At 44.8% G+C, this 288,358-nt stretch overlaps 2 protein-coding genes across 6 annotated transcripts; one reads left to right on the top strand and one right to left on the bottom strand.

Annotated features, from left to right (window-relative positions):
* Nucleotides 1-18,731: 18,731 nt before the first annotated feature.
* Nucleotides 18,732-23,483, bottom strand: LOC309846338 (spermatogenesis-associated protein 31A6-like). Its single transcript, XM_082695206.1, has 4 exons — nucleotides 23,243-23,483; nucleotides 22,816-22,870; nucleotides 22,212-22,272; nucleotides 18,732-21,959 (listed from the first exon to the last, which is right to left on the bottom strand). Exon 4 carries the CDS (start codon nucleotides 21,746-21,748, stop codon nucleotides 19,316-19,318), a length of 2,433 nt encoding a protein of 810 aa, XP_082551332.1. The 5' UTR covers nucleotides 21,749-21,959; nucleotides 22,212-22,272; nucleotides 22,816-22,870; nucleotides 23,243-23,483; the 3' UTR covers nucleotides 18,732-19,315.
* A 71,249-nt stretch (nucleotides 23,484-94,732) lies between these two features.
* LOC309847267 (contactin-associated protein-like 3) lies at nucleotides 94,733-255,301 on the top strand. Of its 5 annotated transcripts, XM_082697199.1 has the most exons (24): nucleotides 94,733-94,823; nucleotides 121,002-121,112; nucleotides 130,774-130,967; nucleotides 164,298-164,445; nucleotides 171,976-172,179; nucleotides 172,838-173,022; nucleotides 174,096-174,239; nucleotides 177,148-177,409; nucleotides 183,247-183,393; nucleotides 189,628-189,799; nucleotides 196,881-196,987; nucleotides 201,171-201,290; nucleotides 213,220-213,420; nucleotides 217,197-217,353; nucleotides 224,202-224,329; nucleotides 231,993-232,163; nucleotides 233,074-233,292; nucleotides 235,203-235,442; nucleotides 236,007-236,237; nucleotides 237,441-237,574; nucleotides 238,375-238,462; nucleotides 247,811-248,041; nucleotides 248,264-248,335; nucleotides 252,525-255,301. In XM_082697199.1, the coding sequence occupies exons 1-24, from the start codon at nucleotides 94,739-94,741 to the stop codon at nucleotides 252,716-252,718; spliced, it is 3,945 nt and encodes a 1,314-aa protein (XP_082553325.1). In that variant the 5' UTR covers nucleotides 94,733-94,738; the 3' UTR covers nucleotides 252,719-255,301. The 5 variants fall into 5 exon arrangements, with proteins under 5 accessions (XP_082553325.1, XP_082553327.1, XP_082553326.1 ...); XM_082697201.1 differs by lacking the exon at nucleotides 247,811-248,041; XM_082697200.1 differs by lacking the exon at nucleotides 248,264-248,335.
* The last annotated feature ends 33,057 nt before the right edge of the window (nucleotides 255,302-288,358 follow it).

The raw sequence follows: 288,358 nt of genomic DNA, 5'->3' as shown, positions 1-288,358 counted from the left end.
AAGTCTTGCTGATCTTGGAAACTCTTTTATCTCTCCATCCATTTTGAATGTCAGTCTTGCTGGATAAAGTATTCTTGGCTGCATGTTCTTCTCATTCAGTGCCCTGAATATATCTTGCCAGCCCTTTCTGGCTTGCCAGGTCTCTGGACAGGTCTGACGTTATTCTGATGGGCTTTCCTCTGTAAGTAAGGAGCCTCTTTGTCCTAGAGGCTTTCAAGACATTGTATCTGCAATTATGATTCCTCAATTTGACTATCCGGTGCCTTGATGTTTTTTTGGAATCTATAATCTTGGATGGAGACCGTTTGGCCTCTAGTAAATGAACACTAGTTCCATTTGCAAGATTGGGAAAATTTTCATGAAGAACTTGTTCCACTATATCTTCTAGACTTATTTCTTTCTCCTCCCCTTCAGGGATTCCAATAATTCTGACGTTGGAATGTTTCATGGCATCATTTATTTCCCTGATTCTCTTTTTGTGGCTTCTAAGCTGTTTGTTCCAGGCTTCCTCCTGATCCTTTCTCTGTTTGTCCTCCAGATCACTAATTCTATCTTCTGTCTCAGTTACCCTAGCTTTTCGAGAATTTAGATTAGATTGGAACTCATTGAGAGCATTGCGAACCTCATCCCTGGTGGCCTTCAGTTCTGCCCTAACGTTGTGAACATCATCCCTGGTCACTTTCAGTTCTGCCCTAATCAATTCTGTTTGGTCATCCATGGTTTTCTCCAACCTAGCTATTGCCTGGATAATTGTTAGCCTGAATTCTCTTTCCGACATATTGTCTATGTTGATAGCTGTTAGCTCTGTTGCAGAAGGTCCATCCTCTGTATTTTTCTTCTGTTGGGCATTCCTCCTCCTAGTCATTTTGGTGAGAGATAGCTGAACAGATGTAGCTGGATGTATCAACCATGGCGCAGTCAAAGTGCACCCTGGAACGCTTCTGAGCAATCAGGATTCCCCACCCAAATGAGAGAAAAAATAAAAGAAAAAGAAAAAGAGAGAGAGAGAGACAGGAAAAAAAGGGAAGATAAAAGAGAAAGTTCAGCCCAAATGGGCCCCAAGGTAAGATTTATGGAATATACAAAAAAAAAAAAAAAAAAACGGACAAACAAAAAGACTGATAAAAGTATATGACAAGAGAAAAAAAAATAAGCAAATAAAGGAAGAACCTCATCAAAAAGAACTCCAAGTATAAGATTTATATACTATCAGGACAAACACAAAAACACAGAAACACTGGCAGAAGAAAAAGATGGGAGAGTGGTTATAAATTCTCAGTGTGGGCGAGGAAGGTTGTTCTGATTCTTCCTGAATGTATCTTGGTATCTTTGTTAAAGGACTCAACTTTCCTAAGATAAAGGGGGATTAAAAATTGGTTTACCTGTGTGGAGATTCCTCAAGAAATTAAAAATAGAACTTCCCTATGACCCTGCTGGGCATTCACCCCAAAGATACAGATGTCGTGAAAAGAAGGGCCTTCTGTACCCCAATGTTTATAGCAGCAATGGCCATGGTCGCCAAACTGTGGAAAGAACCAAGATGCCCTTCAACAGACGAATGGATAAGGAAGATGTGGTCTATATACACTATGGAGTATGATGCCTCCATCAGAAAGGATGAATACCCAACTTTTGTAGCAACATAGATGGGACTGGAAGAGATGATGTTGAGTGAAATAAGTCAAGCATGGAGGAGATGGGGAGTTAGAGATAAGAGGATTGGGGTAAATTGGAAGGGGAGGTGAATAATGAGACACTATGGACTCTGAAAAACAATCTGAGGGGTTTGAAGTGGCGGGGGGATGGGAGGTTGGGGTACCAGGTGGTGGGTATTGTAGAGGGCACGGACTGCATGGAACACTGGGTGTGGTGAAAAAATAATGATACTGTTATGCTGAAAATAAGTAAATGAAAAAAAAAAGAAATAAGTCAAGCAGAGAGAGTCAATTATCATATGGTTTCACTTATTTGTGGAGCATAACAAATAGCATGGAGGATATGGGGAGTTAGAGAGGAGAAGGGAGTTGGGGGAAATTGGAAGGGGGAGGTGAATCATGAGAGACTATGGACTCTGAAATACAATCTGAGGGGTTTGAAGTGGCGGGGGGGTGGAATGTTGGGGTACCAGGTGGTGGGTATTATAGAGGGCACGGGTTGCATGGAGCACTGGGTGTGGTGAAAAAATAATGAATACTGTTATGCTGAAAATAAATAAATTAATTAAAAAAAAACAACAAAAAAAGAATTTTTAGAAAACCTGATTATACCGGATTGTTCAGGTGGGTCCAGTGTAATCACAAGGGTCATTACAAGTGAAAAGGAGAGGAATGATCAGAGAGATAATACAGAGTCAGAGTCAGAGAGATACTACACTGTGTCTTTGGAGGTCGAAAAAGGGGCCACAAGATAAGAAATTCCAATACATCTATGAGTTGTAAAAGGCAAAGAAATAGATTTCCCCCTAGAGCCTCCAGAAGGAACATGGTCCTGCTAACATCTTAACTGTAGTCTAGGAAGAGCTGTGTGGACCACTGACTAAAGAGAATGAAACTGTGAATTGTTTTAATCCATTGTCTGTGATGACTTGTTACGGCAGCAGATAGGAAACACACAAGCGAAGGAAGTGAGAAGAAAGGATCACATTTCAGCTGGAGCAACAGAGATTTTACTGAAGGAAGAAGCATTTGTGGATCTTGGATGGGATTGTGACCTTCAAGGGAGGTAGTGCTATGAACCTAACAGGCAGAGCAGTGGCTGTGAGGTATGTGTTGAGGTTCTTGTGAATGGTTGCATTGGCCAACCTGGGAAGAGGAGCTTGGTGGCAGGACTGGGCACAGACAGCAGGACCTGGAATTGGGAACCTGGGCTCGGGGTGGAGTTACCTTGGAAGAGCCCAAGCTCAAGAGTGACCTAGTGTATTCTGGGAAACGCATCTGCAGTACTGTCTAGTGGAGAGGGGAAGAGGGAGAGCATTTAAGAGGAGGAAGAGACATGGTCATGGGCACTGAAAAGTGGGGTGGGTGAAAAACTGGAGGTCTGAGAATGTGCAATTGCTCATTTACTCATTACAGAGAAATCTCCAGTGAAGACATACAAATGGCTTACAGACACATGAGAAAATGTTCATCATCACTAGCCATCAGGGAGATTCCAATTAAAACCACATTGAGAAATCTGTCTCAAGTGTTTTCCGATAGCATCTCTGACTCTGATACCCGGCCATCCCTCCTCCTTTCACTTATGATGACCCTTGTCTAGATTCAGATCTGGGCACCTGTCGGAAGCTGACACATGACAGCGTGGGGAAAGGGAGACATACCAGCTAAATATCCCCACACATCCAGGTGAAAGCACCATAATAAGAGATGCTAGAAAGGGGGGGGGGTGTCCTCGTGTGGCACATTATAATGGTGACAAGGTGAGCTCACCCTACCTGAGATCTTAAATCATTGGTGAGTGATTGAAAAAAAAACTATAGATCAAGGCCCAAATGATGCCACCTTGAGAATTTGGATTTGTCCTTATTAAAATGTCCTTGGGGAGCTTCAAATGCTCGCATCCCCTCTTTCCAGGGACCAGGAGCCATATTGCAGAGCTGTGGCTGTCTGCCTGGTGACCCACTCTGAGAGCTGGGGTGAGGCTGAGGGGCTTCCTGCCTTGGGACCCAGGTGGGGGGCAGAAGCCCTGCTTTCTTCATTCGAACTTTCCTTAATGAAGCATCTAAGGAATGCTCCTTCTGAAAGGCTAGGAAACAACTAGAAGTAAACCACATGGGCCCTGGTCCTGCCTGTCCTACCTTAAAGCCTGTACCTTGAGTTCCCTCCTCCAGGGCGGACAGGTAAGTGCAATTGACTAATAGCCCTCGGGTAAAGAGAATGTGTAAATGTCAAGGAGACAGTAAGAAGCACATCCTGTAAGAATGTTTCCGTGATTTTCAGGAATTCACTCTTCAAGTCATTGTCTGTTACGCTCTCATTTTCTACTGTTCTGTTCTATCCAGATCCTTGTCTTGGTCACTCTCCCACATTTGTCCCCTGTCCTCGTGTCATCTGTCAGCCCTGTCAGATCCTTCCCTTCAAATTTAAGATAAAGAAAGCCCTTATCTCAGTTGACATATTTTTTTTTGTGGTATTTGATTTCTAAGATAATTACTTCTAACTTTTTTCTATGTATACTTCACGTGGTTAAGGAGGATGAAGGATGCAGGATTTTATGATACAGTGTAGTTCTGCTTTTAGGCGACCAAGACAAAACTGTGGAAAGAAAACAGGGACGAACTGCCGCCAACCACTAGGGTTAGGGTCTGATTCGGGGACACACTCCCCAGTGGTCCCGTTTATGTCTGTGGTGGGCTGCTGGACTTTCACATTAGTCTCTACACTGCAGACTTCTGCTTTTCCAGCTCTACCCAGGCTCCCTGTTCAAATATCCCCACTCCTCTCTCCTCCATGTGAACACTGGCCACCGCGTGTCTCTCCTCCCCTGATGGGGCTGGAACTTGGAAGGGAGAGGAAGGGAGAGGAAGGAGCAGCCTCTCATTTGGAGGAAGTGAGCCCGACACGACCTGCTCTCACCTTCCCCTTCTTCATGTCTGCTCCTCTCTCTTCCCGCTCCCACTTACTGTGTCCTTCTCCAGCCCAAACGTCCTCTTTTTACAAGGGCAGTCATATGGGACTAGGGGTCACCTTAATGACCTCCCTTGACTTGATCGTCTGCAAAGGTCCAAATGAGGTCACATTCATGGGCACTAAGTTCAGGCTTTAACATCTTTGGGCGGGGGGGAGGAGAGCCACAGTCCCAGGGCTCAGTGTCGTCCGGTATTAGAAAGTCCTTCCTTGCTAATTGTTCCAGTTACTATATCCATTGCCTTTGTTAATCCAAATCTGTTTTCTGGAGCGCCTGGGGTCTCAGTCAATGAAGCATCTGCCTCTGGCTCAGGTCAGGATCTCAGGGTCCTGGGATCAAGCCCCCTGTTGTGGAGCTTGCTTCTCCCCCTGTCTCTGTTCCTCCCCCAGCCTGTGCACTCTCTCTCTCTCAAATAAATAAAGAAAATCTTGAAAAAAAATCTTCACCCTTCACCCTTCTGCGGCGTCCCCTCTTCAGCGAGCACATTGTGCATGCCATCTGTTCCAGTTTGAATCCAGGCCTCCGTTCTCAGCGAACCTTGGAAAGGCAACAGGTGCCAGTCTCCTAGGACATGCTGGGCTTTCAGACATGGGCTGCTATAAGCTTTTCTAGAACTTTTGAGTTTAATCTCGAACTTTAATCGATACCAGTGGAGTGAGGGAGGCTTGGGATGAAAGTTTTTATTATATTCCCCAATTCAATTACATTCATGATAATATTTCCATTTTAAAACAATTTTATCTTTGTCAATTATAAAAATGCCTCTAGGATTCACTCACTTGATTTATTGATGTAATTTCCCCCGACTCTGTAAGAAAATGAAATCACTATTCTTTGAGGCACCATCCACCACCAGCACGAATACTGTCCCCAGGGGAGGGTCTTTCCACAAAGACGTCCATTTGGCAGAAGTGTACCCTTTGTGCAGACACAAAGTAAGCTGGACTGTGGCATATGTCATTCTTCTGCTGTTATATATGGCTGGTGGGTTTGGATGACCCTGAATCGTTCAGCTCTCTGCTTGGGACAGCCGAAAAGAAATCTCAGAAAACCCCAGTTCCCCTCAACTTACTTAAAGGATTCTCCAAACAGTGAACGCAAGATTGATCACTTTGGTGACTCTGACATTTTACTATGGACCCCATGGTCTATTGTGCATCTGGTTCACTTCAAGAAAATTAAAAGAGTTTATGTTTAGATGCTCAGAAGAGAATGCTCTAATAAGAAATATAGAGGACAGAGCAGGTACACAGTGGGGCTCAGTCCATGGTTAAATCCCAGCTGGCTCCTGGGCACACCGCCTGTGCCCTGTTTACCCAGTGGCTTCTGGAGGCCTGCCCCAGGGCAGCCCCTGGCCGGGTCCTCAGGGAAGCAAGAACAAGGAGGGGGACGTGAGCGGTCTCTCACAAAACCAAGCCTGTTCAATTAGCAAGGCCTGTCCTTCATGCTGAGATTATGCCCTTCTTAGACTCTGCACTAAAATTCACCTTCTTGGGGTGCCTGGGTGGCTCAGTGGGTTAAAGCCTCTGACTTCGGCTCAGGTCATGATCTCAGGGTCCTGGGATCAAGCTCCGCATCAGGCTCTCTGCTCAGCGGGGAGCCTGCTTCCTCCTCTCTCTCTGTCTGATTCTCTGCCTGCTTGTGATCTCTGTCTGCCAAATGAATAAATAAAATAAAAAGAAATTCATCTTCTTTCAAGAGATCAAAGTCATAAAGACAGATTCATATTTTATACTGTGCCTTTGTTTTAAATATGTTTATGTCTTTCTTTGGCCAAAACAAGCAAACCAACCACAACAAACAAACAAACAAAAAATATAAAAAAAGAAAAGAAAGAAGTCACAGCTTACTTTGGGAGACATTGGTGGACTGGGTCCTCATGGTTCCCAGGGACAGAGGTGTGGACAGCGGGGTCGGCTTCAGCTGACCGCCGGCATGCGCTGACTGGCCCAGGCCCCTCTCGTGGACTTACAGCTGACATTGTGTGGTTATAACTGAAGTTTATATTCCTCGCTAGGAAGGGACAAGGGGCCTGTGGTTCCTGCCATGGAACGGCTGGCTGAAGAGGCCACTATCACAAACAAGGGGAGGGGGACAAGGAGGGATGGCTGGGTCCCTGATGGCCAGGCCACTAGGGTTCCCGCAGGAGCACTTCCTCTGTGATGCTGCTGGTGACATCAGTGACCAGAGAAGACCAGGAAAGGCTGAACTTGCCAGAAGACTCAGAAACACTAATCAACAAACATTGTGGCAGCCGCCAGCTTTGGTCTTGGTGCCTGCGGTGCGCTGAGGAACCCACCAGGGCCGTGGGCCACAGGTCCTGAGGCACACCCGGTACTCAGCATTTCCTTCTGCTCATCATGCCACAGTGTATGTAAGTAAGGGAAGCAGCACACACGTGGGAAGGGCCTTTCATTCCTGATAAGGGGAGCAATGCATCCCGTTCTGGGGCTCCGTTCTGCAGAGCAAGGCCGCAGACCTGCTGACTCCTGTGGTTCTGGGAGAGCCCATCCCTGCCTACGCAGCACCCAGCCAGCCCCTACAAGCACCCCAAAGGCAGGGCCTTTTCCGTGGACCTTGACAGTGGGCACAAAGCCTTCTCCACACATTGAGGCTGGAGGCACTCCCGAGCCCATCACAGATGCGGACCACATTCTGAAGTCCACGGGGGCGTGACCTCAGGCAGGGGCGCTCAAGGCTTTTTCACTGGAACTCACCTGGGGGATCTCGCTGTCACCACTGGTGACAGTAATTCACTGAGTGCCAGCCCTGGGCAGATGTAAGGGTTAAGGAACAGCTTTATTACATCGCCAGATGTTGTCTTGTCCATGGTAGCCAGATCAAGTGAATTACCGTGTCCATGGCTAACAGACACATGAAAAAATGTTCATCATCACTGGCCATCAGGCAGGTTCAAATCAAAACCACACTGAGATACCACCTTACACCTGTTAGAGTGGCCGAAATCAACAAGACAGTAAACAGCAAGTGTTGGAGAGGATGTGGAAAAAAGGAAGCCCTCTTACACTGTTGGTGGGAATGCAAGTTGGTGCAGCCACTTTGGAAAACAGTGTGGAGATTCCTCAAGAAATTAAAATAGAGCTTCCCTATGACCCTGCCATTGTACTACTGGGTATTTACCCCAAAGATGCAATGGCCACAGTTGCCAAACTGTGGAAAGAACCAAGATGCCCTTCAACAGATGAGTGGATAAGGAAGATGGGGTCCGTATACACTATGGAGTATGATGCCTCCATCAGAAAGGACGAATACCCAACTTTTGTAGCAACATGGGTGGGACTGGAAGAGATTGTGCTGAGTGAAATAAGTCAAGCAGAGAGTCAATTATCATATGGTTTCACTTATTTGTGGAGCATTAGGAGTAATACGGAGGACTTTAGGAGAACAAAAGGAGAAGTGAGTTGGGGGCAATCAGAGGGGGAGATGAACCATGAGACTGTGGACTCTGAGAAACAAACTGAGGGTTTTGGAGGGGAGGGGGTGAGGGGGTGGGAGAGCCTCGTGGTGGTGGGTGGATGGGCATGGATTGCATGGAGCACTGGGTGTTATATGGAAACAGTGAGTCATGGAACACTACAACAAAAACTAATGACTCACTATACGGTGACTAACACATAAGAAAAACAACAACAAAAAAGAAATACCGTGTCCACAGGCTACAGGTGTAGAGCCTGTCAGAGGAGTTGGGTGGATGCCCTGCCCTGAGTCACTCAACTACAGAGCCCCAGACCCCAAACCCGTATGGCCCTAAGCTCCAGACCCTCTTTTGATTCACAGACCCTGCCGTCACGGGCCCAGCTCCCCCCTGGTGCACACGAACAGCCTCCCAGCTGACTCTTCAAGTGCCCAATGCAGTCCAGCCTACTCTGTCCTACACAGCCAAGCCCACGTGTCCCTGCGGCCCCCACTGACCTGTGAGGTCACCCACTGACAGGTGGCATCTTGGCCTTTCTGCAGGAGCAGATGCCCACTCTGGAGGTCAGACTTGTTGCCATTCTCGTGTCGACCCAGACAATGCTGACTGCTCTGTGGAGTGCCCAGACCCCGTTTCTAAGGGGGAGTGCTGAAGCTTTGAGGCTGGAAGGGGTGTGATTTTCCTTCTGCAACACAAGCAATCTCCATGGTCATTGTCAAAGGTACGGACGCGCGTGGAGAAACAGGAGATTGCATTTCAAGAGCCAGGATACCAAGAGTCTCTTTGACCACCTAATCATTAATGCCATCGGTGAGAGGTCCCCATGTGCACACTGAAGCGGGGATGACGCCCAGGGGTCCTAGGGAGAGCCATGAACATAGCACCCACCGGTGCCCACTCTGTGCATGCGCTCTGGGGGCTTGCACGGCAGGGAGTTTGCAGAGAGGGGACCCCTTTGTCTCTGCGATTGGGCCCCGCATCGCGTCGTCAAACTCTGTACTCAGCGAGGAGTCTCTCTGTCTCTCTCCCTCTGCTTCTCCCCTGCGGGTGCACTCGCTTGCTCTCTCTCGAACAGATAAACATAAAATCTTTACAAATAAAAGGGTCAGCAGCTCCCTCGTTGTTACTTTGTAAGCCATCCCAAACCACCAAGTCCCTGAGCTTCATCAATGTTTCGAATCTGAAAACTCCCAGCGGACATGCGAACGGTTCTTGTAAGCACGATGAACTCTTACTAAACACTAGCTGATCTGCCTTTAATTTTTACTGTTTCTGGATTTCTGACATTTGTAATTTTGTGAAGAATATTTTGCAAAAACATATAGTCAGTTGGAGATAAGGGTTGAATCCTTTGACATCTACAGGGAAATTATAAAAAGGGATCAAAATGTCTGCAGTCTTCATATCTGTATCTCTCATTTTCATTTCATTCATGATTTTTTGGTAATGTCGACAAGAGAAAGATACCAGAATTTATACTTTGATTATACTCATGGCTACTATCACAGCTCAGTGACTTAATAAATAGCACTAATTTAATTCTATTAAATACACAGAGGTTTAGTAACTGTAATTGTGATTTTAACGATACTGCTCTTCATAGGTGTTTTCTACTGTTGTTGAAAATGTCTTTAATTAGATGAGTTTTGTATTTTTTCCATTCAAGTGAGTTCCTGAATGATGGCCTAAACTTCATTGTAATTGTTAGTAATTCCACAAAAATTGTCTTCACCTTCCTACCTAGTAGAAGTGACCGAGGAAGAAATCAGAGTAGGTACGGTGTTTATCCAAGATGTTAGATATAGAGACATGGTGCGTGTTTTCGGATTGTTAAATTAAAAAAACAACATAGGCCCCAATTGGGGTCACTTAAACCAAGTTTGTAAACTCATGCTTAATACATAATCCAACTCCAATTTCAACCTCCCCCAGAAACTTTGTCTTAACTGGTCGTTCAAGAACTTTCCAGTGAGTCCATCACGCTGCCCCTCTCCATGCCCCAAAGAAACATGAGGTCATCTCATGATAAGACCCACTGCTTTTCCCTAGAAAGCAGCCTCGCCCAGAACTTTTTTTTAGTTTTGCTAGTAACTTTCTTGCCCCTGTCCTCCGTCTAGAAAAACCCTTCCTTGTCTACAGTTCCTTGGAGGGCCTCTCGACTTGTGTTTGGGGTTCTGCTGGTTCACAAATCGTTTGCTACAGCCCATTAGACCTTCAGATTTTCTCGGTTGAATTTTGCTATTTAATGGGGTGCTTATAATGACTAATCATAGAAGTTAAGCTGTACATACAGCTTGGTTGCTAAAAACACAGGAAAAACCTGCAGAACAGAATTCCATTCACATGGAAGGCATGTACTGAATACGGTGAAGCAGTTGGCCCGATTTTTAATTTATTTTTATTTATAACTATCTATCTGTCTATTTAACTTGTTTGTTTTAGAGAGGGAGGAAGCATGAGCAAGTTCGTGGTGGGGAGAGGCAGAGGGAGGGGGGGAGAAACTTCGGCAGACACCATGCTGGGGAAAGAGCCCAACACAGGGCTCTCAATCTCACGACCCTGAGATCAGGACCTGAGTGGAAATCAAGAGTCAGGCACTTAACCCACAGGGCCAGCCAGGTGCCCCTGGCCTGATTTTTAAGGTCTCTGTCTAGTCCATCCCCTTCACAGCTACCCTCACTGCCCACTGCCTCCTTGTACACGGTCCCTTTGCTCTGAAGGTCGGCATATGTTGTGCTATGACTTTGAAATTCACTTCTCAGAGAATTCCTCTTCCAGGGAAGGATAGGAAACATGTTTCATGGAGCACCGATTGTGGATTTAACTGTAGTCTGTTGTGCAGGTGTGTGAGGCCTCTGATACTCAATCGAGGTGAAGTTCTGTGAGCTGCTCCTGGGCCTGAGGGCTCTGTTCTCTCCGAGTCCTCATGGAGCACAGAGCCCACTGCGGGGCCCAATCCCAGACACATGGGAGGCACTGAGTCTGGTCCAGTGAGACCATCCAGGGTCTCCACAGAGGCCATCCACAGAGGACACACAGGGACAGATGTCACCTCAGGGGCCGAGGACAGAGTCTGGAAGGATACTGAGGACATAGTGGAAAAAGCAACGCTTGTCACAGACCCACACTCCTCTGAAAGAGTTAACAAGAGTCCTTGCCGGGGAATCTTTGAAGCTGCTGAGCTTCTGTGAAGAGGAGTCGGGAACTGAAGTGTGGTGTGGCGTGGCATCAGTGAGCAGGATAAGGAAAGGTTCTGCTGACCGACACAGGTTGCAGGAACGCATCAAAACCCCCGAAGAGCTTCCGAGGGAAGGCGCGGAGTCTAGCACAGCTGCAGTGCGAGCAGCGAGGGACGGAGGTGAGCCCGAGGACTCGAGGCCCGGGGCCGGGCCATCCCGGGCTCCCCGGCGCGAGCAGGAGCTTGGGACTCAACTACAATCAGACGGGACAGGACTGGGCAATTTGGGGGAGGGGTGGCCCCATCAGGCGTACATGCGGGGGGGTCATTGGCAGCTCTGAGAGCAGGCCAGGGGTAAGGGAGTGGACACAGGGCGATGCATTAGGAGGTTTTGTGGCAGCTGGAGAAGGAGACTGCGGCAGAGGGTCTGCGTGGACGCTGTCCCCCCACTTCTGTTCTTGACGTAGATCTGCATATTCCGGCTTCGGATGCGGGACCCTCGACGATTCCTGCCTTCTCACCCACAGACTGCAGTTCGCTCCAGAACCACGCCGGCTGCACTTGCTGGGGGGGACGGACGGACCAGACTCACGTCTCAGGAGGACGGATCAGACTCACGGACAGACCAGACTCGCGTCTCAGGACAGACGGACCAGACTCACGGACAGACCAGACTCGCGTCTCAGGACAGACGGACCAGACTCGCGTCTCAGGACAGACGGATCAGACTCACGGACAGACCAGACTCGCGTCTCAGGACGGACAGACCAGACTCGCGTCTCAGGACAGACGGACCAGACTCCCGTCTCAGGGCCGGCGGTCTGACAGCAGTTTTGTCTGACACAGTGTCAAGGTCCGTGCTTACGCTGCAGCTTTTGGCTGTGACACATGTGTTTTGTGTCTGCTTTTTACCCTGGATTATACACATCACAAAAGCAGAAAATTATGTTTTAAATCACGACTGCATCCCTGGCTTTAACAGCGCCTGACACATGGCGGTTCCTCCAGAGGTGGTGTGTTCCTGTCTTACCCAGAGAAGGGAAACACCGCAAAGAGAAAGAGATCGGACATGCCTTCTGTCAGCAGGAACTTGGTCGGTGTTCTTTCCTGCTTTAGACTTTGAGTGCCCTAATTTCTCCTCTTTGTCTCCGTGATCCTTTCCTTACAGCCATGAAGAATGAGAAGACTTTTCTAGGAAAATTTAAATGTCTCACCATCAATTGTAATTCATGAATGTGATATGGAATTCATAATTTATTATTAGAGCTAGTAAATGTTTTTCCTATGCTTTCCTTATTTTGAAAACATGTCAGCATTTATTGCTTATGAAAAACAGGTGCTAGATAAAATTCATTTCCTGTACCCCTGGGGATAAAAATATATGTTTATAAAAAATAAAAAATTACATTTTCTGAAACCTGGAGACTAAGAATTATAAGGGCCAGAAGCCACATGTTTATGGTTCTATTTCTCAAGCATCATCCAGCCTAATGGTGTGGTGATGGGATAATGGTGACCATGGGGACTCAGCTCCTTACTGACCTGTGTGACTTATTCCATAGAGAGGGAGAATTTTTCTGAAGAAATTTTAGTGTTTGAAATGCCTGGGTCACTCAGTGGTTAAGCCTCTGCCTTCGGCTCAGGTCATGATCTCAGGGTCCTGGGATCGAGTCCCACATCGGGCTCTCTGCTCAGCGGGGAGTCTGCTTCCTCCTCTCTCTCTGCCTGTCTCTCTGCCTACTTGTGATCTCTCTCAGTCAAATAAATAAATAAAATCTGTTTAGAAAAAGGAATTTTAGTGTTTTAAAATCACAGTTTATTAAAACAGTCAATTGCTTTCCTATGTACTAGTAATGAGTAAGTGGAATGTGAAAATAAAAAGTTAATGCTATTTTTTTTTTTAGCATGAAAACAAGTGAAATAGATAGGTATAAATCTAACAAAATACATGTAAGATCTCTAGGAGGTAAACTTCCAATGTCTCATGAATGAAATAAAAAAGAATTAACTAGGACACCTGGTGGCTTAGTTGGTTAAGGGTCTGCCTTTGGTTCAGATCATGATCCTGGGATCTGGAGATCGAGTCCTTGTTCAGTGGGAGGCCTGTTCTCCCTTGGCCTCCTGCTTCCCCTGCTTGTGCTCTCTCTCTCTGACATGTCATAAATAAAATATTTTTTTAAAAGAAAAATTAAATAAATGGGGACATAGGCCATGTTTTTGGATAAGAAAACTCAATCTTGTCAAGATGTCAGTTCTTTTCAACTTGATGTATTGATTCAACACAACCACAATACAAGTCCCAAGTTATTTTGTAGATACTGACAAGCTGGTTCTGAAGTTTATATGAACAGGGAAAGACCCAGAATAGTCAACACAAGATTGGAGGAGAAGAACAAAGTTCGAGGACTGACACTGCCTAACTTCAAGTTTACTACAAAGCCACAGTAATCAAGAGAGTCTAGTGTTGGTAAAAGAAGATGCAGATAGATGAATGGGACAGAGCGGAGAGTCCAGAAACAGACAAACCTACACCCTGTGCACTGACACTTGGCAGAGGAGCAGAGGCAACGCGATGGAACAAAGACAATCTTTTCAGCAAATGATGCTAGAACGACCGGATGTCCAAGATGCAAAATGAAACAAAACAAATCAAAACAAAACACACCTCAAGATGGATCACAGACCAAAATATAGAATTATAAAACTCCTAAAAGAAACTAGGGAAAAACCCCAATGTCCTTGGGTATGGTAATGACTTTTAGATACGGCACCAAAGGCACAACCCACAAAAGATACAAGCAGTAAGCCAGAAATCATAAAAATTAAGAGCTTTTTATCTTAAAAAATAAAAAAAAAGGTCAAGGGAATGAGAAGACAAGACACAGACTGTTAACAAGGTCTGCAAGGGGCACATCTCGCTGGACTGTCACCCAGAAGACACAGAGGACCAAGGTAGCTAGCTGATTCAAAACGGGCAGAAGATCTGAACACAGCAGCAAAGAAGTTCACGAGAGGCTGGTAAGCTATGAGGACACCCTCACAGTCACATGTCAGTAGAAAACTGTGTATTCAAACAACCGTGGGACCCCACTACACACTAGGAGAACGGCCCAAACCAGAACTCTGACAACCCCGACTGCTGATGAGGCTGTGGAGCAACTGTGGGGCCGTGTGGCCGTGGAGAACGCGAGTGCCTGACTCAGGCTCTCCTGCTTCCCACAGCGAAGGACGCCAGGTGGGAGCGGGCCAGGGAGCGGGCCAGGCTGAGGGAGGGCTCCCCGGCACACCTGAGGCAGGAGACGTGCCTCCGTGTGGGAAAAGCAGCAACGCACGTGGCCGGGGGCTCGATCCCGAAGACCAGTCCTGCTCCTGGGAAGGGTTATGAGTCTGACCCACTTCACAGAGGCAGCAGCAGCTGGGAAATCCTCTTCCCCGTGCTGGGAGCACCACAGAAAGTGGAACCTTGTGTATTTGCGGACACTTCCAGAAGTTTCTGGTGATAAAGTAAAAGTGTATGAAACAGAATAATATGGTGACCAATCAAGGGAAATGCTCTTAAGGGTGAACACTGGAGACTGAGTGCATTTTTTTCCTCAAAAGGCAGGAGGAAAAAAATGCAAAGATCTTTACCCCATGGAGTAATAAAAAGTTATCACCTAATTGCCACCTTCATGTTTTGTCCTCAAACATCTGACTTATTGAATCAGTGTGAGACCTGTTTTAAATATAAATTGTTTTCAGAACCAAGCTTGTAACATGTCCTGGAGATCATGGAGAGAGGCTGTTGGATGAAAATCACTTCATTTTCAGGAAAATGGGGATCTGTGTTATTTTCTTCATTATGTTTAGTTTTTGATTTCCGTTTCTGTTTGGTCTATAAATGGTGAAACGTTCATAAGATTTACAGGAGGTGAATCTTGTTAAAAATAAAATACAGGGAGCCATAAAGTATGGAAATATTCACAGTATTTTTCTAATAGATTGAACCCCCTTAACCGTTTCTTCTAGGGTGAAGGTACAAAATTATGTGGTAGAAATTGTACCCACAAATCACCGGAGGCTACCTTTGACAGGTGTGCGTGCCGTGACCGTCGGGAATTTGCTTTCACATGCATTAATTCTATAATGGAAGGATTTTGACGATCAACACTATATCACTGAACTTTGATTATTAATGGATGCTTTCTTCCATTTACATATGAAGAAGTCCCTTCTAGTAATTAGGTCATGTGCATGTCTTGTGGACTAAATGATATATTTTGTAAGTTTTCTAACTATTTGAAAAAAATGTGTCCTTTTTAAGCTCCATAATGAATACAAAATGGAGCCTGATTGCCTGAGTCTTGCAAACTGTGCATTTTGAAAGAATTATTTAGAAAGTGAATCCTTCCAAGTCCTACGTCAGTTTAAGCTAGTCTGAGTATTAGCACTTTGTCACATCTGGAATTATGTACAATACCATTTGAGGGCATTACCACACTTTAAGGAAAAAAAATTAAAAAGTCTTATTTTTACCAGAGGATAAAATAGAAATATTTCTAGATACCTGACTCATTTGTAAAAACCTTCACATCACCGTGAGCCTGCTTGGTTTAAATATAAGACAAAACTCACAAACCTGACATAGCTCTTTTGTGCAAGATAACATCCCAGCCCCTCTGGGACGTGAGAGTCTAGATTTTTGCTTATTTCATCCCTCCGGCTCACTTGCCCTGAGCCTCCGCCGTGTTTCCAAGGAAGGCAGTCAGCCGTCTTGAATTCAGATCTCTTCTCCAGTGAAATGAAAAAGGGGACATGGACATCCTTTGACTAGACGTTAGTAAAACGGGACAGAGAAGATGTTTTCTCTCATTGGAGGTTGGCGGCATTTTGCTTGTGCTTTTGTTTGTCTAAACCCTAGACCCAGCTCCAGCTAGTGAAAGCTGCGGGAGGAGAGTCTGTGGGTCTGCGGATGGAAACTGGATTCCTTCCTTTGGGGGGCAGGGACCCAACGCAGGGATAAGCCTTCCCAAGCGCTTCCAAGACGGGAGCCCCGTGTGGGGAGATGCGGACAACGTCCCAGAATCCCGGGCTCTCAGGCGGGCACAGTCACCGAGTGCCCCTGTGCTGGGGTTGGCCGAACGGTTTCAGCTCTGCTGTGAAGCTTCTGTCGCTGCGTGGCTGCCCGGCTCCTAAAGAGTGGCCAGGGGAGGGGGTCTCTGGGGGTCTCTGGGGAGGACCTCTCAGGGAGGAGGCTTTCTGTGGCATTTCTCAGGCTTTGTCTCTGGGGGTGGGGTCCCCAGATGTGACATCTGTCCGTGTGGGTCTGTGGTAGGCTTTCTGTGAGTCTCTGGGTGTGAGTCTCTAGCAGAGTTCTCTGTGTAGGGTCTTGCTGAGGGGTCTCTGTGGAGTCTCTGTGTGGGTCTCCGTCAGAGGTCTCTGTGTCTCTGTGTGGGGTCTCTGTGTGCATCTCTGTCAGTGATCTCTATGCACCATCACTGTGTGGGTCTCCATCAGGGTCTCTGCATGTGGTCTGTCAGAGGTCTCGGTGTGGGGTCTCTGTGTGGGTCTCTATCAGAGCAATGTGTGGGGGGCCCCAGAGGGCGATGTTGGGCTGGTAGCGGGATACGCAGCAGGGGGTCTCCTAGACTGCACCCTCCTTCTGGACATACCCCTTCCAGCCGGGGGTGGGACAAGCCCCATCTGAGGGTCTCCTGCCCTCCGGGCTCTGGGGTAACCAAAACCAGGAGCCAGGCCAGTTCCTTGGTCTCTGAGTCCGCACCAGTCCCCTGGGAGCTATCCTTGGGCCACACGAGTATGTAAAGGTCACAGACCACAAGTCTGTCCTGGGGCCCCCAGTCCTACAAGCTTATGAAATTGTGCAGAAATTAACTTCTCTGCCTAAAGGCCTTGCTGTCTCCGGGCACCTGGCCGTCCATGCGGAAGCTCAGGTGGCTTCTGTACAACCCCACCCTGACCCTTGCCGCACCCCCCAGCCCTGGACTTGGCAGCTGAAATGGCGCGGAGACCCTGCAGGGTCAGCCCCAGGGCCTCTAGCTCCTCCCCTCTGGGCGCTTGGGTGGCAGTGGGACACCAAGGGTCTTCAGTCCTCACACCAGACATGGGCACACCCTGTCACCTGGCCTTCCTCCTGGCCGTCCGCCCGAAGCGCAGGTCCCCCCGCCCCCAGCCACACCCACTCCATCCCCCAGAAGGGGAAGGAGGTGCTGGTGAGCAGGCCCCGTCAGTGCCCTGGGGCTGGACAGGCTGGTCTCTGGGGGTCTCTGGCATCCACCTCCCACCCCCAGTGCTGGGAGCGAGCCCGTCCCTGCTGCTCCGAGTGTGAAAAGAGGGGCTGAGGGAGCCAAGCCGGGATTCCTTGGGGTGAGAAGGCTCCTGGGGTGGCCGCGCTCTACTCCCCGCAGGAGACTGTGTGGGGGGCAGGATTTCTCACTCTCCCTCAGGGCCGGCCTTGGGGCTCCCAACTTGGGCTCCCACTCTGACCTAGGACTCCGTCTTCCCGGAGGCGGAGTGGGATTTCTGCCTCGGCAAACCCTCCCTACAGCCCCACAAGTTCCAGGTGGCGGGAAAGCAGGAGAGGGTGGGCAGAGCGAGGTCCGGGCTGGGCCTTGTTCCACCTTGTGGAAACCGAAGATGAGGAAGGAGGCGGGGTGGACCCCACGGTCACATCCTCCAAGGCCCCATTCATTGTGGAAGCCAAAGCAGGCCCTCGGGGAGAGGGGCCCTGACCCTTCCCATCCGCCGCAGCAGGGCACATCCAGAGGCCGGCACCTCTCACGAGAAAAAGAACATGTATTTTGGGGAAGCAAAGAAATTGCGGCACGGAGAAGCCATTAGCCCATAGAGGATGTGCTAATGTGAGAAAAAAAAGTTTTTCTCTGCACCGTTTGCGTTTCTTCTTGGAGGAAAGTTGTCCTCCCTGGAAAGGCGTGAGCAGCACACAGTGGCTGGCCGGGTGCGACGTATCGTTGAAGGAGGCAGTGCCTGGGGCAGTGGGGCTGCAGGGTGCGGCCGGAAGGGCCCGGCACCAGGGACCCGCACTGGCAGGGTCTGCCTGGGCCCCCCGGCACCCTGGCGGGGAAGGGCCACGCCATCCACTCGGTCTTGTTGGCATAGCTGTGGCCCCTGGGGGTGCCCTGTGGGCTGGCCGTCTCCCTCATCACCCTCCTCTGCTCTTGGTAGGAGAGGACCCCGTGGTAGCAGACACTGGGGCCCTGAGTCCCTGGTGAGGCGCCCCTTTCTCCTCTAGGATCCGCCCCACAGCAGTCACGACCACCTGAGCCTTGGCAGAAGTGCTGTCCATGGCCGACCTGCCCGTGACTTGTCCATGGCCCTGGGATGACGAAGACTTGCCCTTTTGAAGGGAATTTTCCAGTCCTTTGCCTCTACTGGGAAGGAACCACTGGAGCAGATGCTTCATCCTTCTCCTGAAGTCGTTTTCCGGAGGAGATCAGTGCCGATGACTCTCTCGCAGGCTCTCTTGAGGGGACCTCCTGGAGCTCTCTCTCCTCTCGGGGGGACACAACCTGCTCAGGCTCTTCCACTGATGCTGCAGTCCCAGGGGTCCCGGCTGCCTGGGGGGCTCTGGCCACGGGATCTTTGGCCACGTGGCACCGGGGAAGTAGATGTGTCTTCACTGGGCCCGCTCTGGAAGCCAGACAGAGATCCCTGAGAAGCCCAGACTTCAGCCGTGAGGAACACATTGGACTGACGGTCTTGAAGGAGATGCTCAGTGGCACAGTCTTGAAGGAGGACCCCTGTCTCACAGTCTTGAAGGAGCACAGTGCGGGTGGCATCCCGAGGCCAGTTCTCTGTCTCCATCAACTTCTGGGGCTCTGATCCCCTACGCTGTGCCTTAAGGCATAGCTCTTTGGGGTCTCGGGCTACCAACTTTGTAGGTGGCGGGGGGCTATTGCTTTTCCCTGAAGACCCTGATCTTCTCAGCTTGCCACAGGAGCCTTGGTTGTTGACCAGCACACGGGGTTCTAAGGTGACTCCCCAGGCAGGGACCCCCTCGACCTTCTCTGCCTCCCTGGGCTCTTTGGCACTCAAATCCTGGGGCTCCAAGTTGAGCTCTAGCACGGTACGTCCCGTGAGGCCCAACCCCCATTCGCCCTCCTTGGCTCCTTCGTGGCTGTTGCTGGACTTGGACTTGACTCCAAGTTGCTGTTCATAAGAGTCCTTGAGGCAGTCTCACTGTGCCAGATTCTGCCCACAAAGCTGTATGTGAAGGTCCGAGAGGCTGGCCTGGCCTCCTGTCCAGCCAGAGGGCCACCCCCAGGTGAGGTCCCTTCTAGAGCCTGCTGGATTTCCTCACACATAGGTCGGGGAGCACCAAGGGGACCCTCCCAGGTGGGGTAAGACTCTTTCATCACCTCTCCTTGATAGGGCTGAGGAGAACTTCCCACGAACTTGGTCCTCGAGCTGGCCTTGGATGCGCAGGAGGCGGAGAGGGGGCCGGAGGACTGAGAGAGGAGGAAGCCCTTCTTCAACTTGAAGAGGTTTATAGGCTTGAGAACCTTGAGTGGGAGGCCCCACTGGTGCTTCACCCTAAACCTTATGATATGTGCTTCTAGCATCTGCTGAGTGTACGGACTGAGGATGGAAAAATTGTGGGAGGTGGTCATGCAAGGTTCCCAACACTTGGAAAGGGCTGGCTTTCCAGGTTTCCCATGAGGGCTTGGCTTTCCAGGAAGGTCCGAGGCGTGGTGGGCAGTGAGCCTGGAAGGATGAACATCCAAAGGGACCTGACCCTCTCTGGACTGCCCTAACTTCCTGAAATGGGCTCTCAGGTCCTTTTCTGGATGCTTCTCATCTGCACTGCTTGTGGAGGGCCTCAAGTCTGTGTCTGACTCCTCACGATTTCTTCCTGGAGCCTTCCCTGGAGAGCTTGTTGTGCCTCTGTGTAGATCTTTCCGGGTCCTCCCTGCACTGGACCTTGAATCCTTGCCCCGGCTTTTTCCTGGCACAGTCCTTCGTGTGCAGCTTCCATCCACAGACTCAGACTCGGACGTCGGACTGTGCCAGCTGCGAGCCTGGGGCACCTTCTGGAACTTTTGGTGAGGCTGTATCTTCAGGGATAGCTGGATCCTGTAGGGTGGGCGTCTTTCTTGCTTCACGAGTCTCTTCCAAAGGTGCCACTCCAGTTGCTCCCGGAGTTCAGAGTCGCTCAAGTTCCCAGGAAGGACAGAGACTGACCCATGGCCCTCGGGGGCCTGGCCACCCTGCGGAAGGTCGGGAGGACCTTGGCTAAAGACTTCCTGAGATCTTTTCACCACAGGGGGTACCTCACCGCTTTCTAGTTGCTTCTTCAGAAAGTGACATTCCAGGTTTTGAACGACAGTTGACATGTAAGATGGTGTCTTCTGGGCTACAGGGCAAGACACCTCGCAGCTCCCCATATCCGGTGGCAGAGAAGGAAGTCCAACTGGGACAGAGGGTGCAAGGCATGCCTGGGTCTGGGGCTGAGCTAGAGGTGGGAGCTGGGGCTGGTCCAGGGGGAGGGGCTGGGGCTGAGTCAGAGGCTGGGGCAGGGACTGGGACAAGTTCAGGGTCAAGGGTTGGGGCTGGGCCGAAGGGTTGCCTAAGTCCTGGGTCAGGGAGAGGCATGGAGCCACGCTGGCCTGAATCCTGAGTGGCAAAGCATGAGAGAGCTCATTGAATATGATGGGTGGGAACTCCAGTGGGGGGTCGGTCACCCTGACAGTGGCCACCAGGGACTCGCTGTGCAGAAAGGGAAGACCCCAGAAGAGCTGGCTGCATTTCTGCTCCAAATTGTCCCCTGGAATCTTGGGATGTGGGGGCTTCTCAGGACCAAGCATCTGTTTCACTTTGCCTCTCATGCTCAATAAGGACGGGCAGCCCACGGTGTCCTGCCCATCACCTGGGGACTTGAACATTCTCCCGAAAGAGGTCAGCTGGTATTTTGACCTTTCCTTCTTTTCCTTCTCCTTCCAAAACTTTAGTTCTGTTCTCTTGGTGATTAGTATCTCCAGAAGCTTCTGGATGTCTGGGTTATTGAGAGGGGGGACCCTAGTCTCTCCCTGTCTGTGTGTGGGCTCTCCCCAGAACAAGGCCTCTGGTTGGCCATGGGACAGAGGCGCTTTATGGGACTCCAAGCGTGTTGAAGTGGACAGGTTCCAGGCATTGGCAGCCGCCTGCCACCAGGACAGGGCCGAAATGGGGCTGTGTGAATGGCCTAGGCCCGAGATGGCTGGGCCAGGAGCTGTCCTGTCAGCTGACCAAGTGTGCGGAGCCAAGCTCTGTGGGATGGGGCACGGCGGGGTTGCCCTTGAGTCAAACTGAGGGAGAGTCAAAGGAGAGTCTGGCCACTCTGGGGCCAAGGAGGCTGTCAGAGGCCCAGGGGAGGCCTCCGAAGGAGGGAGACATGGCGGGGAAGGGGGAAGAGCAAGGGGCTGGTGTGAAAAGCCATCTGGGGAGAGGAAAGGCTCTGCGGGCCAGGAAGTACTCAGGGGCGAGTGTGAACTGACAGAAATTGAGGAGGTCATTGGTCCTGCTGGCAGGGTGGAGGCCAGAGGCTGCAGGGGCCCCGTCAGTGGAGTTTGGGCAGGTGAAGGCGCCACGGCGGGAGCAGCGTCTCCCACAGACTCCCCGCGTGGCTGACCGGCTCCAGATGGCGCCCCTTGGCGCACCTGCCTGGGGGCTGCTTGACGTAAGAAGTGGTGAAAGCCCCTCTGGGCCGAGAGCCTCGCCAGAGGGCTGCGGGAGACAGGAGTGAGCTGCCGCTGCAGCAGCCCGGACCAGGAGTGGTCCCCACAGCCCTCCACGCCCCACACCCAAGTCACAATGCCCCTGCTGTCCCTCAGCCCAGGGCTTTGGTCACAGTCTGTCCCCACGGCTCCTCCCACGCCCTCCCCCGCCAAATAGCCCCAGGGGCGTTTCCCTGCAGCCCGGGTTCACACTAGAGACTCGGGGAGGCCCACCCAGGGGAGAAGGGGGCAGATTCTTTACCTTTGCAGAAGGGAGAACAGGTCCTGAACCTCTTCCAGATCTTGTAGGCAATCTCTGAAAACTGGAAACAGGAGACCAGGTCACAGTGGAAGGCGAGGCCCAAGGGTCTTACAGGAGGCTGGGTACAATGTCTCTTTAGGGGAGACCTTTGGGGGATTGGACTCAGGAGCCCCAAACAGCAATGTCCAAGGCACGTGCTCGCACAGTGATTACAGGGTTCATAATGGGGGTCGCTTTGTCTTTTCCAAAGTGTTTTCCTCACTCACGACCTTGCTGGGGGAGGAAGAACTGTGTGGCCTCACAGAGGAATCTGAGCCGAGTTGAACAGCTTGTCCACAGTGGGAGCAGGAGGTCCCGCCCCCCAGTCCAGGCCCTGGGGCCCCCGCTGGGCCACACCTATTTCCAGCCCCTCAGGGCTTTGTTCTGGTGCAGAATCTGGAAAGCCTTCAGGTTCCCCTCTTCCTCTCAGGGGGCCCCCACCTCAGGGCTCTGTTTCCTGAGAGATGGGCTCAGGCCCTGGTGTCCTGGAGACGGTGGGGCTGGGCCCTCAGAGCAGGTGGCCCAGTGTAACTGGGGCATGCAGGGGTGAGAGGCAGATGCTCACCTTTCACAGTCTGGTTTTTCTTCCTTCTGTTGCTCCTCCGTGGCTCTGCTTGGCACTGCGATAAGAGAACATGGAGAGACTGGGACCCCTGCCCCAGCAGCAGGTGACCCAGTGCTCAGGGGCCTGACCTCTGCTAGAGAGGCAACTCAACCTCTGGTCCTCAGTCACCAGTCACTGTGTTTGGGACGCTCTCCTGCACCCCTCCACCACACCTGGACTCTGGTCCGAGATCTTCCTGGAGAAATCCTTGTGTCCCTCTAACTCCTGGCTGGTCTGGCTTGTCCTGGATGGATGGTGGTCTACTCTCTCCTGACAATTCTATTCTTTCCCATCTCAGGAGTCTCTCCAATGACTCAGAAAAGTGGAAGGAATAATAAAAAAGAAGATAGAATCACATTCTGCTGGGTCTGGGCCAAGGGTTCCTTACCTTCCTGCTCTTCCTGTGTTTCTTGCCTGGTGGTGAGGACGGATCAGGCTGGAAATAGGAGAGTAAGAGGAAGAAGAGCCGCAGCCCCCATATGAATGCGAGGGCAGCATTAACTGCCCAGGTAGTGGGACTGGAGCTCAGCCAACCATCAGTAAGGAATTCCCAAGGGAAGAGATATTTCTCCGTCTCTTTCCTCGAAAAACAGTCCCATCGCACTGCTGCCTTCAGGCAACTGAGCCCTGGGTGTGGAGGTGCAGCCACAAGCCCCACGCCCACATCACAGAGCTGTGGTCTGGTCACAAAGGGCCCTTGAGGGCAGGTAAGGGACACAGGTAGCTGGACCACATCCGCTCTCCAGCACCAGCCCTGTAGCTCCGTCATCCCTCCACCCTCCCAGGCCAACACTCCTACCCGCTCACCCTGCTAGAGACAGACCTTTGTCAATTTGTCTTTCATCCTGCGTGGAGTTCAGAGAATACCTGTTCCCCATGGGATCTCCAGTTGTGCTCCATCAGTTTCATAGCTTTTAAAAATTTGGAGTTGTCCTTGGAATTTTGGTTAATTCCCAGGAACTTTTGTCCTCTGTCTGCAGCTTGTCTCCCCACATAATATGTTTTTGCCTTGCATCACCCTAGTACAAATGAGACTCAAATTTCTTTTGTGCTTCTTTAGCCATGTGCTTTTTGAAAACATCTTAAGATGTTTTATTTCAATTAATCTTCACTATCTTCAGCTAGAGGGACTTAAAAAATTAATGATTATTCCAAATTTACAAAGCTAAGTAAGTACAAAACAAAGTGAAATAGTTCAACCTCGCAGGTATGTTTCTCAGTCATTTCTAGTGTTTTTCCTTCTGAGATGAGCAGACAGTAAACTGCAGAAACACTTTCACAACATTCCGTATAGGCACACTTCCACATGCTCACGCACATTTCTTAACAAAGCCAGCATGTTCAAATCCTGGAATCAAGTTTTTAGTTTTGTTCTGTTTTGTTTTCAGTTTAAAGATTTCCTTTAGGAATCCTTGTCAGTTTGTGTATCTGGGAATATCTTTATTTTGCCTTCATTTTTGAAAGTCAGATTTATTAGGTATGAAATTCTGGGTTTGCAGTTTTTTAAAAGTTTTATTTATCTATTCATTTATTTGAGAGACAGAGAGAGAGAGAGAGAGAGAGAGAGAGAGAGAGAGAACCTGTGTGCATGAGCAGGGGAGTGGGAAGGAGATCCCTCAATGAGCACTGCACCTGACATGGGGCTTGATCTCAGGACCCTGAGATCATGACCTGAACTGAAATGAAGAGTCAGATGCCCAACAGAATGAGCCACCCAGGCACCCGGACAAGTTTTTCTCTTTCATCTTTTTGACTAGTGTCATTTCAGGGCCTTTTCCCCCTGGTTCTGGTTGGAAGTCAGTGGGTAATTTAATGCGGTCCTCTGTATATGAAGGGATGTTTTTCTCTTGCAATTTCAAAATTTCTCCTTTGTTTTTCCATGGTGTGATGTATCAAAGAGCAGATCTGCTTGTTTTTATTTTACTGCAGGTAAATATTGACTCTATAATTAAGGGTTTCCATCAAATTTGGTAAGATTTCAGCCATTATTTCTACAAATATTCGGTCTTCCTCCCCATTTCTCCTTTCTTTCTGAGAACACTCCTTTAAGTAGATAAGAACTTCCAAATGAGTCCACATTTCTCCCAGGCTTGCAGTGAACTGCTACCCAAGAGCCCAAGTTTCTCAACATTCATGTCGGTGTCTAAAAAGTAGCTTCAGTTTTGAGAATGTCTTGGGTATGGAGTGTTTTGCTGACATCATGGAAAGCTGCCTGTGTGATGATGGTTCTGACTGTGGTGGGGCTGTGAGTTAGAGTCATTGCTTTGGAAAATGCTTCATCATGACGTGGTCCAGGCTGAAGAAAGCAGGCCTTTTGAAAGAGTGATTCTGCTGCTAGAGCTAGAGAAAACCCGCTATTTTGTAGTAATAAGAAATGGAGACCAACCCAGTCCCGTCGAGTGGAAGGTATGTGCTCTGCAGTATCGTGCTCAAGGTACAATGAACTACAGTGAAACATCGTAAGTGTAAATTACTTAGACACGCTACTGAGGAAGAGATAAAAGCGACTTGCAGAAAATTTGTGCAGGATAGTTGCATTTGTTCTAGTTTCAAAACTATGCAAAACCAAGTATGATTTAGCGATGCATTTACTTTGGTAAAAATATAAAGAAAACACAGAGACTAGCGAACAGGACTGATGGACAGCGGGAGGAATGTACAGACAACTCTAAAGACGTGGATGATGCCGCATTCATAGAAAGGTTGGGATGTCTACCATGGGTCACCCCCAGCTTTCCCATGATGCTAAGTGATGACTGTCCCTTCAGGAGGTACATAATATCAGAAATGGAAAATAGTATTTAAACTCTTCAAAGATCATTGCTTTAATAAAAATGTACAATTTACTTAATAATTCTGAGCTCTGGCCCTCTCCCTAAACAGAGCCGGGAAGGTAAGCTGTAGTCCATGGCTTGGCCCCTGAGCCATGTCTATAAGAAGACAGCACCCCACAGACACCATCACGATCACAGACAAATTGACATCCAGCCATGTTGCCCAGAAATCCTGAAGCACCAGACATTGCCTTAGCAATGCATTCTCTGATGTCGGGTTCATTGCTCCTGCTTGTTTTCATGTTCATGCTCTATGTAAAGGCATTCATTCCATACCTGTGCCATAAATATTCAGAAGAAACTCAATGAGAGAGTAAGAGAAGATGTCCTTGGAAATACTTTCCAAGGGAACATTTTTCAAAGGTGACAGATATTTTTTCCCTCAGAGTTTTTCATGTTTTGGAGGATGGGTTGTTCTCCACTTTCTTCATTATCATTTTGAAATCTGAGATGCCATGACTCACCGGCCTTTCACTTTGTTTAACTCTGCAACCTTTCTTCTTCTTTATTTATTTATAAATTTCTTTTCAGTTTAACAGTATTTATTGTTTTTTGCACCACACCCAGTGCTCCATGTAATCCGTGCCCTCTCTAATACCCACCACCTGATTCCCCCAACCTCCCACCCCTCGCCCCTTCAAAACCCTCAGATTGTTTTTCAGAGTCCATAGTCTCTCATGGTTCACCTCCCCTTCCAATTTCCCTCAACTCCCTTCTTATTCTTTTCAAAAAAAAATTTACGTATTTATTTGGGAGAGAGTAATAGAAAGCACAACAGAGGGGAGGAGCAGAGAGAGAGAGAATCTCCAGCTGACTCCCTGCTAAGTGCTTGTTAGCCAAGCTAACCCTGAGATCCTGACCTGAGCTGAAATCAGAAGTCAGGCCCTTAACCCACTCAGCCATCCAGGTTGATTATCAGCCAGCCACGGGTGTCCACGTTTATTTCTTTGGTACGCATCTCCAACCTGCTCAATCTGACCCACTTCTTACGCTGATCAGGGAGCTAGTCAGATCTCCCAATCTGTCCTGGGAACAGCTGACCCCAGAGCCATGCACCCTGGACCCGGTGTGAATTCCAATGTGAGTCGCCTGGCTTCTGAGCTTCCTCACCAGGCTCTTCTTTATGCCCAGGCTTAAGCTGAGTGCGTGACAGATGGTCTCTCAGCAATTCCCTGAAGGAAAGAAAATCACGACTGAGCTCTTCAGCAGGTAGCTCTCTGCTGGAGGATCAAGCCCAGACTGGCTTGCTCAGAGTTTGGGGATACCCAGCATCCTGGCTCCATTGCCTCCAGGAGAAGCAAATTCCATGCTCATGCTTTGTTGATATCTGGTTATATGTCCCTTCTTAGTTACAGTTGTGTATGTTTCTTATTTGATTAATTTTATTCTTACGATCACTTTGCCTACCACTTCAGGCAGTTACTGGATTTTCATTTTGCTTTTTGTTTTTTCTGGGTTTTGGTATATAGCCTAGTCCTTTTCTGTACTTTCCTTGAATGTGCTTTTTGAGAGTTTACTAGAGACTTTTGTTAGAATCTTTATAATTAATAACCAAGGTACATGCCTATAATTTCTGAGTAAGTATGATGCCCATCTTCCATTATTTATTCATCATTTTCTTAATGAATTACAAATGTTAAGTACTTTCTGTAGTAGGGTTCTAGAATGCATGTGTGTGTTTACTGAGAGAGAAAAAGAGAGATAGAGATAGACACAGACACAGAAAGAGGGAGATTTATTTTAAAGAATTTGCTGACCGTGAAAGCTGGCATGTTTGAATTCTGCAGATTGGTGGCAGACCAACCTGAGGTGGCAATTTGAGTCTGAACCCTGCCTGGAGGCAGAACTCCTTCACACTTGGGGAACCTCAATCTTTTCTTTTAAGGCCTTCAACTGATTAGATCAGGCCCACCCACATTATGGAGCATAATCTGTGTTTTTTTTTTCCCCCCAATATTTAAGTGAACCATGCACCCTTGGACAGCTTCTTTGTGCAACTCGCATGCCCAGGACCGCCTGGGTCCAGCCATGTATATAGCAGTCCCACTGCATGATGGAATGCTGCTTGAAATATTCTACTTTGTGGCATGGTGGGTCAGGTGACACCTGCCTGATGGCTGAGTGTCATGGTACGTCATGTTCAGGTCACCTGTTAAGTGGGTAGCCCAAAGTTAAGTAATTCTCCTAAGGCCCTCTAATAGGTCTTGAGCTGTTTTTCAAAAGGAACAATTATCCAAAGAGGATGGTGGGGCTTGGTCCCTAACCCCTAAGGTCCTGCACTGCAGATCACCTACAAGAGCTGGCCAAAGCTCCAGCTAGCAATCCTATCTGCCCTCGGAGCTGCAGGGTCACAGGGACCAAGTGGCCGAGCAGCTCGCACAGCAGCCTGGACCTGATGCAAAGCTTTCTGTTGTTCTGGGTCTCACTCAAAACGAGCAGCTTTTTGGGTCACTCAATAAATGAACTGGAGTCCCACATCTAAATGAGGACTGTTTTGCCTCCAAAAGTCAGAGGAGCTCATGGGCATCACGCCTCACTCGTGGCTGTTGGAGGGTCGGATACAGCATGTGCCAAGTTAGAAGTGACATCTCATCGTGCTCCACAGGCTGGGACCCTAGAAATTTCACCAAGATCGAAGGCCTCTGAATTTGTCTGATGTGAGAGAGAGAGAGACAACATGAAAAGGGGGAGGTCAGGGGGAGAAGCAGACTCCCCACTGAGCAGGAAGCCCAACTCAGGGCTCGATTCCGGGACTCCAGGATCATGACCTGAGCAGAAGGCAGACGCTTAACCAATGAGCCACCCCAGTGCCCTTCTTAATACATTTTAATGGCTCTCCATTAAATTGCTCCTGGACTAAGACGAAAGACCCTTAATGAAACCTCAGTAAGTTTTCAGGGTAAGATACCGAACTCCACTTCTGGCAACATTCCCGAACAGGTACAAGTGTGTGCACGTCTCTCTCTACACACACCCACCACAAACACAGAATTAGAATACACATGATACAAGATGTATAATACACATGATATAGATGTATAATTATCTACATCATGTAAGCTTACATACACTCACATGGGTAATGCATGATTACATAAATATACAATATTATTGAAATTTTATGATTATATATATATAATATACGTTTAATCCAGAAATATATTTAATATATCATGCATAATAACCACATATACCTGTACCACAAAGAAATATTAAACATTGTTAATTATTAACATAGTAATGCATATCTAAAGCATTATTAAAATCCATTATTTGCTTCCTGGCCAAACTACAGATTATAAAGACTTGAGATATACTCTGGTTCTTCTGCTCCAAACGATCAGTCTGAGAGGAGTGCTTCCCTCAGCTTTTGGGACTGAGACCAATTAATTAGTAAACTGGGATTTATGACGAGGCTGTGTCCCTTCAGAGAGAGGTCATCTGCTCTCTTCCGTGGTAACCGTGAAGATCACACTTTCATTGAAGTAGAGTTCAGATAGCATATAATTTACTATTTTAAAGTCTACAATTTACTGGGATTTAGTCCAGTCACAGTCTTGTGCAACAGTTACCTTTGTGTGGAACCAAACTAATTTATTTTGCTGCCTCCAAAGGAGATCCCAAACCGTCAGGCGGTTACCCCCTTTTCCCTTGCCCCCGTCTCACCCTGGCAAGCACGGACCTGCTTTCTGTCTCTGTGGATTCACCAACTTTAACTATTTCCTGTCAATAGAAACACATACTGTGTGACCCTTCGCATCCTCTTCTTGTGCTGACCACGACATGTTTGACAACCACCCCACTGGAGCACATATTTTACTGGTTGTTTTGTTTGTTTGTTTGTTTGTTTGTTTACAGCCAAATAGTAGCCCGTTGTGTGCATAGACTGCATTTTTATTTATCCATGTCCTGAGCATAGTAACTGTGGGAGCTCGTATTTTTACCTCATTCCGCATACACACCAGTCTTTCCTGGGCCATAGGGCATGTCCAAATTATTGCTTCCTAATTAAAAAAAAAATCTGTTCCTTGGAGTAAGTTAGTCATCTTCCTCTGTACAGAGTGTAATAGAACCAGGGGTCCGCAAACACTGGCCTCACAGTATTCCCCACCCTTATCATCATGCTTCTGTTCCCTTCACAAAACACTCCTCTTAGTATGTTTGTGTGTGTCCCCAAAGACGCTGCAGCTGGGTACAACGTGGGGCATGTGAGCATGTGCTTTTCCACCATGCGAACAGTTCTGCACCAGAAATCTCATTCTCTGCCTTCTCCTTTCCCTGTGCGCTCTGGGGCTACTTTTGTTGCTGTTGGTCTTTCTTCCCCTGCTGCAGGTTCTGTAGCAAGCACTGACTGCCTCTGTCTCATCAGTTCACCAACAATAGAAAGTGTGTGGTGTCTAATTCCCTGCCGCAACACACCAAGCCTGTGTCTGTGTCTCCCTCTGGATGAATTTAAGGGTGTCTCTCAGATAGAGGCCCAGGAATGGGATAACTGGTCACAGGACACACACTTTGTGTCACTGAATGCTCCCCAGACTCCTTTCTAGAACGTTCTGTGATTTACACTCCCACAGAAGGGCTCAAAAGGCTCTTTCCTCCCACCTTGGTCAACACATGTTATTATGACCCCCTATTAGTCACTTTGATGGATGTGAAGTGTATCTCATCATTTCAAGCTATGTTTCCTGGATTCCTCGTGGATGGAGCATCTTTTCACCAAGTGGATGTTCAGTGTTCTTTTCTGGAAATTGCCCATCCGTGTCTTTTGTGGATTTTTAAAAATTGGGACCCCTTCGCTTTGTTGTTACTGTCATCCTCATAGCTCATTTGTAAGGAATTTTGGATATAGGATGCCTGGGGGGCTCCGTCAGTGAAGGGCCTGCCTTTAGCTCAGGTCACGAACCCAGAGTCCTGGAATCAAGCCCCACATTAGGGTCCCTGGTCAGTGGGGAGCCTGCTTCTCCCTCTTCTTCTGATCTGCCCCCTGCTTGGCTCAAGCTCTCTCTTTCTCTCTGTCAGATAAATAAATAAAATCTTAAAAAAAAGAATTTTAGGCTATGGTAGACTTTGATTTATTGTGTTTTAGCTATGTCTCAAAAATATAGAGTCTGTTTTATGTATGTGGTGCCCTGTGTATTGAAGTCTCTCTTAACACTCTGTGGGTGTTTATTGTTGATTAGAAATGCTTAATAGGCTTGAATGTGTTTGCTGTGTCTCTGATGGTTTTCTTATCCATGGGTTAGTTTTATATTCTCTCCTTTCTTTTTTTGATCTTTAATTTACTTGCAGTCCAACTCTCTATCCAACAGGTGAATTAGTAAATAAACATGGAAGAAGGAGAAAATCACCCTTACAGAAAAATTCCAATTAATGAATGCAGACAAAATGAGGGGAATAGAAAATCACCGTTAGCACACCACAGCGATATTGCTGCTGGCAATATCCATGGATGAACGCCAAATATTGATTAATTACTATGTTGGTTTTAACATCTGTCCACAAATTATTTGATATTCCTCTTTCCAGGAGGTGAAGCTTGATTTTCCTTCTGCTGAGTGTGGGCTAGAATTAATGACTCATTTCTAATAAATAGTAAACAGAAAGGGAAAAATAGTAACTCTAGTGGAGAAACAGGCGGCCGCCAAAGTGTTGAAGGTTCATGTCACCAGTTATAAGTCATGTGACCGAGCTAATGGAGGGACTCAGGCTCATCACCCTTGTGGCATCCTTCCAAAAATCTATGCCTCCCCAGATCTTCCCAGAAACCCCATCTGATCATGGGAGGACCCTGGGCACACCCAAACCCCAGGGCACTTGATGAAAAATTTGACCTGGGCTCTTCAAAACATCGGGACCAGCAAGGACAGATTGAGCTGTCTCTTTGGAGAAAACCTGAGGAAACACAGTGACTACATACTGTGCGGAATCGTGGGACACCAGGGGAAAACGCAGTTAAATTCCAGGCAAGTTTTCAGCTTGGATGATAATAATGTGTCAATGTTAATTTCTTAGAATTGGTAAATGTACAAGGATTATATTAGGTAACGTTACAGGGAAACCGGGTGAAGTCTCTTTGGGAACTCCGTGCTCCTCGCAACTTTTCTGCCAAACCCAATAAAAGGTAAAATTCATTTCAAAATAAAAATTAAAAAAAAAACCCACAAACACTTTACAGATGATATAATAAACTGGAGGGAATAATTTTTCATAGCAATGTGGTGTGGAATGTATTTTTATGACTGACAAATTTGACTACATAATAATCTTTCAATAAAAAAAGCAGGGCAAAAAACCATACTCTAATTAAAACTAACCGTTAAAGAACAAAGCGGGGGTCCTACAAGACCACACGTAGAGGGCATCTTGGATGCAGAGCACCTGGACACAAGGCAAATGCACAGGTAAATAGGTGCTTCCAGTGACCTTGAAACAGTTTTACTTCAAAGTCGCTGTAACCGTATATCTGCTTTACGCTGTCCCTGGGCGCTGCGTGGGGTGTCCCTGGGCACTGTGCGCGGTGCAGATCTCCGATGTGTGAGGACGTTCTTCGGGTGCAACCAGTCACAACACCTGTGTGCTGCTTCCTCACTAACTCATTCCTTAAAAACCTGAGTGAAATCCATCCCTTCAGCACTCGGGCAGCCTCTGCCCACAGTCTCTGATTCAACACCTCCTGTGGGAACTTATTCACTCATGTCCTTATTGTGAGTCTCTTCAGTCCGTCCAAAGCATGGCTTGACAAGTAAACAAACAACCTTTTGCCCTACAACACGGCTTGATCAACTTCCTGCCTTGGTCCAAGCCTTGGAGTGCTCCCTGCTGAAGACAAGGCCACTTCAGTGCTGGCCTGCGGGGTCCAGCCTGGTTTACAAGGTCACCTAAGGGACCCACAGTGGGGAGGAAAGGGGCCCACTCATCTCAGACTTGTATGCAATTGTTAAATACTCTCGATCTCTGCTTTTTAATTCCTAAACAAAGGTTCAAAAGGATTTTCTAAGGAGACCAAGTCCAAAGGAATTTAAGACTCCCCTGGCTGAGTCCACTCATGACTCCCATGAAAACTGGTCTCTTAAGTTGGACTTCAGACAGTTACAAGTGTGGGTGCCTGAGGGCAAGGGAGGGCCCCAGCAGAAGCCCGCGAGCTGCGGCAAGAATGTGAGCTTGAGGAACAGACGAGCCCAGGAGGGCGTCCTAGGAACCCAGTGTCCGCGGATGTATGAAGCCAGAACAGCTAGCAAAGACCTGGAGCATGGAAGTCCTTCTACATGACGCACAACATCGTAGACCTTCCTGGTGCGCTGGGAGGGTTAGACAAGGAGAGTCACCAAAATAGGGGCAGGGCAAGAAGTGCAGTGAAATGCAGGGAATCATGTGACCCCGTTTGCTCAGGAGTGACACAGCTGCTTGTGCACATCAACCGCCGTGACCTCGCACAGAACGGTCCCCCCCCCCCGCCTTCCTCCATCCGCTCTGGCGTCTCCACATTCCCTCCGTCAGTGATTTTCAGATGGGCTCCCACCGACACTGGGGGTCCCTGTGGTTTTCCTCAGGAGGGGGCTGGCACGGAGGTGCTGGATGAAGGCTCGAGCGGAACCCCGACATTTCACGAGTGATTCCGACAGAAATGCCCCGTTCATCTCTTTCTGTCTTGAGCTCTGTGAAGGGCTGCTTCCCCAAAGCAGCGACGGCATCTGCTGCCCAGGCTGGCCCCATTTCCGTTCTCTCGTTACACAGATGAGTGCTGGACCCGAGGGTGGAAACGACATACCCCGAGGTAGAGAAAGCCTCCCGATTCTTCTCTGGAACGGACTTCACTTAGGAAAGGGACAAAGGTGCAAACCTGGAAGCAGGAGGTGAATGGAATGATTCTAGGGGTCTTCCCCAAGGCAGCTTCGTGCTGGCTCATGCTGAGGTGCTCTCCTTCCTGCACAAGTGGATTTTGTGGAGGGTTGGAATTCCCCAGAATGAGGGTAAGGACCTTATTCTCCCAAGGAGCCGGAGCGATTACGTTATTCACTTATGGCAGAGCTGAGGTCCTTGGCTAAAGCTGGTGGTTTAACACACCTCCTGGCTGATTTCCCTCGTTAACAGGTGTCCATGAAGAGTGAGCTTTAGTTAACGGCACCTGTTATGGTGTGCGCTCCATGGGTTTTGACCAAGGTGCACAGTCACATACCCTCGAGCAAAGCCATTTCTTTCGTTGCAAAACTCCCATCGTGCTTTGCTTCTGTCACAGAACCTCCAGGCACTGGCAAGCCCTGACGGTGATGGACTGTGCCCCATCCCTTCTGCTTCCCCTTGCCAGGATGTTACAGATGGCCTCAGAGACTGGAGAGCATTTTGGGCTGGGCTTCTTCACAGTGAAATGCATTGCCAAGTCGTCCACCTTTTTTCCTGGGTCAGGTGTTCCTTCTGTTAATGGGAAATGTTCCGTTGTATGGATGTAGTGCAGTTTGTGAACTCACTCCCCTGCTGAAGGACTTCTGGACAGCGTTCACTGTTTCGGGACTAGGACAGAAGCTGGATTTACAACCCTGGATGCTGGTAAACTTTATTAGCTCACAAAATGAGACCAGTAAAGGAGTTTACATATCTTCGTGCACCCTACTTTCCCAACTGGCCTTCCTGGTTACCAGCAGTCTTCGAAGGAAGGAAGATACAGGGGAATGTGACTTGACCCTACTTGCTTTCTGATCCCTGAGGGAAAGACCAAATAGTCCTCGAAAGCCTGAGGGAAAGAGAGAAAGGGGGGGAGAGAGAAAGAGAGAGAGAGAAAGAGAGAGAGAGAGAGAGAGAGAGAGAGAAAGTGGCAAAACTACTTCCTGCTCGTGCAGTGGGAGCCGTAGCAAAATGTGAAGGTTGAATTCTCCTTCATGAAGGGAAGAAAAGTGCTCAGAGCGTAGAGACAGAAAATTCAGATCTCGAGGTGATCAAATCAGTTGGGCTCTGCTGTGCTTCTCCCTTCTGGAACCCTTGTCTTAAAAAAAAAAAAATGTTCCTCTACTCCTCAGGTTGTCACAAGCTGTCCCACAAGTTAGCTCTGGTTAGATTTAGATACAGGGTAATGAGATATGCAATGTTGAAGAAGTGACATAGGTAAAAAAGCAGTAACGTAAGACAACAGAGGATGATTGCATATAGTACCTTGAACTGCGAAAACGATCTAAGTTCTCAACTCATTTATTCTGGTGTAATTTAATGAAGGCATGAGAAGTCTTCAGAAAGTTCTAATGAGCCGAGATACTGCGAATTAAATACAAAGTGGAAATGCTAGCACATTTCTCCACAGGATACTCTACATTAAATGAGTAAATCCTAAGGCTGGACGTTTGATTTTGAAAATTAAACTGTTTCCTGCCTAAACTAGATACTGGGTCTGGTTCCACGTCCTGGGGGTGGCATCCACTCTCTGGAATCTGTGACCCAAATGACATCTCTTCCTCCTCCAGCTCTCCTGGCTGAGGCTGCTGGCCCAGTCTCCTGGTTCCCGGCACTTGATCCCCAGGCCGCCTTTGCCCTCTCCCCTCTGGTGGTCCTGCCTTTTGTCTCTTATACACATCCCGCCGCACCTCGGTCTTTACAACACTGTGCCAGGAGATGTGTGAGCCACGGTTCTGCCATGTCTCCTTTCAGTCTGAAAGCCTCCCCTGGCTCCCTGTTACCTAGACAATGAAGCCAAGCGTCTCTTGGCCCTTGGCCATACAGTCAACACAGTGAGGGGCTCACTGAAATTGTTCTGTAATACCGGATTGCTTCCTGGTAATCTCAAGCAAGAGCACATCCTGCATTCCAGGCTTGGCTGCCTTGTCCTCGCCCGACCCCTTGGTGGCCGGATCTCCTCTCCCTGCCTGTCCTCATTCTCCATGAGGACCCCTTAGCACTCTCGGCACACGTGCCTCATCGCCACCTGGATGGGAGGGCTCATAAGACATGGAGGAGCACAAGACGATCAACGTGTCTGAAATAAAGCATGGACTGAGCGGTGTTCAGAGACCAGGCGTCCCAGCAGGTAGTGGGCTGCCGTCCTCCCCTCCCCCATCCTGATCAGACGACGGGGCCACTGCGGACGGGCTGCCCGGCTGCCACACTCCATCTGGAATGCAAACACCCCAGGCGACCCCTTCCCAGCTGTCAGAGCATCTCCCCCAAGCTGTTTTCACTAACAACGCCTTGGACACCAAAGGTCATGGGCATTTTGTACACCAGAGGCCCAGGCTCTGACACCAGCTGGGTGTGGAACAATTCAGATCCATTCTGAGGTGAACTAAGCCTGAGCTGGGGCAGACCCCCCAGTCCCACAAGACCGTCCCCCACTTCAGAAACCAGGTGCAAGTCCTGGGCCCCTCACACTTCTGCAGGACCAGCTCTAGCCTGGGCATTCCACGACCTGCTCCTCGGGTTTGAGAATTTGCTAGAACGGCATACAGAACTCAGGAAAGGGCTATGCTCACTACTGCCAGTTTATTATAAAGGCTCCAACTCCAGGACAGCCAAGTGGACGAGAGGCATGGGGCGAGCCATGTGGAGAGGGACAGGGCACTGCCATGCTTTCTTGGGGGGCGCCAGCTTCCATCACCTCCATGCCCTCACCAACCCAGAAGGCCTTTTTTCATTACACAGGCACAGTTGATTTATTCGTTGGTCATGGGTGATTGCCTCAACCTCTAGCCCCTCTCCTCTCCCAGGAAGTCATGAAGGGCAGAAAATTCCAGCCCTCGAACCACATGGTGGTCTTCTGGCCATCAGCCCCCATCCTGGGGCCACCAGCCATGTCACTGGAAAGCAGAAGCTACTCTCATTACTCTGACGATTCCAAGGGTCTTCGGAGCTCTGTGCCAGGACACGGGGACAAAGGTCTAATACATGTTCCCCCTGTTCTCATGGTTCCTCGGTCCAAACTCTCCCATGGTGCCCCATCCACTTGGAATAAAGGCCAGAGTTGCCCAGTGGCCTGCCAGGTCCAGCATGACCCAGCCCCGCTCAGATCTCACCGTCTTCCCCAGTCTCACTCTTCAGCCACCACCAGCTGCGGCTCCTCACACACACCTGATGCGCCCTGCCTTTGGGCCTTTGCACATGCTCTCCCTTTGCCTGGAGCAGACATCCCAGATGTGTGAGTGCCTGCCTCCCTCACCACCCAGGACCTCGGCTTGAGCATTCCCTTGTCGAGGGGGCTTCCTTGGCAGGAGCCGGCAGCCTTCTCCCTGGCACTCTCTCCCCCTCCTCTATGTTTCTCTCCGCTGCTCACCGTTTCTGACACTGAGTCCCTTTGCTATCCATTGCCTGCTTTGCCTCTGCTCCCAGCACTGGAAGTCCGGAGAAGCCCCCTTTGCTGGGCTCTGGGTCTCCCATGCTCTTGCATGGAGTGGTTCTTTCCACTTCTGTTGGCCAGAGAGGGCACCCCCCGCCCCTGCATTGGCTGGGTGGGTGTCTGTGAGTGTCTGTGCTGCAAAGAAGGCAGGAGGGAAGGAGCGAGGCTGCCTGGGCTCAGCCCACCATGACCAAGTGTAAGTCGGCTGATACCCAGAGATGTGGGGTGGGCCTGGGAGAGGAACCCCAGGTCTTCTGACTCCCAGACCCATTCAGTGGACTCCACCTTGGCCAAGGTACCAGCATTGGGCACCTGCAGGACTGAAACTTGGACCCCCTCTTCGGATTCCAGATCCCACCTGGTAGGTTTTACCAAGTCAACATTCGTGTCCGGGCCTGAGTACTTCTTACTTGTCGGTGGGGAGAGCCTGCCAGGGGTGGGACCGCCCCGTCACCTGCCCCATGCAGGGGCCAGGCCCGCAAGTGGTCCTGGTGCAGGAGCAGCGGACGGTGGGGGTGCTGGTATCACACGGGGGCACGGAGGGTAAGGGAACTAGTCCATACTGACCGCTCCGGGGGGGACACAGCCCGCCTCCTGCACTGACCGCTCCGGGGGGGACACAGCCCGCCTCCTGCACGCTTGCCACGGCGGAGACTCCACTCAGCTCCTCGTGCCCTGCAGCTGGCACACTCATTCCAGCTGTGACCATTCCCCAGCGTGCAGGCAGCCTCACACCTGCCGCAGGTTCAAGTGATGAGCACACGAGAGACTTCGTGCACCCCTTTGCTCAAGGTTTATGGTCTTTCTTGCAGTAAATACAAAGACTCCTAATTTTTTTTATACCTCAAAGCATAAGAATATGTCATTATGAAACAGACAGCAAAATATTGGTATTATTGATCCCAATTTCTGTTATTTATGATGCTTGCTGTTCAGTGGAGCAGTGGTTTACCAACTGATGTCTATGATACATGAAGCACGTGAACTATTTTTGGCCATATCATTCTTGTTCTCAGACTAATAGAGATGGTCAGAGTGGTGAGCATCCCATATTTTGCTGTTAACCCCCTGCAGTCTCCCCCTCAAATAATCTGATTTTTAGTTGTCCAGCACTTTATAAAGAGAATGTCTGTCATCTTTCAAATCCATCTACAAGCGACTACTAATCACTTTCTCCACCAAATAGGATTTGGAACAGCCCCTGGTCAGTGGTCCTTGGAGAGCTTACTCCAAGAGTGATCAATATTGACATATTGGTGGACAAATCAATCAATAAATGAATTCAAAAGGGGACGGGTTCACCCAAAATTGACTTCTGACTTATACACCATGTATTATTTTCTTTTTACTTCAATGTGTGTGTGTGACTTGTGATCTGTTATTTATTTAATCCGCCCATAAGATTCTAACTCATTAATCAAATATTAAACTTTCTAAGCCATTATATGCCATGCACTGAATACATATTCCCTGTAAATTAAGAATGCAAATGTAACAAGCCAGATGAATTAAGGAGATATCACTCACATAAAATAATTTGTCCCTTTTGCTATGAAAGAAAGCAATCCTGCTTTGGGGTCGTGATCTCCGGGTGGTGAGATCGAGCCCGCGCTGGGCTCTGTGCTCAGTGTGGTGTCTCCTTGACATTCTCCCTTTCCCTCTTCTTCTGTCCCTCCCCCACTTGCTCTCTTTCTCTCTATCTCAAACAAATAAATAAGATGAAAAAAAAGCAATTTTTATTTCTTCACACCTCATCAGAAGATACTAATAACTTAATAACTTGTAACCAGTAGCATCTCAAACCAGAAAGCTGAGGGGAAGCCAATGTGGGCGGACTGGTGAAATGATGTTTCTGTGCCTGGGATGGAGGTTCTGTTGTTTGAGAAAAAATATCAAAGGTCAAGAAGGTGAAACAAAACAGAAAGTCACAGGGGCATTTAAAATAAAAAAAAAAAAAGGAAGTATTTAGGGGTAATTTGTGCTTTTGAAGAATTGGTTGCTACAAACTGTGGAGAAATGTGTATCCCTTACTTACCTCTTTATTTTAGCAAGAGCACAGGCTCAGGGTTTCGTCCCAGAAGCAAATCCCCAGAGAGTGGTCCGGAGGGAAGCTTCTGCTGCCCCCATCCCTGTGGGCATGGAGCTATCCCCCTTACAACAAAGGCATGCACCACAGAGGGAAAGACACTGGAGGGTTGTGGGAGCCACAAGGGCCAGCTGAAATGCCATTCCTAACAGGGGATGGCCATTCCAGGCCCCCCAGAGCTGGCTGTCTTCCCCCTCCCGGGCATGTCTGCCAGCTCTGGGCACTGGCTGAGGAACAGGGGTTGGCCAAGGCCAACAACTTCCTCTGGAGACAAGAGAAACCAGCAGAGCTCTCACATTCATCCAGAGTCAGACCATGGGAGCCTTCCAGAACGGGAGACACAGGGTGGTTTTCCTTAGAAGACAATGCTGAATGTTGTGTGGAAGGAGCTGGCAATGCCAAAGCTTCTGAAAAGCAGAGTAAGACCTCCAGTAGCCTCAGGGTCTTCTGGAAAGAAATACCTGTGGCAGTACATGCCTGAAATGAGACTTCTACAGGGAGGATCGAGTAGACACTGAGGGTCTACACTTGCCCTTGGCCTGAGGGTTTCTGCTGCATTTGGTGGGAGACCTCTGCTAGGGGTGTTTGCACGAGATCAGAGTAACAAGTTTAGAGACGTGGGGAGGAGGTGCCTGAAGTGTCTTCACTGAAGACATTTGTGAGATTTTGAAGCTGTTTGAAGCTGTTGTCTGCTTGGCTCAAAGGAAGCTGAAAAAAGGAAGTGGATCTTCTCAACCCAACCAGATCCACCATGGATTCTCAACTGGAAGGACTAGAGGGGAACTGAAGGTACACTGAATCTCACTAAAATTTACCCAAACTGCCACCCAGTTCTGATCGAATGTAACTCTGATTGGTGTAAGGCTAAATACCCATCTGAAGACAAAAAAAAAAAAAAAAAAAAAAAAGTTAGATGTCCCCTGGTGCATAAGGGAAGGAGAAGTCTGTCCTCCTAATGTCTCTGTATAATTTTGTTTAGGAAATTTGAAGTTGTAAGTGCTCTGTCTGCCTCTACGAGATGTGCAGAAGCTAAACTAGACTGCAGGCATCCCGAGAATGTCCTTCTTGAAGATCTTGGAGGTATCTCTTCAAAATACCTCCAAGGAGGTATGACACCCCATCTTTCTGTTTCAGGGGGTTCAAGTTTCGACCCTTAGCTCCAAGTGGTAACTTCCTGTTTATGAAAAAGACACCACAAGTTCTAATTTTCTTTTTGATAATTAGGACAATGTACAAGGATGCAATGGACTGAGTGTCCCTGGCTGTGGGAAAGGATGGGATTCTACTCTGCCTTTGCAGCATCTTTAGTGGGTTGTCTAATGGTTGTGCAATATTAATTTAATGCTTATTCGATAACAAAACTATTTTCTTGCTTTTTTAAAAAAAATTTTGTAAATGTTTTCTGGGTTGGCAGCAGGCTTTATTTTTGTGTTTTCCCAAAACTCGATGTGGGGAATCAGCCCCCACACATCCTCTGACACAGAAGAACCCCTCCAATAGTGGGGAACATCCCTGGGTCCTCTAAGGACGTACCTGGCACACTCTCAGGGTGCAGCCATGCAAAAAGGAAAGATGATGGAGCTGGTAACCAAGGGAGACGAAGGGTGATAGAAACAGAATCACAGATGACCTAGCCATTAGCAGTGACAGATAAGAGCTTTTAAATAACTAATCGATGTATTCAAGAGACAGATGGAGAAGATGGAAAATGGAGGGTTTTATCAGAGGATTGGAATGTATGAAAATCAAATGAGCATTCTAGAACTGAAACAACAAAATATCTTAATTATGATATCAGTGGGTGAATGTAAGAGCAGATTGGACAGGATTGTTGCACCTGAAGACAAATCAATAGAAAATACCCAAAATAAGTAGGAAAGAAAATAAACATGGGGGAAAATAAAATCATAAGAGATAGGTAGAACATGCTCAAAATTTCTACAGGATGTGTAACTGGAGTCTCAACAGGAGAGAAGAAACAGAATAAAGCACAAGCAAAACTCACAGCATTTAAAGAAATACTGGCCAAGGACTTTCCAGAACTGATGAAAAAATATTAACTCAGGTATTTGGTGAGTCAAAACCAAAACAACAAAACAAGACAAAACACCAGACCTTGGTCTTTTTTATTAAAACTGTTAAAAATCAATGACAAAGTGAGGCGCCCGGCTGGCTCAGTCAGAAGACCATGCAACTCTTGATTTCAGGGTTGTGAGTTCAAGCCCTACACTGGATATAGAGTTTACTCAACAAATAAACTAAAAAAAAAAAAAAAAAAAAAAGTGAAAAAAAGAGAAATCTTTAAGGTAGCTAAAGAAGAGCCAGAACACTGAAATATTCCTTTCCTTCCTAACTACCTCATCAAACCATTCGAAATATAAACACAGATGGAACGACCACACTGAAGAACTCTTACTACTGTATCGGTGGTTACAAATACACGCTTGTAGAAGACTGCTCCTGATGAGTGACGTTTGTTATTAAATTTGTGAGTGTATTTTACTCCTATGAACATGGTTCTGAGAGCAGGACCTTTGGATGAGAAGGCAAAATCATAAAGCAAAGAGGCTGTTAGCTGGAAAGTGATAGACATCAAACTCCAAGGGGAAAAGCTCGGAAGAGAAATAATTCTGGTGCAGAAGAAGAAGCTGGGACCGCAGACACACGAGAGCGCTGGAACGAAGAACGGCTATGTTCGCAGACACACTGACAAGGGAGCGTGTTCGGCAAGAAGGGTGCGGCGTGTTGGCCCGTCATCTGGATTTATGCAAGTACAAGTATGCTGAAGTTCATTGACTAGTCTCTCTCCTATGTTACCCAGATTAAACAACACCACACAACACCACAGCATTTCACCACCTTTTTAGTCCTTTTGTAATTCAGCATCAATATTAAAAAAAAAAAAAAAGTAAAACTCCACTACCTTAAAATTGTTTCAGAAAAAAAGGGATTTGCTACGAACCAACTAAAATCACTTTTTTGGTCATATTTATCCTCACCAAATCAGTTTGCTATACATTTTTAAAAATCAATAGTCTACCAATTTAACTAAACCAATGTGAGAATTCTAGTCTTTGTGGTTACCTTCTGACCTTCCTGATAAACACTGACCAAAAGGAATGAATACCCCAAGCTATTTCTCTTCTATCACAGGAGATGGGGAACCTTGTAACTTTCTCACATCTTGCCTACTTTCCCTGAAAACTTTGTAATTTCTTTCTGTAAGAAGCTCATTTTGGTACACTTATCATGATGGGTAGAAAAGCTAATTTTTTCCCCCTGATGCTGGCCAATGGGAGAGCCGGCTATGTGGGAGTCAGCAAGAATAACACAGCATGCAAACTGAGTGAAAGATTTGGATTCTGCCCAGTGAGCCTGCAGTTTGTACATTGTGAAAGAGAAACACTGATTTTAAAAGCAACACATAAATCAAAGAGATCTCTAGCAGATGCAAATAGTATATCTTATTAAAGGTGATCTTTGAACAGTAATCATAATAATCATTCCATTTGACCATGAAGATGTTACTGTTATGTCCATGGTAACCTGGTATGGTGGGAAGAAAATAGAATCAAATGGGGATTCAAAATCCAGTCCAGTCTTCCTGGTCCGTCGTCTTTGGGAAGATGTTCAAGTCATTCATTTCTTGGTAAGTAAAATGAAATGAGTAACAGTTCCATCAGACAGATGCTCTGAGAATTGAGAGAAAAAACAAGAAAGCGTTGAGTGCAGCACCTGACACAGATGTCAGTCCCTGGTTCCCCCGTCCCCCCTCAATCATACAGAGAGATACACATAGAAGGGTACTGAGTCACCAACTGGAGAAAGGGAACATTAAGTAAATGGCCATATTCATGCTGCTAATTGATTAAGGGATCTGAGCAGTGTGGAGGTGAAACTCCCCCTCAGCATGTGTTTTAGTCCTAAATCTTGTCATCTTGTCAGAAGACCTACTTGGATTTTGTGCACAGGAAAAAAGAAAAATAACTAGAAAAAAATCAAATGTAGGGTTGGGCTCTCACATTCAGATTTAGGCTTTTCTCATTCAAAAAAAAGAAAGTGAAGTCATGAATGGCTACCGTGTACTGACTATTAAGTATGTCCCAGTAACTGTGAGTTTAACTGTGTACTCATCAGCCTACTCCGTTTCCATGCAATTCTGAGAAAGGGGTTTTGCTCACTTTACTTTACAAGTGAAGAAACTGAAGCTGTGTGCAAGTAGATAAGTGTGTCAAAGTCAGGTACCCAGGTGGCACATTTGGCTCGATTGGTTAAGTGTCTGGCCCTTGGCTTGTGCTCAGGTCCTGATCGCAGGGTCATGGGATCGAGCACATTGGGGTCTGTGCTCATCAGGGAGCCCGGCTGAGACGCTCCCCTCTGCCTCTGCCTCTGCCTCTGCCCCTCCTCCCACTCTCATCCACTTGTAGGTGCACGCTCTCTCTCAAAATAAACAAATGAAATCTTTTTTTTAAAAAAGTCAGGAACCTACTCGATGATAGAACTAGCATTTAACCGCAACCTTTTGAATTACAAAGCTTCTATCCTTTATTTGTTATAATGCCTCTCTCACAGTCTACACAAATATATCAATATTTGTTCATTGGTTTCATAGTGAGAGTGTATGGTCAAGGGGACACTTAAGGAAAGAAAGAAGGGAAGGAAGAAAGAAAGAGGGAGGAAGGCTGGTTGGTTGCTCTCTAGGGCTTAGAATTTGTTTTGCTTCTGATTTAATCATCTCTGACTTATAGATATTTCTTAGAGTCTCAAAAATATAGCCCAAGTACTTCTACTAAATCCAAGACAAAAATCAATATTATACTTACTTACGTGAACAATCAGTTCCACAAGGCAGGTCAAACAAAGCTGCAGTCTTGTCATCCTGCCAAGTAAGTGACACCTGCTCCACTCCCAGGGGAGGAGGCCCCTTATGGCGGATTCTACCCACAAGAGCTGTGGTCCAGGAGGTCAGTCCCTGCTGGGCTTGCACGAATGGGGCCTGCCCAAGAAGACTCGACACACACAGGCACTGGATGGAGCAATGCTTTCCTCCCGTAAGAAAGGACGGGGCAAGATCGGCTTCAGTAGCGAGCACGCCTCACCCCTTAGCCCTGCACCGCCACGGTCTTTATGCACCCCTCTCAGTTGCAGGGGGAGCACCCCATTTCCTCCCAGGTGGGAAGAACATAGAGAAGTGGCCTTGGTCAGGTGCCACATGACACCTACACACTATGAAGCAGAACAAAGAATTGCATCTGAAGCCGGGAACAAAAGATAGTCCCAAACAAGGAGAAAGGCGGCACAAGCTAGGAGGGCTCCTGTTTCCTGCAAGGAGATGGTTCACGTCCGAGGCCACTCTCTTGATCCAGAGTTGGCAGACAGCATGACCATCATTTCCAACAGTTACTATGTCATGAAATTAGAGCTCTATTTTGCTGTTTTTAGGTCTATAAAGCTTGTGTTTTTTTTCTCATCTGAAGAAAATATATATGGGAAATCTTATCAAGGCAAATAACTATTTATGAACAGTTGGGAATATTTGTCATAAAAACACAATGCTGGTCACACCTAAAACTAACCAATCCATGGTAATTTGTGCCACTAGAAGAATTCAAGAGAAACTGGAATTGATACTGTTATTTGATTATAATAAAAATATTATCAGTTCACATAGTTTGATAATATTTTATTCTTTTATTTTTTAAAGAGTATTTATTTATTTATTTATTTGAGACAGAGAGAGAGAGAGAGAGAGAGAGAGAGCACAGAGTGGGAGGGAGAAGCACACTCCCCACTGAGCAGGGAGCCCAATGTGGGGCTGGATCCCAGGACCCTGAGATCATGACCTGGGTTGAAGTGGACATTAAACCATCTGAGTTGCCCAGTTTGATGATAGATTTTTTGGATAATATTTTAAATGGCAATAATAAATATGGAAATTTTGATAATTGATAGAAATAATTGACCTGAAATAGTACTGACAAGAGATTAAACTACACATAGTAGAAGAGTTTGCTGGGCAAAAATGGACAAATTTGAACCTTCAGGACTTTGGATAATTGTTAACCAATTGAGAGGAACGACTTCATGTCAAACAAGGCACCATGACAAAAACTAGACTCAGGAACATAGTATATGATATCGTAAAGGGCAGGATTGATAAATCTGTAATTTCTATAAAATTAAGACAGAAAAGAACTGAAATTAGTGGGCTACAAATAATGACGTGAACATTTCAAAGTATTTTCCCTGCACTACAGAGCCTTTGATCAACGAATTAGGGTCTATAGACAGGAGTTTTAATGGAAAAGAACTGATCGAGATCATGACAGTTGCATGTTTTATGTACAGTGTCTTCAGGGTGCAAATGAGAAGGTCAAAGCCTGAATCACTTGAAACACTCAGGACAAGTCAGAAAACTAGACATTTCTTAACAGCGGGTTTCCTCTCCTTGGCCTTACATTTTAGAGGCTTTCATCATTCACGGATAAAGTAAACACGCTTCAAAGGGATCAGAGCCCTTGACTTTTCTGTGAGGATGTGGAGGTCGCCTTTTTTCCTACCGAGCCCAGCACACTTTACAATTTCTTCTCCCTTTTGATGAGTTTCCAGTTCTGGAATCTTCTTAAGGACTTTTTCCCCCCATGTTCTACTTGCGGATATGAATTTTGGCTTCCATTCCCAGCTCCTATTTTGCAAAAATGTTCGCAGAAACCTAGACGTATAATGTGGCCTTTTTTAATGGCATTGGCAAGTCAGACTTGGCTGAGTATCTGGCTACACGACTTACTTACTTACTATGCAACTTTAAGAGACTACTTACATTTCTCAAACCTCCATTTCTAAATCTCTAATAAGGAGATAACAGCCCTCAATCTGTGTGTTCCCAGTGAGGGTTAATAAGACCGGCCTTACAAAGGGCTTTCTGTGACTCATAGTCCATAAAGGGCGCATTTGTCTGCCTTCCCAGCAGGCGGACTGTGAACCAGATCTTGTTTATTCTTTCTTCACACACACCTTCATTGTCTCTGCACTCACAGGGGTTTACTCTACACATTCAGGTTTCTCTCTTTCAACTCATGCATTCCATTGTCGGATTCACGGACTTGTGTATGTACATAACCGCTGGGACTGTGAAAACTCTCATTATTTCAATGGGTGTTTGGGGTGGAGACATGTACGTGTCTTCACAGTGAGGCCAACAGATCAGAAGACGACTTCCATTGTGAAGAGAGTTTATTGTACTCCGAGGCCCCCACAGGAGGGGGTCTGCACCACTGGGTGCCACATGGGGGTCGGGAGGCTGAGGTGGAGAGGCAGAGGGGTTGAAGGGAAAATGCGGACAAGGAACTATCTTGGGGTTTCCGTGGGATGGAACAGGCGAGGCAGGTTGGGCAGGCTTAGGATTGGCTAGTTTGAACCATGTCAGTAGGCTGTAGGGCAGAGGGGCTATTCTGAGCTGCCTGGCCTCTAGCCTAGGGCCAGAGCCTGAGAGCCCAGCACCCAAGGGGAATAGCTGGGTGTGGAACGAACCAGCTGCTCAAGGAGAGTCAATGATGGGCCTCCAGTTGGAACGACAAAACTGGGTCAAGACAAGCTAGGAAAAGCTGTACCTGACATGAGGGTGAGGAAGTACGGACTCTCCTGCCATGGAGAGTGCAGCTCATGCCCTTGGAGGCTGGTTCTTGCATCAGGGAACTCAGGAAACCCAATGTAGCTGGAGGCCTGGGGCCATCTCATCATGGTTCCTTAGCTGGGAGAGAGCGCCCCATAGACAGCCAGGACATCATCTAATAAACTAAACCCGCAGACTCCTGGCTCATGCCATGGGCCAGTGAGGGAGCCAGCAGCTTCATTTCAGAGGAAAATTTAATTTCCTCCTGGGTCTTGGCATAAGCCAGGATGTGTAGAAGAGTGGGGAAATCGGGAAATGGATTAGCGTACCTCTCCAGAAGAGAGTTTTCTGGTCAGCAAAGACCTGTGTGGGTGTGGGGACTATCTTCTCTGGGTGGGAGGATGCTGGATGTTGTCTAAGGACAGGCTGAATGACAGCAGGCATCGGCTAAAATGCCACGTCGCCAACTAAACTCTTCATCAAGTCGAAGAAAGCCCTTGGTGGTAGTGCATTCCACAGCAGCTCACAAAGAACCGCACAGTGCCATCCGAAATTCCAAGCCAGGCCTAGGAAATCGAGTGCGAAGAGGAATGAAATGGAAGTCCAATGCTCAAGTCGCATTTTTTAGCCTTTTCATCCAGGACCTACTTATCCATGAGGTACAGCTGACAAGAAGGCTGGATTTGAATTTCTTTTAAAATTTATGAGGAAAAAAGGTGAATATAAATAATAATGACTATGTTAAACAACTAGATTTTTATACTAATACAGTCATCAATGGAACTTTTAATACCTTCTAATGGAGGAAATAGTCCATGGAGCAAATATGCTCACTCAGTCGGTGAGAATAACGGCCCCAGCATCACCCACATCCTCCTCCCCAGAACCTGTGTCTCTGTGTGACTCCATGTGGACCTAAAGGACTTTGCACGTCAAGGGTTTGGGATGATCTTGGAATACCCTGTGTGATCTCCAGGGTCTTCTGAGGTCGGAGCAGGTGTGAGAGAGAGAGGGAGGAGATGTGACCAGAGAAGCAAGCGTTGGAGTGATGTGATTTCAACGTGAAGAATGTGGCCACAAGCCAAGCCAGGTGGGCGTTCTCCAGCAGCTGGAAAAGGAAGACGGTCACTTCTCCCCTCGAGTCTCTTGAAGGGATGTGGCCCCGCTGACACCTGGTTTCACATCAGAGATCTGACTTCAAAACTGTAGGACCACCAGTTTCAGCTGCTTGAAGCTGCTGAGTTCATGGAATTGTCAACAGCTTTCATAAGAAACTACAACACCCACCAAAGTTGCAAAGTGGTCCCTTCACCTTCAGCAAATCTCTGGCATAGTTGGACTTTAAGTTCTTCCTCTGTCATGGAAGGAGATTGAAACAAGTCTCATTTGCACACTCAGATGATTTCAAGGCCAGATAGGTATCATAACCTGGTGACTCTAGACCCTGGTGAGGAGCAGGAAGGTGGCCTGTAGCATACTGCTGCTGGCCTAGCCAAACAAAATGCACTCAGAGACATGGGTGTGAAGGAGTTGCGTGAAGTCCCTCTCAAAGTCCTTACGAATTTTTGTCTTTTAAAGATTTTATCGGGGCGCCTAGGTGGCTCAGTGGGTTAAGCCGCTGCCTTCGGCTCAGGTCATGATCTCAGGGTCCTGGGATCGAGTCCTGCATTGGGCTCTCTGCTCAGCAGGAAGCCTGCTTCCCTCTCTCTCTGCCTGCCTCTCTGCCTACTTGTGATCTCTCTCTCTGTCAAATAAATAAAATCTTTTTTAAAAAAGATTTATTTACATGACAGAGAGAAAGCACATGTGCAGCACAGATGCAGGGGGAGGGGCAGGCAGGGGAACAGGAGAAGCAGGCTCCCCGCTGAGCAATGAGTCCCATTTGGGACTTGATCCCAGGACCTTGAGATCATCATCTGAGCTGAAGGCAGACACCCAGCCGACTGAGCCACCCAGGCATCCCATCCTTATAGACTTCTACAAGAGACAGGTCAAACTCTTGAAACTGTAAATAAACTTGGGAAAATGCCACATTATATTAACTAGTAACATATAGCAGCTCAAGATTTTATAGTTTCAGGGGCGCCTGGGTGGCTCATTTGTTTAAATGTCTGCCTTCTGCTCAGGTCATGATCTCAGGGTCCTGGGATCGAGCCCCATGTCCGGCTCCCTGCTTGGGGGGGACCCTGCTTCTTCCTCTCCTCCCTGCCTGTGCTCTCTCTGTCACTATCTGCCTCTCTCTAAAATAAATAAATAAAATCTTTTTAAAAAAGAAGATTTTACATGTTTACTGTTATCTACATATAAAAATGGGTTCGGATACCTGGAAGAGTATTTGGCATAAAACATGGGTTCCTGAAGAGCGTGCTTTGAAAAGAGAAGCATGTCTTTAGACCAAAGGTCCTGAATTATCCCCAGATCAGACCTTTCCCACCAGCATGCGAAGCCCATCTAGTTTGAGTTCATAAATAGCAAGTATTTGCTTACTTGTTTTTACACATGTTTGGAATCAACACATTTATCCCCCTTGAGGGAGGAAAAAGGATTCACTCCACCCAATTTCCTCTATAATCTCCCTTCCTTCCTGGAATCAAGATTGCATCTAAGTTTTTCTGTCTGGTTAGGACTGAAATGACTCCATCAGGAACAGCAAGTCGTGTGCCTCCTGCTAGACGAGTGGTGGGCACTGCAGACAGACGTCACTGCTGCATTTCCCATCCAAGGGAGGATGGTCTGATGAGGAATTACAATGTCTCTTCAATACCAGTAAAAACAGTAAAATGCATCATTGTCACCTATAAAAAGAACAATCCCCGAAGTCAGAATAATTCTGAAACTGTGTTCTTCAGCATTGTGGAAAAAAATTAAATTTTTGCTTTAAGGCTTTTCCCTTTTTCTTTAAGAAAAGAAATAAGTGGAGTCCAGAGCTAGAAGAGCTGGTCCAAGGGGCTTACTCGGTTTTTGCAAAGTATTTTCCTACTAATTAAACTGTGTTGTATCTAAGGTTACATCCATAGTCTCCTAACCTATTTGCAGTTAAATTTTAGTAATAGGAATAATAGATATTTTAAGCCAATGTGATTTCTCAGATGCCTACAAAAAGCCAATCACTAGTATACATTCCCAGCCAAAATTAAATACAGCAATAAGAAGATATTTTGTTCAGAGCGATAGCAATTAACTCAGAAAATATCTTCTTAAATTTTAAAATTTCAATGGAAAGTTTGTTTTTCAATTGATTTCAAAGGCTTTTAAGTTTTTATTTTAAATCCTGGTAGTTAACATATGACATTCTATTAGTTTCGGGTGTACACCCTAGCAATTCGAGATTTGGAGATTTTTTTAATGAAGACTTTCAGAAAGGTGACTTTTTTTTCAGAATCAGAAAAAATGGAAAAATGTATTATTAGTGTTTAATATCAAAATATCTTCTGGAAACATATAGTTCTGCCTCTAGCAAATTTATTTCCATGACATTTAAAATTCCGTAACTGACAAGTGAAAAATCTGAAGACTCTGACATATGAAGCTGGACTGTCACTTCAATATGACTACTGAACGCAGATCTAGGGTGCCAGTTTGTAGAAAATGAATAATAAACATATAACAAGCATTCCTGTGGATGGCAAATATGCTGATATCACAAATGAGGCAGTAGAAAGTTTACACCGTGGCGATAGTTGAGAGATGCAGACTTCTAATCAGTGATCAAGCCAAAGAGCCACATCAGACAGATATTAACCAAGTGTCTATCCACCAGGACACAAGGAGTCCAGTGCCAAACAAGAACTTAGAGTTCCTGTCCCCATGTGATTATCAACTGCTGGGTAGGATAGCTTAGGAAAGCACATTAAACACACACACACACAAAATACACAAACTGGTTATTTTAAACCACAAAATGATTTGAAGGTAAGGAATAGCATTTGAGAAAAAATTAGAGGATCACATTTGCATAAGAAAAGGCAATATTGGAGCTCAGTGCTGGATGCCAGTTGGAGGCAGTTGAGTCTGGTGTAGGAAGCACATTGTAGGTAGAAGAATAAAAACTGGTCCAAAGAGCCAGCTTTGTTCTAGAAACTGGACAAACCCCAGTGTGAATGTGGCAGAGTAAGGGCGGGCATGGGAAGCGGCAGAGGTGAGTGGAAACTAGGTCTGGAAGTTTACGAGCACAGACCAGCATTCTCCTGTAAGAACACTTCCCAAGGCAGGGAAAGAACCACCTCCGAGCATCAGAAGGGGGGCACCTGGGTGGCCCAATCCGTTGGGTATCTGACTTTTGGTTTTGACTCGGGTCATGATCTTGGGTTCCTGAGATGGAGTCCTGCTAGGGCTCCAAGCTCAGTGCGGAGTGTGCTTGGAATTCTCTCTCCCTATCCCTCTGCCCCTCCCCCCGTTCATGCACTCTCTCTCTCTCAAAAAAAAAATCCCTGAACTCACACAGGGCAGAGAAGAATGCCTGGTCTCTCCAGCCAGCATGGGAAAACTCCAATACATGAGTACTCAGAATAGTTCTCAGCCCTGAAAAGTGGGGAACACAGCAACAAAAACTACACATTGTCGGACCTCCACCTAAAAACCTTGAAAGCAAGACCCAAAAGGATAAAATTATTTTCAAGTAATTTAACTATATCCCAGAACCAAATTCAAGAACATTTATAGAAATACTAAAATATTTAGCTCCCAAAAAGTAAAAATTACAATGAATGGCATACATTAGACATTATTGGGCATGCCAAGAAGCAGGACAATTGAACTGCAATGAGAAGGAAAAATAACAATCCATTAACACTGATCCAGAAATGGAGAGATTAAAGCTTTTTTAAAAAAGATTTTATTTTATTTATTTGACAGACAGAGGTCACAAGTAGGCAGAGAGGCAGTCAGAGAGAGAGGAGGAAACAGGCTCCCAGCTGAGCAAAGAGGCCAATGCGGGGCTTGATCCCAGGACTCTGCGATCACTACCTGAGATGAAGGCAGAGGCTTTAACCCACTGAGCCATCCAGGTACCGCTAAAGCATTTTTAAACAAGGAATTAAAACAGATATTATAACTATAGTCCAAATTTTCGAGAAGCTACAGAAAGGATTAAACCTGTGAAGTAGAGGCAGGGAAGGTATATAAAAGATGCAAATCAATTTTCTAGAGTTTAAAATGAATAAAGCTCAGATAAAAAGTATACAGGATGAGATTAACTGCAGACTAGATATTGCACAAAAAAATCAGTGAACTTGAACAAAAAGCAAAAGATCTTATCCCAAAGAAACTCACAAATAAAAATTTTAGAGACTTAGAAAAGAAATGGCTACCAAGAGAATGAGAAGACAGACCAAAGAGAGGGAGAAAATATTTGTAAAGCACACGTCTTATAAAAGACTCATATAAAAATATGCACAGAACTCTTAAGGATCGACACTAAAAAAATTCGAACAACCTGCTTTTAAAATGGGCAAAAAAGTTTAGTAGACACATCAACAATGAAGATAAAAGTACTTCAGGTAAGCATATTCAAAGATGCTCAATGTCATATATGGTCGGGGAATTGTAACTTCAAACAACAATAAAATACCACAATGAACCTGTTAAAATGCCCCAAATCCAGAACTGTGATGACAGCAAATGTTGGTGAGGATAGGGAACCCCAGGAACTCTAGTTACTGCTGGAGGGAACACAAAATGGTATAGCCACTTCAGAAGACAGTTTGGCAGTTTCTCAAAAAAACTAAACAGACACTTAACATGCAATCTATTGATCAAACTTCATGGTATATTCTCCAGTGATTGAAAACCTATATACACACAAATGCCTACACATGAATGTGTGTAGAAATTTTATTCATAATTTCCCACAAATTGGAAGCAACCAACATGTCCTTCCTAAGTGAAGGCAAAGGAGCCATGCTAATGCTCCTATCATGGAATATTATATAGTGATAAAAAGCAATGACCTGTCCAGTCATGAAAAGACATGCAAGAACCTTAAATGTGTATTCCCAAGTGAAAGAAGACAATCTAAAGGGACTACATGCTGTGTGATTCCAACTCTGTGACATGTTGGAAGACAACACTAGAGATACAGTAAAAAGATCAGTGGCTGTCCAAGGTTTGGGAGGAGAGGGGGATGAGCAGGTAGAACACAGGGGATTTTGGAGCAGAACTATTCTGTATGATTATGATGGTGGTTACATGTCGTATTAGTCAGGGATCTCCAAAGAAGAAGATCTTGCATAGTGTGTGTGTGTGTGTGTGTGTGTGTGTGTGTGTGCGCGCGCATGTGCACGTGCATGCGTGTAATGGGGAATTGACTCACACCTCAGTGGAGGCTGAGGAGTCCCACAATCTGCTGCCTGCAAGGTAGAGACCCAAGAAAGCTGGGTGCGACTCAGTCTCACACCCAGGACTTGGGGACCAGGAAAACCAGTCATGTAGCACTGCCTTAAGGGACTCCCTGTATTCCAGACACACACACCTCCTCACCTTTACGTGGAACTTGTAGTCTGCAAATAGTCCCTTTGGTGGTCAGAGCCAATAAAACTGACCTCCCTAACTGTTGATTTAGAGGCACAAGGAGTCCACAGTGGCTGAATGGAGGTGTTAACTCACATTTAAATGGAATTGTTGTGCATCCCAGTGGAAGCATTCATCTCTTTGGAGCTAAGGCCAGCAGGGCATAAGCTTATGGGAACACTAAAGTCTCGTGGGGGTCACAATGGTCCTCCTTCCATTTTGACCCCTCAATTCCTACACCTATGAGCCTTGGCTGTGGAGGAAGCAACATTATGTATGAGATACTGACTCAGGTCACATATGGTGCCCTTGAGAACCCTAACCCAGGAAGAGCTTTGCCTGCAAGTTATAGCTGCTCAAGCAGCTCTGTAACTGAGTCTTCAAATTTCACTGTTCTACTAAGCCAACTGCTTCAAGATGGTGGGGAACATGGGAAGATCATGACTTCCACCACCGTGGGCCCATCACCACACTTGGTGTGCCGTGATATGGGTTTCTTGATCAGGAGCAGTACTGTGTAGAATATCATGCCAATGGATAAGGCATTCTGTAAGTCCAGAGATAACAGTTTTGGCAGAAGTGTTCATGTGGGGAAGACAAATATGTATCCTGAGCAAGTGTCTATTTCAGTAAGCACAATATGCTGCCCCTCCATATGGAAGCTATCCAGTATTATCAATGCTACTGACCAGCCGGCTTATCGCCTGGGGGAGTGGGCCATATTGGGGATGTGCTGGATGTTAGGGTCAATTTAATGTTAAAACCCGTTTAACTATTAGGGCCTGCTTAGCCAGAATGACTCCATATTGCCTAGGTAGCCATATTGTTGTTTACATCCATGGACTTCATTCTGGGAATAGACACCCCAGTAGTTCCTGGTATGGTTCTGGGTATCGATTCTGGGAGTAAACGCCTTAACAATAGAAGCCACCTACCTTGGGTCTGCGTTTATGCCCTATAAAACCAGCCTGTGAGATAGGGAAGGGGTTGCTCTCTTCGGAGGTGGCCCTGACCGGTCAGTCTGACTTCTAATGCTTGACATAGAATAAAGCTCTACGTAACTTTCACTTTGTCTCAGTCTCATTCCTTTGATAGTGGACCCCAACACTGGACTCTGCTGCTGGAAGATTAGGCACTCTGTGGTGCTCATGGCCAGGTTGGCCTTGGTGAATGGAAGTTCACACTGCTGAGCATGGGCATAACCTCCATCATGCCACCATGGGCACTCTGTCGATAAGCTCCTTGGGCTGGGGAGACAGGCTGACTCATATCCACAGAACGGATCATCTCATGTACTTGAGTATCACAATCCTCGTTTGCAGAGGTTACCATTTGCTGAGAATTCACATGAACACAAATACCTTCACATTTTTGACCCATTCAGAGAAGCCTATCTGTATTCCTCTTCCCCATATTTCCTTATGACCGATTTTCCAATCCTGTGCCTTTCAGGTCTTGACCATCCAGCCAAACCATTGGCCACAGCCCACGATCCAGTAAAAAACCACAGGTCTGGCTATTTCTCCTTCTAGGAATTTAACTTTCAACCAGGTAAACTGCCTGAAGTTCTGTCCACAGGAAGGATTCCCTTCACCACGGTCCCAGAGAGGGTGTTTTGTGCTGTGGTAGCCCACTGTTGGGTCTGTAGAGTAAGCAGAGCCATCTGTAAACCAGGACTGTGTCTTCCCTTCCTTTGTCAGTGAATTATAGGGAACTCCTCCAGAGGCCCTATGTGCACATGGAGAAAGAAAGCAGCGTAGCAGGAGTGGAGACCATGGGTATTTGGGTCACATCTCCATGTCACTTATATGTGCCTCCAGGACCTGCTCTGTACTGAGCATATATATATATGCTACTCCTCTTGGGTGATGAGGTGCAAAGTGGTGCAAGCCCCACTTTGTGGCTTCGTGAGTAAGGTAGTGCTCAGTTTCATGGCAGACAGCTGAGGTCACCCGGTAATTTAGTGGTTATGGTCAAGTGTTTAGTCTCTTGGCCCAGAAGCTGGTAAAGAGCTGCTTCTCAGAAGGAGAGTAGTTATCTAGTGGATAATAGAAGGGCCTTGCTTCAAAATTCTCAAGGTCTGTTCTTTGATGCACCTAGAAGGGCCTTCAAAAGGCTCTGAACAGCAACCTTCTTTGCCCCTGGCTCTTCAAGCACCATATGGCTCAAATGGAGCATCACAGGTCTGAGCAGCTGACCAGTTCAGACAGTAGCTTGGACCTCCTGCAGACCCTTATCTTGTTCTGGGTCTCATTCCAAACCAACAGCTTTTTGTGTGGCTCAGCAACAAGGCATGAGTCACATACTCAAATAAGAAACACATACCCTCCAAAATCCAAAGAAGGCCACCAGGTATCACACCCCTTTCACGGTTGCAGGAGGAGTCAGATAAAATAACAACTTGCCTTCATCTGAGAAGGGATCTCTCATCACGCCCCACACCACTGGACCTCTAGAAATCTCACCGAGGTAAAAGGCCCTACATTTTGTCCCATTTATTTCCCATTTCTGACACACAAAGGTCTCACGTGAATCTAGAGTAGTAAGTTTCTACTTGTTTCTTACTAGGTTGAGTAAACATAACGTCATCAGCATAATGGGCTAGTGAGATGTCCTGTGGAAGGAAAAGACCACCTCAACTAAATGAGGTTGGAGAGTTGATACGGCCCAAGGTAGGCCAGGGAAGATGTGTCATTTCCCTTACCAGCTGAGAAAGCTGCCCCTGGTGTGGGCTTGATGGACAGGTATGGAGATAGAGACATTGGCTGGATCAATGGCTGCCTGCGGGGAACCAGAGGATGCGGGAAATCACTCAAGTGATGAAACCACGTCTGCCATGGCAGCTGCCTTATGGAATCGCTGTCTGGTTAAGGATACAATAATCCACTGACATTCTCCAAGCCACATAGAATGTCCTTCATGGGTGCGCAGACCCTCCCAGTACCTCCAGGAATGTAGTCATTCTTTTTCTTTTCTACTTTCCTAGGTAGATACAGTGGTTCTTTTTTTTTTTTTTTTGACCTCCCAAGTAGGCAGAGAAGCTTGCAGAGAGAGAGGGGGAAGTAGGCTCCCCACTGAGCAGGGAGCCCGATGTGGGACTCGATCCCAGGACCCTGAGATCATGGCCCAAGCCAAAGGCAGAGGCTTTAACCCACTGAGCCACCCAGGCGCCCAGATGCAGTGGTTCTAATGGCTCCCACTTGGCCTCTCCTGCAGCTGTAGAGTCACTCCCCAGGTCAGGAGACAAAGGTAAGGATTCTGCTAGCTGCTAAGTTATGTCGATTCCAAATATACTTTCCAGAAGTGGGGGAATAACCACAGGAATAGTCGCAAAATAAAACCAAAGCAAGCAGAAAGAAAGGAATAATAAAAGCAGAAATGAATAAGATAGAAAAAAGAAAAATAGAGAAAAGCAAAGGAAATAAGCTGATTCTTTGAAAAGATCAGTAAAATTGACAAACTTCTAGTAACTGGTGAAAAGACAGAGAGAGAAAAAGAGAGAGAGCCCTCAAATTATCCATATCTGGAATTTGGGGCATCACTACAGACCCTGAAGACATGGCAATAGTAGTAAGAAAATGATTCCACCCACATATATTTGATAATTTAGAGAAAATAGAGCAATATAAATGAGAAATTCACACAACTCATCCAGTATAGGACACATCATTTGAATAGCCCGAAATTAAAGATGTTTAATCCATAATTGAAAAAAACTTTTGAATCCAAAATCTCCTGGCCCAGATGTTTTTGCTGGAGAATTCTACAATATTTGTAGAAGAATTAGCACCAATCCACAAAATCCCTTCCAGAAAGTTGAAGAGGAATAGTTCCCAGTTCATCTTATAAAGCTCGTATTACCTTAATGTGAGAACCAGACTCTTCACTCTGGAGAACACACGGATGGTCACTGGAGGGGAGAGAGAACACACAGATGGTCATTGGGGCACATGGGGGAAGCAGGGATATGATCTGGGGAGCACAGGGATGGTCACCGGAAGGGAGAGGTTGGGGCACGTGGGGGAAGCAGGGGTGGGGATGAAGGCATGCACTTGTGATGAGCACCAGGTGTTGTATGGGAATGTTGAATCACTGCACTGTATACCTGAAACTAACATAAAACTGCATGTTAACTAAATAAAATTTAAATACGATTAAAAAAAAACAGACTGTACAGGAAAACTGTAGATCCATAGTGCTCATAAATATAGATGTACAGATCCTTAACAAAACCTTAGCAAGTAAAATTTGACAATATAACAAAAGAATTGTACACCGCGTCCAAGTGGGGTTTGTGCCGGCAATTGCTCGCCTAGACATCTGTCCAAGTGAAATTACAGCCGAAATCCCTGTACCCATTGGCATGTCATTGTTTATGGCAGCTTCCTTTTTAATAGCTGTAAACTGGAATCAACCAAATTTTTAAGAAACTTTTTATAATAAGTGAATGGTTAAGCAAAGCATAGCATAACGATACTGTGGACCACTATTCCACAGTCAAATGCATGGACAGTTGCTGCGTGCAGGTACTCTGACGGATCTCAAAGACATGATGCTAAATGAAAAAAGTTCATCTTTGAGTTGGCTTTTGAAGGGCATGTAGTGTATGAGTACATTTATTTGGCATTCTTGAAATGAAAAAAACAATGGCAAAAAAAGAAGAAAAAGGAGATGGGTAAGTGATTGCCAGTTTGTAGGGCTGGTGGATGGGGTGGGCTGAGGAGGAGGTGTGTGACTGGGAGAGGGGGCGGGGGAAGATCTCTGCGGTGATGGAGCAAGTGTGTATCCAGATTTCAGTCAAGGCTACATGCAACATCCGTGTGTTGCACCAATGTCAGTCTCCTGGTTCTGACAGTGTTCTATCCTTAGTAAGATGTAACCATGGGAAAACTCAATGAAGATTACATCGAGCTTCTTTGCTCTACTTTTGCAACTTTCTGGCGATCTCTAATTATTTCAAAACAAAACATTGTAAAAAGTAATGTAGTAAAATAAGAAGAAGTCTACATAGAAGGGTTGGGTTTTTTTTTTTTTTTTTTTGAGAACTCTCACTTGTTCAAGACATTTCAACTTTGAGGCAGTCATTTTATCATTGGTAACATAATAAGAGAAGCATGATTTTTATAAGGAGACTATATTTCAGGGAGAATTTAATGTAACTTTTGACACACTGCATTAGAAATATTACTCTGCTGAATAATATTAGCTCACTTTTGAGACAGGTTAACCATGTGCACATAAATCTAGTAATCGATGAGTAATGTTCAGACAGAAAAGCACTCTCTTAAGATACACGGTATCATGCTATATGGAATTTTTTATTAATTTAGGCAATTTTGCAGAGCTCTGATGTCAAGTTAACTGACAAGTGCAATGCTTCTGAGATTTAATGAAGAATATAAAGAGTTTACAGAGTAAATTGAGGTAAATGGATTCAGTGCTGGAAAGAGAGTTGCAGACCTGGTGGAGAATAGAGCCTGCATGGTGAGACATTTTCTGAGAGATTCTGAAGAGATTTGGTGACATTTCCAAGTTCGCCCAGGACTGGGAACTGCGTCAAGTTCAAGACTACTCAGTCCCTGGCCCGTGATCTTCCCTGAGAGCCACCCTCTGTTCCTCCCCCTACGTCCCCCTGTGTCCTGACACACTGGATTCACACCTGTGTGCTCTCTGCCAGATTTGGGGCTGTGGACAGTGTCCCCCCCACACATGCCTGACGGCAGGCTGGGTCTGTCTCTCTCCCAAGAATCAACCCTCAATGAGTCCCATTACAGCTAACGAGCTTCTCTGCAGCTTAAAATACTTCAGTCAGAAGAAAGAAAAAATATTTTAGAAGTCTCTAACTGGAGCGATCTCAATCACAAATTTTTCATCACCAGCCTTTGTATTCCAAGAATTTGTAAGCCCAGTTGTTCTGAGACACATTTTTACAGAGAAAGGAGAGGGTTGTTTTTTTCCTACTTTAAATATACCCCGTCGGTCCTCAGAGTTGTTATTACTGAGTGCTCAAGACCAAAAATATTCACATGGTCTTACAATCAGGAAGATTTACTTTAATAAAAGTGCCCTTTTAGGGACACCTGGGGGCTCAGTCAGTTAAAACACCTGCCTTTGGCTCAGGTCATGATTTGGGGGTCCTGGGATCGAGTCCCACATCGGGCTCCCTGCTCAGTGGGAAGCCTACTTCTCCCTCTCCCCACTCATACTTTCTTTCTCTCTCAAATAAAAAAATAAAATCTTTGTTTTAAAAAAATGCTGTTTTAATGCATTCCCACTAATAAAGTCATGATAATACCTTCTGTAACAGGGCAGGATAGGGGACTGTTATGTCTCTGTAACCTCTAATGTGATGCTGGGCAAGTGGTGGGCATTGGATCCGTGTGGGCCTAAGACAGTGCCTGGAAACCAGGTCTTGGGCGAGCCCACTGGGCAGCTGGCCTCCGAGGCTGGACCCTCCATCTTGACCGTGTCTTGACCGGCTGGGCCCAGAGCCCATCGGCTCACATATGCTATGATTCTGTCCCACTACTGCTTAGGGGAATCAAAATGAATTCAAAAGTAGCTAGGAAGGAAGCTAACTGCTTGACCTAATGTGGGAGAGGATTACTCTTCCCTATTTTGAGTACTTTCCCTAAAATACCTACCCACAGTTGTCTGGCTGTCCAAGTACTTTTCATGAGCTCAGGGGGAGACACAGGGAGCTGTTTCCATGTGCTTTTTCTCTGCCAACTGTCATAGAAGAAGCCCTGTAACGACTCTGCTTTTGCAACATGACCTGAATAACCAGCTTCTGTGGTGTTCACATGTTCTCAGGGTGTGATCTTAATTCCAGTTCTGCTGGGAATGAACCACGTGAGCCCCTTGGAGTCTGTCTCATCGGTACTAAGACGACAATTGAGAGCACATGACTGGAAGCGCTGAGAGTTCCCGGCTTGCTTCTGTGGACTGTTTGGGAATCAGGAATGAACTTGCCAACTGCACGACCGACTGTTGTATTGTGGAGTCATGACTTCATGCTGGTAATGGATGAGGGGACAGATCCTACCTTGTTGGCACTTCTGATGGTCAGCGAGGAGGCACAAGCCTTGCACTCAGCACACGCGATCCCCCAACCCAAGAGGGGGTCAGGAACATGCGGGGAAAAGGTAAAGGAGCAGCGGCATTTTGTCGTGGTGACAGCAGACTCCTCCAGTGGCTACTGGAGAGTGTGGGGACAGTGGTGTCTCTGGCTGGATGGGGGAGGGGGGCATGTCCAGGACAGCTGAGCTGGACTGTCAGTGTCCCAGACTGGGTCCTGGCTGATCCCTCAGCGTGCTATTTTATAGGACCTGGTTACGACTTGAACTAGCAACCACTGTTGCCTTCACTGATGAACCGTGTGACCACCTGCACATGAATACTTTTCTTCTTGCCACCGAGTTGAGGACTCTGGATTTGGACGTTGTCGGACCACGGGATGTCTGCTTCCATCAGCAGGCACAACAGTGGCTCCACTGCATGGAGGCTGAGACTGCTTTCTGGTATCCCAGTCTCGGCAAATCCCAGGGCAAGTTGGGGAGAAAAGGGTCATGGGATGGGCAGAAGGCACCCGTTCCAGTTATCAGGGGGTGCTGGGTCTTGGCCTCCTTACATTCTACATCTTATCAAAATCAATGAGGCAGGGATGCTGGGGTGGCTCAGTGGGTTAAAGCCTCTGCCTTCAGCTCAGGTCATGATCCTAGGGTTTTTGGGATCGAGCCCCACATTAGGCTCTTTGCTCAGCAGGGAGCCTGCGTCCTCCTCTCTCTGCCTGACTCTCTGCCTACTTGTGATCTCTGCCTGTGAAATAAATAAATAAAATCTTAAAAAAAAATCAATGAGGCAGCAGCATAACCACACGGGCTGGACCATGAAGGTCTCAATGTCTCCAGAAATGGAGGTCTGGTTTGGGTCACCAGGTAAAGAAGGGGATGAGTAAAGTGCTACCTGGGAGCGAAGTGAACATGGGGCAGGGAGCGGCTGAAGGGCATCATGTCATGATGCCAGGACTGTTGCAGAAGCACATGCGGACTCATATTTCCTTCCTTGCTCCAGAACTAACTTCCCTTGGCCTCCCCTTGCCTTGTGAAACCACTTATGTAAGCACTTCCTCAGGGACGGTTAAACCCACCGTTACTCCGCGGTTTCAGAGGATGGAGATGTCCTGCGACCATCTTGGAGGAGAGAATTGGGTGGTGCCCAGTGATGCTAGGACTGGGGTAGGACACAGAGGTGTTGCAGTCTTTACTGTTTGAAAGATAACTATACCGTGTTAATCATGAACACTTACAATTTCTGGAATTCTAAGAATGTGTAAGAATGTGTGTGAATGTGGGGAAGCCATCCTTGGTATTTTTTTGACTGTCCAGCCCCCACATGCCTCCTGGCCTGGAGGAAATTCCCCAGATCTGATCTCCTATTGAGGATCCGTGTGCTGCCTGCCACTACGAATGTCGCTTCAGTCCGCCTCCAGGTGTATGTGTGTGTTTGTGTGGGGGTGGGGTGGCTCACGCTCGGTCCTGGGGGGGCTTTTTTTGGTTTTGTTTTGTTTCCCTCTCACCGTCTTTACTTTTTATTCTTATTTTGTGATAAGAGCCCTGGGTGTTATACACAACTAATGAATCATTGAACACCGCATCAAAAAGTAATGATGTACTCTATGTTGGCTAACCAAACATAATAAAAAAAACAAAAAAGTAGAATTAGGAAAAAAAGAAGACTTGACATAAGATCGAGCCCTTAGCAAATTTTTGAATGCACCATATTTTTAATCGTAGGCCCAACGCGGTACAGCAGATTCTGAACTTAAGTCAACCGGCAGCCCTGAACTTTGTACCTTTGCCTGAATCCTCTTTGTCTTCCCTCCCCCAGCCTCTGGCCTCCACCATCTCACCCTCTGCTTCTCTCAGTCCGACTGTTCGAGATTCCTCATTCAGTCGAGATCCTGCCGTTTTTTGTCCCCCTGAGTGTGGCTTAGTTCACTTAGCAGGCTGTCCCTCACCTTCCCCAGGTTGTCGCAAGCAGTAGAACTTCCTTCTTGTGAAGGCGGAATGGCGTCCGGTGATAGACGCGCCCCGCATCTCCATCCATCCCTTCCGTCGGGGAGCCTTTATGCTGTTTCCATGTCTTCCCAGTGGTGAATAGTGCAGGAGTGCAGACATCTTTACGAGACCCTGAGGCCAATTCCTTTAACTGTGCACTCCGCGGTGGGGGACACTCTTCAAAAAGTTAGAAATAGGGGCGCCTGGGTGGCTCAGTGGGTTAAAGCCGCTGCCTTCAGCTCAGGTCATGATCTCAGGGTCCTGGGATCGAGTCCCGCATTGGGCTCTCTGCTCAGCAGAGCGCCTGCTTCCTCCTCTCTGCCTGTCTCTCTGCCTACTTGTGATCTCTCTCTCTGTCAAATAAATAAATAAAATCTTAAAAAAAAAAAGTTAGAAATAGCTCCGGATTGGCACTAACTGGGCAAAGATAAGGGGAGTGGCAGGCTCTGCCCAAGAGGCTACTTATGGCCCTTGTGCCCCTGTACCCCACCAACCCTGACTCAGGGTGTTTGGTCTCTACTCATCTCCCAAGCAAAGCCCTTCGGCTCCCCGCTGGTTCTGTGAGCTCACTGTATCCTTTACTAAGCCCTCCTTTTATGAAGAAAAATTGTCAAATTATGTTGTTCACAGCTAAGGACACTTCCTGTCACAAGGAAGTGCGGCATCTGTAGTCCGGGTTTACCGGGTTGCGATTTGGGGCTGGCCTTGCAGCTTCATGACGGAGGAAATCACGGCGTATGCCCCTCAAGATCTGTAAGTTAAAACAGAAGTTGAGTGGGACAGTGGTGGGAACGAAGAGGGGTTCTGTGGCTCTGGGGTTTTGATGAACACCTCAGGAACCTGAAGGACATCAAAGGGCTGCAGAGAAGTTCAGTCATGTCCCAAGGGCATTTTCATACACACCTTCCCTATCCTCAGTTGGCAAGTCTGTAATGCCATTGAATTATTTATTTTCAGGAACTGAGCCTGAAACTCTATCTCCAGGGAACATCAGCCTCTCCCTGGAACAAAAATCCTTCTCAGGGGGTCCTGGGATTCTGCTCTTGCAGGTGCCTCTGTGGGATCTGATTTTTGCTGTCTGTCCTTCGTCACCAGAGGAGGCTCTGGCACGAAACTTCGCTGTTGAGTATGATGCTGGAACGCCCATGACTTGAGTCAGGTGAGGATTGGGGTGAAGATGAGTCTTTACACTCTTCCCAGCAGTAAGAGAAGAAACTCAAAGCCCATTCCAAGTGAGATGGGGGCTACTTAGAGGAGTCAACAGGGTCACTGCTGAGGGCGGGAACGTTGACAACAATGGCGAGTTGAAGGAGGCACTTGCTTTGGCCAGATATCCTGAGTCCTTCACTGCTCGAATCCTCTTAGCCTTCCTTTGAGTTAGATGCATTATTACCCCACTTTACAGATGTGGAGCCAACGGAGAGGTTAAATGACTTGTCCAAGGTAGCATACTTGCTGTGCAAAGCTGATGGTCGGAGTAGCCATTTTAGTGCTATTTCACTTTTTAAACTATGTGCCTGTATTATTTTTGTGACAAAATTTTTTTTCAATATTGTATCAGTGTATTTATTTATCAAAGCATCAAAATAAAAAATGATTTCAAAATCTTCCTAAAATTCAAGATTTAGACATTTTTAAAAAATTTTATTTTTTAAAATTTCTTTTCAGTTTTGTGACTAAAAATTTTAAAAAATCCCAGTTGAATAAGGTTTATTTGATTCCTTTATATTTTGCTGGACCTAAAAGTTGCAGTATTATGCTTGCAAAAGTTGATGCAAAATTCGATCCAAAGATCTCCATCATGCAGTATTTTGAATTGGCGTTATAGGACTGGACACAAGCTATTAGAAGTGAGCTTATTGCTAGCTAGAACTCCTTGAACTTAATTCTATTCAGGAATCTCAGTTATTGTCTTAATGCATCTTTAAATAGGATTACCAGAATGGCTGGGCACACCTCTACTTGAAACATGACTTGTCTAATTGCTTCTACTTAGTTAAGCAGTACATGTTACAACAGATTTCAAGTTGATTTTAAATTAGGTAAGATCTACTAAAACAAAGACTAACATACACTGCATTAACTTGTGTGTTGTTTTGGTTTTGTTTCATTTCCTTGTTTTTTCTTTGAGGAATTTCTTATCTTTTTTTCCTCAAGGAAAGCAGGAAACTAAAAACATGTTAAATGAAGATTATCCATATTGTAAGATCTGGACTTTGGATGAAAAAGGCATTATAAATAATCCTTCTTTTTGAAATATTTGTAATAATTCAGGTCATTCATCATGATCGTTTGTATCATCTAGATAAACAAATTTCCAATTTTTCGTATTTCGTACATATGGAATATTATGTAATGCGATGCAGTCCACTTTATGGGATGAAACATGAATATAAATTGGTGACTGGCTTATAATGCACCTTCATTTCTTCTACACAGATAACGTACACATTTCAAGAGTTGAGGCTTATTGACTCTACACGGACCTAATTTAGTTAATATTTTTTGAGTTTACCTTCCAGTTACCTCATTTCAATTTTTATAGATTATGAGATATAAAAACACACGAAGCTCTGCATTTTGCCTGGTGTGGACTGTCCATGCATGAGCACTACCAATGTAGCCTACAGTGCCTGTTCCAACGTGTCCAAGAAAAAAACAAAGTCTGCACTTACATGCAGAAATTCCTCCATCCCTTCCAGAAAGTAAATAATTGACCAATATGCATATGTAATAAGAAAGCTTGGCCAATATGCATATGTAATAAGAAAGCTTTTAAAAATGTGCCTTTGAAATTCAGTGGTCTGTACAAATGTTTGTAGGGTAGAGTTTGTGCTACCAGAGCTTTGTGGTCAGGTGGTTGAATGTCTTCCTCATAACGTTCGGGTGAAGTCACACCTGTGGAACTGACGTGGGAGACATGTCCAGCATGGATGTCCTCTCCGGTGACATCACTGCCAGTGGTTATCTTAGTCTCTTAAATTCAAACAGGTAATTGATTGATGCTCCCCAAGCATCTATGTGTGGCTCTTCAAGTTTACAACAAGTCCCCCAGGACCTAAGGTTTAAAATCCCAACGTGTGTGTGTGTGTGTGTGTGTGTGTCCTATGCAGCTGAAGAGTACACAGAAATGTGGTTTTCCCTTGATATGGAGATGAACAGGAGACTATAAAAGGGTACAGATCACCTCAAAACACCTGCTGTCTAAACATCCTTATTAGAAGTTAGGTTCCCATGTGATATTTAAAAACCATCAGCAAGTAATCATATTATCAGTTTTAGATCTTAAACTCTTTTATAAGACAACTTCCATATAAAAGACTCACACTAATTTAATTTCACTCATGTCAGAGTGCATTGTCCCCAATACAGTGCAAATTGCCAGGATCATGCCACAGAAATAAACAGCCACATACAATAACTGGGAGAATTCATTTTCCAAACACTTTTCCTCTCTCTGTGGCTCTCACATTTCTCCTTTCTGGCGTCTCATTTCTTTTCTTGGCGAGCCCTCCACATAGCACAAAGCTTATTTTGTGAATCCATGTAATCTGGATGTCCGTCTCTTCTTTCATTCTTCCCAGTACTTCTGAGGACAGAGCCACCACTGTGACTGGCCGATGGCAGTGCTGGCTGTTTGTACCGTGCTCTATCTTTTGTATTCCCTTCTTTGGAGTGGCATTCAGCTGAGCTGGTAGCTCCGTAAGGAGGATGTGTTCTTCTGCCTATGTGTATTGGGGAGAGTGGGGGATTACTGTAATTGTTTTTATTCTAAAATAAATGCTCAAAACTTCAGCCCAAATTAACTGTGTATACAGTTTCCTTGGCATTAACAATGACACTTAAAAATCGTATTGAAACCATCCGTGGTCCAGAAGGAAAATGTTTTAATCAGTAAATGTTTAATCAGTAAAGCATTGACGTTCACTCTGGACTTTTATACTTTTAAACATTATTGACTTTCTGCTAAGAAGCCAGATGTTAAGACTTTGGTGCATGGACTCTGGTGAGAGACAAACTATTAAATGCTACTTATTTAACTTTATGATACAAATCTTTATTTCACCAGCTTTATTGAGATACGATTCACATATCGCACAGTGCACCTGCTTGAAGTGCACAATTCAGTAGTTTCTAGAATATTCACAGAGAAGGCAATCATCCCCACAGTTAATTTCAGGACTTTTTCATCACCTCAAAAAGGAAACTTGTACCCTTGGGAGATGACCCACAGCTCCCCAAGCCGAGACTAAGTCACTACTAATTCACTTTGTTCAAATCTCAGAAATGTTCATGAGTCAACACTTTGATATAAATTTCCAACTCCCTCTGCCAGTACTATTTCAATTTAAGAACTTTATTTTTTAGCATTTTGGGGTTTCTAGAAGCACCGAGCAGAATGTACAGAGTTCCCATACACTCCCCGCACCCTCACAACGCCTCCATCCCCTTTTTCCTATTTTTAACATGTTGTATGAGTGGTAACAAATGTACCAATATCGAAACATTGTTGTTAATTAAAACTTACATTAGGGCTCACTCTTTGTGTTGTACATTCTAGGGGCCTTGACAAGTGCATGATGTCGTGTATCCACCATCATAGTCTCCTACAGAGTGTGGCTGCCCTAAAAACTCCTGCAACCCCCCTATTCATCATTCCTTCCCTTGTCCTTGGCTCCTGGCAGCCACTGATCTTTTCACTGTCCTCAGAGTTTTGCTTTTTCCACGATGCCATATGGTTGGAAAAATATAGCCTGTAGCCTTTTCAGACAGGCTTCTTGCACTTACCAATATACTTCTAGGGTTCCTCTATGTTTCATTTTTGTTTTGTTTTGCTTGATAGCTCCTTTTTTTAAAAAAATTGAGGCATACTATTCTGTTGTCTGAATATTGCCTTGGCTTATCCATTCCTCTACTGAGGGTAGATGCGAAGGAGTGTGATTGCTGATCATATGACTGGAGTAAGTTTAATCTTGGAAGAGTTTGCCATCCTGTCTTCCAAAGCAGCCATACCATTTTGCAGGCCCACCGGTCTGTGGTTTTCTAACAGTGTTTAATTTAGCGAAATCCAAATTATCAATTTTTCCCTTCAAGAAGTGTGCTTTTTGTGTTGTGTCTAAAAATCATTGCCCAGCCCTGGATGACCTGGATTTTTCTCCTCTGTTAAATAGCTGTGTGTTTTACATTTAGGTCTGTGACCCTTTTCAAGTTAATTTTGGTGAGAGGCAGCCTTGCTTCTGCTCCTCTGTCAAAGATCAGTTGACTGTATTTGCGTGGGCCTGTTTCTGGGCTCTCTGTTAAGCTCCATTGATTTCATCATCCATTCTTTTGCCAATACCACATGGTCTTAATCACTGTAATTTTAGAATGCATGTTGAAGTTGGGTGGTGGCAGGCCTCGACTTTGCTCTTCTCCATCAATATTGTGCTGGATTTTCCATTTTTTTTTTATATGAACTTTGGAATATGTTTGTCAATATCCAGAAAATAACTTGCTGGGGTTTTGATCTGGATTCATTGGATCAATAGACCAAGTTAGGGAGAAGTGACACCTTAACAGTTTTTGATCTTCCTATAAAAGTGAGGTGAAATATCTCTCCATTTATTTAAATGTCCTTTTGATCATGTTGATCTTATATCTATTTTGTTAGGCTTATGCCTAAGTATCTCATTCTTTTGGCACTAATGTAAATGATGTGTTTTTAATTTAAAAGCCAAGTGTACATTGCTGGTATATTAGGAAACAATCAACTTTTATATATGAAAATATACCCTGCAATCTCGCCATAAATGTTATTTGTTACCATAATTTTTTGTTGGTTGTCTAAGATGCTCTGCATAGATGATCATGTCATCTGGGAAATAAGACAGTTTATTTCTTCTTTTCCAATCTGTATGTTTTTTATGTCTTTGTCAATTGCTCTTTCCACATCTACTGATACGATCATTCAGTTTTTCTTCTTTAGCCTGTAGAAATGGCAAATTTCACTCATCAATTTGCTAACATCGAACCAGTCTTGCATACCTGGAATAAATCCCTCTTGGTCCTGGTATATAGTTCTTTTCATATGTTATTAGATTTGATTTGCTAATATTTTATTGAAGACTTTGGTTTTTATACTTGTGAAAGATATTTGTCTGAATGTTTCCTTTTTAAATAATATTTTATACATTTTTGATTTTAGGACAATGTTAATCTTGTAGAACACATTTATAAGTATTCATTTTGGTTCCATTTTTTTGGAAGAGATTTTACTGAATAAGCATAATTTTATCCCCTAAAATGTTTGGTAGAATTCACCAATGAACCCATCTGGCCCTAGTGTTTTCTGTTTGGTAGATTATTAATGACTGATTCAAATTCTTTAGTAGACCAAGGCCTTTTCAGATTGTCTCTTTCTCTTCGTGTGAGTTTTGGTGCCGGAACAAATGTATATGTATGCCAAAACAAAACAAAAGAAAACAAAACACTATACAAAGACTTTATACCTTTCACATATATTAACTTAAAATACATCATGGAAATAAATATAAAATCAGTCAAACTTTATTAAAATGAAGTACTTCTGCTCTAACAGAAAGACACTATTGACAGAATGACAAGTCAAACCAGGGTCTGGGAAAAAATATTTGCAAAGACATGTATCTGATAAAGGGCTAGTACCCAAAATACACAAATACCATTTGATTCTTGGAATTCTGGAGCACTGCCATATTTTTGAAAAATAAAAAAAATTACAAATATATAATAATTATAGAAATATGTAACAACCAAGATGCCCTTCAACGGACGAATGGATAAGGAAGATGTGGTCCATATACACTATGGAGTATGATGCCTCCATCAGAAAGGACGAATACCCAACTTTTGTATCAACATGGATGGGACTGGAAGAGATCATGCTGAGTGAAATAAGTCAAGCAGAGAGAGTCAATTATCATATGGTTTCACTTATTTGTGGAGCATAACAAATAGCATGGAGGACATGGGGAGATGGAGAGGAGAAGGGAGTTGGGGGAAATTGGGAGGAGAGGTGAATCATGAGAGACTATGGACTCTGGAAAACAATCTGAGGGTTTTGAAGGGGCAGGGGGTGGGAGGTCGGAGTACCAGGTGGTGGGTATTATAGAGGGCACGGATTGCATGGAGCACTGGGTGTGGTGAAAAAATAATGAATACTGTTATGCTGAAATTAAATACATTAATTAATTAAAAAAAGAAATATGTAACAAACTGGTATTTAGAATTATCTTTTGAATGTGGTATAAAAAGCTGTTCTTTGATTTGTTTTCACACAAGGCAGATGCTGTGTTTTGCTTGTTTCATTAAAACTATGTAGTTTGAAAATATTTTTTAGTCTCATTGGTGGTCTACCAATTCCATGTTAACTTTTATTAATTTCAATAATAATGATTCCTAATGTCACACTTATGGAGGCACGACCCATTCACATTTTTCAAAAAGATTTTATTCATTTGAAAAAGGGTTGGTGGAGAGGCAGAGGCAGAGGGACAAGCAGACTCGCACTGAGCGGGGAGCTGGGCTTCAGGTTCCATTCCACAACCCTGAGATCATGACCCGAGCTGAAACCAAGAGTCCAATGCTGAACTGACTGAGCCTCAGGGCCTGGTCCATTTGTATTTTCAATATGAGCAAGGACTTCCCTTGGGGTGAATCTCTGGTGACCACAGACTTGTCCCTGGGTCTTAATCAACAAAGTAACTTACATGTATTAATAATCTATAATTAAATTACTGCAATACCATAGATACTGAAAGTATGATCCGTAAGTTTAGCTTCGGAAGGAAGAATAGTTTGAAAATAATGAAAAAAATCCATACTCTGGTCGTCGATACTCACATGATGCATTAGACAAGCTTGAGGGCGTCTCCTCTAACGGCTCCCGCTCGCGCTGACAGGCCGGTCCGTCCGGTGCGGCTCAGCCTCACGTCTAGGAGTACAGGATTTCTTCGTGAGAAACCTGAACTAAAACAGTTCTTTTCTTACTGTGATCCTCCTTTGGTTTTGAAAAGTCTGTTTTGACACAGGAATAGCTTTTTCATTCATGTATGCTCTTGAGTTTTGTGTTGCTTTATGTGTGTTATGAGTGTGAAATAATGGAACAGGGACAGGCTGCAAACTTTGGAACTGGTGGCTGTCACCTTCATCACCGCAGGTGTGGGTGAGAGGAAGCAGGAAGCTGCTCTGCTGGGGGTGTCGGGAGGGAGGAAGGTGTCCTGGGACGCTCCTGTGGGGTTGGTGGTGGCTGTTGTCCTGCGCTTATCTTATCTGGGACCATCCAAAGCATGTCAATCAAAGACAAAGACTTTGTAAGGAAGGCAGTTCACCTAGCCTTCCTTACAGGCTCCCAGGCTCCCAGTACAAAGGCACACACTTGCTATCCTTTCCTTGTCTTGGAAGAAAGCATACTTAATGGAGAATCCTTCCAGAGTTCTGGATTCCTAAACCCACTCAGCCTCAGCTGCGGGGCGTGTCTCTGAGCAGAGGAGAGGCTGTGCAAACTAAGGTTTAACACAGGACACCTACGGAGATGGAGAACCTACATTGGCTTTTTTGACTTTCACTTCATAAGAGCCATGTAAAATAGGCATGTTTTGAAAATGTTTCCTTTACTTATTTATTAGAGAGAGTGAGTAGGGGTGCGTTTGCAGGACTGCGGGGAGGGGTGGAGGGGATGGAGAGGGAGAGGGCGTCTCAAGCGGACGCCGCATGGAGCACGGAGCCTGACGCAGGGCTCGATCGCAGGACCCTGAGGTCAGGACCTGAGCCCGAATCAAGACTTGGGTGTTTCACTGAGGAGCTGCCCAGCACAACTCCCAGCGCTAACTGTTTCCAACAATGTGCAGAGAAGGGACGGATTTCTACCCGCAGTGTGGTTTGGTTGTGAGAAATGATGGCACCACACAGACACACACACACACACACACACACACACACACCCCAGAGGGTAGGAAAGGGTCATACTCACATACGAGACTTTCTGGGGAAAGCAAGGAAGACTTCCCAAGCTGGTGCTCCTGTCGGTAAAAGGGGGACATTATGAAGGAAAGGTACATTGGCAACAATTTTACTTTTTGGGTTCTGATTAGCTTCAGAAGTGTGTTATTTATATTATTTTTGGATGACTATTTTAATGCTCACTAAATACCCTTTGTTAACAAACCCATCCACATAAGTAGAACTAAATTAAAGTCAGGCCAATGCATGAACCAGTGAGCCCTGGGGTTCAAGGAGGACACCAAGTATCCATTTAAACCAGGGAAAATCTAAATTGTTCTCGGTGCTTAACATTCTTTTTTTTTTCTTAATTATTATTATTATTTTTTAAATTTCTTCTCAGTGTTCCAGAATTCAGTACTTAAGATTCTTTTAATAAAAAGGAAGCTCAGTGTCTAAGGGGCCTCCGCAGTTGTGAGCAGCACCGCGAGCTGGACCGGAGTCCGGAGGCCTCAGGCAGCCTCTGCAGGACTCCTCCCTGTCCCAGAGGCCTGGTAGGTACCCGGCCTCTCCCCTGCAAAGCCCTTCCCAGTGTTGCACCGTATGTATACATTTTCTGATGATTACTTTTATTTTAGAGAATACTGGGCACAGCTTAACACCTCCTGTTTACGATCCATTTACCTGTCATGATCCTGGTACTGTGACACCCAGCACGTTCTCTGGGAGCTCCCGGCAGCTGTCAGGATCCCCCAATCCCACGGGAGGATGGGGGCACCGTGCCAAATGAACAGCAGTGGGACAGTCTTACAGAGGGCCAAGCCACGCTGGAGTACTGAGGGCATGCTTTTTATTTACAGCTCTCGTCCAGTTCCTTCTAAAGGACAGAGAAGAATGAATTAACCCCAGGAATCTACAAAGATGGGGATGGGGAGGCAGACGCCTCCTGAGGAGTAAATCGCCTTTCAGTTTCTAGATTTGGTGGATTGTTATTTGGTCCAATATAAACAACACCATGAGAATAGCTTTTGTTCTTGTGATTACACCGCGGCCGCCTGGCCCCCTCGGTGGGGGACGTCAGGGACTGCATGCATGCGCGGTAATTCCCTCCGCCTCCTAAAGTGAACACAAGCTCCAAGTAAATCACGCTTCCTTTTTGTTTGCTTCCGTTAATAGGTCAGTGGGAAAGAAAATTACTCTCTAATGACTTTTGAACTAAAAGTAATGAATAAATAAAATAAATAATAACTGATTATGGAGCCATTGTGTGCTCAGACTTTCTGCACAGGTATCTGAAAAGTCATAATGAGACTTAAAATGCCTTTGTTTGCTTATTTCAACAGATGTCAATTTACACTTTGGAATGCACTTACTGTACTCAGAGTATGGGAGATATAATCACCAACACCAAGAATAGTTTTGGAATTTTCCCAGACTAATTTATGGAAACATTAAGTCGTGCTTCTGCTGCCCATGCTTCCCCTCCTCTCTCATTTTATTCTGGTAACCCGGCTCCGTCAGCCATCACCCGGAGCCCCACACTGCCGCCGCACAGGAGAAGCCCCAGGCCTCCTGTCTTCAGGAGCAACTCTGGTGTGTCCGAGGGCGAGGGTAGGGGGGAACCATCGGGGCAAGGGACAGCGGCAGCCAAGGAGGTGACGAGATCCCAGAAGGAATGTGCTGTGTGCCCCTGCAGAGAGGCACAAGGATGGGCTTCCCGGAACTCAGCACGGGGGTGGGGGCAGCAGGAGCCCTGGTGTGGCACTGGAGCTGGAAGGGACAGACAGGACAAGAAGGATGGGTTTCATTCTCTCCCGAGCTGGAGCTGGCAACTGCCCACATCATCTGCCAACCCTTTGAAGGAAAAAGTTCCCCTCTGCCTTCCTGCTCCTGCTCTGGCCCCTTGTCCTGCTCTGGGTCCCTTGTCCCGTCACCGCATCATGACCTCCTGTCTTCAATCACTTGTGCTCTGTCTGGAATCACCAGAAGTCCTCTCTAAAACAGCTTATCCCCGACACAATATAGTCATGTTCTGGAATCTTCTAAAATATCCATTGTAAAACCACCCATTTCCACACTTCTACTTTCTGAATTCCCTTTCTTTTCCTCGGGAGAGTGTTTTCAAAATCATCATCCACGTTTGCTGCGTCCACTCTCTCCAGGCCTGTGTGCTCCCGCCACCTTTCTCAGATCTGGCTTGTGTCCCAGTGCTCCTGCAAAGTCACGGCCGCCCATGGCCTCCATATTGCCAAGCTCAAGGGACATGTTCCTGCCTCGTCACACTCAGCCTGTGTACGGGAACACACCCAGCTAAACACTCTGACCTTCTGAAAATGTTCGCCTATTGTGCGGGGAAGCCAAGATAAAACCAGCCAAAGGAGGACAAGCTTTTATCCCGAGCCTGTGCCAGCGAGGGAGTCAGCCCCCATCGCTTGGGTCTGGCAGAGACTTAAAGGCAGATGGGCGTGTGGGAGAACTTTCTGGTGGAGCAAAAGGAAGTTTTAGGGTAGCCCTGAGCAGAAGCCGCTGGGGGCGGCGAACGAGCAGGTGCACATCCCGGGGGGTGGGGGTTGGGGAGCATGGAGGCTTTCTCTGGCTGGTCCTAAGGTGGACGTGGGACCAAAAGTCAGGAAAGCTGCCAGTTACCAGCCAGCTCTTGGCTGTTTCAGCTTCACCGTTATGGAAGTTATTATCAGGCTTCCTGCATTACTCACAGAGTTACGGGTCTGCCTTACAGCGGGCAGCCTTACAGGGCCAGGTAGAGAGAAGGGGCTGGCTTCCTCGGCAGGTCACAGAGGTTTGGAGTCGGTGCTTTTTGTCTATGGTCTGGCCATGGGCCATTTGGATATTTGGTCTCAGTGTCTTCAAGAGTCCTGTGTGCTCCCCTGCCTTCCCCAGCTGCCCTTCTCCGTGGTCTCTCCTGCCCTCCTGTAAATAGTGAGATCTCATGGGAGGAGGCCTTTGTCCTCCATCGAGACCCCTTTCTTGGGGGCCTTACAATCCCGTAAAATTTCACCTGAGTTTGAGAGGTTGGCGTCCTGTAAGTGTGTTCTCTGAGGTTCCAGGATTTATTCCTGCAGCCTCTCCCTGGAGCTGCAGACCCAGATGTGCCCCTGCCTGCCACACCTGCCTGACTGGGAAACACCCCAGATTACAGTCATTTGTCAAACGCGGACCGCGAGCTGCCTCTTTTGGGTCTCAGTTCTCCAGGTTGTCTGCGACCTTTGGGATTTTCATGATTTATGAGCGATGCGTGATTCTGGAAGCGATTCAAGCAGATGAAAGACAATGCCAAATCATCCTGGTGTGTCTGAGAAGTGGGAGACGCTCCTGTCCGCTTCCCTCGGTGCCTCCTCAGGGACACACAGCTGCAACTCCTGCCTCGGGTTCTGGTGGCTCCTGGGTGTTACGGGGTGATGCTTGCTCAGATGGCAGCGGGTGTGGCCTGGGGTGGGGCTGGGAGGGAAGCCGAGGTTGCCTTGAAACCAGGGAAATCACTGTTTTCTTTCTGTGGATCATTAAACAGGAGGACCTTTAGAAATGCTCCTTGAATTAAAATCACAAAGTGATACCATTTTTGAGGGAGTCCCATTTAAATAGAGCTTCAGACTCTCCCAACTTTTTTTTTTTTAGTAAAAATAAGTCTTTTGAGTCATCATACCTAAGCAATGACTGTCACTGAATATTACGCTTTTGGGGGCACAGAAAAGAACCAGGCTCTTTGTTCTTTGACACACTGCTTCCTCAGCTGGCTTTCTCCCCATGTCAGTTTTGACTTCTCTAATTTTAATCGAATGCTAAAAGCCCAGCTAAAATTTCGCAGCCCTTGAAAGACTTTCTAGATCCTTTAAGTCATGTGTTTCTCCCAGTTATGCCTTAATTTAAGCTGGTTTGTGCCTCTGCAATGTTTACGAACACTATCTTCTATGTTCTGGTAGAGGTCTGTCAACTCCATTGCACTGTGGCCTTCTTGAGGACCGGGGGGATGCTTTAGTGATCTGTGGATGAAGTTCAACCCTTGCTCTGGTTCAAAATACTAAGTAGAATGCATCCTTTGACTTGAATAACACTGAATCTTTGTTTATTTAAAGTTCGTCTTCCCAGGTCTACAGGTGCTAGGTTGTGGAGGGACACAATATTGTTTGGAAGTAAAAAAATTAGCGAATGCGCTTAGGAAATCAGTCTCCTCCTAGCTTTCCCTCCCAGCTGTAAATATCTCCGTTTCCGGTATTTGATTCTTTTTGACGGTATCCAGCAGTCAGCGCAGCTGCAATGAACTTGCTTGCAAGGGAAAGAGCCCTTTTACAGAAGATGCTGGGACTTGGAGGAGGACAGCTCTGGGGAGGGAGAGATGCGGAGGTGTGCGAGCAGCCTCCCCAGGACCAGAGGGAAGGCAAGATGGCTCTCTTCTGGGAAAACAGTGGGAAGAGCCAGGGCAGGGAGGTGGTGTGAGGGACAGTGTCCTAGCATTCAGGAAAGGTGGAGATTTAGGCTCTAACTTCCCAGCTCACCTCTCCACTTCACACGAGAGCCCATTATCAGACCTGCACACAGAGTGCGGGGCTTTAACTACCCTAGGAGAAACAGGAGTCTGAAATTACAATGGCATACAACAAATATAGATCTAAGAGTTTTTAACAGAGAAGCATAACAAATATGCTAGGTGTTGTAAAATCCTGGCTCTTAGGAACCCAGATGAAAACAAGGAATAGGTTGCAGAGCTCCTGCTTGAAAGTAACTAGTGTTGACCCTCCCTTCATGCACCCATGGTTTATTGACTGGCTCATGCAGTATGATTCACTCTGGCTCTTTGTTAAAGTACAATTTTCAAAAATTAAACCCATGACTCTCATGCAAATATAAAATGAGTATATGTCAGAGATTTAATTAGCTCATTAATAAGAGAACCGGCATGATGGTAATGCTGGTTGGAGAGAGTGGGATGGAGTGGAAGCCTTTACAGGAGCTGGAAGAAAGAATTCTTCCATAAGATCATTAATTTTACGTAAAAAACTACCTAAGCTTCTGTAGTGAAAACCAGCTAAAATCCTAAACTTTGGGGGTTATTTTTTTTTTTCTCAGACAGGAATCATTTGTATCCACCGGACAAAGTTCCTTTGGATTGCTGCTGGACAAGAATTGTTTCTCTACAAGTGAGGACCAAGGCTTCCAGAGTTCTAACACAGCACTGGCAATATTAAACAGCAAGACAAACAAAGAAGCAAAAGTGCACACCTGGAGAGTCAGATAACCCTCAGGCAGACCTGGTGATCAAGTTTTAGCTTGACCCTGACAAAGAGCAATCTGAAATCTTTTAGCTTCTCCCCAGGTGTTTGGATAGTTTTTCTTAATGCCAATTTACAAGGGGTTTTCTCTTGCTCATCTGACCCACAAGTATCTGGAGACTACGTGTTCCTGGGGAGGGGGTTCCCAGATGTATTCGCCAGCTGCCCCACTGTAACAGTGAATCTCGAAACTGTTCACATGATTTAAAAATAAAAAAGCCAGACTAAGTAGGGTGTGACCCTGAGTGAGGGCAGAAGCTTCTCTCAGAAAGCATGGTATTGGTGAAATGTCACAGGCTCCCGGGAGCTGCATCATTGGAGAGAGTGAGACATTGGCTGACACGAGGCAGTGCAGCGCTTTCTGTCTTCTGACAATCCTGAGGCCCATATTAACACCACACCCGAAATCCATAGGGACATTGTGCTTTCTCAGGGTCTGCCATGTGTGCTGAGCTGCCGTCATGCTTAAAACATGAATTTAATGGCTTTACTTTGAACATGTTTAAAGGGAAGTATGGAAATAGTTTTTTATTTTAAATTTTTTAAATTATTTTTTAAAAAAATTTATTTATTTGGGGCACCTGGGTGGCTCAGTGGGTTAATCCTCTGCCTTCGGCTCAGGTCATGATCTCAAGGTCCTGGGATCGAGTCCCACATCGGGCTCTCTGCTCAGTAGGGAGCCTGCTTCCTCCCCTCTCTCTCTACCTGCCTCTCTGCCTACTTGTGATTTCTCTCTCTGTGTGTCAAATAAATAAAAATCTTTAAAAAAATTTATTGACTTGACAGACGGAGATCACAAGTAGGCAGAGAGGCAGGCAGAGAGAAAGGAGGAAGCAGACTCCCCGCTGAGCAGAGAGCCCAAGGTGGGGCTTGATCCCAGGATCCTGGGATCATGACCTGAGCTGAAGGCAGAGGCTTTAACCCACTGAGCCACCCAGGCACCCCGGAAATAGTTTTTAAAATAATACCTGTATATAGGACTCAGTTTGCAGAAAGCAGATGACGTTCCCAGACACTGTAGCTCTCCCAGGTATCCTAAAAGGCAGAGGCAAGACAAATACCAAGGGATGGTGCTCAGGATAGAAGACCAGTGCGACCAATGTGATGATTTGATCAACTCCAAGGTTATTCTTATCTCACCACTGAAACACGTTTTCTCCTTTATCACCAATGTTACAGAAGAAAGCCTTTTCCTCCACCCTCTTAGGCTCTGTCCTGGGAGGAGTGCAAATTAAACTAACGAGCTACAGATTAATGGGAGATAAGATTTACAATTTTTATTAATCTTTTATTATGTATGAGAATCCACAAAAAGGGAGTGAAACTCAAAGAAACAGTTAGACACGGGGGCTTATATCTATTTTTAACAAAGGAAAGGAGGTTTGGGCTTTGAGGGATGATACACGGTAGGTAAGTGCCTGGGAAATGGATGGGAGAACTATATGGCGGGTAAGAGTTATCTTGGTAAGGTTTACTTATGGACGCATCTCAGCACAGACCCTCTCTTCTGCCAGAAGCAGATACACTCTCTCAAGGGAAGGTACAACTCTGATTTTAGGCTGCCTCTGTTGATTTTCAACTGCCTTTAGCTCAGAACAGTCTTGAGGTTAACGAGGCATATTTTGGGGGGTGGCATATCCTGATCCCCTTCCCTAATAGTTCAGCTCCTTCCAACACATGGAGAAGGAAGGATCTGTTTTCTGCCCGATGACAGGAAGGACCGGTTTTGCTCCCATTGTCAGGAACCCTTTCTGAGTGTTTATTAGTGAAGTTACATCATGTTAATTCCACCGTGTGTCCACAAGGAGGATAGGTTGCTGGATGCTGTCATTCTCAAGATTGAATTCCAGTGGGCTTCCTGTTTTCATTTTAGTGCTAGAATTCTACAAACTTTGTGCTTAGTGTGGTGGTTTGTTTTTCTAAGTGTAAGACACACTCCACAGCCACTTTTCCATCAGCTCCCCGGGCTGGGTTGCTCAGGAGCCACGGGACAGGCTGCTCCTTCTCTACGCCCTGTTGAGCTCCAGGTCTTCTCTCTCCTTTAATGCGATTGGTGAGTGTGGCGGCGGAGCAGCATAGCACACAAAAAATAAGTGGGGTGTGTGACCTGGGGTCTTGAAATGTTTCTTAGGAGATTGATTTGTTTTGTTTTGTTTTCCCACAGCACAGAGGACATCTTGGAACATCTCATTGAAGAAGTACCATCTGACCATGTGCCTTTGGGAATTCCAACAGTAAGAATCATAATGCTCATTGGCTAATATTTTTACATTCTTTTGTTTTGTTTTGTTTTGTTTTTTGGTAGGAATGTATTTCTTTCTAAGCAACTTCAGTAAGGTATCATTGAAATGAACTAACCTGAATGTTTTGAAGTGTATGATTTGACAAGTTCTGATATCTATCTATCTAAAGATAGATATATATCTATCTCATCATTTTCACAATCCAGAAAATAAGCATATAACTATCTCCCCAAAGATATTTCTTGCTCCTTTATAAACATTTATGCTCCCTGTCCTTGCCATGCTCATCAGCAGACCAGCACTGATCTACGTTCTGCCACTGTAGTTTGGTTTGTGTTGCATGGAGAATTTGACATCTAATGTCTATGACTCGGAGCATCTCTTCCTGCGCTAGTCAGCATTCTATCCATCTTGGGGGAAGCTTCTTTTCAAAGTTGTCCCCTTTTTAAAAAGTTTGGTTGTTCAATTATTATTTTTTATTGAGGCATAATTGATACACTTTGACCTTATATTAGCTTCAAAATGATTCAATATTTGTACATATTGTAGAGTGGTCATCACAGTAAGTCTAGTTTAAACCCACACCATGCAGAGTGCACACAGTCCCCCCCTCCGCCCCGGGATGAGGACTTTAAAAATTTACTTACTTTTTTTTTTTTTTAACAGTTATTTATTTCCTTTCCAGTGGGCAGAGGGGCAGAGGGGAAGAATCTCAAGCAGACTCCCTGCTGAGTGAGGAGCCCACACAGCCGCTCCGCCGGGGCTGGATCCTGCAGCCTGTGAGATCAGGGCCTGAGCCACGGTCCCAAGTCAGGTGCCCAGCTGACTGAACCACCCAGGCACCCCTCACGAGTTGCTTTCTTAACAACTTCCAAATCTGTGACACAGCATTATCAAGCATAATCTATGTGCTGTACATCATGCACCCGGGACTTAGTTATTTTACACCTGGAAGTTGTTGGGTCTTGACCCCTCTTTGCCTGCTCCTGTCCCCACAGTCCCTCACTCTGGCAGCCCCAGTCTGTTCTCCACAGGCACAAGCTCCTGTTTCGATGTCTGTTGCTTTCAGACTCCATGTAAATGAGATCGTTTATTTGCATCTCTCTGTCGCATTTACTGTGACGGCATGGTGTCTTCAAGGTCCATCCCTGGTGTTTTCAAGCTACACTCCTTCCAGGCCCATTTTCTGAGACACTGATCATGAATGAATGTTGCACTGTCAGATGTTTCTGCTACGTCTACTGGGAGGCCGTGTGATGGTCTGTCCATCTCTTTGATAATGTGGCGAAGCGCATGCATTGGTTTGCAGGTACTGAGCTGTCTTGTACCTGGAATAAGATCCACTTGTCATGATGTATGATCCGTTTCATGTGTTGTTCCATTTGTTTTGTTAATTTTTTTTTTTTTTTTGAGAATTTTCATGTCCATATTCATCAGGGATGTTGACTTCTAATTTTTTTTTTTAACATCTTTGTCTGGTTTTGGTATCAGGAGACTTTATTTTTTGTAAAATGAATTGAGAAGTGTTCCCTTCATCTCTGTTTTTTGAAGAGATTGAGGATTGGTATTTTTCTTCTTTGAATGTTCAGTATAATTCACTAATGAAGCTGTCTGGTCCTGGACTTTTCTGTTGTTGTTCTTGGGAGTTTTGTGTATACTAACGTAGTCTCCTTACCAGAAGTTGGTCTGTTCAGATTTTATTATTCGAGTTTCAATATTTATCTCTATTATATAAGTTTTTAAAAAATAAAATCTGTTATTTGCAAGTATCTCTGACTGGTTCATGATTTCTGTTCCTATTTTCTTAACTGAATGCTTCTTTCAAAGAACAGACATTTTTCATCTTGGTAAAATCGAATTTATTGATTTTTCTTATATATTGTGATTTTGGTGTCATATCTAAGAAATATTTGCCCAATCCCAAGAAACAACAAGTGTTGGAAAAGTTGTGAAGAAAAGGGAACCCTCTTATGCTATTGGTGGAAATGCAAGTTGGTGCAGCCACTTTGGAAATCAGTGTGGAGATTCCTTAAAAACCTAAAAATAGAGCTATCCAATGACCCTGCAATTACACTACTGGGTATTTACCCCAAAGATACAGATGTAGTGAAAAGAAGGGCCATCTGTACCCCAATGTTCATAGCAGCAATGTCTACAATAGACAAAATATGGAAAGAGCCAAGATGACCTTCAGCAGATGAATGGATAAAGAAGATGTGGTCCATATATACTATAGAATATTACTCAGCCATCAGAAAGGATGAATAACCAAATTGATCATCAACATGGATGGGACTGGAGGAGATTGTGCTGAGTGAAATAAGTCAAGCAGAGAAAGTCACTTATCATACAGTTTCACCTACTTGTGTAGGATAAGGAATAACATGGAGGATATTAGGAGAAGGAAGAGAAAAGTGAATTAGGGGAATCAGAGGGGGAGACAAAGCATGAAAGACTGAGGGTTTCAGAGGGGAGGGGTTGGGGGGATGGGTTGGCCTAGTGATGGGTCTTAAGGAGGCATAGATTCATGGAGCACTGGGTGTTCTATGCAAACAAAGAATCATGAAACATGACATCAGAAACAAATGAAGTACTGTACGGTGACCAACATAATACAATATTAAAAAAAAAGATATATTTTCTTAATCCAAGGTCATAAAAATTTTCTTCTATATTTTCTTCTAGGAGTTGTATTGTTTAACTTTTAAATTTAGGTCTATGATCCATTTTGAACTAGTTTTTGTATAAAGTATGAAATATGAATGAAATTTTCTTTTAAAAAGTTGACATAAGGATCAAATTACTCCAGCACTAGTTCTTGAAAATTCCATCCTTTCTCTATTGAATTGCCTTTATGGCTCATAATAATCCTCCAAATTATTACTTTTATGTCATAAGATTTTCCCAAACCCAGACAGATTCCCCTCTTGAAAAGTCCACCTTAAACCATTTGAGTTTACACTCCAAACCCTACAAACACGCTCCCACAATCCCTGCATCTGACTATGGCTAAGAGTCTGTCGAGATGGTCTCCTTGCTCAATTCTGGACATTTGATTAACTCAGGTGTGCTTCACTGAGAAATTACTAACTGACAAATTCCAGTCCCATCTGACAATTTCCCTACTCCATGCTGACGTAGTTATTAAGGAATGTGTTTGGATGGGAGACGTTATGTTTAGTTGGAGTTCTTTTTGTCAGGTGTGATTTCCATAGGGAATGTTTATATCACAACTTACAGTTTCCCATTGTGAAAAGGTCCGATAGTGACTTCTGAAAAGCACATTGGTCAAAGTCTCACTTCTAACTCTTACTTTTTTTTTTTTTTGTATTTTAATTTTTTATTTTTTTTATAAACATATATTTTTATCCCCAGGGGTACAGGTCTGTGAATCGCCAGGTTTACACACTTCACAGCACTCACCTTAGCACATACCCTCCCCAATGTCCATAATCCCACCCCCTTCTCCCAAACCCCCTCTCCCCAGCAACCCTCAGTTTGTTTTGTGAGATTAAGAGTCACTTATGGTTTGTTTCCCTCCCAATCCCATCTTGTTTCATTTATTCTTCTCGTACCCACTTAAGTAACTCTTACATTTTTAAATTAGAATTGCTCACACTCTAGTAGTTAATCTGCATTTCATAGGAATGTTTCTCACTTTTAATTGTTTATTCATACAAAAATACTCTTGAGGAACATCCATCTGTAACAACTAGAAACTATAGGACTGTAGGACCCAAACCCCTAACATTTCATCCTGCCACCCCCAGGCAAATGCAAGGGGCACTACAGATTAGAGGCTATGGTAGGATAGATTAAATCCTTGGGGTAGAAGTAGGTGACCCAAATTGTATTAGGTTATTAAATATGTTCTTAGGTGACACTTATGGTTGTTTCTATTTCTAATAATACACATTTATGGAATTATCATCATGTTACTGGCCCTGGCCATTTTCCATGAAGAATTTTTACAAAAGACAGGTGATTTTATTTTCACATTGGACGTGTGCAGACTGAGGTTTGCAGCACTCCCGTGAGGCCCAGAGCACCAAGGCTCCATGTCAAGGCTTGTTGGACTCTGTACCATCTCTGTCCACAGAGCCCCCCTTGGGAACCTCATGTCTGCTGGAACTGACCTGACCTTCTCTCCCAGTGCTGACCAGCAGCTTTCTTTATTTCTTCTTGCTTTTGGCATACAATCTAGGCCACGGCCTGGAGGAGCTGCCTGTGGGTATTCACCGTAGGAATCAGGAAGCCACTCATGTGTGTTCTTCAGTCTGCAGCCATGGCACTGGCCGTAGTCCGGGCTCTCTCCTTCACTGTCACTGTGCGGTTGCTGCGTCGGGGGACCCTGGCGGCTGCCGCACAGTCAGGCATGACAGTCCAGACTTGTTCCTGCTCTGGACACCTCACCATCTAACAATTAAATGCACACCTCTTACAGGTTGATTAGAAATGGAATTTTCTTCTCTGTACTCTATCTGCAAGCTAGATTCTCAAACCTGGGCTGCTGTGTGCCCTTGTTTTGTTTCTGTCTGCCATCTCTATCCACGCTAGGGGGTGACTTTGGTCCCCAGGTCCCTCTCAAATTATCCACCCACCAAGTATCTTCAACCATGTGTTGGTTCTGAAGAATAAAATCTGACTTTCCAGGTGGTGGATACTAAGGGGAGCACGGATTGCATGGAGCACTGGGTGTGATGCATAAACAGTGAATTCTGGAACACTGAAAAAAAATTAAATTAAAAAAAATCCAACTTTCCAAAAATCCCAAGGAAGGAGTAGCTTCCTTTCAACTACTCACTGACACATTATAGACTTTGTGAGCCCAGCTTTTCTTCTCACTGTTTGGAGATTAATTCTGTGATTTCTTCATTCTTTAGAACCATAGTTATTCACATGGGAGTCAACAATTGCTTCTTTAAGCCACTTTGAACCACATTGAGTAGGAAATGTTCTCCTGAAGATCGGAAGATCTCATTAGTGGGTGAATTGGATTTCCCTGATTCTTCCATAATATCCTCTGCTTCATTGTGTTGAGAAATAAGTTTGTGATGAGGCCATCTAGAGTTCTGAAACACAATTGTCGACATGTATAAAAATTTCTCAAAGCTATTTTTCTTGAAGTGACCTGATTTTCTTATGACTGATTCCAATGAGCAAAACAGTATCACGTATTTAATAACCTAACAGATTTTCAGCTTCGAAGTCATGAGCCTGCCTACGGAAAGGAACATTTCACCAGAGATGAGAATGCTAAGTATTTAGGATGGCAGTTGTCATTTAGGGAATTTTTTTCTGGGAGGAAAGTTTGGTTAAGCTTTTCTCTTAAGGGTCAGATGGTAAATATTTTAGGCTCTGGAGGACATATTGTATCTGTCATAACTACTGAACTCTGGCATTGTGGGATGAGAGCAGCCCTAGACTATACGCAATGACTGCATGTGACTGTGTCTCTAGTAAAACATATTTTTTATTTTTATTTTTATTTATTTTAATTTTTTTATTTTTCAAAATATTTTATTTATTTATTTGACAGAGAGAGAGAGAGAGAGAGAGAGGGAGAGGCAGTGAGAGAGGGAATACAAGCAGAGGAAGCAGGAGAGGGAAAAGCAGACTTCCCAACGAGTAGGGAGCCCAGTGCAGGGCTGGATCCTAAGACCCTGGGACCATGACCTGAGCTAAAGGAAGATGCTCAACCATCTGAGCCACCCAGGTGCTCCTCAGGAAAACATTATTAAAACAGGGGCAAACCAGATTTGACCCTCAGGCCAGAGTTCGCTGACCTTGGCCCTAGACAGAACTGTGAAGTATCTTGTTAATCTCTGATGCTCTCCATGCCTTCCTTTTTTTTAAAAAAACCATCTCCTCAGTGCACCTAATGTAGAGTTGCCAGATTTATGTCTAGCACACGTATGTCTTCCATACTACGTGATTCTCTGAAATTCAAATTTACGTAGGTGTGCTGCGTTTTCCCTGGCAACCCTACTCCAGTGGTCTTTTCTTTGCACATGTCACCCTTCCCTGGGGCTTGATGTCCTTCCCGGGATCAAAGCTGAGGATCCGAGGAAGGAGATTTTAAGGCAACACTGCCTGCCTTTCAGTGAATTGCCTTTGTTACGTGTTCGAAACGATAATGAGGAAAAGGAACAAGGTTTTGTCTTATGCTAAGTATTAGCAAGTCTGTGCTGAAACAAGAGAGATTCTGGGCTTCAGAAGTTCATTTCCATTCCCTGAAAACCTGCCTTGCTCACAGGTACCGATTATTTCTACGTAAGATTAATCCCAATGGAGGCTGCATGGAGGGCGGTATTTCAGGAGGACAGGTCCCAAAGGACAGCTGTAAGATGCTTTACTCACCAGTGGTGACAGCATCCTGGTGTGCGGCAGACAAGGTGGTGCATTCTACCCATCGCGGCCCTCTCGTCTTTAACATCCCAATTATTTTTGTTAATTCAGTATAAAAAATTCAAAGAGACACCCTACTTGCCTACTCTGGTTGATTAGTAACTAAGGCGTTGTTGGAGACCACGTGAGGAACGTAGAAAGCCGTTTGCTGATTTCACAAGATTAAGGGAATTCATTGCTCATCTTAAAGGATGTTCTGCTTTGCACTCGAGTTCAAATTACATTCCAGGCTGGCTCTGAAAGGGACAGAATTGCTTTCCAGAAAATGTTGGCAAAGTTCTGCTTGGCTGTGAGCAGTCAGTTCTCATGTTCTCTGGTGTGGAGAGAACACTCTGTCTTTCCCCATAAACACTGAGGGAAGGCACAGAGGCTTGGGGGGCTTCTGACACTGAAGGGAATGAAAGGTGCCTCTGCTGTTTGGCACCATTAACCTTCCCGGTAATTGAAACACGTGGAAGGGGGAGGGAGTGAGAAGCAGAGCCTGGTCTCTTTCCTGGCAGGAACAATTTCTTAAGCCCTGCTTCGAGCCACCACTTTTAAATCACACCTTTCTAAATCAGTCACAGCCACCACTTTAAAGAAAAAAAAAGACTCTAATGATATAATCATTTCTTTCTTCTGATCTTGCCTGTGGATACAAAGTGTGCCCAATACTATATAGGTGAGCATTTGTTACATACTTCATGTGACTGATACAGTCCGTCGTGCAGAAACTGTAACAACAAAAAAGAGTGTGTTAAAGGCAGACCATGTGAGATCCATTTAGGATCCAAAGTCGTTTTAGACTGACAGGCCAGAGAAGGATTTCATTCTTCACATATGAAGCCTCTCTCTGGAAGTAAAATGTGCAAACCCAGAACGAGATGCAGAGTGACGTCACAGTATAATTACAACACAAATAAGATGAACATAAAGAAATGCACATAAAGAAAGAGTTATCATCTGTTTCATCAGTGACCTGATACTTTTCCCCTCCAGGCAAGAGCAGTGGGAGTGTGTGTGTGTGTGTGTACACGTGCTGTGGGTCATTATTCACATTTTCCTATTCCAATTATTCTTTGTACAACAGGAATGCATTTCAGTGATAAGAGAAGAATATTTAGAAAAGCACTTTAAAAAGTAGTTATCTTTGCAAAAGCTAAAATTTCCTATAATTAAAAGGCAAGTCATCAAGCTGGGCTCTCCGTAGTTTCGCCGGAAACATCTTGACCGTGAGCATTTTCGCAGCAAACACTTCTGCCATGTTCCTAATTGACCATAAAGCAATTTTTGCATAAAAGATAAAATCACAAAAAATGAAAGAGACACGTTCATTGAAAAGGACACCACGAAACATGAAAAATCAACAGCAAAATTCAAAACTCTCCGCTGTGAAGTGTAAAATGTTTGAATGCACTTAAAATGTGTGTAGGTAGATTTACTGCAACACTGCTTATAACTGATTTGATTTTCTGGATTGTACCTAAACACTTGTCTTTAACGTCTATGTTCATACTTTTCTTTTCTTTTCTTTCTTTTTTTTTTGCCTGTCGAGTTGTCTCCTCATTGGGCATCACATTTTTTCCCACTAAAATTCCGTCCTTCATTAAGAGGAATATCAGTTTCCAAAGACCAGGACACATATTTGTAACTGAGTTCCATGGCATGTGTGAAAGCCTTCCACACTGTTGTTTGCTCTTGGCATATTGCCAACGTGTCCCCCGACAGACCTTCCAAAGTTCTATGGGCAATGTCGGTTCAGAATCACGCCACTCTGCGGGCCACTGTGGGGGTTACGATTTACATGCTGTGAGGATGAGAACAGCATGTCAATGGAGATACGAAACCAAACTGTCAGACCAAACTGCCAACCAGCCGTTTTTTTAAGTCCTTTAAATTTTTTATGGCAAAATCGCTTCCCTGCTGGTTGAGCAGCAAAAATGCTTGCTGTGAACACACTTGCAGCCAAGACGTCTGCCACAAAGATGCTTTAAGGAGAAGGCATCAGACACAGTCGAGGCTCACGTCACATACAGCATTGTCCAGGGGCATTTCAGAGCGCCTGTTGCAAATAGATTTGATTCGCTTTTCCATCTACCTGAATTATGTGGCCCTTGTTCAAGCTGAATTATAAAAATGTTAAATGCGGCTAATATTTCAATCAAATGAGACAGAAATAAAGCAAAACTTCTCAAAGTTCCGGATACCATTGTATGTAGAAATAAGGAGAGCATAAAGGTGAAGCCAGATCTGCCGTCCTGGCCCTTGATTCCACCTTTGGCCGTGAGATTTGCTTTGGTCAGTGGAGTGCTCGCCGAGGTGCTGGAGGAAGGGCTTGGAGCAGACGTGCTGCTTCTCCTGTGTCTCCTCTTGAGTCCACAACCCATTGTAAGAGGTGCTGGGCTTGGTGGCTGGGCTTGTTGAGGCATCCCAGTTGGGGCCATTCTAGATCAGCCAATGGCTGGCGTCCCCAACACCGGCGAGGTGAGACCAGAGCACCTGCTTGAACCGGCATGGTCTTGAGCTTGGGAGCTCAGTCTGGTGGTGTCTCCTGCTTAGGTCTGAGGCTGTTCGACAGCATTACTAGGACAGTAATGAACTGATGAGCGGCTTATGGATGTGACCTCTCATTTGTCAGTCACATTTCTGTCTGCAATAGCCATGGTCAAGTAGATGTTAATGGGTTCATTGTAATTTTAGAGTTCCTGTGTTCTTCCTTAAAAATGGTTTTGAGATACCTACCATCCAATTCACCTCTTTAAAGTGTCCGGTGGTTTTTAATATACTCAATGAGTTGTATATGCAGAGCCACAATCCGTTTTAGAGTATTTTTATTACTCCCCAAAGAAACTTTTCTCCCCTTAACTGTTATCCTCTTGTTCTACTCCCTCTGCCCCCACCCATCCCTAAGCAAGAGCTAGTCTAGTTTCTGTCTCTATAGATTGTCTTTTCTGAGAAATTCTTATCAATGGGCTTACATACACGTGGTCCTTGGGGCCGACCTTCACTTAGCATGTTTTCAAGGTTCCTCCAAACACTTCAGTAGTATTTCTTCCCCACTCAACATTTTAATGACTGAAATTCATCCAAATCAAGGTCTGTAAGTCTACTAAGGTTACAACTTTTGTATCAACAAAGCTATATTTTCTTTCTTATTTTTTTTTCTGGGATACAATACTCATAAAGTTCACCACTGTAATCCTTTTTAGGCATGTAATTTGAGGGTATTTCATTCACGATGTTGTGCAACCCTCACCACCATACCTTCAAGAACTTTCTCATCTTCCCCAGCTGAAGCTCTGTACGCATGAAACACTGTCTCCCAGTGCTCCCTCCCCACAGCCTCTGGTGATCACTAATCTACTTTCTGTCTCTTCACTTGTCTTGGAGAGTGCCCTTAGAGGAGTGGGGTCATATCCTGTTTGGTCTTTTGGGACCGGCTTATTTCACTCAGCACAATGCCTTGAGGGTTCTCGCATGTTGGAGCATACATCAGAAGTTCCTTCCTATTAAAGGCGAGATAGTATTTGATTGTATGCATAGACCACATTTCATTTATCCACTCATGTGTTGACTGGCTTCTGGGTTGTCTTTGCCTTTTGTCTCTTGTTAGTAATGCTGCTACAAATATTTGTGCTCAAGTTGATGTGGGGGCACGTTTTCATGTCTCTTGAGTGTGTAGCTGGTAGTCGCACTATTATAGTCACTCCACATTTAACCACTGAAAGACCCCCCAGACTTTGTCCCAAAGCAGCTGTGTTACGTTCCCGCCAGGGGTGGGTGAAGACTCGTAGTTTACTTCTTCACCAATGTTTATTATTCCCTGTCCTCTACTACTACTACTACTTCTACTATTATTATTATTATGGTGAGTTTCAGTATTCTTCAACAGTTTGGAGCATGCTTTATTGTCAAAATAAGTTTCAAATACAAATTTATCAAAAATGGTAACATTTCATCACCAGTGATTAAAACAACATAAATTGCATTTATGAGCATTGAGCATCATTGCCTTAAAGCACAGTAAACCTTTTAGCCAAAAAAAAAAAAAAAAGGATGATAGAATCAATACAATTTCTTATCCAAGTATCAACCTAAAAGAGAAAAAAAATCCAGCAATGTTCATGCTTCTTGACTTTCTGAAGAGCAAACTTTATGATTCTTGATGGCAGGATACAAAACCTTGTATAGAGGCGCTATCAGGGCCTTCTGGTAGACGTCCACTGAGACCAGAGCCGATTTCATTCTCAACCAAATTTAGAAAGTGTGTTTTATGCCTGGAATTGGATGCTCAAGACGTCATTATTCCTCGTCTTACCCTGTAATAAAACCAAGACTTCACACTGCCACATTTTTTTTTCTCTTCTTTCTTCAAATTTTTTTACATTAAAGAATATTTTATTTATTTATTTGGAAGGGAGAGAGAGACGATGGAAGACCACGAGGGGGAAGGTCAGAGGGAGGAGCAGACACCCTGCTGAGCTGGGTCCTGGGACTCAATCCTGACCCGAGTGAAGGCAGTCGCTCAGTGGGCTGAGCCACTCTGGCGCCCTTTTATTTATTATTATTATTATTATTATTTACATTTTCTTAACTTGTTTGTGGTTACCATGATTTAGAGATTAAGTATGTGCTTCTAAAAAAGAGTTTCTTAGCGTTTTACCATTAAGCCTAATAATTTCAACAGCTAAACTCATAAAAAATTTTAACTCCCTTTTGGGTTCTACTCAAACTCTCCTCAAACCGCAGTATATTAACTGGCATTTGTTTTTGCCCTAAAAGCTCATTTAGTGAACGAGTCTCTCAACCCAAATGAATTTATTTATTTATTTATTTTAGCTTTCTATATTGAAAGAGGTACAATTTAAAGTTTGAATGTATAAAATTGTATTTCAAAATTGTGCCCTTCCAGTAGGAGGACTCTAAAAATTCTTATGTCAAGCTCAGGTGTTGATTTTAATCTTAAGTGGGGAAAAAAAGAAAAAAAACTTTTAAGATATATTCCATGCTTCCTCCTTCCTCCTGGCTCCAAAATAGTGAAGGAAAAAAGTCAGAGGTACCTTTCATGCCTTCATAGAATTGGAAATTTGGTTGCAAAAGCACAAATAGATCGCTGTAATTTTTTTGTAAAAAGAAGAAGAGAATCATTTGTGGAAACTCGTGTCATTGACTCCGTGAATGTGTCTGCCGGTGGGTTGTGATTGGAGGAAATCCTAGCATCTGCCTTCTTTCTCCACGGGTGTGCCTTGGCCTTTGACACCCATCGGAAGGTAGTGCTTGAACTGGGGGAGTGCTGGCCACCTGAGTCTGGACGTCATCTTAATTTTAAGCTTCTCTGATTCCATCCAAGCCAGAACGCCAGGGAAACTGTGTGTGATGATCTGGGAGTAATCATGTGGATGTTTCCTCCCACACTCTGGGGAATACCATGCAGTATTGTTTTTATACTCTAGTTCTTGGTGGGGCTTAGTGTAGGTTGTCTTAGACACCAGTGGTTGTCACAAAAGGTCCTACTGGGTTGAAGCAGACTGAATTTATAAGAAGTATGAGGTTGACTATTCTTGTAGCTGAGATTTATGTAATCAGATGCACAACCTTTTGGCTGTTAAAAACCCGGCTTTCCAAGGACTAATTATAGGGAACACAGCTCATCAGAGAGAACCTGGAAAGATGCTGTGCAGTGTGCCCTATATCACACGTGGGACATTTATTCTCCCTGGAGTCTGTCTCTGGATAATTGTTCTTCAGGATTTGTTGCTCATGGGCTTATGGGAAAAATTACTCCTAATAGAAATACTATTATATTTTATTCACAGTATTCTAACTTTCAGAGGATTTAATGACAAATCTGTTCCCACCATGAGGGTAAAGTTAAATGTATTTCTAGACTTAAATAAAACATGCAGAAATAAGAATTTATAGGGAAGAAATTGCTGAATGAAGAGGGGAATTAATGGCATCATGTTTCCGTCTGTGGACAGCCCTCAGAAGAATCTTCACTGTGGTAGACAAGTTGGTTGTTCCCCCGCGAAGGGACAGAGGGACCCAGGTGTGCAGCGAGGAGAGAGGACACTGGCCAGGAAATGCTAGGGGCTCGGTCTCCCTTGGAGTATTTCCATAGACAGCTGTGTGCGGTGACATACACGAGCGTCTACACGTCTCCGAACGCGAGCAGTCATTTCTTGTCTTCTGTTGTGACTCATGCTGAGATTAAGTTCTCTTTTATGTTTGGTACAAACTCTGACGGCAGCGTGCACGCACTGTCTGGGGGTCTGAATCATCAGCTCTAGCAATGTGCCAGATTCCATCTCCACATTTTTTTTCCCCATCGTTCCTGCTTAAAATAGCAAAGAGCTACAGAGAAGGGTCAGGGAATGGAGTGCGTTAGCTCCCGGTTGTTGGCGGTCCCCGGGCTGGCATGCCCTCTCCTCCCAGCCCAGAACTCCCAGCAACACACCCGCCTGATCCAGTGCCCTCTGGACAGGCACAGGATGTTAAGCTTCAGCACATGTTTTCTCCTTTAGTGTTTGGAGCCGTCCTCCGTGGAGATGACCTCATCAAACAGACCAGGAGGCTGAGGCTCCCAGGTGTTGAGCAGCTGGCAGGGGCCCAAGGCTGTTGCTGGCTCCCAAGGCATCTCTGCAGCTGGTCTGAGCTGCGGGGGGCTTCAAACCTGCGATTCCCTAATGGCTCTAGGTTGGGCTGTGGTTCCCATGACACAAACCAACCGAAAAAGCAAGCCACTCAGTCTCCTCCTGGAGGACACAGCTGGAGAGGGATGAATGGATGCCCTGCACTGGTCACCTGCTCACAGGGCTCTGCTCTGGGCACTGCTCACCCTGGCTGCCCTTGTCCTGGGAGGTCATGCCATGGTCCGGCATTCTTTTATTTTTTTTTTTTAAGATTTTATTTATTTATTTGACAGAGAGTGATAGAGCACAAGCAGAGGGAGTGGCATAGGGAGAGGGAGAAGCAGGCTTTCTGCTGAGCAGGGACCCCCCCCCCCCACTTGGGACCTGATCCTAGGACTCTGGGATCATGACCTGAGACCAACGCAGACACTTAACCAACTGAGCTACCCAGGTGCCCTGGTCCAGCATCCTTTAAAAAAGAAAACCACAAGCCCCAAATGGAGTCATTTATGCTAGACCAAGCCACCAAACCAGGGTGTAATACCTTACCTAATCAAAGTTTCAACCTCCCCCCAAAATATAGTCTTAACTGATCGATCTGGGCTTCTCTGGTCAGCATCAACAATGTATGAAGGTAATCTGTCACATGGGTCCTCTCCAACCCACAAAGCAAAATGAAGTAATCCACCTAATAAGATGCCTTTTTCCTAAAGGAAGATGATCCTACCCCAAATAATCCTTTTTTTTTTTCTTTTTTTGTTTATGACTCCCTCATCCTTAAAAAACCTTTCCTGTTCTAGATCCCTTTGGAATTACCCTTTTGTTTGCTAGATGGGATGTTGCTGGATTCCTGAATCAATTAATAAAGTCAAATAGACTTTCAAATTTACTCAGTTGAATTTTTGTTAACAGTTCAATGCTGTGCTCTGCAGGGGGAAGGCCACCCTGGGGGTCACACTCCCTCCTGCTGCTGGGTCTCATCTGACCCAGCATAATCCCCGCTCAAGTGATTTACCATCACTGTCCTTTCTGGTTTCATTGGTATCAATTACTGAGGTGCTGACCAAGGCATTCTAAATGGGTTTCCTGTGAATCACTGAGTACTGTTGTTTTTTTTTTTAATTTAATTTAAATTTTTTCAGTGTTCCAAATGAGTATAGTTTTCACAGGGTGACAGCTTCTCCGTTATGGAGACACTGTCTCTGTGAGAAGGTGTTCTTAGAGTTCAGTGAACCTGGCTTCCAATCCCGGCTTGCTGTGTGATTCTGGGCACACCCCTAACCCTCTCTGAGGTCCAGCCTATCTGTCAACAGGGCTTAGTATTTACTTCAGAAGAACGTTGTGACCATTTATTTAGGCTAAGAATACACACTTACCATGTTTGGGTTATAGGTCGCTTAAAAAATGTATTTGACCCTTGATGTAAATCGTTAATTTATATTTGCTTTACAAAATTAGAAATAAAATGTCCCAGGCCCGGGACTCCTGGCAGGCCCACCCGGGAGAAGTGTCTGATGAACGAAGGAAGGTCATTGCAATGCCTGTGACTTTTTTGCAAGTTTCCAAACACACCTTCTGAACAGGTTTTGTTGTCACTGCCTTTTGCTGGAGTCGGGGGAGGGGAGAGGGTTCCTGATTCCCAGGGGCCAAGCGAGGGTGGAGGAAGCCATAAAGTCGGGATCAGAATCTCTGTATTTGGTCTAATTCTCAGTCCTTCCAGCTGTTAGTACTATTGACTTTGGTAAAGCTATTTAAATTTTCCATTCCTGGTTTTGTCCTCCCCACCTCCCAGGCAAAATAACGATTAAAACACCTTCTCTGCTTGCTGTGCTCTCAGGCAAGGGGGGTTCTGCTAAAGGTTAAAGTTCCTTTCGTATTCCAGCCACTTCGCGCGGCACAAGGCTGCCTGGAGCCAGTTTCCCCATCTCAGCACGTTTGTCCCCAGTAGGATCAGTTTTAGGACCGTATTGATCTGTGACGTCGTGCTCTTACCTGCGGGATTTACACCTGCTACGAGCCCTTTCGGGGGAGGAGACAGGCCGCTAAACTGCCAGGGGAGTTCCAGGTCACACGTCTTAAAATGCTTCTCTGTCCGTGGGCTTCTGGTTTCTATCTTTATGCTGTGAAGCCCCCGCCCCCTTTGATATGCTTTTCCTTTAACACGTCATCATTAAAAGAATATGCTCTTTGGGGAACTGCTACGAGAGAATCGGAGTGGAAAGCAGCGCACACAGAGCAGACACGAGTTGTTTCAAAAGCGTTCATTGTTCAGTTAAATCTGTTCAGTGCACCTGCTCGGTGGAAGGTCAGCTCAGCATTTGGAACAACATTCCTCCCGCCAAGGAGCAGTTTGTGGTTTAATCTGTCGGTCGGTTTTAGCCCTCAAATGTGCAAGCAGAGCTGTCCATAGTAAAATGCTGACCCGTAGCTCAAGTGGGGGAGCGTTTAAAATTTAAAAAAAAAAAAAAAAAAAAAAAAAAATATATATATATATATATATATATATATATATATATATATATACACACAGACACACACAGACAATTTCCCCTGCCTTACTGAGCTACAGGTGGACACACATCCCCGCCAAAGTTCACAATGCCCATCTCGGTCTGGCCTGCGGGACCCCGAGGGGTTTCTGCGAGAATCATCACAGGAGCTCAGAGCGCAGGACGTCCTCTTTCCCACAGTTTCCATCACGTCCGTCCTGCAGCCCGATTAGCTGTTTCCCCGCCTCGCGTTTCCCACCCCGGACCCCCACACGCGCGCACGCGCACATCCGCCGCCAGGGGCGCCCGGGGCCGTGCGGGGCCGCAGCTCGGGCGCGGGGCGGGCGGCGGTGGGTGTGGCCGCAGGTGGGGCGCGGGGCGCGGGGCCGCAGAGCGCGGAGCGGGCGGCGCCACCCCGGCCGGGAGCTTGCGGGCGGACCCACCGGAGCCGCCGGACGCCGCGGGCGCGGGGCGCGGGGAGATGGAGCCGGGCGCGGCCGCCTTCCTCGGGATGCTCGTGGTCTGGGCCGCGCGGCCCGGGAGCCCGGCGGCGGCGGGGGAAGCTCGTGAGTAGCGCGTCCTCCGGGGACTGGCCGGCTTGGGGTTCGTGCTCTCCTGCGCGCGCGGGTTGGCAGAGGCGCCGCTGCGCGGGGCGGGGAAGGGGCGTCCGGAGGCAGCGCGGGGTCCAGCGCCCGCAGCGGGGCGCGCCGGGCTCTTCGCTCCCGCCTGGTCGCAAGCGCAGCTCCCCGGGTGTTTGCGGTGTCCCCGCCGGGAGCGGAGTCTTTCGGGAACAGCCCAAGTTCTGGCGGGGCCCGGGGTCCGCTCGAGAACAGGCGGGGGCTGGCGCCCGAGGGGGGACCAGGCCGGCGGGGCCGTGTTCCCCGGACGCCGGAGGTGCGGGCTGCGGGAGCCGGTCCGCGCCGCGGGTCCTGCATTAGCGCGTCTGCAGTGCGCGCCCTGCGGAGTCCGCGCCCGGGAGCCCGCAGCCCGCCCCGGACCGGCCCCGCAGCTCGGGGAGGCCGGACCCCTCGCGCCCCCGGGAGCGCAGCCTGCCCTCCGCGCTCGCGTCAGGTCCGGCTCCGCGCGGCGGTGGGTGCAGGGCTGGTCGAGGCCAGAGCCCGCGGCGCCCGGCGAGCTCGGGCTGACCCGTCCAAAGACGCCGCTGCACGTCCAGAGGCTCGGCCCTCCGGGGATTTCACTCTGAACGTCAGGAAAAGTTGGAAGACTGTTGCTCAGACTGAAATCGCCTTCCGAGGCTTTTCTTCCGTTAAGGGGTTTTAAAAAAGCCCCTCTTGTCTTCTCTCCTGGCCCCTATTCCGTTCAAGAAAAATAAAATCAGGTGTAGGGCTTAGGTCAAGCTGGTGTGCGTTTCCAGATAGGGCTAGCAGGCTCCTTCAGAAACTGACCTTGCTTTGGGGGTGTCCGGATTCAGCCCTTGCAGGGCGCCCGACTCTGCCCTCACCGGGAAGTTGGCTAAAGTGAAAAAAGCTTTGCACCTGAAGTCACTGTCCCACTCCTCCATCCGTGGATGCCGGAGGGTGTGATGATTTTGTGGCACCATCAGCTAGTACTGGCTCATTCAAGGCCGTTTCGGGCAGGAGTCACTCCTCCAAACGAGCCTTAGGCTCCTTTCAGCAGATACTGCCCTGTGTGTCAGACACAATTTTAATTTAGCTTGTAGGACAACTGCTCTGAATTAATTAAAATGGGGGCATTTCGGTAAAATCAGATCCTCAGATCCTGCAATAGAGCTCTTGTCATTTTGCTAAGAAATTAAAAACGATCACTGCTAATGGTTCGTTGATATTAGTAAATTGTAGGATGATTCACGTCCCACTCGGAGGTACCATTAAAAAGTCACGGGAGGTCACTCCTACTTAAAGGAAAAGGGGCTTCAAAAACCCTTCCTGTGCGGCAGAGCAGAGCTGCCCTTCTCATCCCCGTCGTGCTGATTACAGCGTATCGCACGATGGGATGTTGTGGTATTTATTTTCACTTAGTGTTTTACTCCCTGAAACCCTCGGAGGTATCAGGCTCTTTGACACTGAACATCCTTCTTCGGAATCCTGTGCTCTGGGATGTTCTGTGTCTGAATATCTGTGCAGACACTCGGGTCAGAGACGCGTTGGGTGTCCAGGCTCAGCCCCTCTGGGTCTCGGGCTGACTCTCCGGGTGCTGATGCCAGTCTGTGCTTTTCAGCCTGTGTGTTTAGGTGTATTTAGTACTCTTATGAAAAGTTCAGTAAATTCAAGAGTGCATGTACATCTGCAATGGAAGGATGTCTTAGACACTAAAGTCCATGATCAGATCACCATAGAGATGACCCCTTCAAGCATCGAGTGTATGTTTAAATGACTTTGCAGATTTAAAGATTTGTAGAGATCACACAGATGGCCTTTGATAATTTCCCAGTAATTTCCTCTGGCCACAACATCTGTAGCAGTAGAAGTAAATGGTCAATGAATCTCATGTCTAGATTCGCTAGTTTGACCAAATCGTTGTTTCTCTAACTCCTGCGTATGTGTTGTAATGTGTGTACAAGCAAAATACATCAGCACATATTTGCAACCCATTATTGCTAAGTCAAGGTAGAGGGGGTCTTTTTTGTCCTGCTCCAACATTTGAGAACTTCTCGAGGAGCTTGCCGGCAGCGTGGGATGTAAGGCACAAGCAAGAAATCATGAACACGAATATTGCTGAATCTTCTGTTGGCTAGCCTCCTTGCCTCCCCCACCCCGTTTTAGTGTTTTCAAAACTCAAATAATCCTTTCAGATAGAACTTCCAAATGAACAAACATGAGATATTCTTGAGCACTAACTAGAAATTAATGAGAGTTGTAGATGAGTAAAAAAAGGCAAAGGTCGTCACCCACGTGGACCAAAGACAGAATTACTCTCGTTAGAGCAAGTTGTCAGTAGTAAAGCCGCCAGCCAGGGGTCAGCTTCGGCAAGGTTCCAGCCCAACAGATCCTCTCAAGGAACAGGATTTGTTTGAAAGATTTGACATCTCAGAGATTACACATGTGTGGTACGGACATTTCTAATCAGTGGGAAATTTTATAACAGGAAGATGATACACTGGAGGGAAAATATTTCTAAATAGCCATGACCGTGGGCTTGTTGTGTTGTTCTGTGTTCTCTGTCTTTTTGAAGAAAAAACAAGCCGCATTCTGCAAAACAGGGCTTAGGACCTGATTTTTTAAAAATGTGAACATCTCCCTGGTCTGCCTTCTAGAACTCTCTGTCCTGAGTCAAGATGAGTGTTCTAATACAGATCCGTCCTCTTAAATAACTCAAGAGGGAAGTTAGGATATAGATTCCAAGTTAGAGCCCTGCTTTCTGGAAGTTGCTATGTAGGCTGTTGTTGGCTCCTTTACTTCCTACCAAGAGCCACAAATGGAAGAAGGTGATAGCTCTTTGCTTTAGAATTATGCTGGTGAGCCCACGATTCCTTTATGAATTCCAAGACCCTTTGGAAGGGAGAAGAGATATAATTTGAGTATGAAAACGTCAACATTTTGGTTGTTGTCAACCAGTTTCCCGGATTGTGCATTGCTCTGAAGGTCATGTGTACCCCCACCCCACTTGGGAACAACACAATTGGAAGGCAATTCACAACTGAATTATTTTCCCCATGTAAGTAAAGTGTAAGCTAGGGCTGGCAGCTGCTGCTCCCTTTCCATCTCCACCAGAAAAGGACCCAAGCGTATGTGAGAAATTTCAGTCATTGATGGTGATGATTTGACACAAATGATGACATTTTTACAGATCCAGGATTCCGTTTAGTGAGTATGGCTGACTTGTTTTCACTTTGTTAAAGCTCAGTGCTTGTAATTTTCTCTAGAAGCTTCCTCTGAATCCTTCCTTTCCAAAGTGCCCTTCTTGTTGCAAGAAAGAAAGATCTATTTCTGGTCCACTACAGGTGGGGTCCAAACTTCTGTTCTAGGAGTGATCATCTGAATTTGTTTTCATACACTGACACATGTCCTCTTCCCCAGTAAATCCCTACATACATAGAAGAGATGTCTGACCGTGACTGGGGGTGTGGACCAAGCCCATTTTAACAGCAGCCACGGGAAACCAAACCATGGGATCCACGGGCCCGTAGTGCTGCCACCTCAGCTGGAAGATTTGCACCAGAGTCAAACCCTTGCTTCGTCGAGCCTAAGCTTCTTTATGTGTGGAAGCAGTACTGTGTCTTCTCTGACGCAGGTGCAGGAATATAATCCTGTAACAGAAATTATCACACAGCATCATCTCTTTCAAATATAAATAACATGCCCCGCTTGGTATAATAGCGAGGCCCTTGTAGTCTTCGAATCACCCTAACCTGGTGACATGATGAGCCTTAGTAATCTAGAATAAAAAATACGCCTGCGTAACCTGGTAACTGGACATAATTCTGTAATTACTAAGGGGTATAAAATGACAAGTATGTATTTATTTTTTAGAGAGAGTGAGCAGGCACACATGGGGGAGAGAAGCAAGGAATCCTGCGTAGACCCCCCCACTCAACACAGAGCCAAAATCAACACGACCTGAGCCAAAATCAAGAGTTGGTTGCGGGACCGGCTGCGCCACCTGGGTGCCCCATGAGTGTTCATTTAAGTAAACATATTTGTCATGTGTCTCTTCTCCAGGGTTTTGTTTTTCAAGAGCCTTGTTCTTTGAGTCAATATGGATTCTTGTAATTATTTGCTAAGTGTCGTGGACATTCTTTGTTATCGTCTGAGCGTACTCCATCTCCAGGCAGGCTGTGAGGGAAAGAGGCTCCATACAGTCTGTCAAGGCATTTCGTCTTGACCAGTGTGGGCTAGACTCCTTCCAGGGTTTTCACTGGTTCTGGGCTCTCTCTGCCTCAGTAGCCTGCTCCATGTTTGTCTGTAGGGAGCCCAGTCTTCTGCGTGCATCAGTTGGGGCAGGAGGGGAGCCTGTCAGAGGGGGTGCCCCTGGCGCGGTGAATGGGGGTCCGCTCCTGCAGCAGTGAAGCCTGTTGGGCAAAAGGAGCAGGGATGGATGGGTGCGTGCTGTAGCGCAGCGGAGTTCAGACAGTCTGGAAAGAGCCTGCAACAAACCAGTAAACAGACCCATATTTATAGCGTTTGAATGCACTTCCCAGAAATGCCAAGGTGGTGAGGATGCTTTTGGGAACACGGAGAAAACAAACTGAAACTCACACAGTCCATGGCGATCTTCAACACAGAGTGGTGGGCAAGAGCAGAGCCAGCTCTTCCAATCCTGGGAGACCTGCACAGAACAGACAGAATGACCCGAAGATACGTCATCAGGGACCCTTCCAGGCCTGGAAGGAGGTTTTGGGGAAAGGACTGGAGGTCATGAAAATCTGCTTTTTAGAGTTGATTTGGAGAACCCCCCCCAAATCATTCAAAAGTACTTCATAAAGGACCTACTCACTAACAGAAACCTCTCAATGAACTGAGCAAATTTCAAGTTGAATTTTCCTCCTTTAATAAAAATTAGTCTTGGACTATAAAAGTATAAAATAGCTCTAACAATCTGGAAGTAACATAGCCAAGGGCCTCTCCCCACTGACTTCCTAGAGCCTTGAAAGGCTTGGCTTCAACATACAAAATGTTTCAGAGTGACTTTTGCAGGATCCCACTCCCCTGGCCAACTGTGGCCACTGTCGTGCTGCTGCTTTTGGCACGGGCTGGTTTGGGTTGAGTGACTTTTAAAGATGGAATGATTTATGTCGGCCTATTTTTGAGAGGCATTTGACCATCCAAACAGACATACTTGTTATTCCTCGTTTGAATTCTATGGCGTAGGATGACATGCTTTAAAGATGTTTTTTTATCACGTGTTGGGAAGAATGTAAATACTGTGGAGAGAGCGGATGACAGCATGACCTGCGGACTGTCCCTCGGAGCATTGCTCAGTACGCCCACACAATTGTCTAATTCTTTTGCATAAGGTAGCATGGCTGACTTGGTCATTTCCTGTTTGATCAGAGCTTAGACACTAAGACGGTACATGTTACACTGATTTATTTTCAGATACAAGTGCTAACTATGAAGGTTTATTGCCCTGTCGCACTGCTGTAGGACAAGAAATGGTGTCATGTATCTCATCTGGGTGGGGTCTTTTACTACTGTTGAGTACTGTGGGTTAGACAGTCGTGGGGGGTGTTAGGTTACTCCTGCAGAGAAACGTGGAGAAGTCTGCTTCCTGAACTGGAGAATAAATTGCTTTGGCACGTGTTATTTTCAGGGACTACCACAAGCTGTAAGTGTTTGGCTTCCCGAGTAGGGTTGAGATGTGGCTTTCGCAGAATCTATGGTTTGGGGTTCTGTCCCCGATTTAGTGGTTGTTGCCAGGGAGAAGGAATTTCCAGGCCATGCATTCACCGGGCCACTGGGGTGCCAGGACTGGTGGCCCTCATGTGGGGCTGGAGGCTCGGTGACCTCCTGAGGGCCTGAGACCCACCATCCCCCCTGCTCCATCACTGCTGTCTTGTTGTCCCCTGGCTTGGGTTGCTCAGATGCCGCGGGCATTTTCTTGGCGCTTGTGAGCCCACAGGGAAGTTGCCAGCTCGGTTGACCAAGGGCATGACCTGCTCCCTGGGGACATTAAATCAGGCCCTGCCTGCAGGACTCACAGCTCCAGTTTGTTCTTATTTTAACGTCTGCGTATCCCAGGGCAACCCGAGAGCGCCACTGGGAAAGCCTGGTGGGGGCGGCATGTCCAGTGTGTGTGCTTCAGCTTGTGTGCGTCTCCGTGGGTATGCGTGTCAGTGTGTGTGTGTGTGTCTGAGCATGTGCATGTGTCGGTGTGTGCACGTGTCCGAGTCAACGCATGTCTGTGTCAACATGTGTTCCTGTTGCGTGTGTGTTGGTGTGTGTGTTAGTGTGTGCACGTGTTGGCACGTGTGCATGTCAGTGCACGTGTATGTCGGCGTGTGTATGTGTCGGCGCGTGTGTGTGTCGTGTGTGTGTCGGTGCATGTGAGTGTCAGTGCGCGTGCGTGTCAGTGCATGCATGTGTCGACACATGTGCATGTCGGTGTGTGTGCGTGTCGGTGCGTGCGCAGGTGAGCACGGAGCACTTCTCAGCCATCCACTGCGAGCCTCATCCTCTTCCCGCGTCTGCGTGGGCAGTGAGGCCGAGTGACCGCCTGGGCTGACCTGTGGGCTTGGGCTGGCCCAGAGGTGTCCCTTCTTTCTGCTGCTGGGGTCAGGACTGAGTGCGAGGGGGCAGTGTGACTGCGCGCTGGGACACTTGTCAGGACTTGGTGTTTGCTGGACTTTGTGTGTAGACCAGTGAGAAACGCAACTGTCCAGACCACGGCCCTGGCAAGCATCTTTCAGTTCCAAGTGGCAGAAAACTCCATCACGTGGACTTACCCCAGGAGGGGAACTGTGGGTGCCCATCCTTTCATTTTGGGCAGGGCTAGGGCCAGCAGGTGAGGCCGTGCCCAGAGGCTTGGTCTGTCCTCCTCGTCCTGGGCAGGCCTGGTGCTCTGGTGGCACTCTGTCTGGCAGAACCATGGCCAAGGTCAGGCTGCCCTGCCACACCGCTGGGGATAACGCTCCCCCCCGGCTGGACTCTGGCCTTCATCACTTCAGAGCGGTGTGTGCTTACTTACTTGTCCCTTGTTCCGAGCTCCGGGAAAGCAGGGAGTTCTTGAGGGCACGGGGGTCATTTATGAGAGACAGTGGGTTGTTGAGTACGTAAACAGGCCAATGATTCACTTTCCCAAAGCTTCCAGCCAGATCCCCAGATCGGACTCTCTGTGTTGTCTCTGCTGGGCTGTGCGGCCGATCCTACCAGGGGACTGTGACAGGGAGGGGTGGCCTTCTGACCCACCTGGGGTGGAGCAGGAAGGGACTGGGATTCGGTCCCTGACCAGGTGCTTTGCCTGCATCATCCTGACAAGGAAGCGAAATGCACCATCCATTTAGGTAATTAGTTTAACATCTATGATGAAAGCATTGGCTTTCAGGCTCTTATCTGCTTCATGTAGCAGATGGTTGCTTATGTGTATGCCTCCTCAGTAGACTTTAAAGTTCCTGAAAACAGAATCACATTTATTTGTCCCGGCGGCCCAGCTGATGGTGCTCACTAAGTATTTACCAAGAAAAGAAGAAATTAATATATTGAAAATATGCTATTTTGAAAGTATACAGAAGCCATGCAGCATCCTCATGGGTGTTCTATAGTCATTCTGCAGGTAGCCCAGTAAAAAGTTAATTTTTACACGAGCTCATCATTTGCCCGTGGAAAGACCCCAGTAGCTGATTTTGAATGTTTCCTTTTCTTTTCGTTGAAATATGCATGACAGAATTTCTGGCCTGAGGCCAGGTGCATGGTGCATGTTCTAAAAGCTGCTGGGATCCTAAGGGGGCACTGAAAAGGCCAAGTGTCAGGGACACTACCCAAGACCAATGCGCAGGCACGAGGAGGCCTCTGGGCAGGGGCCCTTGGACGAGATGTCTGTTTCTAGGCGATCCTACATCAAGCTGGATCCAGGCTCCATATTCGGGGTGTGAAATAGAGGTGCTTGGGAGCAGTGTGTCACTGGAGGTCCCCGGAAGCCTGGTTCACCCACCAGGTGCTTGAAGCCGTATTTCAGCCCAGTGGGAAAGGCTGACTGTACAACTCGGCAGAGGACAGGGAGGCTGACAGATGACTCCTGCACCTCAGTGTGGCTGTCCACTGCCATCTGGGAAGCCAGGAGGCTGTGTTCGCTTGAGCCACAGCTGTCTCTGGCATGACAGCTGTGGACTTGTGGCTAGGAACCTGGCATGCCCAGAGCAAGCTCTTGTGGGGTCTTAGGCTTGACTCCCCTGGTCTGGGCTAGGGGATCTTCCCAGTCAGCAAAACCTGTTACTATTATTGAAAATGTTTATGACTCACAGACTCGAGGGCTTGGTGGTGCCTAGAGAACATCTCTACTTTCAAATGAAGATGCTCCTGACCCTGTTTTCAGAAGGACGTAGTGGCAGCACCATGTCCACGGTGCGGACTCCAACAGCGTCCTTTCAAGTAGCACAGAACTAAAACTTAACAAGGGTCCTCAAGGCACTGGCCACACTCTCAGGGAGGTGGGGGGGTAATTGAAGTGTGGTTGGTACTCATGTACACCATAGTGACTGGCTCGTGACTGGCTAGCTCTCACCTTCATGCTGTGCTTACAGGGAGGGGGGTGGCCATCTGTCACCAGACAACCCAGCTTCAATGCCACTGACTACTCCTGGGCTGTACCCTTCATCCCATGACTTCCTCATTCTGGAACGGGAAGTCTCTGCCCCCCGCCCTGCCCCCGTTTTTGCCCATCCCTCTGGCCACCACCAGTTTGTTCTTTGTATTCATGGGTCTCTTTCTGCCTTTGTTCATTTTGTTTTTTAGATTCCACCTAGAGAATGAAGTAATAAGGCATTTGTCTTTTCTGTCTGGCTTATTTCACTTAGCATAATACCTTCTTGGTTCATCCGTGCTGTTGCAAATGGCACATCTCATTCTTTTTCATGGTTGAGTGATATTCTGTTATATATACACACACACACACATCACACATGCGTATCACCCCTTCTTTATCCATTCATCTATTGGTGGACAGGAAGGTTGCTTCCATGTTTTGGCTTTTGTAAATAATGCTGGAACAAACTGGGGGGGGGGTACATGTATCTTTTTAAATTAGTGTTTTGATTTTCTTTAAGTAAATATCTAGTAATCAATATTGGATCATATGGTATTTCTATTTTTAATTAAAAAAAAAGGACTTATTTATTTATTTTAGGGAGAGAAAGAAAGAGAGCCCAAATAGGGGGAAAGGCAGAGGGAGAGGATCTGCAAGCAGATTCCTGGTGAGCATGGAGCTTGACGTGGGGCTCCGTCTCAGAACCCAGGAGATCAAGACCTGAGCTGAAACCACAAGTCAGATGTTTAGCCACCTGAGCCACCCAGACATCTCTATTTTTAGTTTTTTTTTTTTTTTTTTTTTTGTGGAGGAACTTTGTACTGTTTGCATAGTGGATGCATCAATTTACATTCCCACCAACAATGCATGAGGGTTCCTTTTTCTCCACATCCTCACGAACACTTGCTGTTTCTTGTCTTCTTGAGTTTAACCATTCTGACAGGTGTGAGGTGATATTTCACTGTGGTTTTGATTTGTGTTTCCCTAATGCCGAGTGACCTTGAGCATCTTTTCATGTGTCTGTTGGCCATCTGAATGTCTTCTTTGGAAAAATGTTTATTCAAATCTTGTGCCCATTTTCAATCACATTATTTATCTATTTATTTGGTATTGGATTGTATAATCCAACTGACGCTAGTTTTTATCTGGCTATTTTTTTCAGAAGTCTTCTAGGATACATAGTATCTGGCCATCAATACAGATGGTTCGACCTTTATGATTGTTAAATGAGTGTTAGTCTCCAAGCCAGATGTATCTGTATGTATTTTGGGATGCAGTCTCAGTTAAAGTGGGTATGATGACACCGCTGTGGACCCCTAGAGAGGGAGCATTCTGCCTTGATTCTGAAAGATTAGGGTTAGCACTCTCTCTTCAATTTATTCCACCATACTAATTATTCCACCACTTGTTCAAGCCCTCCATATCTCTGGAACTGATGTGCGATAGTTTTCTCCATGGTTTCCTTGTCACCAGCTTACCTCCTCCTAATTCAGTTTATTCTACTGCCAGAGTAATCTTTCTAAAGATGACCTTACTTTCCCTGGTAAAACTTTCATGTATTTTCTCATATCGCACACACTCCTTGAAAGGTCCCTTCTCTTCACTCACTGCTTTCATCTCCTCCTTTAACTGACCCTGAACTACATACACCTCACTGCACTGGCATTCTCACCAGGGTTTTCACACATGCACACACACACACACACCCCTGTTTCCATTTCTGTCTCCTCATGTCCTGTCTTCCTGTTTTTTTTTAAATTAATTTATTTATTTTCAGAAAAACGGTATTCATTATTTTTTCACTACACCCAGTGCTCCATGCAATCTATGCCCTCTATAATACCCACCACCTGGTACCCCAACCTCCCACCCCCTGCCATTTCAAACCCCTCAGATTGTTTTTCAGAGTCCATAGTCTCTCATGGTTCACCTCCTCTTCCAATTTACCCCAACTCCCTTCTCCTCTCTAACACCCCTTGTCCTCCATGCTATTTGTTATGCTCCACAAATAAGTGAAACCATATGATAATTGACTCTCTCTGCTTGACTTATTTCACTCAGCATAATGTCTTCCAGTCCCGTCCATGCTGTCTTCCTGTTGAATGTGTTTTGCTTCTGCAATCATCTAGGCTCATGGATTCATGTCCAGGAAACATATACCTACAATAAAAGTAAGAACAAAACACATAGAAGAAACAAAGCACCATGAGGGAGAATAAGAAGAAATGAGAAACTGTGCAGATAAAAATAAATGTAGATATTGAGATCAATTTATAATGTATGATTTATTATATAGGTATAAGGAAATAAAAGACAGGGAGAATGGAGAGAATATGGATGGTCAAAATGATTGAGCAGAATTGAGAAAGAACAGTGTTGAAATGAAATTCTTTATCATTGGCCTAAAGAACTCAGGGGCTGCTAACATGGCAGATTAGACACAGGCGGAGAGAGACTTAGCAAATTAGAAGACAGTCGTGGAATAAAAAACCAGCATGTTCCATAGGGAGACAGAGAGGCAGGGAATATGAAGACCAGGCCGAGGGGCAGGGAGAAGAACACAACAAGATCTCTGTGTCAGATAGGAGCTCTGGAAGGAGGAGATGTGGAAAGAAGAAACACTTAAGAGGTGTTTCTATAGAAAGGTGATCCTTAGAGACCGTGTATGGAGATTGCCCAGAATTGAAACGTCACCAATCTTTAGATTCAGGAAGGCCTTCAAATCCCTAGTAATACAAAAATAAAGAAATTACCACACACAGCAACACTTTATGTTGGAACCGTTGAACACCAGAATAGAGAGAAGCTGGTATGAGTGGTCTGAGAGACAGATGACAATAAAAGCAGGGATGTGAGCTCTTAAGTTTGTGAGAGGGAATAATTACCAACAAGGAGCTGTAGACTTGTTGCTTTAGTTCAAGAGTGAAGGTGAGATAAAGTCATGCATAGAGAAAGTAAAATCCAGAAGTATGAAAGACCGACAAAGCTTCACTAAAGAAATACTGATGGGTAAGTTTAGCAAGAAAGGACATGATTACAGAGGGCAGTACGAGATGTAGAAATCTAGTAGCTAGTGTGCAAATACGATCACACATTTGAGCAACAATAAAGCTGTACGTGCAACATCAGTGTGCAGTTGATGCGATGAAAAGAAAGACAGGTCTACGTGAGCAATGGAAGGTCAACATAGAAAGGAGTGATCAGAATAAGGTGTTTCATGATCCTTGCATTATTTTGTGGAGGGAATTAAAATCTGTTTGATTGTAGGCTTTGTTAAATTGTAAACCAGAGTGTAGTATAAGATTTTAAGGAGGTCCAAAAGAGGAATTGTAAAAGAAAGTATACCTTCCAAACCAAAAGAATTAAAAAAAAAAAAAAAAGGACTAGGTGGGGTACAGATTTCACACTATTCAAAAGAAAGCAAGAAGAGAGGGAAAGAAAAAAAAAGAAAGCCTTGGATAAAATTGACAAACAAGTACATAAAATAAATGTAATGAAGTGATAAGGATATAGAGATTTGAAGAAATTATTTCCAGCTTTTATATTTTGGGTATAGAATATATTGGACAATATTATTCAGGCTTTCAACTATATATAGAATATTTACATTTTGGGGCCCCTGGGTGGCTCAGTGGGTTAAAGCCTCTGCCTTCAGCTCAGGTCAGATCCCAGGGTCCTGGGATCGAGCCCCGCATCAGGCTCTCTGCTCAGTAGGGACTGCTCCCCCCCCCCCTGTGTCTGCCTCTCTGCCTACTTGTGATCTCTCTCTCTGTCAAATAAATAAATAAAATATTTAAAAAGTAAAGAATATTACATTTTTACTTGACCAAAAAAAAAAAAAAAAAAAAAAACCAACCCCAAACAAACAAAAAATCAAACTCAGTTTCAATAAATTTGAAAGAATTATCAACTTAAAAGTAGAAGAGAATTTCCTAAAACTAAAGAGGAATAGTATGTTTCGATTACAGAAGCTCTTGTGCCGAGTTAAATAAATGGAACGCAATAATGGGAATTGTTGGCTGAAGATTGTGGAAGTGGGAAAAACAGAGAAACATGGTCCCAGTTTTGGTCACCCAAGGTAATGGTGTAAGCTGATTTGCTCTAATGAAACGAGAGCTGGTTGACTTCTTTGGAGCAGTAAGATCAGAAGCAAAAGGAAAAGTGGAAATAAATACAAGTTATGAGGGAAAATAACTTTTTCATTGGAAATTTACAGTCATGAGTGGGGAGAATGACAAGGGAGAGTAACTTTTCCTAATGGTCTTTGGGAAATAAGTAAAATTTCACTTGAGGCATTGTTCAAAAATTGAAAGTAAGCATTGTATTATAAATAGAAGGAGGGATGCCTGGGTGGCTCAGTGGGTTAAAGCCTCTGCCTTTGGCTCTGGTCATGATCTCAGGGTCCTGGGATCGAGCCCTGCATCGGGCTTTCTGCTCAGCAGGGAGCCTGCTTCCCTCTCTCTGCCTGCCTCTGCCTACTTGTGATCTCTGTCTGTCAAATAAATAAATAAAATCTTTAAAAAAATATAAGGATAATCAGTGAAAAATGAATTAAATAGGATATTTTACATGCTCTTCAACATTGTGAAATTTTTTCTTCTTTAGGAAAAAAGTTTTCTGTTTCATATTTTAATATGATTGTATGTTTATTCATTCATTTGTCTTTTATCTGATATTGAGAATATTCTTGATTAAACATTTAAAATGTGTGGGTTTTCATCTGATCTCCTTTTCTTACGGACTGCTGTTAGGTTACAGCGATAATCCCAAGTGTGGCTGTTGGCGCTGTGGGTGGATTTGGGTGGCACAATTTAATTCATAGCACTTTAATCGTATACTAGTGACATTATTAAGTTTCAACAATTACTGCTGATAAATTACAGAGGCATTTTTTTATGGGTGTCTGAGCTGTTTCTCATATTTTAAAACAGAACAACACATTGGATTTTATCACGCATTTTTCTGTTAGAATCTGGAATTCCCCAAGGTTAGCAGATTTGTATCTTTTATAAACTAATTTTAAGTTCTGTGGTCTTATATAATGCCTAGATGATGCAGATCGAGAGGTTTATAAAAGAAACGGCAGTATATATACACAGTGTGTTTTGACATATGCTGTGAATTTTAAATTTCTACTAGCTGCTGAACATTTCAGCATTTCCCCTTGTCTTTGACACAAGTGCTGTATCTCAGCATGGCTGGAAAGGTTAGTAGAGGAGTGAAAAATCCCCATCCTCTTCAGGTGAATTTTGAAAAGAAATGTTTAGTTGCACCCTTGGAAATAATACCAAATAGATATATTACCTTTGTAAGTAAGTGTGTAAGTGTGTATTTGCTTGATGTGCTTCCTAAAAATGTTCGATTTTCCACTTGTGTAACAGCAGTGGCCTCTAGTTTTGAATAAACATGAACTATTAAACAAAATGATTGTTTTATGGAAATTTTTTGGGCAGAGACCCAAGTTTTCAGTGAACTGTTACTATTTAAATTCAAATAATTTTTAGGTAAACATTACATTAAACGGCAACACTGTTGTGTACTAGTGGGCTGTTCCAGAAAATACTTAACTGTGAGTGGATTGTACTGAAACTTTCAGAATCATCTAAATTCCATAATATTTCAAATCCCAAAATATAACCCCCCCCCCCATGTATCCTGTATACATTCTTGGAGCTCTACAAAGAAATTACTGCCTTGTGTTTTCCTCCCTCCAACAAAATGGGGAAAAACGGTATTTTGTGGAAGGGTCACGTACAAATATTCGTGCTTGGACTGGATTGATTGTACCTGCTGCCCCCAACTGCAGACTCTTTTGAACAACGGTCCTTGTTGACAAGGAGGGAGGGAGGGACACAGGGAAGACGGGGAGGACGGAAGGAGGCAGGAGGGAGAGCAAAAGGCAGGTGCATCCAATTGCAGAGCAGAGCTTGTGACCGGACTTCCATCGGTGGTCACACCAGATTTTGAGCCTCCCAGTTGATTATTTAAAGCACAAAATACATATTTCTCTGCAATGGCGTATATTCTGTTTCTCATTCTCATGAAACGGTGAGATTTTAGCTTGGAAATATGTTAGTTACTTTGTATTTGTTGTTTTAAATTCTTTCCAGTGAAAATGCCCGAATTCTAAATATTCTTTCCAAGATAGTAAGTTCTCGAGTCACCTAAGCCTCGTCCTAAAAATTCAACTATTGGTGATAATATTTATCGATCAAATAGAATAGGGGGTTGTTGGTTTTTTTTTGGTTAAGATTTGTCACGTGGACTTGCAGGAGAAACATTTCTTAAAATATAAATGAACATCTAAATCCTTTCATGTGTCCTTGTAAATTTTTAAAAACTTTGTCTTGTCATTTTTGATCATCTTACTGTCAGATAGTAGAGAGGGAATAAAATAACTTTCTTTCCAAATTTTTGGTGGTGCAAATTGAGAAACTTAAAAAATTTGTCCAAAAGTTTCAAAATAAATTACGTTTTCCCCCCAAATATTTATTAGCTGTTGCTCCATGAATCAGCTTATGGAGGAGCACCATCTATGGAATGGAGCTATGTGATTTTATGAGAATCACAGTATATTGGTAAGGCGTGGGAACAATGTCTGAACAAAAATTAAAAACAGGTGCACTCCATTGTTCTGTAGCCATTTTAACAATGTGAGTAGAGTCTGTGGGATATTAGACTCTGCCCCTTGAAATGGATAGCTCAGATTTATGGGTCAGCAAGGCAGGTCTCCAGTTAGTGAGCTACGCCTAGTTAAATTCTTTTTAAACTCAAGGTTTACAAAAGACAACTGACAGAATGGGAGAAGATATTTACAAACGACATATCAGATAAAGGGCTAGTATCCAAAATCTATAAAGAACTTAGCAAACTCAGCACCCAAAGAACAAATAATCCAATCAAGAAATGGGCAGAGGACATGAACAGACATTTCTGCAAAGACATCCAGATGGCCAACAGACACATGAAAAAGTGCTCCGTATCACTCGGCATCAGGGAAATACAAATCAAAACCACAATGAGATATCACCTCACACCAGTCAGAATGGCTAAAATCAACAAGTCACGAAATGACAGATGCTGGCAAGGATGCGGAGAAAGGGGAACCCTCCTACACTGTTGGTGGGAATGCAAGCTGGTGCAACCACTCTGGAAAACAGCATGGAGGTTCCTCAAAAAGTTGAAAATAGAGCTACCCTATGACCCAACAATTGCACTACAGGGTATTTACCCTAAAGATACAAACATAGTGATCTAAAGGGGCACATGAACCTGAATGTTTATAGCAGCAGTGTCTGCAATAGCCAAACTATACAAAGAACCTAGATGTCCATCAACAGATGAATGGATAAAGAAGAGGTGGTATATATACACAATGGAATATTATGCAGCCATCAAAAGAAATGAAATCTTGCCATTTGTGATGACGTGGATGGAACTAGAGCGTATCATGTTTAGCAAAATAAGTCAATTGGAGAAAGACAACTATCATATGATCTCTCTGATATGAGGAAGTGGGGGGTAGGCAAATAAAAAATGAAACAAGATGGGATTGGGAGGGAGACAAGCCATAAGAAACTCTTAATCTCACAGAACAAACTGAGGGTTGCTGGGGGGAGGGGGCTTGGGAGGGGGTGGGGTTATGGACATTGGTGGGTGTGTGTGCTGTGGTGTGTGTTGTGAAGTGTGTAAACCTGGCGATTCACAACCTGTACCCCTGGGGCTAAAAATACATTATATGCTTATAAAATATTTTAAAAATGCAATTAAAAAAATAAATAAACTCAAAGTTTAGAGCCACATCAATGCCAACGTGAGTCAACAGCAGACTTTCTCAAGTGTGGCCCTCTGAGTAGGAGCAGGAGAGGGTTCCGGATTCTTGTGGTCATGTTTCTTACTTGCTGACTCCCCAGCCCTGGTTTAAATGCCACCCACAGAGCACAGCATGGGTTCCCGGCTGCTCCCGTGACAGCAGGTGGCCTGTGGAGCTGCTGGACCCAGAAGTGAAGCCTGCAGGCTTTTCCTATCAGGATGAACTTGGCTGTTTGGGTGGTGTGAGCTCAACATGTGTCGAGAGGAAATATAACTTAGATATGGAGATATCAGAAAGTCGCTCTCCACCTCGTGGCCCAGTTGAATGCAGCACGTTTATCAGATACCTGCCCCGTGCCAGGCAGTGTGCTAGAAGCTGAGGAAATAAAGGTAATAAATATTGGTTCTTTCCAAAACCTGGGGCTCCTCCTCCATGAGAAGCAGGATGAGTCATTAAAAGTGGTGCCGGTGTAATGCTGAAGCCACAGTCACCACTGGGTGTCTGTGCCTTTTGCTGAATGTCTTTTGGGGAACTTAATGGATAATAATTGGGATCACTAAAATTTTGCCTTTGAAACAGGTGCAAATTCTTGGCTCTTTAGTGTGCGGAAGGAAGGCGGCCCGTGAGACCTGGAAGAGCACTCCCCCAGGGCCGGTTCCTCTGAGGTTGGGAAGTCACACAGTTTTGCATTATTTTAAAACCAGGAAGGAATAGATTTGAATTTTTCAGCCAAGCACTAGAGCAGAATTTCAGAGTCTTCTTGACGTAGAGCTGGGATAAAATCAGTGTAAAGCTGCATCAGTTTGTGTCTTGTCGCAGGGAAGTTATTTGAATCACAGCCGTTATTCGTAAGTAAATTCTCAGTTGTTGATAAAAAGAAGGACTTTGCTTTTTAGGAGGCATTATTTTTAGAACAATTTTGGGTTCTCAGCAAAATTACGCAAAGTATAGGGATTTCCCATATCCCCCTCTCCCCACACATGCGCGGCCTCCCCTATTACCAGCAGTCACCCCAGAGGCTTCCTTCATTCACACTGATGAATCCGTTACCACTCAGAGCTCATGATTTATGTGAGGGGTCACTCTGGGTGTTGTACACTCTACGGGACTTGCCAAATGTATAAAGACCTGTATCTACCATGACAGCACCCTACAGAGTAGCTTCACTGCCCTAAGAGTCCCGGTGCCTCACTCCTCCCCCGTTCATTCCTGTCTACCTCTTAAACTCTGACAGCTACTGATCTTTTTACTGTCTCTATAATTTCACTTTTTCCAAGTGTGGAGCCTCTTCAAATTTGCTTCTTTCACTTACTAATATGCACTTAAGGTTCCTTCCTGTCTTTTCATGGCCTGATAGCTCACTTCTCTTTAGTGCTGAAAAGATCCCCTTGTCTGGTTGTGCCACTGTTTCTTTAGCCATTCGCTGACTAAAGGACACTTTGTTTGACTTCAGGCTTTGGCCATCAGTGAGTAAAGCTGCTAGAAACAGCGTGTATGTATTACTGTGTGGACATAAGTTTTCAACTCCTTTGGGTAAATACCAAGGAGTGCGGTTGGAATGCACGGAGGGAGTATACTTAGTTTTCTAAGAACCTGCCAAATTGTCTTCCAGAAAGACCATACTGTTTTGCACTCCCACCAGCAATGGATGAGGGCTCCTGCTGCCCTCTGTCCGTGCCAGCATTTTATGTGGGCCCAGTTCCAGGTGTTGGCCATGCTGATGGGTGTGTGGTGGTATCCCATTGTTTTAATTTCTACTTCCCTGATGACGGATGATGTCGGGTCTCTTGTCATCTGCTTATTTGACATCTGCCATCTTCTCTGTTGAGGTGCCAGGAAGTCTTTGGACTGATGTTTAAATGGAGTTTTTTTTTTTCTTTTTAATTATTGAGTTTAAGAGTTATTTTTATACTACGAGAGCAGTTCTTTGCAGATGTATGTTTTGCAAATGTTTTCTCCCAGTCTGTGACTTATCTTTTCATTTTCTTGACAGTGCCTTTCTCAGAGCAGAAAATTCTTTCATCAACACCAGCAGGTCAATCCTTTCTTTCATAGATCATGCCTTTGGTGTTGCATCTAGAAAGTCATTTGCAAACACAGGTCATCTGGATTTTCTCCTGAGCCATCTTTTGGGAATTTTATTTTTTTGTACTTTACAGTTAGATCTGTGATTTATCTGAGTCAATTTTTGTGAAAGGTGAGAGTCTGTGTCTAGACTCTTGATGTTGCATGTGGATGCCCAGTTGTCCTCATGCCATCTGTCGAACTGCCCGTCTTTGCTACATTGGGTCCCTTCGGCTCTACTGTCAAAGATGGGCTCTATTCTGTTCCGTGGACCCACTTGTCCGCTCTTTTGCCGATACTGCGTCGTCTTCACTGCCACAGCTCTGTAGTAGGGCTTGAGCGAGCTGGTGTCCGTCCTCCAGCTTTAATATTCCGTCGGCTGCTCTGGGTAGTTTTTCTCTCCACGTAAACTTTAAAATTGGTTTGTTGATATCCACGAAATAACTTGCTGGGATTTTTATGGATCTGCCTTCAATTATAGACCAAATTGGAAGAACTGACATCTTGACAGCATTGACTGTTCCTGTCCTTGAACATGGGCCATCTCTCCATGCATGCAGTTCTTCGACTCTATGCATCAGTGTTTTGTCGCTCTCCTCATACAGATTGTGTCCATGTTTTGTTAGATGTATGCCCAAGTATTTCATACTTTTGGATGCTCGTGTAAATGGTGTTGTATTGTTGTTGTTGTTTTTAAAGATTTTATTTATTTATTTTTTACAGAGAGATCACAAGCAGGCAGAGAGGCAGGCAGACAGGGAGGGGGAAGCAGGCTTCATGTTGAGCAGAGAGCCTGATGCAGGGCTCGATCCCAGGACCCTGAGATCATGACCTGAGCCAAAGGCAGAGGCTTTAACCCACTGAACCACTCAGGTTCCCCACGGTGTTGTGTTTTTAATTTCAAATTCAACCTGTTCTTTGCTGGTATTTAAGAAAGGGTGGACTTTTTATATTAACCTTATATCCTGTGTGCTGCTATAATCACTTGTTAGTTCTAGATTTTTGGTCATTTCTTCTGGATTTTCTACATAGATGATCATGTCATTTGTGAACAAAGACTTTTTCCTTCCCAATCTGTATCCCTTTTATTTCCTCTTCCTGTCTAATTGCATTAATTAAGACATCTAGTCGGATATTGAAAAGAAAGGGGGAGAGGGAACAACCTTGTCTTGCTCCCAATCGGAGTTGGAAAGCTTCAAGTTTCTTACCTTTAGGTATGATTTAACTTTAGGTTTTTGGTAGATATTCTTTTTCAAGATGAGAAAGTTCCCCTCTGTATAAGAGTGTTTACAACAAACAGGTGTTGCATTTTGTGAAATACTTTCTTCTGCATTTCTTTATATGATTGCGTGGTTTTCTTCTTTAGATTGTTGATGTGGGCGATTACATTAATTGGTTTTTTAATGTTGAATTGACCTTATATACCTGGGATGAATTACACCTGCTCTCTTTATACATTGTTGGATTCAATTTGCTAATACTTGGTTGAGGACTTTGCTTCTATGTGTATGAGAGATAATCGGTCTATGGGTTTCTTGTAATATCTATAACTGCTTTTAGTATTAGGGTAATTCATTTGTCATAAAATGAATCAGAAAGTCTTCCCTCTGCTTCTAGCTCCTGGAAGTATTTGTAGAGAATTGGTAACCTTCGTTCCTTAAATATTTGGTAGAATTTGTCACTGAAGCCATCTGGACATGGTGCTTCTGTTTTGCAAAGTTATTAATTATAGATTCAGATTCTTTAGTAGATATAGGCCTATACGGATTTTGTTCGTTCTTGTGTGAAATTGGCAAATTGTTTCTTGTAGGGATTAGTCCATATTTGATAATTAGATTATCAAATTTATAGGTATAGAGTCAGCCATATTATTTCTTTATTACCCATTTAATGTCTGTGGGATCTATGGTGATGTTCTTTCTTTGATTTCTCTTATTAGAAATTTGTGAACTCTCTCTCATAAGCTAGCCTGGCAAGAATCTTTTACTGACCTTTTCAAAGGTCAGCAAATGATTTTGATTTGATTGATTTTGTCCATTGATTTCCTGTTTCCAATTTTATTGTTTGGTATTCTAACAAGAAGACATTTTCAAAAGTAATTTTGTGCTTTTGAGTTGCAGATTTTCTGGAAGACCAAAGCCAGATCATTAGTCAGGAAGCTCTTTTTATTAACAAATATTTGCCCAGTTACATCTTTTCTACCATTTGTATAAAGCATTTGGAATATATAATTTTGCAATTTAGAATTTTCTCAAAAAAATATAAGACATTTTACAAATGCTTTGATCTAAAAAAGGAAACACTACCAGTATGAGTTCACTCAGCTGGAGGGAATTGAGGTATTATTTAATTATAAGAACAATAATTATTTCAAATTCATACTTAATAATAGTTGCAATTAATGAGTATTAATTTGCTATCACCCCACTAAAATCAATGGCAAATTGTTTTTTTAGTGTTACCATTTAACTTACCAAAAAAGGTGAATCCTTCTACACCAAGGAATAATTTTAAAGGCAACATCTGGATTTAGAGCTATTAATTAAATAGCTCTCATTTAATTCAGTGAACATAAACCCAACCTTTGAGATAATTCACAACATAGGTTATGACAGGAGAGCAAACCTAGAAGTAAAAACAAGAGTGCTTAACTTAGGACTGTGCTAATGGGTAGGCAAGCACTCTCTGCATGGGTGAGATAAATAAATTAGCCAGGAACTTGGTGTAATTTGTCCTTTCTGACTTGGTTCTCACAGAGATATGATTGTATTCTATTACTGGCATGCACAACTTACTGGAACAGACAAGAAATCTGAAATCACCTCTGCTTTCCTACAGCTGGGCTCCTAATATGCTGGGCTTTGAGGATCATAAAACTAAATAACTCAGACTTAAACTCATGCAGTTGTTCAAACTCATGGGAGGCCAAGTTGGTGGCCAAGTATAGTCCTACATGGGGTCTACATGGGGTGTGCCGGTCTGAGCACACAGCAGCACACATTTTCAGGGGCAAGTGAGGGTGGAGGTGACTGAGATGGGCTTGGAGAATTAGGCATGTGTCCCTAGAACACCCTGTATGCCATGCTTACAGAATGTCCCATTGCTTCTAGGGGGGCATTACTATCACTCACACATGCACAGGTGTGTGCACCTGAGGGTTGGAGACTAGCCAGTGCCCCTGAACCCTGACCAAGTTCAGCACTGCCGCCCAAAGTGCTGACAGCCTGGTTCCGAACCTGTACGCATTGGGAATCTGAAAGCACACACTTCAGGAAGGAAGGCGTGGGGGCCCCAGATGTTCACAAAGTTCTCAGTGGCCTTGATGGGCCACCAGGGATCGAGGAATATTGGAGCAGCAGCTCTGGGCCTCATTCCTCCTGATGGAGAGAGATTTCTAGGTATCTTCAGGCTCTTCTGAGTCCGTATGTCCTTGCTGGTCTAGTGGCCAAGGGGCACCCCTGTGTGGGCCTTGATTCCAGCTGCCCATGTGGGAGGAGCAAGTAGCGCTGGAAGTCAGGGGGAATTTAGGTCATACTCTCTGTTCCATTCCAGGAACTGGAGTCCACTGTGATATGCTGAAGGATGAGAAACAAGCAACAAACAAACAAACATGAATGTTCTGTGTGGAGGAATTTTTAATCTCATCCAGAAGATAAGGCATCCTGAAAAGATACCACTTACACATAATTAAGTACAAACTGAATTTGAAGTGTCAAAGAAACCAGAACAAATGTATTACAGACAGGCTGTGGCTAACTGACGGAGTCTGTCTGGGCTTCTTTTCTATCTGTGGGGAAGGGTAGATTTAAATAGTTTTAGAAGACGATCAAGAGCCTAGAAAACCCCCAGATAAGCTCACCTAGAGTGGGAAGACTAAGCCACCTCTATTGTCTCCAGTTGTGGGAAGTTCCAAATTTCTAAGATTTCACCTGGAAAAAATACATATAATTTTAAAACGCAGAAGCTGGAATATTGTTTTATAATCTCAGTCTAAGGCTGTTCTGCTGGTAAGACATACAATAGGCGTTTGATTAAAATGACATTGTAATAGGTGCACCTAGTGAGACAAGGTTTGAGTATTTCATAAATATGGATTTATTATATCAGAATGCACATAAGGATGTCTCTAGCACTCTGATCTGAGTCATACATAAATCATGAACAATTGTGGCGTGTTTGTGTTTTCTCTAAAACCCATGACAATGGACCATTACTTTTCCTTTAGTATTCTTAAGCCTCTCTGAGAACCTTACTTGGAGTACATTTGAACCACTGAAGGATGAGTGCATCTCAAAATTAAGATTATTCCATGGACTCACTCTCATTAATATGAGTGGTTATGATGAAGGGAAATAAAATTGCTTTAGCTTACGTAACTGCAATATTCTCTGTCTATTTTCATATGTTAATTCTCACAAGCTTATTATTTGTACTCAACTTGCTTTCCCTCTAAGTGATAAATAGTAGTTGTTTAAAGTTGATTGCCATCTCACTTGTCAAAATCCATACTTTGTGAATAATTCTTGTACCTTTGAAACATTTCAGGAATCATCTTTTTTTTGGATAGAAATAATGTTTATCAGATTATTCATGAGAAAGATACTCATTTAGTGGGATTCACATGTTTTATAATGATGCGAAGAAAAAAGAAAATTAAGTTGGGTCTTGACAATTTTTGCTTCGGGTATCATAGTAGAAAACCTAAACATTTCAGGTTGAAAACAGTAGTTAATGTAGGTTTGGGATGGCTCTGGAGGCTTCACCTTACATGGATTAAATTTAGTTAGAAACACACTAAATGCCTGGAAAACACTGTCCAAATCCTGAACTTCTCCTCTCCAGGTACCTTATAAGTATGTGACCACCTTGTTTTTGACCACACAAGTCCTCAACTTCTACTACGTTGTAGTAAATTGGAACACTGGTTTTGAAGCCTCTAAGTTAGGGTTATAAAAAACATTGGCATTTAAAAATAAATTTTATAAATTGTTCTTCCAAAGAAAGATTACAGCACTAAAGCTATTACTTCTTCTTCTTCTTCTTCTTTTTCTTTTTAAAGATGAAGCTTCATAGCCAAGCTTCATGAAGTAAGAGTAAAAAATGACAATATGGTTTGGAACATTGAACACTGCCTTTCATATCTCTCTATGGGGAACATGTCCTTATAGCATCTTTTGAAGGAACTTAATAGTGTTGACTTGTCTTAGCAGAGTGAGAAGAATAAAAGCAAACACTTTCAACCCTCAGCAGTCCTCTCGGTGAGGGGTCCCCTTGTACTTCCTGCCATGTTGCTGTGCGAGTTCCCTTGTATTGTGTAACGGCCCACTGCACAGTTGTGGGGGTTGGCTCCCCATTGCATAATCAAGTGATAGCATCACTGTCCAGTCATGTGATTGATTCCCCCTTGAACTGAGGAGAGAGCCGAGGCTTAGCGAAGGATGAGTGACACCCAAGGGTTGGCAAGGCTGGTGAATGCCAGTCCCACCCAGTCCAGTTGCAAAATCTATGCTAGCTTCAGTGGTGAGATGACGACAATGTGAGCAGAGGGGACTAGCGTCAGGACAGACCCGTGGGGGGCCAGGGCTGGGAAGAGAGCAGGCTCCCCGAGACACACAATGGGAAAGCCCTCTCTTGCCGTCAGTCTGCGGTGTGACTTCAAGGTGGTGGTGAGGTCCCCAGAACACCTGTGTACCGGGACACTAATGCAGGCCTGTTCTGCTCAACATGCTAGACCTGAGAGACTTCTAGGCTAACTCTCGAGTTAGCTCCATTGACCATGACCTGTAGATAACACTCCTCTTTTGGAATTTTCTAAAGTACTAAGCATACCCCAGTAATAGGTCAACACTTTGTGCTGCCTGTGCACACATCCATCACGGGGGCTTCTTCGGCCTTCCTGTGCCACAAACCCCTTTGGAACTTCGCTGAAGTCTGTGTCCCTTCTCATAGCAATGGTTATAGATGCATTATATATGTATATATGTATATATATGCCAGTTACAGTGAAGGGCTGATATCCATAAATCAGAAATTATAATATAATGTTTTTTTGTTATTAGCTCATTAAATAACAAAATCTAGTGCTGGGTCAAATACGATCATTTGGAAGTAAGGAGGAACATAAATGATATTTCTAGATATTGTGACAATGATTGCTGTAAGATGGTCTGTAACTTATGATGGTAACAAACAAACAAAAAAGCATGGGCACTACCGAAGATGCTGTGGTTTGTCTATGCTCATGATTAAAGAAAATGCTGAATTTTAGCAGGAGGTTTAATGAAAATAAAGATGTAGTTTTTCTCTGTCTTTGCAGGCTCCTTAAATCATATCTGTACCCCATGTTATGAACTGTTGAGTCATGGTTCCCCGACTCAGTTTCTATGAAAAATCCTCTTGGGCTTTTGATTGGACTTCTAATGAGTCTTTAGCTCAAACTGTGGATGACTGAGCATTTAAAAATGCTGTCTTCTGGGTACCTGAGTGGCTCAGTGGGTTAAAGCTTCTGGCTTCAGCTCAGGTCATGATCTCAGTGTCCTGAGATCGAGTCCTGCATTGGGCTCTCTGCTCAGTGGGGAGCCTGCTTCCTCCTCTCTCTGCCTGCCTCTCTGCCTACCTGTAATCTCTCTCTCTCTATCACATAAGTTAAAAAAAATATTAAAATAAATGTAATCTTCCGGTCTGTGATCGCGGAAGTCTGTATTTTACTCAGTTTTTCTTTAATGTCATTCAGTACAGTTTTTATAATTATCCCCATAAATGTTTTGCACAGTTTTGTAAGATTCATTCTTAGATACTTTATGTGTTTGGTTGTTATTTGCTATTCTAGTTATCGTTGGACCCCAGTTAGAGTTTAAGATGAAATCGGTTTGGGGATGTTGAGCTATGAAACCAGTCACTTACTGACTTTTGGACTTTGTGCCTCTGGAGTTGTATCATCTGGAAGTGATGGTGGTTGCTTTTTTCATTTTTTTTTCCTTTCCCAATTCTGTGCTTTTAATTCTTAAAGGTTCTTTTATGTACTGATAAGACTTTGAGAGCTGCTTTCAGCAGAAGCTGTGATGCCTGTTAAAGTCTTCTTTCTGATTTTAAAGGAAATTCTTTTAATAGTTTTCCACTGAGGGGCAGTGGGCTGGAACCACTTTTAGCAGCCAGGAAGAGCCATTCTTTCACTTTCCATGAATTTTGTAAGCCAGTTGTTAAAACACAGTCATTATTAAAGATTAAGTCGTCTAAAGTTACAGTTAAGTAAATCATGTTAAGAACAAAGGTAAATTCTCCAAACTCGCCATGTACTACTTTCTTTCGTGGCATCTCACTCTTGTCTATGCTCTTGAGGTTATTTTAATCTCTTAATCTGCACGGTGGAAACACTGTATAATGAAGTGACATGTGCGACCCCCTTACCCTTGCGAGGGTTGGTGACATCATGCTGACAGCTGGGGACGCCCACGATGGGAGTATGTACACCACGGAAGATGGCAAGTGCTACCCATCGGGGGTTTTATTTTCTTTGTCACCGACTATCACACCTCTGATCAAGACCGACGTCTGCCATCGGTTCTAGCATTTTCTTGGCCTGTTAAGTAGAAGCAAGGACAGGAGGGAGGCGAGGAGGGCGAGGAAGAAGGAAGCAGGAAGGCAGGGAGGGCAGAAGTCGCGAGTGCCTGGAGCAGGGGTTAATCTGAATTTGCGGTTTTCCCCACAGATCGCTGTGATGTCGCGCTGGCGTCCCCGTTGCCTCGGGAGTCCTTCAGCTGCTCGTCACAGCTGTCCAGCGGCCACGGCCCGGGGTTCGCAAGTCTTAATCGCAGAGATGGTGAGTCTGATGCTGTCTTGCTGTTAGCCCATCACGAGTCGTTGTCAGACAGAATAACGGCCATTCTTACTTCATATTCATTCTTGTGGCTCGAAGAGTAATTATATCGCAGTTGGATGGAAATGAAGAAGCAGGTTCAGCATTGTATCATTTCTAGGTTCCTACGTCTGTAGCCTTCTTCGTTTCTGTTGGTTCTGATGTTTCCCTTCCCTGCTGATGGTCGGCAAGTGGTCATAAATGAGACCTGAATCAGAAGGGAATTACTGGAGGCTCCAGATTATTTTCATCCCTTTTTCGTTTCAGAGCACCCCGCGGACGGGTGACTAGCAAGTGTGCTTATCGTGGGCAACTAAAACGACACACACGGGGCTCCTGGGTGGCTCAGTGATCTCGGGGTCCAGGGAGGGAGCCCCATGCCTGGCTCCCTGCTCGGTGGGGAGCCTGCTTCTCCCTCTCTTCCCAGCTCCCGCTCTTTCTTCTCGCTCTCTCTCAAATATAGAATTAAAGTCTTAAAACAACAAATGAATGAGCCAATGTCATGGGCACTGGGGAACACCAAGCAAGCCACTGGCTGGCACCAGCAAGATGGGAAGCTGCCACAGGGCAGTGATGGGGAAACAGCCCCATCCCAGGACCTGGCCTGGGAGGAGCCGGGACAAAGCCTCCTGTTGAAAATAGATTGTGTTCGTATCCATGGGAAGGGAGCTAAAGGCCTCCTTTCTTGGGTGTGTGTGTGGGGGTGTTCACTCATTCACTCTGGCTCCTTGCCTGTCATGGATGAAGTTGCTTTCACTTTTGCACAAATAATAGTTCAGTAAACTGAGTAATACATGCACTGAAAACGCAAATGTTTTACTACCTTGGAAAGGGATAGATTAATTTTTTTGGTGAATAATTCATCCAGAAAGTAAAATTTTAAATTGTGTCCCACGTAAATGTAAATTCTGAAGATCATTACAATGGAATGGAGCATTTGCCTCCCTTTATTCGGTATTTCTAAGATCACAGTTTAAGTATAGCTTGAATTTTATCATGTCCTCAAAAGTCAGGTGTAGGAACCCCACAAGGGATCGGATAGACTGATAGAGACCCATAAGGACACGGTGGGGGATTTTGGTGAGTTTGGGGAGTGGAGAGATCATGCCGATGAGGACCACCTTCGTGGCCTTTTACTATGAAGAACCATTTCTGGCCAGATATATTCTCCTCCAGATAGTTAGGAAGCATCAGTCATGATGACTTTCAGTCCTCCGGTGAAAATAGCCTCTCACTGAAGCTGGTTTTCAATTAGTAATTAAATGATCAAATTTACTATTTTTGGTCTGGTGGTTCCTCTAATACCAGCTCAACATCTAAACTTTCCAGTGGTTGCCCAAAGACTGTAAAAACCAAATAAGCACCATCCTTAATTAGTTTAAAGGATCCCAAGGGGCCTATGTATTGTGTTTCTGATTTGCATATACAGAATATTTTTATGATTCAGGCCTCTGGTCCTGTCAATGTGGTGGCACTGGGAAGTTTATAAACATCAGAAGGGAAAATCTCAGTGTTTAAGATGAATTTATTTCCATTATACTTAATTAAAAAATTAGTAACTTAGACTATCATAAGCAGCCATTGTAAAATGGTAAGTACAAACGGTATTTACTATAGTCAGATCACTCTTTGCAGATTTAAATTAATTTTTTAAGAATGTGGCAATCACCTGATGAGGTTCTTTCTTGTGGCTGTTGCTACTCTGATTGTACACAATACATATTTCATTAAATATTCTTTCATTTTACCATCTGATTTCATACCCATTCCCAAGGCAGAATTCAGACAGCACGGTTGGTCAATATTCCTTCTGAAGGATTATCTATACATATTTTCCATTGAAAGCCAGCATCCCAGGGGCATCTGGGTGGCTCAGTTGGTTGGGTGTCTGCCTTTGGGCTGGGCTCATGATCCCGGGGTCCCTGGATTGAGTCCTGCACCAGGCTTCCTGCTCAGAGGAAAGCCTGCTTCTACTCCGCTTGTGTTCTGTCTCTCTTTTTCTCTCAAATAAATAAATAAAATCTTAAAAAAATTAAAGCCAACATCTCAGATTCTTTCCTGGAATATCTTTTGACTTTGTAAATGCTGGAGAACAGATTAGTTCCCTTCAGTTTAGGATATTATGATGTAACATGTGGATTGTATAAAATATGGAAGATTTTATAATAATAATAACGATGATTCTTCCTATATAGTAGTTGTAGCTTTTTTGAAAATTTGGCAAAGATCTGGTGATGGAAGCCGTGTTAGACAACTTGATTATGTGGCTAAAATGTCCTTGGTCTATATTATGGTACCTGGAGATTGTAAAGAAGGTGTGTGTCTTACCTCCCTATTTTGCCCAGCAGTCTCTGAGCTTTCAATATTTTTATGGAAAAATAGAACTATCTGAACCCTCATGGCTCCTGCCAGGGATTTTGTATGTAGCTGATCGCTGCATCTACCTGATGTAGAACATAGTAAGACAGCAGTCAGTACATACAGTTTCTTTATTTTTATTATTTTATAAGATTTTATTTACTTTTTTTAGAGAGACAGAGAACACGAGTGAGGCGAGGAGCAGAGGAAGAGGGACTAGGAGACTCTGCACGGAACATGAAGTCCGGCACGGGGCTCGATCTCACGCCCTCCAGATCATGACTTAAGCGGAGATCAACACCTGAGAATTTGCTTAAGAAGAAAGGCTGTGATTCAGATCACTTCCCTAAGAAAAGGCATATACACTTTATCTTTACATTGATTTTCCATCCAGCCAGCTTCATCTGCATTGCCCCTTCTAGGAATTTCATTTTTTTTTTTCTGCCCAGGGCCCCTTGCTCAGGATTCACCAGCTAAGGTGGCCTTCCTGTCTGCCAAAGTGGTGGGGTCCAGTTAGCAATCCTTCCCGAGGCACCTGGGATCCCTGATGGGTCACAGGTGCCATACTGAAACTGACACGGGAGTCCTGAACTGCCCCTTTAACCTGTGACTCAGGGGGGCCATAGCCAGGGACAAGGGCTGCTGGGACCTTTCCGGCCCCACCGTGGTCCGCTGCTCTGCTGCTGTGAACGTGAAGGGAGACTGCCTGGACTAGGGGCTGATGGGGGGACGGTGACCCCAGGGCCCCTCTTCTCCTTCCTGCCATCCTTGCAGCCTGACCGTGTCCCGTTGCTGCGCTCCCTCCGAGGAAATCGGCGGAGTGGGCTTTGCTCTGACGTGTTCACCTGCCATCCTTTAAAGGCACCCCCAAACCATGCTGCTTGTCATGTGATGTCGCGCTCAGCCCTCCCCACTTTTGCGCTCATGACAATACTCTGCTTCCTGCAGCGGGTAACTGGTCCACGGCTCTTCATCAGAGGCTCTCACGGCATGCTTACTAACGGTTAGGAATTAAGCCATACAGCGTCCTTCAAGAGAACGCGAGTTTTAGCATCAGTGGAATTTTTTCTTTTCCCCCAGAGGCATTTGGCTGACTGAGCAGTCACAAATGGGCGGCTAATTTAGTTGTCATGCTTTTGTCTTCCGAGCAGCTCCCCACTGCATTTCCTGACATGATCCTCCACCATACTGGATTTTTAAAAAAGGAGACATTGCCTTGAGAGCGTGCAGCTGAGCTCCCGTGGGGAGCCGTGGGCTGGCCTGGCCTCCTGCCCTTCTGGGCCCTGGACTCCCCAGGGGTCTGCCCACAGCAGAGGGAGGTGCCCCTGTTCCGATGGCCTCGGGGGTGATCTGATCTCCCGTCTGTTCTGTGTGAGTCAGGGGGCTGCTGAGAGGATGCCCTCCTAGAATTAGGACACGTCCCAGAGCCACACTCCTTGTAAACAGAGATTTCATGGGACATGAATGAGCTCAGTCACACGTTTTATTCAGTATTAAGTGAAGGATTTATGACCTGTTCGGATTGTGACAGGCTTGTTGGGCAGCTCTTGCTCTGTTTCCATGGTGAGAGTCGGCAGAACCGTCTCATGTTTTGCTGGGGCAGAACTTGTAACGAGTCGGAGCTGAGAGCCTCTGGTCAGATCTCAGTGGGTCTCCATGACCCGTTCAGGAGTCTGTGTGAGGACAGCAAAACAAAACACATGGGACTGACCCATTTTTGTCTGTTTTATGCAGACAGAGCTGCAGTCAGAAGGCTTGGTGCGTAGGGCATGGAAATCAGTCCCTGGGAAGGTCACATGTGAATGCCTGTGCGGTGCTTTCTCTTCCTCAAGATCTCTGGCACTTAAAGCAAACTCAGGGCGACAGGTGTGCACTGAGCATGCATTTTCATCTGACTGTCAAAGGGTCTCTTTACCCAGCCATTTCCGGTCTTTGCACGTGGGAACCCGGCTCACACTGAGGCAGCTGCAGTGACCGTTTCCCTCCGGGTGCCTTTCGTGGGAAATGTCCCGTTCTCCCGGCTGAGGCTCCTAGTGCAGTGCAGGGAGCACACAGGCAGGGGAGCTGGGGGCCCAGAGGCAGGGTTTCTGGGCCTACTCCGTCCTGATCGCCGGAATGCTACCTGGACACAGCTGGTGCTGTCTCTTGAGGATCCAGATTTGTAGCAAACGCCTTAATCCCCTCAGTAACAGCAGCGTCTGACCCCGGCTTCAGCACATCCAGCCCTAGGACCCCTGAGTGGAGAGGTCAGGGGGACCTCGACACCGTCGCCAGAGCCCATCTGCCCGCTGGCCCCTCTTTCCTGGGGATGCCTGTCACCTTCCTGGGGATGCCCGTTCCCTTTCTGGGATGACTTCTGCTTTCCTGGGATGATTTTTGCCTTCCTGGGGACACCCGTCGTCTTCCTGGGGATGTCCATTGCCTTCCTGGGGACACCTGTCATCTTCCCGGGGCAGGCAGCATGGGCTCCTGCTTCTCTCCTGCTCTTCCCGCTCCTGCTGGGCCCGGCCTGGAACTCAGAGTGAATGAGGAAAGAACACCATCGCTGGATGCGACCCCCTCCCAGACAACAGAGTATTGACCCCGGGGGGACACTTCCCTTGGCAACAATTGTAGTAGAGCCACTTATGTGTTTGGCATAGATGCCCTGAAGATGGGTAGGTCTGTTCACTTCCAACTAACCCGCTTGACTTCTGCTCTGTGGGTATCTTTTCTCCCCCCACATCCAAGTTAGTTAACACGTAGCACCGTGTCACTTTCAGGCTAGAGTTCAGTGACTCATCATCGCGTACAGCACCCAGGGCTCATCACGTCGCGTGTCCCCCTTCATGCGCATCACCCCGCTACCGCATCCCCTGCCACCCTGGTGTCCCGGAGAGAAGAGTCTCTTACGGCTGCTCTTGTGCTCGCTGAAGCTTGAAGGAGGCTCTTCTCCCACTGGGTCACGTTCTTCTCTGCGTAAAGCCAGTGGTTCGCACAAGCACATGTTCTGTGAATACCAGGGGTCGAGGCCACCGTCATCACCATCCTCGGACAGAGCAATTCAGGCCCCGCTGTGAGTTTCCTAGCCAACCTTTCCTCTCCCTGAGGACGTGTCCCTGCTGCTGTCAGAGCCACCAAAGCGGGGGGAAGCAGTCACAGGATTAACCAGAGACAGAAAACTTCTGACAGATCAATTTAAATATAGTCTGGCTGGTGGTCAGCAGACAATCTTGAATAACCCAAGGGACTGCGGGGAGATGTCTGTACAAGGGGTCGAGAGTGGAAGGGGCCAAGTTTTCATCCAACACCCTCACAGGAACCTCAAATGCTGTGTCTTCGTCATTGGTGGAGCAGGGACCGGCATGCCGGTCCTGCTTCCTGGGTGTGGGGCATGTGGGGTCCCACGTGGGGCCCCGGGTGAGGTCCTTGGCCCATCCTGCATGCACGACAAGTTTGTCTTTCTTCACCGTCTTACCTTTGGGAAGAAGCGCAGGCAACAGACCTTCAGTGATAAGGTCACCGGAAGAGTGCTGGGGCTGTGGCCCTTCATGCACCTTGAAGCCACGGCAGGGATGGCCCATTGTAATGGTGACTGTCATCCAGCACCCAGCAGCCTGTGGGAGGGAGGACACTGGGTGCTGCACACATCCTCCTGCCACATCCGCCTCAGCGCTGCAACACACAGCTAGCACACTGTCCCCAGGAGGGAGAAGGATGTTCTGTGTGGGGTCACCTTCCAGGCTCTGCACTTTGCCCTGCACAAGTGGGGCCCCCAGATAGGTTTTCCTTGGTACACATTATGTCTTCAGGAAGGGGCGGAGGGGGAGAGAGGCAGGTGAGGGGGTGGGGCATGCAGACTCCCTCTGCGTATCAGCGTCCAGCAGCGATCTGGGTGCCCAGGGACCTCGTTAGCCTGCTGGAGCGAACCGCCCCGGCATAGGGGATTCTGCTGTTCCATGCCTGCCGCCGCCCCAAGTTCATCAGATGGCTTGGCACACATGCCAGAAGTACGTCCTCACTGAAGGTCAGGAGGAGGTGTTCAGGGTCTGTTACCTGCAGGTGGGGGAGGCCGGTTGGCAGGTAGGCAGCAGCACCTGTGGGAGAGGCTGGTCCCAGGAACATGCCGGTAACATCGTGATCTTTTTACTGAATTTGCTTCCCTGCATGGGTGATGCCGTGCTGGTGATACTTCCTGGCCTCGAGAGAGGTTAAAATTCACAGGGAAACATGGCAAAATGCCAGCAGGGGTGTCGTCAGTACCTTCTACGGACTCTGCTGCGAACTGGGATGAGCCTGGATGCAGGACGTGGGTAGGCCCTCAGAGATCTAAAGTGATCCGTAGGAGTCTCCACGTTAAAATGATCGGCTGAACGCCAACACCTAAATTTTAAGGTTATTTTTGTGACAATTATAAAAATCATGCCCAGCTGCCAAGGAATGTCCCTCGGACTGTGAGTGGCTCTCAGCTAGAATACAGAAGGCCTTCCAGTCATCAGCCATGAGCGGGGCCCTCGGACAAAGCAGCAGAACTAATCTTGTCACGAGAGGCAAGGAGAGGTGGCAGAACTGGCATGGGCTGAGAACACAGAGGAGACTCGGTGTGTAAACAGCCTCCTGGTGCAGAGGAATGGGGTCAGTGGGGTCACTGGGGAATCCAAATAACGTTTGTCGTTGCATTAATATTGTACTGTGTAAATACCTTCATCCTGATAAAAGCCCCATGACAATGTAAGATGGTAACTTTGGGGGAACCTGGTACAAAGGAGACAAGAATCCCCTCTACCACGTTTGTAGCTCTTTGGGCAATTGGAAGTTATTTCGGAATAAAAAGTTAAAGATGCTTCTGCACAGCAAAGGAAACAGTCAAGAAAACAAAGAGGCAACCCACGGAATGGGAGAAGATATTTGCAAATGACAGCACAGACAAAAGGTTGATATCCAGGATCTATAATGAACTCCTCAAACTCAACACACACAAAACAGACAATCATATCAAAAAATGGGCAGAAGATATGAAAAGACACTTCTCCAATGAAGACATACAAATGGCTATCAGACACATGAAAAATGTTCATCATCACTAGCCCTCAGGGAGATTCAAATTAAAACCACATTGAGATACCACCTTACACCAGTTAGAATGGCCAAAATTAGCAAGACAGGAAACAACATGCGTTGGAGAGGATGTGGAGAAAGGGGAACCCTCTTCCACTGTTGGTGGGAATGCAAGTTGGTGCAGCCACTTTGGAGAGCAGTGTGGAGATTCCTCAAGAAATTAAAAATAGAGCTTCCCTATGATCCTGCAATTGCACTCCTGGTTATTTACCCCAAAGATCAGATGTAGTGAAAAGAAGGGCCATCTGTACCCCAATGTTTATAGCAGCAGTGGCCACGGTCACCAAACTCTGGAAAGAACCAAGATGCCCTTCAACGGATGAATGGATAAGGAAGATGTGGTCCATATATGCTATGGAGTATTATGCCTCCATCAGAAAGGATGAATACCCAACTTTTGTAGCAACATGGACGGGACTGGAAGAGATTATGCTGAGTGAAATAACTTAAGCAGAGAGAGTCAATGATCATATGATTTCTCTTATTTGTGGAGCATAACAAATAGCATGGAGGTCAAGGGATGTTAGAGAGGAGAAGGGAGTTGGGGGAAATTCGAAGGGGAGGTGAACCATGAGAGACTATGGACTCTGAAAAACAATCTGAGGGGTTTGAAGGGGTGGGGGGTGGGGGGTTGGGGGAATCAGGTGGTGGATATTATAGAGGGCACGGATTGCATGGAGCACTGGGTGTGGTGCAAAAATAATGAATACTGTTATGCTGAAAATAAATAAAAATTAAAAATTAAAAAAAGATGCATTACAGAACAACCCAAAATGCAGCGCATTTTGGATTCTGGGTCAAAGAAAAAGGCATTGTGCTTGTGGTACGTTGAGAGGAAAGTTTGGAATACTTGAACAAAGATTCAGTCTGGGAAATCTGGGTAGAAAGGAATGAGAAAGAACCTGGGTTCTCCTGAAGGCTGTGCTTGAACACATTGTGTGGTGAAGGGGAGACGTGGTGAAAGGGGGATGTAGTGAAGAGACGTCCATGCCCCCCCCCGGGGACGCCCTGATCCTGACGCAAGCGCCCCACTTCCGGTTCCCTCGCAGCCGTCCTGGCACCATGTCACACACTTCCTGATATACACTCAGCCCTACAGGCCTTAGCAAACCCAGGGCGGGGGTCCGTAACAGCCTCTCACGGGAAGACGGTCAATGTGGTCTAATGCGTTAGGCCTCATTATGAGAACCTCAAGCGACGTGTCAGACAGTGGGGAAAATTGTTTTCCCAAACCCCTCTTATCATATTACAGGTGACTTCCATGACGTGTTTTCTGGACAGGGATAACTGGCAAAACATCGGTTCCAGAAGGTGCTTCAAACTTATTTTCCAGTTTTTTAATTGCTTATTAATTTAAAACCAGGAACTTCAATGTGACTTCTAAGTCTACATTCAAAACCCACGTTTCTGGGACCTGGAAGAACAAAGTATGTCCCAACACAGCCTCTGGGAGCCTCCTCTGAGTCCGTGTCTCATCTGTTTCTCACTGGACAAGACAAAGCCTCGTGATCTCTGCTCTGCCGCTATTGTCTCGACAACCTAGAATGTTCTTGTTACTCGCTCGCTCTGTGTTCTCCCTCCGCTCCCTGCTGCCCCTCAGGCTCTCCCTCCCTGCGCAGGAAAACCTTCACGTCCACCCCTGCTGCTCTGCGTGTCAGATGGTTCTTCAAAATGCCTGTTTCTCGCATGAACCTGTGAGCGCATCGGGCGTCGGGTTTGCCGTCCCCACCCTTCCTGCCCCGTCATTCGGTAGGGCACTTCCTCATGCTGGGATTCCAGAACTAAGCTGTTCTAGTTCTACCACGGTCTGCATGTTTTCCTTCAGGTCCGTCCAAAGGCATGTCATACATACAGGCCGGCGGAGATATTAGTCTCAAGCAGGGATGCAGTGACCTGGTGTTTGGTCGGCCACGTGTTGCCTGGGACCACTGGACGCCTGAGAGTCAGGGTCATGACTGAGAAATCAGAGCAATTCATGAGGAATGTAGGATTCATCTGTTTACTTAACCCATGGTTTTGAGTGTGTGTGTGATCATGGAGGGTTATACGTTCAAGAATTTGGAATTCTGATTTTCTTAAGTTTTATTTATGATCTCTTTCTTCACAGGATAATGTAGGTCTTAACGATTTCTCTCCTTTACTATTTTCTCCGCTTCTGTTTCCCCTCAAGGGGCTGGTGGCTGGTCTCCACTTGTGTCAGATAAATACCAGTGGCTGCAGGTCGACCTTGGAGAGAGAATGGAGGTCACAGCTGTGGCCACGCAGGGAGGGTACGGGAGCTCCGACTGGGTGACCAGCTACGTCCTCATGTTCAGTGACGGCGGGAGGAACTGGAAGCAGTACCGGCGAGAAGAAAGCGTCTCGGTATGTTCCTTCCTGAGAGCTGTCTCTTGCTGTGAATTGTGCCAGTCACTCCCTGATGTTGTGGATCTGTCGACTGAGCACAGAGACGGAGCCTCCCAATGTAGCTGAGTGTGTTTACAAGTGAATATAAGACGCGTGTGGCCCCGTATGTGCTAAGTCAAATGTCCCTGTGCTGCAGGGAAACACTGAACACGTCTCCCCGTTGTTCCTGGACATAGTGTGTGATTGAAGGGGTGAGGTCACGTGCAGCCTAGTGTAGCTTCCCTCCCAGAACCCGGGAGCTGGTGTCAGTTGTTCAGCCGAGTAAACGCATTCTTCCGAGTCCTCCGGTTAAGTGAGATTCCTGAAAGTCTCCAGACACTGACACACACGTCACAGGCAGTCTCCATTTAGATGATGGCATGTTGAGGGACACATGTCTGGCTCCAGCAGCAACCTGGGCACTTGTGTGTCCCCTTGTCATTCATGGGGGGTAGATCTCAGGGATTCTTTGGAGTCACAACAACTTAAACTCTCTTACACCAGGGACATGCTTTCTGCTTCTGATTCCATACCCACGCTTCTTTGAGAAGAATTAAATTTCACTCACCTGACTTTCTGAATATTAAAATATATGGACTTTACCAGATATCCAGAGATTTGAGTCTTTAGATCATAGTGTGCCCTGAGGGAGGAGCTCTGTGGATAGAGTGGGGTGTCTGCTGCGTTGCTGTTGGCCGTTGGAGCAATAGGGGCTGTGGCCTCAAGAAGATTTCTCAGGTGGAGAAGGAATTACTTTCTTCTTATTATTAAAAATACACTTGGAGTGCTGGGGTGGCTCAGTTGGTTGAGCTTCTGACTGTTGATTTTGGCTCAGGTCATGATCTCAGGGTCCTGGGGTCGAGCTCTCTGTTGGCTCCATGCTCAGTGGGGGGTCTGCTTGAGATTCTCTCTCCTTCTCCTTCTGCTCTCCCCTCTTCCCAAGCACCCTGTCTCCTGAATAAATAAGTCTTTTTAAAAATACACTTTAGATGGTTTCCAGGGGCTTTGGGAGGGGAGGAATGGAGAATTACTGTTTAATGGGGACAACTTCAGTTTAGAAGATGAGAAAGTTCTGGGGGTACATGACAGTGACGGTTGCCCAGCCGTGTGATTGTCAGTGGTACACAACGGCACACTTACAAGTGGCCAAAGTGGCGAATTTTATATTAGGACAATTTACCCACAATAAAAAATATACAGTTTAGTTTCCATTTAATTTAGGTAAGTCTTAAAAATTATCTTGTCATGGTAAGAGGGGAAGTATCAGCGAAAAAGCTGGTAGCTTGTTAGCTTATCTGTAATGCTAACAAGGAACAAAATGATAATACTCATTGCGTAACAAATTGGCCTCACTTGAACTCCCTTAGAACTCTGTTACTTAGTATAACTTCATTGATTATGGCCTATTTAATTTTTTATCTCTGGACCTCTTTCTAGTTCATCAATAGATGTTGATTTAAATTGAATTAGGAAGAACTAGTTAGTTGTCTAACACTGGGAAAAAAGAACAAATTAGTGTTTAGGGGACCAGCTGACTTTAATACCCCCCAAAAGCAGTTGCCAAGTGTGTAATCGGAAGTGTATCTCGACATTGAGCTAATTCTAGGAACGCCAGGTCCAAACCAGGGTTAAGATCAACATTAAGTAAGAATGAATAACAGTTAAAAGTTAAGGAAGCATTTACCTGTACAGAGAGCGTTTGTTCCAAATTAAATCTTGTTTTTTGAAATCAGGTCATGGATCACTAATGTGTGCTTATTCTTGGTTGTATTAACCAAGGTTCATATTTTTACCCCCATCCCACCCCGATACACGGATGTGACATTGTGACCATTCCTGTTTTTTAGTTAAGTGGTTTTGGGGGGACCAAAATCCAAGCATCACCATGTGGCACCTTGTTTCAAGGAGCCCAGGGGAGTAAGGGCCAAGGATAGTGGTGTTACTGACCCTAGACCATGCAGGTGAGGACGGATGCTTGGACTCCTCGGTCCCACTGGCCGTCGCATGGTCACGACTGGTGTGGTGGCCTCCCTCCCACACCCGGGGGGCTCGCTCCCAGAGACCCGCCTTGGTAAATGTGTGCTGGATGAGTGCAGCGGTGGAATCTACCTTCTGGAGGTAGGACGCTTCTCCTGAGCTCCCTGCTCTGCCCCCTTTGAGGCCCTCGTCCCGGCTCAGGGCTTCTTGAAGCTCCTCCGGGGCAGGAACTCCTTCTGCGTCTCGGTCGCCTCCGGGGCAGGAACTCCTTCTGCGTCTCGGTCGCCTCCAGGAAAGGCGCTCCTTCTGCACGTCCTTCAGCCGTCCCCACAGCACACGTGGTGCTGTCTCCACCGCAGGCCCCCACAGCACACGTGGTGCCGTCTCCACCGCAGGCCCCCACAGCACACGTGGTGCCGTCTCCACCGCAGGCCCCCACAGCACACGTGGTGCCGTCTCCACCGCAGGCCCCCACAGCACACGTGGTGCCGTCTCCACCGCAGGCTGCGCACACAGCCGGCTCTGGCCACAGTGAGTCCCACGAGATGATAATTAAGATTCTACCCACAGTCTCTTGAAGATGATCGGGCAGATTTGGCTGCCCTCTGGCCCTTCTCACACAGAGGACCTGCTCTTCACCCTAAAGCACATACCTTCCCGGAGGCCCTTCCCACTCTTCAGGTCCTGGTTTTTAATCTATGCTTCACTGCCGTTAATTTGAGAGTGAATTTAAGATTCTAAAAACTTTCCTTGAGATATTTACCCTCTTTATTAGCAGAAGAGATACTGTCATTTTCTTGGTTTTGTGCTACTCCTGTAAAAAACGACTAGGTGCTCCGTGGCCTAATATGAGACAGAGCTGTTAGGTCACGATTTCTTTAGGTCTGAAGCCTGGTGCCCCTGGCTGGGTCCTCTGGGTAAGCTGTTGACTGAGCTGCTTTTTTTCCCCTGCTGGGTGTCTGGAGATCCGTGGAATCCTCCTCAGGTCCTGTGATTCACTGGGGGGACTCGCGGGACCGATGCATAGTCATAAAACTATGATGTACCCAGGGTACAAAGCAAGAGGAGTAAAGGAAAAATATAGATGGGAAGAAGTCCCCAGGAAACCAGGCCTGAGCCTCCAGGAGTCCTCCCCAAGCAGAGACGCATGGAGCGCGCTGAGTTCCCTCCAGAACAAGTGAGAGCTGTCCTTGCCAAGGGTAGTCAACCACAGAAGCTCATTAGAGACTCAGCAGCCTGAACATTTATTGGAGGCCAGTCACACAGGCTCCTTCCTTGCAAGACCCCAACCAGGACGATGGGTACTGAGTGTAAATGAGCTGTTTGTACAAACATTAGGCACAGTGAGCCACTCGCATTATTAGGGTCTTGGGACTGTGTCAGCCTTGAGATTTGAATTGGTCTAGGTGATTTAGGAGTCCAACCACTGTGAAGAGGAAGATTCCAGTGGTCTCAAGCTCAGCTGTACCCAAGAGGGAGGCCTGCCCCATGTCTTCCCTGGGTCAGCTACTGGCATGTTTTTCCTGGTGCAGATGGATGGGTTTGGAAGCCTGGGGAAGCACGTGGACTTGTCTGACTCCAGCGGAAGGGCCATCCAAGAATTCCCATCTGTGGTTGTTGGAAGAGTCCTTGCCACCGGGTGGTCCACCTGCCCCACATTAGGCACTGAGGATCCTGGGCTATGGGCAGAGCCATGTAAGGACCTTTCAGCCACCCTAATGGGCTACTGTGGACTAAGAAGGGACGGAAGCTGGAAGGGCCATATTTTCGAATCTCCTAGTCTTCGTCTCTCTTTATGATCCTCTGTTTTCCTTTATATTTGTCTGCTTTCCTTTGCCTGTACATTGCATCTTTCAACTCCTGTCTTCCCCTTCTCTGCAAGAGAGAGGACCTGGATGACCATGGGATTTACAGCTCAACAGGAGGCCCACCGACCATCAGCATCACCTGGGATCCTGACAGAGATAATGGAGTTTCAGCCCCCATCCTGGCTTCCTGGATCCCAGATCTGCATTTTTAAAAAAGATTTTATTAATTTGTTTGACAGACGGAGATCACAAGCAGGCAGAGAGGCAGGCAGACAAAGAGGGGGAAGCAGGCTCCCCGCTGAGCAGAGACCCCGATGCGGAGTCCACTGAGCCACCCAGGCGCCCTGAAGATCTGCATTTTAACAAGATTCCCAGAGGATCCCAGAAGCGCTGACTGAAAAGACCCATGCCCCATCTGCGGGAGAAGTGGTTCTGCTCCTTTAGTGACCTTACCTGCCTGGGTCACAGGAGATGACATCCTGCCGGAGGATGCAGCTTGTCCTGAGCACATGATTCTCCCTTTAATGAAGCCTTAGGACCCTCACTCCATTGTCCTTTGGCTGCAGGACACTCTCTTTCTCCCCAGTAATCACCAACCTAGTGGAACAAAGCCCAGAGTGTCTTATTGCTTTTATCAATAACGACCAAGTGCTTAAAGCTAGTACCATCTTTGAGAACTAGATTATTTCCTGAACCTGTACATTTTGCATTAATCAGGGCTTTATTCTTAACTCCTGAAACTCAAGTTCAAAGATTATGTATCTCTTAGGAATTCAAGATTGGGCTGTTACCCAGAACATACTGACAACTTAGAATTTAAGTGGCGTTTTCTTCCTCTGCAGGATGTTTGCATGAGAAGGGCATAGTCTAAGGAGAGACTAGTAAATGGATTTGGAGGAAAACAACAACAAAATAAATTATTTGAAATAAACATAGAATCTAGTATAATAATTCTATTGAATAGATTTCTTTTGCCTTGAGAAAATGTGTATCAGTGGGTCCTTGGGTGAAAATAAAAAAGAAATAGCAAAGAATTTGAAACTTTGTTTTACTTTGGATGACTTACAACCTGAACCAAGCAGAAAGTGTTGACTAATTAGTGAAGCTAAGTAACATTACATGGAAGGAGAGGACAACCTCGTAGTGCTCTCCAAGAGTGACGGAGGTGACTGCAAAGGGTTAGCGTAGAAGAAATGACAGGAAAATGCTGGGAGCAATGCAGATGGGATGGGGCCATCAGTCACTTCGGCAGTGGTTCATGTGTTTGAGGGAAAGGACTGGTGCGCTTACAGGAAAATAATCGATTGTGAAGTCCAGATCACAGGCACATGTGTGTGTTTGTGGTTCAGGATATGTTTGCAACGTGGCCTCACCAGAAAAAAATCCCAAACGATTGAATTCAGATTAAATAAACCATGGTGCCTTGGTGCAAGTAGAGAAGTCACGAGACCCATATGTGATCTCAAAGTCAAGAGGGATAAGAACCACGTCCGGTCATCGTGAGAACAGCTTGAGTCAGAAATAAGGAAGCATGAGTGCAAGGAAGTAGGCACTCTGCTGAGTAGGCAGCTCGGCCGGGAGCTGAAGTGGAAACTCGCCGGATGCAGCCCCTGTGAGTTCAGTCGCTAAGTCCATGATGGTTTATTTCAGGTCTGGGTGTGCACATTCACTATTGAGTTGATGACCAGAGAGAACCAAGCCCCACCTCACATAAGTAGTTGCAGAAAGGGTCTGCAGGGTCTGTGAGGCCAGATTGGGGTCTGGGCCAATGCCAGGCTCACCAGGTCCAAGTGCGGCTCTGAGACCAGTCAGTTTATAGCGTAATGGGAGCAACACTTGCCGATTCCATTATCGGTCACTTCTGTATACTCAGCCTTGCGGGGATATGGGCATCCCCCGCTTAACCATCCCGCTCCTCATGTACAGTGTATCAATCACCACGGCAGCCCCTCTCTACCCTCCTTCATGGATGGCACTTAATCATTGTGGACAGCAATTGGATTTTCCACATATGTCTTCCCTTCCTGAGCTCTGAGGGCCATTAGGTCAGGGATTGATTTCTGGGGAGACCCAGGCCTACTACGGTCTCTCAATAAAGGGCTTTTGGGTTGAATTAATGGAAAGCTGCTGTTATCAAATAGGCCCCAGCCAGATTGGTAGTTGACGATATGGAAACCTTAGCCACCCCTGGGATGCAGCTTATACAGTGGGAGGCTTTTGGTGCCAAATATGAGAGCGAGATATCTAACACTTCTTCCCCACAAAGTTGTACAAGGATGATGCCTATTGAGTCTAAGGTGGTCTCCGTGTGCCCTTAACTGCAGGTCTCAGTGACAGCAGATAAATGCTGGATTCCATCCTGGAAAACCGTCCTCCTCCCTCCTCCTTCCTCCCTTCCTTCCTTCTCTGTCAATGACAATCCTCCCCAACCCAAAAACCTTCACTCTGCACTGAAATTGCTTGGACACTCCCTGCTTTGTCAAGTCTCACACATTGCTCTCTCCTGTCTGGAACACTACTCTCTTGTGTCTCGCACACTACTCTCATGTCTCACACACTACTCTCTTGTGTCTCACACATTGCTCTCTCCTGTCTGGAACACTACTCTCTTGTGTCTCGCACACTACTCTCATGTCTCACACACTACTCTCTTGTGTCTCACACATTGCTCTCTCCTGTCTGGAACACTACTCTCTTGTGTCTCGCACACTACTCTCTTGTGTCTCGCACACTACTCTCATGTCTCACACACTAGTCTCTTTCACTCCATTCATTCATCTTGTGACTGTTTCACATCAGCTCTGGAGTCAGGGTCTCTGGCTTGTTTCTCTGTCTATCTTTTCTACCTACTTTATTAAAAGTAGGAGGGGCGCCTGGGTGGCTCAGTGGGTTAAGCCGCTGCCTTCGGCTCAGGTCATGATCTCAGGGTCCTGGGATCGAGTCCCACATCGGGCTCTCTGCTCAGCAGGGAGCCTGCTTCCCTCTCTCTCTCTCTGCCTGCCTCTCCATCTACTTGTGATTTCTCTCTGTCAAATAAATAAATAAAATCTTTAAAAAAAAAAAAAAAAAAGTAGGATTTTTTTTTAATTCCTTGAAAGAGCACAAAAATAAAAATTAAAAAAAATCCTTTCTGTGTTAAGCAGGAAAAGTGAACAATGAAAAAATTAAATTCTTACAGATAAGTTTCCCCACAGTCATGGAAAGGAAACATCATTGAGCTGAGTCTCGGGGAGACAGAAGGCAGGGAAGCTCAGGGAATCTCCAGCTGAGATTCAGGCAACTCAGGCAGCTCAGCTTCAGAGGATGATGTAACAACAGTTTGTCTCAGATGGAGTGACCATCAACTCTACACTTCTACAACTTGCAGATACTGTAAATATACAGAATGCGCATGTGTGGTGTGTACTTATGCATTCTGTATACGTACAGTATCTCTGCAAGTTGCAGAAATTGTGCCTGCAGTTAGAACAGTTTTCCGCCTTTGATGCAGAGCACATTTTATAAATTTGTATAGACAGAGGCAGCAATGAAATAAATAATAGTATTTTCCAGAAGAGGACGACAGGTTTTCAGTATTTAATAAAAGTGTTAATGTAGCTGGTCTTAAAACTCCTAGATGGTCAGAGTTTCTTATTAGCAATCCTCAAATTTCCAGCCAGTTGGGGCATCAGTTGAGAAGCTGGAGGTCCTCTAAAGATCCTTTCAGATTTCTCATGCTGAGAGGACTGCTGGTGTGTTCAAGGGATCTGCTAGCTTGTTCTGTAAAGGAGCAGATGACAAATGTTTTCAGTGTTGTAGGCCATACAGTCTCTGTTGTAGCTCCTCCCTTGTATGAAAGCAGCCACAGGCATTGTGTAAGTGAATGAATGTGGCTGTGTTCTAATAAAACTTTATTTACAAAAACATGCACCGGCTGCATTTGGCTCTGGGCTGCAGGTTGCTTGATTCCTGGTTTAGTCCATTTTGTATCTGTCTAAGGTGTGAGGTAGGGATCCATGCTAATGGATTTTTCCAGATGGCTGCCTAGTTGCTACAGTACCATTTACTGAGCAGTGTTATGCAGGGAACAGATGTAAGACAGATGACTGCTCTGCAATCTGAAGGAGACCAGTGTTTTTCACGTTTCTGTCATGAGGTCTTGTGGGTGACTTGTCTTCATAATGAGTCATCTTACTTAGGTAAAAAGTAGTCTTTCCCCTTATTGCTTGTTCATCTCCAGATTAAGTTTTAAACTTCTACTTCTGCCTTATTTCAGCACTTGTGTCAGAGATAATCAATCTGGGATTTCTTTTACTTTTGAGAATTTGGACGGCTTTTTAAAAGCACTTATCCAATGTGACCTTAAAAGATGAAGGTGTTAAGCCCTCCTTTCTAAGCCTCTAACCTTACGTTCTCAAGTTAAAAAGTGCATTCAGATAGAGAGGGAAGTAATACAAGAGGCATTAAAATTAGACATGAAGATAATTTGTCATTATATGTTCTTGAATAACTGTAGAAAATCTCCTGGGAAATAATTAAAAAAAAATAACTCAGCAATGTATCTCCTCATGAAAGTAATTTCCAAAATTAATTAATTTCTCTTTGTACTTATAAGTAATTAGTTAAATGATAAAGGAACGATGGATTTCATTTTTAATAGAATCACAAACAATAAAATTGACAAGACAAGCTCCAAAAGGTACTTAAAACACCATTAAGGGGCATCAAAGAAAAGCGAGATTAATCCTTGTCCTTGGATATCAAGACTTTATAGTGTAATGATGTATGATATATGCTTATCCTTCACTAACCCTGAAATAAAATAAAATGAAGTCTTTTTTTCTTCCTTCCTTTCTTTCTATTTTATTTATTTGACATAGAGAGGGAGAGAGAGAGAGAGAGACAGTGATGGAGGGAACACAAGCAGGGGGAGTGGGAGAGGGAGAAGCAGGCTTCCCACTGAGCAGGGAGCCTGTTGCAGGCCTCTATCCCAGGACCCTGGGATCATAACCTGAGCTGAAGGCAGACTCTTAACCACTGAGCCACCCAGGAGCCCCTAAAATGAGGTCTTTCTAACTTTCATTTTAAAATGTTTGCATGCAGAAGTAGCCACAGCAATTGGTAAAAAGAATAGTATTAAAGGGAATTATTTATATTAAGTTAGTAAAAGGTCTTACAAAGCTTAAATGTAGCTGCTTGCAACTACTTAATATTAATATTGTTTATATTAGCATAATGCAAATATTAGTGAAGAAACACAATAGTGTTCATTAATAAATATATTTACAGAATTAGCAAAAAATAAATGTGCCATTTCAAATTAGTGACAAAAAAAGGATTATTCAATAAATGATACTGGTACAACCTGGAAAAAATAAATAAAGTTGGATTCCTATTTTATACCTTAAATACATACAATTTAAAATAAATCAGCCACAGAGAAAGGGTAGATGCAATTAGAAAATGTTTTGTACACATTATTGGAAAGAGCATGCTAAGGAAAATGGGAAACCCAGATGCTACAAAAAAAAAAAATAAATAAAAAGATTGATAAACCAGATTAATTTAAAAATGATGTGTGGGGAAAAATTTCTGTGAGATGACACCAAACATAAATTGGGGAAAATTTAAATATATATGTTAAAGAGCAAGTTTTCTTCATTTATAAAGCATTCTTGTAAATAAATGGGTATGATTTAAAAAAATCATTTAAAAATGGGTAAAGATAGGGACGCCCGGGTGGCTCAGTTGGTTAAGCGTCTTCCTTCAGCTCAGATCATGACCCCAGAGTCCTGGGATCGAGTGCCGCACCGGGCTCCTTGTTCCAAGGGGAGCCTGCTTCTCCCTTTGCCTGCTCTGCCTGTCCTGCCTGTTGCTCTCCGAGCTTCTGCTCTCTCTGACAAATAAATAAATAAATAATCTTGAAAAAAATGGGGTAAAGATAGACAGCAAACAAAATGAAACAGAGAGTTTTATAAATGCATGAAAAGTTGTTCACTCTCACAAACCCTTGGAGGGCAATTTCCATAAAATTAAGTAAAGGGGTTCCCAAATGCCTGCTGCATAGCTCTGAAGATGATAGTCCAGAAGGAGCGTCACCTTAAGTCCCCTCAGTACACTGTCTACACCGAGTAGAAACTCCACTCCTGGGAATGAATCCCACAGGGACACATAAACGGCACAGAATACGCCTGTGAGGACAGTGTCACGTCCTCACAGTCACGGTCCGGTTCTCTGCCGCTGGTGAGCGCAGAGATAAAGCATGCTACGGTGCAGTACTGCATCAAATGCCTTCCTTTGAAAAGAGGGAGGTGAATCTATGTATTGATAACGAGCTTCAGGAAATGCTATTTTAAGTGAGGAAAGCAATGCGCGCACTGTGTCCCCATCCAAGGTCCCTGAGATGACCATGCACATACGTGTGCATGCACACGCGGTAATTCTGGAAAGACACACAGCAAATTAATAATAGCACTTCTCACTCTGCGGAAGGGGCTGGGGACTAAAAATACACAATAATTGTTATTTTTAAACTACATGTATATATTGCTATTCAATTAAATACTGGGTGTTGAAAGGATTAAAAAATACAAAACAGTTAATTTTTATTGTGGTAAAAAGCACATAACATTAAATTTACTTAATGGGTTTTAGGTGTTTAGTTCAGTATAATTACTGAAGATAATTATATTAAGTTAATATATTAAGTATGTTCATGTTGTCGAGCAACACATCTCTAGAAGTTTCTTATCTTGTAAAATGAAGGGCTCTGAACACACTGAACACGAATTTCCCCTTCCTCCTCCACCCAGCCCTCAGAAACCACATTTTATTAACTGTGTCTAGGACTTTGACTGCTTCAGGTGCTCCATGTAAGTGGAATCCGATAGCATGAGTCTAGCTGTGGCTGGCTTACTTCACTCAGCATAAGGTCTTTGAGGTCATCCACATTGTAACATGGGAGAGGACCTCTTTCCTTGTAATGGCTGCATAATATCCCATTGTCTTGGTACACCATCTTTTCTTTATCTGTTGCGATGATCTGAATGTTTGTGTCCCACCTGAAGTCACTGCTCTAACCCAAACTCCCAATGGTGATGATGATATTAGCATGTGGGACCTTCGGGAGGTGCTTAGGTCATGGGAGCAGAGTCCTCTAGAAATGGGCGGTGCGTTATCAAAGAGGCTCAGACACACACCTACCCCCTTCTGCCCTGTGAGGACACAGTGAACGTGTGTGGCCCAGAAGAGGGTCCTCACTGATCATGTTGGCACACCAGCCCCAGACTTCCAGCCTCCAGAACTGTGAGCGGTAATTTTCTGTCATTTAGAAGGCACCTAGTCTACAGTGATTTGTTTTACCAGCCTGAATGGACCGAGATATCCCTTCATCTATCAATGGCCCCTTGAGGAGCTTCTACCTCTTGGCTAATGTGAATAATACTGCATTGAACATGGGTGTGCACCTGTCTCTTGGGGATTTTGCTTTTAAGTTTCTTGGACATATCCCTAGAAGTGTAATTGCTGGATATGGTGATCCTATATTAAGTTTTTGAGGAAGCTCCAAACTCTTCCTCAGGGGCTGCACCATTTTGCAATCCCCTGAACAGCACACAAGGGTTCTAATTTTTCATCTACACAGTGTGTTTCTGAGAGCTGAGAGCTGAGGGTCTGCTTCCCCCAGACCCAGTCCAGGTTTGCTTCTGCTCACTCTACGTGGATCCCCCAAGTTCTGTGCTCTTGTCCTCTAAAGCAGTAGGACCCTTTGCATCTCTGTGTTTCTCAAGAAGGCATGATGAGCTGACCCCATATTCATGAAGCCACATCTTCTCTGTTGGGTGAATGGCTTCCAAAAAGGTGTCATTCATGGCTATTTTCCTGGATGACCGTCTCTCCCTGATGACATTTGGAAACTTCCAGTTACTGACTTCTTTCTTTCATAGTGCTTCTGTGTTGGCCTTTCTCCCCAGATTACACCCTTGACATAAATTGTGTCGATTCTAAGATCTACAGGCTAATGGCTACAAGGCATATCATATCATTCATGCTACTTTTATTACACATAAAAATAAAAATATGCTCGCTATTTATTTGAGATTGTCAGCTGAAATGAGGATTTAGGCCTGAGTATCCTTCATGTAAATAGAATCTTAAGTCATCTCCACTGTGACTATATTTCTAATATAGGCTTTTTGAGGATACAGATAAGAATAAATACTATTCCAATTTAAGGAAAACTTTTTTAGGTGACTTCCAGCTTGCATATAAAAGGGCAAGCTGCCTCTGGAATTATGGTACAGAGGTCGGTGTGTATGGAAATGAGCATGTCTGTCTGTCCTGTTCCTGTCCACCAGCTGAGCTCCACGCCTGAGACATCAGATCTCCTGCCAGTCATAGTCCCTGTGATGCTGTGCTGTGCTCAGAACTCTTTTTACTTTCTTATTGGCATAATCTTTTCCCTTATGCCCTTGAGGAGATTCAGTTAAAACTATCAAAAGAGCCCAGTTTTAAAAAAGAGTCCAAGGTCAGACCCCTTTTCCAGAAGGAGTGGTGAGCAAGAAAGGAGGGCAGGCAGCGGATGTCCAGAACTTTGCCTCATGTCACGTCTGTGACCAAGAGAGAGAAGTTTAAAATCCCCCCATTTGATGTGCATTAGGCAAAGCCACTTTATTTGGATTTGATCCCGTCTTCTATTGTGTATTTTTTAATGTTCTTAATCAATTCAAACCTGAGTGGCTTATCTTCCTTTCAGAGCTTTGATCTTTGTAATGATTCAATAGCTTTCTTTCTTACAAGAGAGAAGAGAAAAAATTCAGGACCACGGAAAGAGACTCCCCGGGCGGCGTGGGGGTGGGGGGGAGTGCCTTCTGCAGCAAGAACTTTATTAGGGGAAGTTCCCACTGAGGGAAGATTCAGACCCAGCACAAGCTCCTATTTCCTGGGAGGAAACTTGAGGGTTAGCAGAAAAGTGTCTCAAAACGGAAGGCAAAGTTACTGTGGTAGTGCTTTTTTCTGTATGCCCCCAAATAATAACAAGTGAAATGCTTAATGCATTCATTACCTTGAAGATTTTCTACCCTTAAATTAAATAAATTCATTAATCGATTATTAAGGAGGCACACAGTGATCTCCTGCCTCTCTTGGAAAACCTGCCTCTCAGACACTCCTGGGCACCTTGAGGTGGGAAGGAATTAAGTCTATCCCTGTAAGATTTTCCTAGGTACTGTTACTAAGAACCTCAGGCTCAACACAACAGAAATTTGTTCTTGCATGACTCTGGAGCTAGAAGTACAAACTCAATCTCTTGTCAGGGCCATGCTCCCTGCAAGGGTCTATGGGAGAACATTCCATGTCCTTCTAATGGTTTGATGTTGCTGGTGATTCTTGGGGCCCCTGGTTTGTCAACGGATCAGTGCGATGTCTGCGTTGGTCATCACGTGGCATCCTCCACGTGTTCTTGTTGTCTCTCCTCTGCTCTCGTCTCTCTCCTTATAAACTGCCCAGTCCCAGTGACCTCATTTTAACTTGACCATTGCAAAAACCAGATAACAAACAAGGTTACATTCACAGGTCCCAGAGCTGGGATTCCAACACACCCCAACATGACAATGGCCAGGAAAGACAAAGGCAGCTGTAGTTAAATGATATTTATTGGACAGGAGGAGAAAGACTTTCTCATTTTGTCTGTTGTGACCATTTTTAATAAGGGAGGAAGAGCAATAATCTGGAATTGAAAGGGAATTGAAGAAAAATGCTTTTGAATAACGTGGGAAGATGAGCAAACAGCATCCCAAGTGCAATGTGCAGTGGGACCAGAGAGGGAAGCGGGTGTGTGAGCCGAGCTGATGCCTGGGGACTGGCGTCTGACATTTAGTGAGCATTTACTATGAGCCAGGCGTGGTTTCAAGCATTCCAGGTACTTTATGTCATTTCATCTTGTTCAGCAGGTGTCTTCATGTTGCAGAACGAGAAAATTAAGCTCTGAATTATACAATGGTCAGTTTCAGTGCTACCCTGGAATAGTGTTAGATACGGTCAACATAGTCCTTTATTTTCCTTTTTGTTCTTGTTCTTGTTACCTGCTTTGAGATCGCTTCCCAGCACATGCAGAAGAAAGCCTTACAGAACAGGGGGAGGAGGCACGAGAGGATGGCCATGACCTTGGTGAATTGAGGCAGATCTGGGTCCCCCAAGCCTTGGGTTTTGCAGGTGAAGGTGCACCCAAGGACAGTGGTTGGGGGATGTCTGGGCACTTGCTGCCCTTGGGATCCTCAGTGGCATTCCAGAATGATGTGGTTTGGCTGCCTTCCCAGCCCCGCCTGGGCCTCAGTTCCTAAAGCTCTGCCATCTTGTTCAGAGTTCCTCCATGGTGCCTCTGCTGATGGTTTCTCTCTGGTGGGAGTGAGATGCAGAGCAGGCATGGCGGGTCCCTCCAGGTTTGGGCACCAGCAAAGAGAGCTGCTCAGCATTGGGAAAACGCATCGCCTGCCTCATCCCCTGTTGGGGACTTGCTCAGCATCTCATGGCATCTTTGTTCAGGGAAATGCAAGGCAGTGAAGATGACCATCCTAGACTTGCCTCTGGTTTTCTGTGGCCCTCGCCTGGACACAGTGTCTCTGAGCTCACTTCCCTCTCCGCCTTTCTGGCTTTCATATCCTTTCTCTCTGAAGCCGCTGTCTTAGGAGATCGTCCTTTCAGCCCTTATACCTCTTGTTAAGAGGTATACCACTTCTTCCACTTGGCGGTGAAGTGTCTGCCTTCAGCTCAGGTCATGATCCTGGAGTCCTGGGATCGAGCCCCATTTCAGGCTCCCTGCTCAGTGGGGAGGCTGCTTCTTACTCTCTCCTGTCCCTGCTCATGTGCTCTCTCTCATGTGCAAATGCATTCTCTCTCTCTCTCAAATAAATAAATAAAATCTTAAAAACAACAACAACAACAACAACAAAAAGAAACACCAGAGTGGGCATTTTGAGGCCCTCACCATGTGAAGTTGGTGGTGGGTATATTCCCACTGTGTGAGGACAGGTGAGAAATTGTGCCAAGTGTCCTGCTCTCTGTGACTCCAAATGAGGCATGATGGCAGGTGGGTCCCATGTCACTGCTGTGATGTTGGTGGTGGGCACAGTGGATGACGCACAGGGTGAGCAGGAGATCGGCACTGGGGGGCAGGGGTGGATGGGGTTCCCCATCACCCCAGGGAGTTTATGTGCAAGAATTAGATTTCTCACTGGATCACAAATCAGGCTGGGTCTCATTCACATTAATGAAAGTGCACTTTTTGTTTAAATATTTCTTATTGTGGTAAAGCAGACACAACATAGAAGTTAACTTTGTAACCATTTTCAAGTAGCCGGGTCAATGGTATTAGCATTTTCACACTGTGGTCTCCCCAGAATCCTTGCTGTCCTCCCGAACTGAAACCCACTGCCCTCTAGATACTAATTCCCCGTCCCTGCCTTTCTCCAGACCCTGGCAACAGCCGTTCCACTTTCTGTCTCCACGAATTGGACTCATCCGGGCACCTCATCTAAGTGGTGTCGTACCATTTTTGTCTTTCCGTGACGGGCGATCTCACGCAGCATGTCTTACAGGTCCATCCGTGCTGGAGCGTGTGTCAAATTCTGAAGAATGTTCTCCGGCATGTATATGCCAGTGCTGCTCTTCCCCTGAGGGATCTGTGGACTTTCTCACCTTTTGGCTGTAGGAGATAAAGTTACTGTGAATTTGGGTGAACAAATATCTCTTTGAGACCTTGCTTTCAGTTCTTTTGGGTGTATACCAACAAGTGCAATTCCTGGACTCTGTGGTAATTCTATTTTTAAGTTTTTGAGGAACTATCTGCTTTGCTGTGTTGCATTCCCACTAGCGCACCACGGCTCCAACTCACCCTCATCAACACATCTTACTTCCCATTGAAAACATAGCCAAAGGGTATGAGTGGTGTCTCACTGCAGCTTTGATTTGCATTTCCCTGATGACTTCTGGTGTTGAGCATCTTTTCATGTGCTCACTGGGCATTTGTATGTTTTCTTTGGATAAATGCCTATTGAAGTACTTTGTGCATTTTAAAATCAAGATGTCTGATTTTTTTGTTGTTGGGATGTACAAAGTTCTTTATGTATTCCAGATATGAACCTCTAATCAATTTGCAGATATTTTCTGTCATTCATGGGTTGCCATTTCACTCTGCTGATGGCATTCTTTGATGCACAAAAGTTTTAAATTTTGATGTGTTTGAATTTATCTCTTTTACCTTATGCTGTCTGTGCTTTTAGTGTCCTATCCAAGAAATCATCACAAAATTTAACGTGATAAAGCTTTTGTCCTGTTTTTCTTCCCTGAGAGTTTTGATAGCCCTAGGTCTTATGCTGAGGACTTTGATTCATTTTGAGTCAACTTTTATATACAGTACAAGGTGAAGGTCCATTTTTATTCTTTTGCATACTATTATCCAATTTTCCTAGCCTTGGTTGTTGGAAAACTCTCCCTTTTCTCTTGAGTAATTCTGGCACCCATGTTGAAAATTGTTTGTAGATTCCTTTGCAGAGCATTAACTCTTAGAAATATAAAGTTTTCCAAAACATGAACATGATGTAGCCTTCCAGTTATAAGTGTATTCCTTCATTTCTTTCAGCAGCATTTCATAGTTTCCAGTGTACAACTCTACTACCCCTAGACTAAGATTATTCCAATGTATTTTATTCTTTATGGTGCTGTTATAAATGAAATTGTTTTCTTAGTGTCCTTTTAAAATTATTCATTGCTGGGGTATTGAATTGCAGCAGATTTTTGTATGTTGATTTTGGTCAACTATCATTGATTAGTTCTAAAAGTGTGGTTGTTTTCCTGGAATTTAAAGGTTTTCTACATGTAAGATCATGCCATCTGCAAACAGAGATAATTTTACTTATTTCTTTCCAATTTGGATTGGAATTAGGTTCCATTCCATTGGAATTAGATTCCAATTAGGCATTTCATGCCTAATGGTTCTGGCTTGTACGTCCAGTATTATGTTTAGTAGAAGTGACGAAATCTGGCATCCCCGAATTGTTCCTGATCTTAGAGGAAAAGCTTGTAACCTTTCCCTGTGGGGTATGATGCTCACTCTGAGTTTCTCATATATGACTCTGATTATGTTGACATAGTTTCTTCTATTCCTAGTCTGCTAAGTGCTTTTATCATGAAAACGTGCTGAATGTGTTCAAGTGCTTTTTCTGCATCAGTTGAGATGATCATGTGACTCACCCTTCCTTTCATAATGTGACCTATGGCGCTGATTGTTTCTTGATTCATTCTTGCATTCCAAGAATTAGTCCCACTTGGTAACGGTGCATAATCCTTTTCATATGCTACTGAATTCAGTTTGCTAGTATTTTGTTGAAGATGCTTGCACTGGTCTTGATCAGGGATGTTGGTGTGTAGTTGTCTTTTCTTATAGTATCTCTGGATTATGGAGTAATGCTGGCCTCATTGAATGAGTCAGGGAGTTCTCTCCTCTTCATATTTCTGGAAATGTTTAAGAGGATTGGTGTTGGTTCTTCTTTAAATATTTGGTAGAATCACCAGTGAGACCATCAAGTCCGATGTTTTTCTTTGTAAGGAGACCTGATGACTGATTCAGCAGCCTTACTTGTTATGGGTCTGTTCATATTTTCTATTTCTTTCTGGGTTAGTCTTGGCGTAATTTCATATTTCTAGGAATTAATCCATTTCATCTCAGTTATTCAGTTTGCTACTATACAGTGTTCACAGTATTCTCTTATAACCCTTCCCTGTCTATAAAATCTGTTGTAAAGACCAACTTTCATTGTTGCCTTTAGCTGTGTGAGTATTCTCTCTTTTTCAATTAGTCAGATTCTTTAATGGCTTATCAATTTTTGATTTTTGAAGACTCAACTCGGTTTTGTGGATTTTCTCTGTTTCTATCCTCTATTTTGCTTATCTTGTTTTGTTTATCTTATTTTTATTCTCTATTTTGTTATCTCTATTTTGCTAATATTTATTATTTTTTTTCCTTCTGCTAGCTTTTGATTTAATTTGTTCTTCTTCTTCTTTTTTTTTTTCTAGTTCCCTGTGGTGTAAAGTTAGGTTGCTGACTTGGAGATATTTCTTCTTTTTCAATGTAAGCATTGATAGTTATAAATTTCCCTATTAGCACTTCTTTTGCTACATCCCATAAGTTTTGCTAGGTTGTGGTTTCATTCCCATTTGTCTCAATAAAATTTCACTTTTCCTTTGTGATTTATTCCTTGACTCATTTATTGTTTTAAATAATGTTCAATTTCCACATATTTGTAGATTTTCCAATTTTCCTTCTGAAATCTTTCTGGTTTCATTTCATTTTGATCAGAAAAGATATTTTGCCTGATCCCCATCTTTATAAAAATTTTAAGACTTGTTTTATGGGCTAACATCTGGTCTATACTGGAGAATGTTCCATGGCTTTTTGAGAAAGATCTGTATTCTACTCTTGTTGGATGGAGTATTTTATAAATCTCTGTAGTGACCAATTGGCTTATTTATAGTCTTGTTCGGGTCCCCTAATTTTTACTGATCTTCTGTCTGATTATTCCTTTGTTATTGAAAATGTGGTATTGAAGTCTCCTTCTTTTATTCTAGACCAATCTATTTCTCCCTTCAGTTCTGTCAGTTTGATATGTAGGTGCTTCGATGTTGGTTGCACATTTTATTTATAATTCTTATATCCTCTTGGTGAATTGACCTTATCATTATATAATGTTCTTCATTTCTTGAAACACTTCTTGCATTAGTCTGTTTTATCCGATATTAGTATACTCAACCCTCGTCTTTTGGTTACTAATTGCATGGAATATCTTTTCTTTCCTTTTAATTCCAAATCTCCAATCCAAGTACTAACCAGGCCCGACCCTGCTTAGCTTCCGAGATCAGACGAGATCGGGCGCGTTCAGGGTGGTATGGCCGTAGACTTAATTCCAAATTTATGTTTGTGTCCTTACATCTAAAATGAGTATCTTATAGATAGAATAAAGTTGGATCCTGGTTTTTTTTTTTTTTTCCCGAGCCAGAAAGGGTGACACGGTCCCCAGGCAAGGGGCACCCAGGGAGGCTTCAGGGCGCAGACCCACACCTGCTCAAGTGGGATGACCCCACAGGGCCTGGAGTGGGGGAGGGGAGTGGGGCTGCTGTGAACCTGGGCCGGGAATCTGTCTCTACAGACTGTATCTGAAATGGAGCTAATTGGTGATCAGGCCTGAGTAAAATGGAGTGAGACCATAATGTCTATATTGGTCGGCTTGATGTTCTCCCATCATATGTCTCTCAGGCTCTGTTCAGTGTTCTTCCTTTTTTTCTCATTTTACTCTTCAGTCTCAATAGTTTCAAGTGACCTGTCTTCAAGTTCACTGAGTCTTTCTAATTGAGTCTCCTATTGAACCCCTTAAATGACTTTTTAAATTCAGTTTTGTATTTTTCACCTTCAAAATTTCCATTTGATTGTTTCTAATAATTCCAAATTCTTTGTAGATATTCTCATTTTGCTCTTATATTTTCTCAATTTCCTTTAGCTCTTTTGTCCATGTTTTCCTTTAACCTTTAGAGCATATTTAAGGCAATTGTTTTAAAGCCTTTCTCTAGTAAATCCAAAGCCAGTGTTTCTTTAGGGATGGTTTCTGGAGATGTATTTTGTTCCTTTGAATGAGCCACATTTTACTTCTTCTCTGTATGCCTTGTGATCTTTTGTAGAAAACTGGATATTTTTAAAAACAGCCCTCTCTCCCAGGCTTTGCATGCTGGCTTCATGCAGGGGAGACCCTCTCTAATCAGCCTGGCATGCATTTTTCTCATGCCTTTGTTGTCCCTCGATCTGTTCATGTGCTCTCTTCCCAGGTCTCCCATTGATATGGCTGCTGTTAATGTCTTCCTCTCTGTTAGGCTCACACCCTTGCTCATTTTAGGGATGTGAGCTGTTCTATTGCATTCCTCAATCAGTAATCACTTGCCCCAGATATTTGTGTCTGTAATTACCTTTAGGACAGTTTTCACAAGTCGTACATGCTGCTTCCAGTGATTTCCCCCCTTCTGTGGTGTGAGCCACTTTTGGTTTTCTGAACTCTGTGTTGGGTGTCCCAAGACCAGTCCTTCAGGTATCCCCTTGACAGGTTAGAAATCAAAGGGTTGCAGATCAGTCCACTCTGCTTTCTCTGGTTTGCAGAGGGGACTAGCTTGTGGCAGCCACTCTTCTCAAGCAGTTCTGCCCAGCACAGTCATGGAATTTCCTGCCCTGCAACATATGGCACATTCTTGACCGGGCACTCACTTGGTTGCTGTGTCTCTTTGGCCGTTCCCATAGTTCCCATATGTTATTTTGGTCAGTCTCTAGTTGTGTATTTGGTGTTTCTGTGGAGGAACAGGCATGGAGTTTTTTTATGTGTCATCTTGCTGACATCACTTTCCTGAATTTTTAAGTAAGTTTTTAAAATATTCAGTCTATTTCAAAACGTGCTGGTACACACATGTTCGTGTTCTGTTATTTTCATCTGCCAGTTTCCATATTTTTAAAATAAAAACACAGTGTGAGTGGCTTCCCAGTCACTGATAGAAGAAGAGGTCTTTACCCTGCCAGCCTGATATGTGCGATGCCTAAGAGGACCTTCAAACTGCACAGGGATATGGTCACTTTTACAGAGACCGTGTGACCATGTATAAGTGGAGAGGCTCCTCCTTGCACACAGATATGCTTCCTGCACTGAGGGCTGGTATCCATCCCTCCAGATGCTGCTGGAAACAACACCATGTGTCTGTATGCTCACAGCATGAAAGTACACTGCCAAGGCTCCCGGGTACCAGGGACCGTCCCACTGGTGCTCAGGCTGTGACAGTTACTGTAATAACACGCCCATAACCAAAGCAGCCTTCCCTCCTCAGGGGAGGTTTGTGGGCAGTGTGTGACACTGACGAAGAGCTGGAACCCCAGCTGGAACCAGCACTAAGACAGGTTCCTCACCTGTCCCTGCTGACCTCCAGCCATGTCCTGTGTGCCTCTGTTGCTGGCTCCACAAAGCCCCTCCACCCTTCCCTCATCCAGCCCATTTTCAGGCACCTGCACTTTCTGTTTCCTATCAGATGTTTCCCGAGGGCCAGCTAGAGTTGACTATCACCCGGGGTGGGGGGAGGGAAGCAGTGCCATCTTGGGGACTCGCTAAATGAGCACTTCTGTGGGGCACATCCTCACAGTGCAGGGACCCTAACAAGTGCAGCAGGGAGGCCACTGACAAAGAAGGGACAGGTCCACAGGCCCCCTCTCAGGGCCCCCTCCAAGGTGCCCCCTCCAGAGGAAGGAGGGACAGCCCTCTCTCTGACCTCAGGCTGGGGAGGGTCGAGGACCTGGGATCCATGTGAGTCTCTGAGGGCGCCAGCACGCCCCCCGGGGAGCCCCAGGGGAGACAGGTCACACGAGGAGATGGGGACCCTGCTTCCTGCGGCCCCCACCATGCCCGGCTAGTCACTGGAACTCTGCCGGATGCTGACTTCACGGCTGGTGCTTGGAAGAGGAGGGAAACCGGACAACAACGTAAGCCAGGCTGGACACCAGGAGGCAAACCACCTTGCAACCTTCCAAGAACTGGTCCCACTCCATTTTACTCAGTCCTGATCACTAATTAGCTCCATTTCAGATACAGTCTGTAGAGACAGATTCCCAGCCCACGTTCACAGCAGCCCCATTCCCCTCCCCCACTCCGGGCCCTGTGTGGTCGTCCCATTTGAGCAGGTGTGGGTCTGTGCCCTGAAGCCTCCCTGGGTGCCCCTTGCCTGGGGACCGTGTTGCCCTTTCTGGCTCAGACACTCAGGGTCCCTCACAGTGCAGTGTCCTGACCCGGTTTGCCAGCTCGTCCCCTGGCCAGTTCATGTCCTAAAAGTCCTCCCATGTCCCGGGGGCAGACTACCAGTCCCCCGTGGCTTCCTTCCAGCTCAGCATCTTTCCTGCAGTTGTGCCCTGCCCCAGTCATTCCTGCTCTGGTGGCCTGCTCAGGTGCAGTGAAAATCCCGCATCCACTGCCTCCTCCTCCAGGGAGCACTCCCTGACTTCCAACGAATGCACCTGCTGCATTTCCTCATGGATCCTGGGCTCTGGGGCTCCTGATCTGGGGGTGCTGGTTCCCCCACGCAGCCCCAGCCTGCGCAGCCCTGAGAGCCCGACTCCGGCCCCTTGCACTCGTGCCCTGTGTGTTTCCTCACCGTCAGTCATTGGAAACTTGTAAGGAAAGTATTTATTGCATTTCCAGGTGAAAGCATCTGTCATCTCAGAGAAAATAACCTTTTAAAATGATTCCCTGTGTATAGAGCATATCTTAGTTCCATCACTGGTGGATGGGTCGTGTTTATGTAAAATATTTTACAGAATTCCTAGTGCCCAGTCACCAGAGTGATGACGGAAGGCAAGGACAGCTATGACAGCTTCTGCAGAGTAATTTTGAATTCACAAAACCCATTCATTGTAAGACTGAAAAGTCATGTGTGACATAAGCCTATGGTGACATCTACAAGCACATTGTTCCGGGTCGCCTGCCCTTAGATCCTCTCTGCACGGGTTAGCCTTCCAGCTGCATTCAGGACTTCTGAATTGCTCATGCTACAGTATCCCATAGCTTTATGGTTCATCTCATTTAGTAAAATGAGGCTTAAAAATCACATTTGAATAAATACTGAGCAAAGGTCAAACTAACTCTTTTCATAATCATAATAAAATATCGAGAACTGTGATTATCCTTTTTGTAAAGCATTCCAAAATTATATAAGTTAAATTACGTTAACTTAGCACACACTGTCTTTTTAAAATCAGTCGCAGATGGTGAGTGATCTGAGGGACTGGCCCGCTCAGACGGAGTTGCATAGCCTCCTGTGCTAGATGTCCTGACATCTTCTGATTTATGTTTTAAGAAGTTTCTTAGTGTTTTAAGAAACTGTGGCAGAGGTATGACTTCTTATGCCTCAATCATTTGTCACATAAGGTCCTCCTTCTAGTGTATTTTACACAATCAGAAATGACTAGTCATAAGCCACAGCTGATGGTCATGAGAACGGGGTCAGTCACGAGCAGGGAAGCAAGGATTTGGGGCAGAGAGGAACTGAGCTGTTGTGATCCACTGAGCAGGAGACGGGCTCTCTGAGTTCATCAGGCATTTGGGATGCAGGACACCTTCTAGAAGTCTGGCTTAGTGAATCACTTAGTTTTCCCAGACTGCATGTATTTGTAATGAAGAGTCTGTTTTTGGCCAATATCACTGTGTTGTGAGTGGGGTAGGTCAGTCCCCCTGTGGGGTCTTTAAGGAACATTCCAGCGTGGTTGTGGAAGTCACACGCAGGAAAGCTAAGAAATGACCAGGTTTGTTATGCTCACAGGTGTTAGGGTGGGAGGCACAACTGGCACTCCTTGCTGGTGGCCACCTGGCAGGCGGGCCCAGGAGGTGACCATATCCAGCAGGTGCAGACCTGAACCACTGAGAACCCCTGGGCAGGTCCCTGTATTCTGGGTTGGGATGGCCACAAAGCACTGAGGGGATTCCACTGCTATTTTGGAGTCCCTGGGTCACAGACGGGGATGGTGAGATGGGAACCTTGTGACAGGAGCCTGCCTGACCACCCTGGCAGGCCCAGGAGGGGGCTCACAGCCTCTGCGTGGTGATGTTGAATTATCAGGGAGAGAGGAGGTGCTAACAATTTATGATCCAGTCTTCACCCTTTATTCTCATTTTCAACTATATTTTCCTTCTCAGGTAAGAGAACCAAGACTCTGGTACAGCCCGGGATGGTTCCAAAATATATAAACAGTCTTTCAACACCTGAAACTGAGAGAGAAGAAACATTTCTGTTTATTAATGGTGATGCAGAACTGAGATTTGTGCGTTCTGCTGAGCCTCAGGGGTCCGTGGTGTCCTCTGGGCCCTGGACCCCAGCTCCTGGCCCCCTTTCAGACTCCTCGGTGCCTCTGTTACTGTCTGAAAGAAAAGGACACCTCACCTTTCTGTTTTTGTTCCGTCTTTTACTTCTTTTCTTCCTACCGGGCCTCGTTCCACAAATCATCAGCTATAGGATTCGTGAGCTTTCTCTCAGTCTATAAATCACAAGCACCCCTTCCCTCCTCCATGGAGGGGGCTAGGCAGGGTCACTGTCCCCTTGATTTTGCATGGGAAGAGTGGAAGTCCACGAAGAGTCAAAGATTTAGTCATGGACACTGCAGGACAGTCAGGAACTCTGCGTTAGAGCTTCTCAGCAGATACTGTTTTCTTCCCTGGCCCATCATGGCCTCACTAAGATCACATGTATGTCACATGTGGGCAGAAGGCTCTTCTAACCCTAGTTTGCAGCAGCTACCACTGCGTCCTGGGAGTGGTGGCCAGGAGCTGAGGTGGGGTGCTGCCCTGGTGGGGGGGGGCAGGGAGACCAGGGGAAGCAATGCTAAGCGTTCTCAATGCTAAGCGATCTTCCCTGTTACTACCCTGGGCCATGGTAGGACTCTGTGGGCAGATCATGTGGTCCCCAGGACTCTGCCAGTGGGTCTAGCTGAGAAGCCAGGATCCCAGAACACAGACTCCCAGTGGTCCCATAAACTGTTGGTGACACAGAGCAGGGCAAGTAAGCCCAGTGATGGGGCAGGCAGAGCCCGCACAGGAGCAGCAGAGGATGTCAGCGGCTCCTCTGTGCTGAAGTGAACTTCGAGTCGAATGGAGAACACCACCCTTGTATCAGGACACCTAGTACACTTAGGTTACCATCAATGCACAGCATTCTCAAGAACACAAATTAAAAGGCTTTGAGACACAAGAACGAAACGGGAGAATTATATCTTTTAATATTTCCACAATATTTGACATGGGTTTGTAGAGTGAAAAAAAGTAGTCAAAGTATTTTTTCTAAATCACTGCTTAAGCAGCTATAAACATTTAGAAGAAAAACAGCCCAGGATGGAAATGTAACAGAGACTGCACACATTCATGAATCTGTCTGACTCCTAACAAGCTTAGCTTCGGAGGCAGGGCATGGAGCGTTTCTTACGTTAAGAAGCATAATTATAAATCGTTAAAATGCCCACTTGATCACAGTACAGAACATTTTTATGGCTTCACTTGAATGCTCACTTAAGAATTTTCTCTGAAATGTACTCAGAGCAGAGATAGTTAAACAATAAAAGTGAGGTATTGTAAGACCATAATACTAACTCAGGAATAGTTGGGGTAGAAACCACTGTCCCTGGCTCAGCCTTTCCACATGTTTCATTTGTTTGTTTGTTCATTTGTGGTTTTTATTTGGGTGGTAAGTTTTGAATGAAGGAAGGATGGTCTTTTGATGCCTACAGGAAGGAGTGCCAGAATTTTCTGCCTGCCTTTCCATGCGAAGCAGGCCTGTGAGGGGCTAAGCTGCACCTTTCTCCTCCAGATGTCCCTGGCTTCTTCTGATGCGGAATCTTAGCTCTCTCTGCTGTCCTTTAAACTCCTGGGCATTGGTGAAATCTTGTCATGGGGTCTTTCTTTTAGTCAGAGTTTGTAGGGCTTCTGAGCCCATCCGTCCGAACCCTCCACGTGCTGAGGGGGTAGTTGAAGGCATAAGAGAGAGGAAGGATCGACAAAGGACAGTCACTCAGCACCCGAGACTTGATGTTTCTTTCTCGGTGTTTCCCCTCAGAATTCCTACTTCCTGTTTCCATCCCTCAGCAGTCCTCTTTGGCAGGGAAACCAAGCTGTATGTGTAGATAAAACCTCCCATCAGTAAGTGGATTCCTCCCAGCACGTGCCCTAGTGTGGGAGATGTTATTCTGGAAACTTCCCACCCTCAGTCTCAGGGGCAGGCCTCTTGGGGGTGACCCCTTGGCCAAGAAACTTTCTCGATCTCAACCTGTTTTTCTTTCTTTCCATAAAAAACAGCCTGATTAACCTTAACCCACAGGGTCATGGCATGGATTTATTGAGATCCTGCTTATGAAAAAAATCACATTTAGTGTCCTGGAAACAGTCAGATCTCAGCACAGGTGAGCCCTTTTCTTCAGATGTCTGTCTGTCTGTCACACTTGCCTCATGTGAGTGTGCGTCATGCCCAGGTGGGTGCCTGCACACTCAGGGGCTTACATTACAAGAGCTCCCGGAACCTGAGTCTTTTGTGCAGGAAGCATGCCTGCCCTTCACCTGGAAGGAAAAAAAATGATCTTACAGGGCTGCTTTCTATATAAATGTCCTTGCAAGACAGCTCAAAAGAAAAGAGTCAGGGCTTCACTCTGTAAGATGAGCAGAAATGGGAGGAACCCATGGAGAATTGTCTTCCCTCTGCTCTGGCCCGACAGCCTTTTATTGTCTCTGGAAAATGGTGAGTCGATGTGGCAAAGGACTTACTTCATACTCATTTCAACTTATTTCTCAGATATGTATTGCTTTTATCCTATTCTAAGCATAATTCTTGTGTCAGAGTTAATTTTGAACTCATAGTGACCCTAATCATTTTGGTTTAACAGTATTGGTGACTCAAATTTAAAATGCTAAGAAAAGAGCATTTTGGGGGGTGAGGGGTTTCTAAAATGACCAAAACAACTTTATATAAACAATTAGTTGAAAAACAGCTATTTGATCTTGATACAATTTTTAACTTATTTGGCTAAATTCTATATAAATTAACACTTTCTTTCAATGCAAAGTTGTCACTACCCTCAGAAGTGACTCTGATTTTTTGTATGTATGACAGCAGAATTTTGTGAGGGTGAGTATGTTTCCCTTATAAACAGTCCAGGATAAATCCAAATCTCTATTGAAGAAGAAAATTTTGAAAAACATTTCATTCAGAACTTTCATTTCAGAATTTCATTTTGGAAAACATTTTCATTTTACTACTGCAGGATTGTTTGCTTGTTCCCCTGTATTAACATGGGCCATTTGCCTCTTAAAAATATATATTTATTTAAAGTTTATTTACTGAGTAACTTATTTAATAAACCCCAGGTGGGGCTTGAACTCAAGACCCTGAGATCAAGAGTTGCACGCTCCTCTGACTGAGCTGGCCAGGCACTGGGCAGTTAGCCTCTTGAAAGAAATGGGAAGCCACAGAGCAGGTTTCAGAAGTACTTTTTTAATTGCTCAGTGGTACTCACTCTCCCTCAGAAATTATTTAAAAATGGGGAGTTTTTGTCCAAGACGTCTAATGTTAGTGTGAAGTCCCCCCACCCAAGTTATTGTGCTGCAGTTGATGTGTGACATCTCCCTGGTACTCACGGGGTCTTCCCTCCATGCGCACGTTCCCTGGGGTCTCTGTGCATCCAGATTTTTTCTTGTAATGACCCAGGCTCGTCAGATCAGGACTCACTCCAATGGCCTCATTTTACCTTGATCACCTCTTTATAGACCCTGTCTCCAAACAGTCACATTTGGAAGTACGGGGGTCTCAGGCTTCCACATATGAATTGGGGTGGGGGACATGATTCAGCCCATCACAGCAAGTTATATGGGTTCCCTACTTTAAAGATTTTTAAAAAATTTATTTATTTGACAGAGTTCACAAGTAGGCAGAGAGGCAGGCAGAGAGAGAGGAGGAAGCAGGCTTCCTGCAGAGCAAAGAGCCCAATGTGGGGCTCGATCCCTGGACCCTGAGATCATGACCTGAGCCAAAGGCAGAGGCTTTAACCCACTGAGCCACACAGGCACCCTGGGTTCCCTACTTTATAAAGTGTTTTAATGTTGAATTAAATACATATGGTATCTCTTCAAGTCACAGGTACTTCTTGATGAGAAATCTTCTAAATTTTGTACAAATAACCCATTTGATATATCATTATTTTGAACACATGCAGGAGGCTAAGAGGATCGTGCTATTCTGCCAATAATGAGTTGTTAAAGAATGCCCCAAAACTGTGCCTGGAGTCAAGTTTATATTTACGTCAGGTTATATATTTAATTCTTCTCATTCAATTAACTTATTTAATTCCTTCAAGTTGCTGATAGGAGAGGCACACTATTAAACACTCAGTTGAGGCATTTCTTTTTCTTTTTCTTTTTTTTAGTTTTGCTTTGATTTATTTTTAATGCAGACAAAGAGAAAAGTCATTTTTTTTTATTATTAAATTGATTTCTTATAACACTAACAATACCTCCTTTTGTTCTTTGGTGTCACTCTTCAAATACTGAAAGCTAATTCGGTTTCCAGAAAATAAGCTTGTGCTATGTATCAAACCACACACCTTTTTTGTGATGTTCTGGTATTGTTTTCAATAACATTACGTTGCTTTTGAAGTATGATCTTTTTGCTATTGGAAATATTTTTTTTCTGGCTTTTTCTCTACTTTCAACCGCTTTGCCAACACCAGTGGGCCTTCCAGATAGCTTATAAAATGTGTTTCTCCTGATCACGTAAGAAGATAGGGAAGGGAGGAGCGTTGAGAAACCAGAGTCAGACCTGTCTTGTCTTGTCTGCTGGGTTCGTATTTCAAGCAGAAGGTAAAACTAAGCATTAAGGCCTTAAAGCTTCTCAATGTGTTTTTAAAAATACTTCATTTCAATAATATTTTGGGAATGTATATATTGTCCTTTTATACAGCTGAGATTACAAAAGCACTTTAATGAAGAGCAGCATTCAGGACCCTGTTTCCTGCACCTGCTTTGGCCCCAGGATGTGGATGAGTCCAGACCCAGTCTCTATGGGTTTCTGGGAGGTGTAGCTGTGCTCAGTCACAGGGCGGGTGCCCTCTCCAGGTAGGGGAAGGTGCTGGAAGCCAGAGACGTGGTCGTCTCTTTTTGCTTGGTCACTGGTTTGACTGTGTGACTTGCTTCCACTGAGTCCATGAAAGAAACTAGGAAATGCTTAACTAAGTGCACATTTTTTTCTGACACACTGAGGTCGTCACATCAGAAGATGAGCATCAGGTGCCTGTCTGGTTGTTTTAAGTGAGAATGGAGATTATTCGTTCACTTTCTAGGACACTGTTGGAGTCAACTCATCCGCATGAGTTAAACTCCAGTGCTCACCTCGCACGAGGCACCTGGCTGACCGACATCTAAGGGGTCAGGCCCTCCCTCTGGGTCATACTTCTGACATCCCAGTCCGGCTCACCCAGTAGAATGACAGGAGGAGGATTTCCTTGATTTATCTATGTGTAAATGTTATGGTACTTTCTAGTTCACTCAAATATTAAAAATAATTCACAACAAGATCACTTACTTTAAAACAACTGACTACAACTTTGATGTGGTCTAACTACAGCAAATAATTTTAGTACATCCTTTCATGGTCTGTAAGCCTCTGGAAATAACAGGGACAAAATATTATTTTTAATATTAGCAGTAATTATTATTATTCCCCCATTGCTCATGAAGAAGCTAAGATGTGGGAAGATTTAAGCATCTTGTCCAAGACCATCATGGCCCTGTAATTAAAATGGCCAGAATTAGAGCTTGGGGATTCTTGCACGCTCTCTTGATCCCAGCAACATCCTTTCTCCTACCTCAGAGGTCTTAAAATGAACAGCAGTGAGTGAATAATGAAGCTCAGGTTTCCTAGGGGCCTGCAGATGAGGCGTAATATTTATTTATTTATTTATTTATTTTTAAATCACCAAGACTATTTCTATAGGCAACACCGCTTGTGTTTGGAAAGAAGGCATTGGTATAAAAGCTGACCTTAGGACACAGACATTTCAAACCTGAAATGACAAATACATAACAGGCATCTCGAAGGTTATTTGTTGACTCCAATGCAGAATTGTGATGACTCAGTTTACAACTGAGACCGTGGCTCTGCGGGGTCTCCCAGTGATCCCTTCTCCGGATTCAGAGTGTGCTAACGTGACTGCTAACTCAATCAGTGCAGAGCTGGCAGCTTTTCAGAAATGTCACCAATTCCTAAAACAAATTATCTTAGAAACATGTTTCTAGCAGGTGAACAGAGCCCGAGCCGTGGACTCGGGTTACCTTCAACCTAACTAATGTGGAAATGGAAGACTTCATCAGACATCGTCTGCTCCTAATAGTGGACAAAGGATTCAATGTGATGCCTTTAAAGTAACCGGATATTGAGTCCGTGTCCAGATGAAGTGTCCCTAGTGATCAGTTGTGGGGAGAGTCTCATGGTTGTGTCTGTTAGTGCTCGCGAGCCCGGAGGGATGCTAGAAGGACGGGCCATGGAACTCCTCCCACTGACTCATCAGAATTCTAAGAGAAGTCTTCTTGCTCTTACTTTACACATGAAAATGCTGGCTTCCCCGAGGACACTCCTGCCGCGAGAGATCGGGAAGATGGGGCTTTCATCTTCCCACTTAACTAGAGCACAGAGTGGGCCTTTGTTTCTGCAAGGCTGTGTGGCCTGTTCACCCACATCTGTTCTGGAAACACCAAAGCAAAAGTACATATGGCAAGGAACAGATCACACCCCCTCTCAAGAGATAAACACGAGCTTCACCAAAATATAGGGGATCATTTCAGTAATGAGCCACGAAGGTGAGAGTGACATGCTAGTGGGGATCCATCTTGTGCCGAAGTCATTTCATTTAACTTCTGTATCTTAAAAGAAACGAGTGATTGATTTGTACCCAAAGGGACTGGTAATAGTTCTATGTAAGACAAAAATATTGTGATTCCTTAAAATTAGAATGGATTAACATGGTCACAGTGCTGTGCACACATACATATATACGTTCCAATATTTGAATGTAATTAAAATTGTGTGTGACAAATGTTTCATATACAGATTCCCAGAAGTTTTAAAGAGTGCCTTCTGAATCTCCTCTTCATAGACTATTAAGACATTATTGTCCTTTGAAATATTTCTTAAATAGTATTCTGTCTAAATTCCATTAAAACAGCACTAGAAATTCCTTTTGCTATATGGTGTTGTCATCACACAGTCTGAATGACGGTGTCCAGAATTTACCTTCCACAGACAAAGTACTTCAGAAGGAAGTAATGATACCCAAGGAAAATAAAACAATTTGTTCAAATACCTTTCCTAGTTTTTGTCAGTTACCCTCAGATAAACATGGACTTCAGTTCTGAGGTTGAATTGTAATCTTGGCTTTGCAGTGAATGTGGGAGCCGACGATCATCTGTATGTCTCGGGTCTTGAACCTGAGACAGAGTGTAAGGAATGGGATGCAGATGAGCAGCCTCTGCCAGATGCGCCCGCCATAACCAAAATGGCAGCCAAGGCTGTGGCCACCGTGGCTGGTGCTCGTGGACCGCCTACCTCCAGGCAGGTGTGGGAACGTGATTGTCAGGTATTATCTCATGTAATAGCTCCTCAACCTTCAGAGTTTTCTGGACCAAGCTGGTTTTGTGGATGAAGGCAGTGGGTCTGGGAGCCTGTAATAACAGGAGCTTGTGCTGGACAGTGGTGGTGTTGGTACAAAGTAGCTCCTACCCAGTTCCTGCAGGAAGCTGGGGGCAGGGAGGGCACATTTCCGACTTCCCATTTGGAGCACAGAGTCAATGGAGAGGGTTTGCCTGCTCTTGGTGTAACGGTTGCCAACCCTTGAAGAACGGGTGATGTTGGACAAAATGGTGCTTCCACTGAGCAAGAGAGAGAGGCCAGAGGGCTTGCCAGATGATGTTTCCTTTACTAGCCAAGAGGAAGAGTTATAGGGTCTGAGACTGGCCCTGATACCACATTTGAGTTTTCTGTATTCTTGGTTCCATCTGTTCCTACCTGCTTGTTGTGGCTTACAAGTCCGAGTCGTGATAGGGCTTGGTTTGGTTGGGTTTGGGTGTTAAGCCAGGCCTAGAGTTTCACAAAGCAAAATGACAAGATGTGCATACTTTTTGGCCCAACTACGAGATTTGCTCCCGTGCAGCATGAGTATATCTGACCCTTTTAACTGTGGTGGTAGGCGGAGTGTGTCCTTCTGATGCCAGAGAGCATAAGAAAGGGTCAAGTCTTCTGTTCCTCATTTTGTTACTATTATATGAAGGAGTATTATGAGAACATCTTTGGCCCTCTGGATGGTAAAACTTGGAGAGATCAAAGAACACAGAACTTGAACTTTTGATGGGGGGTTCCAAAGAACTGATAGCATTGATTTACCAGTTGACATAGGTTTTTAGAAGAGATGCACCATAACTGTCTGTTTTCAGAGCATAGACTGGTAAGGTCCTTGGATGGGGCAGCATTTTCCGCTAAGATGCTGTGTTATGATTGCAAACGCTTAGGCTGTTATGGCTGTGCTGTTGCATAGGTCCTCTGGGAAAACTGATGGACAATCTGAGGAAGAGTCGATGGAATCAGTTTTAAAAGGGGGTGTACAGTGTCGGGGTCGACACTGACACCGAAGAGCAGGAAGAGCCCATCGAAATCCTGGTGTGAAGGGGGCTAGAGGAGGTTCTGGGGCCCAGGTGGCAGGACAGAGGAGCCCAGCATCTCAGGGGACTTCACAGGAGCAAATTGTCTACACAAGAACCGTGGTCCTGTGGCTCACACTCTAGCTTCTGGAAGATCACTGTGCGGGAGTTAATGCTAAGGAAGGCAGGACCGTAGGGGTGAGGGGAGCGGATTCACCACAGGGGTGATGAAGTCCATGTCATCGGAAGCCCGCCTCCCTTTTCCTCCCCGGACGCAAGTACTGAGCACTTCAGGAGCATTCAAGAGAGTTTGCAGGTCAGGGCCGAGAGGCTGCTTGGGGACGCACTTCCTGGTGTTGGAGTTTGTGCTCTGTTCTCTCATTCTTCTCGCATGTATGTATTACCTTTGAGAAACCAAACAAATCATTAGTGACACAGCTGTCTGAAATAGATGAAGTCATCAGTGACATGATCGATGTGTGTCTATGCAGAGCATCACCTGGTTTTGGGTTTCCCCGAAATGGTGCATTACCCCATGCTGATGTTCACATGAAATCAACGCGGTGAGAAACGAGTCACACGTCTCCTGTAACAACGTCAGTTGTGCTCACGCTGGCCCCCTCTAGCCTGAGGCCAGGTGCCTGTGTCAAGGGTACCCCTCTGTCTTGTGGGTCTCCCCAGTGCTCCCGAAATGCGGCTATCTTGGGGGCAACCTGACCGCACACTAAGAACACTGCGATTGAAATCCAAAGCCCAGAATCTAGTCGTGGCCCTGCCCAGAAACCGCTGTCCTACCGCCACAGACTCTACTTTCTTGGACTTTGGTTTTGCCTTTATAAACGAAGGATTTGGAACAGAACCCTGTGTATGTCCCTCCCAGCGCTCATGCCCGAGTCGAGGGTTCTTCCTGCAGGGACGGCAGGTTAACATCGTGCTTGATTGCCTTGGATGTGGGCTGCAGGAGAGCGTCTCCGCTGCTTAGAGATGAGGGAAAGGAAGAGCGAGCCTTCAAGGGTGGCAGGTTTACACCCAGCTTAATGGTGCCACTGAACTGTAAATCACCCTGCAAATAAGGAAAGTTTAGAACAATGGTGACTAATCCAGGCCCTGAGGAAATGTGGTCACATCCCTCTTAAACAAGAGCAGACTTTCTGTGAAGCAGATGGGCTTTAGCATAAGAACAGAGTAAAGCTTTCCTAACCCGCAGGAGAAGAGCGGGGAGCTCCAAGTTCCGCAGACACACTGATCCTTTCTCCGTTTCCTCCCAGGGTTTTCCAGGGAACACAAATGCCGACAGCGTGGTGCATTACCGGCTGCAGCCTCCGCTCGAAGCCAGGTTCCTGCGCTTCCTCCCCTTAGCCTGGAGCCCCAAGGGCAGGATCGGGATGAGGATAGAAGTGTACGGATGCACGTACCGTAAGTGCTGTTTAACCCTCTCCCTGCCCCAAAATCAGTGACAGAGGGACATGCTCTCATGGCCAGGCCGAAAAGCGAGCTTGACTTGTTTCTAATTTTTTAGATATGTCTTTGTGGAAAGCCTGGGTACTGCTGTCTTTAGTTACTTTAGGTGAACATAGAGGTGGGCCCGAACTGAGCCTCGGAATCTGTTTTAGAGTGGGCGTGTCATCCAAACAATGAGCTCCAAGTCAACCACAGCAACTCACTGTGATGGATGGTGCCGTCCTTGGGCACTGAGGTGACCCTGGTGTGGGGACATAGGGGGCAGCCGGTGATCTTGTTTTCCCCATAACCCAAAATGACTCTGGGCTTCTCCCATATTCACTGCTCAAATCCCCACTTTCCTGGACATGACCCCTTGTTTGAACATCACTTACGTGTTGTGTCTTCCCTCTTTTCCACTGATGAGCAGAGGGACAAAAGTCACAGCCAATGTGAGCGTGAACATAAGCAGAAATGCATTCAGTGACGTCTGTGGGGAAATCGACTCTACCGTTGCCATTTTGATGATTTGGAATATGCTGGAATTTTTAAAATGAGCACAAAAGAAAAAAATATTAAGGAAAATTTTCTAGAAAACTGGAAAATAACCCAAAGAGTATGTTGGCTGGGAACATCGTGGGAGGCTGGGTTTTTGGTCACACTTCACTTCATACCTGAGCAGAGCATTAGCTTTACCGAAAAGTGTCAGTGAGAGCTGTCACAGGTGGAGTGTTTAATATGTCAGATCCTACCTAGCAGACATTTTCTCATTCAACAACCAGACCAGCCAGATGGATCTGGTATGGTCTTGAGGGAGGAACTAACTTCACCGTGGAGACATGGAGAGGTTTGCAAGAGTTATTCCATACTGGACCTAGGATTTAAAAACTCTGTCTTCCCTCCAAATTTGGTTCTCATAACTACTATATTATGCAAGTTTTTGTTTCTTTGTTCTCTCACATGCCATGTCAGAATTTATCGGGTACGTGCTGTTTGCAAAGATCTGTGTTAGGGACTGGATGTAGGGGGCTCTTCTAAAATGATTGGTTTTCTTTGTCAGGATTTTATGAGAGGTCATAAAATTGTACAAAACAAATGTAAAATATTGGAACCCCATCCTGGGGCCTAGGGAGGAGCATGGCCAGTCAGTTTTCTGAGTGCAGGGCTTGCAGAGTGAGCTGGCGTCGGGAGGGGCTTCTGGAGGGAGGAAGGCACGAGTGTGCACACAGTGGCTCTGGGACTCTGGGCTTCTGTGGTCTCAGGGTGCAGGAGGGTGTGGGTGCTGTGGGGCACAGGAAACTGCTGCAAAGCAAGGATACCATTGCCCCTTTGCTGATCCCACAGGCAGGGAGACCTTCTGGAGGTGGGGCTCGCCATCCCAGAAGTGACCCCATCCTAGATTCAAGTGTCCCCTTCAGCCTCAGCTCCACCATCTTCCTGAGCTCAGACAGGCTCTGCTTTCACTCCATTTCCAAACGCTGCCTCTGTGTTGGCCCTTCCACGCAACATTCAGCGGAGATGGTTTCGTGATGCTGCCCGCCCTTTCCTCCTCTTTCCACGGGCTGTCGCCTTCCCTCCTTTTGTGTCTGAGCTCCGTGAACGTGCTCACTGCGGCAAGTGGCTGGGCCACCTGAGACTCCGTTTTCTCTTTGATCCCATAAAATCAGCTTCTCCTTCCTATTACTCTGGAAACGACTTCAGGTTTCCTGACTTCAAAGCAGAACAAGGTCTTTGATGGTGATTTGCTGTTAGCCTGATGTTCTTCATGAGGCGGTACCACCTCCTTGGGGGAGAGGTCAGTCCCAGGGAGATCAAAGCTTCAGGCCTGGTCCCAGGAAGGACCTGCGCGCTAAAGTCAGCAAACACGAGATGTGTGCCACAGGGGGCTCCTAGCCTAAAACTGTGGACTGATAACAGTCACAGTGACTCGCAAAACTACCCGGCGTCCATGGTTTACTAGTGGAGCTTCTGTCTTGTCTTCATTCTTACTATTAATAAGAGCAATTGTTCAAGCATAGAGCTTTGCACTTTGTTTTTGACAGTAATTGTATATGATATGATTTATAGCCCAACGTGCTAATTATTGCCCCCTCCACTTCTAGTCTCACTGCTCTGTTGATATTGAGAACATGTCCAGATTGCTCATCTTGGCATAGAATGTCTCTTGGATGCAGTTTCTCTCTCTGGTTTCACTTCTTTAAACTCCAATTACAATGGTATCTGCTGTTCCTACGAACACCAGGCATTCTTCATGGCTTCCTGGGGTGGCACACACACATTCTCTACCTGGAAAGCCCTCCCTTCCCCCAACTCCTAGACTGCACGTGGAGTGTGTGTGAGCTCTTCTTAGAGTCCCACGCCCCCTCCAGCAGCCTCGCGGAAGGGGGCGTCCAGGGCCGTGTTCCCCAGGGACTTGTTCTAGGTTTTGTATCCCACTCTGAAAAGGTTTCCATTCGGGTGTCCTCCACTTTCTTAAATTTTCAGTAACATTTACACACTCTGATCAGTTTCACTTTGACATCCTTGATGTAGGTCTCTGTAAGCCACAGACACCGACACTGACCCCAGGTCCTCCTTCAATTCTTTCTTGACTGTTATTCTTCCTTGGGGCACCTTCTACTCCTTCTTTTCCATTTTGACCACTGTGTTCATGGTTTGTGTCTTCTCAAGTATTCCCTTGAGCTTGTACTCGTCCCATCCTGTGCTGGTATAGTGTCGTCTTGTGTTCACTCGTGTGTTGCTTGTCTGAATAAGGGAAGCAAGAGAGAAGAAGGGGAGATCAGAAGGGGAGAAGAGGGAGGAAAGGAGTGCATGAGTCCTTGGGAATATGGACTATGTAGGCATAGAATGGCCAACACCATGGGGACCTACCAGTCTTCCCTGTGACACTCTGCTCCAGTGTCAAGTCAGGCATGAAAATAAAATTGGGAGGAAAACATGTAATAGGCCATTTTAAAACATTGTATTTATCTGGGGCACCTGGGGGGCTTAGTCAGTTAAGCATCCGACTCTTGATCTCAGCTCAGGTCTCTGTCTCAGGGTCATGAGTTCAAGTCTCATGTTGGGCTCTGTGCTGGGCATGGAGCCTAGTTAAAAAAAATTAAAAATTGTGTTTATTTAAAAAGTGTACTGACTGTTACAGCAAAAAATTATAGGTTGTGTTTAGCAACCTCAAAACACTCTTGATATTTATATATTTTTATAAATATGAATATATATGTAATATAAATGCACATATAATATAAATATCATAAAAATTTAAATGTCCATAATCAATACAAATAACTAACTCTAACATACTTTTATTTGAATAAAAACTCCAAAATAATGCATTAAATTACCTGTTAGCATCATACTTAACTTTACAAGAAGGTTCGTGAAAAATGTGTTCGTACGTAATTCAACTAATTAAATTATTGGGGTACTTGAGATGGAGATCACTTATTATGAATCAGAATGGGAACCAATAGTTTTGTTCTGCAAGAGTGCAGAACCTACATTCCAAAATGGAAAATGTGATATGATACTTCATTGAAAAATACAAAATGTTTTTCCAATTTATACGATTTCAATTTGTAATTATTAGTTTTCTTAACTGGAGCCATATTTTGATGCTATCACCAACATGGGCATGAAGGTGAAGGAACTTCTACTTCTATAGATGGGCTGTCCCCCATCTGCACTTGGAGAGCTAGCTGCTGCAAACTCACTAAGCTAAGTCTTCTCTGTCCCACAATATGATGTTTTGGTTTAAGTTTTTAAAAAACCTATTGCCTTTAAAAATGGTGTATGAGTCACACATGTTTAAAAATGTCATTTTATGTTTAGTGACGTGTCCGTTTGTTTTCAGATATTCAAATTCATTCATGAACGTTTGTAAGTGAACAACATTCTGTAGAATTAATTCTCTTTGATGAGGCCCGAAACTGAGTTTCCAGTGCACACATTCCCGTTGTAAGTCATCCTTGTGACAGGGCGCACTCTTACTTATCACGTGGGCTTCACGTTTATCATGAGGGGCTTCTTGATCAACAGTATAGCCCATTGTTTGAACCGTGTTGGCTGCTTTTGGGTGCCTACCTGTAAATTGTGTGTGACACATGCCGTATGCTTGGGAAGGTCTTACCCTCTTTCTTTACCGACACTTCCCCAGAGAAGACCTCCCCCGTGCTCCACTTCCTCCTTCCTGACTGTGAGCTTTCTTGTCTCTAGTTTCCTAAGCAGACCACAGTAAGACTAGGCTACTCCTGCTGAAATGTGTTCTTTTCATGGTAGCTGAAGTGAGAAGGGGAGGGGCGCACTGTCAGCTCTGGGAAGGCCGAGCCGTGTCTGTCCTCTTGGGTTCCCCCCCAGCATCCCAGCACCTAGTGGGTGCTGCACCCATGGTAAATGAAAATACAGCTGTACTTGGGGGAACAAATGGAAATTAAGTCAGGGCAGCGTAGGGGTAGGGGAGGAAGGGAATATGGAGGAAAATGGTCTTTTAATGACAAAACTATATTTTCCAAAGCCAAATCCCTGCCAAGGCAAGTTCTGAAGCTACGGAAAATGGTCTGTATTGCTATTCCACAGGAGCCATAATATTTACCTATTTTTTGACCTCACAAATATAGATTCATGAAAAGTGACAAACGAGCTATATTGAATTATGCAACAGGCAGATCAAAAATAATTAAATTTGTGATTTGCCATCTAAAATAGGTTTTTGTGTGTGTGTGTGTGTCAAGATCTTTCTTTATTCCATTTTGATTTTTTTTTTCATAAATACAGTTCTTTCTGACTATAAAGTTGGTATTCAACTTACTCATCCTTCCAGTCCTACCATGGTCTGACTGAATCCTCTCATTTTTATTTATTTATTTATTCATTCATTTAATTTTTATTTTATTTATTTATTTTTATTTTTTTAATTTCTTTTCAACGTAACAATATTCATTGCTTTTGCACCACACCCAGTGCTCCATGCAATCCGTGCCCTCCCCAGTACCCACCACCTGGTTCCCCCAACCTCCCACCCCCAGCCCCTTCAAAACCCGCAGGATTTTTAATATTTAAATAGAAGAAGGATCGCCACATGTCTTGCAGTAAGCTGGTTCTTATCATGGCCACTTGTAAGCAGCCAGGAATCTGGCTCAGCAAGGATCACTGGTTAATGGCACTGAGGGCGGGGAAGACAGGCGTCTGTAAAGGGCCAGACAGCACTATTTTAGGTCTGTGGGTATCTGTGATCTCCACCACAATTGTTTTTTTTTTTCTTTTTTTTTTTAACGAACCTTTAAAAATTAGCTCATGGGGCCATATAGGCTACAGAGTGATGTGGGTCATTTCAGATGAAAAGAAAGCAGCCTCACATTTCAGACTTCTGGAAGCAATTCCTCATTTTTTTTATTATAATTTTTTATTTTTTATAAACATATATTTTTATCCCCAGGGGTACAGGTCTGTAGGAGACAAACCGTAAGCAATTCCTCATTTTTATCTGTGCTGTTTTAACTCCTCTCCACTGAGCTTATGTTTGTTACCATTTAAGATTTAATGAAACCACCGAGATTACTACCAGATATATTGTTTGAAGTGGCTTTGTTTTACTCCATTGATGACATCTATAGATTACAACTCAGTCCCCTTCTAGGCTTAAAGAACCTGTCAAAACACATGTTAAATGTGCCTTGTAAGATAGAATGTGATGATTAGCTTGTGGTTGATTGTTCTAGGTACGAGTGTTAGGGATCTCACTGGAGAGGAAACAAAAACATTACAACAAAAGGATTTTCAGCCCATTCTTTTGTGTTTCTATAAATCCAATAAATTTTTCACTACTCCATTTTGCCTGAGGGGGAATGTTCCAGGAAATATAATCTAGGTTCTGTAGAGCAGTGGTTCTCATATGTAGTCACCAGACCAGCGGCATCGACATTGTCAACATTGCTAGGGGACATGTGAGAAAAGCAGACTCTCAGGTCCCACCCCAGGCCAGCAGAGTCACAGTTCTGGGATGGAGCTGGATTCTGTGCTTACCCAACACACCAGGACATCCTCATCCCTAGAAGACCAATATTACTCTTAAAAAGCTATAGTGGCAACAGGGAAGTTGGGGACAAACCTAATCTGATCAAAAGAAGCCTGATAGAATCATTTGTGGACCAAACAATTCTTCGCTAACTGAAGAAGGGACATCATTCGAATTTGACAAAGGGATATGTTTTTATCAGACATTAATTTAACTATGCAATGGAGAATAATTGCTTATTTCCATGATTTTTAGACACACTGCTGTGTTTATATATTTTCCACCATGTATGGGAACCAGAATTAAACTCCTGAATTTTCAGAAGGTGGTTGCATGAAATAAAGGATTCCTTAGAGTTGTGAACATAAAGGGTTTACTGTAAATATTTTAGTTTGTCTGAATGAAATTCAGGTCCTAATGTACATTGGTCCCAGGCTTTTGTGAAGTTAAATAAACCCAACATTGTATCATCGGCTCAGAAGACATCAACTTCCTGTTTCTTTGGCTTCTTCTTGTACCTTCATTTATTGCACACACACATTTGAAAAAACCTCTTTTTCAAAAATTTGAGTGCAGTGTACACACAATGTACATTAGCGTCAGGTGTACAACATAGTGATTAGACAATTTTACGGGTTGTACAATGTTCATCACAAGCGTGGCTGCCGCACATCCCCACACAACTCGATTAGAATATCATTGACTAATTTCCTAGCCACTCCTTGACTTATTCATTCACTCCATGACTGGAAGCCTGAACCTGCCGCTCCAAGTCACCCACTTCGCCCATCCTCCACCCTGTCCCTTTGATAGCCACCAGTTTGTTCTCTGCATTTATAGGTCTGGTTCTGCTTTGTTTGTTTATTCATTTCTTTTGTTTTTAGATTCCATGTATGAGTAAAATCATATGGTTTTTGACTTTTTAAGGCACAGTAACATCTTGTCTTTTTACTTGTGAAATATGAGAAATATGAGAGATTCTTCTGTGTAGTATGAGTCCCTTGCGCTCTTCCGTTCGGTCCGTGGTTGCTTTGACCAGTGTTCTTTTCACATTAATGATAAGATATGACTTTTTCAATAAAGAGAATGCAAGTGATCTTGATAGTGGGAGAAATAAGACTATCGGAGAGCTGAGGGACAATGGCAGCTTCATAGCCACGATGTGCCAACTTGGGGAGTGACTTCAACTGTTTTACCGATCTTTGTTGTTTACAGGATGAGAAGTGGCCAGTACACAGGCAGAAGCAATTGGGCTTAGTCAACAGAAGTATTTCTAGATGACACATGTTAGGGGAAATGTCAGAAAAGGCAAAGAGTGGATGATAGGGATCTCATCTACAGGTATCAGGGAGGATGGGCAGCACCGTTTTTTCCCCTCCACACTAAACAGACCAGAGATATATTATGTGTGTGTGTGTGTGTGTGTGTGTGTGAACTTGCTCATTTCAGTAAAGATGTATTATACTTAGATTATTTTCTAATTTCTCCCACTGTAGGATCCAAGATGGTTAACTTTGATGGGAAAAGCTCCTTGTTATATACGCTTAATCAGAAATCCATGAGTCCAGCAAAAGATGTTATTTCTTTGAAATTTAAAACCAGGCAGATTGACGGAATTCTACTCCACAGAGAAGGACAAAATGGCAAACACGTCACCCTGCAGTTAGTTAGAGGAAAGCTCATCTTATCGCTTAATTCAGGTAAAAAGTTTCCAGTGGATGCTTTCAAAAATATGCCTCTTTAGATAGAAGTATCTTTTTATGCTTAGTTTTTCACAGTTAAGTAGCTAATTTATCCTGAAAACCAGAACACTTTTGAGAAAGAAAGAAGACCCTAGAAATAATTACTTTGGAGCCAGAGGCATGAAACAGAATGGTCTGGGCAAATGGGAGCGTGGTCGCTCCATGGTTGAGGTGTACTATGGAGAACACTCATGTATCCTGAATGTACTTGACTGTAACAACTTTTACAGGTTGGTTAGTGTGTAAGACCATTTGCACATGTTCAGTAAACAACCTGGTAATATTATAAAGACAAGGGGTGGATCCCCGAAACCATGAGGTGGTGCTCTTCATGAGGTTCTTGGAAGAAGATACTTCCAAGAAAAATGAAAATGCAATAATTAATAATAATAAACACAAGAAAGATAGAAGAAATCATTCCCAAGTGAGAGAAGGTTGTACATGAGGCTGAGGTAAAGGCAGTTGACCAGCTCTCCGGATAGAAGTGTGCCAGGAAAGTGACTGGGGGGCATGTTGACCTCCCACACAGCAGCCACAGTACTGAGTTGGCCTCCCACACGGCAGCCATGGTACCGGGTTGGATGAGGTGGTTCATTTGCTTCACCTGTCCTTGTAGGCCGTGCTAACCTGCCCTCCCCTGACGCCCATGTGACCCTCACCCTGGGCAGCCTGCTGGATGACGAGCACTGGCATTCTGTCCTCATCGAGCTCGGGAACACGCACGTCCACTTCACCGTGGACAGGCACAGTCAGCATTTCCAGGCCGAGGGCGAGTGCGACTACTTGGATCTTGATTATAAGGTGTGAACATTTTTTTTCAAGTATTACAGATTTTGTTATTTAAACGCAACACAACCTTTTAAGAAAATACCGCTACACAGAGAAATTCCCATTGCTAGTAATTTGGAATTCTGGCGAAATGTTTCCCACAGATGACGGCCCAGCAGGAGACCCATGTACATTGTTGAGATGTTGTAGCACTCATAGGTGTGAGTTCTCCCCTGAGAGGAAGTAGTTGTTGAATTCAGAAAGTGTGTGGATGAAGAGCTATCAGTAGGACAGGCGGCACAGTGAAGTACGTGTTTGGACGGCTTTCCGTGTTCCCTCTGGTGCTGACCATGATCCGTTCCCTTGGAGATCTCTGTGTTTTAGGGTGATCGTAAACAGAATTAGCAATCTAGGGTGCTTGGAGAAGTAATCACCATACATTCCAACCTGCTTTTCAAGGAACAAGAGAGCCAGAGTCAGGCAATTCAAAATACTGTTTCTAGGGACATTTAAAGGCTTAACACATCCCAGCGTTTTGCCCGCATGTATCGAACCAGCACTGGAGAACACCTTCTGTTCTGCCAGTTCTGCTCAGCACATCTATCACAGCAAAGGGGATGATTTCAACATTCATTTAGTGTAAGTGGCCTCACCCGAGGAGGCCAGCTGCAGAGCCTGGTCCTGAATGAGATTATCGATGCCTTCATTATTCTAACCCATCAGCAGTGTCCTGGCAAAGACCCGGACCCTGACGCTGGTTTCTGGGAAGGTTTGTAAAGTAGAATGTCATCACAGTCAGCCGCCTTGTCACCCAGATCAAAAGTGACCGTGGAAATGAATGTACAACTTTCCCCGTCAGCTGAAGTGACATAACGCTTCGAGTAGCAAATTGCGAGAGGGGGTATTTAACCTACTTATATAAATGTAATAAAGAAAGAACTGGTACATCTACGTCTAAAAATTCACCTGAAATTAACATGATAATGTTAAAATAATGCCAGATAGATTGGAGGCAATTAACTTATACCTGCTGAGCATACATGTTTTAGGCAGACAATCAGAAAATCATTAAACAATGTTATTTATGTCATTTGTTTCTTTCTAAGATCAGCTTTGGAGGGATTCCTGGACATGGAAAATCAGTGGCATTCCCACAAAAAGACTTTCATGGCTGTTTTGAAAATCTCTACTATAATGGAGTGGATCTCATTGATTTGTCCAAGAAACACACACCACAGATCCTCGTCCTGGTAAGAGAGCTACACGTGAGGTCAATGGAGCAGGGAACTGCAGCTTGTCTGATGGGCCCAGTCTAGAATGCGCCTCTCCTGAAGGCCGGGAAAGTGCCAGTCATGTGTGCCTTTTAGTTCGTTTTTGATTTAATTCACTAAATAATTAACTTGATTTTTAAATTTAACTTTTTAAAATTTTAGTGCCAGTCACTGACACACAGTGTCGTATGAGCTTCAGGTGTTCAGTTCGCAAATGGGTCATAGCACATCTGAATAAAGACTTTTAGGGGCAGGTCTCTGTTGGGATTGATTTCCTCTTACTCCTTTCTCCCATTACTGAACTCCTAGCTCAGTGCCTATCGCTCGCTTGAAGGGCCAGTACTCGAGAGATGAATTTGGATTGGAAAGGAATTTGAGCTTAATTTAATTTGAGGCCAGGAACCTGGGGAGAAGGTGGACTCTTGTGCAAAAGCCAGCTGTCGGGTTTCTGCCTGGCCCAGCAATTTGCAGAGGGGTTAGGAGTGGGTCGGTGAAGGGTCTGCTGCATCTCTCCATCCTGGGCAGGCTCCATGGTGCCAACCACAAACCCTATCTCCGAGCTCAGGGGCTGTGCCCCAGGGGTCTGGTGCCTGTTTCCTGATGTGCAGGAACGCCCCATTGTTCTGCGAAGGGAGGCCAAGGCCCACAGATACACAAAGGGAGGTTAGTAAAATCAGTCCTGTGACCTAAGAAAGAAAAAGATTTGCCAGAAAACTTGCTTGACTCTTTGGAAGGCAGATGTGGCTTTGAACAGGCGACTGGGCACGTTAGGGACCTTCTCGTCCCAAGGCCAGGAGTCTGCTGTGGATCTGGGGACTTAAGTCAGCGAATAAGGAGCATGTTATCTTGAGGCAGGTGGACCCCTCAGATGGGTTGGGCTGTTGTCAGGCTTTCGTCCCTCCACGCGGCTGCAGGCCGTCCCCCAGGGCCAGCGTGTTACTGAGCTAGCGTCTGTCCTTCCACATTTGGTTGCTTAGACTCAAATCCTCTACAATCAGTGCACGCAGCTTTGTGAATGTCGACGCCTCCATATTGAGTGTCGTTTACAGAAATGGGATTGTTTTATGTGAGCTTTTCTCCATCTCTAGTTTCCAACTCAGAGAAACCTGTGGAAATGCTTTTTTTTTTTTTTTAAGATTTATTTATTTTAGAGAGCATGAAGGAGACAAAGAGAGAGGACCTCTCAAGCAGACCCCCCACTGAGCTCGGAGCCCCACATGGGACTCGATCCTGGGGCCCTGAGACCATGACCTGAGCCAAAATCAAGAGTCGGTCACTCAGTCAACTGAGCCTCCCAGGTGCCCCAATTTATAAGAGAGTTTTAGGTTTGATGAATTACCCTATGTCATTCATGATCCAGATGTTTTCTCAGATTAACAAATTTTCTATGAAATATAAGATCATGTTATAATATAAGTATATATTATATTATATATATTATATTATAATTGTATATATCATATATCATATCTTTTATATTAAATGTTATGGGCCATGTTGAGCATATAAATGCCTTTACTGGTACGTAGCCAATGTCTTGATGTATTTTTTTTTTAAATAGCTTTGTAGTATTTCGTCTTGCTTTGAAATACTTCTGAAACCCTAGACTCTAGATACAATCTCAAGGATTTTCCTGTAAAAATTTTTAAGGCAGTTTCATTTATTTATTTACTTTAAAATTGAAAAAAAATAAGTCTTTGACTGTCTGGGCTTTACTCTTTGTGAGGATCAGTAGTTATTTTAGGTCTTGTGGGTAACCGTTCATGCCTGAGCTGTTTAGTGACCAGACCCAACCTCCACGCACAGGCTTGAATCTTACCTCTCACCACGTGGTGGCTGTACCTGTGGTCTCAGATCTTTCTGTGGGTCAGTCACTGAGCTCCGCTGCTGTGTTTACCCCATACCAATGCTGTATTGACTTGATTACAGTGCTTTTATGGTATATATTTTGGAGAGGAAGGACAATGTTTGGGCACATATTCCTCTGGAATTTATGAAAATCTAATTTTTTAAAAAAAGAATTTATTTATTTACTTGAGAGAGAGAGGATGCACCTGCAGGGGGCAGACAGAGGGAGAGGGAGAAGCAGACTCCCTCTGAGTCCTCGATCCCAGGACCCCGAGATCATGACCTCAGGTGAAGGCAGAGGCTTAACCCACTGAGCCCCCCAGGCACCCCACTTAATTGGAGTTCTTTTAAGAACTTAAAAATAAATTTGCTCCTTGAGCAGCAGACATAATCTAAAGCTCAATGGTGTGTTTTTAAATAAAATAGAATGAAATAAAAGCAACAGGCAGTTGGCGGGTCAGAGGTCAGGCTGGGGAGCGTGTGCTGGTTGACACAGCCCATGGGAGCCTCTAAGAGGTGGACAGCCCACGCAGGCCAGCCACACCCCTGCTTCAGACGGGCCGAAGCCTAGGGCCTGCCTGAGCCAGATGTTCATGTCCCCTGAGTGATGGGTGTATAAGTGTTCACACAACCAAGCGGAGTGCAGGAAGGTTCCCAGAGCCACTGTCTGTGATGCTGAGCTTCATGCTGCAAGTAAACAGCCAGTGCCTCGAAGTATAAGAAATCTGTCTCCTCTGCTGTGTCCTGCACCCAGCACAAGGCCTGGGAAAGATGTGTCTCGAGATTCCTTCACCAATGCCCAGAAATGGAGGAGACAGAACTTCCCTAAAAGCCTCAGAAGGAGGTTTGCCCAGCCAGGACACTGTCATGGTTTGAGGGACCTGTCAGGTAAATTTGGATTGCAGCTGGATGGGGAAACCTAGTTCTTAGGTCCTTGCTTGCTGGTAGGTTGGTAGGAAACTGCACCTCTTGGAAAGCTTGTTGTTCATGAAAGCATCCCTTCTGCCCCTTCCTAAACCATTTTCCACTGTATTCACAGGGAAATGTGTCCTTCTTGTGCTCACACCCACAAACTGTGCCCGTGACTTTTCTGAGCTCCAGGAGTTACTTGGCTCTACCGGGCACCGTCGGAGAGGACAAGGTGTCGGTCACTTTCCAATTCCGAACTTGGAACAGGGCAGGGCTGCTGCTGACCACTCAGTTCCAACATGGGCCAGCGGCTCTCGTGCTCGTTCTTAATGATGGAAAACTCAGGCTGAGTCTCTCCCAGCCCGGACACACGGCGAGGGATGTCACAGCAGGTAATAGGTGTTTGCTGTGACCACATGGTCCTTCTGTCACCTCTGCATTAAATGAGTGACTGAATCAGTAAGATAACTTGCAATCCTTCTAGAGGGAACTAGAGTTCTTTTACCTTTGAACTAGGTACCTCCAGGCTGTTGGCGTGTGAGTCAGTGTGACCTGCAGTTAGCTGCAGATCACACATACCTCTCAAAAAGTTTAAAAAATAGGGCGCCTGGGTGGCTCAGTGGGTTAAGCCTCTGCCATCGGCTCAGGTCATGATTGCAGGGTCCTGGGATCGAGCCCCGCATCGCATCGGGCTCTCTGCTCAGCAGGGAGCCTGCTTCCTCCTCTCTCTCTGCCTGCCTCTCTGCCTACTTGTGATGTCTCTCTGTCAAATAAATAAATAAAATATTTTTAAAAAGTTTAAAAAATAACCTAGTTATCAACTGATGGTGGGAGTTGGCAGTCCACGTGAAACACTGGAGAGCAGTAGCCGAAGTCGGAGTCCTGACAAGAGTTTCCTTAGCCAGTCTTTGGAGCCTATACGCACACCAATCATAATATTTGAAGTTACGATTTTTCCTAGATTTTCTGTTCCTTCAGGAATCCCTGTTTTGGATAAGGCTTCTTATAACTATGGGTGAATGTTCTGCTTGACTTCCAAGAAGGACCCACATTTCTAAACTCCCTTCCAGGGTCATGTTATCCTTGGAGTCTGGGGACTCTTTTGCGTTAGAGTGCTGGTGAAAATGTAAAGCCAGGTGGGTGTCATTCCACGAGTGCTGACTACGGAAGAAACACCTTGCCTAGCCCAGGTTACCACGTCGGGATTGAAAGGCGGGAATGAAACGTAGCTCTTTGTTGCTCTTTATAAATAAAAGAAAAAATATGACCACCAGCATAGGGAATTCCCTTGTGGACCTCAGCAGATGAGCACAATCAGGGAGTGTCAAGTCAAATTTTGAATATTGCTTCACTCTTGGTTTGTGTAGATTTACAAGTTGCATGCCTTATTAACGAAGAGATGATGTTTTGCTGTTGCTTCACGTGAGTACACACCGTTCTGCCTTCCAACACACTGGGATTAGTTATTTAACTTTTTTTTGAAGGCTGGCACTGAAATATTATAGGAATATTTTATTGAATTGATTCTTTAAGCTTTCACTGGGTAACACATTAATTTTTGGAAACAAACCAGAGGTGCATTTTTCTTGCTGCTTTTTTTAGAAGCATTTGAGGAGTGTTTTTTTTTTTTTTTTTTTTTTTTTTTTAAACCTTTGAAATACAGGCCTGCCTCCGAGATACTCAGGTTTGGTTCCAGACCACCCAAATACAACAAATATTGCAATAAAGTGAACCAAATGGATTTTTTTTTGGCTTCCCCATGCATATAAAAGTTATGTCTGCAGTATACCATGGTGTGTTAAATGTGCAGGAACTTTATGTCTGGAAAAATAATATATACGCCTTAATTAAAAAAAATATTCTATTGCAAGACAGGGAACAACATGTGTTGGAGGGCATGTGGAGAAAGGGGAACCCTCTTATACTGTTGGTGGGAATGCAAGTTGGTGCAGCCTCTTTGGAGAACAGTGTGGAGATTCCTCAAGAAATTAAAAATAGAGCTTCCCTATGACCCTGCAATTGCACTACTGGATATTTACCCTAAAGATAGAGATGTAGTGAAAAGAAGGGCCATCTGTACCCCAATGTTTATAGCAGCAAGGGCCATAGTCACCAAACTGTGGAAAGAGCCAAGATGCCCTTCAATGGATGAATGGATAAGGAAGATGTGGTCCATATACACTATGGAGTATTATGCCTCCATCAGAAAGGACGAATACCCAACTTTTGTATCAACATGGATGGGACTGAAAGAGATTATGCTGAGTGAAATAAGTCAAACAGAGAGAGTCAATTATCATATGGTCTCACTTACTTGTGGAGCATAACAAATAGCATGGAGGACATGGGGAGTTAGAGAGGAGAAGGGAGTTGGGGGAAATTGGAAGGGGAGGTGAACCATGAGAGACTATGGATTCTGAAAACCAATCTGAGGGGTTTGAAGTGGCGGGGGTGTGGGAGGTCGGGGTACCAGGTGGTGGGTATTATAGAGGGCACAGATTGCATAGAGCACTGGGTGTGGTGCAAAAATAATGAATACTGTTATGCTGAAAATAAATAAAAAATAAATTAAAAAAATACTCTTGCTAAGAAATGGTGCCGCATGGCACTTCAGCGAGTTGTAGTCATGGATCACAGATCAGCATCACAAATGTCACAGTGATGAAAAAGTCGGAAGGATCATGACACAGAGGCACAGAATGAGCTGATGCTGTTGGAAAAATGTCCCTGAGCAATGCACTCCAGGCAGGGGGCCACGAGCCTTCAGCTGGAGAAAGGAGTGTCTGCGTGGCACAGAAAGTGAGGAAGAGGAGACAGATGGTGACTGGTTTTCATTCCAAACCTTGGATGAAGTGTGAAAGCACCTACCAAACCAAGAACCGAAGTTTAAAGGCTGAGTGAGATGTAACCCTGGATGCCAGGAAAGGACATCTGGTCATCATTCACCCTGCTTCCAGCTTTTGGGTCCGTTTTCCAAGTAGTTACCTCACTGTGTTTGTGAAGGCATCTAGAAAGGTCCAGAGTGTACAATCTAGTGTCCGTGTGCTTGTGGAGCTGGGCTAGTGGAGCGTGGTGGGAACAGAAGGTCAGTGAGGGGGAGGGGAGTGTGCATTCCATTTCTGTCGGAAAAGATACAGTCCCCCCTTTCCAGAAGGGCCTTGACTGCCCAGGGCATGTTCCCTGTGATTAGGATGGATTTTACACAAGCTGGTGGGAGGGCTGTGTGAGAGGACTCACCTCCCAGGCCCATTTCCAGAACCACCTCTGGGCTGCTAGGGCTGATGGGCTTGAAAAGTGCCACCTGTGTTCTCCCCAAGCCTCAGGTCCTCATCTTTGGAGTGACACTAGTATGACTGATGGTAGAAGCAATGATGTTGAGCCTACAGACCATGAGCCCAGGGTCTGCTAGTCAGCAGTTACTCCAAAACCTTTAGTTCTCATTATTCCAAAACTAGTTCCAAGACCATCACACACCCCCCCCCCAAAGACAGAAGCCTTTGTGGAGCTGGGGGGTAGGTGGGAGAATGAGCATCGGGTTCTCAGCACAAATCAAAACACCCCCGCCCCTCCCTTCTCCATCCATCCTTTGACTGTAAGTGCTGCCTGGGAGACAGGCGTTCATTCTGTCGGAGGTGGGGAGGGTAGAAGACACACAAAAGAAACACACAGGGTGAGAATTATAATGGGGAGAAACAGAATGATCATAAGAGCAGGCATTTCACTTTTAAATGAGAATGTCAAATTTTATTAAAAAGAGTCTTTTATTATAGAGGTAAATGGCATCTATTACCCATTCAAGGAGATATTCTGGAGTGTTTTCTGCAAGTTCTCCCAGGAAATAACTCTATGTCCTAGATAGGTGGGTAGATGGGGGGAGGGAGGAGACAGGAGGGAATTTTAACATCAGATTTTATTTGATTTTTTTAAAGATTTTATTTATTTATTTGACACACAGAGAGAGAACACAAGTAGGCAGAGAGGCAGGCAGAGAGAGAGGAGAAACAGGCTCCCCGCTGAGCCAAGAGCCCGATATGGGGCTCGATCCCAAGGGCAGAGGCTTAACCCACTGAGGCACCCAGGTGCCCCATTAACATCAGATTTTAAATGGATTATCCTGACAGATAATGTTAGGTAAACTTCAAAATAAATACCGAATGACAAGAGTGGAAGGGACACTCCCAGGTTCTTGTTTGTGGATTCCTTCAGCTCCAGGACTGGAGGATGTCCTTCAGGACCAGTGCCACAGTGTGGTCTTGAGTATCTAACCGCAATCCTCTGGATTCTGTTGTCAACTTTCTTATCATTGCTCACGAACATAACCCATGTGGGGTCCTTGCAACAGTTCTGGATTCACAAATGTGACACCGAAAGTGAGAGATGTGTGTGCATGACAAAGAGCTAAAGTCCCTGGAAGGGAGTGCTGGGAAGTACCGTCGCTCCTATTTCACAGTCTGAGAGGTTTTTACAGTAGGGCCTATGACTTTCTGGGTCAGGCCAGAAACATATTCCTATGCACAGCATCTTGAATCCATGTCAACGTCACTGATGAGAAATGAAGCCAAGGCAAAAAAAAAAAAAAAAAAAAAAAGCTGTATTTTCATTTTAAATTGCAGTACCATTGACATATTAAAGAGAATTGGAGGGACATGGATTTACAGGGTTGATTAGGTTCCTTGGGCCAAACTCTGATACTAAATTAAATATGCCTGTTAACTTTCTACCAGAAACATGGCCCCATACCCCCATGAACTAGAAAATAACTTCTGACCCTTGCAGGTTGACTTCCAAACTTACAGGGCTCTAAGCAGTTGGCACCTTTCTCATTTGCAAGAGGTATAGGCTAATATATTAGGACAATTCCCCAAGACCATCATATTAGAGTCAGGCAGGCTCATTCGCGAGCTTGGGCACAACATCAAAGAAATCAAGAGTCTCACTTTGTTGTTTTCAATGAGCTGAACAGTTTGTTTCTGACCTGTTTCCCTGTTGGGCAAGACAATTTCTAGAGATTCCAATTATTCACTGTGCTCCTTCGGAACAGCAGGTGTCTCTGGGGCCACGACAGTGGCCATGACCTCCCCGTGGAGGGGAGGAGTCCCTTGCCTTTGAACGAATGACTCGCTTTGGCTAATGGAAAATGGGCATGAAGGCAAACACAATTCCCCCATCCAAAGTTAATGTTAACATTTGAAAATATTTCCTACTGGTTTTTGTCCAATTTTTGACAGTGATTGAGTATGCACACACACCCATACACATCCACATACACTTTAATGTGATGCTTTCTAAACTTTACATTTTTTCTATGAATTTTCATGTTTTAGTAATATTTAAGTTGCTGATACATTTTTCTAAAGTTATATTGATATATACGATATATTTTTCTAAAGAGTCTACCAAGATTATATATAGTAATAATATATGAAAGTAGGGACAAGATTTTATTTTTATAAAAATAATTTTGGAAAATCTTATCATTCTTAATATCCTAAAATATTAACAAACTAGAAGAGGGGGAAGTGCGCCGTGTGCCAGGGGACTAGGATATTTGATCATTTTAAGGTTGTTCAGGATCCTGTTGTGTTAATCCTTTAAAGCCTGAGCACTGGGAGAAACTAAGATTGTGCTGTCCAAGGCAGAATGTTTGGAATGTACACTCTTGATTCTTCCTTTCCCCTTCAATTCAGCTTTCTTCCTTTTCTCTTTTTTTCTTCCTGTACTTTTCTGATTTAACCGAGTGATGAGAAAGTGAAACAGAGTCATTGCCCTGTGCACATATGTCTTAATACTCTTAACTGACCACAGTAATTTTTGTTAGAATCTAATTTGTGTTAGAACGTGACTGGCCAATCTATGACTGTGGGAGGTCAGAGGCAAGGGCCCGCCGGAACCGCACATTCACTCAATGAGCCTCTCTCCACAGGCAACCCCTTCCTCCTAGATAAACATGACCAGGATACCACATCATCTCATTGCCTGTTAAGAACCCCCCAAGCCCACATCTGTCCCAAGCCTCTCTCTTTCTCTCAGAGAGGCCCAGCTGTCCTCTGTGGTGTGTGTCCATTGCCCAGCCAGCTAAATAACCTGGGGGGTTTCAGGTGAGTTCAAACTTCAGGTGGAGTTTCATAGGGTGTCTAAGATCATGATTGTATTGTTTTCAAGCATGGCTTTGTGTAGCTGCATCTATAGGGTTTTTAGCAATCTCTGACCTGATTTTGTTTACTTCCAGGTGCTGGATTAAGTGATGGGCAGTGGCATTCAGTGTCCCTCTCGTTGAAAGGAAATTACCTGAGTGTGATGGTGGATGGTGAGGCAGCCTCTGTGGCTCACTCCCTGCGTGGGCAGATTGATTCAGGGGACACCTATTATTTGGGCGGTAAGTGAAAGGAACTGGTGGTGTTGACAATCAAACCATCTTTGTCTTTCCAGCTCCTGACTTCTGAGACAACCAGCAATTTTAAATGAAGGTTAATACTGAAGAGTGAGCTTTCTCTTTCAGTTTTGTCAATGAGAATGTCAAGCAAAGACAATAAATTTTTCTTAAGGATTTATTTACTTATTTTAGAGAGAGAGAGAGAGAGCATGAGTGGGAGTGACAGAGGGAGAGGGAGAGAGGATCCCAAGCAGATTCCCATTGAGCGCAGAGCCCAACATGGGCTCTATCTCATGACCCTGAGATCATGACCTGAGCCGAAGCCAAGAATAGGGTGCTTAACCTACTGTGCCACCCAGGCGCCCCTGACAAAGGTGGTAAATTATGGCCTAAAACCCAAGTCTATGGGGGGCCTTGAATTTATGGGGGTCTTGAACTTAGCACTTGTTTAGCACTTGTTTTCACTGCCGTCACCTGGAAAGCTTCCAGAATGCTAGGGCCTGTCTCTGTCCCTAGAGATCTGCTTTCTCTGGCTCTGACACCTGGGGAGTGGGCTCTCCAGGTGACTCTGTGCAGGCCACTCTGAGGGTCCTCGCTCTCTGTCTCTTACCTTTTGCGCTTCACTGTAGAGTATTTTGGGGAGGCCAAATAACCTTAGAATCTTTCCTTCAGGTGTTTTTATGCGACAGTTTCCTTGTTGCGCGTGGGCGGTCTACTTTTTGTCAGCTGCGCTCCTCCCTGGGTGGCCCAGGTCCTCTGGTGTGGCCTGGGAGTCACCCATGGCAGCACCACTTTCAAGCCTGTCACAGGTGCAGACGTAACTCCCCTGACTTCTTGAGCCAGAATCTGCATTTCCCCAAGATCCCCAGCTGCTCTGTTGCCCTAAACGTTCAGGAAGGGTCCTGCTGCCCACTGTGTACACCTACACCAGAGCAAGAGAGGAACTTAAAGGCTACAGACACTCACTCACTACCTCGTGGTGAACTTTACCAAGACAACACCAGGCCATCACCCCAACTGTGGGAGACGGCGGGTTTGCCTGTTCGGTAGAACTTCGACCGAGTCTGTGCAGGATCCGTGCAGCCGGGGAGGGGGCTCCTGAGGGTAACAAATGTCCACTCTGAGGCATCCGTGTGAAAAGACTGAGCCACAAGAAGCTTAGGCCTGTCAGTTGTGAGACGTCCTTCTAAGCGTGGCTGGAAGCTGTCCTTGCTCTTTCGCATTTTATGGTTGTTTATTTCCAAAATAAGTTTGAGGTCATGGTGGAGATAACTGGATAGCCCAAAAGGAAAGTATAAAATCCTCCCAAAGAGTTGACAGTAAGCCCACACAGGGTGTTTAGTCTTCCAAGCCCCCTGAAGCAAGCATCACTGTGAGCGTGTAGCAGTGCCAGGAGCATTAGAATGTTGGATTGCTTGCTCTACCCCCCCTGCCAAATACGGTGCACCTCTGACCCAGACAGGTTCTTAAACCTGCTTATGACAGGGCACCTGGGTGGCTCAGTGGGTTAAAGCCTCTGCCTTCGGCTCAGGTCATGATCTCAGGGTCCTGAGATTGAGCCCCGCGTTGGGCTCTCTGCTCAGCAGAGAACCTGCTTCCCCCCTCTTTCTGCTTGCTGCTCTGCCTGCTTGTGATCTCTCCCTCTCTCTGTAAAATAAATTAAAAAAAAAAAACCTGCTTATGACAGATTTTAGAGCTCTGTGGAGGAGCGGATTCCTTCAAAACCAAATAAAGAATTTACCCAGGGGCTGTAACTTAAAACATAAAAGATTTTGAAGCACTAAAAGGGACAGGAAGAAAAATCCTTGCTGTATTGTTTAATGGTGCAAAATGGAATGCTTGTTATTTTGTATTAATAAGTAAAAAACAAAAAAAAACTTTCTAAAACCACAGAGTCTTCTCTCATAGCTTCGGGCATGTTCCAAATGTGTAACGCACAGCTGCATGAGAACAAGTACCTTCCATAAATACTTACATGTGATGTGATATGAGGTCATTTTGTAACCCATGTATGCATTTTAAAATACTACTCATGTTTCTTGAAAGAGTGTTTGTGGGCTAACCCCTTAATGTACACAATTAAACACTACAATGTTTTTAATGTCTTCCTCTTCTCTAAATTCTCACTCCCCCAGTAAGAATTACCCTGCCTCCCTTTTTACTAATCTTTGATCACCTTTCTATATATATATTTTTTAATTTTTTATTTTTTATAAACATATAATATATTTTTATCCCCAGGGGTACAGGTCTGTGAATCGCCAGGTTTACACACTTCACAGCACTCACCAAAGCACATACCCTCCCCAATGTCCATAATCCCATCCCCTTCTCCCAACCCCCCTCCCCCCAGCAACCCTCAGTTTGTTTTGTGAGATTAAGCGTCACTTATGGTTTGTCTCCCTCCCAATCCCATCTTGTTTCATTGATTCTTCTCCTACCCACTTAACCCCCATGTTGCATCACCACTTCCTCATATCAGGGAGATCATAGGATAGTTGTCTTTCTCTGATTGACATGGCAACGTGGATGGAACTAGAGCTTATCATGCTTAGTGAAATAAGTCAATCGGAGAAGCAACTTTTTTTTTTTTTTTTTTAAAGATTTTATTTATTTATTTGTCAGGCATAGAGGGAGAGTGAGCGAGTGAGCACAGGCAGACAGAGGCAGAGGGAGAAGCAGGCTCCCTGCCGAGCAAGGAGCCCGATGCGGGACTCGATCCCAGGACGCTGGGATCATGACCTGACCGAAGGCAGCCGCTTAACCAACTGAGCCACCCAGGCGTCCCGGAGAAATAACTTTTTATATTTTAATCAATGTGTAGCACCATGTCAGTTTCAGATGTGAGCATATGACTCGGTGTTTGTATACATTAGAAAATAATCCCAGAGTAACTAGTTAATATCACCACCATACATAGTTATAATTTTTATTGTCATGAAAATTTTATGGCCTACTTTCTTAGTAACTTTTAAATAGACAATAAAGCATTATTAGCTGTAATAACCATGCAGTACGTTGCATCCTTATGACTTATTTATTTTACAACTGAAAGTTTGTAATTTTTAATGTATTGCTTTTCTTTAGAACCTATATCCATGTAGGTGACTTCACACAGTAGTGTTTTGTGTTCCCTTGCTTTTCAGTTTATGCATAGGGCCCTAACGTGTGCCTTCTTCTGGGTTCTTTTTACTGTCACTGTTCTAGATTAATTTTGGAGATCCAACCCTGGCAGTACTTATAGGTAAAGTTAATTAATTTTTACTGCCCTGTGGTTTTGATGTGTATGACACCATGTTTCACTTATTAAATCTGCTGTCCCGTTTTACTGTTGAGCAACAACTTGATGGTGCCCATTTTTTTGCTATTATAAAAGATGTGATAAATACACTATAGCTGCCAAGAATCATCTTGCCAGTGATTTTAAAATTTTCCTTATGTACAAACTATCAAGCTTTCCTCATATGCATAGTCAATTCAATGAAACAACCTTTGGTTGTTTCCAGCCTTTGGTCTATGAAAGGACCCTAGAGATTTGGAGGCAATGTATTGGGAAAAAAAGCATAATAGGCTTTTCTTATGTGTTTTCATAAAATTGTGTTGATGTGCAGAAAAACTGTCTCGTTAGTATAGTTTCTAATAACAAATTGTGTCTCTAAGATAAGTGGAATTACAAAGTTTAAACATCCCATGAGAGAGTATAACGACTTTTCTTCATTACCAGTTTGCTGTTTTTTGGTTGTGATTAAAATTTGGCACTGAATGGCAAAAGTAGTGTAAGATCTTGCAGTCACAGCACATTATCTATAACTATTGTGTAAATTCAGAATGACTTGTACGTACTCCGCTGTAAACACCCACTTGATTCCTACAGAGCAGTTCCAGGCACTGATTCAAACCAACATATTCAACTTTCCTTTTTATACCAACATAACAGCATCTTTTTTTCCTGGAGAAGGAATTTACACTTTCCAACCAACCCAGCTAATGCCATCACCAAGCTGGAGCAAACACTCAAAACCAAAACACCCCCATTTACTGATGTTAAATAAGAAGATGACCATTGTTTCTTGTGAAGGAAAAGCAGGAGAGGCAGGTCTAGGACCAGTGAACATGCAGCCCGATTCTCAGTCGATGTGCTGTGCTCAAAGCTGTATGCACAGGGGAAGAATTCCTTGTTCAGAGCCCCTCATCTGTATGGTGTGTTGGACTCCCCAGCTCTGTTCTGGGGAAAGGGGGGGCAGGTCAGCTTCAAATTGAGTGGGAACTTTGAGACCCAAAATGTCAATGCCAGAGATGTTTTATCCAGCGCCAAGAATGGTGTATGCCAGTGTCTCTTTAATTATCTTCTTAATGGACGTCCATTGGGACTGGAATATGCATTGTGATAACAGGGAAATCCACTTTATCCAGTCCATGCTCCGTAGCAGTATGCGGTATTCATGGCAGCCAGTGCCCCATGTTCCGAGACCCTCCTTAGCCCGCTCTCTTGACAGAGGCTCAGTGGCAAGTCCCTGCTCACCATGTGGTCAGTGACTCTTTGTTGCCATGCTTTCCCATTAGAGCAGACTAGGGCATCTTCCTATTACAGTTAGGGTGGCCATATAATTTATTGTCCAAACCAGGATGCTTTAGCAAATGGAGGGGATGATCTCGATAATTATGACAGGACAGCAGGCATAAAGCAGGGCTCTGTGTCTCTTTCCATGACAAAGTTCCCCACGCAGATTCGTAGCCTTTTTACATGTGGTGCAGATTCCCCTTTTCCCTTTTATATTTCTCCTGTGTGAGTTTTGTAAATTGTTCTTCTGACAACAGTTTCGCTCTACCCTACCATCCACAGGGTTCAGTGTCTGCCAGGGAGGGTAGTGGGAAGCTGCTGCCCTCTGGATTCCTTCTGTGGAATCGTGGTGCTGTCCCCCAGCACACATGCCCTGCAGAGCTGGGAAACATCAAATGACGCTCAGTCTCTCTAGGGTCCTTGTGTGTGTGAGGCCTTAGCAGACCAGGGAACAATGACGTCTGTAACGAGGTCTCACCTCATGACCCATTCTGGGGTTGTGACATCCAGTGACAATTTCTCTGTCATCCTCAGAGGCATTATGGTTTGCAACTGTAGAAGATGACCTGAGGTGGATTCAAATTTTTAAGGGTGTTTTGGAGCAAAACCTGATCAGAATCACACAACACCAAAGTAGAAGTTGTCAGGAGTGCTCCGTGGGCAGGAGTTGGGGAAGGGCTCCCAGAGAGGAGAGGCGGCAGCAAAAAGAGGAATTACGGATCGGCACTGGCTGAAATCGGGGGTGGCTGTCTGGGTCCGCTGTCCGTAGGTTCCAGTTTCAGAGCCTTGATGAGCCACACGAAGCCACCCAGAAATCAAACTCATTTACAGCCTCAGACTCTGGTTTGCTGTCTTGGGCCACTAAAGCTTTTGGTGAGTCATCGTGGTCTGATGGCCTTTTTTCTTCATTAATTTAACAGTAATTTACAGCAAGCCAATTAGTGAATGCAGCAGAACTTGTAAAAGTTTACTATTATTGAAAACAGCTAAAGCTCATTTCTTCTTGCATGGGGTGCTCCAGGATGCTAACTTTTCTCCGTTATTCTCACGGCCGTATTGTTGAGATACTTGTTACGTGTGTGTGTGTGTGTGTGTGTGTGTGTGTGTGAGAAAAGGTTTTTGACTAAAATGCTTCATTCAGAAACAGTTGGAAACGTAAGTCATTTACACTGTTGTTAGATGTCTCTGACCGTGTATGGTCAAACCTTGTTTTAACTGTGATGATGTGCTTACACATGCACGCCCAGAGTAGGAATCTCACAGACATAATTATTTCTCAAGCATTTTAAGTTTCGTAGGTCCTAGTAGGCCTGAGATTTTTTCTTTCTGATTTTGTTAACCCATGGCCTTTACTTCATATAGTTTAATATCATGCTGAAAGGACCAATTTCTTTGGACGGTTTCAAAAGAGAAATTAAACTCCGCTTAGGCCTTGACTCTACTGGTAGAGTCTACCTTCGGCTCATCTGTCCACCAGCCTGGCTTGAATTGTTATTTCTGTGCTTTACCAAAACCAGTAGCGTCTGCTCTCAGCCGTCCACCGCCTGGTCCATGAGGAAGCGTAATCTTCAGGCGTCTGCGAGCAGGAGGCGGCGAACTTGCGCGCACAGACTACAGACAGCTGTTTCGGTCACGACTGTTGACTTTCTCCTTTGTGTGTCTCCATGTTCATTCAGGCTGTCCTGACGGCAGCTCCAGCCCTGGATGCCGAGGCCCCCTGGCCGGGTTTCAGGGCTGCCTGAGGCTCATCTCCATTGGCGACAAGGCGGTGGACCCCATCACAGTACAGCAGGGGTCGCTGGGGACTTTCCGTGACCTCCAGATAGACACCTGTGGCCTCACTGACAGGTAAAGCTGTCCCAGGTCATTTTGGCATTCCTGATGTCAAAATTTCTGGATAGTGGGTTAAGAACAAATGAGCCACTGAGGGAGAGCACCTCCTTCTAGCCCCTTCTCCTTCCTGATAGCCAACCCATGTGGAAAACTATAATGAATTAAAAACTAGAAAATGACCCTGCTTAATTTCAAACTGTTGCTCCTTTCAGATGGTGTCTTCTTAGAAGAAGCAGTCGTGAGTTTTCCTTGTGTGTCCCCAAGCCTCTTCGTTTTTACAGAATCCTGTTCGTGGGGCCGTAATTGTTGATGAGTGTAAATACTGATGAGTAAAAATACTTCTAAAAATTCTTTCATGGCACAAAACAGATTAGAATATTCTAGAAAGATGATGAATCGTTGAGGACCAGGAGGTTGAAAGCCACATGTGGTCATCGGGATTCACCCCATGTTCCCTTCTCTATGTAGAAAATGAAAAGTAACTCTTCCCCTAGAAGGGTCTCAGCCTCAGGGATTCCTAATCACACAAACACAAGGAGGAACGGAGGGAACCCAGTTACCACACACTGAGCACGGTACCAGTCAGTGAGGACATAGTGGGGGACGAGTGCAAGGTGACAAGACACAAACTTCCCGCTCTAAAATAAGTAAGTGCAGAGATGTAGCAAGCTGCATGATGACTGTAGTGAATACTGTCGTGCATATTTGAAAGTCACGGGGGATCTTGAAAGTCCTCATTGCAAGAAAGAACTTTTTGTGACTGTGTGTGGTGCTGGATGTTAGTGAGGCTTATCGTGGTGATCACGTCACAAGATACACAAATATTGACTCATTCGATTGCACACCTGAAACTAACATAATGTTTGAAGTCAATTATACCTCAATTTAAAAAAAGAAAAAGAGGGGCGCCTGGGTGGCTCAGTGGTTTAAGCCGCTGCCTTCGGCTCAGGTCATGATCTCAGGGTGCTGGGATCGAGTCAGCGGGGAGCCTGCTTCCCTCTGTCTCTCTCTGTCTGCCTCTCCATCTACTTGTGATTTCTCTCTGTCAAATGAATGAATAAATAAATAAATAAAATCTTTTAAAAAAAAGAAAAAGAAAGAAAACCCCCGAAACCATAGGACATTAAAATCATGAAGTCTTGCAGCTTTATTCAAACTGTCTTGTTTGTCACACTCTTGGACTTTCAGGTTTTCTAGCTAAAAGGGATGGCTTAGCTTGATGACATTAAATTTTTCTGTGCCTGGTATGTCTGCCCTTCCTGAAGTGGGACTGCCTTACGTTCCTGTCGAATAAGCGGGCACACTCCAGACACCCTCCCACATTCGTGTGTGGCCAGCCTCTTCCGAGTTCATGCTGTACAAGGTGCTTTGTGCAGCAGATCTGTTCCCAGTTTAGCGGCACCAGTTGGAATCCTATGTAGTGTCAATAAAGTATAAGTTGTGTTGGATTTGGCAGTGTGTTAGCTAGTTCCAGTAGCTTGCAGTTTGGCAGTGTGTTAGAAAACCGTAAGTTCCAGTAACTTGCAGTTTGGCAGTGTGTTAGCAAACCGTAAGTTCCAGTAACTTGCAGTTTGGCAGTGTGTTAGAAAACCGTAAGTTCCAGTAACTTGAAACATTAACTCATAAGAAGTTGCTTTCCTTAATGCAGATGTTCATGGGTATAGTTATATTCTGTTCATTTGTAGGGGCAAAAGGAGAGTCAAAGAATTAGGCAAAAACTTTGAATCCTAATTCTCAGATTATGAAATGTATGCTGGCATAGGAACTGGCTTCGTCTGTAAGTTACAGCTTCTGCCAACTCTGGAATCCTAAATCTTAGTATTGGGAGGGGGTTCAGAAACCCTCGCTTGGAGGTAGGGTACAGCCCTCGCCGATGAGAATGGCTGTCAGTGGCTCCGCAGGGTCAGGGGTCAGGGGTCAGGTTGTTGTTCAGTCGTGGAGCTCGTGAAGCTCACAGGATCTTACTTCAGTGCCCTGGGAATTCCTGCACAAAGCATGATGCAATCATACGTTTCTCTTACATAAGAAATGCATGTTGAGCCTTTGTGCAGAAAGGTCGTTAGCCAGAAACATACAAAAATCCCCCAAACAAAAACCAACAACAAAGTATGAGTGAGGCATGCTTTTGTGTGTGTGTGTGTGTGTGTGTGTGTGTGTGTGTGACCAAAATAGAAAGATTTCGCATATCACACCTAAAAATGGTTGTTAGAACATACTAGCAATGGATGGGGACCTCTGGGATCTGGGATGCTAAGTTACCTTCTCTGCTCAAAGCAGAAACTGAAGTTCATGGCAACCCCATACGTGGGCCTGAAAAGAGCCATCGGCACTTTGGCTGATGTAGCCAATAATTGTAAATTTTTATGGTTTTCATGGTTTAACATCAGAAAACATGTCCTTACTCTGCACTGTTAGAAACGTTCACTCTTCCTTGGTGCTTCAGGCCACACCTCCACCTCCATGTTCAATGTACCACAAAGTAGATTCACGTGGAAATACGACTGAGCATCCATCCATGCCAGGCTCTTGCCGGCACTTGCTCCGTGCTGACCCCGGCCACCCATCAGCCCGCACCTTGCTTGTCCAGAGCCAGTCATGCTGTGCTCAGGTGAAGCTGAGATTTATGATTGAAATGCAGGCAATTTTGTAACTCTTATCTGTCGGGTAAAGGAGTTAATAATTCATGATGTATAACAGCATTCCTGGCCCAATGGCACAGCAGGTTATGAAAAGATGTTTGAAACCGGCTGGGGATATAGGAGACCTTCCTGAGCTGCACAAGGACTTATGCATATGGTGCTCTGTGCATCCCAGGCTCCCATGACACTGGGAGAGCTGTGGGTTCTTGGGGACAAGACTTCAGAAACGAGGTTATCGTGGTGAGGGATCGTGTCTTACAGCAATCATGTTTTGGACATTAGGATTTCATGTCCTATAACTCAGGTTACACAGTCCTTTCCAGATTTCTTTTAGGATCACAGGAATGCCACCTTGAACATCTCTAGGCACGGACTGTACTGATGTGGCCACTTTGCCCACCTCTGCGGACTTTGGCCAGCATTCATCTTCTAGATGCTAAATACAACATCACATGCTCTACATGTTGTTTTTTAGAGATCAGTAGACTGAAGTGGAAGTTCTGGGGTGGGGGTTGTGGAGACATGTGGGACAGGTGCCTAATTTGTGACAGGACAAGGCAGGGCTATCAGAGAGGAGGGAGAGACACCTACCCTGGGGTTGTAGGTGGGTATGTCAGTTGAGTGAGAGGCTGGAAATCCAGCAATGGTAAAGCCATGAGCCCAAGCTAAAGTTCCATCATGAGTCTGCCTGTTTGAACATGGCTGCTGTAGAAACTGGGTGTCTGAGGACAAGCAGGAGGGATGGTGTTAGATGGGGTTGCTTGGCTGGGAAGGGGCTACACCACAGAGGCCTGGTGGCTAGCTCAAAATCCGGACGCTGATCTAAGGCTCTCCAGGAAGTCACTGAGGGATCTGTGCTAGGAAGCCACTTGCACAGCTAAGCAATACTGCCAACGGGGGAAGATGGTTTGGGTGTGGGCCACAGAGAGAGGGTGTGTGGCCTGGAAGCCAGGTAAGGGGCTGCCTACTCATGGGAGAAGGAATAATAGCCTGAGGTAAGGAAAAGAAAAATGTAGATGATGTACACGGTGTGTGGTGAACAGAAGTGCAAGCTGATGAGTGTGTGCTATGGGGGGATGGAGAGGGACAGGTCAGGATGACCCTCGGGTTCTGGCTTGGACAGCTGGATAAGGGGTTGCATCATCACTCAGTGGAACACTGAAGAAGAAGCATGATGTTTGGAGGTACAGAGTCAAGAGGCTTAAATCTGAAGATGTTTTGGGAATAATAGAAGTACAAAATCCTAAAGTTGAGAAGAATTTCAAGCATGACATCTATTGAAGTTTCCATCTCAAAGCAGGGATCTCTTTCTCACCATAAAGAAGAGAATCCTGCTTCTGTTCCATATTTCAGGAATGAGACCCTTGCCCATTCACCAAATGCTTCATCAATGTCCTCTTTTCCACCCAGATTTCTACCATGAATTTTCATATTTCCTGCTCTAAGTTTAGGCACAATTTATCTCCATAGTCCAACAAGTACTCAGTGAATTCCCTTCATTGGCTCTCCTCTAGGCTAACATCTGTTCTCTTAACAATTGTTTAGAGGTCAAGGCATTAAGCACTATCTCAATCCTGATTGCCCTCCTCTGCACCAACTGTGGCCAACATCTTCCCTAAATACAGAAGGGACCTGGTCCATGCATGATATGTAGGATTTGTAACCTCCCTTCCCAAAGAAACTGGTGCAGGCTAAGCTCAATTCATCTGTGTGTAAGCATCACCAGCATGCTGGACTTGCGGTTTCCACCAATCACAAACCTGGGAGTGTGCCACCATTTTAGTTTTCTTACTACAGCTGGTGCCTCTCTCTGGTTTTCCTTGTGCATACTGATTCCTGCCAAGAAAGCTGGAGGTTTGGGGTAAGGAAGCTGACCTCATGTGTGTAGAGTCAAGGAAACTGTCCTAAATAGGCCAAGGACATGGGACAACAGTCACCAAGGGAAGGGCCCAGATGCAAACAGACCTGCTCTATAATCATTGGAGGTGAAGAGATGTTCTTCCATTTTCCCAAGAAGCTCACCTTCTAATTCTTGGATGGAATCTGGTGTCCCCACTCAAATGCCAGAAGACCTAGCAGGAGAGAGTTTATGTGTGTCCTTTGAAAGACATTGGGCTCATTTACAGCACTTTCTTCCAAATAGCAAAGGAGTGCCAACTGCATATAGAGTAGAAGGAACCCAAAGGTACCCATTCCTTTGACTCCTTGAGAGAAATAGGCATTGAGCTCCAGAGGATAACAAGTACTTAAGTAAGTTCCTGCAAATGTATGAAGCTTTTGAAGGACTATATCGAGAGCTTTAACTGTGTAACAAGAGAGGCCATGTGACTTGTCAGGACCCAAGTAATCTGTCTTTAAATTGATATTGGTCTTCATTTCTACATCATTGACAAAGTTGTGATGCCTAACATTCCTTTGTGAGGATATTAACAAATTTTTTTTACCCATTCCTCATTTGATGGACATGTAGGTTGTTTCTACTTTTTGACTCTTATGATAATGCTAATATAAACATGAATGTACAGGTTTTTGTGCAGACCTGTGTTTTTGGTTCTCTTGGGCAGATACCTAGGAGTGGAATTGCTGGGTCAGGGGTGAATTTGTGTGTAACTGCTTGAGGAACTTCCAGATTGCTTTCCAAAGTGCCATTTTATATTCCTAGCAGTGATGTAGAATGGTCCAAATCCTCCTCGTCCCTGCCTGTCCTTGTTATGATGTCTTTTTGATGAGAACCATTCCAGGGGGTGAAAAGTGGCATCTCATTGGGTTTTGATTTGAGCTTTCCTAATCATTAATGATGTCGAGCATGACTACATACATGTATTTTCCATCTGGACATCTTTCGTAAGACATCTGTTCATGATTACATACATGTATTTTCTGTCTGGCCATCTTTTGTAAAGCATCTGTTTAGATCTTTTGACTCTTTGGACCCAGTTTTTAGTTGGTTGTTCATTGCCCTTATTGTTGGATTTTTAAAAAGTTTTATCTATATTTTGGATATCCATCCTGTGTCAAATATGGATTTTGCAAAGACAGTCTTCAAGTCTGTGGACTCTATTCTCATTCCCTTAAGTTTTAAATTTTAATGAAGCCTGAATTATCAATTTTTTCTTTCATAGACCATATCTGAAAAGTCATTGCCATGCCCAAGGTCAGCTAGATTTTTCTCCTGTGTTCTCTTCTGGGAGTTTAACAGTTTGGTATTTTACAATTAAGTCTATGATCTAAGTTGAGTTAACTTTAAGTTCTTTTAATCTGTAATTGAAAAGCAGTTTACATATTGTATTAGTTTTGGGTGTACAATAGAGTGAGTCAGCCGTTACATGCATTATGAAACACTCACCCTGAATGGTGTCGTTGCCACATGTCACCACACAAACTTATTACAATATTATTGACTATATTCCCTATGCTGTATTTTTCATCCCTGGCATTTATTTTATAACTGGAAGTCTGTACCTCTCAATCCCATTCACATATTTTGCTCTTCTCCCCTCCCCCATCACCTGACAACCACTAGTTTGTTCTCATATTTATGAGTCTGTTTCTCTTTTTAATTGTCTTTTGTTTGCTCATTTGTTTGGTTTGTTCAGATTCAACATTCAAATGAAATCATATGGCATTTTTCTTTCTCCATCTGACTTATTTCACTGAGCATAACACCTTCTAGGTCCATTCGTGTTCCATCAAATAGCAAGGTTTCATCTCTTATGGCCGAGGAGTCTACTGTTGTGTGTTTATATACCACATCTTCCTTGTCCACCCATCTGTTATGACTACTCAGGTTGCTTCCATGTCTTGACTGTTGTAAATAATACTTGCAATAAACATAGGATGCATGTATCCTTTGGAATTCATGTTTTTGTTTTTCTTGGATAAATATCCAGAAGTGGAATTACTGGATCATATGTCATTTCTATTCTGACTTTTTTGGGGAACTTCATACTGTTTTCGTAGTTGATGCACCAGTTTACATTCCCACCAACAGTGCACAAAGCTTCCCTTTTCACCACATTCTCCCTAACACTTGCTATTTCCTGTCTTTTTGATACTAACCATTCTGAGCAGAGTGAGATGAGATCTCATCGTGGTTCTTATCTGCCTTTCCCTCATGATGAGTCATGAGCATCTTTTCATGTGTCTGTTGGCCATCTGGATGGCCTCTTGGGAAAACATCTGTCCAGATTCGGTGCTCATTTTTTAATTTGTTATTTATTTTTCTGATGTTGTGTTATATGCACTGTATATATTTTGGTTATTAGACTCTTATCAGATATATCATTTGCAAATATCCTCTCCCATTCGAAAGGTTGCATTTCTGTTTTTTGATGGGGCAAAACTTTCTGAGTTGGATGTAGGCCGTCGGTATCATGTTTCACTGTAGCAGGTTAGCCCGAAGACACAAATTTTCTGACTGAATGTGGGGAAAAGCCAGTGTATCTGTTTTCTTGCAGATGTTTGCCCAGCTACTGTGAGCACGGGGGCGAATGCTCCCAGTCCTGGGACACCTTCAGCTGTGACTGTGCATATACTGGATACACAGGGGCAACCTGCCATTCCTGTAAGCATCACACCTCATTGTCCCAATTTCTGTGCAGTTTCTTTTCCTTTTCGTGATTTGGTATATATGTGTCTGTATCTGTGCAGCCATGTGGTGGAAAACAACAAAACCAGTCGGTATTTTAGAGACTAATTTGTGTCTGGCTTGGTTAGGTCTTTTAGAGGTGGGGAGGAGCCAGAGGATGGAGAGAGAGACAATCCCAGCCCTGTGTGGAGCCCGACATCAGACTCGATCTCATGAACCTGAGATCATGACCTGAGTTGAAATCAGGAGTCAGACACTTAACTAACTAACCACCCAGATGCCCTTATCTGGTTTATTTTTAATCAGTTTTATTTCCTAGTGATGTTACGACAGCTCACAGAAATCCATAGTATCAAATAGGACAGAAAAAAATTAAATAAAATAGGAGGCAAAGGAAGATAGTATAGGAAGATAAAATATAACAAATAGTGAAAAAACAAGCTCCCCCCCCATACAAAAAGCAATCTAGATGGCATAGTGGTATTACTTGTTCTGTTCCTTGGGTTGGACTCAACTTTGGTTCTCAAGTCCTGTCTGCCAAAGAGGACGAAGTACTGATGTTCAGTATTTATAAAATCACACAGGGAGAGTCTCTGGAGGAGGACAGGATGGGAAATACCATGGGGGGTTTCTAGATGTCAGCCAGAAGCCAGGCAAACATTCAGGTCCCTTGCAATCTTGATGCTTTTTGATAACGGTGGTGGTTTACACATTGGGGACTTACTGCATGCCTGTGGGACCCTCACTCTGTCTAGTTCTGCACGTTTCAACTCCTTTAGAGTTGCCCTGGAAGGTAAGTGCTTTATTTTCCACACTGCATGCTTGAGGAAAGAAAGAGGTCAGCTCCTTTGACCGTGGTGACACCACTGCCAGCGAGGGCTCTCGACCACCTCTCCATCCCATTTCTTCCACCTTGAATACCAGGCTCTTTCCTGAAGAATTATTTTCTCAATTTCACAGCTAAGCACACTTTATTGACCCCTAATTCATTACTACGAGAAGCTCACGACAGAGCCCTGAGATCCTCACTGCTTTCTAATTACTAGCTTTTGTTGTCTATGTTTTTATTCTACTTTTTCCTTTTTTGGTATATCAGTGACATTTCTTTTTTTAAAATTAATTTATTTTTATTCCAATTCCATTCATTAACATGTAGTGTATTATTAGTTTCAGAGGGAGAGGTCAGTGATTCATCCACCTCCTAGTGCCCATTCCATCCCATGCCCTCCTTAAAGCCCATCACCCAGTGACCCTATCCCCCTACCCCTTCCCCTCCAGCAACCTTGTTTGTTTTCATAAGGATCTCTTATGGTTTGTCTCCCTCTTTGATTGCATCTTATTTTAGATTTCCTTCCCTTCCCTTATGCTCCTCTGTTTTGTTTCTTAAATTCCAATTTTGAGTGAGATTACATGATGGTTGTCTATCTCTGATTGACTTACTTCACTGAGCATAATACCCTCTAGTTCCATCCATGTTGTTGCACATGGCAAGATGTCATCCGTTCTGATGGCTGAGTAACATTCCATTGTATTTTCACACCACATCTTCTTTGTCCATTCATCTCTCAGTAGACGTCTGGGCTCTTTCCCTGATTTGAATATGGTAGACATTGCTGCTATAAACTTTGGGGTGCACGTGCCCCTTTGGATCACGACATTTGTATCTTCCAAGGCAAACACACAGTAGTGGAATTGCTGGGTCATAGGATAACTCTATTTTCAACTTTTTGAGGAACCTCTGTACTATTTTCATGAGTGGCTGCCACCATTTCTGAGTCCCTCCTTTTGTAGCATGTCTTCCTTCTCTGGGCCTTTAGAGAGACAGCATGACATGAAAATTCACCAAGCAAAGCATGGATTGTCCCATATCTAACCTTAAGTGAACTGAACCCCAAGGAAGCAGGCATCATTGTTGGGATGAGAAGGCCCAGTCCCCAGCCCAGGGGGTTCTGCAGATGAGCCAGGAGGATCTGAAGACAAAGGGAGGTCACTCAACCCCCTAAAATCCCATAAGTTCAACTAGAGCAATTCTATCTGCATCTCTATTTACTATTATGGTGCCAGGTGAGAACTTGCCAAGGCAACTACTTGGAAGGAGCTGGGCATCTGGGCAGTCTGAGGCTAGAGTTGCAGCTAGGAATGGGGTATTCCATCACATCAAGCAAGGTGTCCTACACAGACTTAATGACTAAGGCACGGTTGCTAAAGCATTATCAGTAACTATGATTTAAACATCGCTCCAAACAGCTCTGATTGAAAAAGTCCCAAGTGTTAAAAAAACGGTCTTTCACTCGTGGCCTTCATAATTTGATTTGGTCGAATGACTGAACTGACTTTACTTTGATTCTCTGTCTACCGAAGTGGAGGTTGGATAGTTCCAAAGCCACAGGAAGGGATCAGAGACCATGAGATTTTGGTGTAAATGTCCAGTGAATGTGTCTGCATTCACATGTACAGCAGGTGTCTTCCTAGTGTTTCCTTCTCTGCTTCTGGTCCCCAGGCAGTCCCAGCCCCAACCCAAACGTAACCATCATTAGCACTTTGCGTCTGTCCCTCTGGACACTCTCCTAGGCAGTTACGAGCATATTTATGTATTTGCAGAAACACAAACATGAGTGGGCAAACTGTCAGCATGTCTGGGAAAGTAATCTGTGTTGTCTCTGTGGTCATGAGTGGATGGTGGTGCTAGGCGTGTGACAGGTGGAGGCCAATTTAATTTGACACACTGATACTCAGCCATAATTTATAAACGAATGCCATATTTTGCAAAATCCCTGGGCAGGCAGACATGACTTTGATCTTCTTCTGTGAGAAAGGAGAAAATCCCTCTGCCCTGGCCGCCCCGCTTCTCCCGGATTCTCTTCACTCTTCAAAAGAGGCAGAGATTTAAAAGGTAGATAATTCAGTGAGCTTAGAATTGTGTTTGTTCTCCACCCACACTCGGACCCCTCTGTCCCTGCTAGGATCACTCCACTCTGTGGCTCTGGCCTGGCCACTTGCAGGTCTGTGTTCATGGATGCCAGGTCTCAGCCTTAGCGGGGCTGAGGGACCCAGTCCACGTTGTCCTTCTTGACTGGCTGCCGTTAGCCACTTCTCAGGTCTTCAAAGGGTCTTTCCTGTCAAGAAAATGAATGAGACACATGGGAGCGATTACTCAGTTGATTAGTCATTTAAACTTATTCTGAACATTGATTAAGTCCATCATCCACCAATGTTAGTCACTTGCCTTGTGATAGCAAAACATTTATTGCACGTATAAAAAATTCAACTAAGAATCGGGATATGTTGAAATTACTTAGAGATATTCCACGTGTGTGTGTATGTGTATATATATATATGCATATATATGTGTGTGTGTGTATATATATATATATATATATATATATATATATATAATTTTGACTTTAAATTTGCTTAATCATTTGTGAAGCATTTCAGGAAATTTCCTTTTAAAACACACATTATAAATAGAATGAAGGACAGGGCACCTGGGTGGCTCAGTGGGTTAAGCTGCTGCCTTCGGCTCAGGTCATGATCTCAGGGTCCTGGGATCGAGTCCCGCATCGGGCTCTCTGCTCAGCAGGGAGCCTGCTTCCCTTCCTCTCTCTGCTTGCCTTTCTGCCTACTTGTGATCTCTGTCTGTCAAATAAATAAATAAATAAATCTTTAAAAAAAAAAGTCTTAAAAAATAAATGGAATGAAGGAGACTCACTGATTTATAAAACTCCTCTGGAAAGTAATGCATTGCACAGGTAGATTGTTTTAAGTAAACAGAGGATATAACTACTGAGTAATTTAATACATCGACACGGTTATTTGGTAATAACAGATCACTTAAGATGAAGCCAGTGCACTTCCAAGGCTTAAACATCATGGGGCAGAAGAGGAGATAGTGTGAGACCAGTTATCGTGGTTTTGGAATGAATCTTGTTGCTAGACCAGGCAGGGTTCAGATACGCATGGTGATAACCTCTTAAAATCTTTCGCTCCAAGCTTCAGGGTCTTCATGCTGCCTGACTGACACAGGGGAACACTCCCCTGGAGAAACCGTCCTGGAGAGCAAGGCAGAACGAGTATCACTGGGGAGAGCGTCCCATCACTAAGGACAGGGAGGGATCCATCCCACTGCAGCCCTGTCTGAGACCCTTGTCCTTTGCAGCTCTGTTCGAGCAGTCCTGTGACGCCCACAGGCACAGAGGGGACTCCTCAGGGTTCTACTATATCGATTCAGATGGAAGTGGCCCGCTGGGACCTGCTCTTGTGTACTGCAACGTGACAGGTACGCTAATGATACGCTTTACTGTGCCCGTTAAGCTTGTGTGATTGGTTGCTGTGTGCAAAACCATGAGGTTTAGCTCCATGGAATAACGTGTGTGTTCCTGTGCAACTATGTATAAGCAATATTTCATTTTCCCTAGAAATCCATTTACATATGGCAGATGGATACAGGTGTGTTGTAGGCAAGTTCTGCAAAGGATCAGTGCATGTATCGTGGTGAATGCTGCCCATGAACTGATGCTATTTCGAATGCCTCCGTGTGTGTGTGTGTGTTGTGGCCACATCTTCCCTTCTGTGCTCACGTCACATTTTGCCAGCAGAAACAACCCTCCTTTACAAACTTCCTGTGCTACTTTAGTGGTATGGACCTGGCGGGGACTTCGACAACCTTAGGGTTTGACCCTGCGTAGTCTGAGACACTGGTCAGAAAAGAGTCAGCTGTAAATGGTTCTCAGGTAACCCCGACCTGGTTACAACTTGCTTTCTCTGCTCTTGCTACATGTCACCCCGATAGGGTTGCAATTTCTAGATGGAAGGAGCCATTTATGGGGAATTGACAATGGTGGTTTGTGACAAGCTGGAAGTTCTGCTATGGTTTCTACACCTACTCTCACTGCATACATAAAATCTGAGCATTTTGGTAATGGTGAATCTAGTGTTGATCTGAATTGGATCAATTATATCTTCCAGCCCCAAAACTACCCTCAACTTTGCATTGGATGGATGTATGACTGTTGGGGGCTTTGGGGAAAGCATCTTATCATAGAAACTGACCAAAACATTGCAGCAGGATATGAGGTAAATATACTGACTTACTTTAAGGCATGTGAAGGCATGTGAAGTGTTAAGTATGTAAGGATCTTTCTAGATATCCTGGGCTCCAGTGGTTGTAACAGGCTTCTACTTACTCAATTTCTGCTTGGTTTTCATGGCTCGAGTGAATGCCAAGAACAGAGAAAGCTAAATAAAGAGGCTGGCACCCCAGTAATACATTCTACTTTTATAATCACATGCCTAATTATCACAGAAGTCTAGGACCTATTACAGATTTTCATATATTTTGTTCTATAAGGAAAGTTCCTTATACAATGAAAAATTTTGAGATCAGGAGAAAAATGAAAATGATTCCAGCTGGCACATTGCAAAGATGAGCAAGTTTTCAATGACTGAAGCTGTTTTCTAGATGATTAACTGCTGGCAGGGTGGCAAGGCTGAGGTCATATTTATTAAAAAAAATTTTTTGCTGCCAAAAGGCATAACAGACAGCTAATTGCCTGATTGTCTGCAGTGTATGGTTATAATAAAAGAAAAATAGTTCAATCATGCAAGTGGACACATGGTCCAGGCTTCACCCAGAAGCTTTCGTTGTGTGTATTTATAAAGTGCCTTTGGAATGTACCGCTGGCTCATAGACACTTGTTTTAATACGAATTTCATAACATCCCTGATGTGTTTTGATGGTCTGTCATTGCTCCTGCCTTTTCAGAGTGAGCCCACTAGTAGAGTGAAGAGTAGTTATGGCCAAAGTGTGAAGAGAAAGCAAGAACAGATCTCAGGTTTTGATTCTGGGTAACACAAGAAACTATCCGATGACATATAAGCCAGGGTTTTTTTGTTTTGTTTTGTTTTGTTTTTTAAATTTTTATCCTTGAGGCAAGAAGGAGCCTCTAAAAGGTACAATCTCTTGATCAATTTATGTAAGAAGAAAGCCTCACCGACTGTCTCCTGAGGATGCGAATCACTTTGCTCCCAGGCGTGATTCAGAGAAACGTTGAAGTAATGCCCCACCTTGAAGAGCTGAAAAAACAGTGCCTCCCAACACGGAGCTCCTGCGTCCTCAGTAGCCGCTGTGTGCTGGGCACGGAGGTAACCACGGCAGGGAGCGGAGGAGAACACTCCCCGCCCCCGGTGCGCTGTGCGCAGGTCCGTGCGCAGAGCCAGAGCCCTGAGAGCTGCTGCTGGAGCAGGTGGTTGGTGCGTGGCGGCAGGCGCTGAGACGCTGAATACGGTGGGGGCGGGGCGCACGGGCCATGGGGCTCTATTTTAAATAGAGGCATCCAGAGAAGCACTCAGTTGGAAAGTCAGGTTTGCTTCCCGAAAACCCCAGCAAGCCTTCAAGCAGAGGCAGTGCACTCCCGGGATCCTGATCTGTTGGACAGACGTGGGGGGAGGAACCCGAGGGGTACCTCGAGTCTCGCCGCTGGAAAGTGACAGGTCCAGGACTCCCACTGGTAGAGTAGTTGGGGGTTTTGACCACCAGGTTGTGCCCGGCAGGGGCAAGGAGACCCGTTAGTGGGGATGGGGTGGAGCAGGTGGGAATGGAGGAGGGGAGGGATTCGGGGCCGAATACATGGACCTAATGTGGCTGGAGGAAGACAGGCATCTGGAACGTTTACCATGTTTGCATCTGAGCCCTGGAAGGAGGGTGCAGTTATTAGCAGCAGGGAAGCAGCAGGTCTGCAGAGGAGAGCAGGATTCCCGCAGTGACTTCATGAGGTTGCATTGCCAGCTGTGCAACTAGTTTGTGGGGACCTATTGGTCATAAAAACAAGTGCAATGTGTCATCTGAAAGCCCACTGGGTAGTTAGAATCTCCTCAGCAATACAAACTTTTAAAAAACTTTTGGAGAGTGACTTTACACATTAATTGAAAAGACCAGCAGGATCCCCTTTGCTTTGGGGTGGCTGGTGGACACTGTCCAGTATCCCACAGCAACAAGGGGCATCTCTGGGTCTCTACACCCTTGTCCACTGTCCACGGAAGGGCAGCTTTGCTCTCAGCAGGATCGAGTTCTGCAGCAGTGTCCCACGAAAAGCTGTGTTTTTATGAAGCTCCCTGAGATTTTCTGATGTACATACAGATTCAGAAGCCATGGCCACGGGGCTTGGACCTTTGGTTTCATTGGCACCCCCGCCTTGTGTCCACCAAAATTAAAATGGAAAGAGGGCAAAGGGCATCACAGAAAGGAGAAATAGAGCTAATGCAGCTGTAAAATTCTGGTGCCACTCTTCATTTCTTGGTCCAGGCCACGGTTCTGTTGCTCCATTTGTAAAATTGGCCGTGTGGAATTTAATGACACCACATCCACAAAGGCAGCAGAATCACTCACATGCCTTAAGATAATATTGAAGGCATGGATTCTGTAAATTAAACATCTTCCAAACTCTCTAACTTAATCTTGGAAAGTCTTAGAGCTTTAAAGCGTGCATGTGCATGTCTGTGTGTGTAGGAATTTATGAACATTAGGGGTAATGATTTAATGATTGATATTGCTATATATTTTTATTATCAGATAACACTTAACCATGTACACCTTCATATTACTTTGCAAATGACCAAGCAAAGTACAGATCATTGTATCACAAGAACTTTTGGTTAATTAAGTTTTTAGAAAAGTTTCCAGCTGCCTTTCATAAGAGAAAACCCCTAAGGCTTGTATATTCTTATTCTATGTGATGAATAAGTGGCATAAAGTTCCATGAGGAACTTTATGGGTTGAGCTGGAGCATGGAACAGACACGCGTGCGCACACATACACACATGCATGCACATACATACACACACATGCACTCACATACGCACACACACACACATACATCCTGTTTTGTTAGAAATACTGTGGAGAGGATTTCCAAATAATGTTAAGTGCCAAGAGTTTTTATGAAACTCAAAGCCATAAGGAAAGCACTGTGCTAAAGACAGAGAAATGCAGAGGCCAACTCAAAGACGACAAATAATTCCAGAAGCTACACTGTGAAGTTTTTAATCAAAAGTTTAAAACAATCCAAGGTGATCCAGGAAGGAACCAGTTATAGTCCCATGAGGTCCCCCAACAGACCTCATTGTGACGGTGGAAGAACTAAGATCCTGGCCTTCTTCTCCCAGGAGGGAAATATTTCCACTGCAAGGTCACCTTCTCCATGAAGCTACCATGCCCGTGGACAATTAAGTATTCTTTAATTATTATAAACAATACTCACGCTTGGAGAAACATGCAAAAAACAAAATTCTAAAGCAATGGTTACAAGTATATACTTGGTCACAGCCTTCCAAACTCTGGTGCCAGAATATACTCTGAATATACTCTGTATAAATTTTAGTATCTTTAGTATAAAACCAACCCAAACAAAACAAAACAAAAAACTATTTTGAAGGGACTGTTTATGCAATTTGTTAACAGATCGATCCCCTTCCTATGCAGAAGAGACAGAATCTAACTTCGTTGATGGCGGGATGAGAAACGTGAGCTCGATGGCTCTGCCCTCAGGGACAGTGGGGCCATCTTTCCCCTCTGGAAGCCCCCTGCAGTTGTCCTCTGATGTGTTCCTAGTCATCCTCCAAACACTGGTTCCCAGACACGGCACCGTGGGAGCACCTGTCTCAGGGATGGCGTGAAGGCAGAGCGATGACTCTGCATCCGATTCATGAGTTGACAGGGGCCCGAGGAAAATGCCGAGGATGTGGTCTGCTGCACACCTGCCCGCTGCCCTGCTCGGATCCTGATTCATCTACTCAGCGTGTTAGTGACCCACCACTTACCATGGACTCTGCCACGCTTGTGCTAACTGAGCCACCATGTTTCTTAAACAGCCTCCTTCTTCCCATGACAGAAATTTCGAGTGGCCTCCAGAACGGAGGACAGCCAGTCAGCTGCTTTACATACTCTCCCATTAATCTCAAAAGGAAATTCTCTACGGAACGGGCACCTGTCAAGGCATCCTGCTGTGCTTTGTATGTTTGTGGATTTGTACGGATTTTCTGTTTCTTTTGCCTCTGTCTTCCTGCAACAGCTTCTGTCTCAGCCCCGTCAAACACCTCCCTTTCCAGTCAGATGTTCAATTCAGGTGTTTGGTCACTCCTGCTCACACCTGACCGCTGTGCTGAGGGCTTCCAGGCGTCACACCGAGTTTGAGTAAGAAGAGGGATGAACATCTCTTGTTGACCTTCAGACTAGGGAGGGGGACAAATGTAATTCATCTCACTAAACATATTATGACTATTATAGGTTTGCATTTGCTATTTTAAATATAGGCATACCTCATTTTATTGCATTTTGCTTTACTGAACTTGGATTCAGGTCAAAGGGATTTGCTTTTTTTTTTTTTGAAACAAATTGTAGGTTTGTGGCAGCCCCGGGTGAAACAAGTCTACCAGCCCCATCTTCCAACAGCACCTGATCACTTGGCATCTCTGTGGCCCATTTTGGTAATGCTCACAGTATTTCTAACTTTTTTGTTGCCATCATATTTGTTATGACGGCCTGTGATCAGTGATTTTTACTATTGGTGTTGTTTTCAGGCTCCATGAACTATATGCATCCAAGACCGTGAACTGCATTGGTTAATGGCTCTACTGACTGGCCATTTCCTCACATAGGTCCTTCTTTGTCCTTGGGATCCCTATTCCCAAGACACAGCAGTACTGAATTTAAGCCAATTAATAGCCCTACAGCAGTCTTTACGTGTTCAGCTGGAAGGAGGAGCTGCTGGCCTCCCACTGTCCCCCGAAGGCTAGACGTGACTAAAGCTTGGGGAGGGAGGCATGTTGAAAGCTGAGGCCTCTGATGCCAGTTAGCCGAGTTGTGAATCGAAGGAAAAGCTCCTGAAGGAAATTAAAAGTGCCACCTCAGTGAACACACGAACGATAGGAAAGTGAAACAGCTTTATTGCTGCTACAGAGAACGTTAGTGGAGAAGAGGTCCAGCCAGCCACGACATTCTCCTCAGCCAGAGCGGAAGGCCCTGACTCCCTCCGGTTCCGTGCAGGCAGAGAGAGGAGCTGCAGGAGCGAAGCCAGACACGAGCAGAGATCCAGGCTTGAGGTTTCAGGAAGGAGGTTGCGTCCGGGGCACGAAAGCACAAGGTGAAGCAGCATGCACTGCCGTGGGAGCTGCAGCAAGTGACCAGGAGATCTAGATGATCCGGAAGATCGAGATCGTTCCCGACGGCAGCTGCACTGACCAGCAGATTTTCAGGGTGGACGTGAGAGCCTCCCACGGGAAGAAGGTGCCATCGAGGACTTTCCCGGCTAGACAAGAGAAGTCAGTGCTGCCTTCACAGCTTCCACGGATGGGCTGATCATCTGGTCGGAGCCAGCGCGATGGGTGACTTTAACGTGTAGCGGGTGCTGATTTATCACATCTCCAGTCCTAAGGCCCTTAGGAATTACGGCAAGTCTCCTCTGCCTGTGCTCTGTGAATGGAGCAGCAGAACCTAGAGGACAGGACACCTGTTCACAGCATGGTGTACTGCATGTTTTCAGCCCATTGTTGAGACCCGCCTAAGGAAAAAAAGAGAAAAGATTCCTTTCACATTATCGTCACTTACCGACTGTGCACCCAATCACCCCGGAGTTCTGATGGAGTCGGACAGTGAGATTTACGTTGTTCTCATGTCTGCTAACCACATCCGTTCTGCAGCCCGTGGATCAAGGAGTCATTTCAGCCGGCAGGTCGTCGTCATTAAGAAATGACTTTTCCTAAGGCTGTAGCTGCCCTGGATAGTGACTCCTCAGATGGACCTGGGCAAGGTCAATTGAAAATCTTCTGGAAGGATTCACCGTCCTAGATGCGCGGGAGAGCATTCATGATTCATGGGGAGCGATCATCATGTCACCATGACTAGGAATTTGGAAGAAGTAGATTCCAGTCTTTATGGAGGACTTGGAGGGGCTCAGGACTTCAGAGGAAGAGGTCACTGCCGGAGTGGTGGAGGTAGCAAGAGAGCCAGAATCAGAAGTGGAGCCAGAGGATGGGACGGACCCGCTGCCGACTCCGGATACAGCGTGAATGAATGAAGAGCTGCTGCTGACCAATGAGCAGAGAAAGTGGTTTCTGGAGGTGGGATCTACTCCTGGTGAAGGTGGTTGAAAGAACCAAGTGTTTAAATATTGCATCAGCTTAGTTGACAGTTTGGGGGTAAAATGTGACCAGAAGGCATCCCACACTATAGAGAAGTCACTCAGGAGAGGAGGAGTCAGTCGTGCTGCAGACATCACCATTGTCTTGTTTTCAGAAGGGGCCACGGCTGCCCTGACCTTCAGCACTGCCACACTGATCAGTCAGTGGCACCAACAGCAAGGCAAGGCTCTCCAGCCGCAAAGATGGTGGCTCGCTGAGAGCGCCGATGATGGCTGGCATTCATTCAGCAAGAGGCACTCTTGATTGGGGTATGTAGGTTTGTTAGACATCATGTCATCGCACACTTCATACTGACTCCAGGAGGGCAGAGAGGGGACCCATACATGCAGTGGAAACCAAAACGTTCTTCTGACTCACATTCTTCTGGTATATGCGTTACTCAGGTGCTCGGGACCAAAGCCCGCGCATCTCTGGGGTATGCCTCTAGATAGGGACACTTGCTGGGAGTTTGTAAAAAATAAAACAAAACAAAACAAAATAAAAAGGCTCTGCATGTGGGTTGGAGAGTCTCCTTCATGAACACATGCACAGCCACTGGGGAATATATTTTTCTCTGCTTGGGGAGAGTTGTGATTTCGTTGTTCTCTGCTTTGAAACCTGAGACGGACAGTAAGCATGGCATCATCATGTCATGTGTGACAAGTTTTGCTCGAAAGTTCCATCACTTCCAGAAGATTCTATAATGTTGAAACATTAGAATTTGTAAGGAAAAAAAGAGGGGAGGGGGGAGAATGTGTTCTTTGATGATATTCACACACCATGACCCTGAATCTCTTTTCTATGGGCTTTTGCGGTAGGAATCCTTCCTGCTCCCATGGAGGGGATATATTCTGGCTGATCTCCTGCAGCTTCTAAGGGGAGTTCCCGAAGTAGACACACCCAGTGTGCGTAGGAACACACAACTTCCACAGCAGGTCCTGTCCCTGCTCCCAAGGGAGTGGAAAGATGTGTGTTTGGGGAAAGTTCGTCTTCCTGCTCTCATCAGCACGGCCCTGCCTGTGGATGGACAGGAAGATGGCTTCAACAAGCAGTGAGAACCCAGCCCTCAGATGGTGGCTCAGCCAGCATCGTGCCTGGTTAATGGCCTTTGAAGACGGGCAAAAACATGGTTTTCAGTCTTTTGATGTCACCTGGTTCAGTCTCCCCATTTACCAAATTTGGCATCAAAGGCTTAGAGAATTTTTTGATGATTTCAAGAGCACCGATTAGGGCCCATATTCTCCCATTGACTGTGACACAGTGCTCCGTCCATGTCTAATTTTGTAAGTGTCGACACAAGGTTCTCTCCAAGGAAATTGCTCTGCTCTCTTGCTGCGTGGTGGGCTGAAACACAGGGGGAGACACTAATGACTTTCCATGATACTGACACGTGGGAGGTGTCAGGGGCGGGGCCCTGCATTCCTCCACGTTAAACAGCAGGTGTCCACACTAATGATGAGTGGACACATAAGGCTACACTTAGTATGATCTGTTAAGTGACAAAATGACCCTCTGAAACCCCAGGAGAAGAAGGCTGTGAAGTAGCTACACTTCTTGGGGTGTCTAGTTGTGTCTTAGAGCATTGTCTTGCATGAAAAATATTAAAGTGAATCATGCAAAGTTCAAGGCCTCCGAACTTGTGACAAGAGCGGCAGTCCTTGTAAGGGCCCTAATGCAAATATTGATCCGTAGGGACCCAAAGGGGTGGGGCTGAGACAGGATGGCCTCTGGGCCTCTCCCAGGACCCAGGGGCTGCCTGCTGCAAGGAGCCATCCCTCTCCTTGGTGAAATACAAGCATCCAATCCTCCTGGGCTCTGGCACATGGACAACATGGCAAGGCCAGTGCCTCCTAGGTCTAGGGCAGGGGCAGATCAGAGCCACCGGTTGTCTTCTCTGGTCCCCACTGGACGTTTGCAGAAGCTGCTTGGCCCTCCCAGCCCTGTGTGCACATAGATGCCCATCAGAATCCGTGATCTGGTTCTATTTTCCCCAGGAGTGTTTTCCTTTGAAATCCAGGATAAGACCCAGGTACATGAGGCACTCTGGAAAGGTCTTGGGTCTCAGTGCTCTTTGAGAACTTGAGCACCTCAGAAGGTCTAGTGACCACACGGCGTGGTGATGTGGCACAGTTTCCTGAAGTTGGGTGACTGGGTGTTCCCAGGCTTCCCTTCCATTTTCTGGGCAGCAGGAGGATTGGGCTATGAGACAGATGGGAGCCACCTGCTGTGGTGTTTCCCTCTAGATCGTGACACTGCAGAGTCCTGAGAAGGGTTGGGGCTGTCCTGCCCAGAGCACAGTGTTCATGCCATCTTGGTGACTCCAGGGATGTCTGCTAGTCTTCCCATCCCTCTGACGTCCTGTGTCACTGTGAGTGCCTGTCCTCCACTGGTGCTTCTTCTGCATGTGGAAGGCAATGGGTCCCACCACCTCACATATTGCCTTCCTCCTTGTCTTGAACTCGAGCACCCACTTCCCATCAGAAGAGATGCAGGCAGCTGGCTTTGTTTTCGAAGAGGTGGTGTTTGGACCCAACTTGGACTTTATTTCAGCCATCTGTCAGAAAGGGGATTCTTGCCTTCCCTTTCCTGGAGATCAATGTCCATCTCATGAAGGACAGACTGACCACCTAGACAGGCATCGGGGTTTTTAAAATCAAGTCTTTTTTCTTCTTTTTCCTTGGGGAGATGAAAATGAGCATAGCAGACCCACCTTGGGTTCACATTTCCCCGACCGTGAAAAATACACATCCATTTGACCACCTGCTTTCCCTTCAAAGATGCCTTGTATAGTTCAGAGATACAATCCACAGTGTACGAAGTGTTGCAGGTTGCCAAGTGGATATAATTTGGCAAAATAAAAAGAGAAATGAGGGGTGTCATATGATATGGTGAGTCAGTGTTATTTTTTTATATCCTGCTTATCACACCAAAGCGTCACATTAATGTAGGTTGGTTTGCCCAAGCGAACGGTGGGCCAGGAGCCCCGGTTAGCCTCCCTGCTCGTGTGCAGATGAGAGGCTCCGCTGAGCTGGAGAACGTGATATGTTGGGGCCTCATACAACAGTCTGAAAGTCCTGCTTGAAATTTTCCCCACTACAGTTAATTTCCTCTGATCTCATTTGTGCTCCGTACTACGGTGCGTAACAACCAAGTGTCTTTCCACCACGCTGGTCCCTTCGGTTCCTTGGTCTGTCTCCTCATCCTCGAGAGCTTCTGTCACATTGCCTCTCCAGGGTGCCTTCCCAGCTACAGCTGGAAATCTATGAAAATCCCATGTTGTGCCGCATCAAGGAAACATAACAAGCCCTTGATGGGGCCTTACAAGTGATATTTCTAGAAAGGACAAGCATTGACATTTCTCTCTTATTCAAAAGGAAGCTTTGAGATTCTGTTCACACTTTCCCTTCTCTCCACTCAAGAAAGTTCTCTGATTACATTGTAGCATGCAAGACCCTGAGTCCATCACAGGGCCACCAGCCTGCGTGAGCCCCTCAGGCACAGCATTTCTCTTTGTGCCATAAGCCATGGACATAAATGACCCTTCAGCATTAGAACCCCTGAATCCCCAAGCCCAGCTCCTGGCTTCTCCATCGGTGCTCTCACCCCCTTTCGTCTGGCGGAAGAAACCCTGACCATGAATGTGAGTAGGTAATTGCAAAAAACAATTTTCCAGGAAAATGTTGACGTGTAAAATGTCTGGTGAAAACATGATTAGAGGGGGGGGGGGAACTTGTGGAATCCAAGTTGCTATGGGAACACTCAGAGCCCCTTAAATGAGTAGAGAGAGGGGGTGATCTATGAAGCCTTTTCTCCCTGACTGACTGACTGACTGACTGTGTTAGTCATGCTGACTCACAGTCTGTTCCTGTTCCTGCTGGATTTTGCATATTTGATGGTGTTTTTCATAGGCTTTGAGCTATGGCCCCTGGGTGTTCTCTGCTCGGGATCTCTGACTGTATTCGATGGGTCCGTGAGCACCAGTGGGGCTGTTAGGTTTTTCCTGGGGCAGGATGGGGAGAGCTGGGCAGGGAGGGCTCTTAGGGTTCCTGGTAACACTGATTTGACTTTTTGACCTAGTTTAGGTCTTAGCCATTAAAAGTAATAAGAACAAACCCCACGTGACTGTTTCCAGCCCCTATAATTTGGAAATATGTCGACCGATCATGTCTGTACCAGACGCGTGTTCCAGAGGAAGTTTTATGTGATTTGATGTTATAAATGACGTTGGGTTAGGACAACATGAAGCCAGCCTTTTGGCCCCTGAACCATGGCCCTTTTACACTGTGGGAGGAGCTAGGTTTGGGGGGAAGGTAGAAGAAAGGGAGATCTTTCTCTTCTGTTTTAAACACCATGGAGTGCTCATCCATTGTTTTAAAATCTCTTTTAAAAATATGGGTAATCAATGGAACCGAAACAGGTCAGAATTTGCCAGCAGACATTAGTGTGTCGTGTTCCTGACAGGAATGGTTGTATTGGCGACTCCAGAGGGCCCTCGTTTGGGGCTGGGCGCTCAATGAGATGCTGACACACGATCAGTCAATTTTTGTCAAAAATACTGATTTCCTATCATTTTGCATGATCATGTGAGCTGCTTATTCCCCTCTTGTGTCTCTTATGCATTTCCTTGATTACCAGAGGAAAAAATGCTCAGTCCAATGAAGAGTAATGTGTATATTAACGTAAGGGTATATGCACACACAGTAAAGACTTAGCTTTCTTCTTACAGTAATGGAAAGACATAAATTAAGGGACAGAATGTTTTATTTATGACTTTGAATATTATAACACAGAATTTTAAGAATTGGCCCCCTGACAATGTTGGCTGCATTCAGGGTAAGATGAATTCCAATAGAGTCCCCATTCCTAACAGTTTAGCAGTGTCTCTTATGCTGACCCCAACACCAAAGAGACCTGATAGTTACAAACATTAAAACCCTAATTCAGATAAAGGAGTCTTCCAACTTTCACATTATGTTTAACTGCTCCAACCTAGTCACAGTCACTGTCTCTCTCCCAACCCTGTTTCTGCCCAGAGGACACCACCTGGACCTCGGTACAGCACAATGGCTCCCAGCTGGCCAAGGTCAAAAGCTTGAATGGAGAAAGCCCCCAGCCCCTGTTTTTCAAGTACACAGCCAGCCCGGACCAGCTGCAAGCCATCATGGACGGTGCGGACGACTGCCGACAGGAGCTGGTCCTGCACTGCAAGAAGTCGAGGCTGTCCACTAGTCGTGGTGAGTAGTGGGAGTCCCTCGCCATCGCAGGCTGCCGTGCCCGCCGTGGCAGGGGCCTGACCCAGGTGCCCATGTTGCGATCAGGACTTTACAGAGATGCTTTTCCTCGGAGTGAATAGCAGGCTCGGTAAGTGTGACTCCTCGCTCAAAGCGAGAATGAGCTGGGAAGTCTCTTCCCGACTCAAGTAGGCGACAGATCAGTGAAAGTCCCTCACGAGGCCGTGGGACGCCGGGTGCTCAGCCGCCACGAAGGGCGGCCACGCCTCCAAAATGTTCGGTCTCAGACGGATGGGGGACAGCATGCGGGCTTAGTTATCTGGAGATTCTTTGTCACGGGCTGAGTGGGATCAGTCTCTCGGTCATTATTAATAGGGAGCCTTGTCGGTGTCACGCAGCTCCTCTCACACGGCACGCCCGCTGGCGGCTCATTCTGCGTAGCGCTACTGTTCTTGAAAATTCTATTTTTGGTTTTGTATTTTCTTCCTCTGAAATACCTCATTTTGTCAGAACGGTCTGTTGTGCCCAAATTTCGAGACCCCCCAAAGATGACCACCAGAGTCCAGAGTCAAAGCCAAACAGCAAGGGTCGTTTATTACGAGTTTGAACCCAGACCTCTGCGCACTTGTTGCTGGTGATGCTAAGAGGTCCCGAGCTCAGGATCACAACACTTTTTATACACTATTTTTGGGGAGGCAGGGACTTAGCATACATCATATTATCTTGTAACAAATCGCCACATACCATGGAAAATCAAAAAGGAACTCTATAATATGACTGGTACACTACAGGCTGGGAACAGATTATTGGTTAGGTCAAAGGGCTGTCATTCTTCAAACTGCTGAGTTGGTGCCGCTAGGGTATGTGTCACCTCAGGATTGACCGGGGTCTTCCTGTCAAGCCGCGGGGTGCCAGATGGTTGTTATCTCTCTGCCCAGAGCCGGATGGGGGGTCTGGGAGCAGCCATTCTGTCAGGTTCGATTCTGGGTGGGGGATGTGTGGCTACAGAGTGTCCATAGAAAGTCTGCTGGTATTTTTCCATCTCCTCATGGGTTAGCAAGCGAAGGTACAGAAGCAGAAATAGCGGTAATGGTTATAATTTAGGCATCTCAGGTCATCAGGGTCCTCTGAACTCAAGGTCCGAGCCTGCCACTCAGAAGCCCGGGGGTTCATCTCCCCAAGACTTTCATACTCAGACACTGACCTCGCCGGGACTGAACTGCACAACGTCGATGAAATGCGTGAAGCAAACGCTACCGTTGGCCTTGCTCCAGCGTGTGGATGCATGGTTTGTGCTGGGGGCTCAGTGCTCGTTGTGACTGGGCTCCTGCCAAGCACATGAGCGAGCTAAACCGGCTTGCTCCTGGGACGGAGAAAGCAGCCTCTGGAGGAGGAACTCATGGTGGCTTGGGCTGCTGGAGCAGGAAAGAGGTGAAGGCAGAGTGGTGTAGACGCCAGCTGCTAGCAGGGTCAGAAAGCAAAACCCCCTTGAGTCCGGGAACAAACTCATGCGTGCTGGTGTGTGGTCTGTGCCACAGCCCGGACGCGCAGCCCAAGTTAGTAGAGAATCCCCACATGGAGGGAAGGCCTCTCACTACCTGATTCACAAGGGATTGCTCGGCTGAGCCCCCTCCCACAGCAGTAAATAACAGCCACTGCTGCGACCAAACCGAGGCTTTAACTGGGGTTGGGGTGGAGACGGAATGAGGGACATCGTAACTACCCAGGCTGGAGGCTGCACTTGCGTGGGCTGCTGCTGGAGAACTCGTACAAACCTCGGTGACGAACGCAGTCCAGCCTGTGATCCCAGCAGCCCTTCATTATGGAGCAGGCGAGGCCTAAACAGTGCCGCCTGACACTTAAAAGGGTTGCACTGCTTCACAGCGTGTCATCCACGGACACGAATGGGCACAAGGAGCATTCCTTGGGAGCCCTCAGTGGAGGTTACGTGGTGGGAAACCACCCGAGGCAGCGGCCGGGAGCTTAAGAGTGTCATGGAGCGGACTGGGAAGGGGAGTGTCAGTCAGAATCGAGTTTTTCCCCCAAGGATTCCCGTGTTCAAATCCTCGGCTGTTCTCAGGTCCCTGGGGTTTATCGTGAGAGGAGAGAAGGCGGAGCCCTGGCTCCTGTGGTGTTCCGGGAGGTTGCTGGGGAGCCGTGGGCCTCAGCTCGTGTGAGGGTCCCACAGCCTTTGCCTGCAGTGGCCAGCAGGTCTCTATCCTGCAGGTTTCACCGGCTGCAGTTCTGGGGGCCTAAGAGGGAGCTCAAGGTCGGCAAGTGCTGATCCCAAGGACACTGTTCAGTCTCCATGCTGTGAGCGTTAAGGTCCCTGAGGATTGACCTTGTGGCCAGAGCAGAGGACAGCCAGCCAAGGGCTCGGGTGCCGCAGGTGTGGGGAGCCCTGTTCCCTTCCCTTCAGCCTCTTCTTCCTCTTCGCCTTGTTCTTAATGATCCTTCTGCAAACTCTCTGGATTTCTCCAAGAAACCTTGAGCCAAATGCATTCTGTACCTTAAACAACACTTGCTGGTTCTTACTTGATAGAGAAAATAAGAGATTCGGATGTAAACAAACAATTGTGCATCTGTGGGCAATGATTTCTTTGCTCCTCCATCTATGAAAAGAATGTTGAAAAATCCTGTGTTTAAAATGGTGTTTTTAAAAGTATCTGTTGAGTGGAAAAGCTCTTCCACCCCCTGCAGATAAGTTTCAACACACTGAGGGGAAAAAACAAACATCGCCGACACTGATTTCCTGGCGCCCATCTCACCCAGCTGCCTGCGGCGGGCGGTAATGAGTGCGGCCCGTGTGCGCCCACGGGGAGGCTGTGGGCAGGTGAAGGCTCATGGAACAGGGAGCCATAATGGGCGGTGGCGGATGTAAGTTACGGAGAAGGTGGGACGTGTTCCAGACTCCCGTGGGGGCCGGGTGGGACAGCCTGAGGGTCTGGGGAGGGAGCGCGCTGGAACGGACAGGCACCGTCGCGGGCGGCTGAGGGAGTCCCTTCCATCTCTCCTGCTCTGGCTCTCTCTGTTTGTGAGGCACTGTCCCCTCTACCCTCCCGAGAGCCCTCCTCCCTGTCACCCTCACCCTGCATGTCTACCCTAGGGCCTCAGCAGAGGACACAGTCCAGCAGAGCTGAGGTGGCCTCTGGTCCTGTTGGAGCATTTGAATGTTGAGATAGACTGGCCTCAGTTGTCCAGAGCCCAGGACCCACCTCGGGCATGAGGGAGGCTTGTCAGGCCATGTCTGTGGTTTCCAGATACAAAGCCAAAGTGTCAGTACAAGACGCTCGTTCCTCCAGCAGACTTGGAAGACATGACAGAAGAGTATGGGTGTTTTTGTCCAATAGATAAGAAATCCGTATTTTGTCCCATATTACATCTTTCAATGGCATTTTAGGCTCTTGAACGGCTTTTGGATGCAGTGTACAAATTACTCTGGTTTTCATTCATTCCTTTTTTTTTTTAATAACAGTTTTTTCAATGTTGTGTCCAAATAAATGATGTCATTGGAGTCCTCAAGAGAAATGTATAGATATCATGCCTGAATGAGTTAGGGATGACTTGCTCATTTTCTAATAAAAGTAAAACATATGGTGAGAACCTAAGTCTAGACGTGGAAATATTTCTTAAACCTTTGGAAGTCCTCTTTGAAAGAACTCTTGTGGAGTTAACCTCTGCTCATCTGTGTTTTAGACAGAAGGGAATAAAGGACTATGTTGGGGAGGCAGGCAGTGGGGGGCAAAGTAGGTGTCACCTTTCTCATACTTGTCTTTCAGATGGAACCCCAGTGAGCTGGTGGATTGGAAGAACCAATGAGACACACACTTACTGGGGAGGTTCTCTGCCTGGTGTTCAAAAGTGTGCTTGTGGATTACAGGGGAACTGCCTTGATTCTCAATATCACTGCAACTGTGCTGCCGCCCGGAATGAATGGTGATTTCCCTATGATTTCCCTGTGCAAACTGTAATTCTGTGTTGCTTAAACTGTAAGTTAGGCAGACATTGGACATGACAGTTGTATAAAGAGAAGAGATTAATGTATTCCCCAGCCAGTTTGAGGTGTAAGCTTTGATGTGTACTGTGTAATTAATCTGAGGACTGAGGCATTAAGGTAGCTATTTCTGCTTACCTGTGAGTAACTAATCATGTCCATTTTATTTTTTTCCTAATAAGACAAGATAGGAATACCAGATTAATGTTTCCCATTCACTGAAGGTACCATTATCCAAGTTCCTACTGTTAAGTTTAACCCAATAGATACGATGACAGCCCGGTAGCCAACCCCGCATGCTTGCTCACCTCCCTCGCTGCCAGCTGCATTTTTAAATGGCCTCATAGGGGAAATCAAACAGGGTCTAGGGTGCATAAAAGGGGATTATGGGACACAAACCTCTCCCTGTCGGTGGAGGTCTCAGAAGACTTCCAACCCCAGAGAGGTGGTGGAAAGGGACCAACCTTCCACCTAACCCCCCAGGCAGCAAGAAAGAACTCCCTGAAAACACACATCCACACACTTGCCCTCACACAGATCTGGAGTTCAATTTACACAGTCCTTGGATTAAGTTAGTGTGGCCACTGGTCAGCAGTACCGATGGCTCATCATGAAAGTATGCGACATTCTTGCTAGAGGCCTGCCCTCCCCAAGGATTCCCACAGATAAAAATGCCACCAAACATGAGCTCACAATCAGGGCTACACAGCCCCAGGGGCCAGAAGTGGGAGACAGAAGAAACCATGGAGTAAACAGATGCCTAAAAATCCCAGATCATGGATACCTTAAGGACATCAGAGAAAATAAATGCGTGAGCTGTTGGAAAAATAAGTCCTGGGATTGATTGAGAAAGCAACCAGATACTATTGAAAAAGGTGATCACAACTTACAAAAGAACCGAGTGAACGTTTAGAAATGAAAATATTCTCATTGAAATTTAAGACTTGGCAGATCAGATACTAGACACACGGGATCAGAACACTGGTGAAATGGAAAATGCACGTAGATGAATGGCAGGAACTCTAGCCCAGAGAGATGGGCATGGGAGGAAGGAAAGCGGGGACAGGGAGGGGAGATCTGGGGTCAGAATCAAGTTTCAACAGGGGAGACAGGTGATAATTAAGGACCAAAATAGCTAAGAAGTGGCCAGACTTGAGAAAATACTAGCATACTAGGCAGGATAATAAGAGTAAATCCATCTGTAGAATCATCATGCTGAAACCAAGGAAGATTAAAGAGCATGTGAAAGGGAGTGGAGGTGACCAGAAGGTGTCAAAGCAAGGACTGTCGGAGCCAGGCAAGACCCCCTCTGTGGACCCAGCTAAGCCTGCAGGCACCGGCACTCCCCTTGCTGTGCAGCAGTAAGTACTGTAACTGTCTGGTTCCAAGTGTGTCCCCAGCCAAAATATAGGGACACCCAGATGGACAGACAAACACAGAAGAAATACACCACCAGCCGACTCCAGAAGACAAAGTTTCAAGAATGTTTTCAAAATGAAAGTGGATGATCTGGTAAGGAGAGTTCCAGATGCTAGAAGAAACATCGAGGAAAGAAATGTGTAAACTCAGAGGTTAACAGAAACACAAGAGGCAAATACGAGACACCAGTCATGTGTCAGGCATGTACCATACGGAAACAGGAGGGAGCAGTCCTGACCAGGAAACAAAATGATTGTGATTGACAGAGGACTACAGCCAGGGTTAGAAATAAGAATATGATTGAACTTAGAAACTTGTTTTGTAGAAGTTTGTCAGCATTAAATGGCTCATAGTGCACACATTAAGAACCTTGAGAATTGTCATTCTCAACTCTAGATCTGACATATTACCAATGTCTGTATTGATTAGGTCCCTAGCCTTCGGTACTGCCTCTTGTTCTTTTTTTTTTTGTGGTGAATATTTCCGCCTTGTCATTTTGTCCAGATAAGAGTATATGAAGGAGCAAGTAAAATGCTAAAAGGGTGGCAACAACCCCAGGAAAATATGCTTTAACCAAATCAGAAGAGATTCCAAGTCGTGAGGGGGGAGAAAGGGGATAAGAGGTTCAGAAAGAAAGAAAGAAAAGAATTAAAAAAGAAAACGAATAAAGAAAAGTATAAAAAAAGAAAAAATATACATATATATTAGATAAACTAGTTAAAAAATGTTAAAAAAGAAAAGGGTAAAAGTTAAAAAATTTTAGCAGAAGAAGAGAAAAAAATGAAAAGAAAAAAAAATTAACTTAACTGCAAGACTAAAGAATCACAGGGAGAAAGCCATGAGTTTCGTGCTTTGCTTTCTCCTCCTCCAGAATTCTGCTGCTCTCCTTGGTATTGAAACTGCACTCCTTGGCTGGATTTCTTGTTGATCTTCTGGGGGAGGGACCTTTCAGAAAGTGGTAGTTTTTCTGTTTCTAGAATTGCTGTTCTTCTTCTCTTCCATCTGCCGATGGATTTGCAGGTGTTTGCAATCTTTAGATAAGCTATCTAGCTGATCTCCTGATAGCTGAAGTAGTCTCAGCCTGCTACTTCTCCACCATCTTGACTCCTCCATAGTGCACACATTAGGGTTTCAAGTGTCAGCACTGAAGAATAGAAACAGTGTAATATTCAAATCCAAAGAGGGAAGGAAGGAAAAACAGGATTTTAGGAACAGTTAATTCAAAAGAAGGTAGGAAATAAAAGTTAAAAAGGAAGAGGAAACAACGAGCAACAAAATAACGTAAGAATATTATGAGTAATGAGGCACAATAAATGTGACAAAAATAGCCATTTAAATGCAGATAGGTCATTTTGAATTAAAAATAAGTATATCCGTTTGTGCACCTAGAAATGTTGAAAGCAAAATCCTAAAACAACTTACCAAGCAAATGTGCACAGAAGTAATTAAGTTGAAAAGTCTTTTTTTTTTTTTTTTAAGATTTTATTTATTTGACAGGGAGAAAGGGTGCCTATGCCCATAAGTGGGGGGAAGGGCAGAGGGAGAGGCAGACTCCCTGCTGAATGGGGAACCCAGCAAGTTGGGGCTCATCAGAGGATCCTGAAATCATGCATGACCTGAGCCAAAGTCAGATGTTTAACCATCTGAGCCACCCAGGCGCCCCATAATTTTGAAGTTTTAAGTAGTACGATTAGTATCACCATATCATGATGCTTTTTAATTTCACCAAAAAACCCCTAATAATCCTAAACTCGTATGTTTCTAACAAAAATGACTCAAAATGTATATATAAAATAATTGTCTGAATTGAAAGAAGGAATATACAAATCAGCCATTGTAAGAAGAGGTTTAGACACACATCTTTTAGCAATTGGTAAATCATGCGAATGACAATTATTAAGAATATGGAATATTTTTATATGAAATCAACAGCTTGATTTGGTAGGCCCTGAAAAATACAGAATATATAATTTTCTCAAGCACACATGGCACATTTTTGCAAAATGATTTTCTTAGTTTCATAAAGCAAAACCCCAAAAATTTTACAGTAGTTGTTTTGGTATGGACAGTTTCTCTGATTATAGGACATTTAGGTTAGAAATGAATATCAGAGGGACAAAAGTATAGGAGGCATTTCAAAGCCACAAATGATTAGAAGCAAGGAAATGAAGATGAAATTTTTCATAGGAAATATGGTTGCCTACCAGGAAAACCCAAGAGGATAGACAGAAATATTGTTGACATTAATGAGAATCTTGTAGGGCTAGCCACTGAATCTTAGAATAACTGAATTCCTACAAAGAGCTTATTACCATCAGAAAATATCATGAAAACTACTGCAAAATCAGGATGAAGACTGTAGATTCTGCAATAAAGATAACAGAAATATGCAGAACTTTTATGTTTTATTATGAGATTTTAAGAAGATGTATCTAAATGGAGACATCCCAGGACTGCCATGAGTGGGAAAAATCAGTATTTTCTTGATCCACTTAATTCCAATGCCAGTCATTTGCTGAGTGTTTGGGTCGGCGAGGCGCTGGGAAGATGCGCATGGGAAAGCAGTGGTCAGTGACAGTTCTGAAGGTGGAAGCAAGGACGGAAGACTGGCCCTCCAGGACTTGGAGTGTCATGGGACTGCAGGCTCTGAACCAAGGGCGTTTGCCAATGGGACCAGCGAAGGGAACAGCACAGCCCGAGAGCGAGCCCAGGAGCTTTCCAAACCGGGAGCTCTGGCGGTGGCCATTCTGTGGTCCCCAGGCTCACGTTCTCCGGAAGAATTAGGAAACATGAAAGCCAACCCGGTGTTTGTTCCCTGCAGCCTTTCCCAGAACTCAGGAGTCTCGGTGGCTGTGTTGCACCTGAGAAAAGGTGTTCTGCGAAACAACCAGAGAAAAAAGTGTCTCTAGAGCATTGGGAACTGAAGACCAAGAGGAAGTGGCCTTGGAAGTCGCATCACTGAGTGCTTGGAACCTATCGTGAGAGTCCTCACGCCGAGAGAGCAACACTCCCAGCCTTCGGGAAAAGAGAAACATGGAGAGACAAGAAAAAACCTGAGACGTAACTAAATCCGGCGATTTCAAATGAGTCTGGTGACCCTGGCAATGAATCTCATCCTACTTGACCCTGGCAATGAATCTCATCCTACTTGAAGCGTGGGCATTTGGGAATGACCTGTGCTGAGAAAGAATTCTCAGTTCAGAGCTGTTTAAAATTTCCTCAGGCTCAGGAAGCTACTTTGCAAACAACAGAATGAAAAAAGTACTTAACTATGATATCTGCCTTAACACACAATTACCCATTATGATTTTCCTTAGGTTTTTTTTTTGCAGGGTTCTCTGTGCTTTGTCATTGCTAAAAACAATTAAAGTGTAGCTTTTCACTACATTATAAATGTAGCTTTTAAATGGTTCTTTAAAATTCAGGGTTACTCAATGAATAACTAATGCCCTTGCATTTTCCCTCTAAATGTTCTACCAAAATAGCAATGACAAGAATGAAAATGCTTATTTGTAACATTTCCTGATACTTAACACCAGGAATTAATTTTGCTGTGTTAGCCCCACATTTATAACAAGGATTTTTCTAGACTGACTCCCCCCACGATCCATGCCACCTCTGGCTTGTGACCGACCACCTGTCCCCGTCTCAATAAACCAGGTGTTCCGTGTTTGGGACGACCTTCCTGTGTGCTTCCACACACAGAAATCGCAGGGCCTTACTCAGATAAAGTCCTGGGGTTTTGTTCCATCTGATTTTTGGAAACCATCTGATTCCAAAAAATATTGTTTCAGAACCTTCAGGATATTTAGTTCAAATTTTTGATATCTTGCCAATTTGCTCCAGCAGTCACTTTGTTACATTTTTAAAGCAAAATAAAAATGCTAATAATTTTAAACTTCCTACCTCGAAAGAATATTTTTGATGCCTCAACAGAATTGGAATGATTAACTATTAATTGATGCAGGGCCTTTTTGAGGCAAAGCTATTAGGTTGAACCATTCAAAACTGCTGGTTGTTGGGGCACCTGGGTGGCTCAGTGGGTTAAGCCGCTGCCTTCGGCTCAGGTCATGATCTCGGGGTCCCGGGATCGAGTCCCGCATCGGGCTCTCTGCTCAGCAAGGAGCCTGCTTCCTCCTCTCTCTCTCTGCCTGCCTCTCTGCCTACTTGTGATCTCTCTCTGTCAAATAAATAAATAAAATCTTTAAAAAAAAAAAAAACTGCTGGTTGTTTTAACTTGCAAAAATGTCAGTTTCAGATGCTTCTATTTGTATACAGCAGAGCGAGTGGGGGTTTTATAATTGTTAGAAACTGAAACTTCCTAGGTTCTACACAGATGCAGCACACCTGAAGGAAATATTAGACAAACTATTATCTGTTCTAAATCTGAAGCACATATGTAATTGAAGCAGGATGTAAAAACATGAGCAGCTCACAAGGTGCAGAAGAATCTTCTTTCTTTGCCCAGAGCAGTGGTTGGTGGCACAGCTAGCTTCCTACCAGGACCTCTGGCTCTAGTCCGGTGTTTGGTACATTGGAACCATAGATATTCAGTCCCAAATATTCACTTACATGATTTTGTATATTTTCGTCATTGTTTATAATATCCACGAGATTCCTTGGGGACACTGATGGTGGTTCTTATGCCCACACCCCTGACCTGGCAAGGAGTTGCTGTGCACCAAATGTTGGCTGAATGAACGGATAGTGACAGTCACGATGAGCTCTTCCCCCACATTACCCCATGTATTAATTTTAAGAGCACATTGTATCATACCTTCAGTTTGGTTTAATCAACCTCCTCCTTCTTTCTTTCTTTTTTAATGGATGGCATCAATACATAAGGAAATGCTTAGTAACCATGATAAGAATTTTGGAAAATTGAGATAAAAAAGAAAAATCTGGGAATTGAAAACCTAAATCTATTCAGTTGGGCGTTTTTTAGTTGTTGTTGTTGTTTTGTTTTGTTTTTAACGAAGCCAGGCAGATCTTGCATGTGTAAGTTTTTCATTTAAATCTCACAAAAAAAAAAAAAGAAAAAAAAAGAAAAGTAAATCTCACAAAGCGGCCATGTGGGAAAGGGCAGCGAGTTGCTTCATTGCAGGGAAATATAATCTCGTGCTCGCAGTGACAGTTATAATTTCAGTCCTGCCCGCTGTTATCTCTGTGGTCACACAGTCAGACAAGGGGCTCCAATCCTTGCGTGACCTAAGTACGTTGCTGTGTCAGAGTTCAGATGAGCCTTTTGAGCTCCTCATTGTTACATATAACAAATTTAGCTTATCACGTCTTGTGCTGCAGTAAAAGACTATTTGCTTCTTTTCCGGATGTCGTTCAGAATAACACTAAGGTGGTCATATTTGTTTTGTAGGACCAGCGACACAGTAGTCCTTTCCCACAAGGAGCACCTGCCAGTCACTCAGGTTGTGATGAGAGACACAGGTCGACCACATTCAGAAGCGGCTTATGTGCTGGGGCCTCTGCTTTGCTCGGGGGACAGTAAGTAGAGGCAAGATGAACTGTCTTGACCTCTGGAAATGCATGTCAGGGTTTTAGGAGACATGTAGCTGCCTGAATCTGTAAAACACCATCTGTGCTAATACTCTGCATCTCATTAGGAATGTGTTAACCTACAAAAGAAGTGTATATCGGCATTCTGCTTGAGAAAAAAATGAGGACTATTGTATTACCTTCAGAGTGTGTGTCCTCTGTGTAGTATTTGAGTCGGACTATCACTGTGAATGTTGGTGGGATGATCTGAAACACTGATCACCTAGTCAGCAAAATCTAGTGATTTGAAAATTAATTAATTGGAGTAAGTATTGGCTGAGTGCTGAGATGTCTAAAACTGGTAAGATACTGAGAAACGGGGTGCCGGAAACCATCACGTGCCTGTTCATTGTCACGCTCTGACAGTTGCGAACCTCAGTGGTCCTGACTGTCCTCACTCCTCCCACTGCATGTGGATTTCTCTGAAGACTTCCCTCTCCCAAACTAACTGAAATAAAGCAGATCCACTCTACCTTAATTTACTTCCTTCTAATCCCTCTTGAATACGTTCTCTTCCAGCCTTCTTCTTTATCACTCCCTAAAAACTGCCTTTTCCAGGTATTAGTGAGACCTCAACCTGGCTAACCCACACCTGCTCTCAGGTGGCATTGGATGGCATCGGACCTGACCTTGACCTCCTGTCCTCACTCACTCTGATTCACGTCTTTGTTCAGCTGCCAGCTTACCCACAAAGGTCTGGGTTTTCCCTCCTTCCTTCCCCGTGCCAGTGGCATTATCCTGTTGTGGTGCCCCCAGCCTGCACCCTCAGCCCTCCCTCTCTACTCTCCAGTGGTGAGCTGTTCCCAACAGGCTGGTGGCTTTAAATCCCACATTGAGGTCAATGATTCTGCATCGCTATACCCCAGGCCGTCCCCCTGCACTCCCACCCCTGCCACCCAGCTGCTTAGGCTGTACCTCTCTGCCTCAGTAGGCATTTCAGAATAGTTTATCCAAAAGAAGGAAAAAAAGTGTTTCCATGACAACCTTCCCAACTCAGGGCATGGCAACTCCATGCTTCCTTTCATTTAGATGGAAAATGGAACAGCCACTCATAACTTCTTTCCTCTCTTAACACACATTGGACTCATCCACAAATACAAATCGTATCGCTTTGAATTTCAAAACCGGATCCAACGCCCCCTCCCAGTGGCTTGACTCACCTGCTTGCAGCTGCTTCTGCCCACTTAGCGGAGACGCCACAGAATGGCCAGAGGGAAAAGTCAGGGCACGTCAGTCCTCTGGCCCAGACGCTCCAGTGGCACTCATTTCAGAGCAGAGGCCAAAATCCAACATCTACCAAGGCTGTGGTGGCCGGCCCTTCCTGGGGCTGCATAGGAGATGTTGCCATGTGGGGATATCCTGGCATTTCTGAGCCTTGCCATTGAGAAAAAGGAAGTTTCTTACAGCAGATGACAAAAATATTGAGAGGTGGATCGTCACAGTGTAAAGAACATATGAACATGCCTTGACGGATGACAGTACAAAGAATTGTTCTTCCCACTCATGACCTTAGACTGCAGACCACACTCTGTGTCCAGACAGGACAAACTAAGCACACCCACCCCATCTCTCCAATGAGCGCCCCTATGAAACCTGGGCAGAACTCCTAGAACAGTTATCTCAGGGCTCTGGGAGCTAGGAGAGGCAAGGAGGAGAAACCAGGAGGCATCATTTACTTTTCCCTCTGGTATCTTTCGGTCAACCCAGACATAGGCACTGGGTCAAAGACAGAGACGTTCCAAGAGAAGCCGTCGAACCCTGGCTAGAGGCCAGAACAGAAAGTTCCTAACTCTCAGGGAATGCAGGAATCCCATTTCCCTCTTTTTCTATCCAGGCAGACCCATGATGATAGCAGCAAAAGCTGCACAGGGAATGCACAAGAGCCAGGACTTCAGAAGGGGACTTTTGCCCTGCATAGGGCAGCTGTGGCTCAGAGATGATGGGAAGACTCCTCTTATATTTGTTTTCTTCCTCCACTCACCCATTGCTTGGCAACGGACCAGGTATAGTTGCATAGGAGAGTATTACAGAGCAGTCTCAGTAGAGCCTGTTTTCCAGTTCCATGACTGACAAGGGAGACCAGGGGACCAGAAAGTACCTGGGAGAGCAGCGGGAGGCAGCCATTCAGGAAAGCATGCTATATGTTGTTCATGAAGTCCGAGGCTCACCTTGGAACCACACATGCATGGATTTGGTCCTAACCGTAGACCCAAGAAGTTGAGAACTGAATGGAGAGTTAACCTCCCAAGACCCAGGCTGGTGCTGGGTCGTGCACAAGTGAGGCAGAGCTGAGTCGTGCTGCAAAGGCTTTGGAAACTGGACTGCCATTAGAGACAGCCCACAGAAGGCAGGTTGCAAGGTGTGGCCAGATCCTAACTAGGCCAAGTGCCTGCAAAAAAACCTAAATAAATTAAAAACAAAAAATAAGATTTGTATATATGTATATATGTGTATATATGTATGTGTACATAATATTCATGTACAAATGTAATCAGCATGCTCCACAATATTTAAACAAAGCCCAGAATTTATTAATATAATATTTAAAATAGCTAGGAAGTCATCCAAAATTACTTAGCACAAAGAATCTGAAAAATCTAAGCTGGCTTAGGAAAATGTAGTCAACAGATACTAATGCAATTGTGACACAGTGGTTAGAACAAATTGATAGAGTTTAAAGCAACTATTACATAAGAACTCTAACAAGTGATCATAAACACTTTTGTAGCAAATAGAAAAAAGGAACATTTCACCAAAGAAATAGGATATCCAAAGAGCTAAATGAAAACTCTAGAACTGAAAAATATGAAACTGAAATAAAACTTGTCCTGGGTGTTGGTGGGAATGTGAGTTGGTGCAGCCACTTTGGAGAACGGTGTGGAGATTCCTCAAGAAATTAAAAATAGAGCTTCCCTATGACCCTGCCATTGCACTACTGGGTATTTACCCCAAAGATACAGATGTAGTGAAAAGAAGGGCCATCTGTACCCCAATGTTTATAGCAGCAATGGCCATGGTCACCAAACTGTGGAAAGAACCAAGATGCCCTTCAACAGACAAATGGATAAGGAAGATGTGGTCCAAATACACTATAGAGTATTATGTCTCCATCAGAAAGGATGAATACCCAACTTTTGTAGCAACATGGATGGGACTGGAAGAGATTATGCTGAGTGAAATAAGTCAAGCAGAGAGAGTCAATTATCATATGGTCTCACTTACTTGTGGAGCATAACAAATAGCATGGAGGACAAGGGGTGTTAGAGAGGAGAAGGGAGTTGGGGAAAATTGGAAGGGGAGGTGAACCATGAGAGATTATGGATTATGAAAAACGATCTGAGGGTCTTGAAGGGCAAGGGGTGGGAGGTTGGGGGAACCAGGTGGTGGGTATTAGAGAGGGCAGGGATTGCATGGAGCACTGAGTGTGGTGTAAAGAACAAGGAATACTGTTATGCTGAAAATTAAAAAAAAAAAAAAAAGATGTCGTGGGTGGACCAAATAGTGGATCTGAGATGAGACAGTCAGTGGCCTTAATGATGGGAATGACTCATATGATCAAAAGAAAGAAAAAAATCTAAAAATGAACAGGGCCTCAGGGAACTCTGAGTCAACAACAAAAGATCTAACATTCATGTAATTGAACATCCAGAAGCAGACCAGAATAGTGTGGTGCTGAAAAAAAAAAAAAAAAAAAAAATGGAAAAAAAAAAAGGCTGAAAATTGTCCAAGTTTGGCAAAAAGCAGACTTGAAAAGTTGAATGAACTTGAAACAGGATAAACTCAAATTCACCTCCAGACACACCATTATCAAACTGCTGAAAACAAAGGCAATGGAGAATGTTTTAAAATCAACCAGAGAGAAGAGTAATGCATCATCTGTAGGTGAACTCCTACTCAAATGGCCGTGACTTTCTCATTAGAAATATGGAAGCCAGGAAGGAAGTGGCAAAACATTTCTCAAGGGCTAAAAGTAAAGAATTGTCAGTCTGGAATTCCATATTCAGCAAAAAATTCCTTCAGGGATGAAGATAAAGAAATTCTCAGATGAAGGAAAGCTAAAAGCACTCCTTACCAGGAGATACTTTAAAAGATTTTCTAAAGGAAGACTCAGAAGGGAAATGATACCAGAAGGAAATTTGGGACCTCAGGGGTATAAAATCAGCATGAGAAATGGTAAATATCAGGGTACATATAATAGTTTATTTTCCTGTTGAGTTACTTTAAATATATACCTGTGGTTGAAAGCAAAAAATACAACATTATTTCAAGGAGCTCTTAATTTGTACAGATGGCATACATTTGGCAGCATTAAATAAAGGGCACACAGTAAACTGACAGAGTTGTTGGCCAGGTTTTGACATATGAGTCCAAGTGGTTAAAATGTAGATTCTGAGCAGGCTCTGAAAAGGTAAGTGCATATATTGTCACTCCTAAATTAACCAACCAAGGAACTGCTACAGACAAACAAAAATAGAATACTAAAAAAATGTTTAAACCCAAAGGAGATAGAGAAGAACAAAAAATCATAAGGAAAAAATAACAGGAAAAAATAATAAAATGATAAAACTAAATTAAACTTGTCAACATTTATATTTAATATGAATGGTCTAAATAAACCAGTTAAAGGACAGATGGTAATGACTCCATTATGTACTTTGTACAAGAAACTCACTTCAAATATAATGATATCATAAGTTTAAAAAGTGGGGTAAGGAAAGATTACCTACACAAACACTAACTGAAAGAAAGCTGGAGATTCTGTATTAGAATTTTTGCTTGAAAGCATAGAAAATTAATAGATACAAAAAGCAATTAAGAAGACATAAGAATCTTAATAAGCTTCAAAATACATAAAGCAACAACTGACAGGATGCAAAAGGGAAGTAGGCAAAATCATGATTATAATTAGAGATTCCAATACTCCTCTCTCATTAATCTTTGGAACTAATGGGGGGGGGGGGGACAAGCAAAGTGTACATAAAACCTAATGTCACCACAAAGCAACAGAATTTAATTGACATTTATGGAACACCCTACCAACAGTAAAATACACATTATTCTAAAGTGCACATGGATACATCGTATTCTGTGTCACAAAACAAACTTGAGCACATATCAAATAAATCACACAAAAATACATGCCCTGACATAAATGAACTAAACTAGAAACAACAGAGTGAGAAAGTCTTCAAACACCTAGAAGTTAAACACCAAACTGCTAAATATTAAATGAGTCAAGGAGGTCTCAACAGACATTATAAAATATATTGATCTGAATAAAAAAGAAAATACAACATATCAAAAATGGTGGGAGGCAGTTATGTCAGTGCTTGGAGAGACAGTAATAGTATTAAATGCTTGTATTATGAAAGAAAAAGGTCTCAACTCTGATGTAAGCTTTTACCATAAGAAATTAGAAAAAGAAGAAAAAATAATTCAAAATAGCAGAAGGAAGGAAATAGTAAAGATAAGAAGAGAAATCAATTAAAGACAGAGATCTATAAAAACAAAATATTTATAAAAGAACAATAAAATAGATAACTCTCTAGCAAAACTGTTAGAGAGAAGAGAAATATTACCAATATGAGGAGTGAAAGTTGGAGTATCACTACAGACCCTATAGACATCAATAGGATAATAATGGCATAACACAAAAAACTCTACACATGTCAGTTCTCCAATGGAGGTGAAACAGAATAATTCCTTGAGAACCACTAACTACTAAAACTCACTCAAGATAAATTGAACAACTAATAGAGACCTAGAAGTATTGATAGAATTGAATCCAGTCAGAGATGACTTCATTGGTGAATTCCACCAAAGAAGAAATAACACCATGTTTACACAATCTCTTTCAGCAAATAGCAGAGGAAATTCTTTCCAACATTTTATGAGGGCCCAACATTGCCCCGATACCCAAAGTAGACAAAGAAAATGCAAAAAAAAAAAAAAAAAAATTAAGTCAGAGATAACTATGGACAGCATCATCACAGACACATATACAAAAATCCTCAACTACATTAGCAAAAAATCCAGGAACATTTAAAGAATAATACATCATTGTCAACTGGAGTTTACCCCAGGACACAAGGCTGACTGAGTGCAGCTGACCCTGGAACAACATGGGTCTGAACTAGGCAGGTCCACTTATGTGCAGATCTTTTTTTTTTTTTTTTTTTTTTTTTTCAAAAAATACAGTACCATCCTGTAAATGTGTTTTCTCTTCCTTGTGATTTACTTAATAATATTTTGTTTTCTCCAGCTCACTGTATTGTAAGAATACAGTATATAATACTATAACATGCAAAGTGTGTGTTAATCAAATGTTGATGCTTCTTGGTAAGGTGTCCAGTCAACCTGTCCATTAGGCTATTAGTAGTTAAGTTTTTGGAGGGTCCAGAGTTACATGTGAATGTCCAACTGTGCAAAGGTCAGTGCCCCAACCCCCTTGTTGTTCAAGGGTTGACCATATTTGGAAATCAATCAATGTCATCTACCATATTAACAGTTTAAAGAAGAACAATCACACCAGGTGCTTTTTTTGCATCAATTGATATGAACACGATCATTTGAATTACTATGATTATATCATGAACTAACATCATATATTCATATCAGATACCACTCACAATAAAATTCTTAGCAAACTATGAATAACAGGGAACTTCTTGATCCTAATAAAGATTATCTATATACAGAACAGCTGGCAGCATGGTTACTGGTGAAAAACTGAATCCTTTCCCTGTTGGAGTAGGCATGAGATAAGGATATTCAATCTCACCGCTTCTGTTCTGTGACTTCAGTCGCACTGGACATCCTAGCCAGTGCAGCAACCAAGGAAGGAAGGAAGGTCATCTAGGTTGGGAAGCAAGAAAGAAAACACATGTGATTGGCAGACATGTTTAGAGCAGCTCTGTTTGTGAATGACCGAAGCTGGAAGCCACACTGACGTTCTCCAGTGACAAAGAAATGGTGGCCCGATCCACATGATGAAGGATGATAGAGCAGCAACAAGTCGTAGCAAAATGAATGCATCTCAAAGGCTTTCCACTGAGAGAAGCCAGTCTCAGAAAGTTACCTACAGTGTGACTCTGTTTATATGACACTTGGAAAAGGCACAACTGTAGATCACAAAGACCAGGGCTCAGGGGCAGAGGAGGGTGTGACTGTAAGAACAGCCCGAGGGAGGAGGGGAGATGGAGCTGTCCTTTATCCTGATTTTGGTGGAGGTTATACAACCCTATGCGTGTATTAAGGTTCATCTAACTGTACATCTCCCCAAAGTCAATTTGACTTAATGGTAATCTATAAATGATATTGTCTTCTAAAAAATGCAGGGTATTTCCAGTGATTATCTGTCCATTCAGTTGCAGTCTTGCCCATCTTAATCCTTGAAAGAGTCAGTATCTGAATATTCACATTGTGGCTGTATGTTTGGAAGAACCCCCAAGTGAAGGCTTGCATAGATAATGAGTGCATTTAATAATGATAAAAATGGTAAAAAAAAAAGAGGTAATAATGGTAAAAAAAATTGCTAGAAATACAAAATATGGTTGTTATTCTGTATCCTTGCTATTGTCACTATCTTTTTTTTTTTTTTTTTTGGAAACAGATTCATTTTGGAATTCCGCTTCCTTCAACACTGAGACCTCATACCTTCACTTCCCTACATTCCGTGGAGAGCTCAGTGCTGACCTGTCTTTCTTTTTTAAGACGACAGCACCTTCTGGGGTGTTTATAGAGAACCTGGGGATCACAGACTTCATCAGACTAGAGCTGCACGGTGCGTCACTCCCTGGGCAAAGCCACCAGGCCTCAGAATATAGCAGTAACCCTTCTGGGAACCTAATTCCCAAAGTACTACTATGCTTTCTTCATAACTTGTATTCCTTTAGTACATACTAAAATTCTAGTAACTTTTTAAAAACGATTTATTTATTTGAGAGAGAGCAGGGTTGGGAGCGGGGAAGAGGCAGACAGAGTCTTAAGCAGACTCTACACTGAGCGTGGAGCCCAGTGCAGGGCTTGATCTCGTGACTCTGAGATCACAACCTGAGCTCACACCAATAGTCAGACGCTTAACCAACCATACCACCCAGGAGCGCCTAAAGCTCCATTATTTTAAATCCTTATTTTTAATAGAGAGGAAAACAGTGATTCACAAAACACACAGCAGTCTGCCCAGTTCTGTGCTGCCCTAACTGTGTGTGCAGTAGGATCTATTAAACCAAACTCATCCGATAACTACTCCCTAAATTGCAGAATCATTTCATGTAATCGACTCGCCACATCGTTCATGCATGTATGCAAGGCTCAGTTCCTTATTTCAAAATTTCACGGAGGGCTTTTTAAATAAAGTACATGAGAATTCCACCCACCTTGAAATAAATCCACTGATATATAAGAAGGCAGGTCACAGGCCAGTTTCCCTCAGGTGGGGAAAGGTCTCTACTCCTTAAGGTTTAGCAAGATGAGCATTCTCTGATGAGGAATCGGGTAAAACGGCTTTGTTTTTCTTCCCCCAGGACACACATTTCTGTTGCCCTCCTCACCAGTTCAGAGTGACACTGGTCGGCAGCAGTGTCACTGTCCGCTTTCATAACAAACGTGTCGTGCCGCTGACCTCCTGTCTCTTGAGACCGAATCTCCTCCTTGCGGAATGAACCGAGCTACTCTCCTCTCTGTGTTTGCAGCTCCTACAGAAGTGACCTTTTCCTTCGATGTGGGGAACGGACAATGTGAGGTCACCGTGCGGTCTCCCACTCCCTTTAACGACAACCGGTGGCACCATGTGAAGGCCGAGAGGAATGTGAAGGAGGCGACCCTTCAAGTGGACCAGCTCCCCAGCAAGACTCAAGCTGCACCCGCAGATGGCCATGCCCGCCTGCAGCTCAACAGCCAGCTCTTTGTGGGTGAGTGTGGCTGCCCTCTGGCTGGGCTGCGCTGGTGGACACAGAAGAGTCGAGCCATCCAGCCATGATGGCAGCAGGTGCACGCGGCTCCTGTTGGCACCGTGGACCGAGAGCTCCAGCAAGAGTCGGGCTCTCTTTCCACAGATGATTGTTAATACAGTTTCCATAGGGGGGTGTTCAGGATCATGGTTTCCATAGATTTCCCAGGTCATGGATGAGATAATGGGGGTCCAGAGAGAGTGAGTGACGTAGTCTAGAAACTGAAATAGAAGAGAAACCCAGTCCCCAGTGGGTGGATTCCCAGGCTGGACCTCAACAGTATTGATGACCTGTGTTTGCTTTAGTGACTTCTTATCAATGCTATTTATAAAACGGTTAGCAAATTTCATCCAGAACTCCCGGCTTCACTTCCCAGTGCAGTCAGGGAATCCGACATGTGACTGTGCCCGAGTTCTCCTGTGTCCCCTCTAACACAGACTGCAGGAGGACTCACGTGGCTGTGTCAGCCTCCTTGCAGACACCAGGTTCAGAACCAGTCTGGTTCCATTCTTGCTGCTGGTGCTTAAGGGATGAAAGCTCTGGGTAGTAGAAGTCTTCCTTTTCATGTACGCGCTTACTTTTTTTAAGACTTTTTTTCTTTTTCTCAAAGAGGGAGGTAAGTTTTGCTACGTTACTTTTCATACAATTCTACTTTAATTTGGAAAGCAAGCAAATCAACGAGGTAGCACTTCCTTCGTCATTTCTCATGTGTTTTCAAGTAAATAAGGAGCTTGTCCAATTAGGAACTAATCTAAATCACAGATTAGCCTGCAGTCGGCTTTGCCAGAGGACACCTACAGCTTCTGGGGGCTGTGCTATGCAGGGAGGTGTGTGTGTGTGTGTGTGTGTGTGTGTGTACAACCCATGACACAGAAAACTCCAAGGCCCCCAGACTGGAGATTAGGCTCGTGTAGGCATGACAGAGAGAGCTACTCAGTGTTCTGTGACTGTTACCCTCCTGACCTCAGAGCCAGCAGGCTGGAGTGAGGCAGGCTTGAGCCTGGGTATTATTATTATTATTTTAATATTTTATTTATTTATTTGACACAGAGAGAGAGAGAAATCACAAGTAGGCAGAGAGGCAGACAGAGGGGGACAGAAAGCAGGCCCCCTGCTGAGCAGAGAGCCTGACGCGGGGCTCAGTCACTGGATTCTGGGATCATGACCTGAGCTGAAGGCAGAGGCTTAACCCACTGAGCCACCCAGGTGCCCTGAGCCTGGGTTTTAATGTTACCCCTAATTTCTTTCTTTGCCTGCTCCTCAATTCCTTTTTAATGGCATTGTTAATGGAAGCATTTCTAAGAAAGGATGGTATTACATATATAATTTGTTATTATATATATGTATTCTATTATATATAACAAGTATATAATAAATATGTAACAAAATATATATGATCAATGCATATACAAATTATAATGTATATTACATATTAACCCTATACAATGTATATGTATTTGCATGTTACAAATTTGTAATATATATTGTATTGCAAAGATTTTCAACTATCTAATTTTATTGTGCCCATCACAGTTTATACACTTAAACTTTAAAAAGGAGAGATGGTCTTATTTTTTTTTTAATGAAGGAACCGACTTAAAAATGTACAAATCTTTCTAAATAGAACTTGAAGAAGTACTTTTTAGAATAAATATTTACGAAGCTCAACTTCAAAAATATTTCCATCTGTGGTTTACTCGATGTCGTTTGATGATTCTTAGTATGAGATCACAGCCTAGGTTTTCAAAATTGCATGTGTTTGTAAAGCTTCTGGTGGGTCCCTTTTCTGACGTGATCAGTCAGCCCGCAGTTGGACCTGGGGTGGAAATGCCACTGAGACCCCCAGGGCACGGCTGTAGTTTTCTTTGTAGGCGGGACGGCCACCAGACAGAGAGGCTTCCTGGGGTGCATTCGGTCACTGCGGTTGAACGGGTTGGCCCTGGACCTGGAAGAAAGGGCCACAATGACACCAGGCGTGGACCCAGGCTGCCCAGGACACTGCAGTAGCTATGGACACCTGTGCCGCAATGGAGGGAGATGTAGGGAGAGACCCAGGGGCATCCTCTGCGACTGTGCCTTCTCTGCATATGACGGGCCATTCTGCGAGAGCGGTGAGTGTCTCCCTGAGCAGGAGACAAGTTCTGGAGCAGGATGGGGAGAGGGAGGCACCCCATTTGGCTGTTTGCCTCGTGTTTCTGACATTTTACCTTTTCTCTATGAAAGGATAAGGCAGTACTCTGATCAGCTAAACGAGAGTTGTTTCTCTCCCAAATTTGCCCATTTATGATTCTGTTCTTGAGAAGCTGGTGATGACTTCTGTTGGATTCAGAATCATTCACGCAACACTGAGACAGACAATAACTCTAAGTGTATGTTTACACTCGTCATTTAATGCTGTGTAACTCTGAGATGAAACATTTTGTGGGCCATAATAAAATACTGTTACTTGGTTTGATGTCATGCGAATATATACAGGGATAAGTTCTCTTTTTATCCATACTTGATTACCTGTTTAATCAGAAATATTTCTGAATTAAAAAAACAACAACAACAAAGCGTGACATTCTTACGTTCTCTCTTGAAAGACTAGGGGTTAGAGATAGTGTGTAAATACATGTAGAAAAGAGCCTCGCCTTGACTTTGTGCTAACATAACAAAAATGAGTGTCATTCCAGAAATTTCTGCGTATTTTGGAACTGGTTCGTCCGTTATCTACGACTTTCAGGAACATTCTAACTACACTTCCAGCAAGAACTCAAGCTCCTTTGCAGCTTTACTTCATGAGGGTCTGACACTGGCTGGAGAAGTGGCCACACTGAGCTTCCGGACCACAGGGACGCCCAGCTTACTCCTCTACGTGAGCTCCTTCTACGAGGAGTACCTGTCTGTGATCCTCGCCCCCAATGGTGAGTGTCGAGTCTGTAAGAACGAGGAGGCTGAATTAGAAAATAAGGACCACAATGAGGGGGACCCTTTAGGTGTTTAACTACGAAAAGGAAACACAATTGCATGGCTTGCCATGCTTGTTACACTTGTTCATGATAACCCTCAAGTGTTTATCACTAAAGTTCACATTTCCATGATTACATTTAAGATACATTTTCCCCATGCAAGTTTGATCATTTTAGGTATTTGATGTGCCGCTAGGCTTCTTGCTATTCTGGGAAGTCTTTCCTTCTGTATGTGAATAAATTAGTTCTGCAATTCACTTTGAAACAAGATAGCTCACTTTGTACATGGAAAATATTTCCTCCTCCTTCTTAGCAAAGTAAAGAAATATATTAAACTATCTGAAATGCATCACATGAACAGGGTTGTTCTTTACTCAGCGGTGCCTGGGAAGCCATTCATGGCAGTATCTACATACGAAGAGAAGTGGGATGAGAGGTACCCAAGTCATGGCCACCGAGTCTTTCCAAGACTGTTGCAGATGGAGCAGTAGCCCAAGCTGTAACCTTGCTTCACAGAGCGAAAGGGCAGAGACCTACTTTCTGGAAGATCTGCTCCAGGCAGTATGAGGTCATGGGGCAGTGGGCATCCCTGTGAAGGACATCAGGAGATTTAGATGTTGTAGCAAATCATTGGTCTTTCTTCTGTTTCTTGGTTATGGCAGAAACATTAGGGAAAAAATTCTAGTTGTGCAAAAAAAATTCATTATGCAAATGCCAGCAATACATTAAAATGCATTAAAATAAGTCACATTAAAAGAAGTGATGCTTATAGAGACTGAATGTTAATGCAATATTGCTTGAGGTTTTACCATTAAATGCTATGAATACCACATGAATAATTAACTTTGAGCCTAGCTCCGAGTTCCCATATGCTTAACTTAGAATTTTTTCCTTTTGTTAAGGAAAATGGAAGAACTTGGGAAAAGACCATTTGGGCTTGACTTTTCAAATAGTGCAATCGGATTCTGAATTCAGCCCTGGAAGAGCACATAAATGATCACTCTTCCAGGAATAGAGACTCTCGGTGTCCTTAAGCAAATGCTCAATAAATTCAAATTATAGGAAATAAACAAAAACAAAGTGTGCTTTATAACCTGTATTGATGGTTTTTATAAAATTCCATTTTAGTTAAAAATGTCATTTTTTTGGCTTGTTTAGGAAGTTTGCAGATCAGGTATAAGCTGGACAGGCACCAAGAACCTGACGTTTTTAACTTTGGTTTTAAAAACTTCGCTGATGGGCGGCTTCACCAGGTGATGATTCACAGAGAAGAGGTGGTGGTCTCTGTGGAGGTAAGGGGTAGATTCACAGCAGCAAGAGTAACCAAACTTGTGGCATTCACTGTATGACCTCCAGCAAGGATTTGAGAATAAATCCTAGTAAAAGAGATACACGTTCAGCAGTCTTCCCAGAAAGTCCTGGGGACAGAAAACATAGTCAAAGTGTTTGCTTCAGCAAAGTCATTTGTTTGTTTAGCAAGAGGCTGACATGGTTCTTGTTAATATTTGACCGTGAAAATGCCAAGCTGTCCTCCTCCATAGGGGAATGTTGCCCAGTTTCTCCCAGTGATTACTGGAGACATTCTGATGAGAATGAGAGCCTATATCCATCTGACTACAAAAGAGCAAAAGCAGCAGAAATGTTAACACGAGGGGAAAAGCAAGATTTTGCTTAAAGTGGGAATACATTTTTTAAAAGCTTCAGTGGTTCAATTATTCATTGTCACTAGGTTTTGAAGAATAACCTTTATATATTGAATCTGTGCCAGTAATACTTTTTTGGCTTGTGTTACTAATTTCTGTTTGAAATAAGTAAAAGCTTTAAGGTTTGAAATGGCTTATTGCATTTCTTTGTGGATCATACCAATTACAGATCCCTAAACCATGAAGACAAATAAAGGGAAAAGAATAGGCAATGGGGTCGTATGAAATCCAAGGTATTAAAACAATTGCTATGAAACCAATTCACCTTTGTGACAGCTGAATGTACGGCTCGCTCTTACTGTTTTCCTTGGTCTCCCTCAGACCCCCATTCTCTCATCACCAAAATTACTCGCCATTTTGATGTTTGCTTCTTGTGGAATATTTAATAGGTTGACCAGAGTGCAAGGAGACAAGTCGTCCTGTCATCAGGGGCAGAATTCAATGCTGTCAAATCCCTTATGTTGGGGACAATTTTAGGTAAGTGTCAGAAAGAACATCGTCCCCACTCCTCCAAACCCCGACATGGATCAGAAGTGTCAAGTTGCAAACAGGAGAAGGGTTCATGAGGCTGAAAGAAGCTCCTTGTCATATTCACGGTTTTCTAGCAAGTGACAGTCAAGGTAGAGGTGGCCCTTTTGTCCCAGTGTGCTTGTAATCACCAGTGAGGGCTGTCTGCTAGGTGAGCCACAGTGACCCCTGAGAAGTGTCAAGGGTCTCCTCACGTGCCCTCTCACTTGGCAATCAAGCTGAATGAAACTTGGTATTTTTATAACAATTGAGGAAAGGCGAAATCAAAGCAGGTGTCACGTTCACAGATTGTATATTAATCAGGAGTCAAATGCAGAAATCACCCAGTGGTAAATATAGATTTACATTTACAAGGAGAAAGGACTTACATTTTCTTTGAAGCAAGTGAGTACATGTTGGGCAGTAGGCTGGGCCCTGCTCTTAGATGTGTTCAGTGCTCCCAGCTACCCCTGGAAGGTCAGGATCTGAAGATCCCCCACACCCTTTAGGGCTGTGAGTTATTCTTCATAAAAGTAGCAGAGCAAAAGCATGCCAGGCTGCTTAAGCACCAAATTGTTTATACCTTTGTTTTCCCCCTGGTCACCAAGAATTAATTGAAATACAAATAAAGTTTGAAAGGTATTTTTTCCTTTTGATTGTTTATATTGTAGACTATATGTGCTGTCGATATTTAAAGTTATTTGGGAGAAATCCTCTTGTGGTCTTGAGTAGAATTCCTGCTCTGGTACGTGACACTCATCTGGCTGTGTTCGGTCCGAGATAATTCTTGGACTCTTTACTACCTTTCCAGCCATTTGTACCTTGATTCTTGGATCATTTATTCCATCCCCGACACATAAAACATCCTACAGATGCTGGAGATTTAAAGACAGCCCACGAGCACATGTTCAAAATAGGGTGAGAAGCATAGTAACTGTTAAAAAGGTGACATTTTTCTAAAAGATGATGGGCAATAAAATTATGAGTTCTTATTTTTCAGAGGAAATGGGGAAAATTGCAGTGTGCCCTTGTAAATGGTAAATGCAGATGCTCATAGTTTAGATGGTAGAGGGTACGGGAAGCTCCGAGTTGGTCCTGGGAGTTACAGGTGCAGGTTAAGCCAGTGAAGCAGGTTCCCCAGTTCTTTGCTGTGAAAACAGTCTTGGCATCATATAACGGATACGAAATTCATACTGAAGTGGTGGTCCTGCTTTCTAACTGTGCCTTAAGGTGGATAAAGAATCGAGCCCCATGATGTGTTGGCAGAAAGGCTTTGGTGTGTCTCGCCATTCCTGCCCCCTCTACACATGCAGAGTGGGCCTCCAGCAGCTGCCGCAGAGATGTGGACGAGCACAGTTGTTCTCCTTGAGCACTGGGAGAAGTCTGCTGTTCATACAGCCCATGGGACAGGGAGGGGAATAGCTTAGTCTCTAATGTGTGACTTCAGGTGTGTTTTCTAGGTGTTTCTGGACATCCATGTTTTTGTGATATGAGTAAATTTTTTATTATTTTTTAAAGTTTTTATTTAAATTCTAGTTGGCTGACATACAGTGTAATACTAATTTCAGGTGTAGAATTTAGTGATTCATCAGTTAGATACAACACCCAGTAAGTTTTTATTTTTATTATTATTATTCTATTTAGAACAGTGGCAAAAAAGGGGGTGGTGGGAGGTTTGCCTGGGTGGCTCAGTCGTTAAGCATCTGCCTTCGGTTCAGGTCATGGTCCTGGGATGGAGCCCCACATCAGACCCCCTGCTCAGTGGGAAGCCTGCTTCTCCCTCTCCTACACCCCTGGTTGTGTTCTGTCTCCCACTGTCTCTCTCTGTCAAATAAATTTAAAAACCAAAACCCAAACCAAACAAAACCAACCAAAACAAGAACAGTGACATATATAAGGTTCTCCTCTGGCTTTGACCCAGGAGAATAGCAGTATACAGTTAGTGGGAGGAGGTTATGAAGTTCCTAAAGTCAGAGCCCACGTTGAGTTTCGCAGAACAGTGCGATGGAACCCCATCCTCGGCTGTCAGCTGAAGACTATAATTTTTTATACAATCCAAGTGGAAAAGAATTTTTAATACCCAAATGGAAAAGAATTTGCTCCCTTTTTATGTGCTGCTGAGCTCCACTCTCTGGCCTGACAGTTACCATTCATGGCTTGAACAGAGTGAGGAGTAGATCATCTTAGGGATGTGCAAGCCTCAGAGCTCAGCTTACTTACGTGCAGGTGAGGTCTGTGAGTGCAGGGATGGCCTTGCCTGCCCCCAGCAGAGTCATCCCTCCTTTGTTGCTGGAGCAGGCATCTGTGGGCACTCTTCCCAGCCATGAGGACAGATAGGGTCAAGGAACAAAAGGAACACCCCACACACAACTAACCACTTGCCCTCAGTGACTCCAGCTCTGACAGGAGAGATGAGGCAGGATCAGAGGTGACTGTGGCACAAGGTAGGAAGTTGCCAGCAGAAAGTGTGAAATTGACAACCATTTTTAAAGACAATTTAGCTTTGAATGTATTATCTGTAAAAGGATATGTCATGGATTATGGAAACTGATTTAATAACTAAACTGCCTTATATAAAGGGAATCATTTTAATAAAAAAGGAGAATAATACATTTTATCATACACATTTTTATTTTCCTGGAAGTTCATATGTAGAGAGCAGTAGCATGGAATCGAAGATGTTAATGTTTCTATTCAAGAATGGTCTAGTCAAAAAGCATCTCTCTCAGGCTGTAGAGATTGAAGTTGAATTTCAGCAATGAAGTTTATTGCCTGAAGCAACTGAGTCTAATAAAATTATAAATATTCATTTCATCTGTACCTACAGGTATGCATCTTGATCAAAGGCTAATAACACTTTTCATGTTTTGGGTAACTTTATTTCAGGATAACTTCTACTTAGCAGTTAGTAACTATGAGAAGATGACTATTTTGTGTTCAGATTTGGGAAATAGAAGCTGAGCTTCCTTTCATAAACTTGCAGTAAAATAGACCAACAGACTGGATAGTGAAGAGCCGTTTATTTTCCAAATACAGTTGTCCTGAGCTCTGGCAGGCTGTCCTCCACTTGTTTTGGTGAGCTCCTTTGACTCAACAACCTGTCCATTCAGTAAAAAAAGCTCTGGGGGTCCCTGATGTGCACTTGTACTTCCCTGGGCATTTTGAATCCTAGAAACAAGACATACTGTACCTGCCCTAAAAGCGCTATCAGTACAATAGGGAACATGAAGAATAAAAGAGTGTTCTTGATGGATCTCCTTTATCATCATTATTATTTACCCTAATACACGCTGGGAGGAGTGGTTCAGGGTCATCTTCTAGATTAACAGGCTGCTCTTGCTCTTTCCGCTCTTCAGTGGTCTTATTAATGACAACTGCTCAGGTCAAGTGCTCCTGGTTACTATAATATAATTTTAGTAAAATCCTAGTTTAAGTGCAGATCATTACATTTCTAATTTTCTGTCTAGTCTTAACCCGGATGTGGCCTGTAACCCTGAAGTATGAGAGCTTTAAAACAACCCAGTAAGGTGGGTTGTTTCTCTAAAGCTTTATCTCTCTAAAGACTTTTGTGTAAATGGTAGTCTGTGGATTTTGTCTTTTGTGCATTAAAGAGCAACAACACCAACGATCCCTAAAATACCAAAATGAAAATCTGCTTTTTTTTTTTAGATTTTTATTTATTTATTTATTTATTTATTTTTATTTATTTATTTGACAGAGAGAGATCACAAGTAGGCAGAGAGGCAGGCAGAGAGAGAGAGAGGGAAGCAGGCTCCCTGCTGAGCAGAGAGCCTGATGCGGGACTCCATCCCAGGACCCTGAGATCATGACCTGAGCCGAAGGCAGCGGCTTAACCCACTGAGCCACCCAGGTGCCCCTGAAAATCTGCTTTGAAGGGTGCCGAATAAAGATGTGCCTTTCTCTTTCCTCCTGGGAAAGAGTACAATACGTTGAATGTAGTTCAAGTCAGTACAGTCATGCAGATAACCCTTAGTGGGGATAAGAAACCCACTGAAGGATCTTGTGTTGAAATGGAACTCCATATATGAGAATTGGGTTATAAATAATGTGGAGGTTACTTACTGATGCCTTCATGGACAGACTGCAGTTTGGATATTAAAAACACCATTGACTTCTGTGACATATGTTTTGTCTTTCTTGTGCTCTGCCTAACAATTTATCTCATTTGGGAGGAAAGTCATAGGGTGGAAGACACAAAGATTTTATATAATTTTAGCAATATGAATACAAATGCAAAGATCCTCAACAAAATACTAACAAATCTAATCCAGGAAAATCTAATTCAGTAACATAAGCAAATTGTTATACATGACCAGATAAGAATTATTCTAGGAATTTAAGGTTGGGTCAACAGATAAAAACAATCAACATAATACAGCATATTAATAGAATAAAGGACAAAAGCCACATGGTTACCTCAATAGACACAGAAAAAGCATTTGAAAAATATCCACTGTGCTTTCATAAAAAAATAAAACCAAAAAACAAAGTAGGAATAGAAAGAAACCTCCTTGTGTGAAAAAAGACAGCTACTAAAACTCCATGTCTGACATCACACTTAATGGAAAATAATGGAAATCTTTCCCTAAGATCAGGAATAAGATAAGGATGTCTACTCTCAATGTCTTCCTTCAAGATTGTAGTATAGGTTTGAGTGAGGACTAAAAGGCAAGAAAAAAAAAAAAGAGTAAAAAGTATCCAGAATAAAAATGAAGAAGTAAAACTATCTTTAATTGTAGAGAATGTGATCTTGTAAGGAATCCATGAAAAAAGCTAATGGAGCTAGTACACAGTTTGAGCAAGTATATAAGATCAACATATAGAAATTTATTGTATTTTTATACTAGCAATGAATAATACAAAAATGAAATGAAGACAGAAATGTAAATCCCACTTAAAGTAGCATCAGAAAGAATAAAATACCTTGGAATAACTTGAACAGAAGAGGTGTGAGACACATACGCTGGAAACTATGAAGCACTGCTGGAAGGATTTATGGAAGATTTACACAAATGGAAAGACATCATGTTCGTGGACTGGAAGTGTTAACGTTGCTAAGATGGTGGTGCTCCCCAAATTGATCTACAGGTTCAATACAATTCCGATCCAAGTCCAAGTCGATCCCAAATGCATATGGAAATGTGAGGGACTCCAATTGGCAGAAACCATCTTGAAAAGAAGAGTGAAGCTGGAGTTCTTGCCTGGATTTTAAGACTTGGTACAAAGCCATGGTGTCAAAACTGTGTGCTGTTCGTATAAGGACAAACATATTGACCAACAGAGTAGACTGAGAGTCAAGAAGTCAAACTATTTATCGTCAGTTGACATTAGACATAGTTGCCATGCCCATCCAGTGGAGCTGAAGACTAGTGTCTTGAACAAATGGGACAGAGCCAACAGGGTAAAAAAGCGACGTTGACCCTACCTCACACCATTTAGAAAAATTAACTCAAAATGAATGATACTCCTCCATGTAGGAGCTACATTTATAAAACTCTTAGACCAAATGATGGTTGTACATTTTTGTTACCTTGGGTTAGGCATGGGTTTCTTAGAGAAGGTTTCTCAAAAGCCTTGGGTTAGATCATCGTTTCTTAAAAGTGCAAGCAGAAATAGGAAAACAGATAAGTCAGACTTCCTCAAAATTAGAACCTTAGTAATTCAAAAGACACTACTAAAAAAGTAAAAAGGCAATTAAAATGAAAATAAACATTCACAAGTCGTGCATCTCATAAGAAATTTTTTTTTGACTAGTAACATTTTATTTATTTTTTATTTCTTTTCAGTGTACCAGAATTCATTATTATGCACCACAGCCAGTGCTCCATGCAATATGTACCCTCCATAATACCCACCACCAGGCACAACCAAACTCCCACCCCCAGCCATTCAAACCCCTCAGATTGTTTTTTAGAGTCCATAGTGTCTCATGGTTCCTCTCCCCTTCCAATTTCCCTAATTCCCTTCTCATCTCCATCTCCCCATGTCCTCCATGTTATTTCTTATGTTCCACAATAAGTGAAATCATAGGATAATTGACTCTCTCTGCTTGACTTATTTCACTCAGCATAATCTCCTCCAGTCCTGTCCATGTTGCTATAAAAGTTGGGTATTCATCCTTTCTGATGGAGGCATCATACTCCACAGTGTATATGGACCACATTTTCCTTATCCATTCATCTATAGAAGGGCATCTTGGTTCTTTCCACAGTTTGGCAACCCTGGCCATTGCTGCTATGAACATTGGGGTATAGATGGCCCTTCTTTTCACTCCATCTGTATCTTTGGGGCAAATACCCAGTAGTGCAATTGCAGGGTCATAGGGAAATTCTATTTTTAATCTCTCTTTTTTTTTAAGATTTTATTTATTTATTTTGACAGACAGAGATCACAAGTAGGCAGAGAAGCAGATGGGGGGGGGGGGGAGCAGGCTCCCAGCTGAGCAGAGAGCCCGATGCGGGGCTCGATCCCAGGACCCTGAGATCATGACCTGAGCTGAAAGCAGAGGCTTAACCCACTGAGCCACCCAGGCGTCCCTCTATTTTTAATTTCTTAAGGAATCTCCATACTATTCTCCAAAGTGGCTGCACCAAGCTGCATTCCCACCAACAGTGTAGAGGGTTCCCCTTTCTCCACATCCTCTCCAACACACATTGTTTCCTGTCTTGCTAATTTTGGCCATTCTAACTGGTGCTGGGAAAATTGGACAGCTATATGTAGAAGAATGAAACTCGACCATTCTCTTACACCGTACACAAAGATAAACTCGAAATGGATAAAAGACCTCAATGTGAGACAGGAATCCATCAGAATCCTAGAGGAAAACAGAGGCAGGAACCTCTTCGATATCAGCCACAGCAACTTCTTTCAAGACATGTCTCCAAAGGCAAAGGAAACAAAAGCGAAAATAAACTTTTGGGACTTCATCAAGATAAAAAGCTTTTGCACAGCAAAGGAAACAGTCAAAAAAAAAAAAAAAAAAAAAAACCCAAAGAGGCAACCCATGGAATGGGAGAAGATATTTGCAAATGACAGTACAGACAAAAGGCTGATATTCAAGATCTATAAAGAACTTCTCAAACTCAACACACACACAGAACAGATAATCATATCAAAAAATGGGCAGAAAACATGAACAGGCACTTCTCCAATGAAGACATACAAATGGCTAACAGACATATGAAAAAAATATTCATCATCACTAGCCATCAGGGAGATTCACATTAAAACCACATTGAGATACCGGAGTTCCTTTCTTGAATAATAGCACTGCCTATAGACATTTTAAAATTTATCTTTAAAATAAATTTCACAAAGTTAGTCCAGTTAATTAGTAAGATACACATCTGCCCAGGATTGATTCTGTGACCCTAGCCTGGTAGTGCTCATGTCAGACTTTGACCAGGAAAGTGAGTGTTGTCCGGTTCCTTTTTTTGCTCAGTGGTTGGGAATTTTAATTGGCCTGTGGTGTTTTGTTTTTGTTTTTAGTATTGAAGCGTTGTGGCAGTCCTATGTTACTATCACAGCGTTTTCCTGTTTTAGTTCTTCTTGATATTCTCTTAAGTATATTCAAGCAAGGACACCTTTCTTTATGGAAGATATATTGTCTGAATGCAAAAAAAAAAAAAAGTGCCCTTTAAAGAACTCTGTTTTTAATTATTTTTTTTAAATTTGAGAGAGAGAGGAGTGCCTTAGGGCTGCAGGTGGGGTGGGGTCAGTTGGAAAGGGAATAGCAGACTCCCCACAGAGCAGGGAGCATGAAGGGGCTCAATCGCAGGACCCCTAGGTCATGACCTGAGTCAAAGGCTGACCCTTAACCAACGGAACTACCTGGGTGCCCCAGAAGAGCTCTTTAATCTAAAATGATCATTCAACTGAGTTGTCTCCATCTGGCTTACTTCACTATGAGAGTCTACCTGGAATTCATCATACATAAGCCTCCTTGATGCCTCATATGAGCAGCCTGGCCAAGAGAGCTGTGTGTTTCAGAGAGTTCTTTATGAGGATTGTAGCAATGTAAACATGCCCCTCATTTTAGTTGCTTTTAGAGGTCTTTTACATAGCCTTAGAGCACCTCTCAGAAACTCCAAGGAAGCAAACACTACCCTCTAAGAGTTTATCCACAACATCAAGAGGGACAGATCACAGCTGAGATCCTCAGGGTGAACTTTAAGACCTGCTGTCGCGCTAACCAAAACGACTTGTAGAGTCGTGCATCTCTTCTGCGGAAGGTACAGCAGTCAGTCTAAAAATAGTGTAACGATCCCCATTTATCCCTCCCTTAACGCGAGCAATTACCAACATGTCCAAAAGCCATTGGCAGGATAGAGATAATATCCTTTTGAAAAGACGGTTCCCCTGACCAGCCTGGATCCAGGTCGCAGTTCTGAAATCAATGTCAACTGGCTTCCAGCAGGAATGAAATGACCGCGCACGGTGGCCGGCCTATGGAAGGCACCGGGTGAATTCTTGGTGGTTGTGTGTGGTTGGTAGGAGAAGGTGTCAGCCGACTAGCGGACACACTGAAGCAGGGAGGGAGTCTGACGCGGACGCCCCGGGTCCTCACACTGAGGCGGCTTCCCTGCGCACCCGTGAAACGTCCGAAGCCTGCACGTAACTGGGCCGGGTCAGATTTGGGGCGCACTGAGCAAGTGCAGTGTAGGGGCTAATTGTCCTCCAGGTAAAGAGATTGGTGCTCTGCTCTCCTGGGTCTGTCGCGGCCCTTCTCCCACTAACCAACCTCGGTCAGATCCGAGCCAGGTCGGGGGCTAGGACGGGGAGCCAGCCCAGACTTACGGGAAGGGGACAGAGCCCACCGCTGTGACAGGGGAAAGGCAGTGGGAGGTGGGGTTCCTTGGTGGCAGCTGCAGCTGGGGTGCGACCTCTGTGGGGCTGAGAACAGGGCCAGAGTCAAGTGTAAATGGGGAGGTTAGAACCACCCCAGGGATTCCCAGAGCACTGTTGTCCCCACGCGTGGGTGACATTTCACTGTGCCACCTCGATTACCGGCCACAGATTCCATTACAAAATACTGCTGTGATCTTTGAAACGCGTAACGGCAGAGAGTGGATTCCTTTTTTGGGCGGAACTGCCCCCGGGGTCGCTTCGGCCTGCCTGCGGACAGAGCTGGTGTCCGCCGGTCACCAGCGGGGGCCGTAGGGACCGCCCTGCCTGTCTTGCCCTACAGAAGGAGGGGCCGAGGGTTCGGAGAGCGGGTCAGTTGGTGGCGGCCCTGCAGACACGGGCCAGGCCTGTGCCTCCCACACCCTAACCAGTGCCCGGCTTGTCTGCCCACAGAGCCCCCCGGCGCGGACCCGGACACGCTGCGGGCCGGCGTGCGCGGCTTCACCGGCTGCCTGTCAGCTGTGCGCTTCGGCCCCGCCGCTCCGCTCAAGGCTGCTCTGCGCCCCAGCGGCCCCGTCGTGGTCACCGTGCGTGGACACGTGGCCACCGCGTCCCGGTGCGCGGAGTCCGCGGGGCCCGGAGCCCCGGCGCGGGAGGCCACCCGCCCGCTCGCAGGTGGCGCAGGTGCGTGCCCCTCCGCCCGCAGTCGCGCTCGCCGCCCGCTGTCCTCCACCTCGTCTGCACCCCGGAGCTGCCCAGGTCCTCGGTGGGGTCGCCTGGCCCTGCTCTGGTCTGGGTTTCTTGTTCCTTTCTGCTCGCGCAGCGCTCTGCTCTCCTGTCGGATGTTTGCGAATGTCACCAAAGTCCTCTTCCTCTGCCTCTGTCATTCTCCTTTCTCTGCTGTAGGTGGTTCTGGACCGGCAGACGGGGGAGAGCCCTTAGTTAGCGCTGACAGAAGTGGCCCTGCTGTCATCGGAGGTAACCGGGCGGTGAACGACCTTGGCGCTGCTGTCACTGCGGGCATAAACCCGTGTTCCGGAGTCCGAGCTGGGGGGCGAGGTCAATGGCAGGACACCCCTTTGCGGGCGTTCTTCACGGGCTTGCCCCCATGTCGGCCTCTGCCGGGGCTCAGGGGAGCTGAGTGGAGGGAACCCATGGTAGGACTGAGACACTTGTTAAAGGATAGTTGCCGAACTACAGAGTAATAAGGTTTTTCATTTGAAAATACCCATTCATATGTCCCAGGAGATCATATATACACATACACGTATATGACATATTCACCTTTACTTCTTTGATCCAAAACAGCCACAACTTCTCAGTCCATTCGCCCAAAACTTTTAAAAATAATATTAAAAGTAAAGCATTAAGTGAGTTTAGAACCACCTAAACTGTGCAAGTTGTCATTTTCATAAACATAAAGATAGAAAACCTAAAGATTTTTCTAAACATAAATATATGGAACTGTTTCCTGGTGTCAGTCTTATCTTAGATTTACATATATTTATTTGTGTTTCTAAATGTAACTATTCACATATATTTGTATTATATATACACGTTTAGTGTCACATGTATTCTATACATGTGATGGTAAAACTGGATATAACACAGCTCTTTAAAGCAAAGTCCTATAGATAAACCATACATGTATTTACATATATATTCACATATAATGTATATTGACATTTTCTATGTACTTACATATATTTGAAAAGGTACAGGTAGTTCCATCCTAAATATCTCCCACTGTATTCTCTGAAACAGAGTTTATTTAGGCCTGCTTTAAAAAATGACTATTCAAGTATCCTCCTTATGATTGAGAGAAGGCCTACATTTATTAGACTACTGGAATGTGTCTGTTGTAAACTCTGCAGGCGAGGAGGGAGCGAGCGGCTCTCTGTCCCATGGCTACTCCAGAAAAGGGAGGTCGTCCCCAAGCTGGGGGATGCAAGTGGGTGTCTGCTTCTCAGGCAGACCAGACTGCATATGCCCATTGGGTTTCTGTTCATCAAGATGCCAGTTTTCTCCAAACTATTAGGAAGGTACTCAGACAGTTTCAAGTGCTGACCAAATCTGTGTAAGAAAGTGAACTTGCCCATTCCTATCTTAACCACTTCTGTTTTTCTTTTTTTTTTTTTTTTTTTTTTTTTTTAAAGATTTTATTTATTTATTTGACAGAGAGAGATCACAAGTAGGCAGAGAGGCAAGCAGAGAGAGAGAGAGAGGAGGAAGCAGGCTCCCTGCTAAGCAGAGAGCCCGATGCGGGACTCGATCCCAGGACCCTGAGATCATGACCTGAGCCGAAGGCAGCGGCTTAACCCACTGAGCCACCCAGGCGCCCAACCACTTCTGTTTTTCTAATGAATGAGGCACATGATCTTCTGATTTCACAACTCCAGGAACAAAGAAACATATGTGTTATTTAAAATGTATACCTAAAAGGAATACTTTTGTGTTAAAATATAAATCAAGTCTTAATCCTGAGCCATTCTCATTTATTTTGAATGAGAAGACTTCAATATAAGGCAAAAAGCTGATTTAAAATAAATCGACTTAAATGTGATTCATGTTTCTGAAATAGGAATCAGAGTCGAAACATGCAAACTGTCACGGTTGGTGCCATGTTTAGCGAGAGCAACGATGGTAGTCAGGTTGGTGCTAGAAGAGAAGGCGTGGTCTCTGGGGCTTTATCACCTTTGGTTAAATATCACTGGCAAGTTGTACAAAGTAAGTTGCACCTATATTTTTCCCCTGAGAAATCCTGCTTGGCTCCTGACAGACAGGAGGGAGAATCAGACCACACAGGGTGTGAGGGAGGGAACAGCTCAGGTTATGGCCCCTGCAACTCACCTGGCTCTGCCTTCGATCTGTGTGGTGGCTGTGTGCTGCACTGAGCTGCAGTATAGAATCCTGGGTGGAATCCTCAGCCCTGTGTCCGAATGACCCCAGACCACACCACATGTAAAGTACTTAGTCCGGTTAAAGAACCACCCTGGCAGGTGGATTTCTCCACGTGCTGCCCTCCGTCACCTCTCCTCTTGCAAACAAAGGGAACAATACCGAAAGGGGAATTAACCTAAATCATGCTCACACCTGGTACACCGGAGATCACAGAGTGTTTCTTGCCACAGGATCCATTGTATTGATGGACAAATAGAGAAGGACACAGATGTGTAGATGGATGGAGAGATAGACAGACCTAAGTGCTTGTCACAAACACATTCACACTGGGATTGTCAAAAGGAAGGTTATGGAAGGCACTGGATGCATTAGTCACATCATCTCAGTCTCTTCAGAGAGCGGATGAAGACAGAGGTTGCTCTAGGACCCTACCAAGTCTCACAGAACAAACAAGCTAGTACTCAGTTACATACACAATAACATCCTGGGTGTTTGAGGGTAATGGTGACAGTGACTGGATAATCAAGTGGCCTGATCACTGTTACTGAGTTCCTGTCCCTGATACTAAAACTGGATACAATGTAGCTCTTCAAAGCGAAGTCCTGTAACAAAACTTTAATTAAAGCAGCAACTGTTTGTTGTCAGGTGAGGTGCAAAGTGTGGTGAACGTGATGACTGTTGTACTTGTTAGTATTTAAGAATCTTCCCAGGGGCTCTGAGCATCTGCTCAGGAATCCCTGTGACCGGAGGCACCCACCGAGCTGCGAGTCTGTTGGGCTCCATTATGCTCTTTATCTCTGTCCCAGAGCATAGTGAAGAATCTTCATTTAACAACATGAATTTGGATTCACGTAACTAAACAGTAATGCATTTTCTAACATTTGCTAATTGGAATATCAATGCCTGTGTCAGTCATCTTAAAAGTGTTTGACTGATTAATGCTTTTTTGGTACCTCCCTGTTTGGGTATGGATTAACATTCATTCTTTAATGAATATGGCAGCTTGAGCAACCGCCTCTAGGCCTCATCTGACCATCCCAACATGGGCAGCCCTTAAAAAATCAGAGGAACTTCTAAAACAATACTGGTGTCCAAGCCTCCCACCAAAGATTCTGAGCTATAATCTGCCGTGCAGCCAAAGTTGAGAAGCACTGACACAGCTAACACTTTAGTACTTAAAGCATTACCAGCAAAAGATGTCAAATAATCTGTTTTCCCTATCGCTGAACATTGTCTCTCTTTCTACAAATTTTTAATACAGTGGTATATCGGTTATCTACTGCTGCCTGACAAATCACCACCCACGTAGAGCTTAACCCAACTCCCTTTTAGTATGTCCAGGTTTCTGTGGGTCGGCAGTCTTGGCAGAGCTTAGCTGGGTCCTCTGCTCAGTGTCACAGAAGCCTGTAATGAAGGTGTCAGCCAGTGTTGAGGTCTCATCTGAATATTCCTCTGGAGAAGGATCCACTTCCTCCTCCACATGGGTGTTGACAGCATCCAGAGTCTTGTAGCTGTAGTACCGAGAGCTTCTCAATTGTTGCTGGCTTCCTTTAGCACCTAGAGGTTCCCTGTAGTTCCATGCCATGTAAGAATTCCTATAGAGACTCCCACCATGACTGCCTGCCCCCTTACTGCCAGCAGGAAGAGAGACGGTCCCGTAAGACAGGTCCCACTGTCTCACGTACCATATTCACACAACCAAGGTACAGCACATCACCTCCATTGTTTTCCTTGCTTAAAAACAAGCCATAGACCCTACACACAAGCACCTGAAGGGGATCATGCACAAAGCATGGCTCCCAGCAGCAGAGATCACGTAAGACTCTTCTAGCGTCATAGAAGGAACTGGTGCACTCACCACAGAACTGTAAATCTGCAGAACGTCAGCAGCAGATCTTTTTAATGTACTTGTACATGAGCATTTAGTTACTCTATGACAAGTCTATACACTCCATCCTTTTCAAATAATGAAAACGTGCTCGCTTGTTAGCATGACGTGGGGCCATGACCTAGAGGCCACGCTGTGGTTCTGAATTTTAACAGGCAGGCACCAAGTGAAAGCCAGGCCAGTAGATCTTTAGTCTAAAGGCATAAAACTGCTGTATCCAAAGGACGTGTGGACTTAGAAGTAAACTCAGTGTTCCAGTAGGCCAGTGCCCACTTTCCTGACGATGCGTGTGTGATGTACATGAGCTTGCTGTCAGCTACGTGAGTCCTGTGTGTTACAAATCTGTGTTGTGACTGCGCCTCCCACTTCTCTCCCCAGGTGTGATAGCGGTGGTGGTATTTGTCTTGCTCTGTCTCACCGCCATAGCTGCACGCATTTATCAGCAGAGGTGGCTGTACCAAAAAAATGGGTCAACTGTTCCCCCGGCTGGAGACAGTGCTGAGACGGCTCTGAAGAGTGAGGTCAACGTGCAAAGCTCAGTCAGTGAGAGCCAGAGAGAGTATTTCTTCTGAAGGGCAGCAGTGCCTCACTTCGGGCTCTGGTGATGGGACTTTCTCACTAAGCGGGGGCTCCCCACGGACAAAGCCCCCCCACATCCCCCGGACAGGTGGCTGTCCTGCAGCACTGTCAGCTTGCTCGCCTGCGGTCCTGGGAGGCTCTGCTCCGTGCTGCTTCATGACCTGTGTGTGTAGAAGGACTCGGCTGTGCCCATTAACCCCTTTGCAGCGGTGTCTGACTGTCTGGCCCAATTGTTGAAAATTCACACGTGGTTTGCATAATGACTTTGGGTTTGAAGTGAGAACAAGGATGTGAGCTGTGGTCCTACTCTCTTAAAAATGAGACCCGGAAGTTTATAAAAGTTGGACCCTAGTGTTGTGTGTCGCATGCAAATCTGTGTTTTGCCTACTTTATCAATCACCTGCGGATGCTTCTAAGCCGGGAAGTGCTTCTCCGATGGTCGTGGAGTGCGTTTCTATCTCCATGTGAACCAGAGCTCACGGGCCGAAAACGCACTAGCGAACTAGAAAAAAACATTTTTTTTTTTTTTGGCTGATTGTTTTTATGATCTGTCTCTTTTAAGTCAGTTTGCATACACTTTTAGTGATGAAATGAATATTAAATGTCAGCTATGAAATTGTAGTATTCTGTTCATTTATGGAACAGAAAAATTCATAGGTAGCAAAGCATGTAAAGCATTCTAGTCTGCACTACTTTGCTTTTTTTTCCTTTGTAATTCACCATATTAATCGTTGTAAATCATGATAAAGATCCGCTGACGATCTCCCCAACATGTGTGGTTTCTAACTGAAGTAGTGCTCAGGTATAAACTCTGTCCTTAACACTGCAAATGTATCCTTCCTCCCTTTCATCAGTATGAACTTAATCCTAAATTTGTTTCTTTCAAATGTGGGATGCTATGATCAGGATTCCTTGCAGCCTTGTGGTTCTCTTGTTCTGAAGGTTGTCCCAACAACTGGATGTCTTGCGACTGTCTTTTCATTTACTTGGGGAAAGACTCGTTTTGAACAAAATTCTACATTTCTTTTTTCTAAATTCCGAGTGATCTAGGCAAGCCATCCCCTGAAACACCACCTCAGTCTAGTCACTGTTTGGAATGTCGGGGGAAGGGTGCTGATGCCAGGAGAAATGCAGGTTGTGGGATCTGGACCCAATCTGTCATGCTGGTCAGGATCCAGGATCTTGGAGTCAGAGTCTTCCATCAGAGCACCCAGAATCAACCAGTTCATTTCATATTCGGGGATATTTGCATACTCGAGGTGTAAAGAATTTGTATTAGCCACAGGAATTGTTCCAGTAATGACTTCTGTGGTAGGGGTCGGAGGATAATTGCACGGAGCCAACCATTTGCACTCACTAGCCATTTCTAAGTGAAAAGTGCTACGGTCTTGATAATCCACTTGCCATGTGCCTGCCAGGAATCACATTGCTTCTTTTGACCACAACAGGACCACCCAGAACTCCATACACTGAGCCTTGCTATGACCTTTGAGTGTATGCCCATTTTATTGTGACTTTTTTAAATAATAGGAAAAGATATCCTCTGTACTCTTTTCTCAAAACAAAAACAAAAACAAAACCCCCTTTTTCTTATGGTTTCATATTAGTTCTCTATGACGTTTAACAAGTCATCACAGTATATTATCTCATAGTTTCTGTGGATCAGCAGCTGGGCACGGTTTACTGTGTTTTCTGCAAGGCTGCTTTGAGGCATCAGCCAGGACTGTGTCCTCATCCAGAGACTCAGCTGGGGAAGTCCTCGGTCTTATGGCTATGGGCAGCATTCCGTTCCTAACTGCTGGGAGATTCTGGGAAGCCTGCTTCTGCTCGAGACCAGCAAGATTGAGAGAGAGAGAGAGAGAGAGAGAGACAGAGACAGAGACTCTAGAGCAAGTCTGCTAACAAGACGGAGTTTTATACACTGTAATGTGATGATGGGAATGACAGCCCATCACCACTGCCAAATTCAGTTGGTGAGAAGCAAGTCCTAAGTCCTGCCCACACTGAAGATGAGGGGATCACAGGACTCGAAGCAGCAGATCATGGGAGTCACATGAAGGTTAATCTACCACAGTACTATATTGAAGTTTCTTTAAGTGAAGAATGAAGGATTTTCAGGGTCTCAATAGAGTAATATATGAAGAACCTACTTTGGTGAATGATATATACTCCCCTCCCCCCAAAAGTCTTGTGCAGAGTGGAGAAGGATTCAGCACAAAAACGATAGTTTCTAGCTAATGCACAGCTGACTGTTTACACCCTGAAATCACTACAACTTTAACAAATGATCATAGTAAGTTCCGGAAATGTTAATCACTTCGGTAGCTGGCATTTTGCAGATTTATAGATAGTGAAATTCATTGTATTCTGCTCTCTTTTTAAAAGAGAATACAAAATATTTGTAACAAACTGCAGTGACGAATCACCCACTTTACTGATTTGTAAATTTTACCTGCTTATTTGTTAATGAAATAACATTTTTGAATTAAATTAGGAAAATATTTTTAAGAGAAATTGAATGAAATTTGAATTATGAAATTATATTGTTTTTCCCCTAAATTATTAAAAATTGTGCAAATGCATATACTCTGTTGTGGTGTGTGTATTATTTTATCTCTGCTCTATATAGAGAATACTGTGCTCTGTTAATATGATTTGTGAAGGTGTTTAAATTGTCAAACACAAAGTAAAACATAAAGTGCCTAGTATTTATTGATTACTACAACTTAAAGTACCTATGAATGTAGGTATTTATACCTTTGCCAGAGAACAATAATTTAATATTCAGTAAGTTATTCATTGGATGTTTACTATGTACTTAAAACAGGTTACACAAGATTTCCTCCCGGAGCTGGGTTTCTAGAGCACTATAAATATACAAATCCCAGTTTGCAAATAGCATCTTTCTATGAAATAAATGTTCAAAGACAATAATTCCCCAAGTTTTATTTCCAAATAGAAAAGGAAAATAGTACATAATTAGCACTTATTATTCAGACTAGAACTTCAGAACCCCTGCTTACTCCATGATGACGTAAAGCCGCCTTCACTATGACCCAGCATTATATAGCCATAGAGAAAAACATGTTGGGGCATTCCGTGCAACTAGAATAATCAGCACTTCTGGAATTTTTGTTTGTTTGTTTTCTTTCCTTACAGAACATCTGGTGGATAATTGTTTTCCATGGATTTTTTAAGAATAAAATATAAAGTTCATGATTCTTGCCCTGAAGGAGGACAAACACGATGGATATATTTTCCTGTATAGGGTATAAATGGATGGTGATGATGTGACTGGGATGTTGAAATAGTCTTCCCACATGGGGGTCGTGGACTGTCTTCCCACATGGGGGGGGGGCGTGGACCGTCTTTCCACATGGGGGGCCATGGACCCATAGTGAATGAACACGTTTATTGGGTTATTTAATCTGTTGTTCGCTGTGCATGTAACTAACATGTTAAGGGTCCCTCGGCGCTCTCCATGGTCCTGGCAGTCTCCTCTACACCAGCCTGGCTCATCAGGCGTGGCAACATGGGAAGAAGAATTAGGAAGATAGTGATAAACGTGAAGTGGTCTGTCTTCCAAATGAGAAAATGGATTTGGTTCGCATGTGCACGCAAGGCTCCCCTAGGGACCATGGGCTCGTTTTCAAGCTCTAGGGCATTGGAAGATTCTGTACACGTTGAAAATACTACAGCTGAGCAAAAATGTTATTAGTGCTAGATCTTTGGGCTACTTAAACCCACATGTGAGAATTATGACATTTTGGGGGGATGAACGTATTCATAAGCACTGACTTAACCCTTGGGAGGGCTTAGTACGACCCCTTACCCACAGTGAGTCTGTTAGTTTACTGCTTCTGTTGAGTCAGCTGAGGCTTTGGAGATCTCATACATATAAAGTAAACTGAAGTGGGAATGAAAGTGGTTATTTCGGTATCTTTTTTCAATATAAACAGTTGACTCCGATAGTTCAGGCCCCATGGGAAAGATTCATTAACTGAAAGTAACTCATTAATTACCATCTCACATCCAAGCTAACAATGTGGGATCCACTTTATCCATGGTTACAGGGGAGTAACAGGAGCCGCAGATATGGTTGTCCAGGTCACAGGACACTTGCAGTCACAGGAGCAGGACCCTGCCAGGCCAGGCCCCGATTTCCAGCCTCATCTGGGGTTGTACACAAGGGTCATATTTAGGGAGAAGGACACTGACCTTGGGTTTCTCAGCTGCAGGATTACAGAAGCACCTCCTTACCCTTGTTATATGCAAATGCAGGGATCCAACCCAGAATCCTATACTCAGGAGAAGATTTGTGAAAAGGGAGTGTGAAGGGAAGACACTTTGGATAACAAAAAGTGAGTACATCTTCACGTGGAGATCTTCATTAATGACATTTTAAAGCAACACAGCTCAGTAGAAATTTCTATGAGAATAGAAAATTAGCCACCAGACACATATGGTTATCAATAAGCATGTAAAATGTGGCTTCTCTGACTGGGGAACCCCATGTTAATGTTAATGTTAATGTTAATCATCTTAAATTTGGGGCACCTGGGTAGCTCAGTGAGTTAAGCCTCTGCATTTGACTCTGGTCATGATCTCAGGGTCCTGGGATCGAGCCCCACATTGGGCTCTCTGCTCAGCGGGGAGCCTGATTTACCCTCTCTCTCTCTGCTGCCTCTCTGCCTACTTGTGATCTCTGTCAAGTAAATAAATAAAATATTTTTTAAAATCTCCTTAAATTTAAATAACCACATGGCTACTACATAAGTCAACACGGGTCAAAGGATGTGTCCTGAGCACAAAAAAGCAATTGTAGAGACTGCACGGTCTGAGATACAGGAAAGAATGAAGGGCACAGAGTTAAATATGTGGATAAACTGCAAGAAAATTCTTCAAAATAATAATACTGATACCTTTGTAGGATATTTTAAAAGAATTAATAACATGTGGATAAGCTGGTGAATCTAGAAACTGTGATATGAATGACATGGTAACTGCATACGGCTCCACTTCATATGTTCTAGTGTCTCGCACTGGCAGCAAGAGTCCGGATAGGGGTGTAACTGAAAAAGAGATATTCTGCTCTAAGAAGACCAGTAGTGAACCAAAAGGGCATGCGTGGTGGTGGGGGGGGGGGTTGTGTCCGGTGTTCTGGGCTGAACCCTTCTGGTTTGGTGCAGACTGCTAGTGAGTGACACCTCTGATGACCCAGGAACCCTTCTCTCCACAGGGTTCAAAGAGGCATTGGAAGGCTACCCTCTGTGTCTGTTTCTTCCTCACAACCTCAGCAGTGGGTGGTGTGGAGTGTATTGGACTGGGTGGCCCTTTCCTCTCTGGGGGAAGCATCCCAGCCAGGACCTCAGACATCAGTAGTCAAAACTCCTTTCACAAAGTCCAAGTCCTGGTGGACTCAAGTTCTACCCTTACTCAAGGAGTAAGTACTTCCAATATAATGCCACATATTTAGGGGGGAAACAAACAAACAAACAAAAAAAAAGGCATATTCTTGATAATAAAGCCAGACAAAGGTAATAAAAAGATGGGATTCGAAGGTTGTTGGTCCAGGACTGTACACCAAGAACAGCTGTGGAATCTTGTCAAATGCCTTTTCTGTACCAGCCAGGGTGGTAGTGTGGTTTTGACCTTCTCTCTGTGAGTGTGGTGAGTTACCATGATTGATTTTCATGTGCCGGATCATGCTTCTATTCCAGAAACAAACCCCTCTTGGTTGTGGTGTATAATCCCTTTAATATGCTGTTGGATTCAGTTCGCTTGTATTTGCTGGGACCTTTTGTACCAATATTGGTCAGAGATACTGGGCTGTATTTTTTTTTTTTTCTTGCAGTTTCTTTGTCTCGCTTTGATCTAAAGGTGATACTGACCTCCTAGGATGAGCTTCAAAGTGGTCCTTCTTTTCAATTTTTTGGAAGGTTTTCAAGAGAATTGTGTTAATTCTTCTTTGTTTGGTAGAATTCTTCAGTGAAGCCATCTGGTCCTGGGCTTTTCCTTGTGGGAAGGTTTTTCATCACAGATTCAAGCTCCTTAATACTTATTGGTCTGTCCAGATTTTCCAGTTCATGATTCAGCCCTGGTAGGTCATGAGTTTGCAGGCATCTTTCTATTTCTTTTCATTACCCAATTTCTGGGCAAACCATTTTTCACAGCATACTCTTATAACCATTTTTACTTCTGTGGTCTTTTTATTTTCTGATTTTATTTATTTGAGTGTTTTGTGTTTTTTTTCTTACTTAACCTAGCTAAGAATTTGTCAAATTTGTTGATCTTTTCAAAAACAACCCTCAGTTTTATTGAAGAATGCTGTCATTGGGTACAAGGTTGATGCGCCTCGAGGACATAATACTAAGTGGGATAAGCCAGTCACAGAAAATAAAAATACTGTGTGATTCCATTTGTATGAGGAACCTAGAGTAACCACATTTAGAGAAACAGATACTAGGAATTATGGTTACCATGAGAAGGAGGAAACGGGAATTGTTTAGTGAGTACAGAGTTTCAGTTTGCAGCATGGAAACGTTCTGGAGATCCGTTTCATGACAGGGTAAATATACTTAACACGACTGATCTGAACAGCACTCTTAAAAGTGGTTACAGGAGAAAATTTTATGTGGTGTGTTGTTTTTTATTACAATACACACACACACACACACACACACCACACACAGCCCTAATGAAGTCCTGCTTTCTCTCTAACCAAGGAACAGGGAAGGGGCACCCTGTTGGGGAAGAAAACTTTTAGGGTAACTGTTCCACTCTTGATCACAGCACAGGGAAACCCGTAGTCCCACTCGCAACATGCCAGCAGGGAGAGGTGCGGATCCTAGACTTCCCTCGTGAGACTATCGCACACTGTCCCAACATATGCTCATGACCAGGGTAGTGTTGACGAAGGTCTGCTGAGCTGTCAGGACTTCCATCCCCCAGAGTCTTAGTGCAGAAAGCACATGGGAGGCTGGATTCCCTCCGTCACCCAACAGCAGCAAGGTCCTCCCATAGGGATGCTGGGGGGTCAGGCCTGGCGAATGGCTCAGGTTTCCCCTAGGTGCCTAGGGAAATCCGACAAGGCCAACTCTCCTCCCAGGCATGTTTTTGGAGGCCATGGGGGAGCAGTCACAAGACGCCACCATCTATCCCAGCCAGGGAAGTACCACACAGGCCTCAGTGTACGGCCACACCTCCCACCCCTGCCTTAAAGTAATGAGGACCCCCTCATGGGATGTGGGCTAAAGGAGGCCAAATAGGAAACCTGCCCTTCTGCCCCACCTGGCAGACATAAACTGGCATTCCCCTCTTCCTCTACTGACGAGTGTCAAAGTAAGCCAGCTCACACAGTAGCTTTAAATAAGATCCAGAGTCTTACAACATAATACCCAAACTGTCCAGGCTTCTGAAGAAAGCCATTCATCATGCTGAGAACCAGGGGAGATCTCTGAATGAGGAAAGGCAGTCGATAGATGTAAAGGCCGAGGTCGCAGAGCTGTTAGAATGATCCAATAGAGATGTTAAGTTGGTTAGCATACGAGAACTTCAACAAGCAATTAGAAGACAGTTAGATCTCGTAGTTCAGTCTTGGCAGAGAAATAGACCACTTATAGAGGAACCAAATGAGACACTTGGAAGTGCAGAATATAACAACCAAAATAAAATGCTCAGGGTGTGGCACAATAACAGAGGGGAGAATGAATGAATAGGAAGATAGAGAAATAGAAATTAGACAGTTTGGATAAGATACTGAGAACAGTCTGAAAAAATGCACCCAGCCTCAGGACTCTGTGGGACTGTAACAGAAGCTCCAGTGTACGTGTCCTTGAAGCCTCGGGACGACAGAAGGACATCAGGCTGAAAAAATATTCAAAGAAGTACCAGCCTTGTAGCAGTGAAGTTGGACCTGGATGGTATCATGTGAAGTAACATGCTAAGTCAGCAGGAGAAAGACAAAGGCCACGCAGTTTTATTTACTCGCAAAATCTAGAAAACAAAACAAATGAATCAACAAACAAAAAGCAGAATCGGTCCTATAAATACAGAGAACAAACTCACGGTGGTCAGAGTGGAGGGGTGGGGGTTGGGCAAAAAGGGGATCAAGAGGTACAAACCTCCAGTTAGAAAGTGAAGAATTCGTGGGAGTGGGAAGTGCAGCGCAGGGAGTATAGTCGGTAACTTTGTAATGACTGTAGGTGACAGACAGGGAGGGTGTTCTCATGGTGAGCACTTTGTAGGGATCTGATGCAACTGTCAGATCACTCTGTGGTACCCCTGAGACTAACACGATTCTATGTGCCAAGTGCACTTCAGCAAGGAAAAAGAAACAGTGGCTTGCAGAAAGCTTCCAAATTTGGCAAGACATAAACTTGTAGAGACAAGATTGCCAGTGAAACCCAAAGAGTTCTAACCCACCACACGTTGTCATCAGTCTCCCCCAAACAGAAGACGTGACATCTGGAAAACCTCAAGAGGGAACCATCACCTCTCCCCAGGGCAACACCACTTCAAAGGCAACGGGGTTTCCTACAACCACCATGGGGTCTAGAGGGAAGTCATGTGATATTGCCCGGGTACTAGAAGAAAAGACTTGTCCACTCAGAATTCTCTGTCTACCCAAAATGTCCTTCATGAGTGAAGAGGAAATCAGGACATTTTCAGACAGAGAAAGCAGGACTGTCTGTCAGAGCAGAACTAGGAATGGCAGAAGAAAGTGTTCTACACAGAGTGGATGACAAAAGAAGAAACCTTGAAACACCAGGATGGAAAAAAAAAAGACACAGTAGACAGAAATATGGGCAGATCAAGGGATTTTTGTTCTCCCCTTGAACTATTTAAATTACATTGGACGGTGAAAGGAAAAATCGCAACACAGTGTGATGAATTTCCAAACGCGTGACTAGGAAATGTCTGAGACAACTATAACAGGGAAGGGTAAAGGGACCTCATTTCAACAGCAGAGCCCAGTCATTGATGTGTGTAAAATGTAGCACCTAGAGCGGCCACTAGAAAGCTATGCAGGAGACACTCTCCAAAACACTAGAGATAAATCAACATGAATTCTAGAAGAATGGTCAAGAAATCCACAGGAAGGCAGGAGAAAGGATTAAAAAAAAAAAAAACAAAAAAAACTAAAATCAAAGACAAGAAACAGGACACAAAAATTAAATGATGGACTTAAGCCCTAACAAAAAGGATTATTTTTATATAACTGGTCACAATAAACCAATGAAAATATGAAACACCAAAAAGATGGGCAGAATGGAATGAAAATCTAGACTCGGAAACATGCTGTCTATAAGAAGTTCATCTTCAATATAAGAATAGAGGCAGGCTGGAAGGAAACGGATGAAGAATGTCGCATCGTGCACATGTTCGTCAGCAGGAAGCAGTCCGCTATCAGCTAAAATAGACTTCTGGGCACAGACACATGACTGACACATGTGTGTAAAGATACACATGTGGATATATATATATATATATCCAATATGTACATTGGATTCGGTTTATTCCTGGCCCTCATGTTCTACACAGTCACAGGGAACACTGAATTAGGGAATACTGAAACATCTCCCCTAGGGAAAATTATGGATGTGTGTACGTGCACTCAAAACACGCCCCCCCACACACACATAGATTAAAACCTTAGATCCTAACAGCAATGCATTGATTTTCTTTGTTTTATGAAAGAGAAAGGAGGGTTTAGAAGTGTTAAGAAGTTGTCTGAGGCCACCCGCCATCCCCCAGCAGGTGTCAGAGTGGATGCTGCTGGCTTTACACTGTGCCTTCCCGGCTGTCTGTGTCTTCTGTCCATCTCTTTCTGAAAGCAAGACAAGAAAGCTGGCCACACTCCATTGTCACTCAGCCAGAAACACATGCGCTGGGTGACGAATTTTTCAATGCCCTGTGCATGTCCGTAAATGAATGGCTTGAAAGCAGCATAAGTACTGACTTTGGGGGACAAGTAAGTTTTAGTGAATAGGTAAATATTAAATACAGAATTGTTGAATTATGTGCTTTTTCTTGTAGAGATAATTCAAGTGCCATGAACATCACCTGTGCTGAGTGTATATGCATCACCACTCTCTAAATCTGGAACATCCCCCCCCCCCCAGCAGAGAAGCCATGGACACATTGCCCATATGCCTCCTTCCCCCAGCCCCTGGCAATGACGATTTACTGCCTTTCTCTATGGGTTTCCTTTCCTGGACATCTCATAGAAGTTGTGGTTCACAACATGTGGCTTTTGACATCGGGCTTCGTTCACTTACCATCATGCGTTTTGGGCTAAATCTGTGTTGTGGCACGAGTCGGTAGTTCATTCCTTCCTATGGCTTGTATAATAAGGAATTTCACTGCCCTTTGTCCCCAGCTCCTAGGGGACAACCTCCCAATCTTTAGAATTTCCCAAGCATTAGAAGGTTCTTGTGGGTCCCCTCACACCACAGTTGCTAGAGTTTGCTCCCAGACAGCTCGTGGTAGGGCTGGCTGCATTGACAGTCTTAGGGCACCTGATGAGCCAAATGATGTCAGCCTGACCTCTGGGAACGAAGTGGGCCTGACGAATGAGGTCAGTCATGTTGGCAGTGGCTCAGCTGATCGTGTCCCTGTGAGAAAGACCCAGGAAGTACTCGGAACAGCAATGCTTGAGTGCCTCCCGGCAGACGGTCCTCCATGCATGCACTGCCCACATGATGCCAGGAGGGTAACACCTCTCAGAGGACTTGACGATTGGAACCCTCCCTGTCCCAGACCCACTGTGTATGTTTCTTCCTTTGCTGGTTCTGATTTACCCTTTTGCTATATTAAAACAGGAATCAGAGCACTTTCCTGAGTTCTGTGGGTCATTCCAGCAGAGTGACCAGACCTGAATGGTCTGTAGGGGCACGCAAGCTCGTAGCTGCTCTGAAGTGAACAGGGTCTCAGAGATTTCCAGACTCAGGCTGGTGTCTGCTTTCTTGGGCAGGTGGGGCAGTCTAGAGGGCTGTGCCTGTGACCTCCAGTTTTGTGGTCCCTGGGTAAGCTGAATGAGAGCCCATTGGATGGATGCAGGATTCGTATATCCATGGACCCGCCTACGAACACTGAGGAGTTTCCACTCTTTGGATGTTGGGAATTAAGCTGCTGGGGACACTGGTGCACAGATACCACACCACAGTGTGTGAATGTAGGTTTTCAGTGAGCTTGGATGTACCTCTGGGAGTGCATTTGTGGGGTCCTGTGCTAAGTCAATGCTCAACTTTCTTTTTTTTTTTTTTTTTTAATTTTATTTTTTTTTTATAAACATATATTTTTATCCCCAGGGGTACAGGTCTGTGAAACACCAGGTTTACACACTTCACAGCACTCACCAAATCACATACCCTCCCCAATGTCCATAATCCCACCCCCTTCTCCCAAACCCCCTCCCCCCAGGAACCCTCAGTTTGTTTTGTGAGATTAAGAGTCACTTATGGTTTGTCTCCCTCCCGATCCCATCTTGTTTCATTTATTCTTCTTCTACCCACTTAAGCCTCCATGTTGCATCACCACTTCCTCATATCAGGGAGATCATATGATAGTTGTCTTTCTCTGCTTGACTTGTTTCGCTAAGCATGATACGCTCTAGTTCCATCCATGTTGTCGCAAATGGCAAGATTTCATTTCTTTTGATGGCTGCATAGTATTCCATTGTGTATATATACCACATCTTCTTGATCCATTCATCTGTTGATGGACCTCTAGGTTCTTTCCATAGTTTGGCTATTGTGGACATTGCTGCTATAAACATTCGGGTGCATGTGCCCCTTTGGATCACTACATTTGTATCTTTAGGGTAAATACCCAATAGTGCAATTGCTGGGTCATAGGGAAGTTCTATTTTCAACATTTTGAGGAACCTCCATGCTGTTTTCCAGAGTGGCTGCACCAGCTTGCATTCCCACCAACAGTGTAGGAGGGTTCCCCTTTCTCCGCATCCTCGCCAGCATCTGTCATTTCCTGACTTGTTGATTTTAGCCATTCTGACTGGCGTGAGGTGATATCTCATTGTGGTTTTGATTTGTATTTCCCTGATGCCGAGTGATATGGAGCACTTTTTCATGTGTCTGTTGGCCATCTGGATGTCTTCTTTGCAGAAATGTCTGTTCATGTCCTCTGCCCATTTCTTGATTGGATTATTTGTTTTTTGGGTGTTGAGTTTGCTAAGTTCTTTATAGATTCTGGACACTAGTCCTTTATCTGATATGTCGTTTGCAAATATCTTCTCCCATTCTGTCAGTTGTCTTTTGATTTTGTTAACTGTTTCCTTTGCTGTGCAAAAGCTTTTGATCTTGATGAAATCCCAATAGTTCATTTTTGCCCTTGCTTCCGTTGCCTTTTGCGTTGTTCCTAGGAAGATGTTGCTGCGGCAGAGGTCGAAGAGGTTGCTGCCCGTGTTCTCCTCAAGGATTTTGATGGATTCCTTTCGTACATTGAGGTCCTTCATCCATTTTGAGTCTATTTTTGTGTGTGGTGTAAGGAAATGGTCCAATTTCATTTTTCTGCATGTGGCTGTCCAATTTTCCCAGCACCATTTATTGAAGAGGCTGTCTTTTTTCCATTGGACATTCTTTCCTGCTTTGTCAAAGATTAGTTGACCATAGATTTGAGGGTCTATTTCTGGGCTCTCTATTCTGTTCCATTGATCTATGTGTCTGTTTTTGTGCCAGTACCATGCTGTCTTGATGATGACAGCTTTGTAATAGAGCTTGAAGTCCGGAATTGTGATGCCACCAACTTTGGCTTTCCTTTTCAATATTCCTTTGGCTATTCGAGGTCTTTTCTGGTTCCATATAAATTTTAGCATTATTTGTTCCATTTCTTTGAAAAAGATGGATGGTACTTTGATAGGAATTGCATTAAATGTGTAGATTGCTTTAGGTAGCATAGACATTTTCACAATATTTATTCTTCCAATCCAGGAGCATGGAACATTTTTCCATTTCTTTGTGTCTTCCTCAATTTCTTTCATGAGTACTTTATAGTTTTCTGAGTATAGACTCTGTGTCTCTTTGGTTAGGTTTATTCCTAGGTATCTTATGGTTTTGGATGCAATTGTAAATGGGATTGACTCCTTAATTTGTCTTTCTTCTGTCTTGCTGTTGGTGTAGAGAAATGCAACTGATTTCTGTGCATTGATTTTATATCCTGACACTTTACTGAATTCCTGTATAAGTTCTAGCAGTTTTGGAGTAGAGTCTTTTGGGTTTTCCACATATAGTATCATATCATCTGCGAAGAGTGATAATTTGACTTCTTCTTTGCCGATTTGGATGCCTTTAATTTCCTTTTGTTGTCTGATTGCTGAGGCTAGGACCTCTAGTACTATGTTGAATAGCAGTGGTGATAATGGACATCCCTGCCGTGTTCCTGACCTTAGCGGAAAAGCTTTCAGTTTTTCTCCATTGAGAATGATATTTGCGGTGGGTTTTTCATAGATGGCTTTGATGATATTGAGGTATGTGCCCTCTATCCCTACACTTTGAAGAGTTTTGATCAGGAAGGGATGCTTTACTTTGTCAAATGCTTTTTCAGCATCTATTGAGAGTATCATATGGTTCTTGTTCTTTATTTTATTAATGTGTTGTATCACATTGACTGATTTGCGGATGTTGAACCAACCTTGCAGCCCTGGAATAAATCCCACTTGGTCGTGGTGAATAATCTTTTTAATGTACTGTTGAATCCTATTGGCTAGTATTTTGTTGAGTATTTTCGCATCTGTGTTCATCAAGGATATCGGTCTATAGCTCTCTTTTTTGGTGGGATCCTTGTCTTGTTTTGGGATCAAGCCGGTATCAAAAGATTGGGATCATTCCCTGCATATTTTCAGACCGCAATGCTCTAAAGCTAGAACTCAACCACAAAAGGAAGTTTGGAAAGAACCCAAATACATGGAGACTAAACAGTATCCTTCTAAAGAATGAATGGGTCAACCGGGAAATTAAAGAAGAATTGAAAAAAATCATGGAAACAAATGATAATGAAAATACAACGGTTCAAAATCTGTGGGACACAACAAAGGCAGTCCTGAGAGGAAAATATATAGCGGTACAAGCCTTTCTCAAGAAACAAGAAAGGTCTCAGGTACACAACCTAACCCTACACCTAAAGGAGCTTGAGAAAGAACAAGAAAGAAACCCTAAGCCCAGCAGGAGAAGAGAAATCATAAAGATCAGAGCAGAAATCAATGAAATAGAAACCAAAAAAACAATAGAACAAATCAACGAAACTAGGAGCTGGTTCTTTGAAAGAATTAATAAAATTGATAAACCCCTGGCCCGACTTATCAAAAAGAAAAGAGAAAGGACCCAAATAAATAAAATCATGAATGAAAGAGGAGAGATCACAACTAACACCAAAGAAATACAAATTATTATAAGAACATACTATGAGCAACTCTACGGCAATAAATTTGACAATCTGGAAGAAATGGATGCATTCCTAGAAACATATAAACTACCACAACTGAACCAGGAAGAAATAGAAAGCCTGAACAGACCCATAACCAGTAAGGAGATTGAAACAGTCATTAAAAATCTCCAAACAAACAAAAGCCCAGGGCCAGACGGCTTCCCGGGGGAATTCTACCAAACATTTAAAGAAGAACTAATTCCTATTCTCCTGAAACTGTTCCAAAAAATAGAAATGGAAGGAAAACTTCCAAACTCATTTTATGAGGCCAGCATCACCTTGATCCCAAAAAAAAAAATGCTCAACTTTCTAAGAAACTGCTTGTCATTGCCTGAGCCAAGTCCACAAAGATTTACTTTGTTTTTTTTTTTTTTTTTCTGGAAGGCTACAGTCTCAGTTCCTGTGTGTCACTCTGTGGCCACTCTCAGTGGATCTCTGTCCATGGTGTGAGGGAGGATGAACCACACTCTTCTGCACGAAGATACTCAGTTCTCCCCACACCGCTTGTTAAAGAAACTATTCTTTCCTCATTAAGTGGTTTTGGCACTCTTGTCAAAAATCAACTGATGAAAGTGAGGGTCTCTCTGAATTCTCAGTTCTGTGCCCTTGGTCTTTGTTTCTGTCCCTACCTATGTTCTACATTCTCTTGGTCACTGTACTTTTGTAGCTGGTTTTGAGATTGGGAAATACAAGGCCTTCAATTTTCCTTTTTTTTTTTTTTTTTTTTTTTTTTTTTTTTTTTTTCAGGATTAATCCTTCCTTTCTGGGCCTTTTGCATCTCATGTGAATTTTGGGTTCATCTTTGTCTATTTATGCATGAAAGGCAGCCAGGATTTCGCTAGGTGTGCTGTGAAGCTGCAGCCCCATTTGAGAGACAGCCACCTTGATGATGCTGCCTTCCAGTCCACGAGCGGGGTGTCTTTCCGCTTCCTGACATCTGCTTTAACCTCTTCCAACACTGCTTTGTAGTTTGTGGTATATGAGTATCACACCTCTTTTGTTAAAATTATTCCTAGGTATTTTATTCTCATTTATGCTGTTTGGAATGTAACTGCTTCCTTAATTTCATGTTGGATTGTTTGTGGGTAATCCATTTTGTCAAATTCTTTTTATGCATTTATTGAGGTCATCACATTTCTTTTGTTTGTTTTTCCCTTCTACCAGTCTGGTGTATGGTATTAATCGATGTTCAGCTCGAGGCCAGCCTTGTTAAGATGTTAACACATCCAGCCAACTTTGCATTATTCTGCTGAGCAGGGTGTGGGATGAGGGGGTGTGCGAGGAGGCGGGGGTTAGAACATTCCAGATCCCACTGTCTCACCAAGGGTCAGTGGCTTCTGTTGGACAGACGGCTGTTGGTTTGTTCTGTGACTGGGTTCACTTTCAGAATTCAAAACTAGTTACTTTGAATTGTTTGCTTGGCATTTGTTGTTTTGTTTTGTTTTCCTGGAAGACCAGCGTGCTGAGGTCCTCACTGCCATTGAAGAAACTGCACCTCAGTGTGTTTTGGGGTCAGACAAGATTAGCAACCCTCCTCGGATATTCCAGAAATCGCCCTGGTTCTTTCAGTTTCTAACTTATCCACAGAAATGCTCTGCTAACTAACTTTGAGGAGACTGGCATTTTCCTAACTAATAGGAAAAAAAACCCCACATTTCCTCTCAGGTTAAATTTCTTCATGCTTTTGGGTCCGCTGTTTCATGTCAGTTGACATCATCGCACAAATTACCCAGGAAGAGCTACTGGAGGTCGTCCCTGTCGACGATTCAGCACAGCTTACCCGGGAAGAGTTGCTGGAGGTCGTTTCTGTCGATGATTCAGGTGCTCTTCAATGGGTCTCTGGAGGCAGGTGAGCTGATCCTGTTCAATATCATTCATTATTTTACACCCTCAAGCATGTATCTTAATAATTTGTATTTAGCGGAAATTGAATTCATGAGGAGCTATACATAGAAACAGAAATAAGCAATTATAACTCATGGTCATTGGCAGACAAAGCAGATTCTCAGGGGCTAAGACAAGTGTGTAGACAGTGGCTGTCCTTGGCATTCAAGGCATCACAGCAGGCATGACTTTAAAAAATAGCTATTCTGTGCATCCATAAATATATTGACCTTTGAATTGTTTGGTTGGTATTTTGTTGTTTTGTTGGTTTTCTTTTCTCCACCCCCCCCCCCCAGAATAGCAGTTTGCTGAGGTCCTCACTCTGCCATTGAAGAAACAGTGCATCTCAGTGTGTTTGGGGGTCAGACGAGGTTAACAGCCCCACTGTGAAGACTTCCGGCAGGAGAAACATTCCTGAGATGTGTGGTGTGGGTGTGGTGGAGGATGATCTAGAGGGATTCCTGGGCTCACCAGGTGATTGAGAATTGACTAAAGAGACATGGGCCCTCCCCGCCCCCATGATGGCAAATATAGTACAGCAGGATGAACAGACATGGGGAACCAGAAAGGAGACTGAGAACAAGCCTGAGAACTTCCAACAAACATTCCCATCTTTGTTCATGCACTTGTTTCTGAACACCTGCCATTTTTCTTTTACAAGAAGCCATTGTGCACTGGCTTCCAGAATCATGTGGCTGGTTCTTAGAGTCCACACCCCACTGAAGGGGACCCTTTCCAGGGCCAAGAAGCCACTAGATCTTAGCAACAGGCAAAGCAAGGCAGGAACATGGTAAGACGCTGCACATCCATGGTACAAAAATGTGTCCTGCCCCTTGCTTTGCAAAGTATATCAATTCCTGGAGCTTTCAGGAGCAACTGCTGTATTTCCCCTCTTTCTGACCCAGTGTCTCCCAAACATTGCTAGGGAATTGTCTGTAAAATATGGTTCATAATAGTCATTTTCTCTCACAAATCAAATTGTATATATGTGGCCATGACCCCAGCCACAATCAAAGGAATGGCTACTACAGTTCTAGACCTCAATATTATTACTGAATTTGCCTTATTTACATAATGGGTTTCACAGCACTTAAACATAGGCTTGTGTAATCAGTTTCCTGGTCACATGCACTGCTTACTGAGTACAAAGCTTTTCTGTTGGAAGGCTTTCTGAAAATTTTTCCAGTTGTCGACTGAATATATAATTTTGTTTTCTTTTAAAAACACAGTAGGTGGGGCGCCTGGGTGGCTCAATGGGTTAAAAACACAGTAGGTGTCCAGGCAAAGCCATGCTCTAATGCGTCTCTTCTATTTCTTGGTTTTAACAGGTGCAGATTGATTAGAACCTCAGAACCAGCAAAAGTAAAGTGTAACTTTAATGCTAGTACCCCCAGTCCTCGACTCCTGGAACTTATGTGTTAATGATTCTCATTTTTTTTTAATTTTTTATTTTTTATGAACATATATTTTTATCCCCAGGGGTACAGGTCTGTGAATCACCAGGTTTACACACTTCACTGCACTCACCAAAGCACATACCCTCCCCAATGTCCATAATCCCACCCCCTTCTCCCAACCCCCCTCCCCCCAGCAACCCTCAGTTTGTTTTGTGAGATTAAGAGTCACTTATGGTTTGTCTCCCTCCCAATTCCATGTTTCATTGATTCTTGATTCTTGATTCTCATTTTTAAAAGAAATCTTACAATCTGCCTTCTGAACATGTGACCTAGGAGTTGGCAATAATCCATTGGGGAGTGAGGGGGTTCACTGTGAGGCCAACATGTAGTCTGTCTGCAGTGACTGCTTCCCAGTCCATTGTCTGCAGAGTCCACAGCTGTACTGTGCATGCCCAATGGTATGCAGCTGCTAACATTGTCTGTGCCCTCAAATGCAGTCCGTCTTTTGTTCAGCAGGAGGCTGTCATACTGGGAGGAACTGTGTGGTACCTTCCTTCAAGACATTGCTATCTAAGGGAATTAGAATTGTCTTCTGTATATGTAGAAGAATGAAAGTCGACCATTCTCTTACACCGTACACAAAGATAAACTCAAAATGGATAAAAGACCTCCAATGTGAGACAGGAATCCATCAGAATCCTAGAGGAGAATATCAGCAGTAACCTCTTCGATATCAGCCACAGCAACTTCTTTCAAGATATGTCTCCAAAGGCAAAGGAAACAAAAGTGAAAATGAACTTTTGGGACTTCATCAAGATCAAAAGCTTATGCACAGCAAAGGAAACAGTCAAAAAAAAAAAAAAAAACCCAAAGAGGCAACCCATGGAATGGGAGAAGATATTTGCAAATGACACTACAGACAAAGGGCTGCTATCCGAGATCTATAAAGAACTTCTCAAACTCAACACACACAAAACAGATAATCATGTCAAAAAATGGGCAGTAGACATGAACAGACACTTCTCCAATGAAGACATACAAATGGCTATCAGACACATGAAAAAATGTTCATCATTAGTAGCCATCATGGAGATTAAAATTAAAACCACATTGAGATACCACGTTACACTAGTTAGAATGGCCAAAATTAGCAAGACAGGAAACAACGTGCGTTGGAGAGGATGTGGAGAAAGGGGAACCCTCTTCCACTGTTGGTGGGAATGCAAGTTGGTGCAGCCACTTTGGAGAACAGTGTGGAGATTTTTTAAGAAATTAAAAATAGAGCTTCCCTATGACCCTGCAATGGCACTATTGGGTATTTACCCCAAAGATACAAATGTAGTGAAAAGAAGGACCATCTGTACCCCCAATGTTTATAGCAGCAATGGCCACAGTCACCAAACTGTGGAAATAATCAGGATGCCCTTCAATGGATGAATGGATAAGGAAGATGTGGTCCATATACACTATGGAGTATTATGCCTCCATCAGAAAAGATGAATACCCAACTTTTGTATCAACATGGATGGGACTGGAAGAGATTATGCTGAGTGAAATAAGTCAAGCAGAAAGAGTCAATTATCATATGGTTTCACTTATTTGTGGAGCATAACAAATAACATGGAGGACATGGGGAGATGGAGAGGAGAAGGGAGTTGAGGGAAATTGGAAGGGGAGATGAACCATGAGAGACTGTGGACTCTGAAAAGAAATCTGAGAGTTTTGAAGGGGCGGGGGGTGGGAGGTTGGGGCAACCAGGTGGTGGGTATTAAGAAGGGCATGGATTGCAAGGAGCACTGGGTGTGGTACAAAAACAATGAATTCTGTTATGCTGAAAAGAAAAGAAAAAAAAGAATTGTCTTCTGTAACGTGACCAGTCCTACAAGCAGACCCTCTTCTGATGTGCCATCTGCAACTCTTCAAACATCTGCCATCTAAGGGACCCCAGGAGCTTCTGGCAGGGTTTGAGGGTCTCCATGGAAGGCTTTGTAGTCTGCAGGCACCAGGCTGTCATGGCTAATGCATGGTGGGCAGGCAGATGAGACCTTCTCAGAATTACACTGCTCCCTGCTGCATTAGCCACCTCCTCATCCCTCAGCCAAGGCTGGCTGGGCAGGAAGCAGACAGAGTGGAGCACATGCCACATGACCTCCTGGTTAGTTTCCTCATGAGCATTCCTGCAATGCGGGCCATGTAGAGAAGACGTGTGCCTCAATGAGAAAATCTGCGTTCACTGTGGAGCATGCTCTCTGGGTAATCAGATGCTGATTTCATAGAGGCTATTTTAGAGCTCTGCAAGCTAAGTTAATGAGCCATAGTGCAGAATAATTCTTGTCTAGAGACATGCAGGTGACTTTGGTCCCGAGGGAGAACCCCCACCTCCAATGCAGAAACAAACAAAACAAAACTGTGTTGCCTTCATGTGTACATTATGCTTGGTTATTCCATTTAACCAATGAGTTAAGTAAAATCTTTAACACAGGTTTATTTTATTTGTTTATGAGTGTCATGATTTTCTCCTTTTTGGGAAATTATTTCTAATAACTGCCAGGAAAGTAATGCCACAAAGATAGGATTGTATGTTATGCCTGACTTTGCTCCCGCTCACAAGAAGAACACCTAACCGTGATTGAGACACTGCTGAGAAAATCCTAGAACACAGGCGTGAGGCCAAAACATTCCCTGTACCACAGAGATGAAGGCAGATTGCATTAGATGAAGGCAGCTGGCAGAGGGTCAGCTACACATTGACCTCTTTGCCCCTCCTCCAGGCCACTGCAGCACCCCTTGGTGAGGACCCCCCTGAGGGAGAAGAGAAGGAAGATGCCTGCCCAGCTTTGTGGGTCACTTTGTGGGAACCCTTGCTCTGACATCATACCACAGGGTTTGCAGGAGAATCTGTGGGGCCCAACCATTGAGAATCTGACTGTTATGAGGAAGGGAGCTAATTTATACCCCCATTTACTACTGAATATAGTACCCAGTGTTGATAAAATATTCAAGAACTCATACAACCCAACAGGAAAAAAAAAAATCCAGTCAAAAACTGAGAAAAAAAAAAAAAAACTGAGCAAAAGACCAGAATAGACAATTTTCCAAAGAAGATATATAGGTGGCTAAGTTATATAGAAAGATGGTCATCACCACTAGTAGTTGCTAGGGAAATGCAAATTAAACCATGTGAGGTATTACCCCATGCTGGTGGCAGTGTCCATCAAAATGGTTGTCCTATGATCCAGCAACTCCATTTCTGGGAATAGAACCAAAAGAATGAGAACACTAGCTTGAGAAGTCATCTGCATACTTATGTTCACTGCAACAGTATTTGTAATAGCCAAGACACGAGAACAGCCTAAGTCTCTATCAGTGAGTGAATGGATAAAGCAGTTGTCTCCCACTCTCTCTCTCTCTCTCTCTCACGCACACACACATGCACACGCATGCACTCACACACACCCTACCATTGGCAACGACATGGATGGAACTAGGAAGTATCTGGCTAAGGAAAATAAGTCGGACAAATACCACATGATCTTACTTGTGTGTGAAATCTAAAAGAAAAGTACAGAATAAAACAGAAAAATCCTGCTAAATGTGTACAGAAAAAGGTCAAATGCATGGTTTCTGAGGACGGGGGCTGGGGAAGGGACCTGGGGGGAGGTGGCTAAAGGTACAAACAGCAGCGAGATGCATCAGTATGAGGGGTACAGTGTACAACGTGATGACCAGGGCTCGCACTGCTGTGTGATAACATTCAAAAGTCAATATAATAGATCCTAAAAATTGATCACAGAGAGAATTTTTGTCTTTTCTTTTTCCTGTATCCATATAAGATGATGGATGTTAACCAAACCTACTGTGATGGTCACTTTATAACATCCGTAAATCTAACCCTCACCCTGTATACCTTAAACAGACATAGTGATGTATGCCAATTTTTGATAAAACAGGAAAAAAGAGCCATCAGGAGATACTACTAAATCTGATGTAGATGTGGTTATTCCCCCGAATATTTCTCTGTGTATGGATTTACCTACTTACTTAAAGTAATAATAATAAAATATAATTTGTTACTTATTGCAACAAATGTTATCTTAAATCATTTATTTTGATAGGTTATATGGCCTAAATTCAGTGGGTAAGTACCAAACCTCTGAGTCACTTTGTGCTATAGAGAAGCTTGTCTCCAGATGCCTAGAGACGAATCGTGATTTCCTGGGTCGTTTTATCATTTCCATTCTAGACCAAAACCTAAAATCAGAGATTCATTTTTGTATAGCACAAAAGTTATGTTAAATTAAATGTAAAATCATATATAATTTCTGAAATGCCAGAGACTTTATGATTGTATCTTTTTCGAGGCAGTCTTTTTTTTTTTTAAGATTTTGTTTATTTATTTGAGAGAGAGTGAGAGAGCCCAAGCTGGGGGAACAGCAGAGGGAGAGGGAGAAGCAGGTTCCCCACTGAGCAGGGAGCCCAGTGTGGGGCTCGATCCCAGGACCCCAGGATCATGACCTGAGTCTAAGGCAGACGCTTCACCGACTGAGCTCCCCACGCACCCCTACATGGTTGTTGTTGTTGTTGTTGTTTTGATGCAATAAATAAAATACACTTCTTGTTGTATACTCCCTCTTTGTATAGATATAACAAATCTTTACATATTTCCATATTAGTCAGGCTTCCAAAAATCTTGGAATTTGTGAATTAACAAGCAGATCATTTACAGTTTCTATTCAGGGCTACTTCCCTGCCCACATGGCTCTGTAAGATTCATATTATTGGGGTCGGAGGAAGTAGCATCTGAACAACAAGGTCCGGTGAGCCCCCCACCGAGCATGACCAGCCTGCTTGGCTCCTGGACTGGGTCACGCGGTACGGGCGGCACTCCCTGCCCATGCTGATTGCAGCTGGGCCTACTTTACTTTTTTTATGGATGGTTTCTATTCCAACATCTCCAATGCTTTCTCTACTCCTGGGTGTGAGTAGTAAAGGCCTATAATTTCTAATTAAACTCCCACATCTTAACTGCTCTAATACATTATTTATAAAGTGCCTGTTAGACTCAATGTGGATGAATGAGGTTTTAGGGATACTCTTGAGGCTCTTGAATAATATTCTTGCTGATCCTCTGAAATCTGGGTTAGGGCAGCAGAGATGCCAATTCCCAGTGATGATAACTCATGTCATCTGAACCCAGCTCGTCCAGAAGAACTTGCCCACCGGATTCTGGTTTTTATTCTTGACTGCCGGCTCCTGCTAAGGCTCATTTGCCGACTCCCTGTCACCTGACTGCAGGCTGTCAGAGGCTCTCGGCAGCACTATGGGGTCTTCTCCTGTAGCTCAATTTTGTCCGTGGGTAGCTCATCTCGGGCTCTGCCTCTCAACAAATTCCACTGGAACCTCCTCAGACAAGTGTGTTCATTTGTAGGTCAGAGATAGCTTGAAATCTAGGTGTATCAAAATGGAATTCTTAGTTCCCTCTTCCTCTGGTAAGTTCTATGTGGGTCCAGAGCACTGCTATCTACAGAGTTACTGCCGTCCAAGGCTGCCATCACCCTTCCCTTGCCCCCAGCGTCTGGCTCGCTGCTGACCTCAGGTCCTACAGGGTACATGGTCCGCAGGAGATTCTCCTGCCCCTGAAGCAGGATGTGGACCGAGTCCCCAGACAAGGCAGGAGAGTTGAGAGTCCTGTTCCCTCTTTGATCTGAGATGGGATGTTCCTTTTTATGATAAAAGTCAGAAAAAGAGGGAAGATAAAGACACATGGAGAGGTATTACTGTACCACTGGAAAGATGACAACATTTCTGAGAGTGTTTTTCCCATGGGAAGTGTGACTCTGGGCTGAGATCACTGAAAAAAATTGACAATATGTCACAACATCTTCTCTATGGACAGGAGACAGAGCTAACTGCAGAAGCACAGTAGGACTGCCGGCAGCTCCTCAGTGCCTGTTTGGGTCCGTTGTGAACTAACTACAGCAGCTTCACTCAGCCCTTGTGACCTCCCGTGTTAGATTCAGCTGCTTGGGGCCAGCATGAGGCAGGAAGCAGAGCTCATCTTAGTAGAAACTTGCAGAATACATTTGAAGGAGGAACGAGAGGTGAGGAGCAAACTTGCCCGTTGTTGCCTTGGAATAAATGAATTGATTATATGAATGGAATATATGAATATATGACCAGTCAGTCTCCACGTTTTTGAGTCTATATTTTTACTAACTTATGATCATGCGTCACATGTCTTTACTTCATCCTCTAGAGTGGGACGTCTTCCAGAAATGCCCATGATCGAGAGATGTAACCAGTCCATCATATGTGGCCACAGAATATTTGATAATCACTGATTAGGGGTTGTATCAGGCTCATGCTGGTCATTAGGACTGTAGGTCTGAACCCTATTAGCCTGGCTTGCTCTTACCCGGTGATGGTCTTCTGCTTACTAGTGGGTACCAGAGTAAGAGTCTGTGTGTGTTAAGGAGTACCAGCCATATTTGCTGCTGTGAGGAGCCGGTCACAAGCATCAGGCATCCAAATTTTATTTCTCACTCATGCTGCCTGGCAGTGGCAGCTCTCCTTCCTTTGAGCTCCCTCTGAATTCCACGTCAGGACCCAGGGGTGCTCACATCCACCAGCCACGCCACAGGAAGATTCCCAGGGCCCCCACCTCCCTTCTGTTTTGCTGTGCACAGACCTGGAACATAGTGTTGGCCACACATGAACACGAGGTAGATTTAGACCAGCCCCTCTCCATTCCCAGGACAACAGGGAAGACGGTGCTGTTGCGTGTTTCCCAGGAAGGGGCCCTGGGCCAGTGTGCAAGAATCTTGCAGTCCTTGTGAACTGTGCTCAGTGGACACTTGGTGAGGCAGCCCGCAGCCTGTGGACATGTCCCTTGACCTCACCAGGGCTTTCTGCCGCATTTGAACATTAGGTAGCTCGTCCTTTCTCCACCCCTTTCCCTTATGACTTGGCTTTCCATGACAGCACTTAGCACTCCCAGATTCCCTCTTCTCCTCTGGCCACTCTGTTTCAGGATGCCACCAGCCTTCTTTCTCCTCTGCCTTCAGCCTTCAGAGGTGCTCTGAGTGGCCAGTTATGCAGTGATAGTCAACCAACATTTCTTCATTAAAGATAATGAGATTCTCTCTCTCTCTCTAACTATCATCTCCAAAGACTCACTTCTCTTTCCGGAGCTCCAGAGCCACATCTGCTACTCTTTCATTCAATACAGGATTTTGATATGATAACACTGAAAACTGTCTTGAGTATCAGGGATAGAGCTGGATCCAGACCAAGCCTCCTCCTCACAGAGCTCACATTCCACTGCGGGGAATCACAGAAATTCAAACACACACACAAACAAATTAAATGTCAGGGGGCTGTAAATGTTTGGGGGGAAAATTAAGCAGGATAAGGTGATGACCAGAGGAAGGGGGAAGTGAGGTTGCTATCCCATCTTGGGGGGCAGCCAAGACCTGATCCCTGGAGAGCATCTTACAATGGTAAGAAGGACCTTTGGACTGTCCTCAGGACTGTCCTTGCCTTTGTTGGGCGGTTCAGAATCCCGGATCTCCATTAGGGCAGTTTTAGGACAATGGGGTAAATAAAATCACAAAATGGCAAAAACTCATGCTGTAATGAGTACAAGTGGTGGCCGTTTGCTTAAAAACTAAGATACTTGGGGAATCATTGTTTTGTCATGAAATGTAAGTGCGTTAGACCAACGCCGATGCGCACACCAAAGCTGAATAAAGCTGAGGATACACAGGATATCGTCCACAGCTGTGCTGAGTGAAGGGCCTGTCATTACTCAATGAATGGGACGCACCTATCACCCAGCCAGTCCCAAAGGTGTGGCATTCTCCTTGTGCAAAAAATGGTATATATATATATTTTTTATTCTCTCTGGTCTGCTGTATCAGTCAGATGCACAACAGGAAACAGATGGTCCACACCAGGGAGGTTCCTTAAGAAGTTTTATTTACCAAAGAGCCTAATTATAAAGTAGGGACAGGTCTCAGGGAAGGACAGTGCAGGGGCCCAGGGCTGGCCACAGCACCCCAGGTTTGAAGGCAGGCGGACAGAGATCACTAGAATTTGGAAGGAGGAAGATTCTGTAGAACAGGCCACCTTGGCAGCAGCAGTGACCTTTGTCAGGGACAGAGCCGGAGGCGACTACATCTAGAGGGAACTAGGGAAACAAACAGCTTGAGCGCTCTCTCCCTCTCTCAGTTCTCCTGCCAGAGTCCCCGCTGGCCAGAGGGCATGGGACTCCCAGCTGTCATCCGCAGAGGGTGGCCTCGGGCAGAGAGTGCAGCACCAGAAATGAGCACGTGGCACAGAGGCCACGGCCCTCCAGCATGAATCACAGAGACAGGCCTGCATGGAGCTGCAGACACTTACCAACACGCGGGCTTTGGAAAGTGTGAACTTGGGAATTCAGGGTTAGAAAAACACTAACTGGTATCTTCAAACATGAGAATAAGTTTGTCTCTTTAGAGTCCAAGTACAATCTGGTTTGTGGCTTGTGGCAAACTCTGGGGCCATCACGTTGGTGGAAACCGGTAGCAGACACGGACGGGTCTTCCCCTTCGGTGCCCACTGAGTCCCATGGCAGATGAGCTGTTCCAGAGGAAGGTAACTCCACACAGAGACCACAGTGTGATGGGCTTGTCTGCCAGGGGGATGCCTGGAGTTCCTGGGAGCGTAGAAATGGTGGGGCCTGGGGGGGCAGCCACCCCAGAACTGGTGGCAAAGCAGTCATGGACGCTTGCTCCTGAGAGGTTAGAGGCTGTTCAGGGAGCTCGGAATGAGAGTCGGGGTCGCTGCAGCTTTGGTACCTGAGGTTGAGCTTCTTGGGACAACGTCGGTGAAGACGGGAAGAGCGACGTCATGTTGTGAACCATCCGCCGGGCTGGGTGGGCGACTTTGGTTTCCAGGGCCAGGGCTTCTGAAGAAGCGGTGGCTCAGCCACAGAAATTAAAGCAAAGTCTGGACCCATCCACGGGGTTTCCAGGCAGACTTCTAACCTGGGGAGGGAATTCTTGGGAAAGCACCTTCCTTCTGCACAGACACCCGAGCTGCCTCCCTTAAAATCACTCAGAGGCAACACTGAGATGGGGATCTCAGGGGTCACGTGTCCCCCCTGACCTGCATCAGCTCTTTTCCCCATCCCACTTCAATCTCACAACATGCCGGGCAAAGGTAATCTCAAGCCCTCCCTTTCATTTTGATCGCTAATCCTTGAGTTTTAAAAATAAATGTGCAGCCAGAGATCACCAGATCTCAGCAGAAAAGATGTAAGAGAAATTGTAAGGTAGGGAAAGTGGAGACTGGAACCCTGGGGAAGGATCAATAATTCAGGCAACAGAAATAATGGTTTTATTAAAAATTCTAATTAGCATCCTCAAAGGGATTCAAGAAAATGATGCAGATATAAAATTCCTTTCTAAGAAAAGATAATAAGAAAACGAAAACATTAGGAAATTGAAATTACCCTTGGAAATATTTTTAAATATGAATTCAATAGTTGAGCTTCAAGATGAGTCGAATGACTTGCTCAGGTTCTCTCATGGTCAACAAAAACAATAAAAGGCCAAACCCGGAAAATAGGAGATTGAGTTAACAGGTGACAAATTGAAACTGTCCAAGCCCTGCACTCCGCATGCCAGATAGAGTCGAGGGGTCCCCGGGCTCCTTGTGTTCAGTTTTTGGAGCTTCTTCTGTGTCTGCCATTTCTTAAAAATAATCAGTTTAAGATAAAATTTATGTCAAAGAAGCATGTTTGGGGATGGTATATTTTGCCCCGCTCCCCAGAATGGGGGAGTCCGTGGACTCCCACCGGAAAGAGTGTATCTGAGTGTCTGTGGACTAGAATCCCTCAGCATAGCATCAGTTGTCAGAGATTTTCCTAGTTGTTAAATCACTAGGGGCAGTAAGAGGCTCAGCGTGAACACAGGGTCTGCGTCAGATGGCTGAAGGGTGTGCTTCCCACAAACACGGTGCCATTTTCCACGGAAGCACACATATTGCAACAATGGGTACATCGGGCTGGACAGGCCGAGAGCAGGAGCTTAGGAGCTTGGAGCCTTGGCTTTTCATTATAAGCAGATGAGTTCTATTTTATGGTTTATGTGTCATTCTGAAAAGATTTGATGTGAACAGCCTTAATGTCAAACATAGGCTAGGATGGACTGTCGGGGACCGCCTCCGGCAGGGAAAGTCCCGCCATTACAAGATGGCGCTTGGCTCACTGCCAGCAAAATACACTGCAAGTATACAACGAACTTTCTGGTGAAGCCCGCCTAAAGGAGGACATAGTCATTGGCTGTTTCAAATTTAATCAGCATAGTAACAGGACTCTCATTGGCTCTCCCCATTGCTTGGCCCCTTATTGGTCACCCTGCTGCATATAAGCTAAGTAAGTTGACGAAATAAATGAGAAATGAAGCATTAACACCGAACCAGGCTGATTGTCGTTCTTGCGGGCCGAGAATGATAAATGGCGCCGGCACCCGGGAACTAAATAAAGGAATCTTGCAAGGTAATCCGCAGGAAAGCGGGGAGTAAAGGCCCGCAGGTAAGCGGGGACATTAGCCACGTTCAAAAGTGGGAATTCTGCGGTAAAGCGGGGAGTAAAGGCCACGTTCAAAAGTGGGAATTCCGCGGTAAAGCGAGGAGTAAAAATAGAAAAACCTTGCAAGGGAGAAGTCGCAGGTAAGCGGGGTAAAACCACAACAAAGGTGATGGGAAACTTGTATAAGACCACAACAAGAAGTGGGGCGGCCGTAGAGCCGGGATTTTCTTATCAAAACCGCAGGTAAGCGGGGAAGGGACCACGATCAAAGTGGTGGGAATCTTGTACAAGTCCGCAATAAGAAGCGGGGCTGCCTTAGAGCCGGGATTTAGTGGTGAGTATACGCGGAACAGCCATTAGGTTGGGATTCTAATTATGGGATCTGGACTGTCAAAGTCGAGGTTGGAGGGTTCCCTAAAGGACCTTCTAAAGGCCAATGGCACGCCATTAAAAACGAAAACTGCTAGGATAAAAATGGTCAAGCAGCAGCTGAAAGACATTCAGCCCGTATGGATTCTTCCCCAAGCCCTTAGTTCTTTGGAAGGATATCCTTACGGGACAATGGAAAGGCCCGGATCCTGTATTAATCTGGAGCAGAGGCTCCGTTTGTGTTTTCCCACAGGACAAAGTGCCGATTTGGATTCCAGAGAGATTGGTCTGGAAGGCCCCTGAGAACGAGGATGAGGACAGAGGAAGCCGTGATCCTCCTACTGTCGTGGGGGACTCTGATATTCCTAATTCCCCTGACGGCGACACGTGAATTATGGGCTATTCTGAAGGCTTGACCCTATCCTTTACCTTTAACTAATTCTTCCTTTATCTTCCCCTGGTTCTTCACTAGCTGAAATACTGAGTGTTGGTTCTATTGTTCCTTTTTCGGCGCTCTGTGTTACCCCTGTAAAATTCTCTAACCTTAGTCAGATTAGCAATTCCTCCCAACAGCTCTCCCAGTATTTGCAGGGTGCTTGGTCGGACGATTTTCAAAATTTCACATGAATCCTTCTGGCTGAGATAACTCGACGTGTGTGCAACCAGCTTCCCTTCCAGAGCTATTTCAAACATTCAGCAATATGTTCCAGTTCACCAAACAATGGGCTGGTACAATTGGTCATCTTGTCCTCCTTCTTATTGGCATTCTGCTTCTATTCAGAAAAGCTCGCCAATGGAGAGCACAGCAGCGAGAGCAGAGCCGAGCTATAGCACAAGCCCTTATGTCAATAGGGGCTGGGACATCTCCCCAGATATGGCTAAGCATGCTAGATCGGTAGTCAAAGACGGGTAAGATCAGTAGAGAAACATACCAACCCAAGACAGGACAGAGATCATCGATATCTTGTGTCTGATGACGGGTAAGGATGTTTTCTGCTACTGACAACCTAAGACAGGCACGATCTCTGCCATAAAACAACACAGGGGAGATGTCGGGGACCGCCTCCGGCCGGGAAAGTCCCCGCCATTACAAGATGGCGCTTGGCTCACTGCCAGCAAAATACACTGCAAGTATACAACGAACTTTCTGATGAAGCCCGCCTAAAGGAGGACATAGTCATTGACTGTTTCAAATTTAATCAGCATAGTAACAAGACTCTCATTGGCTCTCCCCATTGCTTGGCCCCTTATTGGTCACCCTGCTGCATATAAGCTAAGGAAGTTGATGAAATAAATGAGAAATGAAGCATTAACACCGAGCCAGGCTTCTTGTCGTCCTTGCGGGTCGAGGGTGATAATGGACACTTTACCTTAGTCTTTGCAGCCAAAAGGTCTGGCATGGGAACAGCTCTACATAACTCCTCCCAGTCCCCTAGATCCTAGTTTTCATATCTGTTCCTTCACAATTAAGAATAGAGATAAAACCCTTCAGCAAAAACAATGGCATTTAAAAAATATCTCCTTCTTGGGTCCCCTTGCTTCCTGCACATCTCTTTATTATACTGAAGAATTGTGTTTTGTGAACTTGGTGCCTAAGTAATTAAACATCCAACAGACACCAAGGAAAACAAACATCTCCCAGAGCAACGACGTCCTTGCAGCTGAGTTCTGAACTCATCATGATCGAGTGCGAGGAAGCAAGGAACGCGCGGCCAGAACACTTGCAAGGTTAGGAACTGGTATGCACAGGAGCTCAGTGCCATTTCCCACTTCCTGGCATCCTCCCTAGGCCACAGATGAATATTCTGTTCTTGGAGGTAGCGCCAGGACACTTTTAAATATTCCCTGCAAGACATTTTGTAAGGGTATAAGAAGCAGTCTAGGTTAGAAAAAAAGTGCCGTGGGACTTTGACTCTAAACAGGGTGTCACCAAGGGAGTTAGGTGACCTCAACAGGGTGCTAGCCACCTTCAGTTTACAGTAGCCTTCCTCCCCCTTTACCCTAGACATTTTCCTCAGGGTCCCAGACTGACCTGCAGTAGTCTGTGAAAAATTAGATGACAGGCCCAGGACGGGTGGCTATTTTAAGTCCAACATCACCAAACCAAGACTTGGAAGTTTGTCTCTCCCAGAAATGGAATCTTAAACCAGCCAGGTGGGAATTACCTGATCAGCGTTAGTCGGGTCATCAGCCTGGTGGACGTCCTGTCATTCCCCAAAGGAAATTCAATTAACAACGATCAATCTGCTTTTCTGCCTCGTTCCTGTTCCCTTCTGCCTGCAAAGGTCTTTCATTCTGTATGACTCCTTGAAGCTCCTCTATATCTGCTACACTGCGTGCTTTCTGACTGGAATCGATTTTTGCTCAGATAAACCCTTGCTAGTTTTATATGCCTCCGTTTAACTTTTAACGGTTCTTAACATCAAAGCTAAGTCAGCCACAAGGGACGTGTCAGTTTCACAAAACTTAACCTCTGCCATCCACAGGTCCCAGAGAGAGGTTCATGCGGAAGCTCAGACGGCTTAAGTTCGAGGCACCCATTTGCACCAGCCTCTTCCAATGCTTGTACCTACATTTCTATTGTTTGCCTTACAGAAGTGCCTAAGCTTCTGGACCCAGCTCACTCAGAGCCCAGCCAGCAGCTCCCAGTCACGTCAACTACCCCCACCCATCCCTTCCATCCCCAGAACAGACCTTTCACTTCTCTGCTCTCTTCTTCCTTGTCTCTTCTTTTCACCTCTATTGGGTAGAACAGGCCACTGGTCTCTTGAGTCCTAGCTCAGGAACTAAAGGACTGAAAAATGCAGAGTTCTGGACTTTCAGGGATATACTCCATCACTCAGCAAATTGTATTTGGTGGTGACTTGGCGAGTGTTAAAAATTAATGATGCCAAGGTAAATGGGACGTGGCACCAGGGAGGAAGTGACAAGCCATCTGGCAAAGAGGAACAGACATGGGGGCACCTGGGGGCTCAGCGAGTTAAAGCCTCTGCCTTCGGCTCAGGTCACGATCTCAGGTCTCTGGGATCGAGCCCCACATGGTTCTCTGCTCGGCAGGGAGCCTGCTTCCCCCACCCCCCCCCCCCGCCTGCTTTTCTGCCTATTTGTGATCTCTCTCTGTCAAATACATAAATACACTCTTTAAAAAAAAAAAAAAGGAGCAGACACCAAAAAATTAATCTGAGATCCATCACGCCAGTGAAACAACAAAAGGCCATTGGGCCTCGTTAGAGGCAGAAGGTCAGCCACCATCATCTGTGCCTGCAGACACTCAAAGGAGGTAAGAGAATGGGAAAACTTGGTGTTGGAAACAAGTCAGGTTCTAGGTAAGCTGTCATTGGAGCTTGTTAACATGGAGAAGCTAGAGGCAGGCTATGTAGAAGGAAACCCGTTGTGTGGGTGGTTTGGAAAGCATGTGAGGGATACAAATGGGCTCGTGGTGCTGAGTTAGGAGTCAGAGTTTTCTTGTCCTATATGATCTGGCCATTGGTGGTTTGTATATTCAGTCTCTCAGCTGAGGACAATAGTGATAATAATGACAATAGCAATACTTAAGTGATTCATGTCAAATCCTTTGAAGACCTTTGTTTAGGAGGAAAAGACTATCCTTCCAGGTTCTTAGGCTAATTTATAGGCAAAGTAACATAGGACAGACAGAAAGGAGAAAAACAAATTAATCACGTGTGAACTACTCCACAAAGACAACGTGACCTAAGGACACCTGGGCAGTCAAAGGTCATGTGCCATCATCGGGAGCTGAGGAATGGGAGGGGGCCTGGCGCTTCAAAGGGAAGGGAGATGATTCACAGGTTGATAAGAAGACCAGATGCTGAGGACTTAGGTATTTGTCCTGCCATATAGATAGGTCTTTCAGATAAAATAATTTATCTCTTAGTCATAGTTCTCTTTCTGGACCAAGTCCCCTATCTTAATTCTTTCAGGGAGTTTAAGGGAGAAGTAAATGCTCTTCTTGAATCTGCTGGGTACTGATTGCCTTCAGCCCTAAGCAATTCACTTGACAAAGTGGCACATTTGGGGGACACTTGTTCTAACCCCTTTCACCTTTTAACGTGGGTGATCTCATTTAATGGCACAGCAGTCCAGAGGGTGCGTCTGTAATTGAATCCATTTCAAATGTGGGTTAGCGGGGACTCAGAGATATTCATCAACCCCATGGCTTAGGAGAACCCACATGGTAAACTCTGCCATCTCATTATGGGCTGCAGTTTAGGGGATTTTCAGAGCTTGAAAAGATATACCGCATTAAAGGTAACTGGATGAGGGTATGGTTCATCATATCCAGTTCACGGCAAAACTGGAGGCACACGTAGGGTCCACAGTGGGAGCAGGTCTAGGAGATGGTTTGCATCCCATAGATAGACCAACAAATGCAGGCGAATTTCAATGTGTGTGAATTAACATGATCTAATCCAATCGGAAGAGTGAGACTTACTTGCATGCCACCTGTAACTTCCCTAAACATGTATTAGTGTAAGCTCTCCATCTTTGAACTAGAAAATTAATCACATAAAGTAGTTTTCCTTTACCTCACCATTCTGCCTAAGGATAGGCTTCATGGTTTGGGGTTACTGTCCTGCCAGATGGTAATTTTCACTTAGTAATGAAAGTGTTCCTAAAAGAGAATGCAATAGAGAGAGGTGCCAACTTGGAATCGTGCACTGCGTGGAAGCTGTATTTCTTCCGAGGGTGAGTTTGCACTTGAACTTCTGGCAGGGCTCTTAAGCACACATATACCCATTTATTTGAGTGAGACTTAACTTCGGGTTAGACCCATCGTTTATGCAGCCAAAGGATGTAATTTGTGTATGCTTACATGATAATTAATAAAGAGACACATTATGAAGGACTTTGAACTGAGCTTTCTCAGGGCCCATCCTTTAGTGCTACCTCCTGCTTTTCAATGCCTTTGAGCTGTTCCACAATTCTGTGAATTGTAGATAACTGCAAAGCCATGCAAACAACCCTCATGCAGAGATGGCAAAGGAGTGTCAGGTGGAAATGCCACCAACTTCCCTCCCCTGGCACGAAAGCCACCTGGTCCACATCTCTTAAGCACATTCTTTCAGCATTCTTAGTAGCCTTTTGTATGGCTTGTCCTTTGGATGCTTTTGGTCATTACACCTTGCGAGCTCCCTCATTAACTAACACGATGAATAAAAACTCTGCCACCTTTCACTTTGTGTTTCTATGAGAATTATACCTTTCTTAAAAAAAAAAAAAGAATTACCTTTCAAGAAAGGGAATGTCATAGAAAGGGAGATTAAATACTTCTTTTTAGATGGAACTCCTTTAAAAAAAAAATACTTTATTTATTTACTTGAGAGAGAGAACAAGGGGAGGGAGAGGCAGGGGCAGAGGGAGAAGCAAGCTCTCTGCTGAGCAGGGGCCCTGACTTGGGGTCCACTCCAGGACCCCAGGTCATGATCTGAGCCAAAGACAGATGCTTAACTCACTGAGCCCCGCAGGGGGTCCTGGGATTCCTTTCTAGTCGGTGCATTCTAAGGGTGTAAACACTGGACCTGAGTCTGGATAGTCACAGGGAGTGAAAATAGCTGTGTTCATCAGTCAAGGAGTGAACAGACAAATGGGGTTTAAGGCAAGAATATAAAGAGCCTTCCTTTCATTAGGAATGCACACTGTGTGGTGAATGAATGGGTAACTCAGCTAGAAACCCCACCACCACCACCACCACGCATTCACATCAGCTGCCTCTGAGACCTCAACATGCCGCATCCATGTTCTGTTTATGGTGCGTTCATGTCAGTGACCAGAGTTCAGTTAAGCAGCATGATACACCTCAAGCTTGTGATACTGTTTTTAGAAATTCAAGTCTTAAGGAAAATACCTTTTTTTTTTTTAATACCAGCCATATATCTAGGTGGGTTTTGATTTTATTTTGAAATGATTTATTTTTAACAGACGTTATGGGCTCATGAGTATGCATTGCTTTATGCACTTGTGTCAATACTGATGTGTCCTCTAAATTGCAGGAAAATGAGGAAAGACACCAATTTTAGCTTTTTGGTCAGAAATTTAGTAGTGAGTACTTTTTCTACAGATAATAGAAATAGAAATATAATTTCTGTGGTTAAGATTTCTTTCAAGGTAGACTATTTTCAGCTGTACAGCATCTAAGAATGTGTAGTTCTTAAAAATAACATGGCAATTATTGAACATGAACAGAAATAAGAGTAAATTTCAAGTGAACCTCCCCCAGCGTGATTTCAACTATTTACGAGTCCAGACTTAACTGGGACTTGCTGGGTCGTATCCTTACATAAAAAAGGGTACACAGAGATGCACAACAGTGAACACTTCCTGCTGGTTGGTCTGACCACAGACGGACACATGGGCCCAGTCTTGCCACCACAGATTACTTGACACTCTTATTGCCACCATATAAGCCATGTTTTGCAAATACGGAACAAGTCTGCAGGGAAGACAATAGTGTCCATAGACATTTATATTTTCCAAGAAAGCACTGACCTTGGCACGAGGCAATAGTGGTTTAACAGTTGCATGGAAATGTGCACATTGCCTCATTGAGCAGGTGATAATGTGCAGGGAAGGGCAGTGTGGGGTACGGGTATCCACGTCATTATTTTTATATTTTTTAATATAATTTTCAGAGCATCTTTGCAATTTCATTATATCACATAAAGCTAAATAACACGTCTTGAAGACTTTTTTCCCCTCTCAAATTCCAAGAAACATCTTGGCCAAGAAACACAAGAAAGAAAATATCAAGGTCAACAGTTTAAAAACATGCCTCTGCCTATCGATGACTTCCTCTGGGATGGAAAAGACAGTTTTAACTTCCAACTAGGCAGATAATCTGCATGAAATCATTTACTGTGATTCAATCATCACAAATCCATTTAAATGTTCATGGCCTGGACTTGGAAGGAAACAGGGCAATTGTAAAATGCAACAATGGAAGCACCAGG

Source organism: Mustela nivalis (genome assembly GCF_964662115.1).
Source record: "Mustela nivalis genome assembly, chromosome: 13".
NCBI classification, from domain to species: Eukaryota; Metazoa; Chordata; class Mammalia; order Carnivora; family Mustelidae; genus Mustela; species Mustela nivalis.
The sequence above is the reverse complement of the archived record's forward strand: the minus strand, read 5'-3'. Positions and strand labels throughout refer to the sequence as shown.

What these genes read in the sequence shown, in the direction of transcription:
- LOC309846338 (XM_082695206.1), bottom strand. Translation starts at nt 21,748, where the DNA reads ATGACCTCCTCAATTTCTGTCAGTTCACACTCGCCCCTGAGTACTTCC.
- LOC309847267 (XM_082697199.1), top strand. Translation starts at nt 94,739, where the DNA reads ATGGAGCCGGGCGCGGCCGCCTTCCTCGGGATGCTCGTGGTCTGGGCC. An exon ending in GGCGAGGGATGTCACAGCAG is followed by an intron (nt 177,410 to 183,246) that starts GTAATAGGTGTT and finishes GTTTACTTCCAG; the next exon opens with GTGCTGGATTAAGTGATGGG. An exon ending in GAGGCTGTCCACTAGTCGTG is followed by an intron (nt 213,421 to 217,196) that starts GTGAGTAGTGGG and finishes CTTGTCTTTCAG; the next exon opens with ATGGAACCCCAGTGAGCTGG.